Here is a 288358-nt window from a genome sequence, read left to right on the forward strand (position 1 = left end):
TGTCTTCCCTCCACTGCCAGGTCGGGAGCATTTTGCTTTCTCTGCACCCCTGGGCCGAGGAGCTGGTTCACAGTCGGCACTGATGTGTTTTGAGGGTCATGGGGTTTGGGAAGAGGGGCATGGGGTGAACACAGCACGTGGTCTAGTTCATGGCCAAACAAGCCCTCCAGGCCTTCTGTTCACTCACTTCCCTTCTATATTTGTCCTTAATCAAACTGTGCAAAGAAATCTTAACTGCCTTCTGTATTGTTTTGTGAATCAACAGAAGAGTCGTGCATGTTTACCAACCAGAGCTTTAAGGAAATAACACATAATCAGGGGAGGAAAAACCAGCTGGTGGTAGTTGGAGTTTGCCTGCATGATTGTTTGTTTCCCGTCTCATAAAAAAAGTTGATCTTGGTTCACGGTCTAGGGCATTTTCCAGAGATGAATTTGCCGGTCCACAAAGACGCTTGCGTGCAGTGTTATTTTCTCCCCTGCTCTTCCGCAATTTTCCCCTTGCTGCCTTCTGATGCATCTGCGTGGGCACAGACGGGGCAGCCCCAAGGTTAACTGGGGCCCAAACGTTGTTATCACCTGACATCTGCACCAACAGCTTATGTAAAACGAGCTGATTCCTGCAAGCACATGTCTCAGGCGGGAGCTGGGCCACCACCGGCATCCTGGAAGTTGTGCGCTGCCAGGAGGTGAGAACGAGACAGTGCGGAGGGCTGGGGCTGTGTGGGGCACTGGAAGGAGCTGCCTCTGAGAAGGGCTGGGACACGTGGGCAGAGAAGTCAAGTAAGAGAGGACTGCGAGTCCCGGGCAGCACCTGTTCCCAGGGAGTAAATAATACTTTGCCCTTGTCCTGCCTGTCGCCCAGCAGGCATCCAGTTCATCCTGCATTGTGGGCCGCTAGCCTCGCACCAGCGTGCTGCTGGTTTCAAATGTGCCTTGGAAAAGAAAGCAAAGACCCTGAGGGCTTCTGCTCCCTGCTCAGCTCGGTGCCCCTCCTGGACTCTCATTTCACAGCTGCTGCCCAACTGCAGGGCTCGCAGGGTGGGCCTGCCAAGTATTTGGAGCTGGTGCCTCTGGCTCTGGAGGGAAGTGAGGTGATGGGAGCAGAGGGCCTGAGATGATACTCGGCTGCAGTCCCAGGGGGAACAGGTGCTGGTGGCCGTGGCCTCATCCCATCCCCTCCCCTCTCCTCACCTCCCCCACGGCTCATGTCTCTGTTTACAGTCTATCCGCAGGACAATATTTGAAGTATTCGAAATATGGGTGTCATATCCTAAGACTGAATGCCAGTGCCATTGTGCAGAAGGAGAATTAGTAAGTTTAGAGACAGAGGAGATTAATCCGTCTGTTTGGGAATGAATCAGAGTCCAGCGATTAGGCTGCTTTGAAGGGACATCATTTTTCAGTTTAAGTAATAATGCAGTGGTTAAGGGCATACACACCTAGGTTCAAATTCCAGCCAGGCCATCCGCCTGCAAGAGGACTGCATTTTGGTAAATTCCTTTGTTCCCATTTGCTGGGTGACCCACTCATCCAGATTTGCCCAGGATTTTCCAAGTGCTGGGAGCCCCCTCAGCGAGCCCTGGACACCCCAGGAAAGGATGGGGATTGAGCTTAGCTCCTCCAGTGTGAAGCCTGAATAAGAATAGGGGTGTTTACCCCTGGGTCTGGCACACGCCAAGCACTCTGCTAGGCGAGCTAGCATGATACCCTTTGAGTACTCAAAAGTCATGGGATACTCAAGTCACCCAGGACCCGGGGGGGTGGGGGGGAGTGCAAGAGACAGAGTTGCAGACACTCCTGTTGCTGTACGAGCCCAGAAGCATTTACGCCTAGAGCCAGCCCTGTTAAGGAGCCTGTGTAACCTCTACCTATGAGGAAGTGAAGTCTTTGAAGGGCAGGACCTCCCCATTGTTAACAGCTGGAGAGGGAAGGACACAAATCTCCGACTCGGCTCTTCTCCATCAAGCCCTGAGTTCTTCTGCCCAGATGTTTCCACCCGCCTCAAGGCCGTTCACACAACACCTTGAGTATTGCACAAGCCTTTGCTCAAGCTGTCCCCTCTTCTGGAATGCCTCCAGCCCTCTGCCCTGGTCTGTTCACCCTCCATCTCCTCACCTGGCAGACTCCTACTTCTCCCTGGTACCCGGCTCAGGCATCTTCTTCTCCAGAAACCTGTACTGACCCTTCCCACGTGCCTCTACCCTCTTAACACCCCTTTGTGTCTCTGCTCCTGTGGTTCCCTCATAGTATTGTAATGACTTACTGACAGCCTGTCCCAGGAACCCCTTGACAGCAGGGACAATCTCTCTCTTTACACCTCCCCAGAGCCAAACATGGCTCCTGATGCATACCGGGTGCTCTGGAACTGAATTTGTTAAGGTCTAACATGATTGTTTTGTACTTAATAATCATAAAATAGCAACAATTCCTTGAGTCTTAGGATGCAACAGGCACTAGGTTGAGCATATATATTAATTATCTCGTAATCCTCATAAACTCATGACAGTTGATAAATGACAAACAGGAAAACAAGGCTCAGAGAGGCCAAATAACCTGTCCCAGGTCACACAGCCAATAAGCAGTATTTTCAACTAACACTCTCCTAACCTCTGGGTGCCTTACCAGTGTCAAACTCCATTCCTCGCATAGATGGGGCCCTGGGAACCAGCAGACAAAGTGAATGGACAGTGTGGGGCCAGGGCTGACAGTTATCCACGGGACACATGGTGCGGGACACAAGTGCACTGAAGTTGGGCCCTCATAGCCAGCTGGGGTTTTCAGGAGCCTCCGGCTCCTGGGCTGGCGCCGAAAGCCCTTCCTAATTCCAGGGCTTGTTTTCACCCTCCTGTCTTCCCAGCCCTTCTCATCCTCCCAGGCAAGGTGAGGTCTAAGAAAGCTGAGGAATGCGGCTGCATCATCTTCAACAAATTCTTTGCTGGTAAGACTGGGGGATTTTCCAGACAGTTTTCCTCTAACTGTTCCAGCTAGAGAACCCTGGGATAAGCTGCAATGACTCAGTCCACGGAAAGCCAGGGCCACTGAAGGTTCCCAGGAAGTCAAGCTGCCGTACCCACCCAGCCAAAGCAGGAAGTCACAGGCAGCCCAGGGTCCTCTGAGCCTCTGTGGGTGGATGGGCACAAAGCCAGAGGAATAAGCACTGCTGATAAGAGAGGCTGGGTCTGGAGGCGCCATGGCTCCCTTTACTACTGCTTCTGATCTACAAGAAACCTCAGCAGTGGACTTGGAGAGCGGTTCTGGGTTAGAATCCTTCCAGTGTGACAATGGCCAGGGATGCAGCCTATCTGAGCCTCAGGGTCCTCTCTGCAGACTCGGGGAAAGGGAACCTAATTAGAGGGCTGATGTGAGACTTTTAAAAAGTCATGTCTTCACAGTGCTGCAGGGACTTGACGGCAGCAGCTCTTATTACACGAGTGAAGGCAGGGAAATAAAATGAGTGGAGCTCCAGCATCTGGGGTGGCCATGAGTCCAACCCATTCCTTACTGCTCACCCTCTGAACAAGTCTGCCTGCTGCGCCATCGTGGCTGTGCCATCGTGACTGCACCCAGGCTGGGCAGCACGTACTGTGTTCCCTTGACCAGCAGCTCCCAAAGTGTGTTTTCTGCAGACCGGAATCTACAGGAAGGACTGGGGTGGCGGGAGCCCATTGTGTTTGCAGCGCGTGTGTTTCGCAGCCTTGGCAAGCTGCGAGTGCATGACCCCGCGATACTGTTGGAAGGGGACCTTTCCTCCAGAGGTCAGGCTAGGTCTGCGTTCTTGCCTAAGGAGGGCCTGCCTTTGAGAAATTCCTTCTTGACACCTTGCCGGAGGGCTCAGGAGTGCCCCGGTCTTGGCTGTGTCCCCTTCATCTTTCCCTCACCCACCCCCTTTGCTGGCAGAACTCGAGGCAAACGGAAAATCTGTGCTCAGGTGAAGAAAGATGTGTAATGTCTTAGATAACACCTGTTCATCTATGACTTTGAAGTATGTCAAAGAAAAGCCACATGACCTAAAATTGGTAATAACCTTTTAAGTCTTCTTGTCAAGTCAACATATAGCTATTATGCTGTGAGGGTTTGAAGGCCAAGGCGTATGAAGCCTTTATAGATGGAAAGGCCTGTGGAACTGATCTAACAGTTAAGAAGTGAAAGCCTCAAGAGGAGAAGTGACATTCTGAAGATTATCAGCCAGCTGGGAGGATTCTCTCCCTCTCTCTCCCTTCTCCTCCTCTTTCTCATCATCACCCCATGATGTGGCTGGTATGGTGCTGGGCCACACAAGAATACCAAGAATTAAGGGGGCAAGGAACCCCCTGCTTTCAGGAACCTTTCAATCTAGGAGAGAAATCAGCAGTTAAATGATGAACAGATAATCCTTTAGAGCACACTCAGGAGAAAGAGCAAAGACTTGGTGCAAGGCTGACATACCCTGCCTGGCTCCATCTCCTGGAACGGCCCCACTGCTCACCACCTGTGGGACCCGGCATGGGTTCTCCAGCTCCTGGAAGCCCCAATTTCTCCACCTAGAAGAATGCTTCTTAGGGTTTCTGTGGAAGCATGTCATGTAGTGCCTAGTACATACCAGGTGCTTAATACACTGAAGTGAAAATAAATCTAAAGCCTACAAAAATGTCACCTCTTCCTATTAGACTTTCCTGTGGGTACCCAGTTATTTGCACCATGGATTTACATCTGTTTTTCCCTTCGGTCCTCATGAGCGCCTTCAAAGATAACTGGGAAATAAATATTCATTGACTAAACAATGTAGAATAATAAAACGAATAAGCACAACACGCTTTTGATATGTCAGAGTCTGTTCTTAGGACTATGGTCCTATGTAACATATGTAAGACATGCATTATATGCATTCAACCACTCTATGGGCTGGGTTCTATTATAATGCCCATTTGACAGATAGGTAAACTGAGGCTCAGAGCTATTAAATAAAATACCTGAGATTATAGGGTAGTGTATAACTTAGCTGAGAATGAAGCCAGGTGAGGTGACCCCCGTGTCCGTGTCCCTATGAGTGAATGGTGAATGAATGAATACATCCCCTATTTTACAGATACTGAAGCTGAGGCTGCCAGAGCATAACTGAATTCCCAAGATTACACAGTTGGTTTAGTGGTAAAATGGCCATCAGATGGCAGGAGCCCACTTCTCTGCCAACACTGTAAGTCAGGTGCTGCCACGTGACTTGCTTTCTTCAGTAAAATGTGAGTTGCGCACAGCACTTCCAGATGGAAGCATTAAGAATGTGCCACATTTCTTAGAAGCATGTGTTGAAATGAAGCCTCTGTCTGCCTGCGTCACTGAGCAACTAAAATAAGCAGAGTCCACCTGCCTACCAATGAGAGCCTTCGGTGAGAAATGAATTTTTATTGTGTTCAGCCATGAGACTTGGGGGGGCTTGTTATCACAGCAGAACCTGGCTTCTCCTGACTGATAGAGGTTTCTCCTTGGCTTGGGTAAGCAAATGCTCATACACCTGCTACATCACTTAGCCCCACTCACTAGTGCACACTCAGGGGTTTTACCTCTCGATGGCTTCCTCTTTCCAGGGGACTAAGCTCAGAATGAATGAGCTGGATCATTTATAGCATGAAAGGAAGACAGCTGCAGAATCCCAGCTCCTGACAGAAGGCTCCAGACAGACACTGACAGCTTGGCTCTGTCACTTTAATGCACCAGATACCCCCTCCCCAAAGTGCTGTCTTGTGTCAATCTTTCTTAATGAACAGAATGTTACAGAGAGTGGGCTTTTCATAAAGCAATCCATTGGTTGAGATGAGCACCACTATCTCCTAAAGCGGAAGACGTTAAGTGTAATTTATCAGATTTGTATTTGACTGATCTTTTAAAAGTTGCAAGGTGCAAAGTTGTAAAGAGTTTTAAAAATAATTACATTACCCAATAGGCTTATCACTTTCTATTTGGCAAACACACTAACAATGAAACGATTGATATTGATACCAAAAATATTCACCTAATTTTTCAAAAAATGTTTTCATTGATTAAATCATTCCAACTAGAATTAAAAAAAAGTTTCTGTATGTAGAGTATCCTTTATATTTAACTGATGAGAGAAGATTATATACAAAAAGTTTTAGGATTTCAAATACTGACTTGCATATATTAATTTCTTTTAATTAAAACATTTTTTGGTGACACACACTAAAAAGTTAATAGTGTCTCAGACTAGACGAACTTCGCATTTGTCCTTATGTTTTTCTGCATCCTTGAAATTTTTATTTTGTGGCTTCATGTTCTTCTTTATGTTTTTTAATATCTTCTGAATTTTTGCATCAACTAGTCTTATGATTAAGTAGAACAATCAAGTATGGGATTTCTCTTAAGCGATGATAAACATATGTGTCCTTTCCTGAGACTGTCTGGCTCTCTGCAGATCAACTTGAAGGTGAATCTGAGCCTGGATGTGATGCCTGGTGAAGGCAGACCCAGAACTGTATCATGGGGGGCAGGAAGGGAACTTGCAGCTCACTGGGTACAACCTATCCAACTCACAGATGAAGGAAGTAAGGCCCAGGAAAGGGATGTGCCCAGGGCCACACAGCAGGTGAGAGGTAACATAGAGAAAAGACTAGAACCCAGGTCTGTCTGATGTCAAAGACCATGCACGTTTAACTGCTCCCCAGTTTTGAGGAGCCTAGATGCTCTTCTGAAACTTAGACACAACGTCATTCCCCATGTGCCAACACCACCTACACTTGCCATGCACTTTCAAGGCAATGAATTTAAGAATGCGTGATCTGGAGTACCCGCTGTGGTGCAACGTGATCGCCAGCATCTTGGGAGAGCTGGGATGTAGGTTCGATACCTGACCTGGCACATTGGGTTAAGGATCTGACATTGCCACCGCTGTGGCTTAGGTCCAGACTGCGGCTTGGATCTGATCCCTGGCCCGGGAACTCCATATGCCATGGGGCAGCAAATAAATAAATAAGTAAGTAAATAAATAAATATTAGAAGTAAAAATGAAAAAAAAATAGAAGTGGCGAAAACTTGAGTATTGATGGGTGTATTTTTAAAAAAATAAAAATAAAAACACATGATCTCACTTGAACACATGACAACCCTGTGGGCTACAAAGGCCGTGGAGCCCTAACATTCAGCCTCCTGTTTTCTTGGTCCCTCTTTGCACATCAGCACACTCCCTCACCTTTATATACTCAGGGTGGAAAACTCTATGGCATCAGCCATATCGTGGTGCTTCTGTTTCTTAACTTGTGTGGTTTAGAACAAGTGACTTAACCTCCTTGAACCTCAGTTCCCTTCTCTGTAAAATGGGCATCTTTGTGTGAGTTGTCCAGATGATCCAAGGAAATAACACAGAGAGAGTGACCAGCCCGTGTTCATGTCCACGCTGCAGCTCCCCAGGACCTCTCATATCGGCATTTGACCAACAATTTCACATCCTGCCCTTTCTAGTCCCTTCCATAAGGTCTTCTCCAGTCACAGCTGGTGCCCTCCACCTCACCAAAGCCTGCCCCTTCTCTGAGAAGCCTGCCTGGACTCCTTCAGCCAAACTGAGTGCTCCATTTTTGCATCCCTGTGGAAAGCATGGTCCATGCCACTCTTTCTTGTACCTTAGGCTCATGTCACTAAATAGGTCACGACCTTTTCTTCCCAGTATCCACTATGCCACACCAGAATCTAGGATCTTTCATAACAGAAGAAGCTGGATCTTTAACTGAGTTTTCAAAGATTTTATATATCTATACCAATATCTATGTCTATTTATCCATACACACACACACAAGTATATAATGAGTATATGTGTATGTACATATACACGTGTATTTGTATACATGTAGATTTAATAATTCAGCTCTTGTTTTTTTTTCCCATTAGAATAGTAGGTCAAATTACACCTTAAAACTCTTAGAAGAGAACATAGGCAAAACATTCTCTAACAGAAACCATGCAAATATTTTCTTAGGTCAGTCTCCCAAGGCAATAGAAATAAAAACAAAAATAAACAAATGGGAACTAATCAAGATTACAAGCTTTTACACAGCAAAGGAAACCATGAAAAGAAAAGAAAAGACAACCCATGGAATGGGAGAAAATAGTTGCAAACAATGCAACTGACAAGGGCTTAATCTCCAAAATATACAAAGAACGCATACAACCCAACAACAACAAAAAACAACCCAAGTGAAAAATGGACAGAGGAGCTAAATAGGCATTTCTCCAAAATGGCTGGTAGGCACATGAAAAATGCTCAACATCACTATTTATTAGAGAAATGCAAATCAAAACTATAATGAGGTACCACCTCAAACTGGTCAGAATGGCCACCACTAATAAAGTCTACAAATAACAAATGCTGAGAGGGTGTGAAGAAAAGGGAACCCTCCTGCACTACTGGTGAGAAAGTAAATTGGTACAACCACTATGAAAAACAATATGGAGTTTCTTCAGAAAACCAATATACAACTACTATATGAACCAGCAACCCCACTCCTGGGCAAATATCCAGACAAAACTACAATTCAAAAAAGACATACATGCACCTGTAAGTTCATTGCAGCACTATTCACAACAGCCAAGCACAGAAGCAACCTAAATGTCCATCAGCAAATTAATGGATTAAGAAGATGGGGTGCATGCATGTCATGGAATACTACTCAGCCATAAAAAGAACAAAAGAATGCTATTTCCAGCAATATGGATGCAACTAGAGATTATCTTACCAAGGGAAGTTAAGTCGGAAAGAGAAAGCAAATACCATATATCTCTTAAATATGTGGAATCTTAAAATATGGCATAAATGAACCTCTCTACAAAACAGAAACAGACTCACAGATATAGAGAATAGACCTGTGCTTGCTAAGGAAGAGGGGAGAGGGAGAGGGATGGATGGGGAGTTTGGGGTTATTAGATACAAACCATTACATTTAGAGAGGATAAGAAAGGAGGCCCTACTGTAGAGCCCAGGGAACTATATCCAGTCACATGGAATAGACCATGGTGGAAGATAATATAAGAAAGGGAATGTATATATGTATGACTGGGACACTTTGCTGTACAGCTAAATTTGGCACAACATTGTAAATCAACTATAATTTAAAAAAAAAAAGAATTAGGGGGGAACAAAAGAAGAGTAGGCCAAGACCTGGAAGATTTTTGCTCTTCTTTGCTAGCCTTGTAGCTGCAGCTGAGACCTATGCCATAGCCACAGCAATACCAGATCCAAGTTGCCTTTGCGACCTAGGCCTCTGCAACCTACTGGATCCTTACCCCAGAGGCCAGGGATTGAACTAACATCCTCACGGAGACAACGCCAGGTCCTTAACCCACTGATCCCTAACAGGAGCTCCTTTTTGCTAGCTTTGAAAAGCTAAGGTGAAGAAATGTGGAAGTGATATAGGGTTAGAGGAGGAAAGTGTGGGGAGATGGGGAAGAAACCTTGAGAATGGAACAGTGGAAAAGGCTGGCTAAACATATGATCTCATTGGAGTTCCCGTCGTGGCGCAGTGGTTAACGAATCTAACTAGGAACCATGAGGTTTCGGGTTCGATCCCTGGCCTCCCTCAGTGGGTTAAGGATCCAGCGTTGCCATGGGCTATGGTGTAGGTCGCAGATGTGGCTCAGATCCTGTGTTGCTGTGGCTCTGGTGTAGGCCGGCAGCTACAGCTCCTATTAGACTCCTAGCCTGGGAACCTCCATATGCCATGAGAGCAGCCCAAGAAATGGCAAAAAGACCAAAAAAAATATATATATATATATATGATCTCAGTCCTCCAAACAACCCTGGTGTGATTTCCACCTTGCAGATGAGCAAAGCGAAGCCTGGAAATGCTGAGGGCTACCCCAAAGGTCGCAGAGCCAAAGCAGGTCCTCCCTCTGCCTGAGTCCAAAGTTGGTGCTTTTGTTGCAAAACCAGGCTGCATCTCCTGTGCCAAGGGGGAGGGAAGGGAGGGATCAGTGCACACACTGCAGGCCAGACTATGCATGTCAAATCCTGTCCTTCCACTTACCAGCCTGGGGACCTTGGCTGAGTTACCTAACTCTAGGCCTCAGTGTTATCATCAATAAAATGGGAGTGATGACAAGAAGGATGGCTTCATGTGGATGATGTGAACACGAATGATCCCTAGCAAGTAAAGCACTTAGAAAACCATCCATTAGCCTTAGCGATGGTCATTCTCCCAGGTGCCCCACACACACACGAATGGGGGCCAAATGGCCCAAGCAGAATCCAGCAGGCCCAGGAGGAACCCACTTCCTCATTCCTCCAGACCCAACTTCTCCTTTGTCCTCCTTGCCCAAGGTCAGAACCCCACCAGATCTCAGCTGCTCACGTCATTACAACAGAGGCTCCTGTGATTTGTGCAGGTGATTTACATCTGAGACAGAAGAGAAATTTCAATTGACACAGGAAATACATCTTGTGGAGACCAAACCGGCGAAAGCAAAACTCAGCCCATTCCATTTTATCAATTTCTTCGCTGGGGTTTCCAACTCAGACAGCAGCAGCCTCGGTTTTGGCTTCATGTTCACATCTCTCAAGGTTTCCAAGACAGTTCAGAAAAGGACCAGGATCACACAGCCACCAAATGGAGAAACTGGGATTTGAACCTAGACCATCCGATTTCAGACCCCGCCTACTTAATTGCTTCCCCACACAGGGCCACATTTCTCTAGGGAATACACCTTGAGGACAGGCACCGGCTCCCATCAGACTTGCAACCCTGGCAGCTACTAGCTGCTTGCTCGTAATAAATAATCAGTACCCACTGATAGACTTGTTGCCTGACCACAGGAAATGTTTTCATTTAATCTCGTCTCCTTAGAGTTGATTATCTCAGGGCTGAATTGAGGAAAGGTTGAGATAGTTAGTCATTGATTCATCAAGCATGTACTGAATGCCTAACCTGGGCCAAAGCCTGGGTGCGAGAGGAATGAAAATCAGCAAGACAAGATCCCTGTACTCCAGCAGCTTCTTTGTCAGGAAGGCAATGCAGGAATTCCCAATCCTGGATGAAACCCTTGATTTCCTGGGGAGCTTTTAAAAAAATATTGATGTCTGGGCCTCACCTCCAGTGGTTCTGATTTAATGACGCTAAGCTGGGACCCCAGACTTTGTTGTTGTTGTTGTTTAAATAGTAAACTTATTTTAGAAGGTATAGATTTACAGAATTATGACGAATGTAATAGAGAGCATTCCTATGAATGCCATGCCTCGTTTCCCCTGCTATTAACATCTTACATCAGTATGGGACATTTGTCACAATTAATAAACCAATATTAATGCACTATTATTAACCAAAGTCCACACTTTATTTCAATTTCCTCGGCTTTCCCCTAAGGTCCTTTTCCTGTCCCAGAAACTTACCCAGGTCACCTCATTACACTTAGTCATCACGTCTTCCGAGGCTACGTTTCAGTGACAGTTTCTTGGCTTTGGTTTCATCTTCTTTTGTTTAACTCTTCAGAGTCTATTATGCAGCCAGGGTTGAGAACTTCTGGCCTGGGATCAAAAGCATGGAACTTCTAGAGGGGAGCTGTCTAGGTTCAACTTCTGGCTGGGCTACTTAACAGCTAGGAGAACTTGGGGTGAGAAGCAATCCCACAGAGCCCCCATTTTCTGACGTGTAAAATGGGAATACAAATAGTAGCTTACCCCATAAGTTGTGAAGGTCAAATGAGGCCAGTGTTTCTCAACTTTCTTACATCATAGCGCCCAGAGAAAAAAAATACAGTATTCATATTGTGTCCTGGCACAACACACACGTTATTGTGGCATAAATGGGTGAATCTGCTCACAGCCAGGGGTAAGGGGATCGAAGGTTGAGCCACCTATCACTCTTCTATGCTGGGTTAGGAAGTTCTGGGCTGACACCCACAGAAGCACTTAGACCCCACCTCGGCCCATGTGAGCCATCCATTAACATTTTCCAGAAATGTGGAAGCAACAGACCTGCAAAGAGCAAGGAGCAGCGCGGACTGGGGCAGTAACAGTGAAAGTAAGGGCAGTACTTCCAAGCTCATTTGTAAGGACCTGCTGCCTTTCCAAAGCAAATGAGTGTTGTCTCTGGAGCAGAAGGGAACTGCTCTCGCTTCCTAAAGGACTCTGGGTGACCAGCTATGGACAAACCCTAGGGCACCTCCTTACACTGTGAGGAAGAAGAGCAACCATGCTGCTGGCACGCGCAAGACAGAAAGCCTGGCAAATTAAGTGGTGGCACTTGGAAACTGAAGACAAAAGATTTCATGTCAAGAGCCTCCTTGTTCCTTCTGCTGGCTACTTCCTCTCTGGCGCCACCCTCTGGTGTCAGCTAGGTCAAGCAGAACTTCCAAAGCTGGTAAGTTGTTTTGTTTTTTAATGGAGTGCTTTTTTTTCTCTCACTTTTTAGGGCCACACCCACATCATATAGAAGATCCCAGGCTAGGGGTCAAATCGGAGCTAGAGCTGCCAGACTAAACCACAGTCACAGCAACGTGAGATCCTTAACCCACTGAGCAAGGCCAGGGATCGAACCCCGTATCCTCATGGATATCAGTCGTGTTCGATTCCACTGAGCCACAATGGAAACTCTGAGTTTTTTCCCTTATTACAAAACCTAAGACTTGAGAATACCAAATAAAATCAATTTCTAGGGGAAAAAAATAAAAACTCTCAATAGGAAAAAAGTTATAACACTGTCCGGGCCATTGCAGAACCCAGAGGATATATTCAAAAATTGAAAAATTGAGACGTTCCCGTCATGGCTCAGTGGAAACAAATCCGACTAGTGAACCATGAGATTGCAGATTTGATCCCTGGCCTTGCTCAGTGGGTTGAGGATCCGGCGTTGCCCTGAGCTGTGGTGTAGGTCGCAGAAGTGGCTCGGATCCCGCATTGCTGTGGTCCTGGCATAGGCCAGGGCAACAGCTCCGATTAGACCCCTAGCCTGGGAACTTCCATATGCCACGGGTGTGGCCCTAAAAGGACAAAATATTTAAAAATTTTTTTTGAAAAATTCTAGGGGCTTGATGATTTCCTTTTGACACAAAATGACCTAATACATTTGCAATTTGTGGTTCTTGGTATTGAGGTTCATAGGAAGCTAGAAAGTCTTCAAGCCTTGAGCTGAATTCCATGAGGAGTTATCTGGCTTTTGAATCAGTTTTTCTTTATCTAAGAGGTGACAGCAGCAACAGCACCCACCTTCCAACAGCTTCTTTCTGGACATGGTGAGCCTGCAGAACCACCAGAGTTTCACCCACCTGGGAGCCAAGAGACTCGGAGACCACTGCATGCGTGGCAGCTGGGAGTCGCCCAGCCACATCCCCTGCATCTTTCCAGCCAGCTTTGAATGCAATGTTTGGATGAGTGGGATCAAAGATTCTCTCAGCATCTGCTCCTGTTTCTGGGCAAGAACTGCAGCCAGCACGGAGGAAATGGGAGCTCCAGGCCCGCTCATGGACCGAAGGCTCTGCTGCCCAAAGAGGCTGGATCACAGGATGAGGGCTGTGCCCACTGGAGGCATATTTGTACGGGGCAAAGACATTAATCATCCAGCCGAGCGTTGTTACCTCAAAGTTGATCTTGGGATCAACCTCTGGGTTCAAATATCCCAGTTCATCTTCAGTAACAGAAAATCTTTCATTTATTTTTTCTTATTTGATAGGCGTGTATTTCTTGAGGCTGAAGAAATTAGAGATGTGAAAGATTGTGAACTTTAGATGGTTATCTCTGCAATTTGCCCACAAATGTGTCAGCACCATCCCTAAAGGGCAGTGCCTGCACATCTGAGACCCAAAGAGATTTATGGATGATCTCGAAATGTTAATAAATGCTGATGCGTGGAAAAGACGTCTCACCACTATAAAGCATTTCTGTGTTCCTCATCTTATAGTGAAGTGTGTCCGTGGCAAAAGTTTCATAGTTGGCAGAGCAGGGTTCACATTTTAGCCCAGCTGTGTGATCTTGGGTAAGGTGCTTAATCTCCCTGAGCCTCCATTTCCTCATTTATAAAATCAGGATTTTAAAATGCCACCCTTGGCGTTCCCATCGGGCTCAGTGGAAACGCATCTGACTAGGATCCATGAGGACGCAGGTTCGATCCCTGGCCTTGCTCAGTAGGTTAAGGAGCCGGTATTCCATGAGCTGTGGTGTAGGTCGCAGACATGGCTCAGATCTGGTGTTGCTGTGACTGTGGCGTAGGCCAGCAGCTATAGCTCTGATTTGACCCCTAGCCTAGGAGAACCTCCATATGCCTCACGTTCAGCCCTAAAAAGACAAATACATAAATAAATAAAAATAAAAATGCCACCCTTAAATTGTTGTTTTGAGAGGATTAAGAAGAATGGTAACTGCTAAGCTGAATGCCCAGCACGTGGTAAAAGCTCAATCATGGGCGACCAAGACTGCGATTAGTCCCACGACAACTTTGTGAGTTTGGGCAGGCGCACATCATGGATGAAGGAATCAGAACTCAGAGACACAGAGTGGCTGATCCATGTGAGTGGCACAGCCCCCTGGGGCTTCCACTCTGGTTCTCCAGGCACTGAGTGCAGAGTCCTTTCCTCATTTCACACACAGGGTGCCTGCTCTTCTCCCTGCCAGATTCACAGACACTCAGCTGAGGCTCAGACCACAGGGCTGGAGAAGCAGCCACGTCAGAGGGAGCTGAAGCAGGGAGTGGACAATCCTCCAGACAGGCGTGAGCTGGATGCCTGGAGCCCAGAGGCCTGAGGACTCAGACAGGGGCGGGGGGCGGGGGCGGGGGGGGCGGTGTAGATTCAGCCCTGTTGTCCAAGGCCAGGAGGGTGTGTGAGGACAGACCACCTAGCAAGCAGCGGGTGAAGGCTGACTCAGAGAGTGACACACAGTGTCCCAAGGGGCCAGAGGCTGGAGACAAGAACACATGTGAAGAACTCAGAATGGGAGTTCCCGTCATGGCTCAGTGGTTAATGAATCCAACTAGGAACCATGAGGTTGCAGGGTTTGATCCCTGACCTTGCTCAGTGGGTTAAGGATCTGGCATTGCCATGAGCTGTGGTGTAGTTCGCAGATGCGGCTCAGATCCCACGTTGCTGTGGCTCTGGCGTAGGCCGGCGGCTCCAGCTCCGATTTGACCTGGGAACCTCCATATACCGTGGGAGCGGCCCTAGAAAAGGCAAAAATTCAAAAAAAAAAAAAACTCAGACTGGACAGAAATGGAGGAAAACTTGACAAGAGGCTGGAAGACAGTATTAAGTGAGGTTGGCCCCTGGCTCTGGGGGTGTGGCAAGTGAGAACTGGTGGAGTCAGTTAAGATGCTCCTTTAGGATGCATCCAGTGGCAAAAAAGAAAGTGTTTCTTTCTTTCCTGAGCAAGCTAAGCAATATCCCACAGGTCAGATTCCTCCAAGTCTCCACTCAAGGGAAATGAGGAGAAATCTGACTTGCTGTGATCAGATGTGAGATGCTCTGGATGTCCACGTGATGTGTCCATGTGATGTCCACACATCAGTCCAGTAGAAGTAACCAGAATTTCCTTAAGTGTTGTCTTCCAGACAACCTGGAGTCAGGGAAACTTACACTGAAAAGTCATCCAGCTCACATTGCCCTCCAATGCATGACGCTTCCCTTTCAAATTAGTTTGCCAGGCTCTACTGAGCATCTTTGGTGATGGGGAGCTCCCTACCCCCCAAGGCGGCCCTTTACATATACGGAAAATGTTTCCTTATTATATTCTTCAATTGCCAGTGACAAGAAAGCCCAACTGAAACTGCTCCTAACAAATAAGGAATTAATAAATAAGGAATTAAATTAACCAATAAATAAGGAATACACTGTGCAGTTGACCCTGGAGGTGCTACCCAGATCCCCCTAATGAAGGACTTTCAGCACCAGCTGCTGAGGAGCTGCCGCAGGCAACCTTGAACTCTCACCCCTTTCAGGGATGGCTTCCCTGCAGCAGCCTTTCCTGGACAGCCCACAGCCACTGACTAATCAATACCAGAGTACTGATGTCTGGGTCATCGCCACCCAGGGCTCCTCCTGGGCTTGGCTGAGGCTGTTGACAGGACCCTATTTGGCTTGAGTCCTCCCTCTGCAACTTCCGTTCCCTCCCCACTTCCCTTCTTCAAGCGTTCACCCTAGGACACTCCCGGCATTCCCTAATAAACATCCTGCACCCTAAACTCCGCCTCAGAGTGCACTTCCCAGGGAACGAAATTGTAGCAAACTGGCTCCCCTAACTGGAAGGTCTAGGGGACATCAGGTACAGCTGGTTCTAGGGGCTCAGGAGGAGTGAATGGGGGCACAGTGTCACACGTTCTCTTGGCTGTGCTCAGCTTTGTGCTCACTTTACTTTCAGATACTTGGAGCCTCAAATCCTGGGCGGGGCGGACGGGGGGGAGGGGGGCTTTTCACCAACAACTCATTGAAGTTCAAAATGTACTTCAGGAGTTCCCATGGTGGCTCAGTGGAAATGAATCTGACTAGAATCCATGAGGACGCAGGTTCTATCCTTGGCTTCACTCAGTGGGTTAAGGATCCAGCATTGCTGTGAGCTGCATTGTTGATTGCAGACGTGGCTCAGACCTGGCATTGCTGTGGCTGTGGTGTAGACCAGCAGCTACAGCTCCAATATGACCCCTAGCCTTAGAACCTCCATATGCCACAGGTGGGGACCCCCCCCCCCGAAAAAAAAAAGACAAAAAGTACTCCGTATTAGACTGACTGAGTCACCAGCTGATTCTTGGATCAATCATTGTGGCCAGAGAGGATGGGATGTGCTGATTAGCTTCACCCAGAGCCAGAAGATCACCTGGACCAAGGGACAGAGTCATTGGCCAAAACGTGAAAGCCAAGAGGAGGGGAGAGATTGTTTCCTGAACAAGACATGGGATCACGACCAGAAGAAAGGCAGGCAGACACCACTCAGGCAAACACCGCAATTCTGCTAGGCAGAAGTCCGCCTCCTTGCTGTTCTGAAAGTCCCAGCCCTCTTCCACGGGCCTGCCCTTAGCATATTTGAAGCACTCCGTCCTCCCCCAGCTCCAGGCTGCCCCTCCAAGGTCTGTTCTCCCATCTTCTCCTATGTGGCTTGGCCCTGAGCCCTCTCAGCTCTCAAGGCATTTTCTTTTTAAAACACTGTCTTTCGTCTCTCGTTGCAAAGTGTGCTACACAGAGCGAAATACAATGCTCTTAGAAGACAATCACTTCACTCCTTCAAGATATTCTCCTTCTATTATTGGAGTCTGGACTCTAAATCATGAGCTTTTCTTGGTGGATGTAAAAATTGACCTCTCACCGTAAATTGGATGTCATTTGCCTAATGCCTTGAGTTGCTTTCCCAAGTCCCATGCTGCCACACAGCTCCTCAATCCAGGGTTGTGCAGTTAGATTTCTGAACAATGTTGCATATAATCGATGACAGTTCTATGTACACATTGACTGGACACCAGAGCTCCTTCTACGTTGACTCTCTGAATGTAGGTGTACAAAATTATATACATGAGAAAGAGGACTGGACCAGAATCCTGGATTCAAGTCGTGAGCACCAACACTTACAAGCTGTGTGGCCTTTGCTGATCACTTAATTACGCCGTCTCCACTTCCTCACATAGATACAAGTTAAAAATAAGGTAAAGATATCAGACTCATAGAAGTTGTTCATATAAAACCAAATATCACATATACTATGAAAACTATCTGTGTGTATACAAATATTTTACATTATAAAATGTTTTAAATTATAAAATGTTTTTCTTACTACATAAGAAATGTTACGGTAGATAATGTTTTCCTACTATGGGTCACAGTTTAAAACTTTGAAGAAAAACACCCCTTCCAGGCCTATACCTGTCTTACTAACCACTGTACAGACACATACACATACATACACACAAACTGAAGAGTTTCTTAAAACAAAACTCCCTCTTATGACACATGAGTAAGGAAAAAAATAAAAGTTAAATAGCAAACATAATTCTTATTACCATTATTCAAATACAACATAGAAAGATTATCCCAACATAAATAATACAGAACTCCCAAACACGGCCTCGACCCAACTACGTTGGTTTTGTAGTTTCATCAACAATTGAAACTCAGGGAGTTCCTATTGTGGCTCATCAGGTTACAAAGCTGACGAGCATCCATGAGGATGCGAGTTCAATCCCTGGCCTCGCTCAGTGCATTAAAGATCCAGTATTGCTGTGAGCTGTGGTGTAGGTCGCAGATGTGGCTTGGATCTGGCGTTGTGGCTGTGGCATAGGCTGGCAGCTGCAGCTCCAGTTCAACCCCTAGCCTGGGAATTTCCACGTGCTGCACTGGCGGCCCTAAAAAGCTAAATAAATAAAAATTTTAAAAGCAATCACAATTCACTCAAGCAGGTGGCAGGATGTGGTACTTGTGGGGCTGCGGGTGTCACTTATGGTGTCAAAGCCCCCAGGGGGACACCCAGTGGTGACCCAGGAGGTGGAAGGCATTTGAGAAATAGAGAAAGTAGCATTTCAGCTGAAGGCTGAATGCAAGTTGCAGAGGCTGGGAATGAGAGAAGCCTAGACAGTCACGGAGAGCTGCGAGCAGAAAGGTCTGCAGAGGGAAAACAGACCCCTGGCCTCTCACCACTACAGCACAAGAAAAGATGAAAACTATATTTCTTCCCCAAAATATCATGATGAGAACAGGTCACTGAACTGACAGATTGTAAGATAAGAAAAAAACAGGAGTTCCCGTCGTGGCGCAGTGGTTAACAAATCCGACTAGGAACCATGAGGTTGCGGGTTCGATCCCTGCCCTTGCTCAGTGGGTTAAGGATCCGGCGTTGCCGTGAGCTGTGGTGTAGGTTGCAGACACGGCTCGGATCCCGCGTTGCTGTGGCTCTGGCGTAGGCCGGTGGCTACAGCTCCGATTCAACCCCTAGCCTGGGAACCTCCATATGCCACAGGAGCGGCCCAAGAAATAGCAACAATAACAACAACAACAAAAAAAAAAAAAAAGAAAGAAAAAAGAAAAAAACAAAACCATCCTGACAAAAATGTATGTATTCTTGACAAATATTAAGTAGAAAAAATATACACATACTCAACCAAAAAAATCCAAACCTCTTAAGAAAGACCCAAAGAAGGCAATTATGACCAAGATATTTGACGGGTGGGATGAAGTTCAAGGTTATTCTCTCACACTTCCTTAGAGGGCAGTAAATCAGGCATAATTTATCTAATTGCTCACACTTTTAATCTCAGTGGAAATGAAACTGCTTAAATTGCAAAGGTGATAAAGCTTTGAAAAACGTAGACAGGTGTGGTTCCTGGCTCCAGAAGGCTCCCCTTCTCCGTGTGCCCGCCCTCCCCCCTCCGCTGAGCCTGTCATTCTCAGCATTACTCACACCTGCAAACGAGGCAGGGCCCCAGGCTGCAGCTCCCCAGTGGAGACAAGGCAAGACTATAAAAAGTACCTCGACCACAAATCAACCATCTTCCAGCTGACGTGGCCTCACACTCCGCTTTCCGGCACTCCGATAATCGGGCCTCTGATTGACCTGCTTCCTGCCAGGACCTGGCTCCCGTACTTCACCCCCCCTTTGGTGTGGCATTTAAGCAAAGGTTTTCCTTTCTCGGCTTGGCTCCAGGCTCTGCCTCTGCCGTTTCCTCTCTGCATAATCCTTCCACACACCTGCAAGCGAGTTATTGCACCCAAGGCCCTTGGAAGCCTGATGATCTGAGAAGGAACAATTGTCACTCATTTTTTTTGATTCATTTGAAAGTCCAAGGGGGATCAGAATAGACTTATTCTGAAGGAGGAAAGCAGCAGGTTTGAGGAGAGAAGGAGAGAAGAAAGAGCGAGAAGGCTCGGCCATCCCACATGCCACCTGGAGATGGAAGATTGGGAGTGATGGGTTCAGGCAAGGAAAGGAAGGAACCCACAAAACAAAGCTCCTTTTTTTTTTTCTTTTTTATGGCTGCACTTGTGGCATATGGAAGTTTCCAGGCCAGGGGTCAAATCGGAGCTGCAGCTGCAGGCCTACGCCACATCCATGGCAACAGCAGTCATGTCTGCCACCTATACCACACCTTGCAGCAACGCCGGATCCTTAACCCACTGAGCGAGGCCAGGGATCCAACCCACAACCTCACAGAGACAATGTTGGGTCCTTAACCCACTGAGCCACAACAGGAACTCCACAAAGCTGTTTCTTTACATTGAAATTTTTCTGCCACCCGGATCTTTGGATAGTTCTAACACAATACACTCCTTCTTACAGTGTGTAGACCCCTCTGCTTGGACAGTCTGTCCCCACCTGTCCTCCCTACTCATTCTATAAAGTCACCTCACAGGTTCCCTGCTTGGGGAGGCTCCCCTGGACCCTGAGACAAAGACCCCTATTGTAAATTCTCACCCCACCCTTTCATTTCCTTAGTGCCTCCCATCTAACCATGACGACTAAATTGAATCTGCCATCTTTGTGTGTGTGAGTGTGTGTGTGTGTTTGCCATTTCTTAGGCCGCTCCCGCAGCATATGGAGGTTCCCAGGCTAGGGGTCTAATCGGAGCTATAGCCACTGGCCTACACCAGAGCCACAGCCACACCAGATCCAAGCCGCGTCTTTGACTTACACCACAGCTCATGGCAATACCAGATCCTTAATACACCGATCGAGGCCAAGAGTTGAACCCGCAACCTCATGGTTCCTAGTCAGATTTGTTAACCCCTGGGCCACGACGGAACTCCGAATCTGCCATCTTTGTTTACACTTTTCTCCACTAGACTGCAAGGCCCTCGAGGGCAGGGATCACATCCAGCTTGACTTTCTGCCCCTCGAGGGCAGGGATCACATCTAGCTTGACTTTCTGCCCAGCTGTGCCTGACTGTCCCTAGACCCTCCATGTAGGTGAGCCAAGGTATCACAGGTTCATTCCTGGAAAGTGGACTCTGAGTTGGAGTTTAGGGCACAGGATGTGTCTGAGGGGGTGCCCTAGGGGACCAGCACTGGTGGGGGAGAGGGAGGGGGCAGAAGATGCAGAGGAAGGACTGGAGCCAAATGCAGACCAACAATAGCTTCCGCTGAGGCCAGGAGGCACCCTGAAATTAGAATGGCCTCCAAAGTCAGAGTCCACGGAGATGACAGATATTTATAATCAGGCATTGTCATTCACTGATGGGATGGGGTGTCACTTCAGGAAGGGCTGTGCTTGGGCAAGGTGACTCGGCCGCAGAGCCCTCACTGAAGAGGCTGACATTTAAAGGTCGTCTGCTGTCTGTGGTGGAGATGAGTTAGAAATTAAAAGACTTTCCATGATGATTTCATTGTTGGCCATGGCGACTGTGCCAACAGTGGAAGCCTTTAAATGCAGATTTTATTCACTTCTCCATCCATCCGCCCCTCCATCTAACCACGGATCTCACAAATATTTGTTGTGGTGCCTAGGTCCCAGGCCCCCTCCCATAGTAGAAAGAGCCTGCTCATCACACCTTCATTAGAAGTTTCTCCAATATTGGGGAAAGTATGTGGGGGGAAGGAGGGGCCAGAACAGTGAAGGAAGGGAATAGAAGAGCCACCAAAACCAATAGCCATGGCACAAGTGGAGAATCGGAACACGTAACTAATGCATATCAACTATAGCGTGGCACTCGCCATACACACTTTCATCTCCCTGGTGAGCGACAAATCGTACGGCCATATGTCATGGAAAAGAAAACCGGGTTTCAGAGAGTTGATGGAACTGGCTTAGAATCATGCAGCCCCAAGGAGTGCCACATACAAACCCAGCTCTGCCTGAATGTAGGCCTTTTGCTCAAGCTTTTGTCTGAAGACCTTGGCTCAGCCTTTGTTGGGGAGCCACCAGCCTGGACACAGAGGACTGCAGCTTGCAAGTGGGCCTTGTCACGGCCAAGGAGATGCCACTAGAGACCAAGTCCGAGCTGCCATGGTCCTCTGTCTGCTTCCCCTGTGGTGAACACCAACCTGCTCACCTTACCTGTCCTGACCCCTGACTGCTCTCTGCAGGATGAGTCAGCTCAGCTGTTCTGACCTTGGGCTGTTCTCCGACTCTAATTAACCTGGCCACAGCCACAGCAGTTCACCACAAGGGCCCATAACCCTTTCTCTGATGCCCTGCCTACTTTTAGGTGAATGATCTCATGGAGTATAACCGGTATAGGTGTTCTTGCTTCTATGAAAATTCCCAAACCTCTCATTGTCTGTGTCTCCCGTGAAAACATGAACTTGAGCTATGCCCTGCTAATTGGAGAACTCCTTCTGGGCAGGATGACAGTCCTGGTCCACTTTCCTTCCCCAGTCTCCAGTGCCTTACCCAGCTGGAGAAAACGCTCAGGGTGGAAAAGTAAAACCCATCCACACACACACAATGAGTGAGGCTAGCGCCATTCCAAACCAGAAGGACACTAACAGAAATTACTAATGTGTCCCACTGTATCAGAAAGATCCAGCTTCTGAACATCTTTTATTCACCCAACAAATACTGGTTGAACGCGTGCTAAATGTCAGGCATTGTGCTCGGTGCCAGAAAGACACCGGGGAAAAAGAAGATACAGTTCCTAACTTCAGGGCACTTACAGACTAGTAAGAGAAACCAACACTAAGCAAATCATTGATCAAGTAACAGTCATTGAGACCAGCAGTACAGAGAAGCAGCCTGGCGCTGTGCAAATGAGCATAAATGGGGGGTAGCTGGTCCCAGGGGTGGCAGATTTTCCTATGGAAGGCTGGAACGTAAAAGGTGGATGAGAAGTAGCTGAAGAGGAAAGAAGCACCACAATAGCAGGAAGGGTCTAGGGGATCTAGGTGTACCTGGAAGGCTAGGGCAGAGAAAGGGGGGAGGGGCAAAGGGGTGATGCTGACTGGGAGGGTGAAGCCAGGTCAAGCAGGGCACTATGAGCTGTGGCATAAGTTTTTTTTTTTTCTTTTTCTTTTTTATTACTCAAATGAATTTATCACATCTGTAGTTGTATAATGATCATAACAATCAGATTTCACAGGATTTCCATCCCACTGGCATAAGTTTTGCATGTGTTTTTTGGTTTGTTTGTTTTTGCTGCACCCACAGCATGTGGAAGTTCCTGGGCCAGGGATCAAACCTGTGCCACAAAGCAACTCAAGTCACTGCAGTGACAACACTGGATCCTTAACCTACTACGCCACAAGAGAACTCCTTGCCTTTTTTTTTTTTTTTTTTTTTTTTTTTTGGTCTTTTTGCCTTTTCTTGAGCCGTTACTGCGGCATATGGAGGTTCCCAGGCTAGGGGTCGAATCAGAGCTGTAGCCACCGGCCTACGCCAGAGCCACAGCAACGTGGAATCTGAGCCCCATCCGCGACCTACACCACAACTCATGGCAACACTGGATCCTTAACCCACTGAGCAAGGCCAGGGACTGAACCCGCAACCTCATGGTTCCTAGTCGGATTCGTTAACCACTGAGCCACGATGGGAACTCTACATGTTTTTTAATAAAAGAAATGGGACATCAATCATATAAATATGCAGAGGAGTAAAATGCAATTAGATTTGTGAGGTTTTTGGCCACCCCGAAAAACCTCATGTGGAGCTTCCCAGCCAGGGATCAGATCCAAGCCACAGCAGTGAACTAAGCCGCAGCAACACTGGGTCCACTCTATAGAGCCTGAGATCAAACCGTGCCAAGCCAGGGATCAAGCCAGGCATCAAACCTGTACCCCCAGCACTCCCAAGCCACTGCCGATCCTATTGCACCGCAATTTTTTGTTTTTAAACAATCTTTCTGGCTGCTATATGGAAAATAGATTGGACAATGCAAGAAGAGACATGGGGCTTTTGCTGCAGTCCAGGCAAGAGGCTCTGGTGTCTGGTGTCAGGAGGCAGGGTGCTGGCAGAGACCTGCAGAGGATGGATTTGGATTGGCAGAGCTTGATGACCGTCCAATCATGCAGTGGACTGGGGGGCGGGACAGGGGTGTGTTACGAAAAGGAGAGGAGGTGTCAGTGACCCCTCCCAGCTTTCCTCCTTGAGGGGCTAGGTGGTGGGCCACGTCATCCTCTGGATAGGAAACCACAGAGGAGGAATGAGTTTAGGAGACAGCAGATGAATTCATTTTAAACATATCGAGTTGGTGAAGCCACGCAGATATCCAGAGGGTGATGACACGTCAGTGGTTGGATAACAGGGGTCTGACTTCAGAAGCCAGATCTGAAATGGAGATATGGGGATGACCACTCCCATACGCATAGGTGTCCTTCAAAGCCACAGGAGTGGCTGAGATCTTGCAGGGAGACACCGGAAAAGGAAAGTTAAAACTGACAGGAGCCAGAGTCTGGAATCGGGGTCTTTCTGACACCTTCACCATCAACAAGAAAGGCACAGGGAGGGCCCAGGGATCCTCACGTGTGCCTAGCACAGACTCTTCCGTGTAGGGATTGAGCTAACAAGATCAACAAGGGATGAAGGTCAGCCAAGCAATTTGGCGAGGCAGCCTCGGGGGAGACCAGAAGTGCATGTTTACACCTGAGAACCATGAAATAAGGCAGTTCCCCAGAGGGGCACTATTGAAACTCTAAATGTCTCTCGGGTAAAAGTCTCCAGGTCCACCTCCCTCCCACCTTCCTCCTAGACACTTCTGCAGCATCAAAATGCTGGTCTCCTAAAGGGTCGATTCCCAAAGCTGGGGAAAGCCGCTTTCTCAGACATTAAAGGGAATCTGGCCCCCAAGTGCCCATGCTCTCCTGGAAGAGCTAACCCAGGCACTCTAGTTGGTTAAACATGAACTTACCCGCCATCAGCACATCAGCTCACAGTCCCCAAACTGAATTATGTCAGCTCTGTGACTTTATTAAGAGTTATTTGTCAATTTAACAGCACAAAACCAAGGAGGAGCCAGATTCTTGACTGAGGCGGACAGGTTTATGAAGACTATGACTCAGATGTCTCTTCCCTGAAAGCTCCCTAATAAAATGCCATCGTCAACTGAAACCTGTAAATGTCATAGGAAGATTAGCTTGTACCTTAGAAGTGGCAGCTTCCAGAAAAAAACTGCAAGATTCTTGATACACACACATACGTACATCTGCATACATATGCATGCACACATCTGTATCTGTCTCTCTATCCATGCAGATGTACAGATGTGTTATACAAATACTTTCTGGAAATGAGAAAAGCATTAGTGGAGTAAAGTCCTAGATTCTAGGTCTGCCCCATCACTAACCCTCCTTTGCACAACTTACCACAATGTGTGTTTGTGTGTATCAAGACTCTTTCAAGAATCACGCACATCCAAAGCAGCAAAGTTTCTGGTAAATGATCTTTCTTCCCCACAAGGAAAAAACACTTGGCTCGGTTCCTGGTACATTTATTGAAGAGGAACAAGGCTTTCTGAAGAAGGTGGCTTCTGAGCCAGGCCTAGAAGGTGGCCTGGGGTTCTAGGAGCCACGGAGTTGGCAGGGATGGTGTTCTGGGTGGGGGAGGGACCAGTCTGAGCAGAGATGGGAAAGGCTAGCAAGGACTTTGGGAAACACCAGCTTTCACTAGAGCACTGGGTACACCTGGAAAGGCAGTGAAGGTAAAAAAAGAGACAAGCAGGTTTGGGGCCTGGTGCTCTCATGGACGGTCTCGAATTTGGGGTGAAACGATTTGGATTTCATATGCCGGAAAGGGGGCGTGGGACACACTTAAAAGGGTTTCAACAGGAAAGTGACATGGCTTCCAGGAGACTGATGTGCTCACAGGCTGGTGAGAAATTGGACACGGAAAATTCAGGAAGGTGTAGCACCAGGCCGGGCCAGAAGTTAAAACAGTGAGATCATAAAGATCTATTAACAAGGAAAGGTGCTTGTAATAATTGCTAAGGTTAAGTCAGTGGCAAGTTGACATTGTTGATGTTGCCGAATTGTTGGTACATATAGTATGTGCATATCTACAGAGGAAAAGTCTGAGCACAAAACACATCCAAATACAAACATGGGTTATTTCTGGTTGGGGGGATTATGGACCACTTTTATTTTGACTCTGTATTTTCTATCTCCAACAACAGACATTTCCTTGTGCAAAAAACAGGAGGGGAGAAGAGAGAGACAGAATCTGAGTCTATCAACCAGAAAGTCCATCAAAGTCTTCTCCTCGACAATAGAACCCCCTACCCTGGAGCTGGATTGGGCCTCTCCCCTCATTTAATGACCCAGAGTAGAGGTCACGGTGACCTAAACCAGGGAGGAAGCCACTGGAACAGAAAGGACACGATATTTTCCTTCCGAGGTTTCTGAGCACAGTCAATCCTGGCACCTGAGAGCCATACAACCTGGTTTAGGTGAAGGATGCCAACCGTTGTGAACCTGGGCTGAAAACCAGATGCCACTCACAGGCTGAGAACACCCGATTGCTGAGAGAGTTTGGGAATCATTAAGGCCACCCGAACCACGAATAGGAGTGAAAAACAGGACTGTGAAAGTGATAGGACCCAACAGCATCTTATAAACTCCAGGGCACCTTCTGGCGCTCGTTAACTCAGGCTGTTCCAGAGTCACCACACACACCCCCCAACTCCACCCTCCTCGCTGAACTGAACTCATCCACTGCAAATAAGATAGTGAGCTCTTACCGTGTGCAGGCACTGTTCTCTGTGTGGGAAGTCCAGCGGTGATCAAAGCAGATTCGGTGGGTCAGACCTGTTGCACTTCCTTTCCTTGAAGACACCCGCCATGCTTTTTCCTCCTGCCCTTCCCTCTGGCTTCTTGAATGCAAGCTTCGCGATAGCTGGGATTTGTATCAGTTGTTTTCTCTGCTGTGGGCCTGGGATCTAGAACACCTGCTTGGCCCATAGGAAGGGCTCCACAAATAATTGTCGAACCAATGGCTTTCACATGGGCTGTGCCCTCCACGGGGATCATGCTTCTGCTACCATCTTGTCTAGCTTACTAGCTTACTGAATCCCTTTTGCCCAGCTCCAACATCACTCTGTCGGAGATGCGTTCTAGAATTCACCAGATTCTTCTGTTAATTATTCTCCTGGTATCCTGTGCTGCTTCTCAGCACTTACCATCACTCTAATTACATCATTACTTAATCTGTCTCTCCTGTTAGTGTAGAAACTCCATTGGCCTGGGCTTGTCTTTACCACTGTATCCCCAGTTCCTAGCACAGAACCTGGTTCCTAGTCATTCAGCAGTTGTCAAGGAACTGACTGAAGGAATGCACACAATTTGATGACCACTTAATCCCAGCTGGAAACAGGGTACTCATCATTCCTGTAGCTATTAAGGAAACTCATGGACAGCTGTGGGCAGAGTGGATCACAGCAACCAGGCTAAGCCCCAGGGCATTTTTTGGTTTGGGCCACCTGGTCCTATTTCTATGAGTAAATTCAGGAAACTGGGGAATACACTGCCATCACCGATTCACTCAACAAACTTTTAGGGGTCATTAGGTGAGGTACAAAGATGACTAAAGCCATCTCTGCTTTCAAGGGGCTTATAGTTGAGAGGGAGGGGATATCAGAACTAACGAGATAAGGGCACTGATATGTTGAAAGAAGTATTAGTGTGCTAGGGTTATCATAACAAGGTCCCACAAACTGAATGGCTTAGGACTATATGGTCTCACAGTTCTGGAGGCTAGAAGTCCAAGATCAAGGTGGCAGCAGGGCCATGCTCCTTCCAGGGGCATCAGGGAAAGTTCCAATCCAGGCCTCTCTGCTGGTGCTGGTAGTTCCTTGGCTTGTGGCAGCTTGACTTTTGTCTTCATGTTGGTGTTCTCACTGTGCACGTCTCTGTGTCCAAATTCTTCCCTTTTCCTAAGGACACCGGTCGTATTGGATTAGGGCCCCCACTAAGGACCTTGTTTTATCTTGATTTCCTCTATAAAGACCCTATCTCCAAATAAAGTTACAGCCTCGGGTACTGAGGATTAGGAACCCAACATACCTTTTGGGGAACACAATTCAGCCCAGGACACAGGCACTCAGAGAGGGCTGCACAGGCTTCAGTGGGGCAGCATGAGCAAACGACCCACTCCAGTGGGGCTGGGGGTGGGGGGTGAGGATGAGGAAAGGGTGCAGGAAAAGCTTCTCAGAGCACATACACCTCTGACTGCATCTTGAAGAACGGATGAGTATTTTCCAAGCCATAGAGGGTGGAGGTGGGGTGGGGAATATAGTGCAGAGAGGGTGGAATAACATGGGCAGGAACAGATAATAAAAGACTTGGTGTAACCAAATGGTTGGTCCTGAGTGTCCCCCAAGTCCTCCAGCTTTCTAGAATCATCCTTTGGCTCACTATTCCCCTGGGAAATGCCAAACTAGCCACACCAGGAACAGTGGGAAACCTGATATCACTGAGAATTCAGTGTGATTCTGGTGGAGGAGAGACTCTGCTGGGCCACCTGGCACCTCAGCCTGCAGCTCACCTGTGATAGGGGCCTCGCCACTGCCCTCGGCCTCTGCTGCTGATGTCTGTCCTCTGTGCCCCCTCCATCCTTTCTGGGCACCAGCTCTTCTTCCATGACGGCGGGCGTGGCAAGCTTACGCTGTGTGCTTGGGAGAGCGAAGGACACAGCCCAGAATAGGAAACAGCTTATTTTGAAACACTAGCCGGGATGGCCCTAACTTTCCTTGGCCACCTCCACGAGGGGAAAGTTCTTACCAGCCAACTCTATCTTCTTAGGCCCCTGTACCCCTCCTTCTCAGTCTCACTAGTTAGAATCTTTTTTTTTTTTTTTTTTTTTTTTGTCTTTTTGCCATTTCTTGGGCCACTCCTGAGGCATATGGAGGTTCCCAGGCTAGGGGTCTAATCGGAGCTACAGCTGCCAGCCTGCGCCAGAGCAACAGCAATGCAGGATCTGAGCCGCGTCTGCAACCTACACCACAGCTCACGGCAATGCCGGATCCTTAACCCACTGAGCAAGGGCAGGGATCGAACCCGCAACCTCATGGTTCCTAGTCGGACTCGTTAACCACTAAGCCACGACGGGAACTCCACTAGTTAGAATCTTTTAAAAAAGACCTGTGTTCAAGATGAAGAACACCTAAAATCACTTAAGTTAGGCTCCATGGAAGGGGGATAGATCTCAAAGCTCCCAGGTCCTTCTAGAGTGCTTACAGCACTGGGAAGGCTGAGCTGTGTCCACACCTGGCTCACATCTCCCTTCCCTCATTGTCCTGGCAGCTGAGGGATGCTCCGTTCCTGTTACCTTATTATGCAGAGCAAGTCCTCTGGCATTTGTCTGTCTCTCTGACTTGCTCTCCACTTACCCAGGCCTAGGCACCTTAGGCCAGCTATTTTCAAAACAATAAATCAGGGAGTTCCTGTTGTGGCTTAGGGGAAATAAATCCAACTAGCATCTGTGAGAAGGCAGGTTCGATCCCTGGTCTCGCTCAGTGGGTTAAGGATCCAGTGTTGCCATGAGCTGGGATGTAGGTCAGAGACGCAGCTCGGATCCCGAGTTACTGTGGCTGTGGTGTGGGCCGGCAGCTGTAGCTCCGATTTGACTCCTAGCCTGGGAACCTCCATATGCTGCGGGAGCAGCCCTAGAAAAGGCAAAAGACAAAAAAAAACCAATAAACCAACAAATGAGGTCAAGCATGATGTGCTCCTACTCAGCAGAATCCTTTTCCTCTAAAATGCATTGTCTCTCCCAATAGAGGAAAAGCTATTGCAATTCCCACCTTTTTACATACCGTATTTCAGTGATTTTAGGACTCAAATATTTTCCACATCTTAACCTGTCTGAAATCAGATATATCTTATCATCAATGGGGTATCACGGTTTATTTGACGATGGTTTTTTTTTTTTCCAGTACTTCAAAAAATAATGCACCGTACAGGTATTAGGGGGCTTGATTTGATGAAATAAGTGCAGCAATAATCTTTTTTACTCCTATTGCCACAAGGGCTGGTTTTGCCAAGAAGTTTGGACTTTATGCTCTAGGGAGCCATCCATGGGTTATAAGTGAGGTAGAAAGATTGCAATGCTAGATTTCCAGAACTTTTTCTCACGCCCGGGGGAGGAAGGCAAGACGGCTCTTCCATGGAACAGGAAAAACCAGGCCTGCCTGGGGTGAGGTGATACAAACTTGATTCCTTGGGGGCATGGATGATTTTGGTGCTCTGTGTTTAGGCCCATGTGTCACCGTGGTCCAGGGGATATTTTCAGGGAAGGGTGACCGGCTCTCTCCTAAGAGACCCAAGGAGCCCAGCTTCACTGCCTGATGAATCCTCCACCTGCAAGGCCTGCACTCTCGCCAGGCCAGGACTTGGCTCATTGGCCCTCTCCCGCCCGGCCCTTCCTCCCGCTCTCGGCATTCACCAGGCACACACGAGACATCGATGTGTAAGCCGCAGGTCGCCCATTCATTAAGTTCCAAAAAGAAAGAAAGATGGCAGGTGGCACTCTGCTAGGACGATCAGATCATTCCCTCCCTGAAGACAAATTACTAGAAAAGCCAAGCTGTCATGAGAAAGCCAACTGATTCACTTAGAATGAGAAAATCAACTTTCAAGAGTACTGGAAGATCATACTGGCCGGAGCGCCTTGTTCTTTCTCTGTTGAAAAATGAACACAGAAGCAGCCAAATTATCCAGCAGAGACTGAGTGAGCAAGGAATCAGGGCAGGGGTGGTGGTTAAGCATTAGCCACATCTCTCAGCTGAATTGCTTTCAGCGCTCTGCCCTGCTAGAGGGGTTTCTGTGCCCAGGGCACCTCGATACTCAGATCTGCTGGCTAAGCTTGCTTCTTGCCTGCATGCTGTGTGGATGGACATCGCTAGCATCTGCCCCTGAGACTTGTCATTTTCACCTTCCAAGTCTGGCCAGCGCCCACCTCTGACCACGTGGCCCTCCGACCCCTAAAGTAACTGGGGCTTTGCTTACTCTTTTCTGGTCACAGTCAAGCCCAGCCTCATCTGTCCAAGAACACATGCAAATACAATCTCTTGGATTTATCCCACAAATGGCTTATCTCAACTTCCGTGTGTGTATTTCAGTGTTTAACCTTTCACAAATTTTATTTACAAGCTCTTCAGACTCCTGGCTGTCCTTCCTGAGGACAAGCACCAGGAGGAAATGCCTTTCTTTTTAATAAGGTCATTAATTCTCTCTTTTCATCCTAGGCATGAAAACCCTCCTTCCTCCTAGGTTGGAGTAGCCCATACGGCTTGAGAAAGAAGCTGGATTTCCTACGTAAGAGAGAGGAAGAAAAATGCTTCTAGCCCAGGGAAATCTCATCAGTAGCCTTAGATCAGGATCTGCATTGCAGGGGGTTATCATATCAGAGAGTTAAGGACACAGCCCCTAAAGCCCCACAGAGCTGGCTTCCAATCCCAGCTTTGCCTTAGAGACAGCACTCAGAATCTCTGAGCCTTGTCTTTAAAATGGAATAATAGGAGTTCCCAGTGTGGCACAGTGGGTTAAGGATCAGGCATTGCTGCAGCTGTGGTGTAGGTCACAGCTACAGCTCGGATTTGATCCCTGCCCTGCAAATTTGTATATGCCATAAGGGCAGCCAAAAAAGAAAAAATAATAATAATAAATAAAATAAAATGGGTCAATAATACCTAAACCCCCAGAAGGATGAAGTAAAACAAAAATTCAATGCTTGGCACCCAGCAAGCCTTGTTCCTTCTGCTTTGCCTCCTCTTTTTTTTTCTCATTGTTGTAAATTGTCCTGTAAAAGCCTTAGACCTCCCCAAAAAAGCTTCTCCTCTCCACCTTACCGGCCCCCACCCACCAGGCAATTCAAAGCAGTGAGAGAAGGCTGGCAGTTAAATTTCTTTTGTTTTCTTCTCTTTTTTTTTGTCATTTCTAGGGCCTCACCCTCGGCCTATGGAGGTTCCCAGGCTAGAGGTCTAATCTCGGAGCTGCAGCCGCCAGCCCACGCCACAGCCACAGTAACACGGGATCCGAGCCGTGTCTGCGACCTACACCACATCTCATGGCAACGCCGGATCCTTAACCCACTGAGCAAGGCCAGGGATCGAACCCTCAACCTCATGGTTCCTAGTTGGATTCGTTAACCACTGAGCCACAATAGGAACTCCAAATTTCTTCTCTAAGTGTCATGTACACATACTGATATTCACATCTATGTATTTACTTCTAAGATTTAAAATAATGAGATAAGGAAGCGGGAAAATGGAGAGTATAGAGGAAAGACGATTAGCCTTGACTTAATCCTTGTTGGAGCTGCACAAGGAGTTCAAGGGAGGTCATAACACCATTCTCTGTACTTTCATCTATATTTCAAATTTTCCAAGTTAAAACATATTTTTAAAAGAAAAAAAAATCACATTGATACATTTATATTTGCCAGACACTGGATGAAGAGAGAAGGTTTAATAGAAGAATAAGGAGATCTTGTTTTTGGCTCCGTGGTAACACATTAGTATCCATGAGACACAGGTTCAATCAGTGGGTTAAGGATCCAGCATTGCCTTGACCTGTGGTGTAGGCTGCAGATGTGGCTTGGATCCCACGTTGCTGTGGTTGTGGCGAAGGCCAGCAGCTGCAGCTCTGGCTCGACTCCTAGCCTGGGAACTACCATATGCCACGGGTGTGGCCCTAAAAAGACAAAAAGAAGAAGTTCAGGTGCTTTCCCTAAGGAATTCACAGGCTGGTGAAAGAGACAGGAGTGCTAGTGGTCCTTGCAAGCAGAATAAAGGGGAAACAGCACAAGTGGGGGCTGTGTGGGGCACCAGGGGGAGAGGCAGGGTGGCTTCGCAGCATCTGCTCTTCCTCTAGACGACCTGGCGGGCTTGCACCAATGCATGTGAGAGGCAGCCAGTGTAAGGGCATACCTGAATGGACATCATTCCTATCAGGAACCAGTTCATACATCACCTCCTCTGAGAGCCACTTCATCTTCCTCCCTTCCAAGCTGTGTTAGGAACCTTCCTCTGAGCATGTCTACCTTAGCCTTTACGTCCTGAATAGAATGGTTACATTTGCGGAGGGGGGGGGTGAATGAGGACTCATCCCTGAAAACCATGTATAGTACAAAGCTCCCATAATTCAGGACCAACCCTGACAGAATGGCACCTAAGTCCATCTACCAGCAATGTTGGCGCCCCCATGTGGCAAAGGTGTGAACATTTTCTGCAAATAACAGATGAACCTGCCTTCAACGTGAGCCAACTTATGAGTTCAGAAGCTTCTCATTTCCTCCATATTTGCACATGGATGAGACTTCATTACTATAGTTCTACCACACTCCTTCAAATCTTCAGCTTAATTTAAAATTGTGCTAAACCTGAGTCCTGAATCATAATTATCTATTTCTGCTCCAACAGAGTCCTCTTTCTCACCTCTTTTTTTCCTCAGCTGAGGAGGAAGAGAGCAAGGAAGGAGGGGAAAGAAGGGAGGGAGGGTAAGATTTGACAGAAAGACTGTCTCCTCTTCCTCCTCTCCCTTCCCCACCACCCAACGCAAAGTTCTGTCATAAGAGAATTTGACATTAGAAATCATCTTTTCTGTGCGGAGCAGGAATTGACACATAAAGGATGTTAAACCTGCTGCTGTCTAGCTTCCCCATCTTGGGCTTGTCATTCCTCCTTTAAAACCTTCATTTCTCATGCAGGAGGAGCAGTATGGACCGGACCTCCCAAGGGTCATAGAAGGGTCATATTAGATAATGCAGGAGAAAGCCCTTTGAACCCTGTAAAGCCGTGGACTCACGCTAGGGGTGTTGTGCCCGGCTGACACAGGGCTTCCACAGCCTGGTACTTCCATGTGACTCACCAGCCTCTTATATGAGCCCATCTCACTAGGAGGTCCTGAGGGGCTGAGCTAATGTTTGCAAACGCCTTTAAAGAGGAGAAGGGCTTTAAAACTGCTGGATCACTTCCGGTTAGATGACCTCTTTACAAGAGGACAAAGAAGAGCAACTATGGACTTTTCCTTTCAATTTTATTTCAAAAAGAGAGACGAGCTTCTCCATCATTCATGGACATCACAGTGTTTGATTAGCTGAGCGAGGGCAGAGAATTGAGGGGGGAACTGGGTTATTTAAAATACTATTATTGTTGTTGTTTAATGGGAAAAGCAATGTGAGCTTATTCTTTAAGTGTAAATGATACAGAAGTATAGAAAATAAAAGGGAAAAGCCCAACTTCTCTAAATACCACCTCCACCCCTTCCCAGAGGTAGTCACTGCTCAGACAAATGTAAGAGCTTTCTCTGTATATGGTCCTGCAGTTTTCTTTTCTCACTTAACCATAAACAGGAGGGTTTTTTGTTTTTTTAACAAGAACGGAAATTTCAGAAGAAATTTAGAAGGCAATATAAATGTTTTTACCAAGGAGACTGCTCATTCAAAATCTGTTCCTTAAGCCAAAATCCTGCCGTGGAATGTTATCGCAGCACCCGAGGGAAAGCATACACTGTGCTCAGTTTTATCACGTTTGTCTTCCCAAACTAGAATGTGAGCTTCTCAAGGCTGTGTTCCCAGGTCCTAGCACAATGCCTGGCACAAAACAATGTTTGATGAGTGAATAAATGAATGAGCCTGTGATCCCACAGAATTAATCTCCACTGGGTCCCTCTGTGCTTCACAGCATCTTGCTTTCCCAGCACTTTCACACATTGGGTCATTTTGGCCTCACAACAGCCCTCTAATTTACATTCCATTCTGTATTTCTTATTTTACAGATGAGAAAACTCGGTCCTAGTAAAATCACTGAGCTGGGCCTAGAACCCTGGTGTTTTTGTTGCATACACGCTTTGTATTCACCAAGGCCTGCCTCTGTTGTGTACTGGTCAGAGGATAACAATCCGTTTAATGTCTCTACAGCTGAAACTCACTTTGCAGTGATGAGAATTAACCCTCTTCAGTTTGCGAGCTGGGACGGCTTCTTTAGGTTGGGTGCAGTAAACTTGATGAAGGCCTCCGGCTTGCAAATCCATCTTCTGCCATCTGCTGGACGAAGGCAACAGTTCAGCACTGCTGCTCATCAGCCACCACAGCAGAGTTCCCACCTATTAACGACCTACTTAGGGCCATGCTGTTTCCATGTACAATTTCTTTTACTCCTCCAAGCAACCCTATAAGGGAGGTCCAGTCTTATCCCCATTATCAGAGGAGGCAACTGAGGTTCACAGTTGTTAGGTAGCCCACCTTACATGTACCTAGGTGTGCTGTTGACAAATTACCACAAACCTTGTGGTTAAAACCATAGGAACGTATTCTTTCCCAGTTATGGAGGCCCAAAGTCCGTAATCAAGGGGTCGGGAGGGTGAGGCTCCTTCCAGAAGCTCTGGGAAGAATCCTTCCTTGCTCTTCCAACTTCTGGCGACTCCAGGAGCTCCTTGGCTTTGTGGCTGCATGGCTCCCATCTCTGCCTCCATCTTCACACGGCCTTCTCCTCCTCCCTGGGTTTCTCTTACAAGGATATCAGTCATCTAGTTTAGAGCCCACTAGGATAATCCAGGGTCATCTCTTCTCAAGATTCTTCACTTAATTACATCCACGGAAACCCTCTTCCCAAATAAGGAGTCGAAGTTCACAGGTTCCCAGGGTGAGAAGGGGAAGTATTTTCAGGAAAGTTGGGGGAGTAGCCAGTCAGCCCCCTACATAGTTGATATGTTCCAGAGTCTACGCTCTTAGTTGGGGTGGTCAAAACCACTGCCAGCCACCATGCCCTCTGTGTCTCCTCTACCCTTCCACCCTTCCCGTTTCAGGTGCCCTTTCTCCTCTCAGTAAGAGTGAAAGCAAAAAAAAAGCTTTGAGCAGGACTCAGGAGCCTTCCTGCTCTTGCTCATTGTGTAGGGTGACCACACAATTTACTGCCCAAATGAGGACACATTTGAGGATCAAAGAGTAAAAGTGAGCGTTAACAGTTATCCCGTGATGACACGCACACCAGGACCATGTGAGCGGAGGTAGGTGCAGGGGGAGGGGCGCGGGCGTCCCTGCCAGGGCCTCCCCAGAGCGGCTCTCTCCCGCTGGCTCTCCCAAGACTCCATGCCTCTCATTTCTTTTGCACCGGAAGTCAACTCCCTCCTCCAGGCATCTCCACCTGCCAGGTGATCAAGAGATACTGAGGCCCAGCAGACACCTGCTACCTGACGGCTGAATTCCTCTTTTAAATATTTGTTGAATGTGGACTTTGTGCTGCTGATCTCTGGCACGCCATCCCTGCCTCAAGGAGTTTATAGACTAGCGAGCCGAGTGAGCAGATAGCCGGAAGGGTGCGCCGCCACCTCAGGGGAAATTGCACGTGGGAGAGGCTCACGGGGAAAGGGGAAGGAAATTGACGCGACAGGGCTGATCCAGATGCTCCTGCCCACCATCGCTCGCAGCCCTCACGCTCCTAAGAGGAAGGTATAGATCCCCGTCCACTATCAGAAATTCCCGGGGCCATGTGTTTTAGAATTCAAAATATTTCTGGATTTTAGAGCCAGAATGCATTGTAAACATTTTCTTTTCTGTACCTGATGATCTGGATCTGTACCCTGATAGTAACCACATTCACAACTCAGCAGCTGACCATGTAGGTACTTTCACACGAAATAAAATAAACACAGACTGTGAAATGCTTCATGTCAATTCAAGGAAGGATCTTATGGCAAATTAATTCAGATCAATTAGATTTCACTGCCAAAGGAGTTAAGAAAAAAATGTTTATCTTTATAGCTTGGGGATTGGGGGGACTGTAGATAAGCAATTGCGCGCTGTGCAAAGACAAAGAAACCGAGGATCAGCAAGCGAAGAAACTTGACCAAGACACACAGTAAGTGGTGCAGCTGGACTCAGAACATTTGTCTGTCTCCAGACTTACCTGTGGCATCACTTTATTTTGATTCTTTTTTTTTTTTTTTTTTTTTGGTTCGGGTAAGAGATAGGAGACCAATCATGGGCAATGTCATAATTTCTGAAATAAAATTTGCTGTGCCATCCTGCTCATTGTTGTAGAGACCCTTGAACCAAAGCTTTAAGTCACATGAACGTGCATGATCTTTTTGTTTGCCCATGTTTGTGGCATGTCACTCTTGAGACATCTGTAGTGGGAATGATTCTGTGGTTTCAAGCACAGGGGTGCAGTTCCTACTCATGAACTTGGAAGGGGCTTTAATTAAAAAGTTATGCAGATGACAATGCAGGCAGAGTTGCTTAGACAGCAAAACCAGACAGCTCCTTTTTGTTCGACCTACTTCAAACACATATGATTACTTAACTTTATAAAAAGAAAGTCCCCAGGAGAGTAATAATTATTCCTAACTGCGCCTTTAAAAGAAATGGTCTGGCTAATAGAAAACACCCAGTCCAAGAATAATTTAAAATGTTTGCCTCTTCAGCAATAGTGCAGGCTCGCCCTGACCTGGCACTCCCCACACACATACACGCGCACACAGATAAACAGCCCCCACGCACCATATACACACATCTGTCTCTCTCACAAACACACACACAAATGTACCCACACACCAAATACACACATCTCTCTCTCACATATACATGCACACTATATATATACATCTCTCTCTCACACACACAGAGAGACCCACACACACCAAATACACACATCTCTCTCTCACACCTACACACACAGAGAGATAAACAGACTCACCCACACTATACACACCCATCTCTCACATACACACACACACACAGACCCCCACACACTATATACACACATCTCTCTCACATACACATACTCACCACACACACATAAACATATTTTTTAGACACACACTCCACATACACATCTCTCTCTCACACAGATACCACACACATCTACCACACACACACACACACACACACACACACACACACACACACACAAAATGTGCATGCTGTGGATGGTGAAGCTGGGTTGAATTTACTCTTCTTGTCATCCCTGCTGGGAGGTAGGTGCTCCACTGATGGACACTGTTAACCCTGCTACGGTCAGTGGGCCAAGGATTCAGTCCTACCAGGTTTAACCACACGACTGATCAGCCCTTTTTGGCTTCCTGGGGAGAGAATTCACTCCAGGCCAACAAAGATGGTCATCTTCCTTCTGCAGCCAAGCTCTTCAGCCTCTCCTCACAGCTAGGTTTTCACCATTGTTTTGTCTCTTGACACAGAGCTGACTAATGTGCCCAGAAAATTCCCTTCTGAGGTCAGCTTTGACATAATTGTCATTGTCAACAATGACAATTATGATGATTGCTGACTTCGTTGACTGAGAGGTTACCACGTCCCAGGCACCTCAGCAAGCTGTGTGATTTATCTAGGGAGAAGGAAAGTGAGAACTATCACAGCCTTCGGGACTGTACTGTATTGTATGCAAATAGCAGTAAATACTTCAGAGTATTGCCCTGGGTCAGGCACTGTTCTAAGTGCATTACATGTAATCCTCTCATTGTTACCCACACCACAGTGCTATACGGTAAATACCTATGTTCTGCCATCTCACAGACCGGGAAACTAAGACCCACGGAGGCTAAGTAACTTGTCAAGGGCACACAGCTAGAAAGTCTGTAGCTGGAATTCTGACTGAGACACTCAGGCCCTAAAGTCCATGTTCTTCCTGCCACAGTGGAAACGGTGTCTCTAGGCCTGAGGTCTTACTTGTCCCCGCATCTCAGCTCCCAGCACTGTACCTGGCAGAAATACATGCTTCACATGTGGTCACAGAGGAAGGAAAAGAAGTGAAAGAGAGGGAGGGAGGGGAGTTCCCATCATGGCTCAGTGGTTAGCGAATCTGACTAGGAACTATGAGGTTGCGGGTTCGATCCCTGGCCTCACTCAGTGGGTTAAGGATCCAGCATTGCCAAGAGCTGTGCTGTAGGTTGCAGACTCGGCTCGGATCTGGTGTTGCTGTGGCTTTGGCATAGGCCAGCAGCTGCAGCTCCGATTAGACCCCTAGCCTGGGAACCTGCATATGTCGTGGGTGCAGCCCTATAAAGACAAAAAAAAAAGAGAGAGAGGGAGGGAGGACACCCACTTCAGAGACACACCCCCACAGGGCCTGGGGCCTGTTAGTAACCAGTGGTCTTTTCTGAGAGAGAGGGCTGAGGGATGGGTCTTTGGAGGTTTGCTTTTGTGAGCTGACTGCCACAATCCCACAAAGGGAGAACCCTTTGCAACTTCACCATCAGGCCCAAGAACAGAGCCTGTCCGAATCCGCTCAGGAGCCCCATAGCAGGCTTAAAAGACCCTCCAGGGAGTGCAGAATATGGGGAGCACAGAAGCATTGCTCGGTAAGGAATGGTTACTGCTGGGTCCACGCTCCAATTTACAGTATTTTCTAATATGTGTAAGGAAGTACTTAGACCTGGAGATGGCAAGGAACCATGGTGATGCAGAGCAAAAGCCAAACTAAGTTGTACAACCAACCGGCCCTCTATTTCCTCAGGGTTCCAGAATCAGTCATACCTAATTCACATAGGTATCATGTTTTATAGGAGTTATTTGTTTATATCTGTATGTCCTGCCAGCCCAAGTGTTTCCAAGGCACAAGAACCTTGTTACTCATCCTTAGCCCGGTATAAGTGGTTAAAAATGTGAGCTGGGGAGTCAGATTACCTGAGATAACATTAAGGCTTCATCATTTACTGTGTGATGCTTGACAAATTACTTCTCTGAGCCTCTCTTTTCTTATTTGTTGAATAGGAAGTCATGCTAATGTTTTCCATAAGGGGACATCACCAGCTCCTGAGCAAAGATCTCTGGCTGCTGCCTCAGGAGGAATTGCACCTGGGAAAAGGCTTACTGGGGTGGGAGGGAGGAAAAAGAATTGCATCGAAATAGGATTCTGCTGCATTAGTTCATGAAAGTTTGATGATTAAGAGAGAGAGTTAGGTAAATGGCTTAGCACAGTGGCATGTGACAGAGACTGTTTCTAGTACCTACACTCTCCCTCTTTCTTTAGTAATCATGTCACCAGTTTTAGTGGGGTGTGTGGCTGGTTTTAGGAAGACCGGCTCTGGAGAACTGTGAAGAAGTGGTGGGGTGTCCATGGAGGGCAGGGGGAAATGTATCCCCTTGGCCATGGCCAAGGTCAAGGTGAGAGGAATACTGAGCACTCTGTTGGTGGTGGTGGAGAGGAGTCGGGAGCATCAGGGTGTTTCCAGGGCAGCATCAGCCAGACCTTATGAATGACACAGGGAGAGAGGGAGGTAGGTGAGAGGGAGGGAAGAAGCCCGAGGACACCCGGGTTTGCAGCATGGTGACTAAGTGTGGGGACTTAGCCATGAATAACTTGCTGAGCTAGAGAACGGAAGAGGAGGAACAGGTTTGGGAGGCAGGTAAAGAGTGGAGTTAAGGACACACTGGGTCGAGGGGGATGTCCCATCCAGATGTCCGGCTCAGTTCCTTTGTCCACTGCCTCTGTGGAATGGAGGTGTTTCATCACCAACACGAGCCCAGAGAAGGGTTTTGCAAAGAGCCGGTGAATGTTCTGTGCCTGGAAGATCCAAACAGCCCTGAGACAGCAGCTTTCACACACACACAGCTCACAGCCAGCCCTCGGGCAGCTCCCCCTGCCCTTCTGGGTTTGCTTCCAAGCCTGCAGCTCAGCCTAGCCTTGCCCCGCCCCAGGCTCCCTGGGTGGAAAACAAAAGGTGTGTATCCACAGCACAGAACGACCATACCCACCCTATCAGCAATGGTGCTGTGAAACGTTTGGTCACAGTAAGCAAGTTTTGGTTTTACCGCAGAGCCCTTTCCGTGAAAATAGCTAAGGCAATAAGGTTGAACTGTGCAGCTAACGATGGAGTCCTCTCTCCATTGCTGTTCTGCTCCCTGCAGACATTTCCTGTAATTCTAGTTTGCACCAACTCCATGCGGGCTCTTCCACGTCTTGGAAAACTACAAAGGTCCTGAAACAAGTATGCTACCCAATCTCCTGACCTCAGACCAGGAAGGTCAAACTGCAAGGATGGATGACTTGCTTTCACAGCAGGGAGTTTTTTAAGAGGTGACCTCAGCCACCTTGGAGACACAGGCCTGCGTTTAATCAACGCTTGTTGGTGCCTGTCACTACACAAAATCCTGTGACTGTATTATCTTATTTAATCCTTAGATCCAAACAACAAAGCAGGGAAGATGAGGCTCAGAGAAGGTGAGGCACTTGCCTAATGCTGCCCAGCTAATAAATGCTGGAGGTGGGATTCCACTCAAACCTGTTTCGCCCCAGGTCTCGATGCCTGACCATTAGGCTGAACCACCCTCCACCATCAGCCTAGGATTTCCTCCCATTATTGATAAGACCAGAGTTAGCATTGCTTTGTCCTTTAGTTCCAGGTCCTCGAGCTCAGTGTGCCCTATTTTTCATGTGTGGTTTTTCACGTGGGGGCTGTTTTACCAAAAGGAGCGTTTGGTTTTCCACCATCTACCCACTGTTAGAAAAGGAAAGGTCTTGGCCATGAGGAAACTCAGAAGAGGTGTCTCTGGACCTACTTGCTCTCCAGGAAATGATGAGTGGGGTCGACAGTGGGGCTCTGGTTTTACTGCAGAGCATGGCCACTTGGTGAGCTCTTTGTGCAGGTGATCCTTGCGCCTAGATGAGGGCCTAACAGTCTTAAAAAAGAAAAGCTATCTATTTGGATCCACATTCATGTACTTTTTTTTTTTTTTTTGTCTTTTTTCTTTTTTTTTTTTTTGTCTTTTGTTGTTGTTGTTGTTGTTGCTATTTCTTGGGCCGCTCCTGCGGCATATGCAGGTTCCCAGGCTAGGGGTGAATCGGAGCTGCAGCCACCGGCCTACGCCAGAGCCACAGCAACGCGGGATCCGAGCCGCGTCTGCAACCTACACCACAGCTCACGGCAACGCCAGATCCTTTAACCCACTGAGCAAGGGCAGGGATCGAACCCGCAACCTCATGGTTCCTAGTCGGATTCGTTAACCACTGCGCCATGACGGGAACTCCTCATGTACTTTTTATAAAGCAAATCTGGGATATGCATGTTTAGAGTTGTGAGGTGAAATAAACAGGAAAGGATGGAAATGTCTAGAAGAGACGTTGATATTTCTGTCTTCTCTCTGAATTGTTTCTGTATCCCCTGAGCCTCCCTCTTCCTTTCTCTTTGTTTGTCTCCATCACTATCTTTTCGGGTAGACACTGGGTCATCAGGATGGAAGAGGCTGTGGTGTTTACAAGGATGGTAGAGGAAAAAGCGAGGTAGTACCCCAGCTTTAAACATTTCAGTCCAGAAGCAGCACTTCTGATCAAATTTCACTGCCTAGAGCTAGTTCCAGGGCTGGGGAAAATGCTCTCTCCTTGTGCCCAGGCAGGAGAGGAGAGGGGACCTGGCGCACTGTGACCTCCATCACTGAGATTTTCCTTTGTTGTTTACTGATGCTTATTTGTTGACGTGATTAGGGACAAGGGGAATTCTGATAAGATTCAATGGCAATGGTACAGGGTTGTTTGTGACGGTTTTTTTTTTTTTTTTAACTTTGTGAAGGTGTGATTTATAGATCATGAAATTCACCCATTTGCAGTGTACAATTAAATGATTTTTGGTAAATTTAGCGCATTGTGCAACTAGGTGGTGGAAGAGTTTTTTAATCTCCTTGAATCCCACCACTAAAACATTTACAGCCTCTAGGTGAGCAAAACCAAAAACTCAACAGACAACACCAACACCTACTACCAAACCTGGCAAGCAGTGTCTCCTCGAACTTCAAAATTAGAGTGAGTGAGAACAAGTTGCTAATTATTGCATGACCCATCTGATATCAGAAACTGCAGAAGGAAGAGAAGCAAAGGTTAACGGGCTTCTGATGCCCCTGCCCCCTCTCCCAACCACCAAAGGAGCTGACTGGAAAGTTCTACGGGCCATTTGGAGAAAGAGGCAAAGCTGGAGTCTGAGTTTGGGAGAGGTTCTGATGCATGCTTGAGTACAGGGAGCCTATGGGAAGATCTGACCATGCTGGAGGAGCCTGTGGGAGATCTGACCATCCTGTAGTCCAGCGTCGGGGCCCTGTCAATTCTTTTTTTTTTTTTTTTTTTTTTTATCTTTTTTAGAACCTCACCCATGGCATATGGAGGTTCCCAGGCTAGGGGTCAAATCAGAGCTATAGCCACTGCCCTATACCACAGCCACAGCAATGCCAAATCGGAGCTGTGTCTGAACTACACCACAGCTCATGGCAATGTCAGATCCTAAACCCACTGAGAAAGGCCAGGGATCAAACCTGCGTCCTCATGGATGTTAGTCAGATTTGTTTCTGCTGAGCCATGATGGGAACTCCCCTGTGAACTCTTAAAGCCAACGAGCCAAAGCACTCTTCCAGGATGAAGCCCCACCTTGAGGAGAAAATGCTGGAAGTATCATCCAAACTCAGCAAGACAGGGAAAGGGGCAAAGAAAAGGTGGTATCAAAATAAAGGGTTGGGAGGGGAGCAGGGAAGAGGAATTCAGAACATATGAGGTCATATTTATAGTTACTTCATGAAATCACCAGAAGGGGATGCTGTAGACTGTGAAACTAGAAAAGATTTTGCCATTTTTAACTTCTGAAAATAAAGTGAAACATTTCACTAAAAAAAAAAAATGAGGAGTTCCTGTCGTGGCACAGCAGAAATGAATCCAACTAGGAACCATGAGGTTTTGGGTTCGATCCCTGGCCTTGCTCAGTGGTTGAGGATCTGTCATTGCTATGAGCTGTGGTGTAGTCACAGACGCGGCTCGGATCTGGCATTGCTATGGCTGTGGCATAGGCTGGCAGCTATAGCTCTGATTAGACCCCTAGCCTGGGAACCTCCATATGCCGTGGATGTGGCCCTAAAAAGACAAAAAAAAAAAAAAAAAAAAAAAAAGAGCCACAGGAAAGGACTGTAGTCAAGTCAAATACCAATGACATTATTATAAGAAAAAAAGAATAAGAAACAGAATAATATCACTACAGACCATGAAAAATACCAAACAAATGATGAAAATTGAAATTTAATATTTCAAAATGAGTTTTAAAAATAAGAAAATCATAGAAACTATAAAAGACAACATAAATCAGAAAGGGGAAAATTGGAGTTCCCTGGTGGCACAGCAGGTTAAGAATCTAGCATTATCACTGCTGTGGCTCTGGTTACTGCAGTAGCACAGGTTTGATCCCTGACCCAGGAACTCCTGCATGCTGAGTTGGCAAAAAAAAAAAAAAAAAAAAGAATGAGGAAAGTTCCAAAGTAGGATGCTTCAGAAAAAGGAAGGTTTGAAAAGAGAAATGAAGGAATTCAAAAAAGAATTGAAGATAAAAGAAAAAGCATTTCATTTAGAAATGAAGTCTAAACTAAAAGGACCAGAATGAACAAACCAAATGAAAAGTGCCTAGAGAAAAACAAAAATGGAAATGGAAAAAGTTTTTAAAATCCAAAAGGAAAGAAAAAAGAGATAGAGACAGGATTAAGATGGTGGAATAGAAGGACTGGAGCTCAACTTCTCTCCTAAAAACAACAAAACTCACAACTAAAGACTGAGCACTCTTCACCAAAATGGACCAGAAACCTTAAAAAAGATACCCTACTCCAGAAGAAAAAGAGAGGCTACATCAAGAGGTAGGAGGGGTGATTTCGCTATATAAACCACCCCATACCTCCTGGGTGGGAACCCCATACCTCTGGGGTTCACAGAGACTCACCTATAGGAGTGAGAGTTCTGAGCCTCACATCAAACTCTCTCGTGTGGGGATCTGGCACAGGGAGAAAGAGCCCCGGAGCATCTGGCATTGAAGGCCAGTGGGGCTGGTGCACAGGAACTCCATGGGACTGGGGGAAATGGAGACCCCATTCTTAAAAGGCGCACACAGACTTTCATGTGCACTGGGTCCCAGAGCAAAGCAAATTCTCCATAGGAATCTGAGTCAAACCTGACTGCAGTTCTTAGAGGACATCCTGGGAAAACAGGGGTGAATGTGGCTTGTTGTGAGGGAAGGACATTGAAGGCAAAGCTCTCAGGAATATTCAGCAGTTGCCTATCTCTGGAGGTGGCCATTTTGGGAAAATCTGGCCCCACCCGTCAGTCAGTGCTGAGAAGCCCCAGGGCAAACAACAACCCAAGTGGGATCACAGCCCCACCCCTCAGTAAACAGGCTACCTAAAGACCCCTCAGGCACACAGCTGCCTCTAATCCCATCCAGACACTAAGCCCCACCCACCAGAGGGATTAGAATCGGCTCCACCTACCAGTGGGCAGGCATCAGCCCCTCCCATCAGGAAGCCTACAGCAAGCCCCCCATACCGATTTCAGCCACAGGGGGGCAGACATCAGAAGTAAGAGAGGCTACAACTCTATTATCTATAAAAAGGTCACCACACCAAACACCTACAAAAGTGAAAAGACAGAGAACTATAACTCAGATGAGGGAGAAAGGAAAAACCCCAGAAAATCAGCTAAGTGATGAGGAGATTCTCAGCCTCCAGGAAAAAGACTTTAGACTGTGGATGCTGAAAATGCTGCAAGACATTGGAAATAAACTGGAGGCAAAGATGGATAACTTACAGGAAACACTGACCAAAGAGATACAAGATATAAAACTTAAACAAGAGATGCAAAATACAATAACTAAAATAAAAAATTCGCTAGAAGCAGCCAACAGCAGAATATAGGAGGCAGAAGAATGAATAAGCGAGGTGGAGGACAGATTAGTGGAAATCAAGGATGCAGAACAGAAAAGAGAAAAAAGACTGAAAAGAAATGAAGAGAGTCTCAGAGAACTCTGGGACAACGTTAAACGCACCAATATCTGTATTATAGGGATGCCAGAAGAAGAAGAGAGAGAGAAGGAGACAGAAAAAATATTCTGAGAGATAATAGCCAAAAATTTCCCTAACATGGGGAAGGAATCACTCACTCAAATCCAGGAAACACAACGAGTCCCATATAAAATAAACCCAAGGAGGAACAAGCCGAGACACATATTAATCAAACTGACCAAAATTAAAGACAAAGAGAAAATCTTGAAAACAGCTAGGGAAAAGAAACAAATAACATACAAGGGAACCCCAATAAGGTTATCGGCAAATTTTTCAACAGAAACTCTGCAGACCAGAAGGGAGTGGCATGATATACTTAACGTAATGAAAGGAAAAAATCTCCAACAAGATTACTCTACCCAGCAAGGCTTCATTCAGATTTGAAGGAGAAATCAAAACCTTCACAGATAAGCAAAAGCTGAGAGAATTCAGCAACACTAAACCAGCCTTACAACAAATACTAAAGGAACTTCTATAGGCAGAAAAGAACAAGAGAAGAAGGAAAGAAAAAAGAGCAGCAAAAACAAATCCAAAGCAATTAATAAAATGGCAATAAGAACATACATATCAATAATTACCTTCAATGTTAACAGACTAAACACCCCAACCAAAAGACATAGACTGACTGAATGGATACAAAACCAAGACCCATATATATGCTATCTTTAAGAGACCCGCTTCACTTCTAGGGACACATACAAATTGAAAAGTGAGAGGATGGAAGGAAATATTTCATGCAAAGAGTGATCAAAAGAAAGCTGGAGTAGCAATACTCATATCAGACAAAATAGACTTTAAAATGAAGAACATTTTAAGGGACAAAGAAGGACATTACATAATGATCAAAGGATCAATCCAAGAAGATGATATAACAATTTTAAATATCTATGCACCCAACATAGGTTCACCACAATATATTAGGCAACTGCTAACAACCTTAAAAGGAGAAATTGACAATAGCACAATAATAGTGGGGGACTTCAACACCCCACTTACAGCAATGGACAGATCAACCAGACAGAAAATCAATAAGGAAACACAGGCCCTAAATGACACATTAAACCAGATGGACTTAATAGATATTTATAGGACATTTCATCCAAAAGCAACAGAATACACATTCTTCTCAAGTGCACATGGAACATTCTCTAAGAGTGCTCACATCCTGGGCTACAAATCCAACCTCAGTAACTTTAAGAAAATTGAAATCATATCAAGCATCTTTTCTGACTACAACACTATATGACTAGAAATCAACAACAAGAAAAAAACTGCAAAAAACACAAACACGTGGAGACAACAACATGCTACTAAACAACCAATGGATCACTGAAGAAATCAAAGAGGAAATTAAACAACACCTAGCAGCAAATGACAACAAAGATACAACACTCCAAAACCTATGGGATGGAGCAAAAGCCCTTCTAAGAGGAAAGTTTATAGCAATACCAGCCCACCTCAGGAAACAAGAAAAAGCTCAAATAAACAAGATAACTTTACATCTAAAGCAGCTCGAGAGAGAACAGACAAGACCTAAAGGTAGTAGAAGGAAAGAAATCATAAAGATCAGAGCAGAAATCAGTGAAATAGAAACAAAGAAAACCATAGAAAAGATCAATGAAACGAAAAGCTGGTTCTTTGAAAGATCAACAAAATTGATAAACCCCTAGCCAGACTTATCAAGCAAAAAAGAGAGAGGACTCAAATCAATAAAATTAGAAATGAAAAAGGAGAAGTAACAACGGACATCACAGAAATACAAAGGATCATAAGAGACTACTCTATGCAATTATATGCCAATAAAATGGAAAACCTAGAAGAAATGGACAAATTCTTAGAAAAGTACACTCTTCTAAGACTAAACCAAGATGAAATAGAAAAGATGAATGGACCCATCAGAAGAACTGAAATTGAAACTGTATTTAAAAACTTCCAACAGGAGTTCCCATCGTGGCGCAGTGGTTAACGAATCCGACTAGGAACCATGAGGTTGCGGGTTCGGTCCCTGCCCTTGCTCGGTGGGTTAACGATCCGGCGTTGCCGTGAGCTGTGGTGTAGGTTGCAGACGCGGCTTGGATCCCGCGTTGCTGTGGCTCTGGTGTAGGCCTGCTGCTACAGCTCTGATTCGACCCCTAGCCTGGGAACCTCCATATGCCACGGGAGCGAGCGGCCCAAGAAATAGCAACAACAACAACAACAACAAAAGACAAAAAAAAAAAAAAAAAAAAACTTCCAACAAACAAAGTCCAGGACCACATGGCTTCACAGGTGAATTCTATCAAACATTTAGAGAAGAGCTAACACCTATCCTTCTGAAACTATTTCAAAAAATTGCAGAGGAAGGGATACTCCCAAACTCATTCTATGAGGCCACCATCACCCTGGTACCAAAACCATACAAAGATACACAAAAAATGAAAACTACAGGCCAGTATCACTGATGAACATTGATGCAAAAATCCTCAACAAAATACTAGCAAACCGCATCCAACAATACATTCAAAGGATTGTACATCATGATCAAGTGGGATTTATCCCAGGGATGCGAGGGTTCTTCAATATCCAAAAATCCATCAGTGTGATACACCACATTAACAAACTGAAGAAGAAAAACCCTATGATCCTCTCAATAGACGCGGAAAAAGCCTTTGACAAAATCCAACACCCATTTCTGATAAAAAACCCTTCAGAAAGTGGGCATAACGGGAACCTACCTCAACATCATAAAAGCCGTATATGACAAACCCAGAGCTAACATCATTCTCAATGGTGAAAAGCAGAAAGAATTCCCACTGAGATCAGGAATAAGACAAGGATGTCTGCTCTCGCCACTACTCTTCAACATAGTTTTGGAAGTACTAGCCACGGCAATCAGAAAAGTAAAAGAAATAAAAAGAATCCAAATTGGAAAGGAAGAAGTAAAACGATCCCTATTTGCAGATGACATGATACTATACCTAGAGAATCCTAAAGACTCTACCAGAAAACTGTTAGAGCTCATACACGAATTTGGCAAAGTTGCAGGATACAAAATTAATACACAGAAATCGACTGCATTTCTATACACTAACAGTGAAAGAGCAGAAAAAGAAATTAGGGAAGCAATCCCATTTACCATCACATCCAAAAGAATAAAATACCTAGGAGTAAACCTACCTAAAGAGACAAAAGACCTGTACTCTGAAAACTATAAGCCACTGATGAAAGAAATCAAAAATGACACAAATAGATAGAAAGATATACCATGCTCGTGGATTGGAAGAGTTAATATTATCAAAATGACTATACTACCTAATGCAATCTACAGATTCATGCAATCCCTATCAAATTACCAAGGACATTTTTCACAGAACTCAAACAAAATATTGTAAAGTTTGTTTGGAAGCACAAAAGACCCAGAATAGCCAAAGACATCCTGAGAAAAAAAATGGAGCTGGAGGAATCAGGCTCCCGGACTTCAGACTATACTACAAAGAAACAATCATCAAAACCGCATGGTACTGGCACAAAGACAGAAATATAGATCAGTGGAACAGGATAGAAAGCCCAGAATTAAACCCACACACCTACAGCCAACTCATCTATGACAAAGGAGGCAAGGATATGCAATGGAGAAAGGACAGCTTGTTCACTAAGTGGTGCTGGGAAAACTGGACAGCAACATGGAAAAGAATGAAATTAGAACACTCCCTAACACCATACACAAAAATAAACTCCAAAGGATTAAAGACCTAGATATAAGACCAGACACTATCAAACTCTTAGAGGAAAACATAGGACAAACACTCTCTGACATAAACGACAGCAACATCTTCTCAGATCCACCTATCAGAGTACTGACAATAAAAAGAAAAATAAACAAATGGGACCTAATCAAACTGAAAAGTTTCTGCACAGCAAAGGAAACCCTACACAACACGAAAAGACAACCCACAGAATGGGGGAAAAATCTTTGCAAGTGAATCAACGGACAAGGGATTAATCTCCAAAATTTACAAGCAAGTTCTGCAGCTCCATACCAAAAAAACAAACAACCCCATCAAAAAATGGGCAGAAGATCTAAACAGACAGTTCTCCAAAGAAGACATACAGATGGCTGAGAAACACATGAAAAGATGTTCAACATTGCTCATTCTTAGAGAGATGCAAATCAAAACCACTCTGAGGTACCACCTTACACCAGCCAGAATGGCCATCATCCAAAAGTCTACAAACAGTAAGTGCTGGAGACGGTGTGCAGAAAAAGGAACCCTAGTACACTCTTGGTGGGATTGTAAATTGGTGCAACCACTGTGGAAAGCAGTAATGGAGATTCCTCAGAAAACTAAACATAGAACTACCATTTGATCCAGCAATCCCACTCCTGGACATCTACCCAGAGAAAGCCAGGACTCGCAAAGACACATGTACTCCGGTGTTCATTGCAGCACTATTTTCAATAGCCAAGACATGGAAACAACCTAAATATCCATTGACAGAGGAGTGGATCAAGAAGAGGTGGTACATATACACAGTGGAATATTACTCAGCCATCAAAAAGAATGAAATACCAGCATTTTTTGCAACATGGATGGACCTAGAAACTCATGCTAAATGAAGTCAGCCATACAATGAGACACTAACATTAAATGCTTTCACTGACATGTGGAATCTGAAAAAAGGACAGACTGAACTTCTTTGAAGAACAGATGCTGACTCACAGACATTGAAAAACTTATTGTCTCCAGAGGAGACAGTTTGGGGGTGGGGAATATGCTTGGGCTGTGGGATGGAAATCCTGTGAAATCAGATTGTTATGATCATTATACAACTACAGATGTGATAAATTCATTTGAGTAATTTAAATAAATAAATAAAAAGAGATAAAAGCTTGAGGGATAGTGACAAATACAGAAAACAAGCAAAAAATATCCAATATATCTATAATTAGAATCCCCAAAGAAGAAAACAAAAAGTGAGGCAAAAAAATATATTAAAAACTAAAGTAAAATAAAATCTTGAGACTAAAAAAAACCCACTTTGGAGTTCCTGTCGTGGCGCAGTGGTTAACGAATTCAACTAGGAACCATGATGTTTTGGGTTCGGTCCCTGCTCTTGCTCAGTGGGTTAACGATCCAGTGTTGCCGTGAGCTGTGGTGTAGGTTGCAGATGGGGCTCAGATCCCGCGTTGCTGTGGCTCTGGCGTAGGCCGGCGGCTACAGCTCTGATTCGATCCCTAGCCTGGGAACCTGCATATGCCGCGGGAGCAGCCCAAAGAAATAGCAAAAAGAAAAAAAAAAAAAAAACCCACTTTAACCACATACTGAAAACAACAAGGACCTACTATTGGTACAGGGAATTACGTTCAATTTGTTGTAATAATCTATAATGGAAGAGAATCTGAAGAAGAATACACACACACACACAACACACATAACAGAATCACTTTGCTGTACACCTGAAACTAATACAACATTGTAAATCAGCTATACCGTACTACAATTTTTTGTTTGTTTGTTTATGCTTTTTTTTTTTTTTTTTTTTTTTTTTAGGGCCGCACCTGCGGCATATGGAGGTTCCCAGGCTAGGGACTGAATGAGAGCTACAGCTGTGGGCCTACACTACACCACAGCAATGCAGGATCTAAGCCATGTCCGCAAACTACACTACAGTTCATGGCAATGCCAGATCCTTAACCCACTGAGCAAGGCCTGGGATCAAACCCACAACCTCATGGTTCCTAGTTGGATTCGTTTCCACTGTGCCATTATGGGAACTCCCTGTACTTCAATTTTTTTAATAAAAAAAAACCCACGTATTGAATATACACACTGCATATTGCAAAAATCAGTCCTCAACAACTCCGTTCTGAAACTATCAAATTTTAGATAAAAAGTTTAAAAAATTCTTTGTGCAACCAGACAAAAGGAGCAAGAATTTCATAAGAGAAAGAAAATCAGATTGTCGTTGGACTTTCAACATCAATGCTTCATGCCAGAAGTCAATGGAATAACTTATTTAGGATATACAAAGAAAATGTGAGCCAAGAATTTTAAAGCCAGCTAAATAGATCTTCAATGATAAAGTCAGCAAACTGTTGTGAACATACAGAAACTTGAGAGTCAGTACTTCTAGGAGTCTTTTTTTTTTTTTTTTTTTTTTGTCTTTTTGCTATTTCTTGGGCCGCTCCTGCGGCATATGGAGGTTCCCAGGCTAGGGGTCCAATCGGAGCTGTAGCCGCCGGCCTACGCCAGAGTCACAGCAACGCGGGATCTGAGCCGCGTCTGCAGCCTACACCACAGCTCACGGCAACGCTGGATCGTTAACCCACTGAGCAAGGGCAGGGACCGAACCCGCAACCTCATGGTTCCTAGTCGGATTCGTTAACCACTGCGCCATGATGGAAACTCCCTAGGAGTCTTTTCCAAGGAATCAAAGAAGATTCTGCAATCAAAATAGCAGCATAAGAACTGCTTAAATAAGTGAGCTAACAAAGGAAGATTAATGATAGAATTAAACTACGTCATTTTGAAGGAGTTCCTGTTGTGGCTCAGCAATAATAAACCCAACTAGTATCCATGAGGAGGCGGGTTCAAACCCTGGCCTCACTCAATGGATTAAGAATCTGGCACTGCTGTGAGCTGTGTGTAATTCGAAGATGTGGCTTGATTCTACATTGCTGTGGCTATGGCCTAAGCCGGCAGCTATAACTCCATCTGGACCCCTAGCCTGGGAACTTCCATATACCTCGGCTGCAGCCCTAAAAAGCAAAAAAAAAAAAAAAAAAAAAAAGAGAGAGAGAGAGAGAGATTATGGGAATAAAAAGTAAATTGGAAGTTCTGGGTGTGGTTTCTACTGACATGGGGCTTCACTATTAAGTGATCTGCTTCATCCATTTGACAGCAAATTCCTAATACCAGATCTCTTAGTACTTTAACTTGGGCAGATTATATTCCCAGATCAGGTTCTTTCCTTGACTAGACATGGGCAGCAATCGTGGCCTGGCGGCCAGATTCCTGGGATCTGCAAAAGGAGCACAGGGTGAGGGCCTCAGCATTTTGTTGTTATAGCACCAACAAGCCTCACCCATGCCTGGGGTCACCCTGTCCGAGACACTGTATTCTTCTTTTTCCAGAAAATAAACCTCTAACGTTCTGCTTGGAGAAGGAAGCAGCAGTCGTCCAGCAGTGCTGGGTCGGGGAGGGACCCTACAGGTCTAACTACATCTTAAACAGCTGTCACCAAACCCTCTTTATTGTAACCCATATGCAACACTATTTCTTGATATTTCAGATACCACAATTTCCTGACCCTTTTCAAGATCCTGCAATGAAATAAAGTTAGTTCTCAGCGGTCAACAAAAAATTAATCAATAGTCAACCTAAAAAAGAAATGGCAAATTTTATTCAAGTCAACCTGAAGCTTATAACCCAAGAGACAGTCTCTCAAAAAGATCTGAGGACTGTTCTGCCTGCTAGAAGTCAAAGAAGAGGTATATGCATTTTAGGGACAAAGGGTTGGTTATACATCAAATGATGTACTGACAGTTTACATAATCCAGATCTGCACAAATGGTCATTGGGTCAGCGTGAGCCCTTATGAGATTAAGAAGGAAGCTTATTTCCTAAGGAGGTCTGTTTAATGTAGATGCATTAAGACACACTAAAAGGGAGAGAGGAGGCCCAAATGGGCAGGGAAAATTTTTGTTTGAATTTTTCTGCTCTCGCCCTAAAATATGAATTTCATCTTATCATAGCTACCCACATCAGCAGTTTAGAATTCCGCTTCACTGAATCTGTTGAACCATTTATCGCTCGTTCATCTGTGTTCTCTTGTTTTGCTCTCCTGGCTTTATGGGTGTATACAACACACACACACACACACCACATACCATTTTTAGCTGGGTTCTGGGTGAGAGCAAAAAATGAAATGTGTATGCTCAATACACCAGACTTACCCTTTACCTCCTTTTTATTGTTTAACTTAAAAACATAATATAAATATAGGAAAGTATATACAAATATGTACAGTTTAATGAATAGTTATAAAATAAAGGTCCATGTGATCATGACTCCAGCCAAAAATAGAACACGACCAACACCCAGCAAACCCTCAGTGAGCCCCATCTGATCCCAGCCCTGTCACTACCAGGGGTAACGTCCATCCTGACTTTTATAAAAAGTCCTTCTCTTGCTTTTCACTTCTTTTTTCACTTTTCTCTACAGTGCTCATCCCTATGCCATATAATTGAGCTTTGCCTGTTTGGGGACTTTTTTGTCCAGAAACACTGTTGTATTCTTCTGTGACTTGCCTCTTCCCTTCAACATCATCTGTGTGAGCAGTATCCATGTGGCGTGTAGCTCTGATGTGTTCAATTTCTTTGCTGTTATTCCATGATGAAGCCTTGCCTTTTCATTTTTTGTATGGACATTGGACTGTTTATAGTTTGGGTCTAGGATGCATAATTATGCTGCACCCAATTTTTGGACTTGCATTCTTGTACACATACCCAAATTGCTCTAGTTATATGCCTAAAAGTAAAACCGCCATGTGATAAATACATGAACATTCAATTTAACTAAAAAGTCCTGAGTTGTCTTCCACAGCATGTCACCTCACTCCACAGTCAGAGAGGGCACCACAACCCCAAGTGTCCTATGTAAATGGCACCCTCTTAAATGTAAGCTGGTTTGGCAACATCTTAATTTGTCCTCCCACCAGCAGTTTTGAGAATTATTCCCATTGTTCCATGTTTTGCCAGCCCTTGGAATCTTAAATTTTTGTGACTCTGTTGAGTGTATAATTATGTTTTCATTTTTGCTTTTTAGGGCCTCACCTGCAGCATATGGAGGTTCCCAGGCTAGGGGTCCAATCAGAGCTACAGCTGCCGGCCTACACCACAGCCACAGCAACACAGGATCCAAGCCATGTCTTCAAGCTACACCACAGCTTACGCAACACCAGATCCTTAACCCACTGAGCAAGGCCAGGGATCGAACCTGGGATCTGATTCCTAGTCAGATTCATTTCTACTGTGCCACGACAAGAACTTCTGCTTCATTGTTTTTCAATTACATTTCCATGGTCAGAAGTAAGATTGAGCATATCTTACATTTATTGGACTTGAATTCCTGATGGCCCCCTTTTTAACATTATTTTGAAAATATGTATGTGTTTCTGTTATCTAAACTATGTAGATAAAACCTTACATATTTGATACAGTGTGTTAGCCTTGTAATAACTGGGGGTGGGAGGATTTACTGTTTCTACGCCAATATATGTCAAATCCTGAATAATGCCAATCCAACACAGTCTAAGTAGATACTTTTTCCAGAGTTGACAACAGAACTAAATACTAAATACTTTTATGTTTACCCATAAATACACAACAAACTCCATCCTTTAACCCACAGCAATCTGACTTCTTCACCATCTTGCTCCTTACTTTCTAAAAGGTTTTCTTGATCTAATAACATACACAAAAATAAACTCACAATGGGTTAAAGACCTACATATAAGCCCAGATCTATAAAACTCCCAGAGGAAAACGTGGGCAGAATGCTCTTTGACATAAATCACAGTAACATCTTGTTTGATCCATCTCCTAGAATAATGACAATAAAGACACAAATAAACCACTGGGAACTAACTAAACTCAAAAGCTTTTGCAAAGCAAAGGAAACCATTAAAAAAAATGAAATGATAACCCACAGAATGGGGGAAAATCTTTGCAAATGATGCAACAAACCAGGGACTAATATCCAAAATATACAAACAACTCATACAACTCAACAACAAAAAACAACAACCCAATTGAAAAACAGGCAGAAGACCTAAATAGACAAATTCTCCAAAGGAGACATAAAGATGGCCAACAGGCTCATGAAAAAATGCTCAACATCACTGATTGTTAGAGAAATTCAAATCAAAACTACAATGAAGTACCTCCTCACATCAGTCAGAATGGCCATCATTAATAAGTCTACAAATAACAAATGCTGGAGAGGGTGTGGGGGAAAGGGAACCCTCCTACACTGTTGGTGGGAATGTAAATTTGTAAAACCATTATGGAAAAAAGTATGGAGATACCTCAGAAAACTAAATATAGAATTACCATATGATCCAGAAATCCCACTCTTGGGCATATATCCAGACAAAACTTTCCTTGAAAAAGATACATGTTCATTGCATCACTATTCACAATACCCAAGACATGGAAACAACATAAATGTCTATGAATGTAGGAATGGATTAAGAAGATGTGGTTCATATACGCAATGGAATATTACTCAGCCTTAAAAATATATACTAATGACATTTGCAGCAACATGGATGGAACTAGAGATTCTCATACTAAGTGAAGTAAGCCAGAAAGAAAAAGACAAACACCATATGATATCACTTATTTGTGGAATCTAAAATATGGCACAGATGATCCTATCTACAAAACAGTAACAGACCATGGCCAAGGAAAGCAGACTTGTGGTTCCCGGGGCGTGGGCGGGGGAATGGAATGGACAGGCAGTTCAGGGTTTTTGGATGCAAACTCTTATATTTGGAATGGGTGGGCAATGGGGTCTTACTGTACAGCACAGGGAATTGTGTGTGATTGGGTCACCTTGCTATACGACAGAAATTGAAGAAACATTGTAAATCAACTATATCTTAATTTAAAAAAAACAAAACCCAAAACAAAAAAAATATGAAAATACCACAAAAAAATAAATAAAAGTTTTTCTGGGACTTTCTGGAATCAAATGGTCTCTGACACTGCTCATCCTTTTTGGCTGTTCTGTAACATTTGAGCTTTTATGCCACCTTCCTCCTTTAAATAAACTTTCTTCTCTCTCGTGGTTTTCCTCCCTTCTGGAGACTCTTTTTCTTGCCCCATCTCTCCTTTCTAATATTCAATCAATGCTGGTGTTCTCTGGTGCTGTCTTTAGACCTTCATCTTTAGTAAACATTTGGAGTATGTCCCTTGCTCCACAGCCAACTCTAGTCCCTCGTCCTGAGCAAATCCCCCATCCCTATCCAACATCCATAAGGATGCACCTTTAACAGGTATGTTTGCATTGCCTTCTTGGCCTTAGCTGATTGGCTCAGATGTGAACAATAGACCAAAGATGGGCCAATCGGATTCTCACTCCCCAAAATTAACGACTGAGACTCAAATTCTCATGGAAGTCTTTGGCTGAAACTGTGACATAAACTTAGAGCCAGGCAGCCTTGTTTTGACAAGAAAGCTAAGAAGTGAAGCCAGCTATCAGGGAGAGGACAGATGAAAGCACACAAGTATAGAGAAGCAGAGACAGGAGATGGTGAGAATTCCCGGCATGATACTCCTGTTCCCAGGTTCCAGGTCCATTCTCACCCTTAGGTTCCAAGAGACAGTCACAGTTCTACCCTTATTTCAAGTTTCCCCCATTGTGTTCAGACTCACTTACCCTGTTCACTGTACCCACAGCTTAACCCCAACCAACCTCTTCTTTCCTACCTCTACCTATTTATCCTGGCTGATTTCATTCCCACTGGAATTTGTCCCAGAATCCTATGCTGCCCAATTGAAAAGCATCACTGCTTTGTCTTTCTTGTGGAGAGAATTCTGTAGCACAGGAGAAATGGGGTGCTTGGTTGGCTCTTGCTTCATCCCATTCTGGGGCCTGAGGATTCCCAGCTATGGTGTTCAAAAAGGAAGTCATCTACTCCTTGTCTTTCCTTTAGGCACCTGCCATCCTTCTCCCACTTGGCAACCTCACCTTAGTCCCCCTGTTGATGCCTCTTATCCAGAATTCCTTTTTCTCTAAGCTTGGCCAGTACGACTTAGCACCTGCCTGCTCTCCCCAAGAACAGCCATGTTCTCATCCAAGGCCATCAGCACCTGCTCTCAGGACCTAGTTCCTTAAACCCTTCTCAGGACACAGCCCACTTCAGAGACAGCATCCCACAACAGAAAAGTTTTCATTAATCATATCACTCTTTCTTGCTGATGCTGGACTGGACATCTTGGAATCTTTTTCAACACAGTCCTGGAGTACCAACAAATTATCTACCAGAACTGGGTTCTGATGGTATGAGAGAATGGTGATGACATTGGCAAGAAAGAGCCATTTAGAAGGATGTGGGGAAATGTGTTGAATTCTACTTTTAGCCTTAGATTTGAGGAGAAGCATTATTTCAAGTGCTACTAGAAGGCCAGGACCACAGAGGAACAGAGCCAGGGGTGACACCTCTCTTCCCTCCTAGAATCTCTCTGCAGGCTGGGCTTGCTCCCCTCAGCTATCTTCAACCCTGGTCAGTGGCCTCTGCATCTCTGTAGGAACTATTTGCTCTTTCGATAATGTGATGGATAAAAGCACAGGTACCAGAACCAGGCTTCCTGGGTTTGAATCCCAACTCTACCATTTCCCAAACTTAAGAGGGACTTCGTGCAATTTCTTCAACCCCTTCCTCCCCTGGGCCTTGGTTTCTTCATCTGTAAAATGTGATGATAATCGATCTACCTCACTGGATTGTTGTGAGGATTGAATGATTCATATGTATAAAAGTTTAGGCCAGTAAGACCGATAAATATCTTCAACTATTATTATCCCACAAGGAGAATAAAATCTAAGCTCCTTGAAGACTCAGGTGGTCTTCCTCATCTTTTCCTGGCATGTAGATGGTTCTGAATTAAAGAACACAGACTTCAAAGATCCAGAGATAACATTTTAGCTCTCCCATTCAATAGCTGAGTGACTTGAACATAAGTATCATCCTTGTAAACTGAGATAATACCTACTTTATAGAACTGCTGTGAGTATTAAGTAAAATATTGTATGGAAATCTCCAACAATACAGCAAATCCTCCAAAAATGCAAACTCTTATTATCAAGGTTTGGTATAGTGTCATGGCTGTGGAGCCAGATGGCTTGGTTTTGAATTCTGGTTCTGCCACACAGCTGCTTTGGGATCTTGGCAAGTGACATAAGCTCCCTGTGCCTTGATTTTCTTCTCCATAAAATGGGAATAATGCTAGCACTGACTTTATAGGGTTTTGACAAGATCAAGTTAGAAAATACCTGTATGGCCCTTGGCCCAGTGCCTGACACATAGCTCAGTCAATGCCAGGTTGTTACTGTCTGTTTAATAAATGAACAAATTGTAGAGAAGGTCTTAAAAAATGAACTTGGGAGTTCCTGTCGTGGCGCAGTGGTTAACGAATCGACTAGGAACCATGAGGTCGCGGGTTCAGTCCCTGCCCTCACTCAGTGGGTTAACAATCTGGCGTTGTTGTGAGCTGTGGTGTAGGTTGCAGACGCCGCTTGGATCCTGCGTTGGCCGGTGGCTTCAGCTCCGATTCGACCCCTAGCCTGGGAATCTCCATATGCCGCAGGAACGGCCCTAGAAAAGGCAAAAAGAAAAAAAAAAAAAAAAAAAAAAAAAAATGAACTGCTAAGGAACAAAGTCATTAAATACTGTAACTATAAAGACCCATCCAAAAGTCAGATTCAGGTTAAGCTAAACCAATAAATGCAAGGAGAGCTCTGGGATACAGTAGCCCAGGGAACTAAGCCCTTGCCCTGATGTCTTCTCTCACTGGCTGGGGACATGAAAACAACTGGCGCCTAGAATAATAGCTGATCCTTGTGACGAGATCAAGTCGGCTGTTTCCTCCCAAGTAACTGAAACAGAGAGGTCAAGTGACCCCAGCTGTCCAAAATTCAGGTCAGTTCAGAGGCTTCATCATTGCTACACACTGATTTTCAAGTCCACAGTCTCTTCATGTGAAAATGGGGACCTGCTTTCTGCCCATCGCTGCTCCAAAAAGATTGGCAGCCATGAATTTCAACTTTCCTGGGCTGAAATTTCAGCACTAACAGTTGGATAAAGCAAGAACCATGTAGAATCTAATCACAGCCTCTAGAGGGAGCCCTTAGCATAGGCTGGGAAGCTGGCACCTGGCTGGCACACACACCCTCCTGGGATGGGTGCAGCCTGAGGACTGGCCCTCCCCGCGCCCCTTCTGGCAGGCCATCCTGCAAGCGTGCAAACTGGCATGCTGAACAACAGGAAAAGCCCAGGATATGGCAAATAACACATGATTTTTGGCCCTCTTTTCATTCATGCAAGGTGTGTGCACTTGTGAATGTGCCTTAACCCCAATGAGCCTGGTCTATCAGTTGGGAAGTCACATCTGCCTTGCCTACTCCAAGATTTAAAAGACTGATTCTTTAACTAAAGTCTAGGAATTTACCCTAAATAAATAAACAGAATCAGGCCCAAAGATTTGTTTACAATAGCTGTGACACAATTTTTTCTCATGACCTCTTAAAAATTATGAAGACCACAAAGAGCTATTGTTTATAAGGCTTATATCACCAATATTTACCATATTAGAATTTAATTCTAAGAGATGTCTAAATGTATACTCATCTTGAAGTAACAGTCATTATATGTTAGCATAAAGAGCATTTTTGTGAAATATTGTTTTCCAAAAGAAAATAATACATTTTTAGAGTTCCAGATGTGGCACAGTGGGTTAAAGGATCTGTTGCCAAAGCTGTGGCATAGGTTGCAGCTGTGGCTTGGATTCAGTCCTTGGCCCAGGAACTCCCATATGCCGTGGGTGTGGCTAAATTTTTTAAAAATACATTTTGCAAGTCTCTTTAATATCTGGCTTAATGGGAGTTCCCATTGTGGCTCAGTGGTAAAAAACCATACTAGTATCCATAAGGATGTGGGTTCAATCCCTGGCCCCGCCAGTGGGTCAAGGAGGTCAAGGATCCAGCACTGCCATGAGCTACAGTGTAGATTGTAAATGCAGCTCAGATCTGGCATTGCTGCAGCTGTGGTATAGGCCAGAAGCTTAAGTTCCAATTCAACCCTTAGCCTGGGAACTTCCATATGCCAAGGGTGCGGCCCTAAAAAAAAAAAAATAATGTCTATCTTAATGGAAGAGAGCTGAATTCTCCTTTTGCATTGAGTACACAGCAAACTTCACAAGTTGTGTAACTTCTGAAAGACTCACCATGCCCTGGGCTAATGAGAGTCCAAAATGGCTTTAACCTTGAGAATTCCCTGAAAGGACACTGCAAAGGTCCAGGGGCCACACTTTGGGAACTGCTGGTGTAGACAAATATCTTGCTTATTATTATTTATAGCAGGAAGAATCTTCACTCCCTTCTCACTGCCACTAGGCTGGTTTGGACTTGCATTCTAAGGTTCAGTTAACAGCAAAAGTCTCAGACCTGGTTGCTTTGTCCCTACCCTCCTCCACTCCCAAATGTGGAGGGAGTTCTTTGTAAAATACTACATGATTATGTCCCATTCCCTCCTCCAAAAAAAAAAAATCCTCTTGTGACTCTTCACTGCCTAGTCTGTGCTGATGCATCTAAGGGTCAGTCTGACTACAGCCAAAATTCCCAGTCTTACGTCACACTCCACCTGTCTGATGTGCCTGATACTTTTGGCAAAATCAGGCTCTTAGTTTCCCCACATGTGCCTTCTTTGTCCCGCCTCTCTGTTCTTGTTTCTTTTGGTTCCCTTGTTTTAAAATATTCTTTCTCTCTCCTCCTTTCATTCTCCTTTCACTTTCAGACTCATTTCCCCCAGCTGGAGACCTTCTACAAGCTTCTAAAATATTTGTCTTTTTTATGCAAAGAAGAGTTTTCATTTTCTTTCTCTCTCTTTTTTTTTTTTTTTTTTTTTTTTTAGGGTTGCACCTGTGGCATATAGAAATTCCCAGGCCTAGGGGTGAAATTGGAGCTGCAGCTGCTGGCCTACACCACAGCCACAACAACATGGACCCAGGCCAGATCTGTGACCTAGACCACAGCTCGTGGCGACACCAGATCCTTAACCCACTGAGCGGGGCCAGGGATCAAACCTGCATCCTCATGGATACTAGTTGGGTGCATTTCCACTGAGCCCCAATGGGAACTCCAAAGCAGAATATTCTAATATGGGGCTTTTGATCCAACTGTTTAGAGGTAAGTATCAAAAAAAACCTTGCTTTATTAATTTCCTATTGCCACTACAACAAATCACTATAAACTTAAAATGTAGCTTAAAATGACCACAAATTTATTACCTTGGAGTTCTGGAGGTCAGAAGATGGATAATGGTTCTTAGAGGCTAAAATCAAGGTGCTGGCAGGGCTTTGTTCCTTTAGGAAGATCTAGGGGAAGAATCCGTCTCCATGCCTTTTCCAGCTTTTCTTTTTAGGGCCGCACCCGTGGCATATAGAGGTTCCCAGGTTATGGGTCTAATAGGCGCTACAGCTGCCGGCCTACACCACAACCACAGCAACATGGATCCGAGCCACATCTGCAACCTACACCAGACCCTTAACCCACCGAATAAGGCCAGGGATTGAACCCAGGTCCTCATGAATGCTAGTCAGATTTGTTTCCACTGACCCACGATGGGAACTCCCCTTTTCCAGCTTTAAGGGCCTCCAGCATCCCTTACTCTGTAATACCTTCTTCCCTCTTTACTCAGCCTCCGCTTCTGTCATCACAGCTCCCTATCTCCTGGCTTTCTATGGCTTTCCTGCCTCCCTCTTATAAGGATCCCTGACTACATTGGACCCACCTGGATAATCAAGGATCCTCTTCCCATTTCAAGCTTCTTAACTTAATCATATCTACAAAGTCCCTTTTGCCATTGAAGGTAATATATCCACAGGTTACAAGAATTAGGACATGGATATTTTGGGGAACTGTTATCCAGTGTAATATCACAGTTGCTAATACCAAAATATAAAAATCAAGTGCAGTCTCACTGACTGAATTATACAAATATTAAAGTCAGACCTACACCCCTACATGAGATAAACCTCATTTATCTGATTGCTTTGAAGATTAAATGAGATAATCTGCATGAAGCACGATGACAGCTACACTGAGATCACTCACCAAATGTCTGTGACTATTATTTGTGGCCATTATTTGGTATTTTACCACTAGCTGACCTAGAGCTGCCACTTAGAGTGGGAATAGGAAACTAATAAAGCAATTTTTGGGTAATTACCTCTCAACAGCTGGATCAAAGCCCCACGTCAGAATACTCTGCTTTAGGGAGTTCCCACTGTGGCACACTGGAAGGAATCTGACTAGCATCCATGAGGATGCAGTTTGATCCCTGGACCCACTCAGTGTGTTGGGGAGCCAGTGTTGTGGCTGTGGCATACATAGGCTGACACCTGTAGGTCTGATTCGACCCCTAGTCTAGGAACTTCTACGTGCAAAAAGCAAAAAGGAAAAAAAAAAAAGAATACTCTGCTTTACATAAAATAGCACTGTCATATTTATAACTATTAATTTGGGGGTGACTATGTAATATACAATTATTTTAATTGATTTATCATGTAAATATGACCTTAATACCTTCTCCTACCAAGAAAAAAATCCATTAATTTAGGAAGTTCCCATTGTGGCTCAGCAGGTTACAAACCTAACTAGTATCCATGAGGATACAGGTTCGATCCCAGGCCTCGCTCTGTGGGCTAAGGACCTGGTGTTGCCATGAGCTGTGGTGTAGGTCCAGACACCACTCAGATCTAACATTGCTATGGCTGTGGTATAGGCTGGCAGCTGAAGCGCTGGTTGGACCCCTAACCTGGGAACCTCCATATGTCACAAGTGCAGCCCTAAAAAACCAAAACAACAACAAATTAGTTTCATCTGTCTCTCTCACGTAAGATCATGAACTCCACATGGGCAAGGGCTGTTTTACACACCATCAGATTTTCAGAATCTAGCCCACTAGGAAATATATGTACTTAACCATCAATAAATGATTGCGGAATTAATGAATTCAATCTCATTAATAAAGTATCTCTTCTGGTTCCCATGGCCTTCAGGATAAAATTCAAGTTCTTTACCTAGCAGAACAAACAAGTTTCAGTAAGAGCCAGTCCCAACTTGCTTCAAATCTCACTTCCCACCACTCCCTCCCGTCTTAACATCTTACCCTCCAGCAGCACTAAACTGGCCTGTCCTCTCAGGCCTCCAGGCCCTTTCTTGGGCAAGTGTACTGTCTTTGCCTGGAATGGCCTCTCCCCAGCCTCAGCAATGGACACACACACACACACACACACACACACACACACATATCACCCCCTCCTTGTCACACACCACCACTTTCTTGTCACCTGAATAAGTCCCATTCGCCCCTTCTTAACCCAACATTCCACCCTGGACAGATCCCCCACAGCCCCCACATTCTGGACAAGGGGGCCTGGAGTTCCTGTCACGGCTCAGCAGTTACGAACCTGACTAGTGTCCATGAGGATGCGGGTTCCATTCCTGGCTTCATTCAGTGGTTAAGGATCCAGTGTTGCCATGAGCTGTGGCATAGGCTGGCATTTGCAGCTCCAATTTGACCCCTAGCCTAGGAACTTAATATGCTGCACTAAAAAAAAATAAACAAATAAATAAAGGAAGGATAAGAGGGTCTACAGGTCTACAGATTCTCCTTAGCATCTCAAGCTTCTACTCTGCCCACCCCTCCCTGTTTGGGTACACCAGATTATAACTGCCTGTTCATCTGAGAGTGTCTTCCCACCCCCACCCCCAACAGTCTATAAGGTCTTTAAAAGCGGGGACAGATCTTACTGTTATATCCCCAGGGCCTGGTAAAAGGTATATAGTAGGTACTTAATTAGTGTTAGATGAACCCCTGCCTCTGCCTCTGTCACTAGAATGCCGTTCTCTGGGTACAGGGATGATTTTATCTGTATATCTTCAGCCTCTGGCATAAAGGTCATGGGCACTGCACCGATGCTTGCTGAATGGTCAGGTCTCTCCACAAGATGCCCTGCCCACACTGACAATGAGTTACAGGTTGTGTGTCAATCACTGTGTGCTAATTGCCACTGCTAGGCTTTGGGAAGGATTAAAAATAAACAAAAATGAAAACAAAACCCTGCTCTTCCCTCCCGTGCTTACAGGAGTATATCATGGGCAAGACTCAAGATAATTGTCTATTATTGATGGCCTCTGCCAATGCTTTACAACAGACTCCACCAGTTATACTTCTTGCCCAGAAGTAAGAAGAATGGCTAGAAAATAATTCTAAAATAGCCATTCTTCCCCCTATTCTCTCAGCAGTTGTCTGGTTCCTACTCTCCTGGGGTCTGCTCTGCACTCGCCCACACTGGGGTGCGACAACTGTCTTAAACCAACAGATGTGCTGTGTCCAGCATCACCCCTCCCTCCTCTCCTTCCCGCTGTATTGACACTTCCCCAAGGAGCCCTGAAGGCTTCCTTTCCCCAGTCCACTCCTATCTCACTTGGGAGCCCCTAGATGCCCAGAGCGCCAGCCCTACCTCCTGCAGCAGAGCTCGGGGTGCAGAAGAAAGGACAGTTGGGGGCAGGAAAGAGGTGTGTGCAGAAGGGGCCCCCAGAGTACCCAGACACACCCGCTGAAGTGGCAGATGCAGCTTTAGGTCCTGGATTATGGAGAAATAAAATTATCAGTCTCCTGTAGGGAGCACGTGGCTGTTGTGTAAGTGCACCCTTTGCCACCATGTACTAGCTTCTTCTCAACTATCCTATTTATCGGCAGATATAATAAAATTTACTGTGGACTCAAGGGGTTGGAGATAAATAAGGGAGTTAACATTCAAGAAGATTGAGTTAACATTCAAGATGATGTACCAGGCAAGTGCTGTGCTGGGCATCTTTCTATGCGTCAGCTGTTTAATCCTCACCAAACTCAGAGACCATGCAGTACTAGATATTTTATCATCGGAATCTTCCAGGGCCTCAGAAAGTTTTAAGTGGTCACACAGCTGGTAAGCAGTGTTAGCATGATTCAAACCCAATTTCCACAAAACCCATGCTTTTTATACTACAAAAAGTTTTGCGTTACTGAGCAGCTGCTATGTGAGAGGCACTTTGCAAATGATATTCCATGAATCTTCCCCACTATGCTATGGGAAGTAGTTTCATACAACCATTTTATAGGCAAGGAAACTAGGCTCAGAAAGGTTAGGGAACTTGTCCAAGTCCATGTTTACAAATCAAGAGATTTCACATTAAAATCTTAAACATAGATACACACACACAGACACACAGGATTAGAAAAACAGCTCCAGCTATGTTAAGCAGGAAAGGAATACAGGGAATTGGGTGCTTACAAAATTGATGCAAGAGTGGGCTCTAGGTTGGCCCCTAGGAATGGCTCCCAGAACAACACCTAGATGGTGTCTCAGCTGCTGTCTCCAACCCAGGATGGAAGAGCTGCCTTTATCAGTATTGACTCTGCATCAGCCAGACTGACACTGGCAACATACTGTAGCAACAAAGTGACCCCACCTTCATTCCCCACTTAACTCGATTGTAATTTGAGCCTCCTAGGAGCACATCTGAATGGCATATTCTAATCATACCCAGAGCCTGTAAAGAAAGCTGATAAAGATGGATTCTACCTTTGCAGCCTCTGCAGTTCAGGGAGACATGCAGAGGAAGGAGGGATCGATGCTGAGAGAGTCATTCTACTGCATCTGTCATAGTTTGCTTTGCATTTCCACAGCACACCACACCCCACCTTGCATCTGAGGAGCCCCCTTCAGGAGCCAAGGATCACAGTCCTACTCACAAGCACTATGTATGTTGCTAATCTGTTGCTTCTATCTGCTACACAGTATCCCATTGCACAAATCCGCCACTTACCTATCCACTCTGCCAGTGATGCAAACTCAGGCTAACTCAGGGTGGGAAATTACCTAAAACATGCTTGAACCCTAGGGGCTTTTGAACTCATATCACCTGATTTCATTTTCATTCACTCTAGAATAATAGACTATAAAATTATATATATTTGTGTATACACACACACATGTGTATATATAGACTAACAATAGGTAAATTTCATGGCGAATTTACCATGAGTTTTTACCATAAGTATTTACCATTACTTTTCCAAATGTTGTAATGTACTAATTAATACAGTCTTCGTGGATTGTCATGGATATTAAGTTAAACAACATAGGTATCCAACATTTTATACTAGGGATATAGTGGTTCTCAGTTATTATCATCAAGTACTAGGTCAAAGGATGGACACCAAGGCCTGGCCATTGTCTAGTGCAGACTGGAATCCACTTCCAGGCAGGTGCCTTAGTTTCCCTCTGGGCACCCACTGTAGGGCCCATGCCAATTTGATTCTATCCCCTTAAATACCAATTGCCAGATTCATTTATCTTATCTAACTCCCCATAGAGATTAGGCTGCCTGAGGCGCGGGATGGGCCTGATTTTTTTTTTTTTTTTTTTTTGGCTTTTTAGGTCCACACCTGTGGCATATGGATGTTCCCAGGCTAGGGATGAAATCAGAGCTTCGGCCACCAGCCTACACCACAGCCGCAGCAACACCAGATCCCAGCCATGTCTGCAAACTACACCACAGCTCACCATAACACCCGATCCTTAACCCACTGAGCGAGGCCATGGATCGAACCCACCTCCTTGTGGATATTAGTCAGGCTCGTTACCACTGAGCCACAATGGGAACGTCCACCTTGAGCATGCTTCTTAACCTTTCTGAATGTCAGTTTCTTCATCTATGACATGGGGGTAATATTGATATATATATCGTAGAGTTGTTTATGACGATTAAATGAGACTGTCCATGTGGAGTGCTTAGCACAGAGCCCAGCACATAATAAGAGCTCAAATGTTTAAGTTTATTACCAATATCCCTTCATCCTCTTCCAGTAAAATGAAGTGTTTTTCTTTTGTTTTGTTTTGTTCTGGTAGGCTGTACTCTTCCCATCTACAGATCAGGAGTATTATGTAGCCCAGTCCAGGCCAATGAAAATATGACATTCTTCTGGTGATAATGATTAGTTCAGGGACCAGGTCAGACAGTCTGAGAATGGCGTCAACAGAGTAAGCAGAGTTGAGAGATGAAAGAGAAACTGAGTCCTTCTGGACTATTTGATTGTCTTAATCAGGCCATACCTGAAATCAACTCTACATCTGGACTTTTCAATTAATTCTTTAGATTATGTCATTTGGATCGGATTTTTCTAACATGCATCACTAAAAAATCCTAAATGATTTTATTACTACAACCAAAGTTATTAGGATTTTTTCAAATTAAGACTCCTAATGATGGTGTTTAGAGGGTAAAGCTGGCAGCCCTTGGCAAGGCTGTCTCCAGCCAAAGTGCCCTGGGGATGAGGCCCTGTTCTGGAACACTTCTTTTTGTTTTTTGGGTTTTTTTTGTCTTTTTTAGGGCCACATCCGTAGCATATGGAGGTTCCCAGGCTAGGGATCTAATCAGAGCTACAGCTGCCGGCCGATGCCACAGCCACAGCAATGCCAGATCTGAGCCGCGTCTGTGACCTACCCCATGGCTCCCAGCAATGCCAGATCCTTAACCCACTGTGCAAGGCCAGGGATCGAACCTGAAACCTCATGGTTCCTAGTCAGATTCGTTTCCACTGTGCCATGATGGGAACTCCTAGAACACTTCTTAGATGAGAGTGTGAACATCAGATATATCCGAGGTTCCTTGAGAAGCCAGTCCAAGGTGGGAACCTACCCTCTCACAGTACAGAGGGTAGGTTCAGAAGTTTGAAGTTCAGAAACCCAGTTTGAAGGTGAGGCAACAGGTGGTGGAGTCACTGCTTCTGCAGCTTTTGTGATTCTTTTCTGGTTCCCAAAGAAGACTCTCAGGTAGAACATTAGGCTGGGAAAGCAGTAGTCAGGTAGGTATAGAGACTAAAAAGAACCCTGGATGTTTAGAGAGAAAACCCTTTCCTTGATCCTCCAGAGATATGGTGCCTAGGCGTTGCCAGCTCTGCTGTCACATCCTGTGGGGTTCTGAGAGGGGATGTTACATGTGAAGGGCTGTGGCTGGCAGTTGGGAGAAATGGGTTTTAGCTCTGTTTCCAAAACACACTAGACGTCTAATCAAAGACATTTTAGTTGCCTCTCTATTCTTATTTTCCTCTCCAGCAAAGCTGGGAGAAGTTAATAAAATGACATAGCTATAGCAGATAGCAGTGTCCAAAACATAGTTTATATGTTGTTAGCAAAATTGTTTTCCCCTGAAGTTCCCATCGTGGCGCAGTGGTTAATGAATCCGACTAGGAACCATGAGGTTGAGGGTTTGATCCCTGGCCTTGTTCAGTGGGTTAAGGATCCAGTGTTGCCGTGAGCTATGGTGTAGGTGCAGACACGCTTGGTTCCCACCTTGCTGTGGCTGTGGTGTAGGCCGACAGCGACAGCTCTGATTAGACCCCTAGCCTGGGAACCTCCATATGCCATGAGTGCGGCCCTAGAAAAGACAAAAAAAAAAAAAAAAAAAAAATTGTTTTCCCCTGAGTCTCAAGTAACTCATCTGTAAAGACGATAAGACTAAATTCTAGTTACTAGATAATCCATGAGGTGCCTTCCAACTTTTTTTTACTTTTTTTAATTATTATTATTTTTTAATAGTTATTTCCCCAATACAATTTTTTTTCTACTGTACAGCATGGTGACGCAGTTACACATACATGTACACATTCTATTTTCTCATATTATCATGCTCCATCGTAAGTGACTAGACATAGTTCCCAGTGCTATACAGCAGGATCTCATTGATAATCCATTCCAAAGGCAATAGTTTGTATCTATTAACCCCAAGTTTCCCATCCACCCTACTCCCTCCCCTGTCCCTCCACCAGCAACCACCAGTCTGTTCTCCAAGTCCATGATTTTCTTTTCTGTGGAAAAGTTCATTTGTGCCTTATATTAGATTCCAGATATAAGTGATATCATATGGTATTTGTCTTTCTCTTTCTGACTTACTTCACCCAGTATGAGAGCCTCTAGTTCCATCTATGTTGCTGCACATAGCATTATGTCATTCTTTTTTATGGCTGAGTAGTATTCCATTGTGTACATATACCACATCTTCCTAATCTAATTGTCTGTTGATGGACATGTGGGTTGTTTCCATGTCTTGGCTATTGTGAATTGAGCTGCAATAAACATGCAGGTGTGTGTGTTTTTTTAAAGAAAGTTTTGTCCAGATATATGTCCAAGAGTGGGATTGCTGGGTCATATGGTAGTTCTATGAATAGATTTCTAAGGTATCTCCATACTGATCTCCATAGTGGTTGTACCAGCTTGCATTCCCACCAACAGTGCAGGAGGGTTCCCTTTTCTCCACACCCTCTCCAGCACTTGTTATTTGGGACTTTTTTTTTTTTTTTTTTTTTTTTTTGCTATTTCTTTGGGCCGATTCTGTGGCATATGGAGGTTCCCAGGCTAGGGGTCTAATCGGAGCTGTAGCCGCCGGCCTACACCACAGCCACAGCCACGCAGGATCCGAGCTGTGTCTGCAACCTACACCACAGCTCACGGCAATGCCGGATCATTAACCCACTGAGCAAGGGCAGGGACCGAACCCACAACCTCATGGTTCCTAGTCGGATTCGTTAACGACTGCGCCACGACGGGAACTCCTTGGGAACTTATTAATGATGGCCATTTTTACTGGTGTGAGGTGGTATCTCATGGTAGTTTTGATTTGTATTTTCTAATAATCAGGGATGTTGAGCATTTTTTCATGTGCTTGTTGGTCATATGTACCTCTTCCTTGGAAAAATGTCTATTCAGGACTTTTGCCCATTTTTCCATTGGGTTGTTGGCTTTTTTGCTGTTGAGTTGTATAAGTTGCTTGTACATTCTAGAGATTAAGCCCTTGTCAGTTGCATCATTTGAAACTATTTTCTCCCATTCTGTAAGTTGTCTTTATGTTTTCTTTTTGGTTTCCTTTGCTGTGCAAAAGCTTGTCAGTTTGATTAGGTCCCGTTGGTTTATTTTTGCTCTTATTTCTGTTTGGGAGACTGACCTGAGAAAGTATTCATAAGGTTGATGTCAGAGAATGTTTTGCCTATGTTCTTTTCCAGGAGTTTGATGGTGTCTTGTCTTACATTGAAGTCTTTCAGCCATTTTGAGTTTATTTTCATGCATGGTGTGAGGGTGTGTTCTAGTTTCATTGATTTACATGCAGCTGAGCAAGTTTCCCAGCAATACTTGCTGAAAAGACTCTTTTTCCTATTTTATATTCTTGCCTCCTTTGTCAAAGATTAATTGACCACAGGCGCCTGGGTTTATTTCTGGGTTCTCTATTCTGTTCCATTAGTCTATATGTCTGTTTTGGTACCAGTACCACACTGTCTTGATGACTGTGGCTTAGTAATACTGCCTGAAGTCTGGGAAAGTTATGCCTCCTGCTTGGTTTTTGTTCTTCAGAATTGCTTTGGCAATTCTGGGTCTTTTGTGGTTCCATGTAAATTTTTGGATTATTTGTTCCGTTTCTGTGAAAAATATCATGAGTAATTTGATGGGGATTGCACTGAATCTGTAGATTGCTTTGGGTAGTATAGCCATTTTTACAATATTAATTTTTCCAACCCAGGAGCACGAAAATATTTTAAAATGTTCTATATTTATTTGACGTTTATTTAAAGTGATAAAAAAAATACCATACTACAAGTTTATCATGATACTACAGAAACAACACTTCATCCAAAACACTTGGTGTCAAATGCAATTCATAATTATTGAGTAATCTTTATTGAATTCCTTAGTATGGCAATACTTCCCCATAGCTTGTATATTACACCTCCAGGGAAGTATGGGTAGCACTCCTGTAGTGTTTTTTGGGTTTTTTTTGTTGTTGTTGTTGTTTTTGTTGTTTTTTTTTTTGTTTTTTTGGTCTTTTTAGGGCTGCACCCATGGCATGTGGCAGTTCCCAGGCTAGGGGTCGAATTGGAGCTGTACCCACCAGCGCATGCCACAGTAATGCCAGATCCCAGCCACATCTGCAACCTACACCACAGCTCATGGCAACACTGGATCCTTAACCCACTGAGCAAGGCCAGGGATCAAACCTGCGTCCTCATGGATTCTAGTTAGATTTGTTTCTGCTGAGCCACGAGGGGAACTCTTGTGGTGGTTTTAAATATGTCCACAAATTCTGTGATACTCCTTCTTCAAGGCATGGAACCTAAATCTCTTCTTGTGTGGGACCGAATTCGGTGACGCTTTTAAGAAACAGGACAAAGCAGAAGTGACAGTGTGACACTTCAGAGACCAGCTCATAAAAGGCATTGTGCTTCCTCCTGCCAACAGTTCTATGAATGAGCTGTCTGGCAAAAGAATCCCCCAGCCCCAGTCAAGCCTTCAGATGACTGCAGTCCCAGCAATATCCTGACTGCAACCACAGTGAGAGACCTTAAGTAGCAACCCCCCAGGCAAGTTGCTTCAGAATTCCTGACTCACAGAAACTGAGAAATAATAAATAGTTGTTGTTTTAAGCCATTAAGTTTGGGGATAATTTATTATATATAATTAATTAATTAATTAATGGTAATTAATATAACCCCCTTAATCAAGAGTATTGATAATTTTGCAGTGCAAGTGTATAAATATTCACAGCAAGTGGTTTAAGTAACATCTGCAAATAAACTTACTTTAATTCCATCCAGTTTGACTACAAAATGAGCTCAAACTTTAGACTCTTGGTTTTCAGAGCATTTTAATTTAATTTTATTTTGGAATGACAGATGAGAAATTGAACAGGAGTTACAAAATGCAAAACACTCGGAGCAGGGGGCATTTTTTTCAGTCCCAGTGTGCCTGTTAGACAATGACCGTATCAGGGATATGCCCTGAACTGAATTAATTCTCTTCTATAAAAACATTAACAGCCACAAACTACCTCCCCCCTAAACTATTTACATGAATGTATGGACTTTCTCTTCTTCACAGATTTTGCAGCCAGAGGGGCTCTTAGAGATCATCTGGGCTATCATTTTCCAAAGACAGTGAAAAGGGCACCTTACCAGAATTGGGAAAGTTGGGAGAGGTACCTGTAATGCAGATTCCAAGGCCATACCTGAGCCTGCTGAGTCAGAATCTCAGACCTAGGAATCACATTAGCTTCATGGTGTTGGGTAATTTTGTTAACCTCTTTAAACCTGAGTTTCTGCATATATAAAATGGGGATAATAATGCATGCTTATGAAGACTATTAGGAGGATCAAAGGAAATGGTATAGTGAAGTGACCAACACAGTGCCTGATATAAAAAGGATTTCTGAATTGAGTTATATAATTAAGGCTATACGTTGATTCCAGGGAGTGCAGAACCAGGGGTATTCATAATACCACCTCCCCTGCTGTACAAGGTATCAGTGGGGTACAACAGCTAAAGTATGAGAATAGTATTAACAATAGCAACATTATTGTTGAACGTTTAAGTGCCAGGCACTGACCTAGGCACTTAGCTTTTTTTTTTTTTTTTTTTTTTTTTTTTTTTTTTTTTTTGCTTTTTAGGGCCACTCCCATGGCACATGGAGGTTCCCAGGCCAGCAGTCTAATCAGAGCTGTAGCTGCCAGCCTACACCACAGCCACAGCAACTCTGGATCCAAGCCACATCTGCGACCTACACCACGGCTCAGGATAAGGCCAGATCCTTAACTGAGCGAGGCCAGGGATCGAACCTGCAACCTCATGGTTTCTAGTCGGATTCGTTTCCACTGCACCATGACGGGAACTCCAGCACTTAGCTAATATTAACCAACTAAATTCTCACAGCAGTCCTGTGAGGTAGATGCCTTTTTCTAGACCAACTTATACTGAGGTATAGTAAAGTTAACAGGCCCACATAGCTTCCAAGTGGCAGACCGGGATTTGAACCCAGAGAACCTAAATAGTTTGTATTAGTATGATTCACCCAGGCTTGCATACCCTAAAATAAAAGAGAAGGACCCCAAGTCCTAAAGCATCCTTTTTTCTTAATGCTTGTCTGCTCCCCTGCCACAGAGCTATAGCTGAAGCTGAATTGTGGATCCTGGCAAAGTCGGTTCTTATGCTCTCACCAGGAGCATGATTGGGTGGAATAAAGGGAAGCACTGGGCCTGTGGCACTTTCTGGAGAAAGCAATCCAGGCGGGAAGCCTGGGGGACCCTCAAGAGCATCTCAGGGAGTTCCCGTCCTGGCACAGTGGAAACGAATCCTACTAGGAATCATGAGGTTGCGGGTTCGATCCCTGGCCTCCCTCAGTGGGTTAAGGATCTGGCATTGCTGTGGCTGTGGTGTAGGCCAGCAGCAACAGCTCCAATTAGACCTCTCACCTGGGAACCTCCATATGCCAAGGGTGTGGCTTTATAAGGACAAAAAAGACAAAAAACAAAAAACAAAAACAAGAGCAGCTTCTTTTAGCCTGAGCCAACTTTATCTTTAGAGCCTTCGTACAACCATTTCCTCCACCCACAATCCTCACTGGACTCCCTTATCCTTCGCTTTCTACCCTTTACCTCCTCAGAGAGGCCTTGATCTGATAATTCCATTTGAAATAAATGTCTTGTCCCATTCTCAATTATTCTTTATAATAGCCCAGACTTCACTTCCTACCATCACTTACCATAAATTTTAATGATCTTTAAAAAATCTTTCATCTGTTTTCTGATCTTCCCCACTGCTTCAAGAGGGCGGAAATCATGTCCATCTTATTCACCACTGTAAACTCCAGGACCCGATTGTAAAAAAGGTCTGGCACATAATTGATTCCATCAGGACTTGTTAAACGCGGGTAAATGTGATGAAAAACATGACTGGATATCTTGGCCTTTTCTTCTCCTGCCCACCTTGACACCCATTCCTCACCACCTCACTCTACATCTTTCCCTTTGAAGAGAATTGCTGAGCTAAGGCCCTTGAACAAGGGACAGACCTGTTTTCTGCACCTGTCACTGTCCTCAGCAGAGGATTTCTCCCACTCCCTACCCCAGTCTTTATCACAAAGCACCCAGATCTTTTGGGAGCCAAAATGAGTGACCTGAACTGAATGGTTCAAAATACCTACATAAATGTTTTTCAAAGTAACCAGCTTTGGAGCTCCAAAGCCCTCAGTCCTAGAAAGAAAAATAGAACAGATTAAGTGATTTATGCTACAGGGGGAAGTGGGGTTTTTTTAAGCCAGAAACAGCATCATTAGCCACTATACACACTCTACTGAATGATATCCAAGGTCTGAACCAATTAAGTTACTGCTGAGAGCGAGGCTGGAGACAATGCTGGCAGAGAGAAGGCACCAGGGCTCCATCTCACATCCCAGCTATAGACAATCCATGGTCCTACTCGCTTTGGCAAGAAAAAACATTGAAACACATTTGGAGGCTGGGGCGTAACTTTGTTGTTGAATGTGTTCTTCCCCCACAGAGCCCTAGGAAAGTAGGGCTGATAACTCGGTTAACTTCAAAGTGGCAAATGGTGCAATGCAATGAGGAAACCAGGCTTGCCCAATCATTAAAACAGCAGACTCTCCCAGAAGGCAATTCCTAGAAATAAAATGCCAACCACAGTACAAGTCATCAGAGAGCCTCTGGAGCAGGAATTTCCAGCTTGGCAGAAACCATCCACTTAGTGTTCAAAAGAGCCAAGACCAGCATTATCCCAATTCCTTGCACTTGCATTGTTGCTAAGATTTGGAATTAATTATTCAACTAAATAATTGCTCTGAATTCATTTGATATTTTTAGCTCTGTGACCCTGAACACATTACATGACTTCTCTGGGTCTGTATATCTACAAAATGGAAATCATTGTAGGATATATTTGCCTCACGTGCTGTAAAGACTAAATAAATTACAATACACGGAAGTGCTTAGCACAGGGTCTGACAGTAAATGCTATGAAAGTGTTTTGAAAACCAATTATTTTTTGCAGATGTTTATATGGTTACCACACGTGTGCTCACAGTGATGCTTATAACACATCTCCATCCCAGCAAATCCTACTACTGGATTGCTCTTCCCTTCTATCACCTCAGAGCCACCTGAGGGCAAGGGCTTGGTCTCTTTCTTTCCGTGTATCCCAGTGCCAGCAATGATCTGGCAAATAATAAGCATTCAGTTAGTATCTATAAATAAAGGCATATTATTCTGAGTTTATAGAATGAATAACACACAGTCATTGCCCTTGAAGAGCTCATATCCACTGCGGGATATGACATTACCTAAAAATCCATCATGTGACATTACCTAGAACTCCGTCATGTGACACTAACTAAAACTCCATCATGTAATTGATCGAGATTCTGAAAGAGGTATGAAAGATTGCTGTTAGAATTCGTTTAGCTTGAGGTAACGAGGGAAGGAGATGATGGGTAAGCCAACCTCAAAGTGGAGAGAATTTTTGCCAAGTAAAAGTTGAATAAAGGAGGTGGCATCTCAACTGAGTTTGAAGGATAGGTAGGAGTAGGCCAGATGAAGAAGGCAGAGGGGGCTCTGAGGGTGGATAAGGCTAAGCACATGTGCACTTCAAGCTCTTGTGTGGAGAGGGTGCATGTATCTGTATACGTCTGAAAGAGACATTTTGCCATCAGACTGTAAATTCCTACAGAACAGAGATCAGTAAATTTTTTCTATAAAGGGCTAAAGAGTAAATATTTTCAGCTTTTTTTTCTTTCTTTCTTCTTCTTCTTTTTTTTTTTTTTTTTTTTTCGGTCTTTTTGTCTTTTCCAGGGCCGCTCCTGTGGCATATGGAGGTTCCCAGGCTAGGGGTCTAATCAGAGCTGTAGCCACAGCAACGCCAAAGCCACAGCAACGCGGATCCGAGCCGTGTCTGTGACCTACACCACAGCTCACGGCAACACTGGATCCTTAAACCACTGAGCAAGGCCATGGATCGAACCTGCAACCTCATGGTTCCTAGTCGGATTCCTTAACCACTGCACCACGATGGGAACTCCAATATTTTCAGCTTTGTAAACCATCCACTCTGTCACAACTGCTCAACTCTGTCATTGTAGCAAGAAAACAGCTATAGATAATATGTAAACAAATAGCATGGGGGAGGGCTGGATTTAGGCCATGGGCCTGGTTTGCCAACTCCTAGTACAGAACGACGAAACTGCTCTCTGGCTTCCCAAGGATACAGGGCAGGAAGGTACTCAGTTACTCACTCCACAGGGCTTATGCTAGGGAGCCCTTCACATGATCAGACTTGCTCTTTGTGTGGGTTATCAATTGCTGTGTTAGAAATCATCTCAAAATTTAGTGGCTGAAATCATCAGTATCTATGAAAGTTCTGTAGGTCAGGAAGAATTTGGGCAGTTCTGGTTCAGAAGCTCCCATGAGGTGGTAGTCAAGATATTAACCAGGGCTGAAATTACCTGAGAGCTCTACTGAGGCTGGAGAATTTACTTCCAATAAAAGTAACTAATGAGTGGGTGCTGGCTTGGGCAGGTGGCCTCAGTTCCTCCCCAGATGGGGCCACATGACTGCTTGCGTGTCCTCCACAGCGTGGTGGCTGGCCTTCCCCAGAGCAAATGGTCCAAGGGACCAAGATGGAAGCCATAACTTAGCCTAGGAAGTCACACACTGCCACCTTTGCCATGTGTTATTGATTGTACGAACAAACAAGGATCCAATATGAGAACAGAAACTAGGCAAGACATGAACACCAGGAGGCAAGGCGTGCCGGAGCGCATTTTTGAGGCCAGCCACCACACCCTTTCTTCAAAACCACAGTGAGACATGCCTCACTCTATTCCCTATCTTCTCTCTCCTCTTTCAGTCTTTCATATTTTCACAGAAACTTCAGGGAATCAAATGTCCCAGACCTAACACATTACCCATAAAAGACAATAAGGAGACCTCTTGGATACTACGGAGACGTTAAAAAATGAAATGAGTCCTCGTTACCTTTACCTAGAGCATGAGAGAGACTAGGGTACAAGCACAGGAAGCTTATCTCTGAAATTCTCCCTGAAGGAAACAGTTTATTGGATAAACCATTAGTGGCTCCCCATCAATAAATCTCCATGTCAGCTTCCTCCCTGGCCTAAAGGTGAGCTGCACCAGGTAGCCAGTTACGTCACGTTTCACCTTCCATAAATGAAGTAGAATCCAGGAACTGCTAAAACAAAAAACCAAAAACTCTACCTAGAAACACAGCTTACTGTTTCCTAAACAAACTCAGAGGGGCTATTTGAGGAAACAGAGTGACCGACTCCATTTCTATCAAAAGACTTGGGGCTTAGGGTTCTAACATTTTATTGTTTGTTTGTTTCTTTTTATGGCCGCACTTGGGGCACATGGAAGGTCCCAGGCTAGGGGTCAAGTCGGAGCTGCAGATGCAGGTCACAGCCAAAGCCACAGAAACACTGGATCCAAGCTGCATCTGTGACCTAAGCTGCAGTTTGCACTGGATCCTTAACCTACTGAGTGAAGCCAGGGATCAAACACATCCTCATGGAGACTATGCCAGCAGGTTCTTAACCTGCTGAGTCACAATGGGAACTCCTTTTTTACTTATTTATTTTTTTGCATTCTAACACTTTAGAATTGGTAAGACCTTACCGTTCTTTCCAGCTTCCACCTTGATCCAGCACACCTTTCCCTAACACCCTGACTACCAGTCTTCCTTCTTCTGTTCACAGGTATCACACATCCTTTTTGGCTTAGCAGGGCCTGGGGAGAAGCTAGGCGACATCTCTTCAGAGGATCTCTTTAGCTGGTGCATAGGACCCTATATTTTGTGGCTGAGGGGATAGATAGAGAGTCTTATTTATTTTGCTTGTCCAGTGGCAGCAGACAGGTGAGAGAGAAGGAAAGGTGACAGGGAGGGAGAATACACTGCACAATCCAACTCCAGTGGCTGGATGTCTCTGAAATTCTACAACCAAGGAGATGAAGGCCGGTAGCCGAGAGAGACATCTCGTTGTTGAGGGATAGAGGACTCTGGCCAAAAGCAGTATTTGCTGGTGACTCACTGATAGACTGATACAGAAGAGGGACCATTCTCCACAGCTCTCAGGACCCAGGGACACATAGGGACCCCGAGCCCTAGGGATAGGGTCATTGTGAGGAAGCCCCCTTGGCATAGACATTGGTGTTCTCACAATTAGTGTGGTCTGCAGAGGAGCAGCAAGACTTGTAAAACATGCTCAGAGCTGAGATGTCACCAAGGGGGAAGCCACAGGGCATGACAGGTGCTGTGCCACATGCACAGGTTGCAGGCATAGGTAGGTACTCCATGGGGACTCCTGGAAATGATCCAAATACCTCTAGGTGAGGGAGAAAATTTTCTATAATTTGACATGTAGAGGCCTACAGTCATATCTTGGGGTGTTAATATAAATATGACCTTACTAGATGGTTCAGAGCATGGATTCTGGAGCCAGATTACCTGGGTTTGAGTCACAGTGTGGCCCTGGGCAAGTTACTGAACCTCTCTGAGCCTATTTTTCCTCATCTGTAAATTGGAAATTAAAAAAACATGTTATTTCAGAAGGTTGTGGTAAGTATTTAGGAGTTATATATATAAAGTACTTAGAACAGTGCCTGGTGTGTAATAACCACCACACAACTGTTGAAAAAATTTTCCATTCTCACAAGCTGATGATAATAAATCTGTTTATATAGACTTCCTAGGATGAAATTTACCTCCTCTACAATAGAGCCTCTTGCTTGTTGGAAAATTCTAGTTATTAAAATTTCTTTCTGTGGTTAAGGCAATTTGCCTCCGTGCAACTTCTCCACATTGGTTTCAGTTTTTCTCTGAGATATTCCAAAATCAACCTTTCTTATGGTAACAGCTCATCGAGATATCTCTGAGGATCTCCCAGAATTTTCTCTTCTGCATGCTAAGTAGCCCCAGGTCCTTCAACCATCCCCCAAAAACCTGGCCCCCAGCTCCCTCTCCATCCCAGGAGCATGCCTCTGAATGCATGGCAGATCATCAGCATTGGGGAGGAATGTGGACTCTGAGCAGACAGCCTGGGGGCTGTCTCTGGGAGACCCTCCCCCTCACAGGAACACATGCTCTTCAGAGGAAAAAATGTCAGATGAACCCAACCGTTTCAAATTAATTTTGTTTGGGAGAGCAAGGAAAGGGAATTTCCGAACAGAGCCAAGGTCTTTGTCAGAGCTGTTCCTCTAAGATAGAGATGGACAACTGGCTGCTTGGAAAGGGGCCAGCTGGGAAGTGTAACTCTGTCCAGGGACATGAGCCAGTGCTGGCTCCTCCTCTCGGGAGGTGAGAAGGAAAAGCTGGTTTCCTCAGGAAAGATAAGCATATAGTGTGTGCTCCAGGAATACATAAAACTTCTCCTTGGACCTGGCACAGCCATAACTCCTGTCCCCAGCTGGGACATGCCTCTCTTGTTCCACTTTCACTGTCAGAAGCCCTGGATAGCAGTTATCTTCCCCTCACCTCCAGGGCAGGATGCTGCCAGATGCAAGCACCGCCCATGTCTGGGTTTTACTTGCTCAGGACTTTCTAAATCATGTTCTTTTATGGGCTGGAGACGTAGAAGAACAGGAGGTAGGAGAGAGGGCGGAAAACATCAGTTTTGGTCTCAATCAGACTATTGTCTGAAGAATGACAGTTGAAACGCTCTCTAGTAGCTTTGTGTTTGGCAGTATTTCCTAAGGATACTACTCAATGATTGTTTTGAAAATAAAGCGTCCTCGTTTCTTTTTTAAAAAAGTTTCCCCTGTTGGAGCTCCCGCTGTGGCACAATGGGAGTGCTGTGGTGTCTTGGGAGCGCTGGGACACAGGTTGGATCCCTGGTCCAGCACAGTGGGTTTAAGGATCCGGCATTGCCACAGTCGTGGCTTAGGCCACAACTACAGCTGATCTCTGGCCTGGGAAATCCATATGCCCCAAGGCGGCCAAAAAATAGAAAAAAAAAAAAGTTTCCCCAAGTATAAAAGTTAGGCCTGCTCATCAAAGTGTAGCGGGGGGGAGCTATCAGCAATAGTTCATATTCTAAAGGCAGATTTCATGAACACTTTAGTGCATCTCTTGCCTGAATTTGTCAGAGCTTTTTATCTATTTTCCAAATAATTATAATCATAGTTTGCCGAACATGATCCCAAATCATTCACACATTTTATCAGCATCTCTTCTATTAGTACATACTTTACATAGATGTACTTTTAGCAGTTTTATTAAGATGTAATTCGCATATGAATTTAAATTTGCCCATTTAAAGTAGACAAGTTTACTGATTAGCATACACAGAATTGTGCAACTATCACCATAATCAATTTAAGAATGTTTTTATTACTTCAAGAAGGAACTTTGCACCCATTAGCAGTCAGCACCCCCACCCCCACCCTAGGCATCCACTATTTCTATCTCCATAGATTTGCCAATTCTGGAAACTTCATATAAATGGAAGTATATAATATATGGTCTTTTGTGACTGACGTCTCTCACCTAGTATAAAATTATAATTTTTTAAGGCTCATTCTTGTTATAGCCTGTATCAAAATAATATTCTTTTTGATTGAAAAATAATATTCTATTTTATGGATATACTACATTTTACCAATTTGTCACTTGATGAACATTTGTGTTGTTTCTACTTTTTAACTATTATGAATAATGCTGCCTTGAACATCTGTGCACAAATATGTTTTTAATTTCTCTTTGGCGTATACCAAGGAGGAGAATTGCTGGGTCATGCGGTAACTCTGTGTTTAACCTTCTGTGGAATTGACATATTCTTTTCCAAAATGGCTGCATCATTTTACATTCCCACCAGCAGCATAGGAGGGTTCTAATTTCTCCACATCCTTCCCAGCACTTGGTATTATTTGTCTTAGTGTAACCATCCTGGTGGGTATACAATGTTATCTCATTATGGTTTTGACTTGCATTTCCTAAATGGCTAATGATGTTAAGCATGTTTGCATATGTATATTGGCCATTCATATTGGTGAAATGTCCCTTTAGAACATTTATCTTTTTATTTGTCTATTTATAGTTGAGCTGTAATTTTTTAAAATATGCATTCTGTATACAAGTCCCTTATCAGGTAAATAGTTTGCAAATATTTTCTCCTGTTCTATGGGTTGTCTTTGCATTGTTTTGATGGTCCTTTGAAGCATAAAAGCTTTTAGTGTTGATAAAATCCAATTTGTCTTTTTTTTTTTTTTGGTCTTTTGTCCTTTTTAGGGCCACACCCACAGCATATGGAGGTTTCCAGGCTAGGGGTCTAATCAGAGCTACAGCTGCTGGCCTACGCCAGAGCCACAGCAACGCAGGATCCAAGCCGCATCTGTGACCTACACAACAGCTCACAACAACTCTGGATCCTTAACCCACTGAGTGAGGCCAGGGATGGAACCCACAACCTCATGGTTCCTAGTTGGATTCATTTCCGCTGCACCACGCCACGACGGGAACTCCAATTTGTCTATTTTTTCCTTTGTTGCTTATTATGCTTTCGGTGTCATATCTAAGAAGGCCTTGCCTAACCCAAGGCCACAAACATTTGCTCCTATATTTTCTTCTAAAAAGTTTATAGTTTTAGTTCTTATATGCCTATGATCCATTTTGTATTAAATTTTGTGTACGGCGTGAAGAAGGAGTTCAACTTCATTCTTTTGCATGTGAATATAAAACCTTTTTTTCTTTTTTTTCCACAATGTGCTGCAGCTTGATGTGGGATCTCAGTTCCCACACCAGGGATTGAACCTGGGCCAGAGCAGTGAAAGTGCCAAGTCCTAATCACTACCACGAGGGAACTCCTAAAAGTCTTTTTTAATGGCTGAAAAACATGCCATTTATTTGAAGATATTTTAATCTTTGTAATTTGAGACTGCTGTAATAAATTTTAGGAAGCCTCTACATCTAGAATTAACTTTTCAAATATATCAATAAAACATAAAAATATAAATGAGGGTATAACAATCTAGAAATGGAATTATGAGCATTTTAAGGTATTTGACTATACTGGTTTCTCGAGAGGTTTTATTGATTTACACTCCTTTTAGCAGTATATAGATGGCCTTCTGTATCTACAGATTCAACCAACCTTGGACCAAAAATATTCAGAAAAAAAATGTTTCCAGGAAAAGTCCAAAATGCAAAACTTGATTTGCTGCACTGGCAACTATTTACATAGCATTTATAGGCACACATCCAAAATATTTTGGGTTTGGTTCCAGACCACTGCAATAAAGCAAATGTTGCAATAAAGCAATTCACATGAATTTTTTTATTTTCCCAGTACACAAAAAAAGTTATACTATAGTCTGTTAACTGTGCAATATCATTATGTCTAAAAGAGTATATACTTTAATTAAAAAGAACTTTATTGTTAAGGAAATGCTAACCATCTTCTGAGCCTTCAGCAAGTTGTAATCTTTTTGCAATAGTAACATCAAAGGTTACTGATCACAGATCACCATAATAAATATAATAATAATGAAAAATTTTGAAATATTTCAAGAATCACCAATGCTACACAGAAACAGAAAGTGAGCAAATGTTATTGGAAAAATGACACTAATAGGTCGCTTGACACAAGGTTGCTACAAAACTTCAATTTGTAAAAAACGTAGTATCTGTGGAGGAGTTCCTGTCATGGCACAGTGGTTAACGAATCCGACTAGGAACCATGAGGTTGTGGGTTCGGTCCCTGCCCTTGCTCAGTGGGTTAACGATCCGGCGTTGCTGTGAGCTGTGGTGTAGGTTGCAGACGAGGCTCGGATCCCGCGTTGCTGTGGCTCTGGTGTAGGCCAGTGGCTACAGCTCCGATTGGACCCCTAGCCTGGGAATCTCCACATGCCGCGGGAGCGGCCCAAGAAATAGCAAAAAAAAAAAAAAAAAAAAGGCCAAAAAAAAAAAAAAAAAAGCGTAGTATCTGTGGAGCATGATAAAGCAAAATGCAATAATATGAGGGGTATGTCTGTACATTGTATTTACAGCTATTTGCACAGCGTTTATACTGTTTAAGGTATTATAAGTAATCTAGAGATGATTTAAAGTATAGGGGAGGATGGGCATAGATTATGTGCAAATACTATGCCACTTTATATAAGGGACTTGAGTTTCTGCAGATTTTTATATCCTTGGGGTTCCTGTAACAAATTCCCCCACAAATACTGAGAAAGGACTATATTAAAAAGTCTACTTCTTTTTTTGCCATAATTGCAAGGGAATTTGTATTTTTAATTTTTTGTGCTAACTTGGTTGGCATATATTTTTTCTCACTAATTTGTTTTTTAATTGCATTTATTTGTGGATTTTCTGACTTTATCCTTTCCCACATTTAAGTGTTCTTTTTGCTGCTGGGTTTGAACACCTTTTATGGCCTATCTGATTGTTTGGCACCCTATCATCCATTACCCTGCAGCATACTGATCACGAATTTTTGCTAGATCACTTGAATCTTCTGCCTCCGTGGTAAGAACTTGCAAAGACTTAAGTTAGGGGTTTTTTTTTTTTTCCCCCTAACATTTTAGCATCTTTTTACCAGCTGTTTCCAATCCTAGAAGTGCTCATTCTGCAAAACTTCTTATAGTTGTACCATAACATTTTTGGTCTTTTGCTTTCTCCTGAAAACTTACCAGTCCTGTGTTCCACCCTCTCAAAGCTCTTCTGGTTGGCTCATTAGTTAACTTAATTGCAAATAATACAGTTAGAATAAAGATTTTGTAGAATAAATCATTTTGCATGCATTATGTCACATTAGCTCACATAAATGCTAAGAGATAGTTATTACTATAATTCCTGAGATGGGAAATCTGAAGCACAGAAAGTTCCTTTTTTCAAATGTACACATCTAGAAAGTGGTTGAGCTGGATTTTGACCCCAAGCCATCAGACTCCAGAAACACTGGCATGGCTAGTTGGTTCATCTAATTCCATGAAATGACATTAAGGTAAAAAAGATGGCCTGATCTTATCATCCTAGGTTAAAATGTACACTTTAACAGTGACCTCAACTCAAAATTATGACTAGTTTTGGGCACCATGACAAGACTGACACATGGTCAAGGAGCTACTTTAGGGTCAAATGCCATCGTTTTCCCATTCTCAAGCGTGCTGCTTTGGACTATATCGTATCTGGCTAAATATGTACACGCCTGGTACAAAGTAAGTGCTCAAGAAACAATGGTTTTCTCTCCCTGTTTCCTTGGTCCCCAAGAGATTCCCTATCATCATCAGTGCAGAACCTTGGTGATGGATTATCAATTCTACTAATAGAGTAATAATAAAGGCTGCCCTTTGAGTGCTGTCTACTGCCAGATACTGGGCAAAGCAATTCATATAAATGCCTCATAAACTCATGTCAATCTCACCACACACCTGAGAAGTCACTCCTCAAACACATAGTCAAATCACATGTTAAAACATCTGGAAAGTTGATCTTTTTCTACATACATCAGATCATGTTACTACTCTTCTGCTCAAACCCCCAGTGGCTTTCCCTCATTTAGAGTAAAATCTAAAGGCTTTAAGGTAGTAATATTCTAGCAGCCTCAACCTTCTTACTCTTCCCCAAACATTCACTCCAAGCATACCCTCCATCTTAGGGCCATTAAAGTTGCTGTTCTTCTCACCTGGAATCTTCTCCAGACTTAATTCATGTTTCAGCTCAAAAAACTTCTTCTCAGAGGGGCCTTCCTCTACTACTCCTTCTAAATAGCTTCCTTCCATTCCTAATTTCCCTTACTCTGCTTTTGTTCATTTCATTTGCTACCTGGCATCCATATTTATCTATTATGTTTCACTCAACTAGATTCTTAGGTATATGAGAAAAGGAACTCTGTCTTTGTTCACTTCTGTATTCCCAGAGCCTTGAGTCATCTATTGCAGATGCTCAAAAAAAAAAAAAAAAAAAATCGATGAAGGGAAAATGGAAGGAAGGAAAGAAAAAAAGAAGGAAAGAACTATTAATATCCCTAATTTCACAGATGAGGACTCAGAGAGGTTAAGTAAATTGCTCAAGGTCACATAGCTTAATTCAATGGCAAGACAGAGATCTAAGACTTCTATTCTTAAGCACTACATGGTTCGATCACTTAATATTGCCTCATACATACATGAATGTTGAAGAGCTTATTTGCAATATTGTATGACTCTTAAAAAAGAGGCCTAAGTAAAGGTTATTTATAGATTACTTGCTTTAAAAAACAAAAGGAAAAAGAAAACACAAAAGAACCAAAAAGCATTACACATATTCTGATGGAAAACACAAAATTAGAAGTGCTTGAATATTTTAGTTGGCTTTGGCTTAGTACCTTATTTTAATACTTTCTCATATATACACATGAAAGGCATAGAATAATCCTTCTGTGTGTGACATCGGGCAGTCGCTGCAAATGCCCGGGAACAGGGCTTATCTAGAGGGCCACAGTCCAGGTGTCTTCTCAGAATGCTGACCTATTCTTTTTGTTTAGCCCAAGGTAACATAATCCTTTAGACATCCAATTTGTAGGTCAGCTATAACGGGCTGTAAAGTTGGAGGCTGGATATTGTCCTTCCTCACTCTTTTCAGATTTTAGTAAACAAAAAGTGAAATACTATGTCTAAAATACATAAACCAGAGAGCGCAAGTGCTAGAAAGCCCTTTAGGGAGCATCTGGTCTACCCTCTCATTTTCCAGATGAGGAACATAAGTCCCTTGAAGGAGAATTTCTGCATGTATAATAATTATGCCTGACATTCGCTTTCAAATTTAGCATGGCATTATGCCAAATGAACCTAAAAGCTGAGAATATATAGCCAAAAAAGTCCATGTGTTTCCTGAGGAACTCAATGAATCATGACATCAGCTTTCTTCTCAAGTCTCTAAAATCTGAGTCTCACTAAAAATGATCTCACACCTCAGCAGGGAATAAATCTGTGGGCCTGTTAACCTCAAACTGGCCGGACTACTGGCACTCTTTGTGTATCCTGGACCACATCTGATTTAACCCACCAGTCTTTGCTGAGCTCCATCTCTGTCCAAACCTGCTAACCATGCATTACAGATGTGAAGACTTGATCTTTAGCCAGGCCAGAATTGAAGTCTAAGGGTGGTCTATGTGACTGCAGAAAGATCCTCTGCACAGGGAACTTTCATGGCCAGAGACAAGTTTGAATGATCTATTTTCTTTTCTTCTTTTTCTTCCCTTATTTCATTGTTGTTTTATTTCCCACTATTCTTTCTTTTCTTTTCTTTCTTTTTTTTTTTTTGTCTTTTGGCCTTTTCTAGGGCCGCTCCCATGGCATATGGAGGTTCCCAGGCTAGGGGTCTAATCGGAGCTGTAGCCACTGGCCTACGCCAGAGCCACATCTGCAACCTACACTACGACTCACGGCAATGCCGGATCCTTAACCCACAGAACAAGGCCAGGGACCCGCAACCTCATGATTCCTAGTCGGATTCATTAACCACTGAGCCAGGACAGGAACTCCCCGACTATTCTTTCTTTTCTTCCTTCCTGATAGCAAAATAAATGCATGTTTGATGCAAAAAATATATATAGCTTTAATGAGCAATTAAGTATTGACAACATTATATTTATAATTACAAACACTGGAAACAATTTCCTGGGTGGCACTTAAACATCCATTAATTGAGAAAACAAGGCTGTTTGTGAGCAATCTGGAACTTCAGATCTGACATCATCAATTAGAACCCCCTCCACATCTCCCCAGGGCCCATACTGAGAAAGAAACTTGGTGCAGGGAGTTGAGTCCATGGTGGGAAGTTTCTGTAATTGAGATCCTGAGAGTAAACTGCTTCAAAGGGTTGCCTTGAGATTTGACATACTGGTGAAGGAGAAATGAAGGCTAAGGCTGTAATAAGCAAATCATTAAGCCTCTTGAAGTTTTGGAGCTTGACTTCTGGGATAGAATCCTATCTCTATTGCTTTAAGCAGACAAATGACCTAGCCCCTCAGAGCCTCCTCTATAAAAATGGAGAGAAAGGTCCCTTCTTGCAAGATGGGAGGATCTTATGAGATGGACCTACAGAGACCTTAGTGCAGAGCCTGAACCACAGTGTATTCTCATGCGGCATGAGCCACTCTGGTATGGTGGCCTCCAGGGCAGTGTCATGCCAACCAGAACTAAGAGTCAGAAAAAAAAATTGGGCTCCCTGCTCTGAATCATCCACATTTTTACAGGAGCTCTGCCAGCAACCTCATGGTAGGTGGTTTATAGACCCCTGGGCCTGGGAAGCCAGGTCACCAGCCACCAGGGATGTGAAGGATCTCTTTGGGTTGCCCTTGCCAGAGTCAAAAGTGAAATTTCCAAGTGAAATCTGGTGAAAACAAGGAGTCTGGGCCACCAAGGGAGGATGGAGCTGCAGAAGGACAATCTGAAGCCTGAAAAGGGGGAGTGTGGAGAAGTGTGGAGTCAGGGAAGTGACTCCCAAGTCCATTGCCTCAGTGATGGGGGCAGGAAAGGAAAACAGAGGTCAGTGAGGTGGTTCCTATGACAGGAAAGGGAACACCCCAAGCTAGAGCCCTCGGGAAATCAGCTTAGGAAATTAGGGCTTTATTTGTTAAACCATTGGAAGAATAAAGATACTGGAAAAAGAGGTTCCAGGTAACTTGGGAGAGGGCACAGAGGGTGGCATATCCTCTGAAGCGAGAGATTCAGATAAATATATTTCTTCTGTTGTCTGTTTTTCAGTAGAAAGGAAAAACCACACACTCTCTACTCCATAATAAGAGGTTTGGTCTGTGCCTCTCTGTGACTTCCTCACAAACAACCACAGGGAGCAGACAGACTCCTCAGATTACTCGTGACCTTGGGAGTTGACCCGTAGAAATGCATTCTACTTCAAGATCTGAAAAAATAAAACGAAACAAAACCCAGCAACCTCTTGTGTTTCTGCTGGGGCCCTGTTTCCGCTCTCTAACCCATTGCTGCTCTACAGTTAAGATCACTTTAATAAACACACACACACACAAACACACGTACACATCAGGCCATCGCTCTTCTAATTAAACCTTTCACAGCTTCCCACTGTCTCTAGATTAAAATCCAAACAGCAAACTGTGGAAATAAGGTCTCCCATGATGAAGCCCTTGCCCAGCTTTCAGGCCTCATTCCGTATCACTGCCTAGTTGTTCATTATGTCCAGCTACCCTGGCCTTGGACTTCCTCCAGGCTTATTCCCACTTAGGGCCTTTGCACCAGCTGGTCTCTGTATTAGAAACACTCTTCCCTCTGATTTTGGCATGGACTCTTTCTTGCCTTTCACATCCCACTCAAATGTCCCTTTCGAAAGATGACCCTCCTGAACCATGCCGTCCAAATCTGAATCCACACACACACACACACCATCACTTGCCAGCCCTTATTCATGCTCTGGCCTTTTCCTTGTGTACTTGCTCCGTGATTGTTGTCACTCCTCTAGGAACGTAAACCTGTGATCACAAGGCTTTAGCTTTCTTTATCCACAGATTTTAGAGTCTTGACTGACACACAGCTGAGCTTAATATCTAATTATAAATGGGAAGCGTGAAGCTGGTATCTCCCTACATTTTCCCGTATCACCATCTTTGATGACAACATCTGATTCCTTCTTATCTCTCACCTATATCACCCAGATACCAGAGCCTTATTTTGGCTTTCATCATCATACTCTGTGGCTCCTGCTCAACCATCACCAGCTTAGAACCCCTCTATTCTCTTCAGAAACCTCCAAGCCTCTGTTACCTTACTTCCACTGAATCAAGAATTCCAGCTGCTCAGTCATTTCCAAATCCCCAGCCCTTTAGCCTCCTTTCAGCTTGACTTCCTGCACAGACTTTTGGCATCAAGGCTAAGAACACAAGGTTGCAGCCACACCAGTGGCTGGGGTTTGAGTTATGTTGTGAGGATTAAATGAGCTCAGCACTATGCCTGGTACATCCTAAATGTTCAATCCGCATTAGCTGGTCTCATTACTATGGCTAGCATTGTTAAAGTCTCTTCTTTGCCTTTGCCTCCTTTTTCTTCTCCCCCACCCTCACTCCTATTTGGTTAGTTTTACTGTCTTTGGTTCATTTATATGGGTTGAAGTTGGGTCCTTGCTAGGACTTCTTGGTGGTAGCCCATGGTTCTGACTGGATAGAACCAGGTCCATGCAGGTTGGGAAAGAGCTAAGAGCTTTCCAGATTCCCTAGGAATCTTGCCTATCAGCCTTTAGGCTTGGGTCTCTGGTGTTCATGGGTGGCTTCTAAAATTGTTGGAGGCCAGAGACAAAGACCCTCTGGACAGATGTGTTGGAGTGATGTTCATGCATGTTTTCGCCTATTAGATGCTTAAGAAACCAGCTTCTACCCTTTGGGGTCATCAACTCAGGGTTCACTATAATCTTTTCAATTTTTTAGCCTTTCTCATTCAAGGTCTCGGGAATCTAGAGGGGCAATCCTTGGAAATGATCATGAGTAATTCCTGGCCTGGTTCCCTGTAGAGGAAGGGGGGGAGTGGGTGCAAACAGGTGAAGCTGCTTACATCTTCCGGTTTTCTATGACTGCAAAAAAACTGAAATCATGAGACCCTTCCTTTGCCTCAAGTATGTCTCAGGCCCCAGTTGTGGAGAATTTTCATTTGAGGAAATCCAATTTATTTCAGAATGGTTAATACTGATCACTTACTAGATTCTCAATATTTACTAGAAGAATTTATAAATGATGGAGTAAAGAAACTCAGAAATGGATATGACTTAGAGACCCTGCTGCTTGAGAGATTGACCAGTCTGGAGTAACCAGGGTGATCTTATGAAATTAACTAGATTATTTCTACAAATGCCCTGAGCACATAGTATGTGCCAGACACTATGCTACATGCTGGGGATGTAGGGATGAGCAAGGCAGGCCCAGTCCCTGCCCTCCTAGAGCTCAAGGTCAGAGAGTATAAGCAAGGATGATATAGTGGGATAAATGTTATGCAGGGTGATCCACTTGGGAGCACATAGGAGAGGACACTTAACCCAGACCCAGAGCACTGGGCTTGAGGAGGGCTTCTTGGAGGACAAAATGATATCACAGGTGAGGCTTGAAGGATGGATGAATCAGCCAGGTAGCAGGAGGAGAGGCAAAGTTAAAGGGAGTCATTTCAGTCAAAGCCAAGAGCATGTTCAAAGGATCAAAGACAAGAGAAGGCATGGTGTGCTGCAGCAACCGAGGAGCAGTCGGGTAGGGCTCCACTGCCAGGGGTTCTGATTTAATTGGTCTTGGATGGAGCCCAGCCTTGGGTATTTTTCAAAGCTTCCCAGGTGACTTTCATGTGCAGCCATGGCTGAGAACCACTGGACTAAAACATGGGATGAAAGGGAGGGAGTGGTAAGAGGCGAGCTGGAGATGTGAGCTCGATCAGATCATGCAGAACCTGGAAGACTCTGTCAAGGAGCTTGACTTTTCTTCTCTGAGCACTGGGAGGCTATTTAAACATTTAAGCAAGGGCATAAACGGCATGATCAGACTTGCAGGCTTCAGAATATCCCTGTTGTGGAATATGGATTGGGGTGGGGTGGGGAGGGCAGGAAGAGAATAAGAAAACCAGTTGAAAGGCTCTTGGAATAACTGAGGCAAAAGATAATCACAACCTGAATTAGGTAAGTGGAAACAGGGAATGGATGGAGGCAGATAAATTTCAGAGATATTTAGGAAGTAGAATTGCTAAAGCTTGATTGAAGATGGGCTATTGGAGGAAGAAGTCAAGGACCATCCCTTCACTTACATGGATGGAGTGTCATCCCCTATGAAAGGGCTGGACAAAGGGTGAGCACCAGGAAAGGAAAAGCTGGTATGTGGATGGGTGCGTGAGGACATCAGCCTGGGACGTGTTGAGTTTGAGAGGCTAGTGTGACATCCAAGTGAGATAAGCAGTCAACAGACAGTGGTTTAGACCTCAGGTAAAACATCTAGGTTGAAGATAGAAATGCAGAAATCAGAAAAGGGTAGGAAGGGATGAGATCACCCAGGGAAGGGTGTGGAATGCAAAGAGGAAAATATGTTCACAGAATCTCAAAGGCTGTTTCCTTTCTTCAGGTAGACAGCCTTGAACCCATAAAGGGTAATTAGGCCACATGCTGAAGCGACTTGTCCTGGCTAGTCCCCCTCAAGTATGTGTGCTGAGACCCTGCCGCTGGCCTATTTTCGGCCTGTCAGTGTTTGTGCAATTGGATCAAGTTGACTGGCAATGAGGAGTGGCTGGCAGTCATGTCTTGCACCTATGGAGCGCAGCTGTGGGAAGTAGTTCCAAATTCCACGGCTCTGTTTAGAGATTTCTAAATGCAGTGGTAGTTAGGTGTTAGACATCTGAGGCGTTTTAAAGAAAGTAGGCCTGAATTATCTGAGATTCGACAACTAACTCAACAAGAAGGTCCTGGGAAGAATTTGCTAAGGAGAAGGGAAGGATCAGTAGGCAGCGAGTAAAGCTTTTATTCTGGTCTCTGTGCAATTATGACTCTATTTTGTGATTAGACTTCCTGGATCTTAGTGCCCCAGGTGTGCTCAGCTTCTAGAATCAATTTCTGTTGTATTATAAATAACAATGAAGCTCTTTGATATGAAGCATGATTTTTGTTTTTTACCACTAATAACAAGCCTATAAAATAAGGCAGGTGTTAGTCCCATTCTAAAGATGAGGTGGCTGAGACTGAAGCTAATTTATTAGCTTGCCCAAAGTTGCAGAAAATATAAATTGGGTTGACAGTTTCTCACTCCAAATCCACCCCAACCTTCCAACTCTGGCTTCTACCTAAACAGGGGCCTTTAAACCCACTCCAGAGAAGAGCTACAAGAGATGGCAGGAAAAGGATTTGGAATTAAGCTTGACAGGTATCTCCTGGGATTGCTGTTCTTGTGACTTTTTCCTCTGCTCTTGATCTCATCCCAGTATAAATTACACATGCCCAACACCAGAAAGTTGGATGAAAGTTGACTGGAGTAGGCAAAGGAGTTGGGAAACCTGATTCCAGATGAATTACAGACCCTCAGGACTGGAAAGGACCAATGGGTCATCTACTTTAACCCCTAAATTTACAGGTGGGAGGAACGTAACTCATGCATGCTCACCTAGCCAAATGTGGCAAAAGAAGCCCAGAACCTTAGCCTGCTGATGTCCACCCAAATAAAAATGTGAAAACAACCACAGACTCACAGTACTGAAACAAACACAACACTGCAAAATATATAGGGGACTAAAGAGCTGACCTATGAGAAAAAGAACACACTCTGCTGAGCATTCCCCCTTTCTTTTGAATATGTTTTCACAGGGTGCTGATTGAGAAAGTTAATTAGGAAAATTACTATGGTACTCTCTCTGGTATTTTCCTGAAGTCATGGGGGGAGGTTGGTGGAAGTGCCTAGAAGGTAGAGTAGGTGGAATTGGGAAATTGCTTTGTAAGATTCAAGTTGGTGACAACGGTATTGTTGATTCCACCAGTTTATTGTTCACTAGGCACTAGAATTAAGTGTAATAATAGCTTGCATTTGTATAGTATATTCTAATTTACAAAGGGCTTTTATGACATTATCTCATTTGATCCCACTGACAACCCTTTAAGGTAGACAAGGCAGGTATAATTATCCCATTTTATGGATGAGAAAACTGAGACTGGGAGAAATGAAAAGACTTGACCAAGCAAATTCAGTTATTAGACTGGAGTCTGGACTAGAAAGTAGGTGTTCTTACTTAGAGAACTTCAACTTTTGGAAGATCACACAGCTAAGCAGGGCTTGAATCCTAGTGAGGCCACCTCCAGAGGGTATGATTTTGACCACCACGTTCTGGTCATTCAACAGACATTTGCTGAGTGTGTCTTCTTAGCTCCCTGCTCATTGCAAGCATAACCCATGTACTTCTGCTGAGACAGGGACTCATTAGTGAGGGTTGCTTGGAAAAGTCTTCCAGATTCCTCTCCATACCCTAGCAAACACATCTGTGGCCTGATTCCAGAGCCCTCATTAGGCCTAATTTCAGGGAAGATGAGCTAAGAGGAGCCTGATGAACAGCCCAGTGATGGCCTCAGCCTTTAGGCTCTGGCCTTGTGAGAAGCTGGTTTGCTGTATTTCCCGCCTGGGTCCCGTCAAAAGTAAGGAAGCCAGATGAAGGCTCTTCTTCCCCAGGAGTTTTCTCTCTTGCCCCGTTGGCATTGCTTCTTAAAAACTAGTAGCAGCTGCTGGCCAGTCTTGAAAGTTTCCCAATCTGAGGAGAACGTGTCACAAAGTACACAGAGCCTCCTTGGGGCTGGACCCTGGGACAGGCAGCTCAGCCAAGCAGCTCCATAAATAGCACCTGTCATATGTGAAAGGGGAGGTGGGTCAGGACAACATGCTGCCTCTCCTCCTCGGTGACTATAAACCCGTGAGTCTAAATGATGAGTCTTAGGGAAAGAACAGTTCCAGTTGTCAGGTTTAACACGGAAGAGTCCCTTTAAGAACTAATCCCTATTATGAGTTGTTTAGGACTTGCTATTCCTCCTTCCTTTACTCCCTTTTCTTCTGTCAGTCCCTGACTAATATGCCTTTTCCATCTTGTCTGTCAGATGATATTGTATAAGAATCCAGACTGAGTTTTCCTGACTATTTATAGAAGACAGTTGTGCTGCTTTAGCACAGGAACTAAAAGTATGGTTCTGGGTTATGCTACATGTAAAAAATGTACAGAAACGTGTTTTCTCTCAAATATTCTGTCCCATGATATCACACAGGCTTCTTTGAGTAATATATCCCTTTCCCACGTCCTTTTCTAATTAAAATTTTTTCTGACTATAGAAGCAGTTCATGCCAGTTATAAGTTTCAAGGACTGTATAAATGCGTAGCTAAAAACATAAACATGCCTCTGAAGCTCTAACTCAGAGATAACCACTGCTAGTAATGGATGGCTCTTTTAGCGTGTTTCTGCAGTGTTACATGGGAAAGGTCGGGAAAACTGGTAATAGGTTTGGATAGGAGGTGATCCCAACAAAAAAACTGTTTCTAAGCAAAATCAACCAGAGGTGGGAAAAGGGAAAAGTGAAGAAAATTAGTTCCAGGAGTTCCCGTTGTGGCTCAGTGGTTAACCAATCCGACTAGGAACCATGACGTTGTGGGTTCAATCCCTGGCCTTGCTCAGTGGGTTAAGGATCTGGCGTTGCCATGAGCTGTGGTGTAAGTCACAGACACGGCTCCGATCTGGCGTTGCTGTGGCTGTAGGGTAGGCCGGTGGCTACAGCTCTGATTAGACTCCTAGCCTGGGAACCTCCACCTGCCGCAGGTGCAGGCCTAGAAAAGACAGACAAAAATAAATAAATAAAAAAGAAAATTAGTCCCAGTCTTTCCGCCTGAGTGACTGGAAGGAAGGTGTTGCTGAGGGAAGGAACTAAGAAAGAGGTTAGGTCTGGGTGAACATACCGTATAGATTATCATCACCGTTCCAGGAGCCACAGTCACAAATGCATCGCTGCCTACAGTTAGCTTCCCAGATGCACTGCCTAGGATTCCAAACTTAGACCACTTCGGCATCTCACCAGGAATTAAAAGCTGACAGAGAGGGAGAAAATTCAAATGTAGAAAAGCCGGACTCACTATTTGAGGAAGCTAAAGTTTCCAGTCATCACTTCCAAGCTAGCTGCTCAGAACATTTTAGTTCTGGCAACCACAATTTCTATAAACTCACCCACAACTTTAACCTTAGCCAGACCTCTTAAGGCGAGGGTAAGAGGCAGACTGTTTCTAAACTAGAAATGTGAATTCTGCCAACCTACTTTGAGGGTGTATCATCTAATAATTATAGCGGACCAAAGAGTCAAGTTTTTAATCCCATCACTCTTGTCACTATTAATGTTGTTGGTACTCATTGCTGCATTTAACCAGGAAAATTCCCATTTTAGGACCTTGGCAAACAAGTCCCACAGGTTCTTCCTGTCTTAATCCAGTATCCTGACAGATAGCATGTGCTATTAAGCAGGCTGTTCTAATGCCAGTTCTTACGCACCTTGAATGAAGCTGGTGAGGCTAAGTCAGCCCTTGGCCATGCTGACTTCAGAGTGGGAAGGTAATTGCTGCTGACTTGCAGCTCTGGATGCTCAGAGGCTCCCACTCCCTGTGATTGCCTTTCCAGGGAGGTTCTAGATGGGGGTGATGATATCTGTACTTGTCTTTCTTTTTAATTATCACAAAAGAAAAATAAGAGTGCAGAGATAACATTGTTGCTGTCATTTATTTAATTTATTTGTACTTGCTATTTTAGGTTTTTATCACCACCTTAACTAAACCAAAGCTTAAATCTTTTCAGTGTAGTCCCAAGGGACAGAACAAGGATCAAACAGAAGAAAGAGAAGGAGACAAGTTTTAGCATTTCCAATGGCACCAATCAGAGTGAAAAAGCAGACTCTTGAACTCAGAGTTCCCTCACTCTAAACAGAAGTCGAGTGCTGGAAGCAGGATCTTTCATTAGGATATTGTTTTCTTCTGAATGGAAAGGCAGCATAAAGTTGGATATGACTTGGGCTTCAAAGGTAGTTGACCAACTAGAATTTACCAGATGGCGGCATTAATTAGGTATAGCCACTGGATTTCCAGGAAGGGTTATACCCTTTAAAGGCTCATAAGTTGAATTACAAGAACACCCAGAGATGATCAAAAGCTAAGAGAGACATATACTCATTCCCAATGAGAAGCGTAACTATGCAATGTATTGGATATGTCAACCAATTGACTGCATCATCAATTGTGAGGGGAGAAATACACATATTTAGACATATCTCCAGAATGCTGGAAATACACTGTCAAGATTGTATATAATGTGAGATTTTATCATACTCTTGGTTCTCTAGGAATAAAACCAGCCTTGTAACGTGTAAGATAGATTGAGCGAATTTAGCACAGTGAACTTTTGGAATGTGTTTCCAACTTTAGACTTCAACTAGTTTTCAAGAATAGGTCTGCCTTTATGTGTTTAGTAGGAACATTTGTTTTTTGTCGTTGTTGTTTTTGGGTTTTATTTATTTATTTATTTGTCTTTTTGCTTTTTTCTAGGGCCACTCCCGTGGCATATGGAGATTCCCAGGCTAGGGGGTCTAATCAAAGCTGTAGCCACTGGCCTACGCCAGAGCCACAGCAACACGGGATCCGAGCTGCGTCTGCAACCTACACCACAGCTCATAGCAACACTGGATCCTTAACCCACTGAGTGAGGCCAGGGATCAAACCTGCACCCTCATGGTTCCTAGTTGGATTCGTTAACCACTGAGCCTCAAAGGAAACTCCAAAAAACATTTGTTTTGAAAGGGGAGGGTTCACAGACTCCCTCTTATGTCATTTCCTCAGTTAGCGTATGCCTTACATTTTGATTCTTGCTAATGCTTTTCACAGAGAGTTCTACGTTGAGTCAGTTGTGAGAAAAACTGGCAGCTCACCCCTCTGCTGACTTTAGGTTATTCAGTTATTGAATGGGAAGCTGTACTAGATGACCCTATGGTCCTTCTAAATTCTATGGTTTTATGATTTCATGACCTATCATAGGGGAACGGAGGAAGATTTAGGAGAAGTTACATAGTTCAGGCGGGGAAATAAGGAGAGGGTTGAATCTGATTTCATTAACTAAAGAAACTATTTTTACTGAGGGCAGAGATATGGGATTATGGATGATGAATTTTCTCTACTTTCATTGTTCATAGGCACTTGCCACTTTGGCAGCTAAAATCCAAGGAGGCTCTCCTCTGAGACAAACTAGGCATCCCCTCAGAATTGTGTCTAGGCAGCAGGCCCACTGTGTAAGGGCCCGAATATCTTGCACTGAATTAGCATAAACACTTTCTAATCCCACGCAGAAATTGGTTTGGCCTCAATTCCATTCAGCTATGTACCTTGCTCTGTCCAGTCATTCATCTGTAAACAACTTTTACTGAGCACTAAGCCAGATGCTGACAGAAAAATAAGTACGACAGTGTCCACACACAATCTAATGAAGAAGTAGGATATAGAAGGAATAGTTTTAGAACAGAAAGTTTTGGGAGTTTCTGCTGTGGCTCAACAGTAACGAAACTGACTAGTACCCATGTTCAATCCCTGGACTCACTCAGTAGGTTAAAGTATCCAGTGTTGCCGTGAGCAGTGGTGTAGGTGACAGAGAGGCTCAGATCCAGTGTTGCTTTGGCTGTGGCAGAGGCAGGCAGCTATATAGCTCCATTGCAACCCCTAGCCTGAGAACTTCCACATATCGTGGGTATGGCCCTAAAAAAAAAGTTTTTTGTTTTGCTAAAGGAACATGCAACATACTGGGGTATTCAGAGGATGGAAGGAGTACCTCCAAGAAATGCTTTGGTTGCATTCACATATTTTGATGTGGCATTTTTATTTATTTTAATATTTTTTTATTCCTCTTGAGATTTCCTTCTTAACCCAGGGATTATTTAGATAGGATTGTTTTGTTTACAGGGGCTTGGATATTTTTCTGTAATCTTTCTTTTATTCTAATTTGATTTCATTGTGGTTAGAGGACACTCTGTATGATTTCAATTTTCAAATTTTGTTGAGGTTTGTATTAGCAAATCTCATAGGATATTGTATATCTTGGCATATGATCTATAGGCACTTGAACAGCATGTGTATTCTATTTTCATGAGGTAGAATATTCTATAAATGTTGACTAGATCCTGTTGGTTAATGGCGTTGCTGAATTCTTTTATATTCTTGCTAACTTTTTGCCTAAGTGGATTATACTGTTGAGAGAAGTATATTAAAATCTATGATTATAACTATGAATTTGTCTATTTCTCCTTTCAGTTTTATAGTTTTTGCTTCACACATTTTGTAGCTCTGTTGTTTGGTGCATACATATTTAGGATTGCTATGTCCTATGGTATAATGTCCCTTTTATCATTATATATGGTCCCTCTCTGTCTTTGGTAATTTTCCTTTTATTGGGGTCTACTTTTTCTTCTATTAATATAGCTACCCATGCTTTCTTTTGATTAATGCTTGCATGACATATCTTTTTCTATCCTTTTGCTTTCAAACTGACTGTTTCATTATATTTGAGATGAGTTCTTATAGACAACATATTTGGATATTTTTAATTCACTCTACCAGTTTGTCATTTGATCGGTATACTTAGACCATTTATATATAATTATTATTATGTGAGAGTGTGAGTTTACCATTTATTCTGTTTCTTTCTGTTTTATTTTCTATTCCTTCCTGTTGGTCACGTGAACATTTTTGAGAACTCCATTTTGATTTATATGCAGTGTTTTGAAGTATATTTCTTTGCATAGTTTGATGGCTGCTTAGATATTGTATGTACATAATTTATCTACCAATATCATCACTTTACCAGTTTGAATAATAAGAATAACTGAATTATAAGTGAAGTCTTTTCCCAAGTCTGTAGCATTTAACTACAAGACATCACCTCTGGCACCTAAGAAAGTCTTGATGTCGCTAAAGTCCAGATTTCAGATCTTCCTCATGTCTCCAAGGTGCCTGGCTGTGAAATCCAGATTATCGCCACCACAGTAAAAAGAGGTGCTTTCAAATGTTTAGGAAGGTATAGCAAAGGGATAAATTAGGTAATTAAATCCAGGTAGAACTTTCAAAATTCCAAATGTAATTCCATATACCAACCTCATAAAGTTTTTTTTTCCTTTTTTTAGGGCTGTACCCAAGTCATACGGAAGTTCCCAGGCTAGGGGTCAAATCAGAGCTGTAGCTGCTGGCCTATGCCACAGCCACAGCAACGCAGGATCGGAGCTGCGTCTGCAACCCACACCAAAGCTCAGGGCAATGCTGGATCCTTAACCCACTGAGCGAGGCCAGGGATCAAACCTGAGTCTCATGGATCCTGGTCTGGTTTGTTACTACTAAGCCAGAATGTGAACTCCCCCACCTATAAACTTTAAGAGGAGAGCTTAAAAACAGCAAAATTAGATCATTCAAATTTTACGTGTTGATTTTATTTTTTTACTAGTATTTCATGTAAAGGGGAAAATGGGCCATAAATGACCCACAGTGGATCATCAGATTGCAGGTACTTTGAATGAGGCAACATGAATTTGAAGTTTGGCCTTACGGAAGATGTCTAGACTTGAATACCAGATAGATGTGGGGTTGAATCCCATCTTTGCTATTTATAAGATATGTGACATTGGATAAATTACTTAACTTTTTGGATACATCATTTCCTTCCTTCCTTCCTTTCTTTCTTTCTTTCTTTCTTTCTTTCTTTCTTTCTTTCTTTCCTTCCTTCCTTCCTTCCTTCCTTCCTTATTTCTTTCTTTTTCTTTCTTTCTTTTTTGTTTTCAGGGCTGCACCTACTGCATATGGAGGTTCTCAGGCCAAGGGTCAAATTGGAGCCATAGCTACCGGCCTATACCACAGCCACAGCAATACCAGATCCAAGCCACATCTGCAACCTATGCTTCAGCTTGTGGCAATGCTGGATCCTTAATCCACTGAGCAAGGCCAGGGATCAAACCCACATCCTCATGGATAATAGTTGGGTTCTTAACCTACTGAGTCACAGTGGGAACTCCAGATACATTGTTTCTAATTGTAAAGTGTGGTAAGTCATTTTTCCTATAAAAGTGAGGATTAAATAACACATGATAGCAGTTCCCATTGTGGTGCAGGGGAAAAGAATCTGACTAGGAACCATGAGGTTGTGGGTTCCATCCCTGGCCTTGCTCAGTGGGTTGAGGATCCAGCGTTGCCGTGAGTTGTGGTGTAGGTTACGGATGCAGCTCAGATCCTGCATTACTGTGGCTGTGGCGTAGGCCCGCAGCTGTAGCTCCAATTCAACCCCCAGCCTGGGAACCTCTACATGCCGTGGGTGTGGCCCTAAAAAAGCAAAAAGAAAAAATAAAAATAAAAAAAAAATATGACATATATAAGAGGCTTAGCCAAGAGAAGGTGATCAATAAAAATGAATTTCCTTTCTATTTTCCTGCTGACTTTCAGAGAGAAACCAAATATCTGTATTTAAGCATATGGGTATTTCCAAAGTAGGCCTCTCTCATCAACTCAGGTTTGTATTTATTAATACCATCCTGACATATAAGCACAGGGTAGTTATCAGAGAGCAGAGAAGTACACTAGATAATATTTTGGTAGCACTAAAGAAGTGCCTTCTTAAAGAGTTTAAAAAAAAAATTGATCAATGAGCAGGGCATGGGCACAATGACATCTGGTATCATGACTTCCTTTCATTGTATCCACCTAGTCATCTTTGAGATCCAGAGCGATTAAGAGTCAGACAAAAAGACACCTGATCTGAAAATTAAGTCTGGGATCTAGATCAGAGTTGCCCAAGTAATTGACCTTGAAGAAGTTATTTAGCTTCTTTACACCTTAGTTTCCCCATCTATTAAATGGGATAAGACCTTCTCTGGGGAAGTTGTGAGGGCGAATTAGGTCATGTCCATAAAACACTTGAAGTCTTTGGAAGAAAAGCTTTTACAAACCTATAAACAACATAATTAATGTCATTATTGCCATTATTGTTGATGATGGGGAATAGCTTAGCACACATGCAAACTTCAGAGTTGGAAATATTTGTTACAGAGATGTGAATCTGACATTTTCTACAGAGTATATCTTACGCCACTCTCTTTTTTGCTAGGTTAAAACATTCCACTCCTACAGAAGTACTTTTACTCTTACAATTGGCATTTTGTTCAGCAATAAAATGTATGTGTACAAAATCCCCTGAGCCATCGCCACTCTCACAGGGTCTCTCAGAAGTGTCTTAGGTGGAACCAAAGAAAATTTTTCACCTTCCTTCTAATGTAGTACCTCTTTAACAATTTAAACAGCTAATATTTATATAATGCTCACTGTATTCCAGATACCGTGCTAAGAGTTCATTAGCATTATCTCATTAAAATTTCACAACAGGAGTTCCCGTCGTGGCGCAGTGGTTAACGAATCCGACTAGGAACCATGAGGTTGCAGGTTCGGTCCCTGCCCTTGCTCAGTGGGTTAACGATCCGGCGTTGCCGTGAGCTGTGGTGTAGGCTGCAGACGCGGCTCAGATCCCGCATTGCTGTGGCTCTGGCGTAGGCTGGTGGCTACAGCTCCGATTGGACCCCTAGCCTGGGAACCTCCATATGCCGAGGGAGCAGCCCAAGAAATAGCAACAACAACAACAACAAAGGACAAAAAGACAAAAAAAAAAAAAAAAAAAAAAAAAAATTTCACAACAGCCTAGAATACACTTTATTCTTTCATTTTCTTTAGTTTCTACTCACAGGGCACCTACTTATGGGGGCTTTTCATACCACCCTATATAAAAGAGTAACCTACCTCCTAACCCCCAGAGCTTTTACTTGACTTTGTTTTTTTCCATAGTCACTATTTGACATATTTAAATTTCTTGGTATATTCTCTGTTTCCCATTGGAATGCAAGGTCTGTCAGGGTGGGATTTTGTTTTGTTAACTGTCTATCCCCAACATATAATACAGTGCCTAGTATATGGTGAGTGCTCAGAAAAATACTCATGAGCAAATTTATGATCCTATGAGTTAGGTAAGATTATACAATTTTAATGATGACAAAATGGAGGCTTTGAGATGTGTCCATGGTCACACAATAAAGGACCGAGCTTGGAATGGAAAGAAGTCTATATGATTCTATACTAGTCACTAACCATTGGCTTCATTCCCCACTGCCTTCAGGGACAATCACAAAGATGATACTTTATTGCTATTATTGCTGTGGCATGTGTCAAAAGAGTCAGGAAGGCAATAAAAATGAGATAAAGGCAAGGGATGTGTCTAATGTGTCAGATAAACTGGGAGAAATAATTAAATTCTAGTAAAGTATCCATTTCTCCCCTTCCAACACTTTTCATATCTAAAAAAGATATATCAGTCAACTTTCGCTTTAGGTCTAGCTAAGAAGACTTGTATTTTCAGGGTTCCCATATCTCTCCTTTCCCTGGTCTACCTGCCATAACCTTTTTTTTTTTTTTTTTTTTTTTTTTGCTTTTTAGGGCCACACCTGTGGCATATGGAAGTTCCCAGGCTAGGGGTCCAATCAGAGCCATAGCTGCCAGCCTACACCACAGCCACAGCAACACAAGATCCAAGCCACGTCTGCAACCTACATCACAGTTCATGGCAACGCCAGATCCTTAACACACTGAGCTAGGCCAGGGATCAAACCTGCATCCTCATGGATCCTAGTCACGTTCTTTAACCGCTGAGCCATGAGGGGAACTTTTTATAACTTCTCCATCAGTTTGCAGGGGCCACAAGTTTCTATAAGGAGAAAAAAATGAAATAACATTTTCACCATTTAATATGCATTGCCACTGCCCTGGGCACACTACATTCTTTATCTCTACTACACACAAATTTACAGGCAGTGGGTATTTTAAATCCATATTTTATAGATGAGAACGCTCAAGGAGGCTAAATATCTACTTTAAGGTGTGTCAGCCTGCAATCTGTGTAGGTTAGTGAAGACAGCCAGAGACTGGAGTAGACACTGGGGTTTCCCTACTAGGATTTCATTTGGTCTATCGGGAAGTTGGTGGCAAATGCCAGTTCTTGAGCATAATGAGTACTCAAGACTGCAGGTATTGCAGACCAAAGTAAGACTGGTATCTCTGGGAGTTTCTGTTGTGGCTCAGCGGTTAACGAATCCAACTAGGAACCATGAGGTTGAGGGTTCAATCCTTGGCCTTGCTCAGTGGGTTAAGAATCCAGTGTTGCCGTGAGCTGTGGTGTAGGTTGCAGATGCAGCTCGGATCCTGCATTGCTGTGACTGTGGTGTAGGCTGGTGGCTACAGCTCCGATTGGACCCCTAGCCTGGGAACCATATGCCAAGGGTGTGGCTCTAAAAAGACAAAAAAAAGAAAAGAAAAGAAAAGAAAAGAAAACAAAAAGACTGGTATCTCTGTACTTAGCTAAGTAAGATATGTCCTCATTATCTTCTACGCTTAGTCCTCAGATGCTCTTCCATATGGGAAAGACCAGGGTCCAGACCTGGGTGTCTCTAACCCTTGAGCTTTTCCTCTCTTCTGGTAGGATGCCTATGCATAAGGAATAACATCACAATTAAAATAAGTTATCCTAGGAGCATGGGAGGGTCAGGGAGTGAGAAAATGTATCTGGCTCTAAAAGACAAAAGGGAAGGAGTGTTGAGGAAAGGCAGCCCCAAGGAAGAAAAGGTGGTTAGGGTCCAGGGACAAGATTAGAATTGGGCCTGACACTTTGCTCTCCTCTCTACTTTCTTCCCATTTCTTCTACTCCTCTCATCCCCATGCCCTAGCCCAACACCTGTATGTTTTCTATAATCCCTCCACCCACCACTCACCCTCCCTCCACGCTTTCTGAAAGGATTCCCTCACAGAAACAGGCTCTGGAAGAAGTGCAAATGCCTAATAAGCATGAGAAAAGATGCCAACCTCTTTAGAAACCTGAGAAATGGAAATTCAAAACAAAGCTAACCATCTTTGGAAAAGTCTTTAAGCAGAGGAGGGATATGGTCAAAATAACATGTATCTTTGTTTGACTTGAGATTTTAATGCAGTGTATAATTCTTTGGATACATCTCCAAAAACAAATGATTCAATTTCTGGTTTTCAAAAAAATATACAACAAATATGCTAGTGTTTTTGGTGTTTAAAAATAGCATGCTATCCTTGTATATGGAAAACTAGTTTTGCAATTACTAGCTACTTTTTCTATATTTGAATGACTCTTTTACCGTGGGAACTTATAAGAAAAAACAAAAACAAAAAGGATCAATGATGAAAAAGCAAAAGGTAAGGCATATTCTAACATGGTCAATTTATAATTTGTTAAGCATTATTGAAACAGATTTAGATATACATAAATTCCATTTAGTAAGAAGACATACCTTCAGAGTGGGACTGGGATTAACTGTTTAACTTAAATCTTTAGTAGAGTTCTAATAGCTGAAAGTTGGTGGTGTTCGGTTGGTTTGGTTTTTTATAACTCATTCCTGGCAAGACCTAATCTGATCTGAATTCATTTAATGGCAAAACCTGAAGTGAGCTCATATGTTATGCGGCTATTTATAATCTTTATTTTCCACTTAGTATGAATATTCATACGTTTGCTGCAGAAATCATGTTTGATTACAATTACGAGTCTGCTGTATCCCCCACTAGAGTGTTACATAATATACTTTATATGCACATATTATATTTCTTAAATATGAAAAATTCTGAATTCTGAAAACCCCTGGATCCAAAGGTTTTGGAGGAGGAATTGAGGACCACCTTTCTTTGTATTAATAACTCACAATACTTTTACGTAAGGGAAGATGTTGAACATAATTATCTCTAAGATATTTTCCTTCATTAAGTACAGCTTTTTCCCCATTTTAAAGGGTGAAAACTAGTGTCCATGGAGCAAGAGTCTCCAAACACACAAACAATAACTCATGAAGCACAGGCCAGCAGCACTAAGAATTATCTCTGATTCTGGAGAAATTCAGCCAGAGAGTGGCAGCTACGCTGTCCTGGCCTGAATTATCTACTTTTATTGTCATGATTTTGGTTTTGTCTACCTTCTCTAGGAGGCTGAGAGAAGCCTAGGCCATGTATGGTTTTGGGGGGCTTTTTTTTAAAATAAACTATTTTGGCTTTTCTCTTTATTTATTTTTAGGGCCGCATCCACAGCATATGGAGGTTCCCAGGCTAGGGGTGGAACTGGATCTGTAGCTGCTGGCCTACACCATAGTCACAGCAACATCAGATCCAAGCTGTGTCTGCGACCTTCACCACAGCTCACGGCAACACTGGATCCTTAACCCACTGAGTAAGGCCAGGGATCGAACCTGTATCCTCATGGATACTAGTCAGATTCATTTCTGCTGAGCCACAACTGGAACTCCAGGCCATGTAGGCTTTTTGAGAATCTAGGTATTTTTTTTTTAATACTAAAACTGAGTTATAAAAATCGTCATATTTACATTAGGTGGTTTTTAGTGACAGTACTGTTTTTAGTGACAGCTCTTTTTAGTGACAGTTTTACATGATAAAAGCTATGCACGAAATAATTATAGGACTGTCATTAAATTTATCAATATTATTAAAAATATTAATTGATCACACATTATCAGTGGTGTGGTTGCAATGAAACACAAGCTTAAATTGCATAATGAACATGACCCTCTTTCAATTCTGTAAATATACCTCTAGCACAATAAAAAAACATATATATATATAAAATATATAACGTCAAAAGTCTACACTGCAGGGCTTTCAACATGAAGCCCAAGACCTGTGTCAGGCCTCCCAGTCTGCCCCTGGATGGTTTGCTCTTCTGTTTTAATGCTGACCTGCCAAATGCAAGAACTCCCAGTCTCTGAAACTGCCAAAGTTGGGTTTTTCAAACATGGGATTTCCTTGCACTGTGTATTTCTGTTGCTGAATTTATATTATTCTTCTATTTTATTTCTGTACCTAGTAGTTACAGAAGAGACCCACACATATTAGAAGCCAGGAATCGCCATAGAGTCAAAAACCCCTCTGAAGACTATAGAATGCCAGTAACTCTTCTCATACTTGTGGTAGAACGACAGGCTGTGTCTAAAGTCTGTTGAAAAGAAGGCTGTCCTCTGAGCCAAGTATTGCCCGGAAGACCCTTCTTACTCAAAAACCTTTTCCTCTTGGGTTGTTTCCTGCCTCTCACTGTAATTGTCTCCCTGACAGAGGAACCACCTGCCCTGGTTCTCCAAGGGCCAAAGGACCTGGGGTTTTCTGTTTAACTACTTCATGCCCATCCCACGTAGGGTTTTATTCCCTCTCTACAGTCAAGGAGACTGAAGTAGAGGAAAGTTATGGAACTTGCCCAAGGTCTTCCAACTAGCAAATGGTAGAACAATGACGTCAAAATCCATGCTTTCCTCCGCTACGCTAGATAGGCCAGGTGGTCTATTTCTTCTGACTTTTACAAAGCATATGTAACTGATCCTTGGATCAGTTACAAACCACCTAACTCCATTATCCTGTGGCCCCCATTTCTCTTGCCCTCAAGAAATTCATGAAATGCTTTGCTAAATGTCTTGAATTCCCTATGAAATGTGTGTTAACTCCATCAAAAAAAAAGGGGGGGGGAATAAAATCATTTCATAGAGGAAGTATTTTCTGATGACTGGCTGTGTGCCAAAGTCCTGTGTCTACCATGTTTTATTCCTAATGATTCAGTGTGGGATTCTAGTGATCTCTTTCACTAATTCACAAACTATTCCTTGAACACACTATTCCAGAATCTAGCCTAGGATAATCATTGAAGTAACTAAGCTGTAGTTTGGAGAATCCAACCTTTTTACTTTCCTTAGAAAATCAAACTGTTTATGCATCTCCAAGAAAATTTTCATCTCCCTGAGATAACCAAAATGGTTTGGCATCCTCAATTTTAACATCTTTCCATTGCTGCAGTAAATCTAATTGCAGAGTACACTTTATTCATATTTTATTTGACTTTTATTTTTAATAGCAGTGCCATTAAATCCTTTTAGGTGTTTCTGAGGCAGCTCTACTGCCTGCCTTCTTCTCCCAGAGTCTGCCCCCAAAGAGAAAAATCTCTCTGACTCCAGGGAAGCCTTACTTCTGGATCTGGGATTTATGTGTTTTATTGTATAGAATCAACATTCTGAGTGTATTTGAGCAGAGGGTCCTTTCACAGACTTGCTGCCTTTTGCATTTTTTGGTCAGGGCTATTTGCAGTTGTTTTGTGGGAATGTTCTCAGGATCTAGTGCTGTTTGTTATAACAAACCACCCCAAGACTTAGTGAATTGAGATAACAATGTGTTTTTGTTCCTTGGGCTGACTGGACTCAGCTGGGAAGCTCTCAATTGGCTGTCTCTCAACTGGCTGCAGCCAGTGTCTACTAGGGCCGGGGTGGGCTTCATGGCTGTGACCTGTGCAGTCACACAGGGCACCATGTTTAGAAAGACCTCATTTTTGGTTCAATGTCCTGCTGTTGCTATCTTGATTCTTTTAATATTTTTTTGAACAGGGAACCCAGGATTTTCATTTTGCGCTGGGACTTATAAATTATAGAGCTGGTCTTGGCTATGCTACAGTAATCTGAAGATTTGACTACACTGGAATTCCAAGATGCCTCACTCAGAAGGCTGCTAGCTGATGCTACCTGTTGACTGGGAGCTCCACTGAGGCTGTCACCTAAAATCCTCACTCATGACTTCTCTTTGTGACCTCAATTTCTCCGAGAGAGTATCTCAAGAGTGTGTGGTCCAAGAGGTCCAGGCAGAAGCTGAAATTCTGGTTATGCCTCAGCTTTGGAAAAACCAGAACACTGCTTGCAACACATTCTGTTGGTCAAGCAAGTCATGAAGACCAGCTCAGACTCAAGGGGAAGTGTGTTGGACTCCACTTTTTTTTTTTTTTTTTTTTTTTTTTTTGTCTTTTTGCTATTTCTTGGGCCGCCCCTGCGGCATATGGAGGTTCCCAGGCTAGGGGTCCAAACGGAGATGTAGCCACCGGCCTACGCCAGAGCCACAGCAACGCGGGATCCGAGCCGCGTCTGCAACCTACACCACAGCTCACAGCAACGCCAGATCGTTAACCCACTGAGCAAGGGCAGGGATCGAACCCGCAACCTCATGGTTCCTAGTCGGATTCATTAACCACTGCGCCACGACGGGAACTCCTGGACTCCACTTTTTGATGGAGTTGCACGATCACATTGCAGGAGTGTACGTGGGATGAGACGTTGTTTTGTTCATCTTTGGAAAATGCACTCTGCCAGGGGGATATGTGGGGCACACAACTGCTTTGCTTTGAGTGCTCTGCCTCTCTCACGCTTTCCTGCAAGCTCTACCCTGTTGGTAGGTATTCACGACCAAGTGTGGATAAACAAGACAACTTCAGGGTATCAGCCCTGCCTTTTGGTGTCTGTCTAGTATGACTAAAATGATATTTGCTCAAAATCTCCTTAAGCCATGTATGCGCTTGGGGGATGAGAGGTGTACATAAGGGGGATTCTAATCTTGAGGTGAGTCAGGGGCTGTTAGGAGGAACTACTTTTTGAGTTTTTGCCACAGCTCATGTTGAGTAAAAATGTTGAGCTTTTCTAGATTACTTTGCTAAATCTTGCAGCTTTCAAGTCCAAGACCTTATAGCAGTGATGAAAGAGGAGGTTTAGTGTTTGATTATCCTGGGACAAATCCCAATCCTACTACTCACTAGGTAGGGAAAACTGATAAGAGTTTCAGTTTCTTCATTTATAAAGTAGGACTAATGATACTCTGTTAGGAGCTACCATGATGATTAAGTGAGATATTGGATATAGCTCTAATAGCTACTGTTATTAATAAGTATATTATTTGTCTTTGATTTAGGTTACTACTTTTTAGGTCCCCTTTGCCAAACTCATGGTTGAGTTATTAGACCTACCTAGATCCTCTGGGGTGACGTACTGGTGTAGACATAATAAGAATATTCTAAGAATAGCATGGTCCTGCAGCCTCTGTACTAGAAGCTGCTGGTTTCCACCTATCAGTGTTGAGGCCTGTCAAAACTAGTAGTATTGGTAACTAACATTTACTGAGCAGGGTACTTAGATATGTTAGGGCTTTTGATTTAATTCTTACTACAACCCTCTGAGATGGGTACTGTTTTCTTTCTGATATTAAAATGGAATAAATCATAGTTTGTTGAGAATAAACCACTTGTGTAAAATCATCAAGGTGGTAAAATAGTGGGCCAAGATCCAGAGGTCTCTTTGGCCCCAGGGCCTGTGTTTCTCCATTGTGTTATTCTGGCCTTCCAGATAGATTAAAGCATTCACATAGTTGAATCCTTTGCATGTGATCTGAGATCCTAGGCTCTTGTCTAGGGACTTATTTGGGAGATTCAGTCCCTAATATGTTACTATCAAGTCCAGTTGTAAGAGCTTATTCGGGAAGAGTTCCTAAAACTATCCAACTTTTCAGCCATTGGTATACATTTCCCTGGAGGATTATCTTGCAGTGGGCCAATCCCTCGTGCTTGTGGTTGGGTAGCTTTCAGCACGGCCTCTGATCTGACATTTGGCATTTTTTCCTGGCAGGCAGCCAAGGGGATTGAGTATTTCTCCGTGTTTTTTTACTTTCATTCTTAACCATTTCCTCTAAAAAAAAAAAAAAAAAAAAATCAGGATTTTACTAGTGGAAATGCATCTTCAAAAACTGTGAGGGAAATTTTGTGGCTACAGGGGGAAGAGGGGACAAGGTGACTGAGGGAAAGGAGGAATAGAGCCCTTAAAATTATCAACAGAGTTCAGAATTCCTTGAGCTAGAAAGGTTCTAATTTTTAAAAGTTGTTTAAATTCAGAGTTCCCATTGTGACTCAGCAGAAAGGAATCTAACTAGAAACCATGAGGTTGTGGGTTCCATCCCTGACCTAGCTCAGGGGGTTAAGGGTGTGGCACTGCTGTGAGCTGTAGTGTAGGTCGCAGGCGTGGCTTGGATCCTTGTTGCTGTGGCTGTGGTGCAGACTGGCAGCTGTAGCTCTGATTAGACCCCTAACCTGGGAACCTCCATATGCTGGGGGGTGCGTCCCTAAAAAGCAAAAAAAAAAAAAAAAAATTTTAAAAATTGTTCTTCTGGAGTTCCCGTCGTGGCGCAGTGGTTAACAAATCCGACTAGGAACCATGAGGTTGCGGGTTCGGTCCCTGCCCTTGCTCAGTGGGTTAACGATCCGGCGTTGCCGTGAGCTGTGGTGTAGGTTGCAGACGCGGCTCGGATCCCGAGTTGCTGTGGCTCTGGCGTAGGCCGTTGGCTACAGCTCCGATTCAACCCCTACCCTGGGAACCTCCATATGCCTCGGGAGCGGCCCAAGAAATAGCAGCAACAACAACAACAACAAAAAAGACAAAAAAAAAAAAAAATTGTTCTTCAAAGGAGAAGTATTCTGTAAGTATAAATATATGGTCAGGCACCTCTTCATGAGCTGTGGAGAATCCCTAAGGTGATTATTTGTACTATTTCCCTGTAGTAAATGTTTACAACTGCCTTCTCTTTCCTAACATTTAATTCCCAAACTTGATTTTAAAAGTAGCAGAGCTGGCTTAAGTTTTCATGCTTTCTCTTTCCTCTTCCACCCATTTAGAAAGGTGCTGGCAGCTATTCACAAACCACAGAAATGATTATTTGGCTTTAGTGACCTTCCGCAAGAAAAAACTTTCCCCCCCTACTTTTTCTTTCTTTCTTTTTCTATGTTTTGAGCACTTAACTATATGCCCTGCTTCAAGTGTTTTAAATGCGTTAACTCACTGAACACTCACATTGAATCCTAAGAGATCTCCAACAATTATAACCCTATTTAACAGATAAGAAACCTGAGGGTTAAGAACCAGGCCCCAGGTCACATGGTTAATAAGTGGGGTTGATGGTTTGATGGGAGAGCCTTTTTCCCATAAAAACTAGTAGAGTCAAGTTCACCAAAGTCCCAGGATCAAGACCAGGCTCTGCCACTTCCCACATAATTAGCCAACTCTTAATTGCTTATACTGCTTCTAATATGCCTGAAGTTCTCACAGTATTTCAACCAATCCCAATGAAGGTGGACATTATTCCCATGAAAAATTAAGTGCATTCCAGTTCCTAATGGATTTTCAACCCTCCCCCCTTAAATAAGCTCAGGGCTCTTGGGCTTTTGCTCCTATAGAGGTTGGAAGGAATTCTATTTATTCATTCCCTCACTTGACAGACACACACATGGGCAATATGCATAGTAACAGAGTGCAGACACTGGACCCAGACTACTTTTTTTGAATTGTGGCTTTGCCATTTACTTGCTCAAGGCCACACAGCTTCTTATTGAATCTATGCCTCAGGTCCCTTACACAAATGAGTTAATGACAACACTGATGTCACATAATTATTATGTTTTAAATGAGTTAACCTATATTAAATACTTAGAACCATGCGTGAGACATAGTAAATGCTCAATAAGCATGAAGTATCATTGAACTGATATTAAGGAAATAGAAGTATGCTGAGCACTGGAAATAAAAGGACTTGGAATCTAGTGGGAACTACAGGGCACATTCCTTCAATAGATCCATTCATGTGCTAAGCACCAGGCACTGGGGATGTAACTTTGGCTGTGGTGTAAGCCTGCAGTTACACCTTCAATTCAACCCCTAGCCCGGGAACTTCCATATGCCCTGGGTGCCACACTAAAAAGACAAAAAAACCCCAAAAAACCAAAACTTCAATTAACTCATTTAAAATTTACAATTTAAAACTTTCTATTCACAGAGTTTTACAATCATTACCAAAATCTAATTTTAGAACACTTTAATCACCCCTAAAAGAAACTCCATTCCCATTAGCAGTCACTGCCTACTCTTCCCCACAGCCCCTCCACAGGTATAGGCAGCCACTAATCTACTTTCAGTTTCTGTAAATTTGCTCTTAAATTCTTCAGAAGATCTGATAAAAGTAACTTCTACCCCGGGAATATGCAAAATATTGCATGCAATTTCTAGTAAAGCAGAAGCCCCAGTTTAAATTTAACCTTTTAAAAATTATTATTATTATTTGCTTTTTATGGCTGCATCTGCAGCAGCATTTGGAAGTTCCCACACTAGGGGTCAAATGGCAGCTGCAGCTGTAGGCCTACACTACAGCCACAGCAATGTTGGCTCTGAGCCGCGTCTGAGACCTATGCCACAGCTCATAGTAATGCCAGATCCTTAACCCACTGAGCAGGGCCAGGGATCGAACCCACACCCTCACGGATACCAGTCAGATTCTTAACCCGCTCAGCCACAATGGGAACTCCCTCAGTTTAAATTTAAAAGGAATCCTCTTAATAAACCCAAAGTCAATCTCTACAAAGTTGGCACTAGAGATAGAAACTCCCAGTGGTGACGATGGGCAGCAAGACCTCGTTGCTCTCACTCCTGTGTCTCTGCCTGACCTGAGAGCTCTGCATACACACAATTTGCTCCAAAGTTTCTACACATAATCTTCACATATGAATGTCAGCCACGGGGCTCCATCTCCTTCACCCTCGCCATTTGTTTCTTCTGGGAGCAGCAGAAACCTAAAAGATACTAGTCAGCAGTTAAGAGTAGTGTTTCTGAAGATTGGTTCAAGCTACTGTGATAATGGCTCCCTTTTACTCAGGGTTTATTATGTCCGAGCCTTGTGCTTGTAATTATCTCTTCTGATTTTTCAGTTTTAGGGATACTACCTTGATAAGTACTATTGCAACTTTTTTTGGTAGTGCCTGTTAAATAATATGATACCATCATAAAGAAAGCTTCTGCCAACAATCTTTGGTGCTGTTGCCTCTAATTCATTTCACAGAAGCCAAGAACAGCTGGAGTACAGAGGGGGAACTTTTAGATAGTAAAAAAGAGCAATGTTTGAGCTCCTATTAGATCACTAAGAATGCCTTTGCCCTCTGCATACCTAAAGCGTCAGGTTAAAGCTTCAAGAATGTGTTGATCTCATCTCTTTTAGAATAACAAATTAGAACTTTGATTATGGAATATTTAAAATTTTAAGCTTTATTACCATGTTAGCTGGCGGGGGGGGGATTCTTCTTGGTAGAGAAAACAGGAAGCAACTTGAAAGCACATATGGACTTTACCTCTGTATTCAGTGTAGGATCTGTCTTGCAATTCACCACTCCAATATCATTTTCATTTGGCTACAGACACTCAGAGATTTCTGTTTTCGCTTTTGCTTTTTTCTGGGAATCTACAAGTTCCTTCCTACTTCATGTTCTCTCGACTGCTGTTTCTTCAGCCTTTAAATCTTTGCAAGCCTGGTTTCTTCTCATTTTAAGGCCTCAGCTCAGAAGGCTTTCTGACCATACAATCCCAGACAGTTGCCCCTCCTCACATTATCCTCTCATAGTACATGTCCCTCTCTGAAAATGATGTCGGTGACACATTTATTTACTTGTTTATTCTCTGCTTCTTTCCACCAGCGTGCAAACTCTGTGAAGACCACAGCCTTGCTTGTTTTGTTCACCACAGAATTCTTAGGGCTCAGAACAGTGCTTGACACACTGTATGTTCAATAAATAGCTGTTGAATTAAATGCTTATATCAGAATGATTAGATAAATGGTATTACATGTAAATATATTTTCTCTTTTGAAAGGGGTTTACACTTATGCATTTGGAATCTAATGGATATATTTAAATCTAAAAACTTGCTATTTATTGTAATGTCCAAAATTAAAATGTTTTTAAAAGAGTAAGATGAAAATAACAGTGTCTTTTTTTTCTTCTGAAGTTTTTCTTTTGGTTTGACATATTCAAAATTAATACAAATTAAAAGGAAGGGGAATACAGCAAGCAAAAAATTAATTTTCAGTGATAGAGGATCAAATGTAAGAGCTAATAATAGAAAAAAATTATAAAACTTCTAGGAGAAAACACAGGAGTAAATCTGTGATTTGAGGTTAGGTTGATATGACAACAAAAGCACAAGTGATAAAAAAAAAAAAAGATAAATTGGACTTCATCACAAAAGACCATATCAAATTAAAAGCTTTTATGCTACAAAGAATACCACCAAGAAAGTAAAAAAAGTCAGACCACAGAATTGGGATAAAATATTCAAATCATATAACTGATAAAGCACTTGAATCCAGAATATACGAAGAATCCTTAAAACAATAATAATAAGATAACTATATCAGTTAGAAAACAGCTAAGATCTAAACATTCTACAAATAAGATATAAAAATGGCCTTTATGCATCTTAAAGATGCTCAACATCATTAGCTATTAGAATAATACAAATCAAAACTACAATAAGGTTCCACTTCATACCCGCTAGGATGGCTATAATCAAAAGGCAGACACACAGGACGTGGAGAATTTGGAATTCTGATCATTATTAGTGGGACTGTACACTGGTGCAGCCTCTTTGGAAAACAAGTTTGGCTCCTCAAAATGTTAAACACAGTTACCATAGGACCTAGTAATTCCATTCCTAGATATAGATCCAAAAGAAATAAAAGCGCATGTCCATACAAACCCTGTAAACAAATATTCATAACAGCATTATTTATAATAGCCAAAAAGAAGAAATAACTACATGTCCATCAAATGGTGAATGCATAAATAAAATGTTGTCTATCCATATAATGGAATATTACTCATTTGTAAAAAGGAATTAAGTACTGATACATGCTACAACATGGATGAACCTAGAAAACATTATGCTAAGCGAAAGAAGTCAGGCATAAAAGACCATATGATGCCATTTATAAGAAATGTCCCAAACAGGCAAATCTATGAGACAGAAAGTAGATTAGTGGTTGCCCAGGGCTGGGGAGTGACGGTTAATGAGTATGGGTTTCTTTTGGGGGTGATAAAAATGTTATAAAGTTAGATAATGTTAATAGTTTCACAACTCTGAATTTTCTAAAAAAAAACTTCGAATAGTATCCTTTAGATAGGTGAATTATATGGCATGTGAATTATGTTTCAATAAAGCATTTTTTTTTAAGAGTACAATTTAGGGGAAAAAATTTAAAATCAAGAGGGTCAACCTTTGAAGAAAGTTTGAGGTGGCAAAACAGAGAGTATAAACTTCTATTTTTAGCTTTGATATTCTAACTTTAGCAAGAGCCTAAATTTGCAATATTATATTTAGTACTTCATCCTCAGACAGAGGGGATTTGCCCTTTTCTTCATAAGAACTTTTATTGCTTTTGTTTCAAAAATCCACTATACAGAGTACCCTAAAAATTAGATTCTGTTCTGATTCTTTGGCTGCAGGCGGCAATGTAAGGGTAAAAGACTCTTCTCTTTACCATGTCTGTCACAAGTGTAATAGGTGAATGCTTAGGCTGTGAGATCAGACTGTTTGGACTCTTCCAGGCAATGTGAATTTGAGAGGCACTTAACCAGTTTCCTCATGTGTAAAAGGGGAGTAGAGGTAGTAATACTATTTATTCTATAATGTTGTTCTAAGAATTAAAGTCAATGATTCATGTAAGGTATTTAGTACAGAATCAAGTGCATAGCAAATGCGCAAACTGTAGCAGTTGTTAATAATTATTATTAATAATAACATGGCAACAGTTAGTAACAGGATTGAGATTACTAAGAAATAGGTAAAAATTAAGTTGTAATGTGGTTGAGAATTGAGTGTTAGCATCCTAAAAACAATATTATACTTGGAAGGATGTGTAAGATTGTTTTCTCAGTTCCATTAATATTTAATCAAGGATATTTAATCAAGATATTTGGATAGTTTTTAGCGTTTACTGCTAGAAAACTGTCTAGAGAGCTTGCAAAAGATAAAGCTGTGAAGTTGCATATGTATTTTTCAGAGAATAATATGTGATTCAAGCACTGTTACAGAGTGCTGATTATTTTAAGCTACATTTCTAATCAGCAGTATCTTATAACTTGTCACTTTACAACCCCTGCCTCTCATTTGAATAACAGTCTCCCAAGAAGTCTCCTATTCTTTTCTCTTGAGGTTTATTCGGCCAATATTTTTTCTATTGAGAATAGCAGGAACTTTATTTATTTATTTATTTATTTATTTATTGTCTTTTTGCCTTTTCTGGGGCCACTCCCACGGTTCATGGAGGTTCCCAGGCCAGCGGTCTAATCAGAGCTGTAGCTGCCGGCCTACGCCAGAGCCACAGCAATACGGGATCCGAGCCACGTCTGTGACCCACACCACGGCGCACGGCAACCCACTGAGCAAGGCCAGGGATCGAACCTGCAACGTCATGGTTTCTAGTTGGATTCGTTAACCACTGAGCCACAACGGGAACTCCAGAAACTTAAATATATTTTTAAAGACTGTTCTAACTTATCAAGAGAAAGGAAAATGATTACATATGAAATAAAATTATGAGATGTAAAAGAATTATCATTTTGAGCTTTATTTGTATACTTTGAAAATGGGCTTTAAGGAGCTCCCTGGTGGCTCAGTGGGTTAAGGATCCAGCATTGTCACTGCTGTGGCTTGGGTTGCTGCTGTGACTTGGGTTTCGTTCATGGCCTGGGAACTTCCACATGCCAAGGGTGTAGCCAAAAAAGAGGGGGGGGGGAGCTTTAAAATGTTCTAGGCTTCACCAAAATTCTAGGAGAGATGAAAGGGAGAAAAGGAAGTTGGAAGTGTTTACAAGTTTTTCCTGTTTTCCCTAAATGGTTATTTACATTTTTATGTTATGTTAAAGATGAATTCCCTGAGGAGCACGAGCGAACCTTAAAAATTCACAGCCATACAATTTCCCTATGTGTTGTTTAAGTATTCTTGTAGTAATGCTTGGTAATCATAAAAGTCTGTTTGAGGAAACCAGAGACCTGTACATAGGATAAAAACTAAGGATAGGCCTCCCCTCTCCCCAGACTGTGGGAGTGGGTAAGTTACTTAGCCTCTTTGCGCTTCATTATCCTCACCTTAAAAAGGCAGTAATAATACCTTTCTCATAGTTGGTGTGAGGATTAAATGAGATCACACAGGTAAAGTGCACCAAGAGTATAGTAAAATATCAAGTTTTAGCTCTTAATGTTGTTGTGGTAGTGGCCAAAAAGGGGTAAAAAGAGGAGCTGTAGCAGATGCCTCAAAGATGCAGATACTAACAACAGCCCCTGGTAAAGAGAAAGGGTTAAAGCACTACAATCTTCCAAATTGCACCTGAACTATTTTCAAAGAGGCATGATGAATATGGTCAAAAACTCCTTGTCCTTTTTCTTGGAAGGAGCCAGGGTCTCTGTGTGAGATGGAGGTGTGTGCCACAGGGAGGTGTGTGCGAGGCAAAAGAGAAATAGGTGACTTTGAGGAATGGGGGCTGGATTTGGAAATTAGAAAACCACTAGGCTTGCTGCCACAGGACTGTAATATGACTCTTTTATTTCCCATGTTAAGGAATTGACTTGAATTCCTCTCAGAAATCGATAAGATTGCATTTGGCCATGTTACATACCCTGCTTGACAAGCAACAATATTTAGATTTTATCAAATATTGGAAATGAACTGATAATTGACTGGCTTCTATCAAAAGGTAGCATTTGGATTAAAAAGGATGTCAAGCGTCTCAGAGTGGAATTAGAAGACTGGGTTAACTCCTGGCACTAGCATTTACAGAAGTGTAAACTTGGTAAATCTTTTCACCTCTGAAATGGTTTTAATTTGTGAAAAGGGAAACCTACCTAACAGGTTGTTGACATTAAGGTCATTCATAGCCTCTGAACATAGAGATGCATTTTTTTCCCCTATATTTTGCGTTACTGGAAAAAGGTTTAAAAATTATGACAACACATTTAAACTTAGTGTTACCAAATATGCTTGAATATGCATCGACACTCTATGATCTCAAAGGACTTTAATATTTTCAACTAATAATGACAGTCAATTCGCTGACATTTTCCTCCCCTCAATGCACTTTTTAGCACACCACACATTCATTCGGTTGCTCTAAAATGTTACTTCTTTGGCACATTTTACAAACACCCAATCTGTACCTTTCCGGACACTAACGGACAATCAGATTGACTCTAGAAAGTGTTTCTTCTATAAGCAACGCCTTTTCGAGGTTTGCCCAGGGTCTGGCTAGCGCCGCACTGTCGGGAGTTAACAGCAAATAAAGCACCGGTCGCAAGCGCGCAACACTCACATATAATACTTCAACTTGTCTTTTAGGTTAATTCTGCTGCTCGAGTTCAAGTCCCCGCGAGAGGAAGCGTATTCCGCTTCACATTAAGCAGAAGAGTCTCGATTCATTAATGGGGCTGCAGGAGGGAGACGCCAGCAACTGAGTAGCTGGGGCACTTGGAAGAGAGCGGCACCTCTGCAACCCCTCGAAGTTTGTTTCCATTTATAAGACTGGTAGCCACCTTGACCCTCCTAGAGAGGTGGGGAAAGTTAGCCCTGGACCGGAGGCGGGAAGTAAAACCGAAGACTGAGAACTTTCGCGAGGAAAACACGCCTTCACGTTTTCCTGTTTTCAGCGCAGCTCAAGACCCAGAGAGTTTAAGGGTGGTGAGAGCAGGTGGCAGAACTCCGCCCACCACCGCGCTTCTCCTCCCTCAGCTTGCACGCTCCACTCCCTCGGTGAGGTCCCGCCTCTGAGGCGCGCGCGAAGAGTTGTCGCGCCGTGAACTCTGGGAATCGTAGTGCTGGCTCTGGGAATCGCCACGGGAAAAGCGACTCTTGCCTACATACCCCGTGGTGCCTTGCGGCGCTGGCCGCTACCGGATGTGTGCCTGGCGCCGGAAGAGAAGACGGCCCCCCTCTCGCAGCCCGGCCATCTTGTGGGAAGAGCTGAAGCAGGCGCTCTTGGCTCGGCGCGGCCCGCTGCAATCCGTGGAGGAACGCGCCGCCGAGCCACCATCATGCCTGGGCACTTACAGGAAGGCTTCGGCTGCGTGGTCACCAACCGATTCGACCAGTTATTTGACGACGAATCGGACCCCTTCGAGGTGTTGAAGGCAGCAGAGAACAAGAAAAAAGAAGCCGGCGGGGGCGGCGTTGGGGGCCCTGGGGCCAAGAGCGCAGCTCAGGCCGCAGCGCAGACCAACTCCAACGCGGCGGGCAAACAGCTGCGTAAAGAATCCCAGAAAGACCGCAAGAACCCGCTGCCCCCCAACGTTGGCGTGGTTGACAAGAAGGAGGAGACGCAGCCGCCTGTGGCGCTTAAGAAAGAAGGTAAAGCTGTGGTGGAAGCCACGGAGACCCGGGATGGAGGGAAGGACTGAGGGGACTTGTAGCTACCACTTGCTTCTGGGGTCCGAGGGTCCACGGGAGGCTTTGCCGCCGATTTTCTCGCGTTTCCCCCACACGACAAAGCCAGGTCTTCCGAAGGTGCTGGGAGCGTGGTAGCCCCAAGTTCAAACCGCCGCCTGCAAGGATCCTGGAGCCACCCCCTTCCCGCCTCAGCCTCTGAGCGGAGGAGCGTGGTCCGGAGACGAGCTGCTGCTCGAGCGTGCTCGGGATCCTGAGAGGCTCTTGTCTTCCCGCCGGATTCCTGGGCGGGCGGGCAGGCGCATGGACCGGGGCTCGGGGAAGGGAGCTGCTTCCACGGGCATTTGTAGTTAGCGGGGCAGCAGGGACTCGGCGGCTTCTTCCTGTCGGAGCTCTCCTGCAGCCTGCTGCTTCGAGGTGCGATTGTCTCTCTTAGGCTCCTGTCCTGCCATCTTGTCCCAGGATGGCGCGAGGTACCCTGAGCAAAGCCGGGGGTCGGAGTTTCCACCAAAGCTACCCATCCTCTCGAGCCTATCGGATATCGTGGAGAAAGCTGCCTTTCTTTGTAGGTGCCGCATGTGGCTTTATTTTTCCCTCTTCGTCCCTTTAATCGTTACAAACTTAATAACTGGCTGGAAGGAGTTAAGCTGTTGGGAGGGAGAGAAATTTGGCCACTCCGGGTTGAACAGGAGCGGGAATTCCCACTGACGACCGGTGATAGCACCTGAGGCTCGTCCTGGGATTATGATCCTTTCCCCCCCGTAGGACCCCTTCCCGCAGGCGCTGTTTCATGTGGTGTGTGGCCTGGCCTGGGCCTCGTGGTGAAAGAAACGCGGAGACTGTCACAGCGTTGGCCGCCGCGGAGCCGTTTTGAGTCTGTACCTTTTCTCCCCATGTGCGTGAAGCGTGGTCAGGATTTCATTGGCGGCTAGCAGTTGCTTCCAGGTCACTGTAAATACTTCGCAGGATTGTTTTGAATTTGGTATATGCATTCTCGGTACTGGTTTGTCCTTTGCAGTGGATTAAACCCAGACATTTTGGGAAAAGCAAGTGTACGTACATGACCTATAGCAAATCGGTGTATAGGACCTAAGCGTAGAATCTTAAAGGTTTCCTTTGTGTGTTGAAAGTTGAAAATTTTCTTTAGTGCCACGTGCTTCTGAAAGGAGTTCTTACTACCTTAATTGAATTTGATAATACTCAACTAAAAAGTCCAAACAATTGTGTTATGTTTTAATTTGGAATTTTTAAAAAATATAGAGAGCTTTATGAGGTTTGGGACGAAGAACCTAGGTGGTAAATGAAAGAATTAATTGTATTAAAATTACTGGTTGGTGAGGGATGCACAAATTTGAGTATTAGAAAGCGTGTATACATTGCTCAGGCCAAATATCCATGCAGTCAACTAAGCCTTATAGCTACCTGTAGCACAATCTAATAAACCATTTAATTTCTATGTTAAGGAACATTGGCTTATGTAATTAAGCTATACTCAGTTTACCTCCTTCATCACACTAATCCAAAGAAGAGTACATGAAAAAATTGAATCAAGTGTGTTCACCCATTTTGACTGTTGAAAGCATGAAGCATGGCTAAATATCTCATGTTTTGATTATAAAGTCCATCTTTGAAATAAGCTCTTACCTGGAAACTAGTGTTTTAAATTACAGAGTTAGAAAGTTATTCTATAAATTTATAACCAAGGCTGAGTGTTCATTCAGTGGTCTATCCTTGGGAAAACTTCCATTGTTAGCTATCAGCATTTTCCTTAGGTCAGCATTTCTAACCTTAACTTGCATTAAACACTGGCTTATAAATATAGTGAAAATGGTGAATGAAAAAAATTTTGTTTTGAGATCTTACTACTTGGCAGTCAGTGTTCTGGGGTTGGGAAAGGAAAGAACTGTAAACAAAGTCTCCTTCTTGTACTGGGAAGGATTTTTATCCTGATCCTGTGTTCTCTGCCTTTGAGTAGAGGTCCTGGCACAATTCTAGACATGCCTTACATATGTGTTTAATGATTATATTTTATGAATTTCGTAGTTTGTTTTTTGCACACTTGAGGAACTTGAGAATTGACACCAAAGAATATCACTGAGTATACCAAGGTGTTTTTGTTTTTGGTTTAATATTAAAAGCCTGGAAGCTAGTAAAAAGAGAAGCTTGCATTTTAAAATATCAGTCATTGGGTGAAAAATTTTCAATTCTGTAAGCTAACCTAATGTTGAATATTGGGGTGGGGAATCAAGCCATTGTTCATTTGGGCGTGTGTGTGTTTTGGATATTATTAGGATTGGTTCCGTAGCTCCACCCCAATACACTGCTTCTGATGAAATTTATTTAAAATGCCTTGGTGTAAGAGCTAACATTTGTGGTCTGTCCTGAGAGTTTATGTGGAATGGACCTTAAAATTTCATTGAAGAGTTTGACCTCTACCATTTTACTCTTTACAAGCAGCCGGGCAATTGGGTGCATCCTGATGGTGTTACACTTTCTTAGCAAGAAGGAGAATGAGCCAGTTTAATTTCTTGTTATGAAGCCAATTCCTGAGGTGCTTTTTGATTTTGTCAGAAATCCGTGGTTTGGGAATTAGAGCATTCCTAAAATTTTACCGTCATGAATTTAACCATCAATCTACTTCTTATCCTTGAGGCCACCAGTAGTGCATATTGGTTGCCTTCTTGGCCTCTGACACTAATGGGAAAAAAATAAGGGGAATTCATCATTTAGTTTCTGTTGTTTCTTAACTATTGCTTAAAACGGCTCCGCGTGTGTGGTTTTTAAAGATTCTTTAGATACAAAGATACTTGTAAAGGCAAACTAAAAAAACCTCCCCATAATAATAAAATAACTGTTGTCATTTGTTTTCCTTTCAGTTTTATAATTTCATAGAATTATCAGTCTTTTTATTCAGCTGTTCCCCCCCCCCCCAGGTTATAGAAAATAATATGGCTTTAACTGTGGTGGGGGTGAGGGGGATGTCTTTATCTGGTGATGGCATTAATTTGCTTGATTATTTATGAATGGCTATTTGATATCTTTAAAACCAAAATGTGTCACTCGCCTTAAATAAGTTTAGAATTTTAAATTGAGACTAGTATCTTGAAAAGCAAGGGAAGTAATGGCTGTTCAGATAATTTCCAAGGCAGTTACAGAGAATAGTTTAGGAGAAAATGATTTGGCAAACTAAATGGAAGTTTAAAACAAGTATATTGTCTTTAGGAATTTTTCTAAAGTACTTTGTTACACCTCAGATGCCCACTTTCAGTCTTTTTCAACAGGAAGTTCTAGCTAGACTAGCACTGGACTTGGAGTAGCAGTTGGTAATTGGAGTAGCAATTTTTCTTTTAGCAGTCTAGGTCTAAATTTTTTGTGCTGCAAAAATAATTTGCTTATATGGATTTTTGTGTGTGTTTTTTTTTTTTTTTTTTTTTTAATTTAGGAATAAGACGTGTTGGAAGAAGACCTGATCAACAACTTCAGGGTGAAGGGAAGATAATTGATAGGAGACCAGAAAGGCGACCACCTCGTGAAAGACGATTTGAAAAGCCACTTGAAGAAAAGGGTGAAGGAGGAGAATTTTCAGTTGATAGGCAAGATTGTTTTTTAATCTCTTTATGTTTTGTCAGTTTATAGAGTCACATCTTAACACAAAACTATAAATTGAGCATAGTTGCCAGGAAACAGTGTGGCTGGTTAATTTTATCAGTAACAGTTTTTAGTATTCACACTTAGATTTCTTGTAATGAGGACACTTCAGTTGAATTGATGGACAATTTCTTTTCCTTGCTATCCCCAGATGTTGAGTTAAAAGGAAAGTCCTTTTGGGTAATTGTTTATACCAGAATAGATTATTTGTTTTATACAGGTTAGAAGTGTTTAAGTATATGATGAATAGCAGTTTTACTAGAGCATAATGAGTAACAAAGAAAAATATATTCTTTAGTAGTAAAGTCTAAGAGGATGTCAAAATAATTTTTTTTTTTTTTTTTTTTTTTTACTTTGGGGAGTTTCCTAGTTCTGATTGATTTCCTTTATGTATTTAGAATAGACTGTTTTGAACTTTCTAAAACATGTGTTCAACAGTTGGATATGAGCCAGTAAATATATTCTTGCCTTTTTGAGCCTTTGAATTTTCCTTAATCTTTTTTCCAAAACCTGGAAAAGTATTATGTTATATTTTTTATTTGTTGTAGACCGATTATTGACCGGCCTATCCGAGGCCGTGGTGGTCTTGGAAGAGGTCGAGGAGGCCGTGGACGTGGAATGGGCCGGGGAGATGGTTTTGATTCTCGTGGCAAACGTGAATTTGATAGGCATAGTGGAAGTGATAGATCGTAAGTCTTTTATTGGTTTTTATTATATTTTTATATTTGAGTATACTTCTTTAATAAAACAAAATTTGAATTTCTAGAACTAAAGAGTATTATGTTAACTCAGTTTTGTTAGTTCTTTTTCACATTACAGTGGCCTGAAGCATGAGGACAAACGTGGAGGTAGCGGATCTCACAACTGGGGAACTGTCAAAGATGAATTAACGTTGGTATTTTTTTTTTTTTTAATAATTTAAGTAAAATTGGTCTTATACCCTGTTAGAGATTTGCCCATAATTCTACTAAATTTTCACTTGTCCTTGGGAAGGAATGGGTGTTCTTATCTCAGAGCTACTTCCTTACAAGATAATGAATGCCTTGGTGGATATGTTTGGGTTATAATGTATTCAATGACCATTCTTCTGTGTTTCAAAAATATGTGATATTAATTTTTTGTATGGATATATAGCTTTTATTTAAATCCTATATTGACGTTATTGGGTATTTTGATGTTGTGTGTTTCTTATTTAATAATTCTTATTCTAGCTGTTAATCTTCTTGGTCATTATGAATTTGATAAGCCAGTGAGGCCTTATTTTAGAACTAATTGCTCTCTTGCACTAATTTTTGAGTAAAGTACTTGAACTATAAACTTGGATCAGTACACATTTTAGTATTTTTTTCTTAGTGGTCTACTGGGGAGTAAATTTTTTAAGAAAAAGCTTTGGGAATGTGAGATTTTAAAAATATTCTGTATAAAGAACCTTTCGGCTACATGTAAATGGACCTAGTTGCCTTTTTCTTTTCTTTCTTTCCCTAGAGAGTCCCCAAAATACATTCAGAAACAAATATCTTATAATTGCAGTGACTTGGAGCAATCAAATGTGACTGAGGAAACACCTGAAGGTGAAGAACATCCCGTTGCGGACACAGAAAATAAGTAAGTGATTTTTGTGTGTAGTGGTAATGTTCCAGCATTGAAATATTGGGCTTTACTAAGAAAACAACCTTTAGGCTTAATCCTATTATTTATTGCGTCTTAACAGGAGAGACTTAATTGTACTCCATTCTCTCAAATAGTGGTTAGAGGAATGCTTTACCCATGAATGTGTTGGGCTCTAATCGTTTGACAAATAGAAGTGGTTATTTCTATTTGAAATTACCATTGCCATCTTAAACAGATAAGGAAAATAGGTATTTTAGTAAAATCTGTTAGCCCTAAGCACAGAAATTAGCTGTTTTAACTGGAGAATGGAAAATAGAAATACTATGTCATGCATTTTACATACTTGATAGAGAAGTTATAATGGATAATTTCTAGTGCCAGCTGTTCAGAGGCATTGAATAGGGGGAACTAGAAGCTGAAATGGGGGTTTCTAACAATTAGACCAAGTGGTTGAAATATATGAGAACTTAAAGTATTTGGAAGTACTTAGTTTAAAGTACTTTGGACTCTGTAACTATACAGATTTTATTCTGAGACAGTTTATTACTAGAAGATGTGATCATTGTAAAATTAGCTCCTCCATCTCTTTGAGGGTTTTTTTCCCATCAACATAGATTTTGGAACATAATATTGGCTTGTTTTAACATGTTCGAGGAGAGCAGGGGCCAGAAGAATATGTTATCAGTTCACTAGCGTTCTTTATTATTCTTATTTTTTTTAATGGCCGCACCCACCACATATGGACGTTCCCAGGCCAGTGGTTCAATCTGAGCCATAGCAGCTGCAGCAGTGCTGGATCCTTTAACCCTCTGCACTTGGCCAGGAATCTAACCTGAGCTGCTGCATTCAGATTCTTAACCCACTGTGCCATAGCAGGTACTCCAGTTCGCTAGCTTTCTCAATCCTCTCTATTTTCTGAGTTTTTAAGTAGAAGGTGGTTTTGAAATTGTTTTTTCAAGGGTGGGAGAGTTTAGAGACTCAAATTATACTACTAGAAATAATTGAATGCCTTCCTCTAATTTCCATTGATATAAGAAGTTATATGCCAGTCATTTCCTTCAGTATGTGATTTAAATTCTTGCATTACAGATTATTTAGGTCAGTAATTTCTTAACCAGAACATATTCAGATTAGTCAGGGAGGGGGTGTTTTTCTAAACTTTTCTTTTTCTCTAGAAAGAATTGTTCTTACAGTGAACCACTATTAATGATTAGAAAACCCTATTTAGTGGATTTGATGATTTACTACTACTGGAGAGAGTAGATAAAAGTACATGATGTTAACTGATGTATGGAACTTGGGGTGATACAAGTTCATTTGTATGAAACTGGAATCTTAATTTTGTTTAATAATGAAATAGTAAGTTAAATAAACCTTTTGTAACATTAAGTACTTCACAATGCTGAACACAAATGCTGTTCCCTTAATAAAGAGCTCACCTTTAAATCACTTTAAGAGTAACCTGCTAAGATTCTACCAGAAGTAAATGATGCATTGATAGGGTGTTGGAGGCAAATTCTTAGTTCAGTTCCCAGGACTGAAATTGGAGGTGATATGTGGTCTAAAGAACATGAAGATTAGGGCAGCCTCAAGTCTTATTCCAGAATAGGGGAGAATCTGAACATAGTACTGTCTTGCAGATGCAAGTGTAAATTTAGTAAGCACAACTTCTGCTGAATTTGATCAGTTTCCTTATGTGGAGTTCCTAGAGCTGCTTTGTTTTATTTGATTCTTACAACAACCTTTGAAAGTAGGTGTTAATGGTTCCATGGTATGATAAGGGTATGCTGAATTTTGTTGTTTGCTGTGTTATAACTTATGGGTACCTGGGATTTTTTTTTGATCTTTAGTTTTCTCATCTGTAAACTGACAGGGTTGGACTTGACAGCCAAGATCTCATCAATTCACTGTAAACTTGGTCTAAGAAGTTTTAAAATAGGATTTGTCAAACAGAAAAGAGTAGTGTGGATGGGAGATATTTGAGCTCTATGGCTGACTGAATCACCTGCTATCTTTGGAAAGAAGCGGGGCTCCCAAAATAGCAAACAACTTGTTTGGTGACAATTGGAAATTGAAATGAAATAGTGGATTCCTAGGCCCATGCTTTGTTTCTGTAAAAAGGGAAAGGGATAATAAATAATAGTTAAAGCCAGAGAATTAGAAGTAACTGATTTGGTGATAAGGATTGAAGCCAGTTTGTTTTGTAGAGAGTTCTATTACTAGTGAAACTTCAGTCTTCTTTCTATATACAGTTTGGTTTGAAAGTTGGAGTATATAAATTTTAGGATTTGTAGAAATTAAAGATTTGCCTTAAGTATTAAATAAAGAATAGGGGAACAGTTCTTTTATATTTTAGAGTACGAAACTTGGTTGCTCACAGGCCTCCTAGATGATTACTTTCACATACTCACTTTATGTGTTGTGTGTTGTGGGAAATGAATGGAAATTAAAACTGATTTAGGAGAACCTAGGTTGAGGATTTTAAGCATGTGTATGTCTAGTTTTAAGGAACATGTTTTGGTCAAGCCAATTCAAGATTGTGTAACTGATAGGTGGTCACTTAAGGATTTATGAAGATGAATTGTAGGTTCCGTAGTGATCCATACTTTCACTAATTTCAATAAATGTTGAATTCCTTGTCACCGTCAAGTCATATGTTAGCCATTGGGTTTCAAAGAAAACTGATTCTCCCGGTTTTTAATAATCTAGAAGATTATCAACCAGCCAAGATTAACTTCCTTACTTAGAAGTTACATGATTTTATCAGCTCCCACCAGGTGTAAAACTTAAACAAATTTTTTACAGGGAGAACGAAGTTGAAGAAGTAAAGGAAGAGGGTCCAAAAGAAATGACTTTGGATGAGTGGAAGGCTATTCAAAATAAGGACCGGGCAAAAGTAGAATTTAATATCCGAAAACCAAATGAAGGTGCTGATGGGCAGTGGAAAAAGGGATTTGTTCTTCATAAGTCAAAGAGTGAAGAGGTAAAATGAAGTTTTGTGGTTGAAAATGTTCAGATGTGTCTTGGATTGTATTTACAATTTTTGTTTTAAGAAAATCATGTAAATAATCTGTTTATAAAAAAGAGAGACAAATTTTACATAGGATTATATGGGGCAGATAAGTTGCCTGAAAAGGAAAATAAACTGCAGTATCATATATTCTAAGAAATTAGTCCTTCAGAGTTACAACAGTATTTTTAAAAATTATATCTAACTGGGATTCATTAAAAGACTACTTTTAGGTTGAAAAGTTGGTGTTTTCGTGTGATGTAAACTGAAACTGCATATGCCATATATAATGTGTAAATGTTAGTATTCTCTTTTACTGAAGAGTGATGTCTTGTAAAGACCAGAGAATTAATTTATGGGTTTCCCTTACTTAACATGGAAGCTAGTAAGAATATTTGAGAAAGATATGCGACTTTTGATTTGGTGACTTCTACTTAAGCGTTGGGACACATTCTTAAAGGAATGTCCAACTGCTATATCCTTGTAGGGTTTTGTGTAAGTATAAGACTTAGTTGCAGAGTTAAATTGAAGTGTTATGAAGGTAACCTCTGATAAAAAGAATCAATAAAATCTTTGTACATTTTAGTTTTCTAAACCAAAAAAAATTAGCTGTGAAACAAACTTGAGAGTATTTTGAAATGAGGTTTAGAGATGATTTTTTTAAACATCGACTTCATGCAAGTATAAATGAGGACATTGGCCATTCCTATAGGAAAAGAAAAAGATTTGCTTCATTAGAAGGGTTTTGATTTTTTGTTGTTGTTCATGGAGTTAAATTGGTAAGAGTGCTTTGCAATAACTAATGTTTATAATTAGACATAGCAGAAATTGGCACAACACTGTATATTAGCTATACTTTAATAAAAAATAAGACTGTTTAATCTGCTAGTGATTTTGTGCATTTGCATTTATGTTTTAGGCTCATTTAAAAGAGCCTTCTATTGCCTTGAAATTCAGTTTAAATTTATTTAATTTTTTCATTTTCTGACTAGAGGTCACATTTATTTATTTATTTGTTTATTTTTGTCTTTTTGCCATTTCTTGGACCGTTCCCACAGCATATGGAGGTTCCCAGGCTAGGGGTCCAATCGGAGATGTAGCCACTGGCCTACGCCAGAGCCACAGCAACGCAGGATCCCAGCCGCATCTGCGACCTACACCACAGCTCACGGCAACGCCGGATCGTTAACCCACTGAGCAAGGCCAGGGATCGAACCCGCAACCTCATGGTTCCTAGTCGGATTCGTTAACCTCTGCGCCACGATGGGAACTCCCTCGGTTTAAATTTAACCTAAAGGAAGGTACAACAGGATGACTTAATTCAAGTAATAGATGATTAAAGGGGTAAAAACATGTATGCAAATTAAAAATACAGGTGTTGCTGATGAGGTGTGTTCCTGATTGGCGGTGTCTTTGCAGTGCCAGGACACAGGTTCAATCCCCGGCCCAGTGCAGTGGGTTAAAGGATCTGGTGTTGCTGTGGTGTAGATGGAAACATGTATTTTAAATTAAAACATACTTTAAATTAGTGTAAAAAGTTCTCAACTAGAAGGTTAAACCCCATTTGTCCCAAACATACAAAAGAAATCAAGCATTAGTGGTATAAAATTCTTTGTCCTTTTTTTCAGACTCAGTCATGTAGCTTAGGATCTAGATTTCACAAATACGGTGACTTCATTTTTAAGAACTATTCCTTTGGCGTATTTAAGGCACGATTTTATTTGTGCACAGCTTTTCAAAGTTCCTTTTTTATGTAATGTGTTTCACTAGATTCTGTAGTTGTCCAGTTTGTATGGAAGAACACAGTTACATATGAACAGAAAAGCATCTTGAGAAGCATATACACAATTTTTCTTTTCCCAGTTCATAGTTGGAAGAATATAAAGCAAAAGTTCTCTTTTAAACTAAAAAGTCTTCAGCAGGGGTTCACATTGGAATCCTATACTGAAGGGCCTATTTTTAATGTACTTATCCATGCTTCACTGATAAAAGATGATTCAGTAGGTTTGAGATGGGGCCCAGCCACTTGAGTAATTGTGATTATACCTCTAATTAAGACTTGTTAATATCACCTATAATTTTTATTTTATTTATTTATTTGTTTATTTTGCTTTTTAGTGCTGCACCTATGTCATGTGGAAGTTCCCAGGCTAGGAGTCGAGTTGAAGCTGCAGCTGCTGGCCTTCACTACAGCCACAGCAACTTGTCCAAGCTGCACCTGCAACCTACACCACAGCTCAGGGCAAAACCGGATCCATAGCCCACTGAGCAAGGCCTGGGATCGAACCTGCATTTTCATGGATACTAGTCAGGTGTATAACCCGTTGATCCACAATGGGAACTCCACCTATAATTTTTAAAGTTAAAGGAATATGAAATAGAGAAAAGTGAAAGAGATTCTTCTGTAGATTTCTGTAGTTGATCCCAAGGCTTATTTAATTGTAGGGATCTTGATATATATCTTTTTCACATTAAGTACAGGTTGTATTTTGGTCATTTTAGGGGAAAGCTTATTATTTAGAAGTATCCATCATTACTTTTCTATTAATCACCCAGTGGTCTTTACTTAAATTTTTAGGCTCATGCTGAAGACTCAGTTATGGATCACCATTTCCGGAAGCCAGCAAATGATATAACGTCTCAGCTGGAGATCAATTTTGGAGACCTTGGCCGCCCAGGACGTGGTGGCAGGGGAGGACGAGGTGGCCGTGGGCGTGGTGGACGTCCAAACCGTGGCATCAGGACTGACAAGGTAATTTTAAGACCTCTTTTACCCTTTTAAGTAGTTTGAGGACCTCTTGATAAATCACTGCCTTAGGACCTTTTGGGGGCATAAGTAGAAGAAAAAGAGGTAGGCATGCCTCTTCTTTTAAGAAACTACATTTTAGGTTATATTTTTGTTTAAAGCTCTTAAATGACAGAATAGTAGTTTAGTTTACCACCCTTTATTGAGTACTTCTTTGGTGATGGTCATGGTGCTGTGCTAGGTGTTATGTATCACATTAAATACCCATTTTACCAAAGATGAAATTCAGGTACAGGAAACCATATGATTCTTGGCCTTTGCTAAGGTCTCCCTAAAATGCCAGCTACTTCCTTTATCTTGACAAATCTTCACTGCTTTTATTATTATTATTTTGGTTTGTACGGCCGCACTCAAGACATATGGAAGTTCCCAGGCTAGGGGTCAAATTGGGGTTGCTGGCCTACACCGCAGCCACACAGCAACGTGGGATCTGAGCTGTAGCTGCAGCTCATGGAAGCACTGGGTCCCTGACCCACTGAGCAAGGCCAGGAATCGAACCTATATCCTCATGGATGCTGGTTGGATTCATTTCCACTACGCCACAACAGGAACTCCCTTCGCTGCTTTTTAAGTCTCAGCTTAACAACCTTTGTGTTTGTTAGGTAAGTGTAGCATTAACTAGATGATTGTTGACACCTTTTTATTGAGAGCTGGAGTTCATTTTCTTGTTTTCTGTCATTTCCATTGTCTTACACTGTGACACAAAACATCTCTTCTGAAATGTTTTGATAGAAGCCCTATTAATTGGTATTGAAGTCTGATCTGTCTGACACCAAAGTGCATAGTTTTAATAACTAGATATTAAAGTATTGAGAGAACTTGAGTTAGTTCATTATTTCTTATGGTCTAGCTAGGAAACGACTATAATGTTCTCCTGAATTCTTAACACCTAATATACAAATCAAGGGACCCGTCTGCTTGATTGAGTCTGTCAACATTTGATTTTAGTGGTAACTTAATATTCTAGGTTTTATGGTCACCTCATGACAATGCAGTGATGTTTTTGTTTCTTTGTAACATTGGTTCTGTTTAAAGGCCAGTTTTGTGTATATGAATCTTTTGAATACTTTTGATATCTCTTGATATCAAATACTTTGAATACTTTTGAATCTCTTGATAGAGATTCAAGACAAGGCTCATTGCAAATATTTGTAGTCCTATTCTGAGCCATAATGTTGCCTTTTAAGTAAAGGCTTTGATATATTTTATTTACTGTAATAAAGCTTGAAGATCTTTGAAATTCTGTTTCTAAACTGTCTAAATATGTTAAGATTTGGGAATCGTTAATTTTGGTTCTGTCTTTTCCAGTCAAGTGCTTCTGCTCCTGATGTGGATGATCCAGAGGCATTCCCAGCTCTGGCGTAACTGGATGCCATAAGACAACCCTGGTTCCTTTGTGGACCCTCCTCTTTGAGGCTTGCATGCTTAAGGATCCCAAACGACTAAGAAATTTAAAAAAAAAAAAAAAAAAAAAAAGACTGTCATTCATACCATTCACACCTAAAGACTGAATTTTATCTGTTTTGAAAATGAACTTCTCCTGCTACACAGAAGTAACAATATGGTAGTCAGTTTTGTATTTAGAAATGTATTGGTAGCAGGGATGTTTTCATAATTTTCAGAGATTATGCATTCTTCATGAATACTTTTGTATTGCTGCTTGCAAATATGCATTTCCAAACTTGAAATATAGGTGTGAACAGTGTGTACCAGTTTAAAGCTTTCACTCATTTGTGTTTTTTAATTAAGGATTTAGATGTTCCCTCTATTATAAACTGGTTTTAAATATTGGACATAATATCAGTTTTAATACCTGCTTTGCATTTTCACACATGGTCAACTGGGACATGTAAACTTTGTCAAATTTTATGCTGTGTGGAATACTAACTACTTTATGTATTTTAACTTAGTTTTAATATTTTCATTTCTGGGGAAAAGGTCTTTTTTTCACTTCTCATGATAGCTGTTATATATGCTAAATCTTTATATACAGAAATATCAGTACTTGAACAAATTCAAAGCACATTGGTTTATTTACCCTTGCTCCTGCATGGTTTAATAGGTTCAAATTATAATTGATTCACAATTTTAATTATATTTACTTTTTTAAATGTGTCACTTTCCCATTTTAAAAATCAATCTAGACACCTTACTGGTGTAAGTTGTTTAAGCTCCATAATCGTTGATAGACACATACTGTCAAGTGAAATAGTTTTATGGGTGTTGGGTTTTTCCTCCTCTAACAGGGTAGGTTGAACAAATTAATTTGGTTAATGCATAATATTTAAATTGCTCTGTAAGATAAGTGGCCACTCAGTATGATTTGTATGTGTGAAGGGTCCCCAATCAAAATTGTACATCCATAATCAACCCTTTAACCCTTCCTTGTTCTAAAGAAACCAAAGGGCGCTGAATAGTATGGTAAGCTGGGAAAGAATATATTAGTTTTTGGAATTTGGAAAGCAGACGGCTTTAGTTTATAAGGTTGGAACAGTAGCACCATCCATGAAATACAAACCAAAAATTGTACTGTTTCTGAATTTCCTATATTGCTATTAATTTTGGTCTTAAGTTAGATACCAAGAAAGTTTTAAGTATCTTTTACCTCTTCCTCCGTTAGAAGATTAAGTTAATAATGGATTCCTCAATCAGGAGCATCACCACTTACTAAAAGCATGGAGAGAATAATCAATAAACAAGTTTTCTAGGGTTTTTTTTTTTTAAAGTCTTCTGCCACAGTTATTGATAAGAAAGGGGTTTTATTTACAGTTTTAAAAGATCTTTTTGTCACTCTTGTCTGTAATTTTCTATGTACGGTAATGTCCAGTTTTGAAAAACTTTATGATTTAAGATCTTAAATTATAAAATGTCAATTTAGCTGACTAGTTCTCCCCTATACTTTTAAAAGAGAAATTGACAGTACAAGAGTTACTCATTGGGATTAGATTTATTAATCTAGTTACTAAGTTTGATATCTTAGGAAGGAGGTAATGGGTTTTTTTTAATGATGGATAAACTTGTGCTGGTGTTTTGGATCTTATGATGCTGAGCATGTTCTGCACTGGTGCTAATGTTTAACATAACTTTATATTTACAAACATACCTGCTACCCAGAGGCAAGTAATCATTTAGTCCATATGGACTATTGACCCCTCTTGAGATTGCAACATACACACTCCTAAACACACATACACAGTGTGTTTAACTTGTATCTTGTTTCTGGACATGAACATGTTATAAACTTCTTGAGTTCTAGCAACATACAGAAAACACCTGCTATTAAAAACACTTCGCAAGTTCTTATCGTCAGCCATTGCTGGCATTCTGTCACTAGAGAAAACAGCAATATCTGATATGTTGCAAGCTTTCAAGATAGCCTGGATTTTAAAAGTTGGTCCATTAGTTGTATCTGATGGATGTAAATTTGCCTCCTAGTTCACTTTGTGTTAAGAGCTAAAACTGTGAACCTAACTTTCTCTTATTGGTGGGTAATAACTGAAAATAAAGATTTTATTTTCATGCTCACTTCTTAAAAAAGTCATAAAAACAAATAGGAGCCCATTTATCGTCATGTGTTTTCTGACCTACGTGTGCACCCCCAAGGTAATGCTCAATATTTCCTTATACTTAGGTTTTATTTATGCAGGGGTGTTGATTAAACCAGGCTATCAAATAATATTTGGGAGGGATACCTATTTAATAATAAATAACTAGAAAACTTAATTATTGTAAAGTGAATGGCAGGAACTGACTTGACAATTGGTATTTCTTTTAGTAAATCATGTTTTGAGGGTAAAGGTTAATCATACCGAATATCAGAGTTTTTTGGTAAAATCCTTTAATGGATACAGATACCTAAATGATGGCTGATAGGATGTTTTAAGTTTTTATGTTGATGCTTTTAAATGGAAATAATGTCAGAGTTATATATTTTTTATTAAGGTATTTTCAGGTTGCATTGACAGGACTGGGATAAGGTCTCTTTATAGTTAAATATTTTTGAGACTCTGTGGAGCCATAAAAGATTAAAATGTGGTCCTAGGCATTATACATCTAAGTAGTATACTCGGTTTTACTTTAAAAAGTGGAGGCAGGACGTATCTCCAGAGTTGTAAATATATTTGGGGCTCCTGGTCCTGAAATAGAAAAATGTTACGCTATTAGGGAGTAAATGCTATATGTTGGGTTTTTAAATATGTTTTTGAGCATTAGCATTATATGGAAAGAACCAACAAATATTAAAGGGTTGAAAAAACTTAGGGAGAAATGTGAAGCTACTAGAACCTGAGTGGTTTTGACTTTGAGATTCTACCAAATGTGCTAATGGACATCTATCCCAAGGTTGAGGTGATTGCTAAAGCAAATTCTGGTGTTCTCAGGTCCTGCAGTAAAGTAAAAAATCTTTAGAAAATAGACTCTAACGTACACATTTTTGATTCTCCCAAGATGCATATTTGTAAATAAGTGTTACGGAGTTAGAACACTTAAAAGCCAGATTGCCAGGTAACTGGAGGAAGCCCAGAACGTGGTGATTAGTATACTTTGCAGTATAACTAGTAACAAGGCAGTAAAATCCCTAATCAAACTTTCAGACGTAATGGTTAACTGAAATAATTTATAAGCAATGTTCATGAAGTTATCAGGTTTTGTCATTAAGCTGTGTATCAGAAATCTGGGCTCTTATTTTTTCCTTAGCCTGTGTTTACCTTAGGACATATTTTCTCAATTTGAGTCTTGATTTAAGTTAGACTGTTAGTGTGTGTCTTTGTGTGTGTTTCCCAGCCACACCTGCAGCATATGGAAGTTCCTGGGTTAGAAATTGGATTGGCATTACAGCTACAGGCTTTCACCAAAACCATGGCAACACTGGATCCGAGCTCCATCTGCTACCTGTGTCTCAGCTTGTGGCAGCACCACAGGCCAGGATTCAAACCTGAATCCTTAGAGACAACGTTGGGCTCTTAACCTGCTGAGCCATGGCAGGAGCTAAGACAAATACAGAGGTTATATATGTGAGGTGATTTAAATAAGTTGGGCTAAGAGGAATTCACTAAATCATTAATATAGGGGAAGGTGGTAATCTAAAGGATGAAAAGCTTAATTTCAGAAAGTGGTTAGGATATAAATTACTGATTTAAGATTAAGATTTTGTCCACAGGACCTGTCATAGCTCAGCAGCAACAAAGCTGACTAGTATCCATGAGGATGTGGGTTTGATCACTGGCCTTGCTCAGTGGATTAAGGATCTGGCATTGCTGTGAGCTGCAGTGTATAGGTTGCAGATGCAGCTCAGATCCCATGTTGCTGTGGCTGTAGTGTATGTAGGCCGGCAGCTAGAGCTCCAGTTCAACCACTAGCGTGGGAACTTAAATATACCACAGGTAAGGCCTAAAAAGAAAAAAAGCTTCTGTCCAGAGGCAAGCACTAACATTCAAAGTGAGTATCATTTAAATTAGGTGTTAGGGAGTTCCCGTAGTGGCGCAGTGGTTAACGAATCCGACTAGGAACCATGAGGTTGCGGGTTCCGTCCAGTGGGTTAATGATCCAGCGTTGCCGTGAGCTGTGATGTAGGTTGCAGACGTGGCTCGGATCCCGCGTTGCTGTGGCTCTGGCATAGGCCGGTGGAACCTCCATATGCTGCGGGAGCGGCCCAAGAAATAGCAAAAAAAAAGACAACAAAACAAAAAAAAAATAAATTAGGTGTTAGATCTGAGTCACAAATTTCAGCCTGCGGCCCATCTTAAAGGGTTGAAAACTCTTCTACAAAGACGTATGTAGCCCACACAGCTTAGATTCTAACTCATAGAATCTAAAGAGTCCTCTACAGAAAATGTTTGCTGACCTCTGATCTAGGCCATCATTTTCAGGTAAACATACAAATTTTTTCAAAATTTTAAAGTTATAGGTACACATCAAATAACCCTACCTCCTAGGAAGTTTTGAAATTAGAAGTATTTTAAAATAATTTTACCTCCAGTCAGGGTGAGGGCAAGATAATTTGGTAACTTCTTAGTAAAGATCTTTAAAAAAAAAAAAAAAAAAAAGAATTAGTTCCTGCAGTGGTGCATGGGGTTAAGGACCCAGCATTGTCTATGGCGGCATGGGTTTGATCCCTGGCCTGCAGTTGAAAGGATGTGGCATCTCCACAGCTCTGGCATAGGTTGTAGCTGCAGCTCAGGTTCGATCCCTCACCTGGAAACTTACTCTTGAAAACTGTTGTTGGAAGTTTAAATTTGATGTATCAGTACACTTAATGCCATGATTATAGTTTTTAACATTTAGTGGCACTTCTCATCAATGCTAAGATTTTTCCATAAGAATTAGGAACATTTTGTGTAGGTAAGAAAACTATTTTAATTAACTCCATAGGTTGAACTGGGGCACAATGGCTTCTGAGGACTGCACTTTGCAGGCAGATAACCATTTGGACAAAATAGCTTTTGTGCCATTACTTTTGTTCACTTGTAAGTGGAAGGAAAGAAAAGGTGAGAAATGACCCATACAAATTAGAAAATAACTTATGATTTTATGTCTTGGGGGTGTTAATTATATAGGTAGTGTTCAATCAGTAACATTCTTCCCTTTTTACTGCTGGTTGGGGAAGGTGTGAAAGTTGGTGCACTTGAATGTGTATTCTAAATCTTGTGCTTGAAAGACATTTGAGCTATCTGGGAATAACTCAGCTCACAATTCTGGTTTGTTACGTATTTTTAAGAACTAGACAGTACCAGGTGATGAGAATTGCTCTGAGCTGATCTTGCCATGGCTTTATTCCTTAAATAGCTGCATCAGTGTTATTGGTATGGAAATGTGAAAAGCAAAGGGGTAATACTTAGAATTTTGTTAATTGGAGAACTGAGCTGGGGAAAAAAGGGAGGTAGTTTATATTTGGACAGAATTGTTTTACACTGTATCACCTTAATTGTAATTGTAGCTGATTTCTCTTAGAGATTTTAGGACCTAAAAAGAGCTCCAGTTTGAAGAAATAGCGCTTATTCATGTACCTAGAACAGAGATTTTATATAAAGTGATCCATCTGAACTTGGTTCTTGGTATTTCCCAGAATTTTGTCAGATTGGGACTAAAATTTTTATTAGCTGATGAATATTGTTAAAATTTTGTTTTAGGTACTTTTATGTACTGGATTCCTTGTTTCACACTTGGAAGGTAGTAATGCATAGTGAAATGTTACTTAGTTTGGCATACACAATCTGACAAAAGTTAGATGAGCACATGTTTAGACATTGTGTCAAAGTGCTCAGGCTGCTGGGGGTGGTTTGGAAAGTAAACATGTCAGTCAAAGAAGACAGCAGATTCCTCCCCAGCCCCCAGTTTCATAGCTGAGAATGTTTAGGCTTGCATGACTGATAAACACAGATACCGTTCTGTTTAGAGATGGTTGGTTTGTCTTTTCTCTGGAAATTTTGAATTTCCAGTGAAGGGTCTATATATATTTTTTCCTAGTAAAACAGGAAGACCTTTTTCTAAAAGCCACAGATAATTTGGTTTTAGCTTGATTTTGTGTACATGTTTGTCAAGGCTTTACTTGGGTGCTAAGATTGTAGTAGCTTCTTAAAAATGTGTGGGAAGACTGTATTGGATAATACTACTTTTGAAACAGATGCTCACCAGTCACTGGTCATACCAAAAAAATAGGCATATTGTGTGTGCTTCAGAGGAGTATATTTTGCTTCTAACAGTATCCCTTCAAGATTGAGTGGCACTTTTTTGTACCAACAAAACCCAGTAGATGAAGAGCGTTTAACAGTTGGATTGGCCCACGCCCACTCTCAGACCCTCATCTCGAGTCAAATGGGAGAGCTGGAAGTCACGCTGACTGAAGTAAGTGCTTTGGATACTACATAATACTAGGTGGAAATACTTAGGAATCATCTGAGAAAGAAATTCTCTACAGGAGAAAACAGTTTATTAAGAGAAAACTGCAATTATACTATTGGTTGAAGAACTTAACCAGTACCTCCTCCTAATTAGAGGAAAGCATCAATTTTTTGCTACTTGGTTATTGAACTTCAAAAATAACTGCAGGTTTTTAAAGGAAACAATGATCTGAAAAGTGCATCTGTAGCTGGAGAGATTACCTATTAATTATCCTTGCAAATTATTTTAATCTATTGTAAGCAGGTCAGAAGTGGGTGTTTTTTTATGGCTGCACCCAAGGCATATGGAAGTTCCCGGGCCAGGGACTAAATCTAAGCAGCAGTTGTGACCTACTCTGCAGGGGCAGCAACACTGGATCCTTAAAGGATCTGTAAAGGATCCTTAAAGCCACTGTACTGAGCTGAGGATTGAACCTGCACCTCTTCAGTGACCGCTGCTGCAGCAAGATTCTTAACCCACTGTGCCACAGCAGGAACTCTAAAAATGTGTATCAAAAAATCCTCTGTGCAACTGCTCTAAAAGCTACCCTTCCACAGACCAGAGAGGACAAACTAAAGGGAGTATTTATAAGAAAAAAATCCAGTCATATAGAGTTGTGGGAGTATGAGATGAGAGAAAACTTAGGAAACAATTACTTCCTACAGATTTTGGAAAAGCAAACAGGCTTTTACTCCCTTTGTGATGGGATAAAGTAAGATTTCTTCTTTCAAGTGAAGTGACATCCAGTTTTCACCTTGAGAGATTTTGTTGGCGGGGAATGAGGGTCTCCAGGCTCTGCTTTAGATAGCACAAGAAAAAACCCTCAGGTAACAGGCCAAGTTCTCAGCTAATGTGCAGGGAGATAGATAATTGCCATTATAACAAATAAATGGAGATTTTGTTTCCTAAAGGAACAAGTGTTTTGTTGTGTTAAAAATTTTCATCCAATTTCAGAAGAATGTTTTGCAGCTTTTTGAACTGGTGAAAATGTCTGGTTTGTGGGTGTTGCTACCCTGCTGGTAAAAAATTCAGGGACTTTGAAAACAGTTTAGTCTCCGAGGAATCTCATAATAGTTTTTGTATTATTTCATTGGGTTCAATTACTTAGGAGCCGTAAAATCCCTGAAATTGGAAATGGGAAGGTATTATGAACCACACCTAACATTCTCCTGCCTAGGTATCTTGTGGAAGCATTCCTTACAGCTGTAGATATTGAAAAGTGGCCTGAATTCAAAGGACCCCAGGGCAGCACATAAGATGTGATTGTATGTTTCTTAGAGATGTGATTGAAGTCTCAACCAATTTAAGAATGGTTTTGCCACTTGTAAATAAAAGAAAGGACTCTTGGCAAAATATGGAGCCAATTATCATAGAATTAAGGAAAGGCCATGTTTGAGGAAAAAAATCAGGTAAGTTGGGTGTTGTTACAGATAATTTAAATGAGAGTACACTGCTTTGATTACTTTGATTTTTTTTTTTTTTTTTTTGGTCTTTTCTGGGGCCGCTCCCATGGCATATGGAGATTCCCAGGCTAGGGGTCTAACCAGAGCTGTAGCCACCGGCCTATGCCAGAGCCACAGGAATGCCAGATCCAAGCTGAGTCTGTGACCTACACCACAGCTCAAGGCAACGCCGGATCTTTAACCCACTGAGCAAGGCCAGGGATCGAACCCACAACCTCATGGTTCCTAGTCAGATTTGTTAACCACTGAGCCACGATGGGAACTCCTGCTTTGATTACTTTGAAAGGCATGATGTTTTTATTCATAGTTTTATATATGCATAATTTCATATACTCAACCAATTTCCTTAAGACAATGACTTTGTCTGGAGTGTTACTTCCCATTTTTAAGATTTACCTGCTTTTTAGGTAGGTTTCTCAAGAACGAAGACAGATCTAGAACTCCAGAAGTATAGAAATGCTGGTTTTTTGATTACCTAATCACAATAGCTTCATGGACTTTTATGGAGTCACATGTATGATCACCTAAAATCAGAACCTCATTTGATGTAAATTTGTTTTGCATTCACTTGCATAGAAAAGAGAGTAGTTGAAATTTATGCTCTTTATAAAACCAGACTGTCTGGTATCAGGTACTAATTATGTGACTTTAAGTTACTTGTATCCCAGGTTCCTCATCTCTAATGTGGAGGTAATATCTACCTGAAGCCAGTCATGGTGAGAACTGAATTACATCCCTTTAAAACTGCGTGTACTAGGTACTGTGTTAGAGGTTACTGATCATTGTTAACAATTCCTATTAGAATGAGAATAAGGTAAAAATTGGTTTGTTATATAAACTTCGTATTTCAAAGATCCATTGCTTCAGTTATTACCCTAACATTCCCAATCTCCACTCTCACCTAGTGTGTTAACTTTTTTTTTCTCTTTTTTAGGGCCACACCTATTGCACATGGAAGTTCCCACGCTAGGGGTCAAATCAGAGCTGCAGCTGCCAGCCTACATCACAGCCACAATAACTTGGGATCTGAGCTGCATCTGTGACCTATACCACAGCTCAACAGCAATGCTGAATCCTTAACCAACTGAGTGAGGCCAGGGCTCGAAACTGTATTCTCATAGACACTATGTTGGGTTCTTAACCCACTGAGCCACCATGGGAACTCTTACTTTGTCTTTTCTACCATTTGACAGGAGTATTAAAGGTGGAAGTGCCAGACAGAGAAGGTAGAGAATGAAAGAGATGAGGCCATAAAGAAAGTAGCTGGTAGTGTGTCTTTAGGACACACTTTTATATTGCATTAATTTTATCTAATTATAAGAGTACTAAGTATCTGTGATGAAAAGAATACAAAAATGTCATTTAAAAACCTATGCCTGGGAGTTACTGTTGTGGATCATCGGTAAGGAACCCGACTAGAATCCATGAGGACTTGGGTTCGATCCCTAGCCCCACTTAGTGGGTTAAGGATCCAGCATTGCCATGAGCGGTGGTGTAGGTCACAGATGCAATTCAGATCTGGCATTGTTGTGGCTGTGGTGTAGGCCATCAGCTGTAGCTCTGATTCAACCCCTAGCGTGGGAACTTCCATATGCCACTGATGTGGCTTTAAAAAAGAAAAAAGAACAACCCATGGCTGGAGGTAGAGACTACATAACTGCATAGTATGCTTTTCGTCAACTTTAAGATCCATCCTTTTTTCAGGCATGTTAAAATGTGTATGTAGGGTCTGAGGGGGGGGTCTGTGCACCATAGAAATCAATGGCATATTACTGTTTAATTAGCATTTCTTCCTACTAATAATATGGAGTATACTAAAAAATTCACCATTTCATTGTATATATGATTTAACCAGGTCCCTACTGAAGGCCATTTAGGCTGCTCTCTCCGTTGTAATCAATGCTGTATCATAAATCCTTCATTCAGTTTATGATATTTATACAGTTCTCTAGTTTGCATTGCTAGGAGTGGAGTTGCTCATTCAAATTTTATTGAAATACTGCCCAGCTGCCTCCAGAACTGGTTGCCAGTTGCAGTTTTCTGATTAATATTAGCTAATTTTTTCATTAATGTTGTCAAGTTGTTAAGGGGAAAATGGTGATCAGTTTATTTTTACTTTTTATTTATTATTTTCTGCTTTTTAGGGCCACATTTGCAGCACATGGAGGTTCCCAGGCTACGGGTCAAATCTGAGCTGTAACTGCCGGCCTACATCACAGCCACAGCAATGCAGGATCCAAGCGGTGTCTTCAACCTACACCATAGCTCCAGGCAACACCCACTGAGTGAGGCCAGGGATCGAACCTGCAACCTCATTGATACTAGTGGGATTTGTTTCTGGTGAGCCACAAGGGGAACTCCTGGTATTCAGTTTTTATGTCTTTGATTATAAATGGGTCTTTGTCATGCTTATTAGGCATTTACATTTTGTGAGTTGCTCATTCAATCCATTTTTCTTTGACATGTTGGCTTGCTTTCCATACTGATCTGTAAGAACACCTTATTAAGTATCTTGTATCTTGCAGATGTTTTTATCTAATTTGATGGTATCTTTTGCAAAATTTTAATTGGGCATGTATTCCAGTGTAGGCTGTGATGTAAAAATCCGAGTTGTTTTCCTGCCATCATCAGTGGACCAACAGATTAAATTGCCTTTTTTTTTTTTTTTTTTTTTTTTTTTTTGAGAAGAAGAGGCCTTTCTACAGAGTGGTTAATCTGGGGGTTCACCTATCAGCCTTTCGTAAAGGTGGATAATGTGAACATCCTTGAGTCCTGTAGGCTAGAAAGAGAAAAACAGGCCTCCTTTGGAGGGCTTGATGACAACTACATTAGGTGAAAGAAAAAGAGCTTATAGAGAAAACCAAGAATCAAACATGGAGGATTGACTAGAATAGAATGTGCCTCGCTAGGCATCTCTTTCACTAGCCTCTGGGCTTTGGTGAGCTGCAGCTGTGGCTATTAATGGACACTGAGAAATTGGGACAGGGTTGGGGGAAAGGGACTAAAGGGAAAGAGCTAGACAACACAAGTTTGGTTTTCGTATTGCCTATAGTATGGAAGACAGAGGCCCAGGGAGTAGAGTTTCTAGCTCCTGGGAGGACACTTTTTTTTTTTCTTGAGGGCCACACCAGTGGCATATGGAAGTTCCCAGGCTAGGGGTTGAATCAGAGCTACAGCTGCTGGCCTATGCCACAGCCACAGCAATGCAGGATCCAAGTTACGTCTGCAACCTACACCACAGCTCACGGCACCGAGGCCGGGAATTGAACCTGCATCCTCATGGAGACTAGTCGGGTTTGTTTCTGCTGAGCCACAATGGGAACTCCTTGGGAGGACCCTTTAATGAATAATTCAAGGTAATGATTATATGTAAGAACTGGTAGAGACACCCATGAATTCTCTGAGAATGAACTTGGACTTTATTTGTAGTATTTAGGGCCCAGAGAATTAAGGAATTTGATGTTTTTCAGTAGAGCAGAGATTTCTGGGTTGGCTTTGGATGTATATCAGGAGTGAGAATTTAAAGTATTGCTAATTTTCCTGAGGAATAAAAGCCTGGCTATATGAATATTGGCGAGCTCTACCTAGTCCTGGTAAACTAGGCAATCTGATTTGGAATTTTCATCATGTGAGTGAGAAGGGAGAATGTAAAAACTATTTGGGGCAAAGATAGAATGAGGTTACCCATCTTGTCATTCATGGAAAGAAGACATTTTATCTGGCAGAGTAAGCAGCCAAGTATGTTTTTTTAATGCTCAAATATGTTTTTAAAACATGAAACTGCTACATATATTGCAGCAGTGCTGTCAGTAAACAGGGTAGAATGGGGGTTGGGAATGTAGAGGATTATAAGCAAATGCAGTTGTCTCAATAAAGGAAGCAGGCACAGCTGGAACAAAAGGGATAAGATGGAAGTAGTGGCAGGAGACATCTTTTACTTTTTATTGATAGCCTACTATGGACCAGGTGCAGTGCTGGAGAAATAGATTGCCATGGTTCCTGCCTTCAAGCTGTTTACAGTCCAGGAAAGGAGGTAAGTGCTTCTTGCTAGGGGAGCATGCAGGAGGCCTCTGCATCCTTAGAAGGAGCCTCTGGGGGTCAAGGAAGTCTCCCTTTTAAATTTTTAAAAAACGTTTTTAGGAAGTTAAGTGAGGACTGCTGTACCATGTGGGGCTTTTAAGGGAAGGGAAAGCATATTGGGGGGGGTGGCCAAAGGGAGGCAGATCTGTGTGTTAAGGCCAAAGAGGGAGGGGAAGAGTGACTAAGAAGGTGATCAGGTAATCAAAAGGAAAGCAAATAGAGGAAAAGCAGATATTGCAAGAAAGAAAAATTGGCTTGGTTGGCCTGTTTCTGAGGTGGCAGCTTGTCATGGCCTATTACAAACCGTCAAACAAGGGGCTCCACATCCTGGGTACAAACAAGCCAATGCTGATGCTGCCGAGATGCAAGGAACCATGGTATAGAGAGGCCACAAAGAAGCTAAAAAGAGTAGAATAGAGATGTAAGGAAGAAGCTTAAGCTTTTCAAATGAAGCCTGGGAGAACTAAACAAGTCTGAAATGGTAAGAAGAGTCAGACATGAGCAAATGGAATAAATACTCATTTCAATTTCTAGAGCTCTGGGGAATATGTGGTAAACCAAAGTCCCCTTAGTTCCAGTGTTGGGTGGGATGGTGGTAGGGTATAGGACTCAGCCTTAACAGGGATTTAAGAAAAACGTTGCTGGATTTTTTGTCCTGTTCTTTTGGGAAAGGTACTATTAGCATTTAGATCAAGATTCCTCTCTATCAGCTTAGCAGAAGAGCCTGTCGTTAAAGGATGGAGGCAGTGAAGGATGAAGGAAGGGTGACAAGCCAGAGGTCACAGCTTCCAAGTTTTCCAAGTACATGCTGCAGAAGAGGATTCTCTTCCAGGCTCAACTTGAGCTAAGGACCAGCTCAGTCTTCCTGAGGAAGCAAAGCAGGATGCCTAGAGAAGGGACGACTTAGAGTGCAATCTTGGCAGTTTGGTCTTAGACCCTGAGGTAGACCTGGTCTTAAAGGCAGCATCAGCTGCAGCAGAAAGAGGTCAGAGGAGCTTTGACTCACCCCTCCACAAGACATCAGATTTAAGAGAGAGGAGGCTGCTTGCCCAAGGTCCCATGTGGGTATAGCAGTAATTTCCACCATCAAGCTGCTGCTGATTCACTGAGAAAGGGTTAAGGCAAAATAAACTAGCAAAACGAAGGGAAAAGGTGTGTTTTTAGGCTTCTACAAATAATGACCATCTTGGGAGCCTCTTAAATTGGTATTCACCAGGGTCTTTTATGCTCTCATATGTAAAACCTGATCAATCTCTTTTGAAGGTGCCCAGTAATTCTCACTAATATATTCATCGTTTTTTGGGAAAGTATTAATTTTATTTTCATTTGGATATTTTAACATCTTCTTTTAATTGCAATTAGACAAAAATGAAATTTTCTTCATATTGTCTTAATAGTCATTTAGAGTTGTGCTCTCCAGTATAGTAGCCAAGAGCCATATGTGACTATTTTAATTACAATAAAAACCAGCTCCTCAGTCATACTAGAGGTATATTCCAAAGTGGTCAATGGCCGATGTGGTGGACAGTTCTCATCTAGACATAAGACCTGGTTTGTAGTAGCTGCTTTATACGATGACCCTTGAACAACATGGGGTTAGGAGCACCAGCTCCCCGTACAGTTGAAAATCAGCGTATAACTTTTAGTTGGCCTTCTGTATCTGTGCTTCTGTATCCATGGGTTCATCCAACAATGGATCATGTAGTACTGTAGAATTTATTATTTTTAAAAATCTGGGAGTTCCCTTGGTGGCTTAGTGGAAGCAAATCCGACTAGTGTCCATGAGGATGTGGGTTCAATCCTTGGCCTTGCTCAGTGGGTTAAGGATCTGGTGTTGCCACGAGCTGTGGTGTAGGTCGCACTTGTGGCTCAGATCTGGCATTGCTGTAGCTGTGGCACAGGCTGGTAGCTGTAGCTCCAATTTGACCCCTAGGCTGGAAACTTCCATATTGCCACAGGTGCAGCCCTAAAAAAAAAAAAAAATGTGGAGTTCCTGTTGTGGCTCAGTGGGTTAAGAACCTGACATGGTGTCTGTGAGGATGCAGGTTCAATTCCTGGCCTCACTCAGTGGGTTAAGGATCCGATGTTGCCGTGAGCTATGGTGTAGGTGGCACAGGTGGCTCGGATCCTGTGTTGCTGTGGCTGGTGTAGGCTGGTAGCTGCAGCTCTGATTCAACGAGTTTTGGTTTCTACTCTTGCCTTGTCCCTTTCTGGCCAACATAGCCAAGAGAGTTGCAGGTACCCAAGTTGGAGTCTCCAGGTCCACAGAGTGGGGGACGTAGTCTCGAGGCTCAGGAGAAGGCAGTGTGAGGTATCTGGGTTACAGCCAACTCTCAGTTCCTGAGATTTGCCCTAAGCTGGTTTGCCTGCCCTCTAGTTGGAACCAGACCTAATGGTAGCGCCCAGGGGCGATGATCCCGGAGCAGGAGGCTGGGTAGACAGGCCATGCTTTGCTGGCTGGGGCCACACTGACTTTCCAAACATCACGCTTCACCACTCAGAGCATGAGAGAGCCACACCCCATCTTCAACTGATCCAGAGTCAACTTCTCACCACAGGAGAAGGTCAGCGGGTGAAGGGAATTTGAGGGGAAAACGGAAAGAGAGATGTGCTGAGGCAGTTCTTCCAGAGAGTCTGTTGTGGGAGCTTCATGTGAAGGGAGATAATCCATGTTGGAGGGTAAGTAACCCTCATGGGTAGGCAGGTAGTCCACGGGGAGGACCGTCAAGTGGCTGACTGGGTTTCCCGGCTTTGAGTCAGGGCGTCGGCTCCCCAGCACCTTGTACAGATCCACTGCGGGTCCTGTCTCTGCTGTGAGAGCCCTTGGAGGTGGTGGACTTGAGGCACTGGACCCTGTGTCTTCCTCAGAGGCGTGGTGACCTTGGAGCCTTTGTCCCTTTCCTGGCCAGTTGGGATGATGGGGGCGTCTGAAGACTGGAGTCACTTGAGGAAGGACTTCATTGATGACCAGGGGCTCAGGTTCTTCAGGAGTGGGCCAGTCTGCCAGGAGCCTATCCAGGGACAGCTGTTTCTTCTCCTGAGAAGAGGGAAGAAGAGGCTCATGTGGATATGTGGAGGAAGCGCCTTAGCAAGCGACCTTTGCAGGGTTCTAGAAGCCCTCACAGCCCACACTCCCTAGTCAGCTCGAGGCAGAACACTGCGGGCCCTTGACTGGCTGAAGTAGGAGAAGCAGTTAACATTGTGGGGGAGACAGGCGGGATCCATGGACTCCTCTTAACCCCCAGCCAGTGATTCATTCTCTCCTTCCACCTTAAGCTACACTGTTATCTGGAGAATCCGACTGCACAGCTGCCTTCCCTCTAGCATAGGGGGCATGGTGGGTGCAGAGCAAAGGCTGCGCTTGCATTTGTCTGGGAGGAGGCAGGGAAGACTTTAAAAGGGTGGCACTAGAGCTGAATCCTGAGAGCTGTGAAGTATTTTCCAGTTAGGAAGGTGTGGGCAAGGAGAACTGGCCTATTCTGGAACCTGCTAGTTCTTCCTTATGACAGGCACACTGAGGCTTCGGAAGTAGAAGGAAGTCACACTGATGAAGGGACTTTTAAGGGATGCTCAGGAGTTTGGGCTTTGACACAACTACTGAAAAGTTTTTGCCAGGGTACTAAACGTTTTTGTCAGTTCTGCTCTTAAGAAAGACCCCTTTGGAATAACATTTTGGAGGAAAATTTCCTCCTTTTTTCCCTAAAGCTAATTGTGTCTGTGACTTTTCTTGCTTTGTTTTTCTGAACATCTGATTGCCAGCTCTTCAACGTTAGATCTTTTCTTCCCAAACTTTCTACTGACTCCTGAACCTGAGTTCAAGCACTTTATTAGTATCTCTTTTTATATAGGCTTTATTGGGCTCTCTTAATATCTTCAAAAATATCTTTTAGACTGCTTGATCTTTTTTTCTTTTTTTCCATTTCTTGGGCTGCTCCCGCGGCATATGGAGGTTGCCAGGCTAGGGGTCTAATCAGAGCTGTAGCTACCAGCCTACGCCAGAGCCACAGCAACGCTGGATCCGAGCCTCGTCTGCGACCTACACCACAGCTCACGGCAACGCTGGATCGTTAACCCACTGAGCAAGGGCAGGGACTGAACCCACAACCTCATGGTTCCTAGGCGGATTCGTTAACCACTGCGCCACGACGGGAACTCCTGCTTGATCTTTCTGAAGCAGAGCTCCACAGCCCAATCTACCTTTCTGGCCCTCGGTTCCCTCATCTGTCAAATGTCATGCTGTGCAAGAATGGTCTGGACTGGCCTCTGCTGCTCCCTCCCTTGCCCTGAGTGTGGCAACTGTCCTGAAGTGAATGATGGTACTATCTCAGGACAGACTTCCACAAAAGGCCCTGAGCAGCCGGAGGGTACGTGTGTACTCTTTCAGGAGCCTGCTCTTTTTCTATTGCTATGCAAACTGGCCCTGGCGCCTAGGTCTGGCTTGGAACATGGCCGGCAGCTGCCAAAGTGCTGCTACCACTGATGCGGAAGAGATGACACAGGGTGAGGAGTTGGCTTACTGTTCTCACAAGGTGACGTGTTCACCCTGCCTTCTTGAAAGCTTTATCCATAGAGGCTGTTCCTGGGAGCTTTTACAAAGCAGACCCCCTGGCTGACAAGTCCTGGGGCAAGGCCTCCTGGGCCACTATTAGCTCAGGTACATCATGGAAACTATTTTAAACTTTTACAAGCTCAACTGGATAACATCCCAGGGATCCCCTTAACGAGTGAGCCTTTTCCTCCAGAGTGATAAGATCTCTGCGGTTTTAGCCACATCTTAAGAAACAGTAGGGGGATATGAAGCCTGGGAACTCAAAGCACATTTTGTTGGAGGTTAAAGACCATTGTGTTTCTGAGGTTTGCCCCCCGCCTGTCACTAGGAAAGCAGGTTGGGTCTTTAAGAACAGTCTACCCCTTCAAGGGTCAAGTGATACGGGGTCTGAGGCTGGCACAGGCCTTATTCGTAGATGACATGTTTAAGTTAAATTTTTTTAAACTTGTCTAATGTACTGGTTATTTTTGCAAAAAGAAAACAACATAATTTTGTAAAAAAATTTTTTTTTTTTAAGTTCAAAGGGACTTTGTAATACAAATTAAGTGGGCTTCATGCCTTCAACTCCCCAAAAGCAATTGCCATTACCAGTTTCATACTTAGGCCTCCAGAAATATTCTGTGCACATGTTTCAGACTGTATGTGTGTGTATAAAATCACCTTCCTTTTTATACCAATGAGAACCCACTTCAGACAATTACAAATTTTGCTTTTTTTCATTTTTAAATATTTTTAGACACGTATAGATCGCTCTTTTTTTTTTTTTTTTTTTTTTTTTTTTTTTTTTTGCAGTTGCATAACATCCTGTAGTATAGATATACCCAAATGTTTAACCTGCACCCCCTGGTGGCAGGTTACCTTATGCAATGTTTGGCTTCTATTTATAATGCTACAAAGAACATATTCATACAGTTCAACTTGGGGCATGTATGTAGAAATTTCGGTTATTTTTTTCCCCTTTGTTATTTTCTTTAACTCTTTGTGTGTCACTCTCAGCATTTCTCCTAGGCTTTTTTCGGGGCTCTTCAGTGCCTTTGCCTGCTTCTGTGTCCCCTCATGCCCAGGTGGTGCCTAGCAGGGACCATGATGCCAAAGCTACCAGCTGGGGAGCCAGGTGTCTGTGACTGACCCAGAGCTGCTTCGCACTGGGCTATTTCAGGCTTTTAGGACATTGGACAGTGGAATCAGCGTTGGAAGACAGAGATCTTAGAGCTCAGCTCCTGGTGCCTGGATCCCCTGTAATACTAGCAGCGGCATCCTCACTGAATGCATTCCCATCAGTCATCACAACATTGCCCAGTGTGTGAACACCTTCTGAGTTAGTCTGTTCAGCTCAGAGGTGTTGACTGCTAGAAACAGCCCCTCAACCTGTGCTTAAGAGCTTCTAGAACATAGAGTGATAGACAGCACATCCTACTTATATATGAATCCAGGAGCCACCATTTACTAGCTGACTCACTCTGGGCAAGTTATCGAGTCCTCTGTGCCTCACTTTCCTCATGTGAAAAATATTACAATCCTCTAAAGCTGTTGTAGAGATTATAAATGTTAATGCATGAAAAATGTTTTTTAAAGTGCCTGGCAATGGAGTTCCCATTGTGGTGCAGAGGAAACAAATCCAATTAGGAACAATGAGGTTTCGGGTTGGATCCCTGGCCTCGCTTAGTGAGTTAAGGATCCAGCATTGCCATGAGTTGTGGCGTAGGTTGCAGATGCGGCTCGGATACCACATTGCTGTGTCTGTGACGCAGGCCAGCAGCTGTAGCTCCAACTGAACCCCTAGCCTGGGAACTTCCATATGCTGTGGGTGCAGTCCAAAAAAAAAAAAAAGTACCTGGCAGGTAGAAAGTGATATATATCTATGTATATAAACATAAATATATTATGTAATGTGTCACATGTATATGATACATAGATTTATGTAATTTTGTATATTATATACCATATACATCATACACACAAATATAAACAGTTATTATTCTAGTCTTGCTATTGTTACTTAATAGGTACAAAACCCCTCAACAGAGAGAGGAGACAGTATAAATCTTCCTGGGAAGAAAATGACTCGTGCTTTACATGGTATGTAACTCAGTCCTCACCACGGGATATATGAGAGATACTGTCAATTCCTATTTGACAGAGCATGAAACTGGGGGCCACATCATTGGAGAAGTTGCTCAAGGGTCATTGACATAGTAACTGGCAGAGGTGGTGTTGGCATCCAACCCTTATGTCAAAGGCACTACAATGCAGTGACTTAAATTCCTATAGAGGCAGACATGGCTGGGACCAGCTCTTTCCCTAAGCTGTGGCTGGGACCACTGGCTTCTGGCCAGAGGAAAGTGTGGATGAGACAATGCACGGGTAACTAATGAGAAGAATCTTGGAGGAGGAGGGCTATGAGGTGCGAGGGTGTGGGGCTGCGGAGGCCCTGGGCGGTGGGGAGAGCACGTGCACCCCTCCCTCCCTCTGCTCCCCTTCAGTGCACAGTCCTGCTCCACATTCAGATGCCTTCAGCTTCCAGGCCCTCTACCAGAGATAGACCCTCCTGCCTGCTGGGAGCTGCTCTCCCCTCCTCTTTGTGCGGCAGCTCCCGGCTTTGTCTTTTACTCCCAGCACTCCCACCTGCCAGCTGAGCAACGTCTCCTTCCCTAAAGACTTTTCTTGCACAGTGGAATGACTTATTGGCTTCCTGTCAAGACCAAAACAGGCTGGGCTCTATTTACTGTTCTGTGCTCAGACAGGACAGGGACCGTCCAGAGGAAGCATTAGTTCTCTTGATTTTGGATGAGCCAATGCTCAGACTGGTGCTCGGCAAGTATTCTTGCTTTTTAAATTTCTTTTGAAATAAGTTGAGGTCAGGAGGGGAAAGTAAAGCACAGAGAGGAATGAAAAGCTATGGGTCTTTTGGTCTTTTGGTCATAAGCTTGAGAAAATTCCTGCGCATGGGAGTGATGGCCCAGATGGAACCTAGCACCAATGACTGCAGCATGTCCACAGGATCTAAACCCCCCGGGGTTCCCTGTAACCACAATGGGAGATTCAGATGTGTTGATCCCCATCAACTCACCACTAAGGTTTAACACCTTACCTCCACAATGGGATATTTCTTGGCCCAAGTGCTATTGGCTGGGTCTGGAATTTCTCTGCTACACCACTGAGGTCTGAGGGCCAAAAGGAGAACAAATACCCTGTAGGTGAAGAAAACAATGACATCTGGTTAAGAGCGCACACAGTGGCGTGGAAGCGCAGGGTCTTAGTGCCGTGGTTTCAGTGCAGGGCTATGCAAGTGAGTAAATGAAAACACTGCAGAAGTCATCCAAGGCTGGACTAGTTTTCCGTGAAGTTTGGATAGATGATAAAGACTGGTGATGCAACCACTGAGGGTTTGCTAAATAAACTGTGGAACTTTTGCTCAATGTAATGTTTAGCTGTCACTAAGCAGTCAAGTACTCATTCAACAAACATTGACTGAATTCCTGATGTGTGACCAGCACAGTGCTACGTGCAAGAGATAAAACAGCAAACAGGAGGACATGGTCAGTGCCCTTGGGGACATTACTATTTATATTCATTTAGAATGTTTATAAAGAGCTTGTAATGACAGGTAAACTTTTACTAAAAGTAAAAAAAAAAAGAAAAAGAAAAGAAACCAAAGAATAAAACAGAATACATGCAGTTTGAACAGCTTGGACAAATCCAAGTTAAGAAAAAAATGCCAAGAGAAAAAATTCCAAGAAAAAAATACCATATGGAAATACTCAAATAGTTAACAAAAGTTGTATTTGGTTATCAGAGGAAATATGGGTTTTCTTTCCTATCTCTGGGTTTTTGAAAATACTTCACAGGAGTTCCCGTCACAGCACAGCGGAAACGGATCCACCTAGAAACCATGAGGTTGCAGGTTTGATCCCTGGCCTCGCTCAGTGGGTTAAGGATCTGGCGTTGCCGTGAGCTGTGTTGGTGTAGGTTGAAGACTCAGCTCAGATCCCGCATTGCTGTGGCTCTGGTAAAGACCAGCGGCTACAGCTCTGATTGGACCCCTAGCCTGGGATCCTCCATATGCTGTGGGTATGGCCCTAAAAAGACAAAAGGACAAAAAAAAAAATGTCTCTATGCATGTGACTTAACTATTTGACTTTTTTTTAAATTTAAGAACAATGTGAAATATTTTTTAAGATTTGGCTTTAATAAACTTTGTTTAATAAGAAAAGTAAGCTGCTGGGATGCATTTAGCCCCTTGAAACAAAAGATGAGGCCATGTGACCAGCTTTTTCCAGAGAAATGTGAGCAGAGGTACCTGCGGCCTAACACAGATCATGCAGCTGAGGAAAGTACCCATGGGATGGTGGGCCAACAACATGGAAGAAAACTGGAGTTCCCCTTGTGTTCAGCAGGTTAGGAACCTGACTAGTATCCATGAGGATGTGGGTTCAATCCTTGGCCTTGCTCAGTGGATTAAGGATCCGGCTTTGCCGTGAGCTGCAGTGTAGGCCCATCCATAGGTCACAGATGCGGCTCAGATCCCACATTGCTGTGGCTGTGGCGTAGGGCAGTGGCTACAGCTCTGATTTGGCCCTTAGCCTGAGAACCTCCATATGCAGTGGGTGTGGCCCTAAAAGACAGAACAAAATACATTTACCCAAATTGGCAGGTGTAATGAACTTACTTTTGCCGGAAGCAACGCATTGAGAAAACGCCCACTGTGATGACAGCAATGCAAATGCTTGGTGCTACAAATGTGCTCCAATTGGCTTTACCTAAAATGAAAAATTAGCAAACCCTATGACTCAGTTATCTTCAATGAACATTTCAAAATATTGACTATTGTGTGAACCCACTGGGCTTTACCCACCGTTCCTGGGTAGCTGAGCTCAGGAACAGGGCCAACTTACTTTTGCCCCTTCAGTTAGGGAGAAGGGGCCCAAAGGGGCCAATATTATGGTTCTAAGGGAGGAGCTCCACCGCCTGCAAGGGCTCCTTCCCCTAACAGGGGCAGAAGGAAAGGGGGTATGATATACTAAGCACTGGTTGTGAACTGGGAGCCTGGGACGCTAGTCCTGGCTCTGCCCCTGACTGATGTGTGATTCTTGATCTACAAAAGGTGAATAATGACATCTACCTTGCAGGTTGTTGTGAAGATTAAGGATGATGTATTTGAAGCCCACAGCAAGGTATCTGAACATAGGAGGCCTCAAGAAATAGTAGCTATTGGGAGTTCCTGTCTTGGCTTAGTGGTTAACGAAACTGACTAGGATCCATGAGGACACGGGTTTGATCCCTGGCCTTGCTCAGTGGGTTGGGGATCCAGCATTGCTGTGAGCTGTGGTGTAGGTCACAGACATGGCTTGGATCCTGTGTTGCTATGGCTGTGGTATAGCAGGCAGCTGTAGCTCTGATTTGACCCCTAGCCTGGGAACTCCCATGTGCCGTGGGTATGGCCCTATAAAGACAAATTAAAAAAAATGGTAGCTATTAATTTTACCAAACTATTGGATAAGCTCTCTACCTAACTAAGGTCTTTGAAATTGTTCTGATTCCTTCCTATGAACACGTATTTCACTGTGTCGGAATTTGTCTTTAATTCATTCCAACGTTTACTGAGTATAAACCATGTAACGGGCCGGGTTAGGTGCTGGGATACAAAGATGAATAGGACATGGGCTCTGCTGTCTTAAGAAGTTGTGCATACAGTCCAAGAGACAGGTGTGTAAACAGTGAGCCAAGATGCCCTGGGATACACGTAAAAACAGCACATACAAGGCAGCGTTGCAGAGAACAGCATGGGAAATGGCCCGTGAGCAGCTCAGGAAGGTTTCCCAAAAGGCAATATATGAAAAGTTGAGAGATGGATGGAGCTGGCTAAGTGGACAAGTTAGGGAAGTGCAGATGAGACAGAATGCATGGAAGGAGGAAACGGCAAGCACTTCGGCAACCACAGGTAGTCTGGTCTTGCTTTCCAGGAAAAAACAATGAGTGTGTGGCAGAGGACGAAGCCAGATGGGTGAACAGGACCAGGTCACACAGGGCTTGGCAACGAAGCAGTTTGAATTCTAGTTTGAAGGCCCTTAGGGAACCACTGATAGGCTGCAGCAGGAGGCGGAATGTCGGCATCAGGGAGCTTGCAGATGGATTCTTCTGCTAGAATGAAGGACAGCCTAGGAGGGAGGGTGAGCAGGGAGGACTGGTGGCCACCGACCTGTTAGTCCCTGTGAGAAGTGCGTTTCCAGGGCTGAAAGGGAGCATTAATGCAGGCAGCCTTGTTATGACCTCATACAATTGACACAATCTGACGTTTTCATTAGTATCTGCCTTCCTTTCTGGGCAGATGGGACAAGGAATTAAAAAAAGCTGAATCCTAATCCAATTAATTGCTCATAAGTTCACTTTTATGGGAGATGAGAGGAGGGCTTGTCGATTTTCCAGTGGAGAAGTAATGGGCATAGAACAACAGAGTCCTGAGTGATCAACGGTCTTTTTTTTTTTTTTTTTTGGCTTTTTAGGGCAGCAACTGCAGCATATGGAAGTTCCCAGGCTAGGGGTTAAATTGGAGCTGCAGCTGCTGGCCTATGCCACAGCCACAGCAATGCCAGATCTGAGCTGCTTCTGGGACCTACACCACAGCTCACAGCAACACTGGATCCTTAACCCACTGAGTGAGGCCAGGGATCAAACCCATGTCATCATGGATACTATTTGGGTTTGTAATCTGCTGAGCCACAATGGGAACTCCCAAGAACGGCTTGTTTTATGCTTGGAGTAGATGTAAGGGGTGCTGCCAGAGAGAACAATGTAGTTTAACTAGTGGAGAGAAACCCATGTCAGATAGGCATTTCTTCACATATTGAAATTTAACTTAAGAAACTCAAATCTGAGAGTTCTCTTTGTGGCTCAGCAGTTAACGAACCTGACTAGGATCCATGAGGATGGGGGTTCGATACCTGGCCTTGCTCAGTGGGTTAAGGATCTGGTGTTGCTGTGAGCTGTGGTGTAGGTTGCAGATGCAGTTTGGACCTAGCATTGCTGTGGCTCTGATGTAGGCCAGCAGCTGTAGCTCTGATTGGACGCCTAGCCTGGGAACCTCCATGTGCCGTGAGTGCGGCCCTAAAAAACAAACAAACAAAAAAAGAACTCAAATCTGAGTCTGATTTGTAGTTCTGCCACATGCCACTTCTATGACCTGGGCAATCTTTTTGTGCTTTACACTTGTACAAAGGCATCCTAATCCCTCCTTCTTTTATTTATTTCATATTGAGTGCCTGGTAGTGTGGCCAGCTACAGGCATGAAAGCAGGCACTTTACATGGTTGTGGTCAGGATTAAATGAGCACAAAAAGTACGTGTTACATGGGTTTAATTGTGTCCTCCCCCCCCCCAAATTCTGAAGTTCTAATTTCCAGTACCTCAAAATGTGGCCTTATGTGGAAATATCATCATGGCAAGGCAATTAAGATAAGGTCAGACCGGAATCGAGTGGGCCCCAATCCGATGGGACTAGTATCCTTATGAAAAAGGGAAACAGAGACATGCACAAGGAAAACTTCAAGAGAGATGAAGGTCGAGGAAGGAAGAAGCCACCTCTGCTGACACCTTGGTCTCAGACTTCCAGCCTCCAGAACTGTGAGGAAATACGTTCCTGTTGCTTAGCCACTCGGTTTGTGGTACTTTGTTACAAGAGCCCCAGCAAACTAATACAGGATGCAAAGCACTTACCATAGCAGGGGGCACATAGTAACTGTGTGATATGCAACAGTTGCGTTGTTGAGATTATTCTCATTCACCAAACAGATGTTAAGTGAACCAGTACTATGTGCTGGGTGCTGTTCTCCACCTTGACGACAGAGAGAAACAGATACCAGGCCCTGCCTCTTGGATTCAGAGTTTTGAATAGTGGTCAAGGGTAGCGCATCATGAAGGAATTATGGACGTGCATTTGGGAAGGCTTTCTGGAGGAGGCAACATTTTTGCTGAGTTTTGAAAACGAAGTAGACACCGTCTCCAAGCAAATAAGGAAGGGGTGGGGCGCTCTGGCTGGAGAAATAGCAAGTGCAAAGGTGTAAGAGCAAGAAAGTAATGAGTGAATTAAGAAAATCTGATCATCTCCGTATCAAACAGGGGGCACATACTCCTGTGCAGGGATCCAGAGGGGACTCACCAATCTCTAAGGAGGGTTCTTACCTTGCAGACAAAATTCCCTCTCATTTCCTTGGGGGCTTTCGCCAGCAGCTGTCAGAGCTGTCATCCACAGGACGTATGTCACTCTGGGCTGCAGGCTATTGATGGGATGTGATTTGGGGGAGACTCTATAGGGAATTTCTGAAAGGAAGATAAATATGCAAGAGGAAAGGCACAGGTTAAAGGAGATATTTGAATATAGGCTTTTACTCATTTTTATGTACTAACGCTTCATTTAATTTGAAAGAGAAAAGCACACTGCTGTTTTAAAATAGTCCCAATTCATTAGTACTTAATACCTCTTATTTTTAAATTTTTTGGTTATGCCTGTGGCATGTGGAAGTTCCCAGGTCAGGGACTGAACCCACGCCACAGCAGCTGCAGTGACTCCAGATTCTTAACCTGTGGGGCAACAAGAGAATTTCAGGTACTTAATATTTTAAAAGGCCCTAGACACTGTCATTTATGAAGGCCTCACTTCACAATACATCAAAAATTATTTTTTACTGAGGTAAAATGTTTTGAAAGAATTTTTATCATTTTGCTTTCAAAATTATTTAGCTGTTAGTAACTCCTTTTATTTCCTATGACTGTAATGTTTCTGGCATCTATCAAGTATATTTGAGGACTCTTGGGGAAGAAATTAAATGTACAAATTATTTTCACTGGAATTTTTAAGAAAGTTAAGTGTAGCAATTGATGAAATAGATGTTGAAGTAACATTTGTTAATTTCGATTTCCTGCCCCCCCCTTTTTTTTTGTAATGTCTGGGTACTGGTCTTTGTGGGTTTAATATGACAATCTGCTTCAACTTGACATAAAATCTGAAAAATGAGAGCAATGGTACTTATTTATTTTGGCAGTTTAAACCTAGATTGTCAGTTCCTTATGCTCTCAATACCCCTGCAGATTTTTAGCAGAGCAGACTTTGCTTTTTGAGCAATGCATTGATGCTGTTTTTCTCCTCCCAGAAACGTGCATGTTGGTAGCTTTTAGTAAACAGGCAATCTTCTCCTCTAGGGATCTGCTAGGTGTGCATTTTGGAGTGACCTCTCAAAAGCTGGGGGGAGCAGAGACGGGGACTGTAAAACCAAGGCCCAGAACTTTGACAAGTATAGTCTCCTGGCTTGTGTGTGCACTGGTGATCAAAGTGGAAATTAAATTTCAGCGCTTTGCATGTGAGAAAGCATATATATATATGTCACTTTGCTGGGTCACTTTGCTGTGCAGCAGAAATTGACAGAACACTGGAAATCAACTATAATAGAAAAAAAAAAGTAAAAAAAATTCAGCCTTTGTAGTACCTTAATATCATTTACTGGCTCACCAACCCCAGGGCAAGTCAGTTTTTGCCCATTTGCTTACTCTCTTTCCACAGTCACTAATATTTACTGAGCATCTGCCCTGGACAAGGCACCAAAGCACAAGATCTGCCTCAGAGAGTTTACCATCTAGTAGGAAGACCAGACCCCTCACACTCTCCCACTGCTGCTTACCATGGAGGACCAGCCAGATGACCCTGTATTATTGTGCCTACTCCATCCATGCAAAGGAGCTGGGGCCTGGGCAGATCACTTAACAGCTGTGACTCTCATAGCGATTTCTCTATTTCCCTTCCTATGGAGGAAAAGTACTGTGTGGAAAATTCCCAAGCCTACTTGAACCTGACGGAACTGCTTGCACAGACCACAGCTATATGATTAAACTAAAATGTCACTCATTCCTAAGGCAGGGGACTAAAAAATAATGTGGGGGAGACCTGCTCCTCTTGCTGCAGCAAAGCACAGGCCAGCAAAGCAGAGAGTCAGCTGTCTGCCTGTGAGGGCATCCTTAACTCTGGGGAGAGAAGGAGACGTTGCAACAGAAAGGAAGGGATTTGAGTGATTTGCTGGGCTGGGCCAAAAAAATGTCTACACAAATATAAACGCGTACACTTGTGTATATTTGAAGAACAAAAATAGAAACTACGGGGTGGGGTGGGGGAGCAGTGACAAGGGTGCCGGTGTCAGCAGTTTGGTTGGCAAATAGGTTGAATTGAGTAATGGGAGAACAAAGTCATGCTGGAAATACTGGTTCGGCTGCCTTGTCTGGGCTGTGATCTCCGGCAGAGATAAAGGAGGCCATTCAGTCCCTGAGCTCTGAAACTTGGTGGTTAAATGAAAAAGGTGCAGTTTAGGAAGATGCGATGGTTGCCAATCACCTGAAAGATCGACATTGAGAAGGTCAAGTGGTCTCAGGCAAAAACTGCACGGGTTACTGGAAATCAGCTTTTACCTAATCATCTACATTAGTTTAAAAAAGTGCAGGGTGGTATTCACCCACGTGTTATTTCAAAAAACACTGTTTTCATTAAGCACCCAGTGGGTGCCTGGCTGTATTGTAGGTGTGGGGGAAACAATGGTGAGCTAGTCGCCATGGCTTCTGTCCTCATCCTGGCAAAAATAGCCCAGTGACAACACATAGAGCAGTGGCACAGAGCATCCACAAACTTCCAGAAGAGTGGCTGGCCCCGGGGTCACCTGGGAAATGCAGATGCCCCGCTCCAGTGCTGCCCCCGCCGCCTGCCCAGGCATGGCCGAGGGCTCCTGCTGCACTTGTGCTTCTAGGGGCGGCTCCAGAAGACACCCAAGGCAGGGCCCCTTCTCCGGGGAACACCATCTTCCTTGTGCTGCTGTGGGCCCTCTCTGAAGGCCTTTCCCCTCCTCCTCAACCTACTGAAACTGCACTGGTGGCCTCGCCAATGATTTCTGGTTGCTAAATGCAATAGGCAGTGGTCAGTCCTTGGTTACAGCACTTAATATCACTTTTGGGCCCTTTTCCATCTTCCCCGGGGAGACTGTGAGCTCTCTGAAAACAGGGATCAGGTCTCGTTCCTCTATAAATGCTAAAAGGGAAACAATCCTAACTGGTACAAGACAGAGCTTTGAACATGCACTTTCTCTCTTTAAAGTATCCTTACACAGGAATCCCCACGGTGGCTCAGCAGTAACGAACCTGAATAATATTCATAAGGATGCGGGTTCGATCCCTGGCCTCCATCCGTAGGTTAAGGATCCTGTGTTGCTGTGGCTGTGGCTGTGGCCAGCAGCTGCCGCTCCGATTCGACCCCTAGCCTGGGAACTTCCATATGCTGAGCATGTGGCCCTAAAAAGACAAAAACAAAGCAAAAACAAACACACCCCTTACACAGACACTAGATTCATCATATTTGTTGTAGATGAGGTAGGCAATTTCTTTATCATCTGCAAGAGCAGATTTAAAAACCATCTAACCATGTTGATTTCTTTTGTTTGTTTTAAATGGCCTCACCTATGGCATATGGAAGTTCCCAGGCTAGGGGTAGAATTGGAGCTGTAGCTGCCAGCAATGCTGGATCCTTAATCCATCAAGTGAGGCCAGGGATTGAGCCCGCATCCTCAGGGATGCTATGTCGGCTTCTTAACCTGCTGAGCCACAGCAGGAACTCCTAATCATTTGATCTTGATGCAGATCTAAATTCTGTCAAAGTGAAAATTTTGGAGGGAGCAAATTTCACATGAAGCATTCCAAATGGCTTGTGATAAGATCAATTTATTCATCACCTTTTGGAGTGCATTTCAGAGCTGACTTATCCTGACAGTGGGGAGTAGTTCTGTTCAGTGATAAGTTGTGTTTAGCAATGATGAATTATTAAGGGAATTATTGCCAGGTCTTATAGTGGAATACTATAGAGTTATTTCAAAGAATGACACAAGTCCACATGGACTAATGTGAAAGGGTCTCAGTATGTATTATTGGAGTTCCTGCTGTTGCTCAGCAGTAATGAACCTGACTAGTATCCATGAGGACATGGGTTTGATCCCTGGCCTTGCTCAGTGGGTTGAGGATCTGGTGTTGCTGTGAGCTGTGGTGTAGGTTGCAGATGTGGCTCAGACCCGGCATCGCTGTAGCTGTGGCTGTGGCTGGCAGCTGTAGCTCAGATTCGACCCCTAGCCTGGGAACCTCCATATGCCTCAGGTGCGGCTCGCCCCCCTCCCCCCCGCAAAAAAAAATCAGTATGTATCAGTGAGAGGAAAAAGTGAGGTGCAGATCAGAATACAGATGGTTACCCCAAATGTATGCTAGTATATGCATTAAGATTTTTTTTTCTGGAAGAACACAGAGCTTCTCACAGCTTAAGTAGGGAGGAAGCAATAATTTGCCCTTCATATCTTTTTGAACTATTTGAATGCTTTACCATGTACAAGTATCATTTATACAATAAGAAATAAATTAGCTTTAAAAGTTATAACTTTTAGAAAAGCAAAACTGCAGATTTAAGGTTGAGAGAGAAGGCCAACTCCTCAAGTTTCCCAGGTAAAGACCATTCTGCAGGCAGGTCTCTGGCACCTACATCTCAGGCTGGCTTTGTTACACTCCTTTTGGACTGAACAGTTCTCATGAAGGAATGAAATGTTGCTTCTTTATGATAAATGCTCCTGAAAGACAGCCAACTGCCTATGAAATACTAAAGAGAAGCTGAAGCCAGGAAACACGAAAGAAAACCCTGAGTAAATCAAAGATTGGAACATTAAATCTGGCAAGTGACTCGGAGCTGCTCGGTGAATGAGTGATGAAATCATTTGAGATAATGCTCCAGCCAGAATTGAACTGCTTTAGTCTTACAGCATAATTATGGGTCATAAGGAGTTACTTAAATTGTATTTTATCCATTTAAGGAGAAACTAATATGCTATGATGATATTTGCAAATGTAGGGATTCAAAGGTTCTCCTAACTGCAAACCTCAAGGGTTTATCCTAATAGTATCGAAGCGCCTTTATTGCTTTTTGAAATGGTATCTGCCCATATAAATAAGCTTCCTGGAGAATCTCATCCATTAACTTTTCTTTAATTTGCTTACCATGTAACACATATTCAGTAACTTTGTGTGTGTGAATGTATGAGTGCCTTTAGATGTCTATTTTTCTTCATTCAATGAATTTTACAAATATTTACCACGTGCCTGCTAAGTGCCGGGTGTGGTGCTAGCACTTGCACACACTTGTGTTTTCCCCACAACTAACCTAGAAAGGCCCTGCTGCCTTGGTTTCTCGCACATACCACAGAGCTGAGGCTGGGAATCGGAGTCCCGTTCCTTCCAATAGATCCTGTAATGGAGGATGCAGCCCATTTGCTCCTGGGCTGGAATTTCGTCCCATGAAATTAAAATGCTCCCCTTTTCCTCTGAGATGGCATTAATGTGGGGGCCACTCAGTGGTGCTGTGAAGGAGAACACAGGAGGCTTTTGTCACCCTCCAAATCCAAACCATGAAACTAAAGCAAATCTGGGCAAAATGTCCCAAGACTCACCTTTATGCTTCAAGTCACCCCGGATGGAGCTGCATCCTCCCTGGTCCCCTGAAAGTGCGTGCACTCGGATTTCATAACAGATGTAGGGTTTTATGTTGTCTGCAAGGAAGAAGGTGTCTTATTATAACAGGTGAGGCATCACATGTGAGTCACGAACGAGAGCTATTTAATTATGTGATGTGGATGCAGTCAAGGCATTTCTTGCCCATTCTTAGGTTGAAGATATTTAAGCACAGTCTAGACTCAGGGTAAAGGGACGACCGAATTACAAAATCTCAGCAGCATATGTGCCGTGGCACCGGCTTCTGGAAGCCCCTGCTCCCGATGATGAACAAATGTCCTCCTGGTGAACAAATAGGCCAACCTGAGTTACTGCCAGGGTCATTATGATCGAGGAGACAAAAGCTATTCAGGCTCGAAAATTTAAAGACAATCACCCAGACAGCTTTTGAAACAAAAGTCACCTTCGATGAAAAAGTTTCACTTCTACATATAAATGATTTGCTGTTTCGAGAAAAGTAAGGCTGGTGTTGTGTAGGCAGAGCATCTGAAAGGCTCTTCTAATTCTTTCGATGCTTATCAGGATGTGACGGACAGCATGGGATGACACATTCGGGTGTGACTAATCAGGGCACACTCAGCGTGCCTTGTTCCTCCCCCTTTTCCCCACCCTCAACTTTCCCCCACCATGTTCCACTCAGATTTCAGTTGCTTCACAGCTTGGAAGATTTGGAAGGTACCCGGGGATGTTAGCATTCCTTCCTAGCTTTCAAAATCCCACACTCTGCAATGTTTTGTCAGGCATGAGGTTTACTGGCAAGGCGCACTTCCCCGCCAAAACTCCTTATTTCCATGCATCTCAGATTTCTACTTCCTATAAAGAAAAAGGCCCCTCTCATAGATACTGCCCATGACATATCTTTAAACTCCCAATGAAAATTTAAAGAAAAAAGATGATTTCTGTTACATAACTAAGTGTAATATCCTGTGATCGGAGTAAGGACTCCCCTGTATGAGTCACTGCCCTGCCATAGGTAGATCTGGTCCCCTACACTAACAACTGATTAGGATTCAATATTTTCTTCTGAGGAAGAGGAATTTTGCATCACAGAATGATTTGCTAAATAGTGTGTTTTTTATATAAAAATCTGCTGTCCCTGGAGTTCCTGTCGTGGCTCAGTGGTTAACAAATCTGACTAGGAACCATGAGGTTGCGGGTTCCATCCCTGGCCTCACTCAGTGGGTTAAGGATCCAGCATTGCTGTGAGCTGTGGTGGTAGGTCCTAGACGCAGCTTGGATCTGGCGTTGCTGTGGCTGCAGTGTAGGCGGGCAGCTACAGCTGATACGACCCCTAGCATGGGAACCTCCATACGCCGCGAGTGCAGCCCTAAAAAGACAAAAGAAAAAAAAAAATCTACCTTCCCTTAAATAGTCCAGCTAGTAGGTAGTATATGAAACTCAGACATGCAACCAATATTGTCAGAAGGGACCGTAAGGAAATCCAAACTCATGCCATGGGTGAGTTCCAATTTGTATTCATGAACGAAATGAAATGGAGCAAGGCTGCAGTCGCCTTAGTCCTGTAATCCAAAGATGCCCTGTGGGCGGCATCCAGACCCAGGAGCCCAAAGGGCAACATGGAATATGAAATCATATTTCATTTGGGAGGGGCTGCTGCCTGGCTGCTTGGTCTGCAATTCTGGAAGGGGCTGACCAACCACCGTGCCATGGGGAAGTTCCATATGAGCATTAGGCAAATGGTGTCAGTGCCCTTTGCCCAGCAAAGTGTTGAGTTCGGGCAGAGGCCTTGGGAACTGCTGCACCAGAGGCTGTGGGCTTCTTCTGATGAAGAGCCAGTGCTTCATGGAGGAGGGAGGAAAAGGAGCTCCATAACTCAGCTGACATTTCCCTTCCTATGAGGAGTGGAGCCCGAGCAAGCTTGTTCCCCTGTCCTGACCTTAAGAACTCTTATTTTACTAGCTAATTCTTCCATGAACACCCCAATCACATCAAAAATGCCTTAGCTTTTGCTGCTCGGCTGACAAAGCCTACACTCAACATTTTAATTTCTTTCTACAGTCTAGCCCCAACTTCCAGGCTCATTTCTTGAGGCCCTTATGCACACATATACACCTGGCAGGCTTGGGCAAAGGCTCTGTCTCTACATTCAGAAACCATCTCTTAGGTGGTTTTTCTGCAGAAAGCTAATTTTACCTACTAAGTGTGGGAGAAGGCAAACATTAAATGATCAGCAGTGAGGCTTAATCATAGAGAAAGTATGATGGGAGCATGCAGAAGAGGGACCCAAGTAGCTAGGCATCAGGGGAGGTTTTCTAGACACCTCGAAGTTCACCTATTTGTAAAAGGAATGGCTCTAGGAGTTCCCACTGGGTTAAGAATCTGACTATAGTGGCTCAATTCCTGGGTTAAAGGATCTGGTGTTGCCGCAGCTCTAGTATAGGTTTCATCTGAGGCTCAGCTTCCATCCCTGGCCGGGCAACATGCATATGCCATGGGTATGGCCATTAAAAAGAGCCAGGGGTAAGGGGGTGGGGTGGGGTGGGGTGGGGGAGTGGCTCTATAAGGTAAGAACCTTTCCACCCAAACAAGAGAGGGCTGACAGCTTCTAGCCTAGGCCCTACCAACCTATAATCCAGGAGTTGGACTATACTGTAGCCTGCTCCAAAGCAGCCATCTGTGCCCCAGCCAGATGCTGGAAAAAGACTGGCGAGAATCTGATGGCAATGAGTCATCTATCATCCTGACTGGAGAGGGTTACTTTGAATTCACGATAAATATTAAATTTTAAGTGTCTATTTCCAGAATGTAACATCAACACAAACCAATAGCTAAGTGCTTCCAAGTAGAAGAATTTGAATTAATAGTTATCCAGTATTGGAGTTCCCATCGTGGCGCAGTGGTTAACAAATCCAACTAGGAACCATGAGGTTGCGGGTTCAATCCCTGGCCCTGCTCAGTGGGCTAAGGATCCGGTGTTGCCATGAGCTGTGGTGTAGGTTGCAGACGCGGCTTGGATCCCACATTGCTGTGGCTGTGGCGTAGGCCAGCGGCTGCAGCTCTGATTAGACCCCTAGCCTGGGAACTTCCATATGCTGCGGGAAGCGGCCCTAGAAAAGGCAAAAAGACAAAAAAAAAAAAAAGTTATCCAGTATTAATGATTTTATTCAAATGAATATGTCTAAAGAGTTTAAAAACACTGTGGTTTCCTAAATAAGGGGAAAAATTCTCTCTTGTTGCCTATTTTATGTAGAATTGCAGAATTTCTTTCTTTCCTTTTTTTTTTTTTTTTTTTTTTTTTGTCTTTTCTAGGGCCACACCCGTGGCATATGGCGGTTCCCAGGCTAGGGGTCTAATCGGAGCTATAACCTCTGGCCTACGCCACAGCCACAGCAACGGGGGATCTGATCCGCATCTGTGACCTACATCACAGCTCAGGGCAATGCCAGACCCTTAACCCACTGAGCAGGGCCAGGGATCGAACCTGCAACCTCATGGTTCCTAGTCGATTTGTTAACCACTGAGCCACGACGGGAACTCCCAGAATTCCTAGAAGGAAAGGACTATAGGGACTATATAGTTCAAACTATCCCAGAGTAAATCCTAATATAGTTTATAATAAATGTTTATAATTATAGAGCAGTTTAGATTCCGTAAAGGCCTTTTCTATCCACTGTTACATCTGACTTGATGGGTAAAACAACCTTAGAGGAAACTGGATTCTACCGCAACAACTCTAGGGACAGAGAACACATGGCCTTAAGGGGCAGTCCATTGTCCTATTAAAGACCACCACGTGTAAGGAAAGTTCCTTCTCAGAACTGAGCTGACATCTCTCTTCCTTTAATTTTTATGCAGTGAGCCTGAGGTTTGCTCTGCAGAACAACAAAGGACACATACTCTTTCTTAGGTGCAGGTCAACAACAGTCATCCAACCACCCCACCCCCATCCAGAATTCTCCTCTACAGGCTAAACAGTTTCCACGTGAAAAGTTCCAGACCCCTAGGGGCTTGCTCACCATCCTCTGGTGCTCACTGCGTTAGCCAGGCAGGATTCCCTTTAAGTACAGTGATGAAAACTGAGCACAATCCACTAGAAGTCTGAAGAGCTAGACGCTAAGAGAGGCGTGTGGCTAAGGATCGGCTCACATATTACCATGTGGTGTACTCTGTTTATTTCATTTGTGAAAGTCTTGTCTCCTTAAGCAGGGTGTGTGTATCCTCCTGGACAGGTGTAATGGTTGTCATGGTATAACGAAATTACTATGGGATTTAGAGCTTGAAAACCTATTAAAATCTTACCTCCATCACAAATAGTAGTAGTAGTAATAATAATAATAACTAAATTATCCAGCACTTCAAATGTGTTAGGCTCCATTCAAAATGTTTTCCCTCCCAATAGCCCAGGGAGGGCGGTAATATTATTATCCTTAATTTACAGATAAGGAAACTGAGGCACAGAGAATTTAAGTAATTTGCCCTAGATCTTACAATCTAGTAAGCGACAGAGCCATGATTCAAACTCAGATAGTTTGGCTGCAGAACTTTTAAACATTTTGCTGAACTTACTCTTTCAAAGTCACATGGACATTTTTGACACGTTAAATTAACACACTCATTGCCACACAGAAGATACATGTGCCCGCATTTTAATTTGGGGTGATACTGCTGACCTCGATTAATGTTAATTATCTTGATGATTCTGAATTATTGCAGAACAACAATTAGTAGGAGAAAAATATAAGGAGCAAAATTCTGTACTTTTGGCTTTTCTGAATCTATCAGCACACACACATGGGCATTGTTGGTGGAAATTCATCCTGGAACAAGCTTTTAGAGCAAGTGACCATCTAATTAATCTATTTTTTTTTTTTGTCTTTTTTTGTCTTTTCTAGGGCTGCTCCCGCGGCATATGGAGGTTCCCAGGCTAGGGGTCTAATTGGAGCTGTAGCTGCCTGCCTACACCAGAGCCACAGCAACGCGGGATCCGAGCCGTGTCTGTGACCCACACCACAGCTCATGGCAATGCCGGATTCATAACCCACTGAGCGAGACCAGGGATCAAACCCACAACCTCATAGTTCCTAGTTGGATTCGTTAACCACTGAGCCAGGACGGGAACTCCACTAATTTAATTTTGATATACAAATGATACCATTTCTCTTCTGGAAGACTCAAACAAGGAATTTCTACTAATATGGTTTTTGGATGTTTGAGAGATTCAAACACATTCACTGGTGAGTAAGGGAGGCCTCAAGTATTCCAAATGCGAAACAATATTGGAACTTTACTGGGAACAGAGTAGGAATTCAGAGTTTGAGAGTTTGTGAATTGAGAACTTGAAAAAAATGAAAAGAACTTGGGACCTTGCCCTTTAATGTTTATTTTGGCAAATGTCAACCACCTGCAGAGGGACTCCAACTAGATCTCTCCTCCGAGAAAAGAGGTTACGGATTCTTTTGACGGGTCAGGAACAGCAAGCCCCATGGAGAGTTGCTACAAAGACAGCTAAAGGGCAAGCGTCAGACTCTGATGAGAGGAAGACACGCACCACAGCCATCATTTATGAAAATGCTTAAACGAGCCTTTGCCTATCTTGTTTTCCAATGGTCCAATGTTGCTTAAGCTCAGGATTGAACGGTTGACTTTTGGGGGGATTTCTTTTTAGTTTAAATTCATATTGTATGATACAGAAATTCTGGACTTGCTCCAAAGGTAAGATAAAATTGTTAAAAAAAAAAAAAAAAGACTAAGTTCTGTTCAATCATTTGAATATATTTTCAGATGCTCTTTTTTTTTTTTTTTTTGGCTTTTTAGGGCCACACCCACTGCATATGGAGGTTACCAGGCTAGGGGTCAAATCGGAGCTATAGCTGCTGGCCTACACTGCAGCCATAGCAATGCAGGATCCGAACCACGTCTGCGACCTACACCACAGCTCACGGCAACTCTGGATCCTTAACCACTGAGAAAGGCCAGGGATTGAACCCACCACCTCATGATTGCCAGTTGGATTCATTTCCACTGTGCCACAATGGGAACTCCCTTCAGATGCTTTCTATCACTTGATTATAACCACAGATTTGGAATTTGAGAACCAGAGACACCAATCATCATGGAGATAATTCTGGACTTAGTCCCACACAAATTGTAAGTAGCAGAATTTGGGAATGAAAGATCTCCTGGTTTCCTCGTTTGTATAACAGGTGTAGTAACTCTTGCGACACACGATCGTGCTCACAATGAAGTGAACTCCCAAAGGTAAGGTGTCCATCACACTGGCAGGTTACTACTTAGCTCTCTGCCATGCCTGCTGGGTTCATTACTCCATCTTAACAGCACCGTACCAGGCACAGGAGTTTTCCATACATACTGGAGTTTTTAGTCAATCGGTGGGTGTTCTACGGCTGTAGTGGTGCCTCCCCATGGGCTCTAGGTCATAACTGTCCCTCTTCTCATGCAGCCGCCTGGAACTGAAGGCATGGCTCTGGGTTCCCACCTGCAATTTCCTCAGAAAATGTGTACTTTGTAACTCATTAGAAAGATGGTGAATAATGAAGTACCTGAGATGAGGGTGGACGTGTTGTAGGGGGGACTCCGCAGCCAGCTTAGAGGGGGCTGCATGCCACCCCTCAGATGGAGCTCCCTCCACTCCACCACATACTCCTGCACAGCAGTGGCACCTTCCCCCGGAGACGTCCACTTCACCAGGAGGTTGTCCGAGCCCTCTGGGTTTGCAGAAACCTGCTGAGGAGCCAGCAACCCTTTATGGGGAACAGCGACAAAAACAAAACCATGGGGACAAAGATATAAAAAACAATGCATCCTGGCAAAGGTGTAGCAAGAACCACTTTGAAAGGACTTCAGTCAGGTCCACAGAGTTGTTAGTTCCTACTTCTCAGTTCTCGGAGAGCTGGCGTCAGTGCCAGGCCCGAGTAATGCTATCGGTGGAATTATTTTCCCCTTCATCTTCTATTTCATGTCCCATTTCTGTGTCCGCAAAGGTACCTGCTCCAGTGAACATAATATGCATCTTTCTGGTCTAGCTCCCTTATGTTTATTTGTTTAGATATAGCCTTGAAAATTATGTGGCTTTGTGCTTACGTGTTGTATGTTCATGAAACGTGTTCGAAGTAAATCTAATGCTTTTTCTGACTTGTTTTTTTACTCAACATGAAGTTGTAGGCTCTATCCATCCTGCTGCTACATGTAAATCAAGCTCATTCCTTCAGACCCTTTGTCCAGTCTCCAAGTGACAAGCAGTAGGTTCCTTCTCACTCTTTGCTGACACAGACAAGGATGCAATGAACATTCTTTTGCATTTCCTTGTGAGTGCTTCTGCCAGACTGTCTCTCTATATAAATACACAGAATTGCTCGGAGTAAATTCACATATTTCGCTGAACACGACCAGACTGATCTCTAAAATAGTCAACCAGTTGACACTCCAACGAGGAAAGTGTGAGGGTTCTCACCGGCACTTGGTATTTTCTGACTTTCTAACTTTGCCAATCTGGCATGGGTGAAGTGGTACTTAATTGTGGTTTTATTTTCATTTTCTCACTTCTTATGAGGCTAAGCTTCTTTGCACATATTACTAGCTGTCTGACTTTCCCCATCTTATACTTTGCTGATTTTTTTTGAGTTTCCTGTCTTCTTCTTGATTTGCAGAAATAGCTTTCATATTCTAGATATTAATCACCTGTCAGTTTTCAACACTACAAGTATCTTACTCCAGTCTTTCAACTCTCTGGTAACCTCTCTGATGTATTTGTCGCACATAAATACTTACTTTGATGCAAGTAAATTCATCCTTGGTTTGTGTATTTTGAGTCATTTATGAACTCCTTCCATTCCAGAGTATATACTCAAATATATTCTCAACTATATTTTTCCCCCACTGACTCTTGGTTTTACCTTTCACATTTAGGTCTTTAAGCCAAATCTAACTGAAGGTTTTTTTTGTTTTTTGGTTTTTGTTTTTAAGGGAACAAACTTTACTATTTTTTCCACTCAGTGAGTCGATCTTTCCAAGTGTGAAACCCTCCCTGTCGTACACATTCAGGGTCTGGGTCTGGGTCAGCTTCTTCACCAGAGTACACTGGTCACATTACGAGGCTCAGGGTCACTTGACTATTTTTTTTTTTCTTTTTTGTCTTTTTGCCATTTTCTAGGGCCGCTCCCGTGGCATATGGAGGTTCCCAGGCTAGGGGTCTAATCGGAGCTGTAGCCAACGGCCTACACCAGAGCCACAGCAACTTGGGATCCGAGCCGCGTCTGCGACCTACACCACAGCTCACGGCAACGCCGGATCGTTAACCCACTGAGCAAGGCCAGGGACCGAACCTGCAACCTCATGGTTCCTAGTCGGATTCCTTAACCACTGCGACACGACGGGAGCTCTGACACTTGACTATTTGATGGGTAAAGTCCCTCCTCATTTTACTCTTCTTTTTGCAAAATGGTCTGGGGTATTCATGAAACTTGATTGTTTCACTCAGCTTTTAGAATCAGTTAATCAAACCAACTCCTAAAAAATTTCACCTGCTATTTTTACTGGAAAGACATTAAATTTACAGCTTAATTCAGGGAAAATGGATACTGTTACAATGTTAAATGGTCCCATTTATAAATATGCTATTTCATCGAAATTATTTGCGTCTCCTTTTCTATCTTTAAAGGGAGTTTCAAAAAACTGAAATTAAAATTCCTCATGCGCTCTTTGTTAGGTTAATTCCGACACACTTGATACATATTAGTTTGCTATTTAAATGGCACATTTTCTACTATTAATTTGTGTGTGTATTATTCTTATTCTGGCAAACCTGCTAAGCTCTCTAATTAGTTCTGATAATTTGTCTATTGCCCTTGTTAAATTTGCCATGTAATAATCTTATTAGCTGCATACTTAAAATATCTCCTCCTTCTGATCTTTGAATTAAACCTCTTATTTCCTCTTTTTGTTTGTATCTTGTTGCTAGTTTTTAAAAAGAATGTTCCCAGGCATCTCTATACATCTTTATAAAGATGATGTTTGCTTCATGTTTTTGGTAGAAAGTCTTTAAAAAGCTAAAAAGTTTTCTTTTATTCATAGCTTTGAAATATTTTAATTTTTATAAAATGTTATTTATTTACTAAAAATTTTGTTTTACTAAATACATTTTTTTTTTTTTAAGAGCTGTACTCACGGCATATGGAGATTCCCAGGCTAGGGTTGAGTTGGAGCTACAGCTGCCGGCCTACACCACAGCCACAGCAATGCCAGATCCAAGCCACATCTGTGACCTACACCACAGCTCACAGCAATGCTGGATCCTTGGACCCACTGAGGGAGGTCAGGGATTGAACCCGTATCCTCATGGATACTCGCTGGATTCGTTTCTGCTGCACCGCAACAGGAAAATCCCTAAATACATCTCTCTATCTGTTAAGAACATATCGCTTTTTTTTTCTCTTTCAGTCTTAATGTAATGATTTACATTGACATATATTTCTGATATAGATTCATCTTTGTATTTTCGGGAGCAACCCTGCTTGATCATTCTGTACTCACTTTCTTTTCTTCTTTCTTTTTAAACAGGCTTTATTTTTTTAAGCAGTTCTCAGTTGACAGCAAAATCGAGTGGAATGTACAGCGATCTTTCCATATACCCCTAACCGCATACATGCATCACCTCCCCCTCTGTCGACATTCTGTAAAATTCTTGGTAAACATTTTCAAATATTTTTTCATTTGCTTTTTTTCTCTTTCTGGGACGCCTTTTAGGTGGTTGTCACTACTTCTCTTTCTGTTCTTTCAGTGATTTAAGTCTTCTTGTTTTTCAAATCCTTTCCCTCTTTTGATGACATTTCTCACCCAATCTTCCACTCACTCATTCAATTTACAGATGAGTTCTTTCTGCTTATTCAACCCGCTGGCTGAGTTCTTTATTTTAGCAATTGAGCTTTCCATATGAAATCTATTTATCTGGAGCTTTTCCACAACCACCTATTTCTGATTCATGTTGCTAGCATTCTCTCTTATCTTTCTAAGGATACTTGTTATGCTTATTCTAAACTCTTGCTCTATTTGTTGTGTTGGTTATATTTTTTTATGACACAAGTTGTCCCATTTGCTGCCTTTCTTTCCCAGAACTTGAGCCCCTCAGCTTTTTCCTAATTTTCTCCTCTGGGATCCTGTTTTATCTTCTCAGACTGATCAGCAGCCTTGGCCTTTATTTTTCTGTGTGGGGGTGGGGGGTGGGGGGGAGCTTAGCCATAGCTCCTGATCCTCCAAGCAAGTTTAGATGGGGAGAGGGAGCTTTTCGGGTGGGAAGCCAGAGAGCCTGTAGTGATGCAGCCTGAGCTGTGCCTGTCCCTTGGTTCCTTGTAAGCATACTCAGGGGCTCCAGAACCTACCCATGCCTCTGTGGCTGGCACTGCTCTCCATGAAGGATGGGGCTGCTCTTCTTTTCTATAATTTCCAGGCCAGGGGGTGGGTGGCAGGAGAAAAATCTCAGGCCCTCTTTGTTAAGTTTCAGGGCTTCCCTGAAGTTACTCTGCCCTGCCCTCCAGACTTTCCGGCCTCCTCATAAAATGCTTGGGTGGATGGACATTCTTAGGGCAACAAGGGGAAGAGAGAGAAGTGCGACCAGCAAGTGCTACCTCAGCCCTCTCCCTTCATGGCTATTCCCCATTCACAGGCATTCAGCCATCCAGATCTCTCTTGTGGCCTCTTCTGGGCAAGTTGGGTGGAGAGAGCCTGGAACCTGTGTATTAGCAACCTTACTAGGAACTGGATGTCCCAGCCATGATTTTTGATCTTCATCTGCTTTGGTACCTTATCTTCTGGCTATGCCACAATTTTGTTTTCGCTTTTTTTTTTTTTTTTGGTTTTGTGTTTTTTTGAAAACAAAATACATTCATTCAGTAAATACGTATTGAGCATTAAGACCCTTTGCCAGGTGATGGGCTAAAATAGCCCAGGAGCCTTTCTAACCACTGCTCTCTCTGGAATTAGCTAAATAAATCAACCTGGCATTGCCCAGCCTCTGAGTCACCACACTTGCCAGGAGCCCGCCTGGATTTCTTCCTCGGGATGTTGGCCAGGTCATGCTCTTTCCTTTAGAACTCTGCAAACAACTCACCTCTCTGACACCTTTCAGAATTCTTCCTTTAGCCCCCATCATTCAACTTTCCATCTCCAAGTTCATTGAGAGCTTCTAAATAGAGTTATGGAGTTCATAAGGTATTTGGAAAAAGTGCCAACCTAAGAGACAGGTGGCCTGGCTTTTCAATCCAGCCCTACCACTAACTGGATGTATGATCTTAGCTACGTTGCTTCACCTCCTGGGGCCTCAGTCTGACATATGCGGGGGGCCTCTGTTAATGGCTATACTGGCTTCTGATTCATGCCATAGTTTCCAGAATTCTTGAGCACAGGGAATGGTCTGAAATATCAAACATGTTTTACTTGTTGACTGATGGGTTAGCACACATTCAATTTTTATCATAAATCAACAGAATAATTCTTGAGCTTCTTGATGGGCCATGCTGTGGCCTATGCCTTTTACAGCTAAGTTGTCCCCATTTTCTCAAAATCAATGTAATTCTGCCTCTTGGGGTGTTATTTTTTATTTTCCTAGAAGAAAAGCTATTTAGGTGAGTAGTGTGAACATACATGAAAAGAGAGGGAGACAAAACTCATGGTATGCTATTCCTAGAGATCATGCAGAATTTGTATGGGAGTGGCGGGCTCCAGGATGGGACCATGTGATTTGCACACCTGTCCTCCAGGTCTCCCTAGGATGCACAACTACTCGTATTGGACAGTTCAGGTGGGGCCTTTGGAGAAGCAATAGGATCTTGAGATTTCCAGGACCTTAGCTAGAGCTCAGTTCTAAGGAACCATTTCAATCTCCTACCTGACCACCGCTCTACATTCATCTTTCTTAAGCCCCACCCTCATTTAACACCTCTCCATTCTGACATCTTTGCTGCTACTGGATCCCATCATCTTTGAGCTCCCCAGGAACTTCATTCCTTTAATGATCCCTTCGCCTCCCCTTATCTTCAACTCTTTCCCACCCTGGTTCCTCTTTTTAACCGAGACGCCTGCTCAGATCTCAGCTGAAAACAAACCCTCACACCCACTCACCTACAATCCTTCACCTGTCTAACACCAATTTGCCTTGGCATTCTCCATTCACTCCTTGCCTCCTCTCCAGGCCCATGCTTCGCCTTTGCTCTGTTCCTAGAGCATCCGGTGTGGACCTCTCATCGCACATCTATTCTGTGCTGCAGTTTACTTGTTTATATGTTTGCCCCTCCCCTGGGTCAAAATATAACTGTAGGACCTTGTCTGTATTTTTTACCTATTGTTGGACTTATGACCTTAGAGAGTAATCTCAATAAATTATAACTGAATAAAGCAGAGGCCAACTCTAATATAACAAATATGTCACTTTGAGAAGTTGTTTCCAAATCTAAATAAAGAACCTGGAATGGGTCCAGAAAATTCAAGAGGCTTATATGCTTAAGACCCATCTGCAGCGTGGCTTAAAGAAGTAAGGCATTTTGACACACTACATTTTAGCAAGAACAAGATACTAAACAATTAGTGGTAAGATTTCAATTTCCCCTCCCAGAATTTCCTTTAAAAATTACATATGTGGTGCTTATCCATTGAAGACAAAATTTTAAATACAAAAAAAAAAATCACCTGTAAAACCATACCGTAGATATGACTTCTGTTACTATTTCCACATAGATTTTTTGTACTATGCTAAAATGTGTAAACATATATTTAAATGACATCATCCCATGTATACTTTTGAAAGCCTACTTTTTCACTTATTATGTGCATCTTTCCATGTCAGTAAAGACACAGCTGCACCATCATTTTAATGCTGGCATGGAGTTAAGGTGGGGGAGGGCCATCAACCAATCCATCCTCTATTATCATATATTTAGGCTGTTGGTGCTATTTCATTATTTTGAAAACATTTCAACAAATATCTTTGTGCTCACATGTTTAAGCTCACGCCTTATTACTGACTGAAGATGCATTCCTAATGGCAGAATTTCTTGGTCAAAAGATATGTTCACATTTAAAGTCTGCTAGTGTTCCAAGCTGCCAAATATCTCTTCAGAAAGTTGTACCAATTTACACACCCACCCACAGTATTCAAGAAGATCTTTATCCCACACACTCACCAATATGGGTTATGCTACTTCTATTTACTCTTTCTGGGTCTGATTTGATTTTTCATGGGTTTTTTTTCAAAATGTGCATCACATTGATTGCTAGTTAGGTTGAACATATATTTACATCAGTGTGGCTCCTTTCATATTTGAGTTGCCTGCTTACATCCCATGATTTTTTATTTATTTGAATAAGTCAGATATTGATAGATAATCAATCATCTTTTTGCTAAAAATGTGACATACACTTTTGTTAAATTGCTACTTGCATTTTAAAGTCTTCTTTATGAGGTCTTAAAATAGTTTTACTTTAGTAGACGTAAAGTTTAAGCTCTTCCCCTGCCCCACAGTTAATCTGTCTAGTCTTTCAGGTTTCTGCCTTAGATACCTTCACTACATGAGGGAGAGAGTACCAGTTACCTACCCTCTCCTCATCTTCTTTAGCAAAGGGAACAATGTATTTCTGAGCCTCCTTTGCAAGGGGCGGGGCGGGGGGGGGTGACCAGGTGACCAGTTAGAGTCAATATGTTATTTTGTGACCCAGGACAAAGTTCCTTAGGAGTGAGGACTGAGACTTCTCCTTTCTTTTCTGCTGCCTAGAGGGAAGCAGCTGGAGTTCTAGCAGCCGTCCTGAGTCACACCCATCTTGCGGATGGGAACCAACTTGGAGTGGGTACGGAAGGAAGGAGCTGGGAGTCCTCATGATGTTATGAAGCTCTCACACCAGCCCTGGGCTGTCTACCTTTTTTATGCAAGGGAATGAATAAGCCACCGAAGTCAAGCCTCTGGTAAACGCAACCCTTACTCCTAAGAGCAATTCCTAACTCACATGCCAACCCAAGGTTACTTCAATATTTACTTGCTTTACCAGTACTTACTTATCTACTATTTTAACTAAACACTTAACGGATACACGACTGAAAAGATCGATAACCAAAATTCAACAGCATGTATAAGGTACCCATTTTTGGTAGATGCTTCTTCAAAATGATCATTGCTAGACCCATATGTAGATAAAACTGTTATACTGAATTTTAAGGAAGAATCTGATTAGAGTTTCATTCTATCAGGCATTTTTGGAAAAAGGCCAGTGATCCTGACATGAAATATTTTTATAATAAAACAGATCTTGAGAAATAGTTTTCATATCTATTTCCTTGACTAATTACTGGCTTTTTTCCTGACAAGTTCATTTTCAGAGGATGCAGCTATAAAATGTACATAGATAGTTATAGGTTTTCAGTGCAGGTAATTAGATACATATCTAAATTTGTGTAATGAAGATATATAGTATAGCAAAATTGTACTACAGTTACAGTTACAGCCAGAACTTCATTTACACTATTGGACTTAGTTTTTTTTTTTTTTTTTTGTCTTTTTAGGGCCACACCAGCGGCGTATAGAAGTTCCCAGGCTAGCGGTCAAATTGGAGCTGCAGCCACTGGCCTACACTACAGCCACAGGAACATGGGATCCAAGCTGAGTCTGTGACCCACACTGCAGTTCAAGGCAATGCTGGCTCCTTAACCCACTGAGCAAGGCCAGGGATCGAACCTGCGTCCTCATGGCTACTAGTCAGGCTCTTAACCTGCAGAGCCACAATGGGAACTCTACTATTGGTTTTAAAATAGGTTTTGACTAGGGGAATATTTCTCTAGAACTTGACAACATATATTATTCTTGCCTCTGGAAAATTTAGCCAGATATTAGTATTCAATTTAATATAATTAATATTTCCTTAACTAATGTTTATTAAGTATGTGCTATGTATTAGTCTCTGCATTTAACCTCACAATGACCTGCAATTCAGGTAATACAAACCCTACTTTAGAGAGAGGAAAATTGAAGCTCAGAGATGTTAATTCACTTGTCCAAGGACACTCACTGAGTGGAAATTTCGGACAGCCTCTGAAGGCTGTTAACTCCAAAGTATAAACTCTTGTGCTACTCATTTCAGACCCCGGGCTAGGTCTGAGAGAAATAAGAGATTAATAAGATACAGTTTCCCACAGGCAGTATTAAAGGTAAGATGGTACTTACCTGCTCCGCACAGGTCTGCTATGTTAATACGAGTGGGCAGGGAACTGCCTTTGGAGTTAGCTGCAGACACGGCCGCAGCCCAGATGCCAGTTCTGGGTATGGTCCAGGTCCAGGAGTTGCGTTCAGTGATATTCTGCAGTGTGGCATTCCCCTCTGCGACCTCCTGCAAGGTCACTTGATAGTGGAGGATTTTTCCTCTTGCCTCTGATAGACTCAGATTCTGCAATGAAACACATCTACTTACTATGATACTTGGTGCCAGGACCTCATGACCATCTGCAACAGGCGGCTACGTCATCTCAATGACCTTTTCACTTCCATCCTCTCATCTCCCTCCACCATACACTTTTATGCCCCCGCACACCCCCTGCCATTCAAAAAAAAAAAAAATCACAACATTTTAAAAAACTAATTATTATCATTATTTTTATTTACTGTTTTTTTTTGTTTTGTTTTGTTTTTTTTTTTGTTTTGTTTTTTTTGCCATTTCTAGGGCCGCTCCTGTGGCATGTGGAGGTTCCCAGGCTAGGGGTCTAATCGGAGCTGTAGCTGCTGGCCTACGCCAGAGCCAAAGCAATACGGGATCTGAGCCGCGTCTGCAACCTACACCACAGTTCACAGCAACGCCTGATCCTTAACCCACTGAGCGAGGCCAGGGATCAAACCCGCAACCTCATTGTTCCTAGTTGGATTCTTTAACCCACTGAGCCACAACGGGAACTCCTATTTTATTTCTTTATATATGTTTTTTTTCCTACTGCACAGCATGGTGACCCAGTTACACATATATGTATACATTCTTTTTTCTCACATTACGTGTTCCATCATAATTGACTAGACAGCTTTCCCAGGGCTACACTGCAGGATAAAATTAATTATTAAAAACACACTGCTTTTCCTTTCCTGCTTCAGAATGAAACTTCCTAATAGGATGGTACAGTCAATGGAAATGGCGAGGGATCTGAACTCAAAAGATCTGGGTTTAAGTTCCAGCCCTACCAGTCACCAGCTGTGTGACCCTGGGCAAGGCACTCAGCCCCTCTGCATCTCCATTTCTAAATCTGTGAAACACACATGTGTATGGGTTCTTATACAGAAAATACAATGCTGCTCCAGAAATCAAAAAACAAGATTTTCAGGGGCTAAACTAGTAAAAGGCACTCTTGAGTGAATTGAATTAGCCATCTGTGCTAGGAAACCAAGACACTGTTTATAAATGTGTGACTAACAAGTTTTGGTAGTGAAAGAATTCCAGTGGAGACAGTTTGGGAACAATCCCAGAAAGTAAGCAGAAAGCTAATTATTTGCATTGTGACCTTGTTGGACAAGGACCACGGGAGGCAGAAGCACTGGCAATGGAGAGCAGCCAAGGCCTGCACTTAGCAGTGCCTGTCCATCCTAGTGCAGGGAGACGAGGGTGTGGCTCACCAGGCTTAAGCATCACAGTTTTCTTGGCAAGGCTCTTCCTTCCAAGGGGTGCAGGGTGGCCTCCAGCTGCTGAAGGACCCACCTTAGGATTGGCAGGTGCCCCTTTCTCTGGTTCCCTGCTCCCTAAGCAATGTTTTAATAATTCACTTTCCTATGTTGTTTATCGGTCAGGAAAGGCTGGGCTCGCATGAACATCTGGTTCACTTAAAATGTGTATCTTACACTTTAAGTGAAAAAATTGGCCTTCTGATTACAATTTGGCTTCTGAAATAATTATGCTGGGAAAGGATGTGCCTATCTGCTGACTCAAGCCTTCTGGTTGGCCCAACAGCTGCAATTCTCACTGTGAATTAATGCAGGAACATGCAGCTTTTTATACGTTCAGGCTCTGGGAGCTTGACTAATGCAGGTCCTGTTCTAGGTCCCTTCTGGGTCCACAGAGCCCAAGACGGGATCATAAGCCATGGTCAATGCACTGGGTGAACGCCATGCTGCTGGAGGCACTTTGGGGTGCCTGTTCAGCCTTTCTCTAGAAGACAGCCTGTGTCCTGATGAAAACCAGAAAAGTTAGCACTGCAAACGTCCATCATGGCTGATCTCATAGGCCTGTCGAGTGGATGAAAACAAGTGAGTGCATTTTGACACTGTGATATTCTGAACTGTTATTAATAAATAGGCTCTTTGGCATAGGAGAAAAAGCAGGATAAATTAAAGCAAAACCTGGCTAGGAAGACCATTCCCTCTGCTCTTTCTCACTCCATCCTTCTCTACCTGTCTCCTCTGCAGTTCCAGAGGGAGGAGTCCTACCCCTACCCCATGTACCCTGACCCCAAGGCACTCCCCATGAGTTAACTGAGCCTGCAAAGCTCCCCATTCTTGTCAGGGACCCAAGGGGCAACTATGGAAACTTCAGCCTGTATTACCACCCTCTCACTGCCCTTTACAGACACCTCAGCAAGCTCATGCAATCCAATGGCAGAGTGCTGAGAGAAGGCGGGGAAATGTCAGGCCCTCTTGCATGCAACGCAACTGCCTAATGATTGCTGTGGCAATCGAGCTGATCCCAGGGATCCAGTAAACACAGGTGGATCAGAAAGATGAGTGAAGATTCCCAGAGGGCACCCAAGAGCCTGGACCCAGGCCTTGCATTTTCTCTTTACAGCCCATATTTTTCAGTTGCAAATATCACTGAGAAGTTAGACAAAGCGATAGGGTGTCCCTTGAGTTATGCTTGTACAAAATGTCAATTTGGGGATAAAGGCTAACGTCTCTCAGGTAATTGGTCTCCTTCCAAACTGGAACATGGGCCTAACTTGTCCAATGGGGTCCACAGAACAAAAGAGTCAGTGAGTTCAATGAGCCAATGGGAAAACAGGTATCTGGCCAGAGGGGCATTCAGTCTCCTGAATCAATTGAAAACAGTGTGATTAGGTTGGTTGGAGGGAAAAAAAAAAGAGTAACATCAAATTTTCAAATAATGTATATAACCCATCACCCCTGGATCATACCTGGACCTGATGGAATAGAATATCATCGCAGAACAACAGAACTGGAAGTGAGCCTATAGATTAACAATTAATTCAGGAGTTTCCATTGTGGCTCAGCAGTAACAAACCCAACTAGTATCCATAAAATGCAGGTTCAAGCCCTGGTCTCACTCAGTGGGTTAAGGATTCAGCATTGCTGTGGCTGTGGCATAGGTGGGCAGCTGCAGCTGATTCAACCCCTGGCCTGGGAACTTCCATATGCTGCACCTTTGACCCTAAAAAGACAAAAGCAAAAAAGTAAAAAAATTTAAAAAAATTAAAAATTCAGTGTTTGACTTATCAAGGGGGAAACTAAGCCCCAGAAACACTAGATGATTTGCTTAAGGACCCCCAAGGGACAGATGGAGGAGCTGAGAAGAATCCTGGGCTCCTGATATCTAGAGGTGTGACCCCTCCGCTCTGGCCCACTTATCCTTCTACTTGAAAGCCTGAGACTGTGAACTTGGTGAGTTTAGGCTCCATGTTGCATAGATGGATCCCCAGTCAACCTTCTGGCCCAGAGCTGAAAGCAGCCTCTGTAACCGTGAGGCTGTGGTACATGCTGACATGGAGCCTCAACAAGGGGCACAAGGTCAGCAATTTGGGGAGCGGAGAGATCCAGAATTCTTTTTTTTTACAGAGCCAACAGGCCCTGAGCCTCAAGGAGACAAACCATCAACTCAAAAGACCCATGGCCTGAGGAGCCAGCTGCCTCTTCTCAGATAAACTTTTTTTTTTTTTTAAACTCTAGTGTTTGTTTATCTGGCTAAGAAGGGGGAAACTATCCTTTAATTGAGCCATATCATGAGTTAAGAGCTTCACATCTACTGTCACGTTTATTCCTTATAAGTTCCCATTTTGATGAGTGTGCTAAAGCTTAGAGAGGTTAAGAAACTCACTCAGGAAGTCCACACAGGAGAGGTAATGTGAAATTTTAGTGCGCCCCCTGGTGGATGTGAGCGAGAAAGGCTATATCCAGGCTGAGTCCAGGGCCCCTGGGAGCATCTAAAAAACAGGGTACTTCCTGTCTCTTCTTGGGCAGCGCTGAAAGCCGGTTGCAAGCCAGTGGTCTTACTGACACTGTCACCTTCTCCTACGGATAAGAATACACTAAAAAGTAAACCTGTCCCACTGCCTCTCTCCCTTCATTTTTGTTTTGGCTCCGTCCTGTGGAAAATGACCTAAACTTAGTGACATGAGCCTTTCTGACTTAGGTTTGCCTGAAAAGCAGGGTGAATAGCTCCCTCATAAACCTGTTATAAGAATTCTGCTGCCTGAAAAAACTGCCAGCATCAAAAATAACTTGGTGAATGTAATCCACGATAGGACAAAATTTGGCACATTTCAGAATGCAGTGCTCCTGTTTTTGTTTTGAAGTATATTATAGGAAGGCTATTTCTGTGAGTTAATAAATCAATTTTTCTTAGGATGTTAAAAAACTGTACTTTTGATAAAGTAACATTTTCACTTTTTTTTTTTTTTTTTTTTTTTTTTTGGTCTTTTTGCCTTTTCTGGGGCCACTTCCCGCGGCATATGGAGATTCCCAGGCTAGGGGTCTAATTGGAGCCATAGCTGCGTCCTCATGGGTCCTAGTCAGGTTTGTTACCACTGAGCCATGAAAGGAACTCCCAGTACCTATAATTCGTGGGTGTAAGCCTAGGTACCTTGACTTCAGAACCCATGACTACCTTCAGCAACCCCAGTCCAAAGTGAAGGAGTGTCTCAAAAGACAACCCTCACCTGCAAGTTTTAAAAATCACTGTACTGGTAGAGTTCCCATCATGGCTCAGTGGAAATGAATCTGATTAGTATCCATAAGACACAGGTTTGATCCCTGGGCTTGCTCAGTGGAAATAAATCTGACTAGTATCCATGAAGACACAGGTTTCAAAAAAACAAAAAACAAAAACAAACAAACAAACAAAACAAAACAAAACAAAACAAAAAAAGACACAGGTTTGATCCCTGGGCTTGCTCAGTGGCTTAAGGATCTGGTGTTGCCATGAGCTGTGGTGTATATACGTTGCAGACATGCACTGGGATCTGACGTTGCTGGGGCTGTGGTGTAGGCCAGCAGCTGCAGCTCCAATTCGACTCCTAGCCTGGGAACCTCCGTATGAGGGCTTAAAAAACAAAAAAACAAACAAAAAAACCACAGTACTGAAAATCTCTGGATCTATTTTCCCACTAGCCTGTCAGTTCATCTTTCTTCCTTGATGTCATGCACAATGTTTGCCTCCTAACAATGACTTAGCAAACACTTTACACAATTCTTTTTTTTTTTTTTTTTTTGTCTTTTGAGGGCCACACCCACGGCATATGGAGGTTCCCAAGCTAGGGGTTGAACTGGAGCTGAGGCCGCCATCCTATGCCAGAGCCACAGCAACGCCAGATCTGAGCCATGTCTGCGACCTACACCACAACTCACGACAATGCCAGATCCTCAACGCACTGAGTGAGTGAGGCCAGGGATCGAACCTGCAATCTCATGGTTCCTAGTTGGATTTGTTTCTGCTGAGCCATGACAGGAACTCCCACAACTTTCTCACTAATTTTCACATCAACCTCATGTAGTATTATTATTATCTGCACTGTAGTCATGAGGAAAGTAAGGCACAGAAAGGTTAAGCACCTTGCACAAAAACACACAGCCAGGAGTTCCTGTCGTGGCTCAGCGTAAACGAATCTGACTAGCATCCATGAGGATGCAGGTTCGATCCCTGGCCTTGCTCAGTGCGTTAAGGATTTTGCATTGCTGTGAGCTGTGGTGTAGGTTGCAGATGTGGCTCAGATCCTGCGTTGCTCTGGCTGTGGTGTAGGCCAGCAGCTATAGCTCCAGTTCAACCCCTAGCCTGGGAACCTCCATATGCTTTGGGTATGGCCCTAAAAAGACCAAAAACCAAACCAAACAAACAAACAAAAAAACACAGCCAGTAAGTGATAAAGATGGAACTTGAACCCAGGTAGCACAGCTCTATTTGGAAGATGAACGCTTAACTGCTGTCATGCTGACACTTAGTAGACATTCCCCAGATGTTTTGCTCCTCTGGGCCGATTTAATTGATAGTCGTACCTTCTGGTAGTTACCTTGGCGTAATGATTTCTATCATGTTTGCAGCTAGAAAAACAGCAAAACTTTTTAAGAGCAAAGATTTAACTCTCCCTCCATCTTTGTTTTCTGTCTTCTGTTAATTCTCTATTTACTCCTATCTTTGTCACTGACCATATTCTGCTATCCAACCCCAGTTCCCTGCATCGCAGATGATATAGTATGTGCGACTAGTAGGCATGGAAGAGCAGCCTGTTCTGTCTGAAAATATCTCCAGTCTGTGCCAGACTGTGATGGGACAGGGTGGGGAAAGGGAAGGAGAGAGACTTGAAAACGCATCTTCCCATCTGCTGCTTTTGTATTTAAATACTGATTCTGAGGCTGGATGCCTCCTAGGATTATATCATCGTGGCAGCCAATCTTCCCTGAGGATTTACAGCAGACCTTTGTCCTCTAACAAGAGAAAACGGTACAGATCGTACTTTCTACTTTTACTGAATCTCTTTCGTAGGAAGAGGCCAAACAATTCATCCCGTCAGTGCCATGTGATATAGGTTGGACTGTTCTTTTTTTTTTTTTTTTTTTTTTTTTGGCTTTTCTAGGGCCGCTCCTACAGCATATGGAAGTTCCCAGGCTAGGGGTCGAATCGGAGCTGTAGCCACCGGCCTACGCCAGAGCCACAGCCACACAGGATTTGAGCTGCGTCTGCGACCTACACCACAGCTCACCGCCACGCTGGATCCTTAACCCATTGACCAAGGCCAGGGATCGAACCCTTGTCCTCATGGATCCTAGTCGGGATCGTTAACCACTGAGCCACGAAGGGAACTCCTGGCTATGAGAAAGTTTTAAATTACACATGTGGCTTGCTTGCCTCTGTGGCTTGCTTTATCTTTCTATGGGATAGCACATCACTAATGTGATCCTTGACCTCCAAAGTCATGTCCCCAGGGGATCTTCCTGCCAACTGCTCTCCCACCCTTGTCCTGATTAACTTGTTCCTCTGGGGTGGGCTCCAGTACTCCCTTGAGAAAGGTCCTCTGGCTCCTCACCCCTTCCGTGCTCCACTGGCCATTGTCCCCCGGACCACCACCCACAGATGAACCTGAACTCCTCCTTAACAGCTGAGCGCTCCCACTGTCTGCACAGCTACCTCTGTCCTTTGGCTGGACTGTGAGCTCAAGGGCACAGAAGATGGTTCTGGCTTGTCACTTCCATATTCCCATCATGCAACATGGGCCTACGGCGGGGCTTTAATAATATTTGTTCGTTTGAATGAATAAATGAAGGAGTAAGTGAATGAGTGAAGGAGAGAATTCAGCTCCATGTGCACATAGGTATTTCCCCTTTAGACCCATGGCCTGAACCACAATGTCAGAAAGTTTGTGATTCGCTATGATCAAGACAGTGAGAAATGAAGACGTGTATAGAGGAAACTGGCAAGGTTCATGTGGCTTTAACCCGCTGTCATATCTTTTCATACACCACATTTACTTTTTCAAGGTGATTTTCGTCCTAAAGGATACAAGGTGTATTAATGGAAGGAAAAGTGTATTGGAATCATAGATTGAACTGCTTGATCAAAGCTAAGAAAACAACATGCACCTCTGCACGGAAGGAGATGAGAGAGGGAATCTGAGGGAAAGAACTGGTGACCCCCCCACGAAGGGCTCTGACCCACAAGGGCTCTGACACGCACTGGGGCTGTTCACAAACATTTTCTACCTGTTACCGCATTTTCTGTTTTAACAATACCCAGATGCTTTTGCTGTCATCATAGATTAGGCTTTGCTTTTTGGCTTCAACATAGAAAGTATTTTTTTTTTCTCTTTAAAAGCAGCTAGGGCAAAAAAATAGTACAGGATATTTTTGAAGAAACGGAGCTTTTAGGAGAAGCTAAGGTGTGGGAAAATGAGTAACTCGTGGAAACCAGAACAAAGGTCCTTCACCCTCGACACACTCACATTCGTAAATACACATACATATAGATACATTCACACTCACACACACCCCCTCCCACATCTTCCACCCACTCACACCCACATCCTCACAGCCCTCCCACACATACAAAACCCACACACGTTCACACACGTGCGCTCACACACATACAACATACATCCCCACCTTCCCCCACACAGAGCTGGACCCATTCAGCACCAACGCGTTCTCCTCTAGTCGAAATATCCTGAAAAACGAAAGGTTACCTCCCATTTCCCCAGCTGCAAGAGAACGTGCTCTCTCTGTGTTCACAGGCTGATGGGGTTTTACTTGGGGCCTTCCTTTGGTGCCAAAGCCTGAAATTCCCCTCTGCAGGGGCGGGGTGTCCCTCTCAGCAGGTTTCCCAGTATTGAGCAAAGTAAAAAAAAAGAAAAATTACCCACCACACGCATGACTTTGCTTCCTTTCCCCGGTGAGGTCTGATGGGGCCCCACCACAGAGCACTTGATCTGGCTGCAGCCTGAGGTTTAGACGAGTTCCTTGTGCCACGGGGCTGCCCCAGCAGCTCCCGCACCTGCCTGAGGGTGGCAAGAGGAGTCCCCAGTCGGAGGAGTGGGAGAGGGGTGGCTCCAAACAGAAGGGCAGTATTTCTGCCCAGGAAAGGCTCCCAGAGCAAGCACCACGTTACAGAAATCCTCCCATGGGCACTGGTGCCCCCTCCCCAGAACTCAGCTTCCACGCTTGTGAAACAAGGGTTGGAACTACATACTGCTTAAACCCCCTTCGCTTGAGAGGTCTGGGATTCCTGTCTGGGGTCCAGAGCAGGACTGCTCATCTCAGTAACTCCAGACAGGGTGGCCTCTTTAGGGCCATTGAAGAAGCTCAGGATTCAACAGAAAAGGACTAAGTCCTATAACAAACTTGTAAAACTGAGGACTGGACCCAACTTTTCCTTCTCAGGCTAGACAAGCACTGAAGGTTTTGAAGGTGCCCTGTCAGGACCACCATCTGACACAAGGTTGTAGAAGTTTCTAGTATTTACAGGGGATTGGGGGGGATTTTGTTTGTTTGTTTGCTTTTTAGGACCACACGCACGGCATAGGGAGGTTCCCAGGCTAGGGGTCAAATCGGAACTACAGCTGCCAGCCTATGCCATAGCCATAGCGACGTAGGATCTGAGCTGCGTCTGTGACCTACACCACAGCTCACAGCAATGCCGGATCCCTGACCCACTGAATGAGGCCAGGGATTGAACCCTCATCCTCATGGATGATAGTCAGATTCATTAACCACTGAGCCATGAAGGGAACTCCAGTATTTACGTTTTTGATTTCTTATTCAAGTCAGTTCCAGTCTAAACCATCCTCCTTGGGCCCACAATTTTGTCTCCACCAAAGGAAAGCTTTTTTAATGATAAGAGATGCCATCAAGGCATGGGCTGCCTACAAAGTGGAAGTGTCCCTGTTCCAGAAGGTCCCAGCAGAGACATCTGTCTGTCCTCCCTGGAGTGGGAGTGATGCTTGTGAGAGAAAGGGTGGACTACAAGAGCTTTAAAGCTCCTTTGGATTCCAAGACTTCATTTTAGAACCCAAGGTTTGTGAAGATGAGGGACAAGCTCAAATGAACAGCAGAGAGAAATGTGCACATGCCAGCTTGCTCAGCATCACCTGTGGCTAACAAAGAGTTATTTGGACTTTGCTCTGATGCCAGTTTCAGAGAGAAAGCCTAGACTAGAAGAGAGTGAGATGGGACCAGAACAGCATCTTTCCAGATAACTGTAAAGGACATTTTGAGAGAAGAGATCTTTACAGGGGGAGGGATTTTTTTTTTTTTTTTTTGTCTTTTGTCCTTTTAGGGCCGCACCTGCAGCATATGGAGGTTCCCAGGCTAAGAGTCCAATTGGAGCTGTAGCTGCCAGCCTACGCCAGAGCCACAGCAACACCAGATCCGAGCCACATCTGTGACCTACACCACAGTTTATGGCAACATTGGATCCTTAACCCACTGAGTGAGGCCAGGGATCGAACCCGCAACCTCAGCGTTCCTAGTCAGATTCGTTAACCAGTAAGCCACGACAGGAACTCCAGAATTTTGGTTTTAATGTTACTTACTTGTGAAAACCAAACCCAGTAGCCAGGAACTGAGCTGGATTCTTCTACAGTATTCACAAGTTATGGCAGCTCTAAATGTCTTGCTTTAAGAATAGTCTTGCCATTAAAAATGCTTTATTTTAAAATAAATTTTAAGCTGCAGTTTTCATTTCAACGTGAGGAACTTGATTATGACTCACCAAGCTATTTATAGTAATCTCCTCTTCTACCAGACCTTCGTGTGTGAGAGAGAGAAAGGGAAAGAGGGAGAAAGAGCTCATTTCTTAAAAGTGAAGAGATCGCAATTATGAAAATCCAGCTTGCTAAGCCCTTCAGAGAACTTTATTGCTCTCCCTCTTCAGGTTTCACGCCCATCAGCTTCATAATTCCAAAACCGTTTATCCACCGTTAACCGCAAGAGGTATCATAAAAGGGATGCAGGTTTTGGGACATAAAGAAAACCTCTTATAAACATGCCCATCAGTAGCTCAATTCAAAGAGTATTTGCTTTGGACAAAAAAAAAAAAAAAAAAAGAGTACTGGAGTTCCCATCATGGCGCAGTGGTTAACGAATCCGACTAGGAACCATGAGGTTGCGGGTTCGATCCCTGCCCTTGCTCAGTGGGTTAGGGATCCGGCATTGCCGTGAGCTGTGATGTAGGTTGCAAACACGGCTAGGATCCCGAGTTGCTGTGGCTCTGGCATAGGCCGGCGGCTGTAGCTCTGATGAGACCCTTAGCCTGGGAACCCTCACATGCCGTGGGAGTGGTCCTAGAAAAGGTAAAAAGGAAAAAAAAAAAAAAAAAAGAGTAGTGATGGTGCAGAAAGCACTCTGGATGGGGTCAGTCCTGGCTCTGCACATCGTAGGTGGGTGACTCGGGAAAGAACTTCCTCTTTCTGACACTCAGTTTTTTCCCATATTAAGTGGGGACACTAGCATGTACTTCTCAGGGATTTTGTAAGGATGAAGCGAAATGACAATGCCAGCTTCCAGCACTTTCTAATCCTTCTACATGCTGCAATAACAGGAGGCCTCATTGTTTTCCGGAAGGTTGATGGGTCACCATGGTTTGACTACTGTTCCCAAGGAAAGCTGCTTTCTATCTAGTCTTACTCCTATTAGTTTTTACTATTATTAGTATTCCTGAGGTAGAGCCGCTATCTTTCTACCTCATCCATTTTCAAGGACCACAGAAAACATATTTCTAAATATCAACATGCACAACTTTCTTTTCCCCTACAGTGAACAAGTGAGGTGGCATGGTTGCTGCTGGGCATATGGTATGTAGGAGAGGTGGTGGGCAGAGGGGAGACGAGTCAGAAGAGACAGTGTAGTGATGGGCTCAGAGGGTGGGCCTGCTTGGGGATGGAGGGGACCTGGATCCGACCGGAAGCGGATGAGGGAAAGATGCAGTGGTGCGGAGGCAGGCACACGGCCAGAGCTCTCGCCCCTGTCTGGCAAGAGTAAATGACACAGAGTCAAGTATCATGAGGATCTGGCAGAAAAAATGAGCTCCAGCAGAGTCTCTGAAGCCTCATATCAAAGCCACTAAGGAGACAGAAGGTCTTTTTCTGGCCCCGAAACATCATTCAAATATGTAATTCTCTTCTTGTGTCCATTTGAACTGCATAAAAATGACACAAGGAGTTCCCATCATGGCTCAGTGGTTAATGAATCTTACTGGGATCCATGAGGATGCAGGTTTGATCCCTGGCCTTGCTCAGTGGGTTAAGGATCCAGCAATGCCGTGAGCTGTGGTGTAAGTCACAGATGTGGCTCGGATCCGGCACTGCTGTGGCTGTGGTATAGGCCGGTGGCTACAGTTCCAGTTAGACCCCTAGCCTGAGAACCTCCATATGCTGTGGATGCGGCCCTAAAACGAAAAAAAAACAGAAACCTAAACACATAGTTCTCCCGAATTTTAAGTGGACACTGAAAACTTACCTTCCAGAAAAGAGAAATCTGTTGTCTTTTGTAGTCAATGTGCTGTTTCATGTACCAGACGTCTAACATCCCTGTAGGCTCTGTTTTGAAGAGGAAAAACATCATTTCTTATGTGCATATATATTTATACAATATAAAAACTTTAAGTCAATTGGTTATTCAATAAATGATCCTGGAAAAGTAGGATTTTAGGATGATTTCAATTTTCTTTGTGTCCCAAAATTTCCCTTTCTCTTTTGTTAAACAATGAACATGAATATCTTTGACCACAGAAGTCAGAAAAGACAAGGTTACCTTAAAAACAAATTTTAAAAAATGATGAAGAGGAAATTAGGTTCTTTTTTTTTTTTTTTTTTTTCTTTTCTGGCTGCCCTGTGGAGTTCCCAGGCCAGGGATAAGATCCAAGCTGCAGCTGCCACCTAAGCTGCAGCTGCAACAACACCAGATCCTTAACCTGCTGCACTGGGCCCAGGATTGAACCTGTGTCCTAGGGCTCCCAAGACACCGCTGATCCTGCTGCACCACAGCAGGAACAGCAGAAATTAGATTCTTAACTTACTTTTTTTAAAAAATAAAAAAGTTTTTTTTTTTTTTTTTTTTTTTCAGTGCCTGTGGCCTGCAGAAATTCCAACGGCAGGGATCAAACCCGAGCCACAGCAGTGACACCAGATCCTTAACCCCCTGAGCCACCAGGGAACTCCAAGATTCTGAACTTACCCTTAAGATATGTATTAATAAAATAACCTAAAGAGGAGCTCTCCTGTGGTGCAGTGGGTTAAGGATCTGGTATTGTCACTGAAGTGGCTTGGGTCCCTGCTGTGGTGTGGGTTTGAGCCCTGGCCCAGGAATTTCCCCGTGCTGCAGGCATGGCAAAAACAACAACAACAACAACAACAACAAAAACAACAACAAACAACCAAAAAAAAAACCCCAAAAAAGCAAAATACAGAAAATATTCTCAACCAAAAAAATAGATATAAATCATAAGGGAAACATTTTTTGATCCTATGAAAACACAAAATACAAATTATAAACTTTGCGTTCATCTCCATTCCTAAACTTATATTGGAATATAATTATTTGGCTTTATGATCATTAGACAATATAAGGCAATCTATCTCATTTATTTTAATACTTCTTATATCTACCCAAGTGCTTAAATGTAATAGGCTCCCAATAACTCTTTGTTAAATGAAGAATGAACAAATAAGACAATGATACTTATATGATGCTGAAACACAGGCTGAACCAGTGGAAGAAATAACCGCAATCCATAAGACAATGATCAAATATGACTTAATTTAATTTGAGAAAGTCAATCAAATATATTTGAAAAGGAAACTGAATAATCAACTCCTATGTGTAAGTGTTGTGTGTGTGTGTACGAGTATGTGAAGTAGTTTTATTTCTCCTACTATCAGATTTGTTTTGAGTTACAGCCAGGGGTGGGATCAATAGAAGCAATCCTTGAAAACAGGCTTCAATTGCACCAACCTAATTTGTGCAACAGTAACACTCAGAGTATATTAGGGTGAGGCTATATTGGGGTTTCTTTGGGAGTAGCAAGTTGCATTTAACCAGATGGAAATTTCCAGAAAACTATGTCCCACCTGGATTGCAGAAGACAAGCATCCAGGGAAGGGAGAAGAGAAAGCAGGAAAGGGAAGGAACACATGTACCAGCACATACTATGGGCAGGTCCTGGGTGAACCCATTCACAGTAACCTCTCCCCTCCTCTTCAGCCCCGTGATGCACTAGGCTTCAGTGCAGTGGTTAAAGTGTGAGCTCCAAGCCATGCCATCTACGGGGTACTCCTGGCTCTGTGGTCTTGGACAGATGCTAACCACGTCAAGCCAGTTTCCTTATCTGTCAAATGAGGATCATAAATCCGTACATCAGATGGTGTGAAAATTTAAATGAATGGAAGAGTGTGCTGACACTTGGTAAGCACTCAGTAAATTTAGTTGCTGTTTTCTTCAATTGAAAGCCAAAGTGCTGAGAAGTCAAGGAACTTGTTCAAGGTTCCAGCACCAATCATTGGAGAAGCCAGGCTTTGAACACGGCTCTGTTTTATCACGTAGCCCATTGTTCTTGCTCTGCGTCAGGCAGTTGCCTGGCTCTGCGAAGGCTTATGATTTCTCCGTAAAACTTATATCTTCCATTAGGTGAGCCTCTTCCGTGTTCTATTCCCTTTGTCATTTCCTTTTCCTGACTCTCTCACCCTCATCTTTTTTTCTCCTATTTACAAATATTCACTTCTTTTCTTCCCTTTCTCTGCCCAGCGGTGGTAACATTCACGCTTGCAATGAGGACATGGAGGTAAGAAATGTGTACAAAAGACATTCTGGAAGTGCTCTCAATCCTTCAGGACTGCAGCGACCCAGGGGTCAAGCTCTTAACTTTTCTTCTGCTAGTCCAGATGCAAAGAGGAAAAAAAGCACAGGCAACAGAAGGTAAGGGAGACCTGACACTCATTAACCACCTACCAGGTGCCAGGTAATACTTGAACACATTACATGCATGATCTCCCTTAATCCCCACACAGTGCAGAGGATGCATACGGTTACACCTGTTTTGCAGCAGAGGACAAGGAGGCTGACAAAGATTCAATGATCCACAAAAATTGTGGAGCTGAGAGAGGAGCCCAGGTCTCACTGTCTGCAAAGGCCCTGCTTGTCCATGACAGTTCGCCATGTTGAGCAAAGATCTGAACACTCCACAAACAAGATAATCCAGACACAACCACATGATCAGGATTTGGAAACTCGGGTGTGGTCAGTGCCAAGCCAGCTGATGGGTTCCATGGTGCTCAATGTCTTCAGTCAATTACATATGGGTAAGAAATTCAAAGGGAACACTCACTGCCTCATTGCCACTCGCTGGCCCTACCACCTACCAAATTAAGAGCTAAGAATCAAATTCTACAATCATATTCTCTTTAAAGGATGAATGGCAAATGTGCTGAAATGTTAATGGTGCCCACCTGCAGTGTAAGCCTCTCTGGGAGAGAGATCATTAGCTGAATCTGTATGAATTTCAAAGCGTAAAATTTCAGGACCAGGAATGTCAAACCACTGCTGTTTAAAGCAACGTGAGGGCTGATATTAGAGAGAATCTTTGACCTTCAGCTGTCAGAAAACCATTTAAAGTCCTAACCTCAGTATTGTCTAACAAAAGACAGATAAAGCTATTACAGGCAGGCAAGAAAAGGAAAGCCAGAGGTCCACGTAGCCAAGTGATAAATAAAAAACAGATGGGTAGAGACAGTTCAAAATATGAATATTGAGAAATGGAATTTAGGTCTCCTGAGATGTACGTATGTCCAGTGTAAAGGGAAAAACTGTACGGTTAAAGGGGAGGAAGTCAGGAGTTCATGCTGTGGTGCAATGGGATCAGTGACGTCTTGAGAGCACTGGGATGCAGGTTTGAGTCCGGCCTGGCACGATGGGTTAGGGCTCTGGCGTTGCTGCAGCTGTGGCTTAGGTCGCAACTATGGCTCAGATCTGATCACTGGCCCGGGAACTCCATATGCCCACGGGGCAGCCAAAAAGGAGAAAATAAATAAAGAGGAGGGAGTCATCAGCATGAAAAAAGAGGACATCCTAAATTAGGCAAATCAGCCTATCTGACATTGAGGGTTCTTTCAGTTCTAAATCCCAAGATTCCAGGATTCTAAGAGATAGCACATGTGGTAGATTAACCAGGGCCGAGCCATGTGCTGCTTCTGAGATTAGCATCCACATCTGAGGCAAGAACGTGGATGAGAGCAATTGAATTGCACATGGAAAGCAATCCTCCACAGAAGCTTTAACAGGCAGTGGAGCGGAGTAGAAAAATCTCCAAGAACAGTGAAAAAGGAGAATTTTACACAAAGTAAATATGCAAGAGGCCTATCTTGAGAGATTTCAAGTAGTGGACTAAACTACCTGAACACATGAGAATATTTTGGTCCGAACCATGCTCCAAGCAGGGCAAGATAGAGATAAGTCATTTACCAGCGAGATTCCTGGATGTCCACTCTTCGGGCTCCGATGCATTTATCTAAAATCTAGTTTTGAATGACTCAAACAGATTGACAAACGTCTACTTTATCAAACACGTTTTTTAGTGGTGGGCTCGCAACTTCAGACATTACCACCTGCTGTGTCTCCATGGGAAATCCTACACGGACTCCCCCAGCCTTCCTCCTGATGACTTTCAACACTTGGTTGGCTTTCTTTCCACTTCTTTCTGTCACTATTTTGGGGGGCTCATCATCCACATGGGTGTTCCTTTCCAATGTCTGGACCTGTCAGTCCCTCCACCTGCTCACTTCCAATGATCCGATTCTCTCTACTGATGCCTTTGCCTCACACTTCACTGAGCAGAGAGAAGCAATCAGACGGGGATTCCTTAATCTCTCCGCTGCAAAAACTTTCAAACTTCCCCATCGATTCCATTAGACAGCACCCCAACTGATTTTACTGAGGATGAAGAACCCAAGACCAACCTCATGGGTTCTGGATCCCATTCTTTTGCTTTATCAAGGCTCTCTCCCCCACCATTATCCCTATTCCCTGTATCATTCATTTCTCCCTCTCTGCTGGGACCTATCATCACCTTACAAATATACTGTATTATTTCTAACCCAAAAAGCAAACACAAAAAAGGAATTCCTAAATATCACATCCTGCTCCAGCTACTGCCCAGCATTTCTGCTTCCCCTCATAGAACTTCTTGAAGAGCTGTGAACTGTCACTATCTTTCTTCCCTCACCTCGCTCGCATTCACTCTCAACCAATGCCAGCTGAGATGCTGTCCCCACCACTTCACTGCTCCTGGTTGGCAATGAATGCTATTTTGCATTCATCTCTCTATTCTCATTTCATTGGATTTATTGGCAGCATTTGACACAGTTGACTAGTCCACCATCTTTTTTTTTAAGAGATATAACCTGTTAATATCCAGATCACAGCGAAGAGCCAGTTTCCTAATGAAAGCAGGGATGTTTCACCCATACTAAAATCAACGCAGGAACTGTGTTAGAGTGTTGATGGGGAAAAAGTGAATTGCAAAAGATGACATACAGCATATCATTTTGATTAAGCTCAAAACCAAATAAAACTAATCACTGCTTTGAAATATATTTCTGAAAGCTATGAGAAAAGTATGAGGATGATATAAACACATAATCCAGGAGAGTGGTACCTCTGGGGAAGAGTGACAGGGTAAGAATATATTGGTAATTTTATAGCATTTAAGTTGAATGGGGGTGGCTTTGTAAGTGTTCATTTTGTTGTTATGAAAGTAGCTTAAATTAGAATAGCTATAGTGGCAATGGAAGGAATGAATAGATTTTGAGTATGTTTAGGAGAGTCAATTGCTGGTATGAGGGGATGGGAGAAAAGGAGAATTTCAGGAGAATTTCTTGATTTTTGACTTGATTAATTAGGAAAGACGGTGGTGTCACTATAATAGGAAAGATTGACATAGATGGATTTTGGAAGCATTCTGCTTTGCAGAAAAAATTCAAGTATCTGTTTAGGCTTCGTGAGGTTTTAGATGTCTGTTGACATCTAAGTGAAGATATGGATTAGGTGATTGGAACACAAACCTGAAGTTCTGGAGGGAGTCTAGGACAGAAACTATATTCTTTCTATCTCTCTTCCTACCTATCTGGTTTTAGAGCCGTGAGACTGAATGAGATCAGCTGCAAAAAGAAGGGGGCCAGTATGAAGCCCTACAGATTGAGATTAAGAGAGAGATACCCAGCAAAAGAGACCAAGACGAATGGGCCAATGGGGCAGAGTAAAAATCGGAGCATGCGATTTCACAGAATTCAACAGAATTGAGTACTTCCAGGAGGAAATAGCTCTTTTCTCCTACTATAATAACTTTGGAGGCCACTTGTTCCAGATGGAGGAAGGTCCCAAGATGCCCTCTGGACTTTGTAGTTTTTCCTTGGTGATCCCCTTAAGAAAGCGCCCCCTGATGTTTCAAGATAGACTTGAGTCTGAGCACCTGGCATAGTTCCTACTATTCCCACACTCACAGATCCTCCAGAGAAGTATTCTTTTCCATTGACTTCTTTGGGAGGCCTTCATGGAAAGCATTTCTTCCTATGGGGGTGATCAGCATCTTGTCCAATAATTAAACTTAGGTATTTACTTCTTCCAGGGGAGGTGTTAGACTTAGAGGAGGCCATAAGAAGAAAAGAGGGTAGAGACACTCATTGGGTCTCAAACACAACACTTTCCCTCTGATGAAAATGTTCGCAGGTAAATCCCTGTTAGAAGGTAAAGAACCATTCACTCGCATTCCTCAGGCCTTAGGCAAAAAGACGAGATGAATCATTTTTAGTGACATGAAAATTTTGTAAAATTTAAATGTCAGTGTGCAAAATAAAGTTTTGGACATAGCTTTATGTATTTATATGCCGGCAATGGCTGTTTGCATGTGGTCACAGCAAATTTTAGTAATTGCAACAAAGATCACCTGGTCTGTCAAGCTGAAAATGTTGACTTACATGAACTTTTAATGAAAACATTTGATGACTCCTAAGCTAGACTTACTATCTTGCTTGCTAACCAAGATGGTAAAATAACCTCTAGTATTTAATTGTTCACACCTCACCTCTTTTAGCAATAGTTAAAAATCACAAATGAATGAGTAATTGTCTAACTTCTCATTGTGAAAAGGGGTGGCTGCAGCCGGTCACCCTGCATCTTCTCCCTCCTGGGGGTCTCTCCCCAGTCACCCATGCCATCATCATGACGGGGAAGAACTCCTCCTTCCCTGCTCTGGCACTAGTGTGAGTATTTAACACTGTCCTTATTAATTGTCCACAGTTGAGTTTAGCGAGACCAAACATGTAAATAAGACTTTGAAAAATGGTGAATGAACAGACAGAAACACTCAATTGATAATACAGCTCTAAGAAATAGCTCAACCCTCTTTATTGTGGCGTCTCCTCGTGGGTGTCCAAAGAGGTTAGGGGTTGCCTTTCCCCAACACCTGGACATACTCTTGGGCATGTCTGGACACCATGCAGCCCAAACTCAAGAGTATTTCCCACTAGAAGCAAAATACAATTGCTTACTTCCCAGTATGAGGCCTGAATTTGATGGATATGGATGGTGGACATCCTCCCCAACACAGAAGAATGATCTCTGTCCTCCTACCCCTTACTTAGTGGTCAGTTTAAAAGTGTGTCTCATGGAGGAACATAACAAGAGTTGAATATGATGACATGGAAAAGGACTACGTGGGACAAATAATGCCCTCGTTCTCTGCTGGCATGCTATAAATAACGGAGCCCAATTCACCAGGAGATAACAGATTGCTGTTTTGAGTAGCAAAGGCTGCAAAGAAACAGCTCTATCCTAAGTTCATTCAGTTTTAGACAGTAATTTTATTTTTCATTGATTTATTTTTTAGACAGTAACTTAAAAAAAAAAAAAGCTTACTAGTATTTTTTTTTAATACCACATTATACATGAGTACCCATCTCAAGGGTTAAAAGGAAGAAATGGTTTTTTTTTTTTTTTAAATTCACACCTTTTAGGTTTACATCAGTTGGTGTTTCATACAGAAACTGATGACAGAAACAGTGGTAAGAGGTGAAAACCATGCAGCTTAGAGTAAGAGAACAGAGATCCTACAACAACCCACAGAAAGATCAAACACAAAAAAGGGAGATTCAGACATTGAAAGGAAGCCAGCAGGGTTTGGTCAGCGTGGTCTATCTCAGAGTCTGGGTTTCTCTCTTTATGAATGCCTGCAATTACTCTGAATAAGCCAGTTCCTTGGTTCAATTCATAACCATCTGCGAGTTCATAGCCATAACAAGTTGCTGCACTCATTGTTATGATAGTGGTTAATTTTATAAGATATGAGAAAGTCACCACCCTGTCTTGAAGGGTTTTTAATTCAACAGGTAAACACTTAAAGAAAAAAAAAAACTTACACATCTCTAAATAGGACATTATCAAGCGTGAGTAGAAATAACAAGAATTTACAAGCCTAGAGTTTCTCTATAGTTTAGCCTAATGTGATATTACTTAAGAATTTCTCAGCCTATTTATTACCGTGGACTTGGCCATAAAATATGGCCCATTTTCAAGAGTTTTATCTGTACTGTGTATAAATAAATTCTAATCCATGAGGTATTTAAAAAATGCATTACTTCGACACGTGTAATAAAAGGATAATGAGTAAAATCTGGATTATTAAAGTAATACACATTTAAACAGAGAGTAAGTGGCTCAACGTTAATTTGAGATGTTTATCATGAAATGACAGAAATAAATTATCATTTGTCAAATTCATTTTCAAAAAATTTTTAAAAATAGAAGAGTGCAATTAGCATAAGAAGAAAGGAAAAAATACTATTATCCTACAATTTACACATTTATTTTATTAATAGCACATCCTTGAAAGTCATTGGGGTATCACTGATACATATCATCAGTTATCAAAAATCACTAGTAGAAAACAAACAAGCCTATCAAAAAATGGGCAGAAGATCTAAACAGACAGTTCTCCAAAGAAGACATACAGATGGCTGAGAAACACATGAAAAGATGTTCAACATTGCTCATTATTAGAGAGATGCAAATCAAAACCACTCTGAGGTACCACCTTACACCAGCCAGAATGGCCATCATCCAAAAGTCTACAAACAATAAGTGCTGGAGAGGGTGTGCAGAAAAAGGAACCCTAGTACACTCTTAGTGGGATTGTAAATTGGTGCAACCACTGTGGAAAGCAGTAATGGAGATTCCTCAGAAAACTAAACATAGAACTACCATTTGATCCAGCAATCCCACTCCTGGGCATCTACCCAGAGAAAGCCACGACTCGCAAAGACACATGTACTCCAGTGTTCATTGCAGCACTATTTGCAATAGCCAAAACATGGAAACAACCTAAATATCCATTGACAGAGGAGTGGATCAAGAAGAGGTGGTACATATACACAATGGAATATTACTCAGCCATCAAAAAGAACGAAATACCAGCATTTTTTGCAACATGGATGGACCTAGAAACTATCATGCTAAGTGAAGTCAGCCATACAATGAGACACTAACATCAAATGCTTTCACTGACATGAGGAATCTGAAAAAAGGACAGACTGAACTTCTTTGCAGAACAGATGCTGACTCACGGACATTGAAAAACTTATTGTCTCCAGAGGAGACAGTTTAGGGGGTGGGGGGATGTGCCTGGGCTGTGGGATGGAAATCCTGTGAAATCAGATTGTTATGATCATTATATAACTACAAATGTGATAAATTCATTTGAGTAATAAAAAAGAAAAAAAATCACTAGTAGCTCACAGAAAACAATGTAACTTAATCATGAGGTTAGTTTACATGCACATTTGTAAGTTTCTTAAATATTTAAATTTTCTAACATTAATGCTTCAAAATCTCCAGATAATAAAACAATGTACTATACGCTGATTATTTTTCCTCTGAGACCAACTAACACAAATTAAGACGTTGTATACCGTAGCACTGAGTGTTTTTGGAAACTAATATTCACATGACTATTTTTAATTTCTCCAAAGATTTAGTACTGACATAAAGTTGTTACAGGGATTTTTGCTTTAATAAAATATTTAATTATACTTCAATAAAAGTGTCTTTCCAATAACTACCGAAAAGTCCAGTAGACTGAAAAATATATTTGTTCTCCTTTTCATAGCTATGGGCAGTCTAGTGCTGCTCATGTGAGCAGTGAGTATCAAAGGTTTAAAGAATTGCAGTGCTATAATATGTAGAGGAGCAAAGATTGCTGGGGGTTAAGTTTTTTTTTTTTTTGTATTTTGTGTTTTGGTTTTGCTGTTGTTGGTTTTTATTTATTTTTTTCTTTTTAGGGCCATACTCGTAGCACATGGATGTTCCCAGGCTAGGGGTCAAACCAGAGATACAGCTACCAGCCTACACCACAGTCACGGCAACACGGGATCTGAGCTGCATCTGTGGCCTATACCACAGCTCACAGGAATGCCTGATCCTTAACCTACTGAGTGAGGCCAGGGATCAAACCCGTATCCTCATGGATACTACTCAGATTTGTTCTGTTTGCGCCACAATGGGAACTCCTATTTTTTTTGTCTTTCAATGCACTTTTAAAAATTATAGTTGATTTACAGAGGAGTTCCCATCATGGCTCAGTGGTTAACAAATCTGACTAGGAACCATGAGGTTGTGGGTTCGATCCCTGGCCTCACTCAGTGGGTTAAGGATCTGGTGTTCCCCTGAGCTGTGGTGTAGGTTGCACATGTGGCTCAGATCTAGTGTTGCTGTGGCTCAGGCATAGGCCAGCGGCTACAGCTCTAATTAGACCCCTAGCCTGGAAACCTCCATATGCCACAGGTGCAGCCCTGGAAAGACAACAACAACAAAAAATTATAGTTGATTTACAATGTTGTGTCAATTTCTGCTGTATAGCAAAGTGACCCAGTCATACACACACATACATATATATACATTTTATTTTTAAATGTTATATCTCCAGAGTCTACCTTTTTTTTCAAGATTTTAGCATGGCTTATAAAGCCGTATTACTTTTCATAGAATAAAAAACATACAATGTATCAAGATTGAATGATAAAGGGATGAAATTAATTACTGGTTATAGCTTTGTAGAATAACAATGAGTTACTGAGATAGTAAGTGAAACAGAAATGAAATATAATCAAACATTACTGAGGCATAAGTTTGTAACCAACATGACAACATGTGGCAAACATGAGTAGGACTTACCTAATGTCAAAAATTTCCTAGCAGGAGTTCCTGCTGTGGCATAACTGGATTGGTGGTGTATTGGCAGCACTGGGACACAGGTTCAATCCCCGGCCCAGCACAGTGGGTTAAGAATCTGGCATTGCTGAAACTGCAGCTTAGGTCACAACTGCGGCTCGAATCTGATCCCTAGTCCAGGAACTCCATATGCCTTGGGGTGGCCAAAAAAAGAGAAAAAAACCCTGGCAATATATACATATACATATCTCCCTGGACAGCTTCAAGAATTAAGCCAATGTCAAAATGAGCTTTTTTTAAAAAAAAAATAATGATTTTTATTTTTTCCATTGTAGCTGGTTTACAGTGTTCTGTCAATTTTCTACTGTGCAGCAAAGTGATCCAGTTATACATACATGTATGCATTCTTTTTTCTCACATTATCATGCTCCATCATAAGTGACTAGACATAGTTCCCAGTGCTACACAGCAGAAAATGAGCTTGTTAATTAATGCACTCGTATGTGAGATTCAGTATCAGTGCTTAACAGATTCTATTACAAGAAAATCATTACATCCTCCTCTCTCTCTCTCTATCCACCTCCCTTCCCTTTTTTTGGACACATACCTTTCTCTGGAGTTTGAGTTCTCAATGATTCACTCCAATCACTCCATCTACCCTTCTGAAGATGTGGCTTAGAGGAAATCTGAAATTCATATTCTGTAAAGGGTTTCAGATCCACCAAATCATGTCTTCCTTTGGCATTTGTAGCATTAACCTTGAATCCAACAAGATTTACAAAGGTGACTGTTAATACAAAATTAAAGGTAAGAAAACCAGATCAGATAACCCTACTTACTTTGCAAATCTGTCAACAAGAAGAAATACCAGTGACTACACATGATGTTAACCTGAAACAGTAGCTTCTCATTAAAAAAAAAAGCTAAAAACTCCTAGGTTTAAGAACCCATCTAGGGAGTTCCCATCATGGCTCAGCAGGTTAAGAATCTGACTAGTATCCATGAGGATGTGGGTCTGATCCCTGGCCTTGCTCAGTAGATTAAAGGATCCAGCATTGCTGCAAGGTGTTGTGTAGGCTGCAGATGTGGCTTGGATCTGGCGTTGTTGTGGCTGTGTCATATGCTGGCAGCTGCAGCTCTGATTTGACCCTGAGCAGGGGAACTTCCAGATGCCATGGATGTGACCCTAAAAAGAAAAAGAAAAAAAAAAAAAGAAGAATCCATCTATATGGATGCCAGGAACGATGCTGAAACGAGTTGAAAAACAAAGAAAGATTTTCAAAAGGGCTTTGAAGAAATTTGTTTCTACACTAGATATTACATTTGGTCACAACGAGCATGTGATGAATATTTTAACACAGACATAGAACTGGTTCTAAGCAGAAAAGTTTAATTATATAAGAAAAATTATATACGGAAAATTTAATTACTATACTTCTCTCTATGTGAAACTGACCCTTTGTTACTATTGTAAGCCATTATATTTTACAAATATACTAGAAGGAATCATAATCCTATATTTTTCTTGTAAAAAAATGTAATGCTTGACATTATATCAAAGTGTGAAGCTTTATCTTTGGAATATTTAATTCACATAAGCCTGTTTGAACATTCCCTAATATTTCTCTTTCCAATACGTAAAAAAAATTCCTGAAAAAGTAATAGTGGAAATAATAGCGGGATAGGGAATAGAATAACAAGGAGATATGACTCACTTACTAGAAATAAATTCTAGGAAAATGAATGTGGATTTACAGAAGCCTGTGGCTTGAAACATTTCAGAATCAGTGATCAAATTTTAAGACCTTTATTTCTTTCTTTGTTTTTTTCTAAGGGCCACACATGCAGCACATGGTAATTCCTGGGCCATGAACTGGGTCCAAGTTTTGGCTGTACAACATCAGATCCTCTAAACCACTGCACTGAGCCAGGGTTTGAACCTGTGCCTTCAAGTGACCAAAGCTGCTGCAGTCAGATTCTTAACCCACTGTGCCATGGCGGGAACTCCTAAATTTTAAGATATTTCTTAATAAATAGAAGTATAAATGACCTTCTTGTAAGTCTCAAATGTGTACTTCAAGGCTAAAGATTCTTTTTTTTTTTTTTTGCTTTAATTTTAGGGCTGCATCTGTGGCATATGGAAGTTCTCAGGCTAGGGGTTGAGTTGCAGCTGCAGCTGTCAGCCTGTGTCACAGCCACAGCAACTCAGGATCTGAGCCATGTCTGAGAACCACACCGCAGCTCACAGATCCTTAACCCACTAGTTATGATCCCGACTAGTATCCAGAAGGATGTGGGTTCAAAACCCGCTGAGCCACAATGGGAACTCCAAGGCTAAATGCTCTTAAACTTTAGATTTTGCCTTTATACCACCCTGGTTTTCCCCTTCACTCTCAAGATCATTACCATATTCCAGGATCTGCTGTAAACAGGCCGGTATCTGAGTCGATTAAGCAGCACTAGCCCCTCATCTCTCCATTGCAGGGTACATGTGCTCACGGAGGCATTTACACATTTGATTCTGATGTCCCACGGAGGAAGAGGCCTCACTAGTAACCAGGACAAACAAAAGAATGTGATTCAGTCTCCATAACTGGAAATTGTCTTATGTATTGACATGAGCTATAAAGAGCGGAACAAATCTCATTTCTAAGATGCATGGCTGCCAAACTTGGTGAAAGAAGTCCCTGGCTTTAAGAAAGAAGGAGAGGAGTTCCCGTCATGGCGCAGTGGAAATGAATCCGATTAGGAACCATGAGGTTTCAAGTTCGATCCCTCGCCTTGCTCAGTGGATTAACGATCTGGCGTTGCCGTGAGCTGTGGTGCAGGTTGCAGACATGGCTCAGATCTGGCGTTGCTGTGGCTGTGGCATAGGCCAGCAGCAACAGCTCCAATTAGACTCCTAGCCTGGGAACCTCCATATGCCACAGGTGCGGCCCTAAGGACAAAAATAAAAAACAAAGAAGTTTGATTCACTTCTAAATCATTACGATAATTCTCTTTAATCTATCCTCATGCTTGCCAAATAAACTACCACCACCACTAGTGATAGTGTCGATTCCATTGAATTCAATGGAATCCAATTGAATGAAAACCAATGTTTTCTGAGAAGGCAGAGGCAACTAGTGGGGATCACCTCGGAAAGAGAAGAAACGCTGGTAGGAAAGAGAGCAACAAAGGAAGAGAAGAAAATAAGAGGGAAGGAAGATGGCTAGAAATGAACGGTCAATGTAAAGAGACAGAAGGGAGGATGGGGAGAAGCATGATAGGAAAATGCAAACACCTATGTTCAGACTGATAGCAGTGTGTGTGCAAAGAGGCGCTGTGGGACGAGAGAAGAGAGACACACAGTGTGAGGCTGGCACCCCAAGCAGGCCAGAAGCCCAGGCCTACCTGGCATGATGAGCCCTTGGGAATGCCTGGGCTGGCCTCGCATTCAACTGAGCCAATTATATTTTCTCAGAAATGTGCTGGGACTGGCTCACTCTAACTCCACGCTGATGAGAGGGGTGGAGGTGGGCAGTCTCAGAGCAAGATGCATGGGTACCTTGATACACTTTATTTATAGATTGCACCTGGCTGCTCTAGCCCAGCAGGCCCACATGCAGCCAATCTCAGAACAACGGAGTATCCATGGGGGGGAAAAGACCCCTCTACCACAAAAGGCTTACACTGAGCTTCCTGAATAACGTCACAGGACCCTCTCCTCAGTCTGATGGTGTCATTGGTGGTTGGTACCTTCATGGGATCTGAAGCCAGAGGCCCTTATTCCTCCAATAGAATGATGCTGAATATTCCATTTTCTACAATCTCTCTATAGCTCTAGAGTCATATACCATTTTACTTACATCCAGAAAACACCTATCCTTTGCCTATGCCTATTTGGCCACTTTCCATGAACTACTGTCCCTTCTGAAACAATCACACATAGAACATTCAAGAGATTTAAAAAATAATGTTCACCTGCCAATGACTGACAGCTACAGAACATGAAATAATACGTACCTACATCCAACAATGTGAATGTGCATGGAAATGAAGACGCAGTCCCTAGACTATTGATGGCAGTAACCTGGGCTGTGTAACTAGATTCAGGTGATTCAGGGGGTAGGTTGATTCCAAGGTCCAAAGAGTCACAATAATAATCGCTACATTGCTTCTGCCAAGTTAAATTTTTTGGTCCATTTAATCTGTAAGTAGGAGATGACTGTGTTAAGAAAGATACTTTATGTGCCAATGCCTCCCTTTAGCACAAAAAGACAAAAGGTTCAGATATTTAAAATTATAGACTTTTTTAAAGGTCAATCTTTTTAGATAGGGGGATATACTATGGAATATTTGTATTCTGTGGTCATAAATAAGATCTTACTTCATCCCTCTCTCTCTTTTTTGGTTAGGACTGAGCTTTTTATTTTTAGTGGGGGAGGTGGGGCACACCCACATTATGCAGAAGTTCCCAGGCCATGGATCAAACCCAGGCCACAACAGCAACCCAAGCCATTGCAGTGACAATGCCGGGTTCTTAACCCACTGCACCGCAGGAGAACTCCAGACTGAGGGGTTTTGGCATTCATATGAAGAGTAACCATCTGTATACTATCTGAATTCCCAAAACCCTGGCTAACATCTTGGCTCCTTAGGGCAGACCTAACCACTGTCCAAAAGATCTGTGCCTCCCTTGGCATTTACTGCACAGAAGTGTCAGATCCTAGTACAGAATGGAACCTTGAGCCCCATTTCCTTCCCCATCTGCTGCTCACTTAGGCATAATGCTAACCATTTAATTGGATCTTTGAACGGGATGACAGAATCAACCCTAAGGAAAAGGTTTTCCCAGAGTCTCTTTTTGTGGACTCTCAGGTCTGGCAAAGGTGCTTTAAAAAGAACCTCCTCCAAGGCTAACAGAAAGCTACCACAAAAAAAGAGTCTATTTATACATCAGGACCCCAAGAGTCTGCAACTGCAAAAGAGGAAAGGGATATAATGTTTAAGGGATATAAGGTTTAACCCTACAGGGCAGGGAAGAACACCCATAACATGGCCTTGGATGCCCTGAAGGGAACCCTCGAGTTAGTCCTCAGACCCAAAACATAAGTTCTCACACTTCAGATGAATGAAGCAGTTTTAACTGATGAACGCTAGAATTTTTTAAAGTATCTAATTACCTAGAGATGTCTCTACTGCTTATTCCACCTGGTAAAACTAGAACTATTAGATATATCTAAATGTTATCGAAGACCTATAAAAACAGCTGCAAAAAATATAGCCCCACTCACTGTAAAGTATATGCAGTATATAGATGGGTATCTCGTCCTCTGTCCCAGCTGCAGGCCACTGTCCCACGTTCTCCCTTCTGCATACAAGATACGTTTTGAGGCTGTTCTGGAACAACTTTAAAACGAAAGAGCAAAAGCTCCGATTTTAAATAGCACACAGGTGAGATTTCAATTACATTATTATCATCCACCAACAAGACAGAAACACTTTCTCTATGTTTCCCGTGCCCAGATGAGCTGGGAGCTATTTCAAACTCCGTCAAGTTCAAATTTGCCTCCTAGACATGAATTTCCTCCAGTAACGACAGTAATAACAGTGAACATGGACCAACCATGTACTATATGCCAAGCCCTATGCTAAGTGTTTTATGTGTGGTTATTCTCAAGTAGACATCACAGCAGCAATATCAAGAACGTACTATTATCACCTTCATTTTATTGAAGAGGAAACTAAGATTTAGAGGTTGAGTATCTTGCCCAAGATTACAAAACTATGAAGTGGCTGAATCAGGACCCAGCCTCAGTGTGGCTGACTTAAGTCCAAGCCTTTCAACCACCATAGCTCTACCATTCTCCCTAACAGGGGAACATCCAGTGCTGTCTCCATTATCGCAGGTGATGGTAAGTTTGTTTTTTTAGAATGAAGTCCATTCAAATATTAGAAACCTTTACAAATTAGGGGTTTGCTGTCTCCATTCGCCTGAAATTTGCTGCCAAGGCACTTCTACCCACTGGCCCTAGTCATGTCTTCTTAGGCCATACCACCTAAATCTAATTTCTGCAGTATCACTTGGAGCACTTTATGAACATTTATAAATTAATTCCTTTTGTACATAAGACACTGAGAACCTTCCATGGGTGAGGCAGTGTTAGCTGTAGAAATGCAAAGGTGCATAAGGCAGGCATGGTCTTTTCTATCACAAAGTGTGTATTTTGATTTTTATTTAATTTGATTTGATTGGCTGCCCCGCCGCTCCCCTCAGCATATGGAGTTCCCTGACCAAGGATCAGATCTGAGTCACAGTTCTGACCTACACCTCAGCTGCAGCAATGCCAGATCCTTAACTCAATGTGCCAGGCTAGGGATTGAACCTGCGTCCCAGAGCTCCCAAGACATTGCCAATCTTGTCGCGCCACAGTGGAAATTCCAAGGTGTATATTTTTAAATGAAGCCACGTCATAGTCAAAGACAGAACTCAAAGCTAGGAGTTTCTTAGATTTAATGGACACAAGAGAAAATACTGTTACTCAGTCATTTCATTCCACCCTATTACTGAGATACCCCCTACCCCCATAGGTAGCGGCTTCCTTTGGGTGAGATAAAACAAGAATACCACTGAAGCTCTAGATAGTGTCTGCTCAGAAAAAAGCTGCAATTGATGGAATAAAAAGTTATTTTGTCCTTAGCACACACCACAGACCTGGGGACTGTAACTGCCCATCATGTGACCTTGGCTAAATGAACCTCTCAGAGCTTCGGTTTCTTCATCTATCAAATGCTATAACAAGATATAGCACATACAGTCTAATGGAATAATAAACCCTTTTCCTAGAATAATAGACTCCTTCTTGTGTGTGTATACAGAAATACATACACATATACACATTTATACATATTCTCTATATACCTCTATATACAACTACTAAGCCACATAAAATATATTTAACTTTTCATTTTATGTACCACTTCTTGTTTACCTTAGAGGTAGAAACTGTCTTGCTTCTCTATTTGTTTAGTGTCCTTATTAATATAATTCCAAACTCTCAAGTCAACCATCTGAATCACTGTTCAACATATTCAGACACACTGAGAATTTCATCAGCTTCAGCTGCTTGCAAACCAGTTTCCTGGAGCTTTGTGGACTTTTTTGAGATGGGTTTGCCTCTTTGCCTATACACAGCTATCTTTCTGGAACTGTCAGCCCTCAGTGTCCTGGAAATTCCTTCTCTCTCTCTTTTTTTTTCCCCTGTGGCTCAACCCTCTTGGCACTGGTTGTTTAGTTACTACACAATTTGGATGAGCTCTGGGCGGCAGAGCTGCACAAGCCCAGGAAGGGGCGGGGAAGAAAAGGTTTAAAGGCCAGTTCTGAAGAACCAACCAACTTTATGACAAGCCCACTCGAGATGGCACTATGGACTACTGCTTATCACAGGGAAAACATGGGCTGCTCACTCTCTCACTAGATAGGATTAAACTCACTACATGGGGTGAAACCAACATTCATTGTGTGTTTTCTTGGAATGACTAGCCTTACTCAGAAAAAAAGGGGCCGCTTTTCCAGTCAGTCCTTCACCTCAAAGGTGCTAAACTTGCTCCTCTGATGCCATTTGATGGTGCGGTTGCCACCTGAGCATGCTGCACCAGCAACACTCCTGCAGCACTGCACAGGTGAGCTGCACCAGGACAGAGACTCCTCTCCATCTCCCTTGATCTCCTGATGCTGCCAGCTGTCACAGATGGCATCCACATGCTCCACATGGCAAAGGAAATGAACGAAAAGGGGTGGCAGCACTCTCAGGCCTCTGAGCAATGATCGGAGATGGATGGAATGGCTGCGGACATCTGCAAGGATACTGACTTCCAAGGTCACTGTTAGCCCTCTTCTTTTTAGAAGAAGCACCTGTAGCACTGGGAGCACCTGGAACTGACATCACAGGGCTGAGGATGGCTGATATGGTATGTCAGTCTAGTAAGATGGTGAATTACCTGGATGAAACAGTCGACTGTTCCAAGGACAAGGGAGGTGAGGACCGGGGGGGGGGGGGTTCAGAAAAAAATTCATTTTGTCTATAACCAATGCTTATACTTTCTTTCAAGGGAAATGTGCTCAGCTATTCAGCATGCTGCACAAGTGCAGAAAAGACTAAAACCCATGGAACTGCAACCTTACCGCTCATCCCTTAAGGGCCTCTTTTGCACCTGGTACAGGATTAAGCACTTTGCATCCAAGGAGTCATCTAATCACTACAACAATCTCACGAGGTAGGTGTTAGTATCTTCATGACACAGATGGAGAAACTGAAGCTGAGAAAATAGAAATGATCTCAGAGTCCACTGCTGGCTGCAGAGTTGGAATTCAAAGCCCATGCTCCTTTTGCTACAGCACAGGCTGTCAGAGCTGGGAGTACGTGATCCATAAAAGGTGTGAACAGGAGCCCCTGCACTGGGAGAGGAGCATGAGACCGAGTTCATGCCTCCATACCCAAAATGATGTGCTTGGCCATTTGCTTGCTGTTGTGCTCAATACTTGCGGTGGTCCTCCAGGAAGACTGCCTGGCAGCAACCATATCCTTGTGGGTCACAGAGAAGAGGCTTCCGTCTTGTCTGAAAAGAGTCTCACTGAGCTCTATAGCACTCTCTCGATAACAGGGACCCTGTCCTTGCATCTGGGTCAACCAGCCTACTGCAGCAATTCTTCCTACTATCCCCATGCTTCTCACCTGCCACTTGGGGCTTCCCTGGAACCACAGAGGCACAAGGTGCTGTGGGATTGCTCAGGGCCTATGGTTGTTTGTTTGTGTTTTTCTTTGTCTTTTTAAGGGCTGCACCTGCAGCATATGGAAGATCTCAGGCTTGGGGTCAAATCAGAGCTGTAGCTGCCGACATATGCCGCAGCCACAGCAATGCCAGATCTAGCCATGTCTGCAACCTACTCCACAGCTCACAGCAATGCTGGATCCTTAACCCACTGAATGACACCAGGGATCAAACCCTCAACCTCATGAATACGAACCTCAGTTGGGTTCGTTACCGCTGAGCCACAACAGGAACTCCCGCTCAGGGCCTACATATGCTCACTGGCTCGTCAGGCTGGCCCTTCAAAGCTGCAGGCTGCAGGCTGCAAGCTTCAGGAAGGTGTGCTGCTGGCTCACCCTGTGCACAGTGGCTTATGCTGCAGGCAGCAGCTCTGACATCTTAGTTCTTACCCTAGGCAGCTGCCTGGAGGGACCAGCAGGGCAAGCCAGCAGTGCGGGGGAGCTGACGCTCTATAGCTGAACATTGACTAATGGCAGACACTTAACTCTGTCACTGTATTTCCATATGTTCTTTCTGGGGATGTCCCTAGGGCCCAAGTAACCAGCAGTATCTTCTGTGGATGCCGTGGCCAGCTCAGTAATTTAACCACCTTGTGTCGGCTCTGGTCCCTTCCCAGTTCACTCGCCCATGAAGTCTTAGCATATCCGTTTTCCTCTGGGCAGTTTTCTAGGAAATCCAGGAAAAGGTAAGTATGAGGCTAGCTCTCTCTTAACTCCTGCTAGGCATGATAGCCAGCCGTCAAGAGTGAGGGTGGATGGAAGAACTATTTTCTGTGCGTTAAGTTAGAGATGGGAGAAGGGCTCAGCCTTGGGTATCAGCCTGGGCTGCATAAGTCAAAAGAGACAGCTTTTCCTTCCTCTGAGCAAACTCTCAAAAGGCAAGAAGACCTGAGGACTCAGCTGTGGAGACCCTTTTCCTGCCACCAGCATCCAAGGGCAATGGGTAAAGGGCCTTAATGGCCTAAAGAGGAGAAAGAGAGAGGGGATGAGAGAGAAGACGAAGCTTACGACATGAGATGCCGGTTCCACGGATTTCTGGACTTCTCACATTGAGGTGCTCATGTTACACTAAACACAGCCATATGGTGGGAGAAGAAAGACCACTGTCCCCTATTTGGATTTCTGCTTCATACATGCCAAATACCCGAAAGCCACCAATTTATAGGAACTCAGAATGGAATGCTCACCACCAACCGAGATCTCGGCCCCACATATTCGAATCTCCTCCTTACTGCTACAGGCCAGTTTGCAGACGAACAGGGTGGTACCCAGGGGAAGACCTGTGACTTGAGAACTGAGGGAGTGACCACGCTGAAAGTGGATTCTCCTGTGGAACCTGTAGAGGATTAGCTTGTTTAAACTGGAGACTTGTAAGCAGCCTTGCCTGGGCTTCAAAGAGCATGAAATGTTGACAGCTGATCCAAGTGAAATTACATGGGAAGGCTGCACCGTCACATCCCCTCTCTTGCACACATCTGCAACAGGACACAAACGCAAAAGACGTAAGTCGACACATAAAACACCCATTTCCAAATGGAGGAGGATGTGTGTAATTCCCAAAAGCTGGATAGAACTAACCCTGTCAAATCATGCGAGTATACATAAGCGACATATGCTCTGGCTGTACTGGTGAAGCGAGTGAGAAAAGAAGGCAACCATATTAAAGTCTCACTGCATTTGAATTAAAATTTACATCCCTCTCAAAACAGTGATACTACAACCAGAACTATAAATAGGAAAGTAGTGAGAAAACAGGGTTGGAAGAACATTCAGGAACATAGTTCTAGGAAAAACCAACCTCTCTTATATGCAAATTATTCACCAGACTACTAGAAAGTACTTCCCAGAATAAATCACATTTCCATCCCCATTTATGATTTATAATACTCAATCCTCCTACCAAAAAGATTTTAAAACCCATTACAAATGTTTTAAAGGCTATTACAGATGTTAAGGGGTATATTTGGGAATAATTGCCTGTCTTTATATTAGGCATATAACATATGTTTAATCTACCATATTATCTTATAACAAGGAGAAAATATATAGGCGTTCTGGCATGTTTGTATTTGGCACCTTACCTTGCTATTCCTTAAGACCCTGGGCTGGATGAATCATTACCCAATACAGCTGATGTGAAATTACATGAATGCTTTCCTCTTTTAATGACTTCTCTATTTTACTTACTACATGTCAGGTCCCACATTCAACTCTTAAAGGAGAGATCATTCTTAAAAGGAGAGGTCATTCTTACTCTTCAGAAGTTTTTGTATATGTAAATATGACAACTAATTGGAAATTAATTGTTTCTGGTAGTACTCAGTAACTGATCAGAATTAAATATTTCACCATGAATTTTTAGATGTGACATAAAGTTTCCACTGGAAGTTTTTTTTTTTTTTGGTAATTATAAGATTGCTTGGCTCAGCTACCAAAGACAGAAACTGGTAAAGAATTTATTTAAATCAAAAAAAAGAATTAATTTAGGAAGGAAATACTGAATAATTATTTTATTTTATCTTATTTGAATTTTTTTGTCTTTTTTCTTTTTAGGGCCGCACCCTCGGCATGTGGAGGTTCCCAGGCTAAGGGTCCAATCAGAGCTACAGCTGCCGGCCTAGGCCACAGCCACAGCAACACCAGATCCGAGCCACATCTGCAACCTACACCACAGGTCACGGCAATGCCAGATCCTTAACCCACTGAGTGAGGCCAGGGATCGAACCCGCAACCTCATGGTTCCTAGTCGGATTCGTTTCCACTGTGCCACAATGGGAACTCCCTGAATAACCATTTTAAATGTGAAGGTCTTATTTTTATTTTCAGAACTAAGTCTCTCTCACTTTTGTTTTACTTCTATGTTTGTTTTCTGCTTCTTTGATCCCAATGGGCCACAAAGTAAAAAATAAGATGCCAATAAGAAAGCAAAGAAAATGCCAGCCACTATTTTTTTTTAGCATAGCTGAGTCCATCTCTGAATACCCTCTGTTAAAATTCATGGCAATGTAAAACATTCATTCATGCGTAGCTTGGCCACCTACTCCCTTTCTTAAGAGGAAATGATATGATTAGACTCTTAATCACTAGTATGAATTAAATAAAATACATATTAATAACAGACATAAACCAGACTTATTCACTTAAACATGACAGCAGACTGACTACAAAAGATCAATTATCAGAACATTTACCACAAATGCATATTTCATCTCTGAGAATTTAAACCAAAAATCCTTGCACAGATTAGATTACAGAAATATCTTACCTATTTTTGCCTTAACCAAGAGTGACATGATGATAAAAATAAGGGCCCATGAGCACCCGCAAACTGTTCGTGCCATGAACAGTCAACTCTGGGATACACCTCTCTGTATTTTCCCTTGTAAAAGAAGACACATTCATTCATGTTAAATACATTCAGAAAAATACCAGAACCAACACCACTCAGAGGGCTTAAAATGCCGCTTTAATGTTCTCCATATTGCTAAGATTTTGTTTATTTTTTTAAATGAAGTGTACCTTTAAAACCAGTAAATTGAAAATCATTGACACCTCTAACCCCCATGTTACTTAAGCTTCTGGCGGTCAGCAAAAGGTGAGAAGAGAGACCTGGCCTTTGAAGTCCTTTGGAACTGGGTTTAAATACGTGGAGATTGGGCAAGTTACTTAACCTTCTGAGCCTCAGACTCACACAAGACTTTTTTTCCTTCCAAACAGGGCAGCATCCCCATAGTCAAATGCAGTACTTTTAAATTCCAAGAGTAGTGAGAATTTTCGATCGAGTCCTGTGCTTCTGGAAGTAACAGGAGATTAAAAAGTGGCTCATGCTGCACCCCACCCCTGGAACTTAGTAAAATACTGATCTCTTTGATCGTAAAAAAAAAAAAAAAAAGAAAAGAAAAAATTCCAAGGGGGACCGTTTGGGTTTTCTACAGAAGTTCAATTTTACTTCTTTGTTTATTTATTCATTACTTATTTACTACTTTTATCTTGAATGATTTGGAAAATACAAGCTGGTGATTTCTGTTTGTTTCCAAATTTCAACTAGAGGAATGGCTTTAGCAAATTCTCTAAATTCTATTCAAGGTGGGGTTAAAATTCATAAAGCAGGTTGGGAAGTTCTGGGAGGTCTGGCCAATTGGAACGAGTCAACGCAAATGTTCACCTCTCTTATTCCCATGCCTAGAAATGTGCCAGAACATATGGGAGGGTCTCAGAAACATTCACTTATTCATTTCGTATTCCACAATGACAGCAACCTTTCATGTGCCAGGCACAGTGTCAAGTGCTAGAGCTACAACTGTCCTGCCCTCGTGGGCTCGGAGGAAGGTGTCCACTTGCTTTTTTTGGCTCCTCTCCTTCTAACCTAGTCACCACTTGGAGAAGACGCCAAGTAAAATTACCATCTTTTCCATAGTCTTTTCTGGTGGCTCTGCCTCCTTCTCCTGACTTTTAAATCTTGGAGGACCTCAGTGCACTCAAGACATTATTTTTTTTCTCTATTTCTACCCTTTCCTGAGGGATTTCATCTGGGCACCTGGCTCTAGATAGCATCCATATGCCAAAGACTTTCCTATGCTTATCTTCAACTTGAACACTGCTCTGAGCTCCAGTCTCATAGGTCTGTCTCCTTGGCATCACTTCTTGGACAGGGAACTCAATATTACGATGTTCAATTTGAATGTTTGGTCTCCTTTCTCCAAGCTGGTTCTTCCTCCAGCCTTTTCTCCCTCGGTGAACATTTTTATCCCTGAAGTTGCTAGAAGCCATCCTTGATTCCAGCCTCTCTCATGCCCCATTGCCAAGCCATCACGAGGGCCTGCCAATTTTACCTCCAGAATACATCAAAGATCACTTCTCTCCATCACTACCGACCTCACCCTAGTCCAAACCACTGTCGAGTCTCTCCTAGATGACTGCAGTGGCTCCTCAATGTGTCTGTCCAGTCCCTCCTTGCCTCTTCCTAAGTCATTTTCACATTGCTGGCTACCTTTTAAAAACATAAATCCCATGATGTTACTGCTTCATACCAGCCCTTTAAAACCTGTCAATGGGTCACCATTACTGTTAGAAGAAAATCCCAAGTCCTTACCACATCGGACTCTCGGCCACTACCTGGCTTCACATCTCCTGTCTTGCCACCATCACTGGCTCTAATCTTTTGCCTTCCCAGCTCTGCGTCATTCACACTGGCCTTCAGACGGTTCCCTGAACAAGACATGCCCTTTGCTGCTCCGGGGACCGTGCACTTTTCATTTCCTCTGCGAGAATCCTCTTCCCCTGGCTCTTAGTGGCTGACTGACTTACATCCTTCAGATCTCAGATCATGTGTCACTTCCTCTGAGAACCCTCCCTGACCACCCTGCCAAAATGGTCTTGCCCAGCTCCTTCCTATGCATCTTATCATTTGTTTATTGCGTTTATGGTACAGCCGGTGACTATCTAGTTTATTTACTTGATTCCTTGCTTATCATCTATCTTCTTGCTAGAATTTAAGCCACCATGGGAGCAGAAACATTGACTGTCTTGCTCATGCTGTATGCCAGCACTTGGCATTGAGGAAGAGTACTCCATACTTATTTATTGGAAGAAAGAAGGGAAGGATGGCATGAATGAGGGTAGGTGTTGGAAGATGAGCTATACAAAATTCAATAGAAACATCCTTGCAGTGGGCAGCACAGTGACCCACCCAAGACGTCCTCGCCCAAATCCCCAGGACCTGTGAATATATTATGCTGCATGACAAAGGGACTCTAGAGATGTGGTTAAAGTTAGGGAACTTCAGGTGCAGAGATTATCCTGGATATCCAAGCAGACCCAATCAAATCATGCAAATGCTTCAGTGGATGAGGGAGGCAGAAGCTGCGATGTGTGGACTGTGTCTGCTGACTTTGAAGATGGAGGAAGAGGGCTGTGAGCCAAGGAATGTGGTGGCCTCTAAATTCTGGGGATGAGTCTCAGTTTACAGATTATATGAATGTATTCTCTGGGTCTTGGTTAAACATGGTTGAGAACCACTAATCTAAACTGAAATCTGACAGTCTCCCTCTCTCTAAATCATAAATCCTAAAGCCCAAGGTCATGGCAGACAATGGGCTCGGTGAGCTAACTCCTGTCTTTATCAGCAGCCACACCCGCCACTCACTACTGACCCTACTTTCTAGTAACACTCAGCTGCTGCTTCTAGTTCCCCACATATATCATGCCATAAGGATGCCAATTCCTGCTTCTGTGTCTTTGTTCACATGAGTCTCTTATCTTTCCACTGTTCTTAGACTGGCTAAGTCTTACTCATCCACCCCACCTCAGCTCAGACACCTTTTATTCAGTCATTTATTCAGCAAATATGGATTGAGCAGTTGCTTGGTGCCAAGGGCTTGGGAGAAAGGAGAGAACAAAGACGGGGTTTCGGCTCTCATGGGACCAATATTCCATAGCAGATAGTCAGAACGCAAATAAATAAATAACAAATACATTCAAATAATGATAAAAGAACATGAGAGGCTAGGGAGAGAGAGAACCTGGGGAGGGGAGAAGCAGATCAACAAAGGCATTTCTAAGAGGCGAGGTTTGAGCTGAGACTGGCATAGGTCAGGTGAAGATTCAGAAAGAATCTTCCTGCCAGAGAAAAGGGTGAGTGCAAAGCCTGGAGGCAGAGAAACATGCCTGCTGTGGGTGAGACACAGAAATAAGATCAGGGAACCTGGGGAAAGTGATTGTGGAGAGGATGGTATGAAATGAAATTGGAGACGAAGGTGGGAACCAGAGCTACCTTGGGCTTGTTTGCCATGGAAGGGAGCCTAGACTTTACTCTCAAATCTAGGGAAACCACTGGTGAATAATTAGAGGTTTTATTTATTCATTTAACTGGGTTTTAATTGGGGTGTTATGAGATATTAATTACCTTAAACACACACAGATACAAAAGCAAACGCACAGAAAAAAGTAGTTGGCTCTCTGTGTGAAGGCCAGAGTAGAAGCAGGCAGACCAGCGAGGAAGCAATTGCAGAGACCCAGGTGGGAAATGATGGTGAAGCTATAACATTCTTTAAACAGTAAGATGTTCGATTGGCTTTTACAGGAATTTAAAAATGTTTATACGTAAGACATATATATATATATAGGATATATATACACACACACACACCCCTACATATGAAAATAGAGGATAAATTTGAGTTCACATAGTATATCGATCTAAACACAAACTTGCTCATTTTCTCTGAATGACCAGGTAAAACAGCTTCTTCATTTATAAGAAACTCAGAACCCCAAAGACCTTCAAGTAAATGAGGTATCTTCCAATAAAATGAAACCTCCTATCAACTGTAAACATCCTTCATTCAGTCTGCGTGGAGGGTCGATATTAAAATGACAACTCTGTCTTGAATCAGAAAATCAAAGAGTTTGCTATGTCATTGACTCATCACTCAAGTGGTGATGGTTTCCAGACAGTGAAAACAATGTTTCAATGAGGGAGGAGGGGACCAGCTAGAAACAGAGCAACTGGCAGGAGGGCAGTGACACCAGCTACCCCTTAGTGAGGCTCTCTTTCCCCACTGCTCCAAGAAGAAGCACAAAACACGCAGCTACTTCAAAAATCACATTTTACTAAGCTAGGAAAAACCCTTACCACAGGTGGTAATTTCACGTAGGCAGGAACTCTTCCTACTTCCACCTTACTTGGCTTCTGTAGCACCATGGCACGTTCAAGGGGGCAGCGTGGTGTTGCGAAAAAGAAAAAGGGTAGTGAGTCTCGGTTCCTGTGTCCTGTTAACTGTGAGGGTGCCGTTTCCTCATTCACGCAGTAAGTACAGTAGTACCTACCCAGGCAAAGTCATTGGGAAGCTGAACATGCCAGCGTCGTGGACCCACGAGAATACGTAGCCCTGAGGCTAGCTCCCATCTTCCCTCTGGTCCAGCTTTTGCATCTCTTTTCTAAATCACTTACGACTTCCAAGGTATTGGAATTGCATGTTTTATGAAACCAGGTAAAATGTCATGTTAGGCAATCTTAACCCTGGCTATCAAAGACTCTAAAAACTCAGAGGAGGAAGGGACCACGAAGGTTAGCTGGTAACTACCATGCCCTGAGGCACCGTTCCCTCCCAACAGCTGATCTCTGAGTGTGGGTCACCGCAGGTCAACCAAGTGGTTGTTTTGAGCATGCATCAGGCAGTCTGCCTTAAAAAATCCATGGCGGTGATTACCCAGTTCCCTCAATGAGACAGGGTGCAAAACTCCTCCCTTCTGCTGGCAAAGCTACTGACAGTCAAGTCTTACTGGCAGACTAGTATAAAAACAATTCTTTGGAGGCCATCTACTCTACATTCCTCATTTTACACATAAACGAAGCCCTAAAGAAAAGAAGGGACTTGCCAAAGGTCACATGAAGAGCAGAATCCAGATCAGAAGTCTCCCAATTTCTAATCCAACATTACTTCTAGCATCTGAGACTGCTTCTGATCAGGAGAAATAGCAGCAAGCCTAACACTGAAAATAATGCCAATATTAATACCAACGCTATAGTTTGTTGATCTCTTATTATGTTCAATACACATTACCTACAATATTTATGATACCCATCTAGTAAAGCACTTAGAATGCCAAATGCCTTAATCTTCAGAAGCTTGAATCAATTCTTTCGTTCTTTCTTTCTTTCTTTCTTTCTTCATTCTCTTTTTTTTTTTTTTTTTTGTCTTTTTAGGTCCTCACCAGTGGCATATGGAGGTTCCCAGGCTAGGGGGTCCAATCAGAGCTGTAGCCACCGGCCTACGCCACAGCCAGAGCAATGCTGGGTCCAAGCTTCACCTGAGACCTACACCACAGCTCATGGCAACATTGGATCCTTATCCCAATGATCAAGGCCAGGGATCGAACCTGCGTCCTCATGGATGCTAGTCAGGTTTGTTAACTGCTGAGCCACAACGGGAACTCCTTGAATCATCATCATCACTATTATTATTTTTTGTCTTTTGTCTTTATAGGGCCGCACCCACCCATGGCATATGGCATTTCCCAGGCTAGGGGTCTAATCAGAGCTGTCGCTGCCAGCCTATACCAGAGCCACAGCAATTCGAGATCCAAGCCACGTCTGTGACCTACACCATAGTTCACGGCAACACTGGATCCTTAACCCACTGAGCGAGGCCAGGGATCAAACCCAAAACCTCATGGTTCCTAGTCGGATTCATTTCCCCTGCGCCATGACAGGGACTCCTGAATCATTTTTTATACCCACTTCACTCAAAAGAATATCAAAAAACAAAGTTCAGTGTATATACAATATGTAACCATCTCTAATGATCTATTCCACTACAAGGATGGAAAAGAAAATCAAATCCATCAAGTAGCTAACTTGCAACTAATGGAACCTACCTTCTCTTCCCCATGCCTTTCCACAAGCTATGCCATGAAAAAGAAGAGTCTCCTGACAAAAGCATCATCTCCTTTTTCCTTCTGAGTCAACCATCTGGTGAAAAATCGAACAAGCTGTAACACGGACAGCTCTTGGCTTGCCAGCCCCCAATCATCAAATCAGCCCCTTCAGGATGTCATGTTAGATGGTTTGAAGGGGAAGGAAAGCAACCACATCAACCCCCTCTGCTTTTTCTTCTTGCTAACCTACAGTTCCAACTCCCAGTACAGGAGCTGAATCGGATGCACACCTGCTTTCCTTTCTTATGCAGCGGCTGAGGCTCTCGAATTTTCTCTCATCTCGCTGGTAAGCATTTACAGTTGTAATTTTCCCCATGTACAGGAACTTTCTTCTCTTGCTTGAATTCAGGAGCTTTTGAAGCTTGGGTGCCTCTTTCCGTCTCTCTTTTCTAAAAAATTTCAGAGTATTTTCTCTCCTTTCCCTCTTTATGACCTCATTATCATTTTTCTTAAAAAGTCTCCTTATGCTTTTCTCCCTTCTGGTCTGTTTTCCTGGAACGTTCTGTCCATCATTGCTATTTGTTTTTATTTCAGACACATCACACTGGACCTAAATGTTATGTGTAAACAAATTACATTTAAAATGCATTAGGGGAGTTCCTGTCGTGGCGCAGTGGTTAACGAATCCGACTAGGAACCATGAGGTTGCGGGTTCGGTCTCTGCCCTTACTCAGTGGGTTAACGATCCGGCGTTGCCGTGACCTGTGGTGTAGGTTGCAGACGCGGCTCGGATCCCGCGTTGCTGTGGCTCTGGCGTCGGCCGGTGGCTACAGCTTCGATTCAACCCCTAGCCTGGGAACCTCCATATGCCGCGGGAGCGGCCCAAGAAATAGCAACAACAACAACAAAAAAGACAAAATAAAATAAAATAAAATAAAATGCATTAGGGCATCTTATCAGGCCCCAACTCCAGAATCACATATACTGTGAACTGTCTTATAAATCGAACAAGCATTCCTACATTAGAACAATAAAAGGAAAATAAAGAAAGAGGAAATAAGACATGGATGGAATCTTGAAGAAACAAGGTACTTTCACATCACCTGGTGTTATCTGCTGTTTTTTCTTTCTTCGATTAGCTCCACAAGGCTACAATTTTCAGGGCACTTGTTCAATTAAGTTTCAACAATCCAGCCTTCTCTATATTCACTCTCTGCAGCCTTCAAGAGCTATACATAAAACAAGCCATCTCTCACCGGAAAGGATGATGTACTGGAAAGACCATAGTATTTGGGGCCAGGGACCATTCTGGGGCCAAGTGGCACCCTGGTTTCTCCACTTCTACCTGTGTCACCATCACAAGTAACTGCACATTTGAAAGCCCTTTTTCCTTGTTTGAAAAATGGCAACCCTCAGAGTTCCCATCGTGGTGCAGTGGAAACGAAGCCTACTAGGAACCATGAGGTTGCGGGTTCGATCCCTGGCCTCAATCAGTGGGTTAAGGATTCAGCGTTGCTGTGAGCTGTGGTGTAGGCCGGTGACTACAGCTCTGATACAACCCCTAGCCTGGGAACCTCCCTCCATAAGCCGGGTGCAGCCGTAAAAAGACAAAAAAAAAAAAAAAGAAAGGAAGGAAGGAAGAAAGAAAGAAGGAAACCCACATTTACTAAGAAAATTAAATCCCTTTCACTAACTTCTTCCTTAGTTTAGTGGAAAGGTCTGTCCTTGAACACATTCAATCCCGAAGTCTCTGTTTGTGGACAAGGAGGGGTGGAGGGTTTATTCTTGGGACTTGAATATTGTGAGATCCTGGCAAGTTTTATAACACCAACCCCTGAGTCTTTTCAGATGTATTAAAACTAATGAAGCACACTACAATTACCTTGTTTTAAGCGTTTTCTAGGAATTTCACAATTATCTTAAGATAATTGAAGGCACCTTGGATGGGGGGGGTACCTGAGACTAGTGGCACCATCCCACAATAGTCCTCAGGGCTTCTTCTATAAACTAAAAATCAACTGAAATCTCTACATTAACAACCCCATGTCTCATCACCTCTGCCTAATGTTTTACTCAATATTTTCCTTTTCCCCTGCACAATACTGTGAAAGAGATGTAAATTAAAATTCTAATCTTAATAATATTTTATAGGTATTTATTGAGCAGTTTATCACAATGCAGAGCGTATGACTGAGTTGTTAATATTTGTTTTCTACCAAAGAACTCTTGATATCTTTATTCTATGGGTGGAGAAATCTGCAAGTTGGTCATGACAGTACAGAAAACCCAGAAGTAAATTCAGAATTAGATAAATTAGAACTACCTTCCATGCTTGTGTTTCCTCAATAGTAAAATGAAAATACAAATAGCACCTACTTCACAGGATTATTGTGGGAGTTAAATGAGAAGCTCTTAGCACAGTGCCTGGTATACAGCAAGAGCTCTATTGAGGAATATTATCACCTACTGTTATTATTACTATAAGTAAAAGGATATCACTTACTTATCAAGGACATTATTAAAATTAATTTAGACAGCCTTGGCTCTCTCTTGGCTCATTCATCGAACTCACCCTTGATCGATTAATTTGATTAAAACTAAATCTCAAGGTAGATACCAGAGAATAACACATGGAACAGCTTGGCATTGTGATTCATTGTTCTTTACCTAATTTTTTTTTTTTTTTTTTTTTTTTTGGTCTTTTTAGGGCTGCACGCTAGGCATATGGAGGTTCCCAGGCCAGGGGTCAAATCAGAGCCATAGCTGCCAACCTACATCATAGCCACAGCTGCCAACCTATATCAGAGCCACAGCAATGCCAGACCCGAGCCACATCTTCGACCTACACTGCAGCTTGCAGAAACACTGCATTCTCATCTCACTGAGCGAGGTCAGAAATTGAACTCGAATTCTCTTGGATACCAGTCAGGTTCCTAACCTGCTGAGCCACAGCAGCAACTTCTACCTATTCATGTGAAACCAACCTAAACAAATAGAGTTATAGTTGCCATCTTGTTGTAAATTATATGTTTTATATTAATCAAATACGTACAGTAAACAAAGGCAAATAGTTCTGCAAGTCTTACAATAATATATTTGTTCTGAAAAGAACAAAAAAACCCTAGATCTCATGCCTCCTTCATGACATAAAAAGTGTTCTCATAAACAGTTTTACCTTCTTAAGGACAGGAACTGGGGTTTACAATCTTCGTATTTAGTACAGTGACCAGCACAATGTCTTGAACACAATAGCTGTTCCATACAAATTTGCACTTTAAAAATCATTGCTAGCATTAGCAAAAAGCACCACGACAGTCCAAGAACAAAGGAATTACGGACAAGGTTTCTTTGACATTTGGCTTTCTTTTCAGGTTAGCCCCACAAATGTGCATGAAGTTGATAGCAGTGCTGTGAGTGTAACTGCAAAGATGACAAATAATGGGCCAGAGAACAAAGCAAGAGCAATAGTAAAAAATACGGCCCTAAGTGAGAAATGATGTTCAGTATCTACTGGACTTAAAGGATTCTTCTCCTATAAAAATGTCAGATGTGCTTTAGAATATTTCCACACTAGGACCCATTCTAACACAGGAAAGATTCAGAGCTTGCCAAAATTTGGGAATTTATGTAAATCTCAGGACATTCAAGACAGATGATGCATAATGAAAGAAGGCTGCAAACACTTTTAGAGCCTTTTTGTGCCCAAGAAAGTGATAGTAATGAATTGAGGATTTCACATGAAAATGGAGAAGAGTGGTAGCCACTCTCAGTGGTAGCCACTAAGGTCCTTTCAGTTATATGCTGGACAGAAAAACAGTACTATTCCTTGTTAATGGGAACCAGAATCTAATGTTTGCCCAAGTGGAGGTGGATATAATGTTGTGAGTTACCATAAAAAGGCAAGAAGCACAGAGTCTGGAGCCAGAAATCTGTAACTCACTATCTCTGTAAAAGTGTAAAAGTTTCCACATCTGTAAAATGGGAATACTAATAACCACTTCACTGGGTTTTTCAAGAAGTATAGAGGATAACAACACCACCCAAGGGCCAGGTCCATAGCACATGCTCAACAAAGATTTTTATCCAAACAGGATATTGTAACAAACATCCGGAGTTTTGAAAAAGGCTAAAGGCTAATTTTGCCCTGTTCTTTTCAGATATACCAGGGAAAAAACGTTTTGTATGCTCTTGGGCTGCTATTCTCGATCTAAGCATCTCTCCCAATGCTTGCATTTAGTGCTCCTCAACCAGGTGAAAAGGGCCTCTCTAAAGACACTTCTCACAGGTGAGAAAAGAGAGGAGCCAGGCAGCCCGCCCCAGAACATTCTGCCAGTGACTGGCCAGGTGGGGACTGTGGGTCTACACAGGCCCCAGGAAAGTGCTGCGGAGAAAAGGACGATTCACCCTCATAGGAGCAAGACTCCTCAGTATCTTACAGAGGGTCCACTTTCAAGCCCCGAGTCACGCCCGTGGGCCTGGACCAAGGCTGGCCCCTGAGGGGTGCCTCCTGCCCTTTCCAGACGCCACCTCTCCCTTCCTCCCCCCCACCCCCATTCTGCCTCCCGCCCCGCAACGGCCTTAGAGACTCCCTCTGAGGGTCCCCTCCCCTCCGTCTGGCTCCCTCCAACCCCGCCCCTGCAAGCGAACATCCCACCGAGAGCGAGGACCCCAAGGAGAGGCCGCCCCCCCAATCCCGCCTCCCCCGCCATCCCCCACCCAGGCAGGAGGAGCGAGGCACTGACGCCCGGGGCTCCTGCGGTCCCCACCCCACCGAACCCCTGGTCACTCACCGCGCGTCGCCTGCCTTCCGGCCCGAGGAAGGCAGGGTGCGGAGGGCGCAAGGGCCGCGCCGGCCGTGTGCGCTCCGGCCGTCCGGGCGCCCGTGCCGCCCCGCAGGGGGCCCGGGGTGCGTGCTCGGGCGCCGCAGAGGCGCGCGGACGAGGCCCGGGTAGTGGCGGTGGCCGTGGGCCTTCGGCGGAGGGAAGGTGGCTGCGCGGTCAGCGGACGGAGCGGGCGGCCGGGGTCCGGTTCTGCTCGTGGCTGGCTGTGCCTTGGTCGCCCGGAGCAGGTAATTATGGCCCCACACCTCTGTTCCCCTTGTATACAGTGCGGGCAGGAAAGCCTCGCTTCCGAGCCCTAGCGAGGGTTGACCCTGTGGGTGAGGTGAGTTAGACGCCAGGGCATGAAAAGCATGACGGAGTCGTATTCTCGCCTTTCACAGCCACAGGAAAGTGGCACTGGGTTGACAAACTCCTCTGAGAGCTCTCCTCAGAGATGGGTTCTTCCTTTGTGCTTGCCCCGCTCTTACCGCACCCTGGTGCTGTGGTCTCCAAAGTGGGAACAAAATGCTAGAACTTTCATTTGTGTTTCTTACTGAAAAGTAAGAAAGAATTCACGTTTAATAGATGGCGTGACCCCGATCCTGAAGGTTCTATGTATTATCGGTGGGGTTCGGAGGAAAGAGAAAACTATCTGAAACGCAAGAGGGGATGATGGTGGTGTCTTAAGACAATATTTCACGGAATCTAGGAATTTAGCTGTAAGACACACCATTTTGTATATGCTAGTGAGAAATAAAAAGAGCTGTTGCATAAACTTAGGACTTAAGGCTTTCTTTTCCCTTAGAATACTTTTAATTAAAATTTTATTTTAAAAAATCCCTTTTAAATATATTTAGACATAAATATCCTGTCACTCTTGTTCATTCAAGAAGAAAAAGGAAAATACAATCAAAACATTTGGTTAAAATATTCTTTAGATACATTCACATTCAGAGTTCAACACTCCTGATCCCTTTTTTTGTTTCACCCACTATCATCCTCGGTGACACCGGCATTAATTAGGCTTCATTTCTTAAAAGAATATCCAATGGTTACTTCTGGGATGGTCTTCCTGTCCACTAGAGCAAACTCAGGTTTTGTGAACATGTTTAGAGCCAACTTCACCACCAAACTGTTTGGGCAGGAGGAATAAGACACCTCCCAATTTTGGAGATAGTAAATATTAAAAATGTGCATCTTACAATCAACAATGTACAGTGGATTGACATCCTTCAGCTGTTTATCTGTGTGAGTAATTGATAAAAACAAATCCTTTGAATTGGAGAATCAAAACATCCCTGTAGAGTGAGAGGGTGACCATAAAGATTATTTGCAACAAAAAGAGTTATTGTAGTTAAAAATGAGATTTTTTTTAACCAAAAAAAGCAAACATTCTAAATTTGCTGATCTCTTCTATAGTGGTATGTCTCATAGTAGTATGTAACCTAATAAATTTTTCTGAAAAACAAACACCAGGTCGTCTTTGTCCCTTCAAGTAAAGATCACATTTCACAAGAATGAGTGAAAAAATGCTACAAAAAGAACATTTGAAAATATTTCAAAATATTACCATTATTGTGCACTTTTTTTTTTTTGCTAAAAATTATGTAACTGTTACTTACAAAAAGCAGCTTTAAAAAACTCGGAAATGATTTACTGTCTTGTTTTAGTCTTAGTTGATTAAGTGAATTTTGAACCCATTTGTTAAAAAATATTAACCAAATATTAATAATAAGTTTGTGTAAATCATGGATTAGCTTATTTTTCTATAATTTTTATTGAGAAAGTCTCTTATTCTGTTAATAAGTTATTCCAAAAATGTATTTTACTCTTTATCACATCTTAATATTAATTTATATTTTTGTGTATGTTTTATAATATATGTTGTAAATATATAAATAAAATTGTATAAATATGAAATAAAATTTATAAGTAAATGCATGTAAATAAAATACATACATAAATATATAAAATCTAAGTAAATGAGAAAAAAACTACTGAACATATATTGGGGGTGTATTCTCAAATCCCTTTTTTCTTAAAGCACGTGTAATCTAAAATGTTTAGAGACCCCTCGTCTATTAACTTCTAATTGCAGCATCTTAACGGAATTGCCAAGTCAGACACAAGATGGTGTACCAGTGCATCTGAGCCATTTTCTAAAGGGGAACAGATGAGAGAGATTAGAGGAAGGACTAGAATCTGTTATGTGAAGCAAGCAAAACAAATTATGAGAAAACTGTACTATTCATGCAGCAATGACGGCCTTCGTTATTCTCTTCTTTCTCCTAGATGCAAATAAATCAGAAGATGACTAATCTTACCTAAATATTACGTGTATTCTCAGAAAAGAAAATCATGGACTTGGAGAATAGACTTGTGGTTGCCCGGGGGGGAGGGGGAGGAAGTGGGAGGGATTGGGAGCTTGATGGTAAGGGATGCTAACTATTGCTCTTGGAATGGATTAACAGTGAGATCCTGCTGTGTAGCCCTGAGGACTATGTCTAGATACTTACAACGCAGCACGACAATGGGAGAAAAAATTATGGATACATGTATGTGTAACTGGTGCTGTACCGTGGGAAAAAAAAAAAAACTGTGTTGGGGAAAATAACAATAAAAAATAAATTAAAAAAATATTACGTGTATTCTAAATCCATCAGTATGTCATCCAATTTAGGGTTAAATATTGAGGGAAGGAGTTCCTGTCGTGGCGCAGTGGTTAACGAATCCTACTAGGAACCATGAGGTTGCGGGTTCGGTCCCTGCCCTTGCTCAGTGGGTTAATGATCCGGCGTTGCCGTGAGCTGTGGTGTAGGTTGCAGACGCGGCTCGGATCCCGCGTTGCTGTGGCTCTGGCGTAGGCCGGTGGCTACAGCTCCGATTCAACCCCTAGCCTGGGAACCTCCATATGCCGCGGGAGCGGCCCAAGAAATAGCAACAACAACAACAACAAAAGACAAAAGACAAAAAAATATATATATATATATTGAGGGAAAGCTGGTGCTAATAGTTATTGATAACAGGGGTTCTTACATCCTCCCTGCATCCTCCCTGTTACTGTAAAAGCTCCATGAGTGCAAGGACCACGTCTGTCTTGTTTGCTCCCTTATCTCCAGCACCTGGTACAGAACCAGGGCTCAACAAATATTGTTGAGTTGAATTGACTTGTTCTGGAGAGGTCTCTTTTTCTTTGGTCAATCAAGGTTATAAGTGGGACTGAATCTTCAAACTTTCAAGAGCGTTAAAAAAGAATAGTTGGAAAATTTTATACAGTTTTTCTCCACCAGTCAGTGACCCTTCCAGGTGGCATCAAATCATCTGTAGAGGCCTTTCTCTTTTCTTTCTTCCTTTCTTTTCCTTTTCTTCCTCCTTCTTTTAATATCTGGGGAGTTTCCCTAGTAGATACATGGTTGTCAGTGGTTACCCGTCTAGTTAGAAAAAAAAAAAAAAAATCTGGCATCTGTGTTTTCTGAGAACAAGCCCTAGACAGTGGAAATTGCCAGGTGAAGCAAAAACCTAACATACAAACCAAACGATCAACCTCTGGTGGTTAGGATGATTATTTTAAAGTCTATGGATGTGAGATGGCTGTCTGTGTAGTTACAGCTAGATGAATGCACTTGCAAATGAAAAGTTCAATTAAGTGAATAACCACAGTGACAGTGACAAAGACTTTTCTAGGAAATGCTAGTGCAGTTTCCATTTCTGGTATTTTTCCATTCCTTTAAATGTCTGTTTTGGTTCATTGTTGATACCTAAAGTCCTGAAAATACTTAACTCACACTGTGCTATGAACAACTGAGGATCATTTGTTAGAAAAAATATTGAGATAGTTGCCAGCATAGTGACTAAGTGCATCAGACAGATATTGGCACCGGTTAAGCTTGGTAAGAACGTTTTGACATACATTTTAACCTTTTACTTTAATAAGGAGATTAGAATCTAAGATTATTTATCCTTACGGATTTGCTTTGGAAAAGTTCCATTTCTGAAAGGTTTTGCTTAATCATCAATTTTACTCATCCGTCTAAAGTATTATACTTAAAGGATACCAATATAATTTGTAAATATACTTGTAGTATCGTGTGTTGAAAGGCTCATATAAAATATTGTAGTGCAAGATTCATAGATTATTAGATTCATAGATTATTCAAAGATTCTTAAAATGCAGAGTTGTAACTTTTTCACAGCTGACATTCATCAAGCACAGATGTTGTTTATCAATGAACAAACCACATCGAAAATGCCATGCCTTGGATAGGAGCAATGCATTTTCAAGAGGTTTTTAGGTTGCCGGAAGTCTTCATAAATGAAAATAAAGGTTAAACAGTAAAATGAGACATGAGGCAAATTTAAAAGACTGACAGCCACAGGATCCTGCACAATACAAATTCGCTTCACAGTCTGTCTCTGCTGTTCGCAAAAGCTAAATCCAAGAGACATACGATTTAGGAGAGTCGCAGATTCATAATAATAATGCCTTGTAACTGGTCATCAGAGGCAGAACTTTTGGTGGCCAAAGAGAAAGTGTTTAATAGGTTATTCTAAAGAGGAGAGTGATTCACGTAAGAGACAAATTTCTCAAACCTTCCTATGCAAAACCACACAATATTTTTCTTTCCTCCCTCCCTCCCTTCCTTCTTCCTTCCTTCCTCTCTCTCTTTCTCTGTCTCTTTCTTTCATTCTTTTCTTTCTTTCCCTTCCTTCCTTCTTTTGTTATAAAGTTGCCCAATGAAAGTCTAATGAAGGACATTCTGGAACATAGATGCTTGGTGAGCATTCATATTTCTTTTCTATATATCAGTCTTTTAGTCTCCAATTATCTTTGTTCTAGGCTTCTCAAAGATAAATAATATGCTCTAGTTTCCAAAGTGAGATAACCTCAAATCCATCCCATCTCTGTATCCACATCAGAGCCAAGCTCCCTGGGTAGTGAGCACTGGTGGCTGCCTCGTGGGATATGGCTTCTCTAGTCTGCTGTCTACAATCCCAAACACACATTACACACAGTGTAAAGTGGTGGAGTGGGAATGACAGAGGCTTCCCTTTAGAAAGGAGAAAAATGTGAGACACCAGAAGTTGATGGTCTGAACAACAGTGTCTGCTGGGTAACCTCTGTTAAAACTGAGAGAGGAACAATCTCAATTAAGTATCCTTTTCTACAAGTAAAACACAACAGAGTAATAACAGGGTAAATTAATCACTTATCCTTTCCTCTCCAGTCTCTACCCCAAAAGTAATAGTTTTGTGAGAATCTTTCCACGTTTTTCTTCTTGCCTCTATAGGTCTGTAAAAGCATGATACATTTTTTTTTTCCTACCTTTAAATAAAAATTGAGCCATGCCATCGATCTATCAGTTCATCCATGTATCCATCTTTTGTTTTCTTTACCACATGGGATAAACTTCATTCCACAACATACATAATATACCTAATTCATTTTTTCAGTAACTACAAGTGTTCCACACTAGGTCTATACTGATATGTGGTCAACCCTTCTCTCATTTTAAAGTTTTTAGTTTTTTCCAATTTTCCTCTTAAAAAACCAACATACGTACCAAAATAAAAATATTCTTAAACATGTACCAATGTACACTGCTTTTATTTGTGTGTAATAGAATCTCACATGTGATTTGTTAAATCAAAGGGTATGGGCTTTTACCCTTGAATGGATTATGCCAGATTATTATTCAAACTATAGTAATTCACACTCCTGCTAGCATGCAACATCATCACTAACAGTGAATGTTGCCCTGTAATCTTCTGTAATTTTTAGTGATATAGCAGTTGAGAAATGGGCACGACATTGTAAATCAACTATACTTTAATAAAAAATTAAAAAGGTGAGAAATGATATCTTGTTGCTTTGAATAACTACAAACATCTCATATACCTGATGATTTTTACGAATATATATTATTCATTTATCTCAGCCTACCGTCAAATAATGTGGATCCTTAACACAACAAGTGAGGCCAGGGATCAAACCCACATCCTCGTGGATACTAGTCAGGTTCGTTACCAATGAGCCACAATGGGAACTCCACTCCAGTTAGTTTTATATAAGATGCTAAAATATTTATCAGCTCTAGAAGTTCCATTTGCTTATTTTTTATCTTTGCCATTTCTCTTGTTATCATTAGTTCCTTTAAATACTTGAATGCATTTATAATAGTTGTAGTAAAGTCTTTGTCTGCTAGTTCTGTCATCTCCGCTTTTTCTGGATATATTTCTTTTGCCTGATGTTTCACTTATGAGTCACATATTGTGCCTATCTAGTAATTTTTTTTTACCAAATGCTAAATATCGTAAATGTTATGTAATCTACAAAGGCAAAAATATTTGCTCTCTGACCCTATACAGAAAAAAATTTCCTAACCTTGCCCTAGATTATAGTATTGTGTTGAGTATAATTGTCAGTATATGAAGTACACAGCATGCGATTGTTTTTTAAAGTCCTATTTTCCACACCACCCCCAATTTTTTCTTTTACAATTAATACATCGGTACATTTTTTTTTTATTGGGCAAGAGTCAAGAATACAAGAGTGGAGAGAAAATATGAACCATCTCTGTTGTTCCCCATCCGCATCGCAAACTCAACAATTAATCAAATTTGATTTGGGGAGATTTTAGTTCTATCGTAATTTCTATCGGTTCTTCCAGACGGTGCTTAGACACTCTCTGTTTTTTGAATTTATGCAAACTTAGCAATGTCTAACCTCGATACCTACTTTATGTTCATTGTACTCACAAACATACCTTTATTGTGTGGGTATATTTGGGGCTGTATACACACTGTTCTTTTCTAGCACCATTCATTACTCATCTTGGAGTCCTTTCCCGTTTGAGGTGTATAAGCCTACCTCTTATTTTTGGTACACAATTTCATCACATCTATAACAAAAACAGGCCACAATTCATGAACTATTTTAATGGACATTTTTATTTCTAATTTTCCATTATGGCACACAATAGTGTAAGAAATACACTTTACATTGTTTATATACTCATTTCAGAAACTTTGTGGCTATTTTATGGGGTAAATTTTTAAGGTGGAATTTAAGCATCAGAGAAATTACATGTTTATAATTTTTTATTGAGATATAATTGACACGTAACGTATTTGTTTCACATGTACAACATAATGATTTGATATGTGTATCGTGAAATGATCATCATAATGTCTAGTTAATATCCATCGCTGCACATACATAATTACAAATGTTTCTTCTTGTGATGAAAACTTTCATGATTTACTATCTTAGCAACTTTCAAGTATATAATACAGTATTATTAACTATGGTCACCATGCTGTATGCATCCCCAGGACTGATTTATTTTATAACTGGAAGTTTGTACCTTTTGACCACCTGACCAATTTCACCCACCCACCTTCATCCCCTGCTTCTGGCTAACACCAATCTATTTTCTGTATCCATGAGTTTGGTGTTTCTTTGTTTTTTATATTTCACACATAAGTGAGATCATACAGTATTATTTTTCTCTGACTTATTTCCCTCAGTGTAATACCCTCAAGGTCCATCCATATTGTTGCAAATGACAGAAATTTCTTCTTTTTTTTTCTTTTTTTAAATTAAAGTACAGATGATTTACAGTGCTGTGCTAATTTCTGCTGTACAACATAGTGACCCAGTCATACACATATATACATTCTTTTTCTCATATTATCTTCCATCATGTTCTCTCCCAAGAGACTGGATATCATTCCCTATGCTCTACAGTAGGACTTCATTGCTTATGCAGTCTAAATCTAATAGTTTTGTTTGTTTGTTTGTTTTGTCTTTTTGCCTTTTCTAGGGCCACTCCCACAGCATATGGAGGTTCCCAGGCTGGGGGATCCAATTGGAGCTGTAGCCACCAGCCTATGCCAGAGCACAGCAACACGGGATCCGAGCGGCATCTGCAACCTACACCACAGCTCACGGCAAGACTGGATCCTCAACCCACTGAGCAAGGCCGGGGATCGAACCCGAAACCTCATAGTTCCTAATCGGATTCGTTAACCACTGCGCCACAACGGGAACTCCTAAATCTAATAGCTTAACAGCATCTACCAAACCTAAACTCCCAGTCCATCCCACTCCCTTCCCCTCCCCCTTGGCAAACACAAGTCTGTTCTCCATGTCTATGAGTCTGTTTCTATTCTGAAGATAGGTTCATCTGTGCTGTATTTTAAATTCCACATAAAAGTGATATCATATGGTATTTGGCTTTCTCTTTCTGGATTACTTCACTTAGTATGAGAATCTTGTAAACCAGCTATAATGGAAAAAATAAAAATAATTTAAAATAAAAAAATTTTAAAGAGACTCTTGTTGCATTCATGTTGTTGCACATGGCATTATTTTGTTCTTTTTTATAGCTGAGTAGTATTCTACCATGTATATGTACCACATCTTCTTAATTCACTTATCAGTCATTGGGTATTTAAGTTGTTTCCATGTCTTGATTATTGTGAATAGTGCTGCAGTGAACATAGGAGTTCATGCATTTTTTCGTTTTTTTTTTTAGGGCCACACCCATGGCATATGGAGGTTCCCAGGTCAGGGGTCCAATCAGAGCTATAGCTGCTGGCCTATGCCCCAGCCACAGCAATGCTGGATCTGAGCCGCATCTGTGACCTATATATACCACAGCTCCAGGCAACTCCAGATCCTTAACCCACTGAGCAAGGCCAGGGATCAAACCTGCATCCTCATGGATACTAGTCAGATTCGTTTCCACTGAGCCATGATGTGAACTCCCTATCCTTGAGATATTCTTGAATGTCCTTGAATTATATTTTTGTCCAGATATATGCCCAGGAGTGGGATTGTTGGATCAGATTGTAGTTTCTATATTTAGTTTTCTAGGGAACCTCCATTCTGCTTTCCATAGTGGTTGTACCAGTTTACATTCCCACCAGCAGTGGAGGAGGATTTCCTTTTCTCCACATCTTCTCCAGCATTTGTTATTTGTTGACTTGTTAATGATGGCCATCCTGACTGGTGTGAAGTGGTACCTCCTTGTAGTTTTGATTTGCATTTGTCTAATAATTAGTGATGTTGAGAATTTTTTCATGTGCCTATTGGACATCTGTGTGTCTTCTTTGGAGAAATGTCTATTTAGGTCTTCTGCCCATTTTTCAAAATTTTTTTTTTTTGCTGTTGAGTTGTATGCATTGTTTGTATATTCTGGAGATTAAACCCTCATTGGTTACATTGTTTGCAACTATTGTCTCCCATTCTGTAGGTTGTCTTCTAATTTTCTTTTTTAACGGTTGCCTTTGTTGTGCAAAAGCTTGTAAGTTTGATTAGGTCCCACTGTTTTGTTTCTGTTTTTATTTCTTTAGTTTTGGGAGACTTACCTAGGAAAACATTTGAACAGTCGATGTCAGAGAATGTTTTGCCTATGTTCACTTCTAGGAGTTTTATAGTGTCTTGTCCTGTAATTAAGTCTTTAACCATTTTGAGTTTATTTTTGTGCAAGGTATGAGGATGAACCGTGAAGAATGAAATCATAATTTCATTGATTTACATGCAGCTCTCACTCCTGTAGGTAAGTCTCTGTGAAACAGTTATTTTCCAGTCTGTGGGGCTTCCCACCCGGGAGGTATGGGGTTGCTTATATCACATAATCGCCCCTCCTACCTCTTTTTCTTTTTTTTTTTTTGTCTTTTTGCCATTTCTTGGGCCACTCCCACAGCATATGGAGGTTCCCAGGCTGGGGTTGAGTTGGAGCTACAGCAGCCAGCCTACACCACAGCCACAGCAATGCAGGATCCAAGCCAAGTCTATGATCTACACCACAGCTCACAGCAACACTGGCTCCTTAACCCACTGATTGTGAACAGGGATCAAACCTGCATCCTCATGGATGCTAGTCAGATTCTTTTCCACTGAGACATAATGGGAACTCCTCTGACTTTTGCCATTTTTATTATATGTCTTGGTGTGGGGCAGTTTGGGTTCAACTTGTTTGGGGCCCTCTGTGCTTCCTGTATCTTGATACCTGTTTCATTTAGATTTGGAAAGTTTTCAGCCATAATTTCTCAACTATATTTTCAATCTTCATTTTTCTTTCTTCTCCTTCTGAAAATCCTGTTATGCATAGATTGGCCCACTTTATATTATCCCATAGATCTCTTATATTGCTTTCATGTTTTTTTCATTTGGTTTTCTGTCTCATTGGGTGATTTCCATTATTCTGTCTTCCAAGTCACTTTTTTGTTCCTCTGCATTATTCATTCTGCTCTTCAATGTCTTTAACTCAGCCTGCATCTCTGTACCTAAATTTTCTAATTTTTCTTGGTTCCTCTTTATATTTTCTAGTTCCTTTCTAAAGCAATCTGCATTATTGTTTATATCTGCTCTTAATTCCTTCAGTATTTTCATTATCTCCTTTTTGAACTAGGTGTCTATTAGACTGCAGAGTTCTGTTTCATTGTTTGCTTCTTCAGAGGAATTCTCCTTTTTTTTTTTTTTTTTTTAAACTAGGAATGGCTCCCGAGCTGCTTCATTTTGCTTATATTTTTCTTTTTCTGTGCATTCAGGGAAAACAACTATCTACTGTAGTCTTGGAGGGCTATTCATATGCAAAGGCAGCCCTGGGTAGCTTGTGAGGGCTTACTTTTGCTTTGTTTTGTTTTGGTGTGAGGGCTGCTTTTGGTTTGGGTGGTTGCCTTCTCTTTCCTCAATGTGTGCAAGCTGTTATCCCCTTGGTAGGTGGTGTACCTGTCGGGGTACGCCCTGCATGTTCTTCCAGGGAGATGAGGCAATGGGCAGGGCCTATAGCCAGTGCCTAGTTGCTGAGCACTTGACAGAGGGGAGGACTCATGGGCCATGGGGGTGCAGGCTGCTCCAGCTTGCAGGCCCCTGGGCAGTGGCAGTGACCCTCAGGAATGTGAAAGTAGCTTCCAGATTCTATGGCAATGGCAGGATGTGTGCGTTCCCAGGGAATGAGGGCAATGGGTGGTACTTGGTTGCAATGCCCTCCTCAGTGGCAACCCCAAGAACTTTAGATTTTTGTTTTGTTTTAGGGCTGTACCCAGGGCATATGGAATATCTCAGTGTTGGGGGTGAATTGGATTTGCTGCTGCCAGTTTACACTGGAGCAACAGCAATGCCAGATCCTTAACCCACTGGACATGAGGCCAGGGATTGAACCCACATCCTCAAGGATACTAGTTGGGTTCTTAACCTGCTGAGACACAATGGGATTGGGGCTGCAAGTGCTGCCTGTTCACAGGACCCCTAGTCATTGCAGGCCATGCCCACCTTTGGAATCTGAGATGGTTGCAGTGGTTTGTACCTGCTGCCCATAGCCTGTACAAGAGGTGCCCTGCCAACCATGAGCCCACACCTGCACAAAGATATTCCTATGGTGGTCCACCCCCTCCTCCTCTTGCTCTTCCCAACAATGGCACCTTGCTTTTCCTGTGGGCCCAGGCTTCCTTCTGCACTCTCTGGGCGGTGGTTCTCTTTCTGCTCCCCAGCCTATTGCGTACTGCTCCCTTGCTGCCTCAGGGTGTCTCCACACAGCCAACCCTAGTGCTCGTCCTGCAAGTGACCTCCAAAGCCTGAGTCTCAGCACCCAGCCCCGGCCCGAGTGTCTCAGGCCATGGTGTCCAGGGCCATGGTACTGATGGTCTGTGTAGCTCTCTCTGTTTTGCCTTCAGTCTAGCGGCTCGGCATTTCTTCGAGGCTTTGAGGTTCCCCTTCCATCTCCCCATCAGTTAGGTGGCCTCCCAGGGTGCAGATTCTTTTCCTCTTTCACAGCTCCCTCTCTGGGTACCAGTCCCACTGTGATTGCTTTTTTTCTCTTCTCTCTCTCTTTTTGCCATATTGTTCTCTCCAGTTATGTGGAGGGTTTCTTGCCCTTTTTGGATGTCTAAGTTCTTATATCAATGTTCATTAAGTGTTCTGTGTGAATAATTCTACATTAGATGGGGATTTTTGATGTTTTTATGGGAGAAGGTGAGCACCACATCTTACTTCTCTGTTCTCTTGATCCCCTGGATGAATTCCTCTTTTTTTTTTTTTTTTTTTTTTTTGTCTGTCTTTTTTGAGGGCCGCACCTGCGGTATATGGAGGTTCCCAGGCTAGGGGTCGAATCGGAGCTGTAGCCGCTGACCTACGCCAGAGCTACAGCAACACAAGACCCAAGCCGAATCTGTGACCTATACCACAGCTCACGGCAATGCCGGATCCTCAACCCACTGAGCAAGGCCAGGGATCGAACCCGCAACCTCATGGTTCCTAGTCAGATTTGTTTCCGCTGTGCCACGATGGGAACTCCCCCCTGGGTGAATTCTTTATATATTTTGCATATTAACCCCTTATGAGATATATGACTTGCAATTTTTTTCTCCCATTCAGTAGGCTGGCTTTTCATTTTGTTGATGGTTTTCTTTGCTATGCAGAAGATTTTTGGTTTGATGTAGTCCCACTTGTTTACTGTTGCCTCTGTTGCCTTTGCTTTTGGTATCAAATCTTAAAAAAACAAAGTCAAGGAACTTACTGCCCATATATTCTTCTAAGAGTTTTATGGTTTCAAATCTTATGGTCAAGCATTTAATCTGTTTTGAGTTAATTTTTATGTAAGAGAGTGGTCTATTTACATTCTTTTGCAAGTGGCTGTCCAGTTTTTCTTGTACCATTTATCTAAGAGATTGTTCTTTCCCTGTAGTATAGTTTTGGCTTCTTTGTTGTAAATTAATTGATTATATATGTGTGGGTTTATTTCTGGGCTCTCTATTCTGTTCCACTGATCTGAGTCTGTTTTCTTTCTTTTTTTTTTTTGTCTTTTTGCCATTTCTTGGGCCGCTCCCGTGACATATGGAGGTTCCCAGGCTAAGGGTCCAATCGGAGCTGTAGCTGCCGGCCTACACCACAGCCACAGCAACGCAGGATCCAAGCTGCATCTGCAACCTACACCACAGGTCATGGCAACGCCAGATCCGTAACCCACTGAGCAAGGGCAGGGATCGAACCCACAACCTCATGGTTCCTAGTCGGATTCATTAACCACTGAGCCACGACGGGAACTCCCTGAGTCTGTTTTCTTAAGATTGTTTTGGCTATTCAGGGCCTTTCATTGTTCCATATAAATAATTATATGTTCTGTTTCTGTGAAAAATGCCATTGGAATTTTTTTAGGAATTGCATTGAATCTTTAAATTACTTGAGGTCGTATGGACATTTTAACAATATAAATTGTTCAAGTCTATGAACATGGATATTTTTCAATTTATTTGTGTCTTCAATTTCTTTCCTCAATGTCTTATTATTTTCAGTGTACAGATCTTTCACCTCCTTGGTTAAATTTATTCCTAGATATTTTATTCTTTTTTATGCAATCGTAAATGGAATTTTTTTCTAATTTTCTCTTTCTGATAGTTTGTTATTAGTGTATAGAAACGTAACTAATTTTTTTATATGGATTTTGTATCATAAAGCTTTACTGAATTCATTTATTAGTTCTAAAAGTTTTTTTGGTAGAATCTTTAGTGTTTTTTATATATAGTATAATGTTATCTGCAAAAAGTGACAATTTTACTTCTTCCTTTCTAATTTGGATGAATTGTATTTCTTTTTCTTGACTAATTGTTCTGACTAGAACTTCCAGTACTCTGTTGAATAAAGGTGGTGAGAGTGGGTAGCTCTGTCTAGTTTCTGATCTTAGAGGAAATATTTTCACCTTTATACCATTGAGTTATTATGTTAGCTGTGTACTTATCATATATGGCCTGTATTATATTGAGGTATATCTCCTCTTTGTTGAGAGTTTTTATTATGAATGGATGTAGAATTTTGTCATATGATTTTTCCTGCATCTATTGATATGATCATATGATTTTTATACTTCAGTTTGTTAATATGATGTAACACCTTGATAGATTTGTGGATGAACCATCTTTGCACCCCTGGAATAAATCCTACTTGATTATGTGTATAATCCTTTTAAAGTATTGTTAAATTTGGTTTTCTAATATTTTGTTGAGGATTTTTACATCTATGTTTTACATATATTTTTACATCTATTTTTACATCTATTTTTACATCAGGCACACTGGCCTATAATTTTCTTTTCTTATAGTGACTTTGTCTGATTTTGGTATTAAGGAAATACTGATCTCATAAAATAAGTTTGGAAGTGGTCCCTTCTCTTTTATTTTTTGAGAAGCTTTTGAAAAACTTGGCATTACTTCTGTAAATGTTTGTTAGAATTCACCAGTGAAGCCATCTGGTCCTTGGAAGGGTTTTTTAAAAAAAAATATTTTTATTACTCAATGAATTTATTACATTAATAGTTGTACAATGATCATCACAATCCAATTTTATAGGATTTTCATCCCACCACCCCAGTGCATCCCCCCACCCCGCATTGGAAGGGTTTTGATTCATGATTCAATCTCCTTATTAGTAATCAGTCTGTTTAGGTTTTCTGTTTCTTGGTGATTCAGTCTTAGTAGCACATATGGTTTCTAGGAAATGATCCATTTCTTCTAGGTTGTCCAAGTTTTTGTGTATAATTGTTCATGGTAGTCTCATGATCTTTTTTATTTCTGTGGTATCAGTTATAATGTCTCCTCTTTCATTCTGATTTTATTTATTTGGGTTATCTCTCTCTTTTTTTGGGGGGAGCCTAGTTCATATCCCATTTTAACATTTTGTTTTGTATACTTTGTAGCTAAAATGTACTAAGGACTTCTCTAAATTGGTAAGAAAAAATAGCAGAAAATTAGTTATGGCTATAAATAGACAATTCACAGAAGGAAAAACCTAAATGCTAATAAATACACGGAGAGATGCTCGACTTCATTCTTCGCAAACTAAACCTACACCGAGACCATTTTTTCAATAACAACTTGAGATATTTTTTCAATAACAACTTGAGATACATTGAAATATAGGTACTATATGAACAACTTCTGTCAATTTGAACTTGAAATATTTTTGCACATGGAAATATGGTAAATTAGTTACATATGGGGATTTTCACAGTAGCATTTTGTACCAATTTTCATTAATATAGGACTGGTTATGCAAATGCAATGCTCCGCTTTAAAAGAATGAGGCAATTTCATATGAATTGATATGAAATTATTCCCAAGATATATTGATAGGTGAAGAAAGATGAGAAATGTTCCACTATGCTGTCATTTTGTAAAAAAAATAAGAAAAATATTTATTTGTCTATGTATGCCTAGGATATCTCTGAAAGAATGCACAAGAAACCAAGAGTGATTTCCCCAGAGAAGGGAAATGAGTGGCTGGGGAAGGGTGGAAGGACATTTTAAGATAATATTTCTTTCTTTTTGTATTTAAAAAACTTGAACTATATGTATGCTATAGTTATTTTATAAATAATTTTTTTTAATTTCTACATAAGTTTCTGGCATTACTTATTATGTTAATTTCAACTTTATTGTTTATTGCTATTATAAGTGAAATCTTTTGTGTTTTCTAACTGGATAATGCCGGAACTAAAGAGCACTAATGATTTTTATATACTGATCTTGTTCTGATAAATTATTGTAATAATCTTTTAGGAGTTCCTATTATGGCTCAGTGGGTTAAGGCACAATGTTTGTGTAAGCATGCAGGTTCGATTCCTGGCCTTGCTCAATGGGTTAAGGATGCAGCATGTGTGTAAGCTGCAGCATAGGTTATAGATGTGGCTGGGATCTGGTATTACCATGTCTGTGGCATAGGCCTCAGCTGCAGCTCCAATTCAACCCATGGCCAAAGAACTTCCATGAGCCACAGGTGTGGCTGTAACTAGAAAAAAAGCTTTTATAATAGTTTATTTATCACAGTTCATCTTATTTTTTATGTAAATAATTATATCACATAAAATTATGAAACCTTTTGTCTCTTCAACTTCTAATTCTTATATTTCTTATTTTTTAAATTGTCTTATTATCTTGTTTTGGTGGAGTTTTCCTTGTCCCATTTTCTCTAACAAGTCAAACTTGTGTGGTTCACAGACTTATTCAAGCTTTCCATCAAGCATGGGTCTGAAGCTATTTGCTTATTCTCCACGTTGCCGAAACTCAGCCTCTGTCCACCAGTGCTGAATAGAAATATGGAGACAGGATTTGGGGCAAGGGGAAAAAAATAGCTTTATTGCTTTGCCAGGCAAAGGAGGCCACAGCAGACTAATGCCCTAAAGACTGTGCCCTCCTTTGGGAAAGAACAGGAAGTATTTTACAGTTTGGGAGTAGAAAATAAGGCCACAGATAAGGATCAGGGTAGATGCAAGCTTTCATTCTTCTTCAGATCTGGTGTTTAGTGGCCCCAGGGCTGGTTCTTCTCTTTGGTTTTCATTTATTGGGGGTTCATTTATTTATTTATTCATTTATTGGGGGTTCTGCAGAAGAACTCAAAGATATTGCTACTATATGCCATGAAGAGGAACCAGGATCCTCCCCCAGGGTTGCACTATTGTTTCTTAACTGCTCCTCCCTGGTCTCTGCATCCTCTCTTCCCTGATTAGCAACTGTTTGAACCTGCCCTTTGGAACTCAGAGAATGTCTTGGAGGCTGAATGAGGCCTATTTCCTAAAAACAAGAAGTGGGGGTGGGGGTGGGGGTGAGGGTGGGGATCGAGAGAGTTCCCGACGTAGCGCAGCAGAAACGAACCTGACTAGCGTCCATGAGACGCAGGTTTGATCCCTGGCCTCGCTCAGTGGGTTAGGGATCCAGCATTGCCATGAGCTATGGTGTGGGTTGCAAACAAGGCTCAGATCTGGCATTGCTGTGGCTGTGGTGTAGGCCGGCAGCTACATCTCTGATTTGAACCCCAGCCAGGAACCTCCATGTGCCTCGGGGGCAGCCCTAAAAAGCAAAAAAAAAAAAAAAAAACCCACAATATGCTCCCTACAAGACACTCACCTTAGGAAAAGACACATATAAATTGAAGAAATCGGGGACATAGACATGTGTCCGGGAGTTCCTGTTGTGGCACAGTGGTTAACGAATCCGACTAGGAACCATGAGGTTGCGGGTTCGGTCCCTGCCCTTGCTCAGTGGGTTAAGGATCCGGCGTTGCCATGAGCTGTGGTGTAGGCTGCAGACGCGGCTCGGATCCCGTGTTGCTGTGGCTCTGGCGTAGGCCGGTGGCTACAGCTCCGATTCAACCCCTGGCCTGGGAACCTCCATATGCCGCGGGAGCGGCCCAAGAAATAGCAACAACAACAAAGACAAAAAGACCAAAAAAAAAAAAAAAAAAGAAATGTGTCCATGCCCAGGAGCCCTACAGGGCCCTGCTTGGTTTCATAAGCAGTAAAACTCTAGACCCAGAAGTCTGTAATTATTTCCTTCACTCCTGTGAGTTGTTCTGTTTTAGCTCCTCCTCAGGGCTTTGACATTGGGCCTCTCTTCATTTCTGGCAAATGGGGTTGGTCTTTCTTGCTTTTGTCTTGGCTATGTATATTAAACAAACTAAAAAAAAAAAAAAAAAAAAATTCAGAATTTCTATGTCTTTGGAGTTAGAGACAGCTTCTAAATCAGCTGCTAGGTTATTATCAGGAAATCTCTACCTGCAATGGAGGGGATATTTTTATTGCCCCCTCCTCCAATTCATATTTTAAAGCCTTAATCTACCCAGTGTGATGGGTTTTAAAGGTAGGCCTTTGGGAAAGTAGGTTTGGATGAGGTCATGGGGGTGGAGCCCCCATGATGGGATTGGTGCCCTCACAAGGGTTTGAACAGATCTAAGTTCTGGCTTGACATTATGAAGAAACCAAGAAAGCTCTCACTGGAACCTGATCATGCTGTCACCCTGATTTCAAACGTCCAGCCTCCAGAATTGTGAGAAAAAAATATATTGTTGTTTAATCCAGTCTCTGGAATTCTTGTTACAGTGCTCCAGACTAAGACACCTTCTGACCACCACCCCTTTATCCACTGTTGTTCCTATTGCTTTTCCCAGTACTCAAATGTAGATATAGTTGGCAAATCTTTTTTTTTTTTTTTTTTTGAGAACTTCCTTGTTTCTTTTCATATTCTTTCACCATTGGTGTATTAATATTCTGCTGCTGGGGAGTTCCTGTTGTGGTGCAGCAAAAACGAATCCGACTAGGAACCATGAGGTTGTGGGTTCGATCCCTGGCCTCGCTCACTGGGATAAGGATCTGGCATTGCCTTGCGCTGTGGTGTACATCGCAGACATGGCTCAGATCAGATGTTGCTGCAGCTGGGGTGTAGGCTGGCAGCTGTAGCTCGATTGGACCCCTGACTGGGAACCTCCATATGCCTTGGGTGTGGCCCCAAAAAGCAAAAATAAATAAATAAATAAATAATAAAAATGTTCTAAATTAAAAAAAAATTCTGCTGCATCACAAATTGCCACATAATTAGCACTTTAAAACAGCATATATTCATTATAGTTTTGCTGAGTCAGGAGTCTGAGCACAACTCAGCTGGTTCTCTGCTCAGGTCTCACAAAGCTGTAGCCAAGATCTCTCTCAGGGCTGTGACATTATCTGAAGCATGCCATCCTCTTCCAAGCTCACATGGTGGTTGGAAGATTTCATTTCTATGTAGCTGTAGATCTCTTGGTGGCTTGCTCCTTCAAGGCCAACACAAAAATCCCTTTGAATTCAGGGAGATCCCCAGTCCCTCTTTTAAAGGGCTCATCTGATTAGATCAGATCCATCCAAGATAATCTCCTGTTTAATTGACTCACCTGCTTTGGGACCTTAATTTTAGCCACAAAATACCTTCACCTTTGCCACATAAGCTATCATAATTACAGCAGAGAGCTCCTGTCACTTCTACCATTTTCCATTGGTTAGAAACAGGTCACAGGTTCTACCCACACTCAAGGAAAGAGGATTACACAAAAGTATGAACACAAGAGAGTGGGAACCATGGGGCTATCCTAGAAGTCTGCCTGTTGCCCTGGGTAATCTCATACTTAGATACTACTTGAAATTCATACTTTAGCAGGAATGAATATCAAATGTGTATCCCAATTTCAGTTTCTTTTTCAACAAGCTTTTCAACCATCTAGTGAGCATCTCTGTCTCTGGGGCCTATTAACATTTCAAACTCAGTACAGTGAACTTTGATCAATGATGTATCTACTGATTCTCACATAAGGAAATAATTGTTTGGGCTCGTAATTTTAATTTAGCCTTTAAAGGCATGAATTTCCTCTGCAGGTACCCATACCACAAGCTGATCTTTTTTTTTTTTTTTCTTTAACTGTTAGGGCTAGTACATTAAAAAGTTGAGTTTCATTTGCTAGGCACTCAGCCAGGTTAACTACTAAGTCACTTGCTGCTACAGAGCAGTGTCTCAGGATTCAAATATGCTTCAGCATCCTTAGAAATTACACATTATGCAGCATTCCCACTATGGCACAATGGGATCAGTGGCATCTTGGGAGTGCTTGATTTCATTGGGAGGTTTGATTCCTGGCCTGAGCACCAAGTGTTAAGGATCTGGCGTTGCCGCAGGTGCAGCTTAGGTCACAATTATGGCTCAGATCTGATCCCTGACCCAGGAACTCCATTGCCACAGGGCGGCCAAAAAGGAGAAAATAAATAAATAAAATTAAAAAAGAAATGACACATCCTCCTCCTCAGGAGTCTCTCTGTAGTAGTCAAAACCATGCACACTACAAGGTGTTTGCTCTGTATTCTCAAAACCCAGCTTCCCTCCACTCCTCTTAACCAGCTATTTTTCAAGGTGTTCATAGATTGCTTAGTGATATCACCATCCTCCAAACCATCCAATCTAACTTTTTTTTTTTTTAATTTTTTAAATTTTTTTGTCTTTTTGCCATTTTCTTGGGCAGCTCCCGTGGCATAAGGAGGCTCCCAGGCTAGGGGTCAAATCGGAACTGTAGCCACTGGCCTACGCCAGAGCCACAGCAACGCGGGATCCGAGCCGCGTCTGCGACCTACACCACAGCTCACGGCAACGCCGGATCATTAACCCACTGAGCAAGGGGCAGGGACCAAACCCGCAACCTCCTGGTTCCTAGTCGGATTCGTTAACCACTGCGCCAGGAAGGGAACTCCTCTTTTTGCCATTTTCTTGGGCAGCTCCCATGGCATATGGAGGCCCCCAGGCTAGGGGCGAATTGGAGCTGTAGCCACCAGCCTACACCAGAGCCACAGCAACGCGGGATCCAAGCCGCGTCTGCGACCTACACCACAGCTCACAGCAATGCTGGATCCTTAACTCACTGAGCAAGGCCAGGGATCGAACCCACAACCTCATGGTTCCTAGTCGGATTCATTAACCACTGCGCCACCACGGGAACTCCCAATCTGACAACTTTAAAGTAGGTGCGTGAACTTAAATGGGGATATTTAAAAAAGGAAGGCATCTCCTGATTTGCTATGTGATAGGTTCCCGCGAGGATGGAAACAGACACCCCCCCCAAATGTGACTGTTCATCTTGGAGACCTTCTGCAGACATGGGTCCGGCCCAGCACAAGATCTACACCCTTTCCCAGAATGTGGAGCATAGATTAACCACCTACAAGGATTAACTGCCCTCTGTTACAGGACTCAACCACCTACCCCTCCCCACCTGCGCCTCCCCACTTACCCCTCCCTTGGTCTTCCCCTCCTCCTCCTTCATCGTTCCTGCCACAAGTCCATCCAGCCACAGATTCCCGCCACAAATCCTTTCTAAGCTCAGCACCTGCTCACAGTCAGAGGTGGTGCCATCTTGAATTCAGCCCATGCCCCTCTGAGGCCTTAATAAATCTCTTTTGCTTTACCAACTAGGCCTTACGCGTTCCTCCCTCGGCAAACCTAACACTCTGCCAGAAAGGTTTTGTGAATGAGCATGTGTGCATTTTTTTGTTTGTTTGTTTGTTTGTTTGTTTTTTTAAAGGAATGCCATCCTTAGCTCTCTTTAGATTTTCAAAGAGGTGCATTACTGCATAAAAGAGTTAATTTTGCTTTTCCTCTCTCCTCTTTACCTTTGGCTGGGTTGTTAGTTCCTTGAAAATGATAAACACTGGATATTCAGGTTGTTTCCTATCTTGGCTATTGTAAAGAGTGCTGCAATGAACACAGGGGTGCATGTATCTTTTTGAATTATAGTTTTATCTGGAAATATGCCCAGGAGTGAGATTGCTGCATCATATGGTAACGCTATCCTTAGCTTTGTAAGGAGCCTCCATACTGTTTTCTATAGTGGCTGTACCAACCTACAGTCCTGCCAATAGTATAGAAGTGTTTGCTTTTCTCCACATCCTCTCCAGCATGTGTTACCTGTAGATTTTTTTAATGATAGCCATTCTGACTACTGTGAGGTGGTACCTCATTGTAGTGTTGATTTGTATTTCTCTAATAATTGTGATGTTGAACGTTTTTTCATGTGCCATTTATATTTCTTCTTTGCAGAAATGTCTATTTAGTTGCTCAATTTTTGATTGGGTTGTTTGTATGTTGTACATTTTAAGTATCTTGCAGTTTTATTTCTCAGTTCTACTTCAATAAAGCTAAGGGGGAAAAAGGAGATGTGTCGATAAGTAACCATAAGAGAGTCTGATAAATTCTGTGAAAGTGGCTATCTTATGAAATGAGGAGGCAGATCAGGGAAGCTTTCTGAGGGAAGATGCATGAGCCTAGTGTTTTGCACATAGAAGGCACATGTTAAAGTTATTTGAATGACTACATGGACGAGAGACTGGCTGGCTGATAATGTTCTTGGGTGGCTGTGGAGTAAGAACACTGAACCCTAACCTCTTGCTGTAGGTCCCTAGAACTTGGCAGAGACTGAGGGTAGTGAGGGTAGTGTTTATTACGAGAGGAGAGAGAAGATAGAAGTGGAGAAAGCACAGACAGGCTCTGGCAGTGGGGGTGGGGGAGAGTGAGAGAGACAGAGAGACAGAGATGGACAAGAGCAAAAGAGGAAGAGAGTGACACATGCTTTGGAGGTGGTTTAAATCACCTGTATGGGAGCAGTCCTTCCAGGCTTCCTCTGGCCCATCATCTTGCTTTGTCTGGCCTTGAGCCCACATTTGGCCTGACTCATGACTGCCCCTGTGTGTACATCTTTTAGCCAGGATGGATTCTACCGCCAGAGTTTCTGGGAAGTTGACAGGAAGTACTATGGTCTGGTGCCCACCTTTCTCTGACCCCCCAGGAACCTTTACTGGAGTACGTAGTTCCGGAGGTTTCTTTGACCTCAAGAATGAGAAATAGGTGGTCTCTATCTTTTATCCAAGCAGGATGCAGCTCTTCCTTGCTCCTGCTATAATCTTTATCTTCAAGGTATCTGTCCACAAGGAACAGATTATACTTGCTCAGCCTAGGACCCATCTGTCTCCTACTTCAGTAAGATGGGAGCTGGCCTATGCCACAACCACAGCAATGCCAGACACAAGCCTCATCTGTGACCTGTGGGAGAGGACAAAGGAACACATGTTTAGGGAAGGAGAGTTATCCTGAAGGGTATGGAAAACTACAATCATTGACCATTTTTAAGCCTTGAAATAGACAGGAGAATGACCTAGAGGAAGGAGAGAGTGGGTATTGTGTGAGCCGGGCAGACAGGTGCAGGGAATATGGAAATAAGAGACATTTAGGAATAGACTCCAAAATAGGACTTGACCAAGAGGTTATGGAATGTCACAGAGAAGAGGATATGAGGTAAGCTTTGGACATGATGAGTTTGATGGAGGATGTCTAGTAGGCAACAGGCTGTATAAGCCTGGAGCTTTGAAGAGAGAGCTAGCTGAAACATACAGATGCTGAAGTCATCAGCATGAATGTGGTTGTTGAAAACATGATAGTACATGAGATCATCCAGGGAGATTTTATAAAGTCCTTGGGACCCTTAGAAACACCAGTCTTGAAAGGATGTGAAAAAAAGAGTTAGATAAGAAGCAGAAAGATGTTGGCGAAAAACCAGGAAGAGAAAGAGGCCATGGAAACTAAGGGGGAAACTAGCTTAAAAAGGCAAGAAACAGGGAGTTCCCTTCGTGGCTTAGTGGTTAATGAACTTGACTAGGAGCCATGAGGATGCGAGTTTGATCCCTGGCCTGGCTCAGTGGGTTAAGGATCTAGCATTGCCATGGGCTGTGGTGTAGGTCACAGATGTGGCTCAGATCCCATGTTGCTGTGATTGTGGTGTAGGCCGACAGGTGCAGCTCCTATTTGACCCCTAGCCTGGGAACTTCCACATGCTGTGGGTTGGCCCTAAAAAGAAAAAAAAAAAAAAAAAAAAAAGGCAAAGAACTGTCCAAAATGATAAGTTCTGCTTCGGTGGCGTACTTTTAGTCATTAAATTCATTTGTAAAATATTTATTGGAAACCGAGTCTGAGTTAGGGTCTAAACATTAAGAATAGGAGCAATTCAGGAGTTCCTATTGTAGTGCAGCAGAAATGAATCTGACTAATATCTGTGAGGATGCAGATTTGATCCCTGGCCTCACTCAATGGGTCAGAGATCTGGCGTTGCTGTGAGCTGTAGTGTAGGTCACAGACGAGGCTCATGTCTGGCATTGCTGTGGTTGTGGCGTAGGCCAGCAGCTGTAGCTCTGATTTGACCCCTAGCCTAGGAATTTCCATAGGCTGCAAGTCAGGCCTAAAAAGAAAAAAAAAAAGAATTTGTTTTATACATATATAAAAAAAATATGTGCAATGAAATATTTAAGGTGCTTGATCAAAATTTCCATAAAGTAAAAAACACCAGTATAAGAAAGACCAGTTCTACCTGCAGAGGGCAGGGGAAAAGGAAAGGATTCATTCAAAAAGTGACATACGTGAAACTACTAATTAGATTTGGAATTAAGGAAGTTAGTTTTCTGTGTAAGAGGAATTTTTTAGAGGTAAGGAAAAAAAGTCAAATTGTACTCGGTAAGGAGCAAACAAAAAATAAATAAACAATAAATGTTAAGTCATTCTTTCAAGAAATTTGGCTCTGAGAAGAAGAGAGGTAATTTCTAATTCTGTCTCCTTCTCTCTCAGCTTTCTATGGCTTCTGCTTCTGGTGACTTCTGTCTGCATGTCTGTATTAATTATGTTTTTTATTTTCTGTATTTTATAATGCTTTGATATTTTGGGGCCTTGCAGATCTGGGGAGAAACTACTCCTACTGTGGCTAGTTAGTTCCTAAGATAATAAGTAACTTGCCTTTAAATGCTCTTTTCTTAGACAAACCAACTATCTTAGTCAACTCAGGCTAGTTTGAACAAAATACCATCAACTGGATGGCTGAGATAGTGATTTCTTAGAGTTCTGGAGGCCGAGAAGGTCAAGACCAGACTTGTTTCCAAGCTCTTCTTGGCTTGTTTATGGCTACCTTCTTGCTGTGTGCGCACGTGGGTTCCTTAGTGCATGCTTCTGGAAATCTCTCTCTTTCGCTCCCTTTTCGGCCCATTTCTTTTCCTCCTCTCCCTCCTCCTTCTTCTTTGAAACTGTTTATTTTCAACCAATTTACACATTAAGAGTTTGTGGAAGAACAGCTAAGACCATTGTGGATGTTCCCATTCATACAGTGATCTGAACAGGGGGAGCTGCAGACCAGTTTTCAGCGGCAGGCTGAGGGCTCTCTCCGCAGTTGGAACTGCTGGACAGGTGCAGGGGGCATCTGCATGCCTTCAGACCAGTCTGCCACCTCAGGCTGAATAGCAGTGAACTCAGAAGCTGGAGCCGTCCATTTACCCTGAAATTCCTCCTTGGTCACAGCTTTCTCAGCTGCTGCCTGCTCCTCCTTTTTAACCTCTTCAAGATCTCCCAAGAAGCAGCGATCAGGCATGACCTCCTGTGGGTGTTCACAGGAGATGGCACAGAGCATGCTCAGAACCTCCCAGGTGAGCATCATCATGTCCCATGCTCCCTTGTTGTTGCATGAGATAGCAATGTCCACATAACGCAGAGGAGAGTCTGTGTTACACGGAGCAATGGCAGGCAGGCGAATGCAAGAGGCCTCTAGGAGAGACTGGTGGGAAGCCCTGGGATTGGTAACCTCCAGAAGTCTTGGCTCCCGGAAAGCTGCCTGGATCTGGTTAGCGAAGGTTCCAGGAGGGAAGAAGCCAGTGGCAGCAGCAAACGTCAGCACAGCTCCTTGGCCAGTGTTCCTGGAGGATATGACACTGATATCAGCTGGGTTTTCCATAGCAGCAATGACATGAGCTGCCAACAGAAGCATCTTCCAGGTTCTCTTCAGGTTTATGATGTAGAGGCCATTACTTTTCCTTTTATAGATGTACTGTTCCACTTGGAAGTCAAGGTCAGTGCCACCTAAGTGGATTCCTGCTGCAAAGGACTTGAGATCCTCTTCCTTTATATGCAGGACATCAAGGGCTGTGGATGGCAACTGAAGACCACTCCTATAGCCCAGAGCCCACTGGACTTATTCAAACTTAGTCCTAAACTTGCTCAAACCTGCCTACTCTGCCTTGCCCGTTCCTTCACAGGAAAACTGCAAAAAAGTCTCCAGGCCATGCTCTCTTCTTGCTCCTTCTGCCTCCTAACCAGTCCTGGAACTTCCCTATGGCATGCTGTGCCTCCTTCTCTTGGGGACTGTGTGTGATAAAGCCTTTTGTCAATGGCATTGTCTTCTCCATGTCATCATCCGGTCATCTCTATAAGTTAAATACCGAGTACAATCAAGATAGTGCCTCAAGGAGTTCCCATTGTGGTGCAGCCGAAACGAATCCAACTAGTATCCATGAGGATGTGGGTTTGATTCCTGGCCTTGCTCAGTGGGTTATGGATTTGGCCTTGCTGCGAGCCATGGTGTAGGTCACAGACGTGGCTCAGATCCCACTTTGCTGTGGCTATGGTGTAGGCCTGCAGCTGTAGCTCCAATTCGACCCCTAGCCTGGGAACCTCCATATCCCTTTGGTTCCGCCCTGAAAAAAACAATAAAAAAAAAAAAGAAAAAAAGAAAAAAAAAAGAAAAAAAAGGGCAGTGTCTCAGATTTCCTACTACTCATGAGATAAGTTGTGATTGACTGTTAGTCATGATATTAGTTCCTTAGGGCTGCTGTAATGAAGTACCACAAATAAGGTGACCTAAACAAGAGAAATTTATTCTCTCACTGGAGGCTAGAAGTCTGAAGTCAAGACAGACTGTGCTCCTTCTGAAGGCTGAAGGGAAGAATCCTTCTTTGCCTCTTTCCTTCTACTGGTGGCTCCCAGCAGTCCTTGGAATTCCATGGCTGTGACACCATCTAGTCTCTGCCTATATCTTCACATGACATGAATGGTGCCTTATGAGGACACTAGTCATTCGATTTAGGGCCCACCCTAATCCGGTATGACCTAATTGTAACTTATTTCTGTCTGCAAAGACCCTTTCCCCAAATAAGGTCATATTGTAAAGTTCTGGATAGACAAGAATTTTGAAGAGACACTCTTCAACCCAGCACAGTCACTCTCCAAGCTGCTAGTAGGCACAGTGCCCACATCGGGCTGCTCACATACAGTGTTCCTGCTGCTGGCTGTGCTTATGTCCAACAATCCAACTTCCAAATGGAGTTTCCTATCTAATTTAAGCATACACGCATTCGGCGGAGGGGTGTTGGAAAATAAATGCCTTCAAAGCAATGATTCTCTAGAGAACATATTTTTAAGCCTTGCTTGTGCCCAGGTGTGCACACCTGCCTGTTGGAGAGGGTTAAGATTGGTGATGGGGCTTTTTGTTTAAGAGGCAGTAGCACAGATTCTAAGAGACACCTGAGCACATCTTAGCTGACCAGCCTGTGTGTCCTGACAGTTGGAGCTCGCTGCAAAAGTCAGCTTCTGAGCAGCTGATTCTGGTTACCTCTTCCCATCCAAACCTAGCTGGCAAGAGAGCAGACAAGACAGAATTTGCAAGACCAAGTCTGGAAGTCAAGAAAGCCCAGATCTGTGAGCTTGGCATTTGGACTCTTTCCTTTCAGAGATGTCTGACTGAGAAGCTCTGTGAAAAGTCCCTAGGGCTCTAGGGACAGAAAAAAAAAAAAAAAAAAAAATGGAGGAACAAAATGATGGAGCTCAGAAAAGATTCCCCGGTACACTCTCCAGGTATTCAGTGGGGATCCTGAAGGGCTTCGTCCTGGGAGTAAACGGGAAAGGTAAATAGGCTTCACAAGAACTCCAGGTGAGGAGTTCCTGTTGTGGCTCAGTGATTAATGAATCTGACTAGGAACCATGAGGTTGTGGGTTTGATTCCTGGCCTTGCTCAGTGGGCTAAGGATCCAGCATTGCCATGAGCTGTGGTGTAGGTTGGCCGCTACAGCTCTGAGTGGACTCCTAGCCTGGGAACATCTATATGCAGCGGGAGCGGCCCTAGAAAAGTCAAAAAGACAAAGAAGAAAAAAAAGAACTCCTGGCGAACTGTGCATTATTTTAATCTCAGATTGCATTAAGATGATCTACCTCTGACCAAACTTCCTGCCAAAAGTAAAAGTCCAGAGCCTCAAATTGCCTTCATATTTCTTCATGTACGATGTCTAGAATTCAATAGAAAAGAACGAAGCCTAAAAAAAAAGGAATTACGCCTACAAAAACAATATTTGACCTAAACCAGAAAGAAAATATGAAGAGAGCCACAGGAGTCACAAATACTGGAGTTTTTAGAAATGATTTTAAAATAACTCAGGAAGTGTTTAAGAAATTAAATAACAAGATGGAAAATTTTGTCAGAGAACTAAAAATGTTGAAAATGAGTCAAATAGAAGTTATAGAACTGAAAAATAAAACGTAAGCACTGAATGGATTGATTTAATAGTAGACTTGATGCAGCTAAAGAGAAGATAAAATTGTATATAGGACAGAATAAAATATCCAGAATGAAACAGGGAGAGACAAAAGATGCCAGGGACGTACGGGCATAATAAAAAGGTCTAACATACATGTGGCTGGAGCCCATTGGGAGAGAAGGCAAATAGGATGGAATCCAGGATATATAAAGAGCTCCTACCAGCGGACAGCTCAAAAGAAAGATGGGCAAGAGACCTGAAGGCATTTTTACAAAAAAGTAGCTTATGGGCTGAATTGTGCTCCCCTCAATTCATAGGTTGAAGTCTTAATCCCCAAAACCACAGAATGTGACTGTATTTGGAGAGAGACTCTTTAAAAAGTAAAAGGAATTAAGTTAAAATGAGGTCATTAAGATGGGTCCTAATCCAACTGACTAGTATCCTTATAAGAAGAGATTAGGACACAGAAATACACAGAGGGATGACCATGTAGAGACAGGGACAGCACAGCCAATTACCAAAGAGAGAGGCCTCATAAGAAACTAACCCTGCTAACACTTAAGCCACCTAGTCTGTGGTATTCTGTTAGGGTGGCCCTAGCTGGCTAATATAGAAAGTATTTGTGAAGCCAATGAATACACAAAAAGTTGTTCTCTTTTGTTAATTATCAGGGAAAGGCAAATGAAACCACAGTGCAATTAAACCACCACTCACCCATCAGAATGGCTAAAATTTAAATATCTGACCATGCCAAAAGTGTTAACTATTACGGAAATTGTCAACTCAGGTAATAGATATGTGGAAAACGATGTCCCCGGCACTGCACTAGAGAAAGGGTCCATAAACAAGGCAGACACTGTCCCTACACTCCTTGAACTGATGGTCTGGGAGAGGAGACAGACAACCACATTAGTTAATAGAGAAAATATGTACTAAGTGTTATGCTTATGAAAGTGTGATGCCTTGGGACCCACAGCAAGAATATCTAGCCTAATATGGGAATAAAATCAGTGGCAATGAAGAACAGGGGTAAGCATTTCAGGGCTCTTAATGAGAGTCACGCTGAGAGAGTGGGCTCTACAAGCAGTCTAGTAACTACTGTTATTTCAGGAAGATGATTTTCAAATAAATGTCCAACGTTTATTCAAAGATGAGGCTGAATCTCTTTGGGGGAAGAGCAGAGAAAGACGTCAGGGTTTGCCTCAGCCTCTCCCCTTCGGCTCGCAGCAATCCTTCTCTAGCCCAGAATCCTCAAGCCAGAAGCCTGCAATCAAGATTGGCTTCATGGATGTGTGATCTTAGAAGAGTCCTGTGCTTCACTTAATGCTCTGTTGTCACCGATTCTTGAAATTCTTATTTACTTTTTGAGTAAGGAGCGCCAATTCATTTTGCATCGGGCTCCCTAATGTATACGTAGGGATAATTATACTTGTGGTCCTTAGCCGTAGTTTAGTATGCTCCTTGGAAGTTTCATATGGCCAGGATTATAGTGAAATGCAGTCTCTCTAGGCCTACGCCAAAGCTCCTGAATCAGTATTTGCATTTTAGAAGTTCCCTGACAATTTAATGCACATTTAAGTGGGAGACGTGTTCATTGTCAACCTCATCCCCTACAGGTGCGGAAAGTGGAGTTAACCCCACCTCCGACTCTAGGCCATGTGACTTGGCCTGGCCAATGAGAGCATTGCATTCCCCTGCAACACGATTAATTAGCTCCGAGAGACTCCAGCTACGCAAGCTTTTCCCAGTCACCCCAATTACTGGAATTTGTCTAGAAACCACTCAGCTGAGGCCATCTCTTTTCCCTGGCACTGCCAGCAGTAAGAGTGACCCGATCGTGGACACCACGTCAAGCCTGAAAATGAAATCAGCATTGCAGAAGGACAAGCCAAGAGATGGGGGAAAAACTGAGTGTTGATGGCATTGCCTTAGCTCTTCGGTTAAGAGGTATTTGAAGTTAAATCTATTTTTGGATTTTTTTTTTTTTTTAAATACCTGATGCAATAAGTTCTTATTTTCATTTAAGTTCATTTGAATCAGATTTTCTGCTCTTGGTACCAGAAGAGACTGAAGAATACTTGTTTACATAAGTTGATCCTCAGAGGTAGAGAGATGTTTTTTTGTAATTGTGTGTACTCACCAATAGATGAACTTTTTGCTTGAACTCTCCAGTTTGGTAATCAAGTTGCAGAAATTCACTGGATAATTACCAAATTTCCACTTTGTTTTACTTTAAATGACACCAGTCCTGGATCAAAAATATTTTCTCTTAGTGCTTCTCTGCTGTTTCAAAACATGTTATTCATTGGTAGCGCTTAATGGAGGACTGGTCAATTCCGATGTGTACTAACTGGTTTCTTTCTGGGGTGTAACCTCCTTAGGTGGTTCACTGAGCCAACAATGCTAAGAATGAAAAGCCCCCATTTTCACATCACCAATACATGGCTAAAAGCGTTTTCTGAACCAAAGTCTGCCCTTCCCCTCATGTTTACTATCTCCTTTAACTGTAGCTTAAGTTCCATTATCTCAAGGAAATGATTAACCAAGCTTTTTTCTTTAATACAGCATGAGTCCTTTTTTCCTTTCATGCATTCCAAACTGTGTTTTACTTGTCTCTGGTTACCTGGTAGGAGGCTCCATGTCCTGCATAAAGTATTTTGTTGATATGCCCTGTTGAATTCTGTTAAGTCTACATACATTCATAAGCAGGCTAAAGTTTATTAAAGTTTGTTACAAATCTAACTTGAATATAGACCATTAGAGATAGAAAGGACTGAAAGATACTGTAGCTGAACCCTTTTATTGTTCTGTCTCTTACTGTCTCTTTCCCCCTCTGTTTCTATGTCTCTAAGAAATAGAACATTCCAGATATAACTAAAGCCCATCCCACCCTTCCCTTCCGGGCTGGAGATAGGCTCTCTGATAACGTTGGTGTATATCAACCCAGTGTATGTTTTTGCACTTTTATGGTCTATTGTAGTGTCTGAAAATTTGCTAAATGGAATCATATTAATAGGGATCCTTCTGCAGTGTGCTTTTTTCCCCCACTCACTTTTATTATTTATTTATTTATTGTTTTTTTAGGGCTGCATATAGAGGTTCCCAGGCAGAGGGGTTGAATCAGAGCTGTAGCCGCTGGCCTATGCCATAGCCACAGCAATGCCAGATCCAAGCTGTGTCTGTGACCTACACTACAGCTCACAGCCATGCTGGATCCTTAACTCACTGAGCAAGGCCCGGGCTCGAACCTGCATCCTCATGGATGCTAGTCAGATTTGTTTCTGCTGAGCCGTGATGGGAACTCCCTCACTCACTTTTATATTCTTGAATTTATCCCTGTTGAAATATGGATCAGCTCTGGGACAAGCTTGCATGTGAGTACAAAGAAGCTTGTATACAGCTGCTCACTTGCAGCTCTGTTTATGATGAAAAAGTCAAAACTACCCAATGTCGGGGAATGGATGAGCTGAAGTTTATGCGTATAATGGAATGCCAATCCATAGTTAAACACATAGCTTATGTATTTTATATCACCCAGAAACATTATGTTGAAATGGCAAGTGTTACGCAGAGGAGTAATGGGAAATCTGAGCCTGAACCTGGAACTCCTGGGTGCAAACCTAGTGCTCTTTTTCAATTAATCTTATGTATTTTTTCTGTCAAATCATTTTAATTGGAGTGCAATTAATTTACGATGTTGTATTACTTTCAAGCATAAAGCAAAATCATTCCATTATACATATATATTCTTTTTAGATTCTTTTATAGATTATTATAAGATTGAGTATAGTTTCCTATGCTCTGCGGTAGGTCCTTGTTGTTTACCTATTTTATATATAATAGTGTGTATGTTAATCCCAAACTCCTAATTTATCTTAAATTAACTTTATATTTTTAAATAATTTCAAACTCACAGAAAAAGTGTGAAGATAACACATACAAAGAATTCCCATGTACCTTTACCGGATATTTTTAACATGTCACTTTTGTTTTATTCTCTTTCATTCTGTCTCTCGAGATCCAGTTTCTTCGCTAACCTGTCTGAGAGAGGTTACTTGCATACATTATTGCCCTTTAGCTATCATTCGCCAATGTATTTTCATACAAATAAAGGTATATTTTTAAGTATTCACAGTGCAGGTATCAAATGCAGGAAAATTTAACATTGATAGAGCATGTGAAATACAAACCACATCCCATATTAAAATTGTGTTGAATGTCCCCATCATAATTTTGATTGCAAATCTTCCCTCAAATTTGCCAGGAGCAAATAGGATAGGATTCAGTCCAGGAGCATGTGTTGGCTTTGGTGGTCAAGCTTAGTTTTTAAATGCTGTGTTATTGCTGAATCAGAATGTGTTTCACAGGTGTGCCTTTTGTAGTTGCTCTGTTACACACACCTGCTGTCTTTCACATACTCAGTGATACTGCTGTCCTGTTGGTGCTGTGTATATTATTACTCCCAAGAAGAAAAGACCAGTCTTGGGTGGCAAATACTAAAGCAATAGCTGAGAAAGTGCCCATAGGGCACAGTGCTGCATTAGGCACATGGTGGGAGTCAGGCGACCTACATTCAAAAAATCTCACAAGCCAGGTGACCCCGGCGCAATGCATGAGCTCTGACTCTGTTTCCTCAGCTGTAAAATGGTGATAAGACCTCCCACGTGTTGGCCAGTTAAATAATGTTTAGAAGGGCCCAGGGTGAAGTATAGAACTCATTTAGAGCAGATGCTTTTTTTTTTTTTGAGTTTGTGCACTGAGATTTAGTTTCTCTCAAGTTTGTGTTAAGGGTTATGACACCTAGTAGCCCTTAAGCCTGTTCACAGTAATTGGGGGAGGTGACATCTAAGTCACCTGGTTTCTGCACAAACACAGATAGAGTGCTTTCTCTTTTACATGTTATACCACATAAAACTTGGTACTGTGCGAAAGATTTTTGTTTACGTCGTCAGAAAAAAAGGTCACACTTGGTTAGCCATATACTTTATTCACATTCTGAAACTCAGTCACACGATGTAAAGGTATTTTCCTCTTCTCCGTGTGCAGTGTCTTTATCCAGGCATAATTGTTGAGACGGAAAGATGACAGTTACAAACATGTACGAAAACAAAAACACTTCATTTCTTTTTTGTTGTCGTCGGTGTCTTTTGTCTTTTTAGGTCTGCCCCCGCAGCATGCAGACGTTCCCAGGCAAGGGGTTGAACTGGAGCTGTAGCTGCCAGCCTACGCCGCAGCCACAGCAATGCCAGGCCTGAACCATGTCTGTGACCTACACCACAGCTCAGCACAGCAGTGGGATCCTTAACCCACTGAGTGAGGCCAGGAATGGAACCCACAACCTTGGGATTCCTAGTTGGATTCGTTTCCACTGCATTGCAATGGGAACTTCCTTTTTATCTACTTACCTATTTTTGAACAAAAGCCCTTCATTTCTAATTTCAGTCCTCCAGATAGGAAGCACAATGAGTTGACAATGCAGTCCAGTGGTCCTTCCCAGGCTTTAAAAACTTAAGGCATTTTCTTCCATCTGAATTGCATTTATTGCTAGTTCTTCTGTCTGTAACTGCAAAGAGGTTGATGCAGGAAGAAGTTGTCAGGATCGCTTGAGGTTTAACTCTAATTTGCTGACAATTTACTGAAAACAACACCAAATATTTGTGCAGTATTTCCTGTTCAGCTTCAGGTAAGTTAGTGTATAAGATAAAACAAATACCACCACTCCTAATCATTATTAAAAGAAAATCCTATCGATGCTGTGAGCAAAATACAAAGTTTTTTTTTTTTTTTCTTTTTAATTCTGGGGGTTTTATTAGGACTCAGTTACAAATGACAGAAAACAACTCTCAGTAGCTTAAGCAAAAAGAAGACTTATGGTAAAGGTTTCTCTCATACTGTAGGTCATGGATGTAAGCGGTTTTATTAACAGTTGAAAACCAGGCTTCTCATTCCATGTTTCCTTTTTGCCCTTTTCTGTTCATCTTTTTATTCTTCTTTCTGACTTCAGATCATCTTCCTTTTTAAATTCTGGTTTTGTGGGGGGAAAAAAAAAACATGACTGACAGCAGCTTCTGAACTTTGCATCTAAAATTCTGTCACTGGAGGAATTCCCATTGTGGCTCAGCGGGTCAAGAACCTGACGTAGTCTCTGTGAGGATGTGGGTTCTATCCCTGGCCTCACTCAGTGGGTTAAGGATCCGGTGTTGGCGTAAGCTGTGGCATAAGTAGCAGATGTGGTTCAGATCCCATGTTGCTTAGCTGTGGTATAGGCCGGCAACCAATCTGACCTCTAGCCTGGGAACTTCCATATGTCACAGCTGTGACATAAAAAAACAAACACATAAATAAAATTCTGTTAATGGTGAGGCTCTGTTTCTCCAAAATTTCTGGGGAAGACCTTTGGTTAGTCCAGCTTAGGTCAAGTGTGCATGTCTAGCCCTGTTGTCATATGACTAGTGTCCAGTCCTAAGAAGGCCTTTGGTTGGCCTGCTTTGGATTAGGATACCCCACACCACAACCAGCTGCAGCCAGCTGGCCGTGGATGAGAGAAAAGGGGCAGTTCCCAGAAAGGGGGACCTGGGCAGATGATAGACTCCAACCATTCTTAGAAAAAAGTTTTGATTGCCTATTGTATCCATAAGGATTAATTCCGATACAAATAGCAGAATCACCAAAAATGGTGAGTTAAAAACATTAGTCTCATCTAAAAGTAGAGGTGAGGGCCCCAGGGTAGCCCCTCAGGATCAGCAGGGGTGTGGGCTTCTTCCATCATTCTGCTCCACCCTCCTCTGTGCATGGCTTTAGTCTCCAGGTCACCTGTGGTCCCAGGCGGCTGCTGGAGCTGGAGCTGCCATGTCCACTTCCCAGTCAGCAGGCGGGAAGAAGGCGGGAGGAAAAGGGGAAAATAATTCTCCATGTGTGCCTCCCATTTTATTTATTTTAATTATTTTATTTATTTTTGGCTGCACCCACAGCATATGGAAGTTCCCAGGCCAGCAGTCCAGTCCATGCCACAGCAGTGACTACACTGGATCTTTAACTGCTAGGCCATCAGGAACTCTTCCATGTGCTTCTCCTCTTCTAAAAAGACTTCTAGGTGTTCCTTCATGGCTCAGTGGTTCTTGAACCCCACTACCATCCATGAGGACACGGGTTCAATCCCTGGCCTCGCTCAGTGGGTTAAGGATCTGGCGTTGCTGTGAGCTGTGGTAAAGGTCACAGACGTGGCTCAGATTCCACGTGGCTGTGGCTGTGGTTGTGGTGTAGGCTGGCAGCTACAGCTCCGATTAAACCCCTAGCTTGGGAAGCTCCATACACTACCAGTGCAGCCATAAAAAAAAAAAAAATAAAAAGCCTTCTAGAAGTCCCTCTAATAGCTTCTAAGTACATCTCATTGGATAGAACCCCGTCACATGGCCAAGGGAGCCTGGAAAATATTTGTTAACGGGGTACATTCTGCCTCAGAAATATAGGGGTCCTGTTAGTAATGGCTGTTGAGTGACAACTGGAAGTCTCTACCACATTTGCTCTGAGCCAGATGCCGGTAAATGGGAACAGGGTTGGTATGACATAAAGAGTTGACGATGGCCAGTCCCTAAGGAGGCCCAAGATAAGGGGGCAGGTCCAGTGCCAGGCGGAACGACTAGCCTGACAGGGGAAAAGTGAACCTCTTTTGTTTTATAGGATTAAGGAGAGAGGATGGAAGAAAGCAGTTGTAGGTGAGGTGGTGGTGAGGGGCAGGGACCTCTGTTGACCATTGTCAGCTGTCCCGGGGAAGAAGTCATGGAAGAATGGAGGGTGCTGAACAATAATGGACAAAGGCAAAGAGTTCCTTTCACAGGGAAGAACCTTGAAGTGGCTGGTTCTCAACCCTGGCAGTGTGTCTTTTTTTTTTTTTTTTTTTTTAGGGGCACACCTGTGGCGTATGGAGGTCCCCAGGCTAGGGGTCAAATCAGAGCTCCAGCTGCCTGCCTATGCCACAGCCACAGCAATGCAAGATCCCAGCTGCGTCTTTGATCTACACCACAACTCATGGCAATGCTGGATCCTTAACCCACTGAACAAGGCCAGGGATTGAACCTGAGTCCTCATGGATGCTAGTCAGATTCATTTCTGCTGAGACACCATGGGAACTCCTGGCAGTGTGTTAAAATACCCCTGATGAATTTTTTTTTTTAAGTATCTGCAAGGCTGGCGATGGTAATCAGGCTTCAGGAGGTTTTGGTTTTTCTTTTTTGTTTGTTTTTTTTTAGCTCTCTGGGTGATTCTAATGTTTAGGCAGGTGAGAACTCCTGGGCTGTTTCTTTTTTTTTTTTTTCTGAATTAAGTTTTATCTTTATTTTTAATTGAGGTATTATTACCGTTCAATGTTATATAAGTTACAGGTATGCAATACAGTGATTCACAATTTTTAAAGGTTATACTCCATCTATGGCTATTATAAAATATTGGCTATATTCCCTGTGTTGTGCATTATATCCTTGTAGCTTATTTTATACCTAATAGTTTGTAGTGCTTAATCTCCTACCCCTGTATTTTCCTACCACCTCACCCCCACCCTACTGGTAACCATTAGTTCTCTGCTCTGTGAGTCTAGTGGTTTTTTTGGTCATATTCACTAGTTATATTTTTTAGATTCCACATATAGATGCTATCATACAGTATTTGCCTTTCCCTGACTCATTTCACTTAGCATAATGCCCTTCAAATCCATACTGCTGGCCTATTTCTAAACAGCCTAAGTTGGGGTAGGTTGTAAAAGAACCCTGGATTAGGAGTCAGTAAAGTGGATTGCCTCCAGCTGTTCCACTGCTGCACAAATCACCATGCCAACCCAGCTTCACTGAGAAAAGTAACAGGCTAGATGGAAACAAAATAGATGGCATTTAGAAAAATAACAAGTAGAGTTCCCGTCATGGCTCAGTGGTTAACGAATCTGACTAGGAACCGTGAGGTTGCGGGTTCGATCCCTGGCCTTGCACAGCTCTGATTAGACCCCTAGCCTGGGAACCTCCATATGCAGGAAGTGGTCCTAGAAAAAGGCAAAAAAAAAAAAAGAAAGTACATTCTATCGATTATGTCTACTTGGCCATGTTAAGTAGAATTTAGTGATTTTTTTTTTTTTTTTTTTTTTTTTTTTTTTACATTGAACTTCTCATCAGCAATGAGAATGCCTGGTCTTTCAGAATTCAGGTTTTTGGTTTTTTGTTTGTTTGTTTCTTTTTAGTGAGCCATTAATGTCCTGTAAGCTAAACACCTGTTGGTTTTCATTTCCTTTAACACACCACCCAATTCTTCTGCTCCTGATCATCAGACAGAGCTATCTAATTAGTGCGGTGGTTAGAAATGGTTCCTCCAGAAGAAATGCAAAGTATTGTTTGCTCACTGAGGTGTTAGTAACTCCGCCATGTAAGTCTATTTGAAATAACGGATTTGGCTAAAAGTAAAAAAGGTGGTTGAAAATAACTGTCATGTCAAAATGATCCAAGGAAATAGGAGAAAACGGCAGAGGTGAAAAGGAAAACGCCTGTTTTTACATTAGAGCATCGCTTTCTCATCAGTTATACAGTGGCAGTTTAGCGAGACGCAATAAGGATGATGATAAAATCACAGAATGTGTGGAAGAGCCCCAGAAAACACAGGGAGGCCTGAAAGTTCTCTGATGCCTTCACATAATATTGTTTGCCTTCTTTGGGGGGAACAGATGGCATTAATAAATTGGGCCATTGTCTGTTATTCATTTATACGTTAAACAAATATTTATTGAGCACTTAGGATGTGCCAGGCACTCTTCTAAGCCTTAAAGATTTATAGGAGTGAAAGCAGACATTTCTGCTCTCCTGGATCTTACACTGTAGTGGGTGACAATGAACAGTGGCTGAAATATGCAGTGTTTTTGATCTTAGATGGTGGTGAGTACAATAAAGAAAGGAAAGGAGGGGAGGAGAGGAGGAAGTATGGGGCGGGTTTCCAATTATTATTTTTTATTTTTTTAAATTTATTTTTTATCTTCTGTTTTTCCAGGGCGGCACCTGTGGCATATGGAGGTTCCCAGGCTAGGGGTTTAATCGGAGCTGCAGCTGCTGGCCTATGCCACAGCCACAGCAACGCCAGATCTGAGCTGCATCTGCAACCTACACCATGGCTCGAGGCAACGCCGGATCCTTAACCCACTGAGCGAGGCCAGGGATGGAACCCACAACCTCATGGTTCCTAGTCAGATTCCTTTCTGCTGCACCATGATGGGAACTACAGGGTTTCCAATTTTAGGTAGAGGGACCAGGGAAGGCCTGAATGTAGAGCTAGTGAGCACTGCAGCAGCCTTGGGGAAGAGCATTTCAGGAAAAGGGAACAGCAAGAAAAAGGCCCCAAGGTATTTACTAGGTGGCCAGGGGAACAGAGAGAGGTACACCAGGGAGGGCTTCATGGTGGTGACTCGGACCACTGCTGTTTTGTTGAAGCCATCGACAGGTTTTGAACAGACATTGTTTTAGCAGGATCAGCTAATTAAATCTAGTTCCTCTGCTGAAGATGGACCTTAGGAGACTTTTGCAATAACCCAGGCAAGGGATGCCGGTGGTTTGAACTAGGCGAGTCGAGTTGAGGTCGTAAGAAGTGATTTGATTTCAGGCTATATTTTAAAGGTAAGGCAGATGGGTTTTCTGATAGAGTAGATATGAGGAGTAATAGCAAATGAAAAAAAGTCCAAGCTGCCTACCGAGATGGGGGCATCTGTGAGAAGTCTTGGGCGATGCTCTTGTTTTGGGTCTAACAGGCCAGAAGGATGCGCAATGGACTTGTCAGACCCACAGTTGAGTGTGTGAGTCTGGAGTTGAGGGTAGAGGTCGGGCCGATCTATTTTCATGACATGTAGATAGTGCTTAAAACCACAAGAATGCACGAGACCCCCAAAGAGAATCATCCCCTGAGCTGTGGGGCCTCCAGTGTGACAGAGGGGCCAGGACAAGCCGGAGAAGGGCTTGTGTGTCCTGGGAGTGAAGTGACGAGAGTGTGTCAGGTAGGAGAGAGTGGTCAGCGCAGTCAGATCTTCTTTTGCGAGGTACCCCAAGACTGGGATCCCTGTCCCAGAAAACAGGACAAGGAGAGAGAGCATGAAACTCTGGGGATGCTCAAGGTCACACCCTTGGCCCATGGGAGCTTTGAAATTCAAAACCCTGATCGTTTGGCTGTCATCCAAGTTCCTGAAGGAATAAATAGAAATAGAAGCATAGTCCACATATTTGCAACCTCAGTTCTGTGTGTCATTCTGCATGATATCTGTAAAGTTTTTGTGAAACGAGCATTTCCATTGCTTAGTAAGACAAAATTGGGAAAATAAGAGTTTTTTTAAAAAATGCTTTAAAAAATCATCATTTTATTAAAGTTACGAGGATAGGCTGAATCCAGCCTCTGTTGTGTTTCTGGGTTGGTTGGTTTGCTGCGTTAGAATCGCTTTTCTGCATGACTCTGGGCTTTGGTGAGCTCCTTCCTGTCCCTTGTAAGGTTCTACACATGCTGCCTCTATTCAATTTAATGGACTCTCTGAAGGAGCACACTGGGTGGAATGTGCAATGACCTGAAAAAGGAAAAATGAACCTGCAAACATTCAGCAACTGGCAGCTTCTCAAAATCCTGACCTTGTCATTTAATGAAATACGAGTGATTTTCAGGGAGTTCGCATTGTGGCTCAGCAGGTTAAGAACCCAACTAGTATCCATGAGGATGCATGTTTGATCCCTGGCCTTGCTCAGTGGGTTAAGGATCTGGCGTTGCTGTGAGCTGCAGTGTAGGTTGCACGGCTTGGATCCAGTGTTGCTGTGACTGTGGCCGAGGCCAGCAGCTCTAGCTCTGATTTGACCCCTAACCTGGGAACCTCCATATACTGTAGGTGTGGCCCTAGAAATACAAAAAAAAAAAAGTGACTTTCAGTTTTAGCAACTAAGGTAAAATAAATCTACATTGAATACTGAAGTGAGTGCTGAACTTTGTTTACAACCAGATGAGAAGAGGTTGCAAAAAGTGTCATACCATCCCATGCATATCACATTTTGCATGTTTACCATGAAATCCTGAGTGCTGAACCAAAACAGCAGGACTATGATCAGAATTTAGGGCTGGTGCTATTTATGAGGTGGACAGGAACAGCCGGCCCTACCTAAAAGGCATGCCTTCAACTTTTCGTGCTCTGTTTCCCATCTCCTCTTCAGTGCACAAGTCTAGTGGCACTTCCTGCCTCTCCTCTCAGGTACCCCAGTCCCGTTCTTGCCATCTCCATTTAAGCATCTGTCCCTCACCGCAAATTCTCATCTGTGTGTACAGATGTATGTAGAAGGATTCCTTACAGGAATGGGTCTGCTAGTGAGAAACTGGAAACAATCTAAATGTCCGTTAGCAGGAGAATAGGTAAATATATTTTAAACACATGTATTCTATGGGATACTATACAACTGTTTAAAGGAATAAGGTAAGGTTAAATATAATGGCATGTGAAGATTTCCAAGATATATTGATAAGTGAAAATAGCACGTCACAGAACAGGAACACCATATGTTAACAATTTAGGTAGAAAAAAATTGGAAAGAAAACCACTGTTCTGTTAGAGTCGCTCTCTCTCTTTTTTCTTTTCCTTGTCTTTTTAGGGCCCACGCCCACGGCCTATAGAGGTTCCCAGGCTCGGGATTGAATCAGAGCCGTAGCCACCAGCCTATGCCTCAGCCACAGCAATGCAGGATCTGATCCGTGTCTGCGACCTACACCACAGCTCATGGCAAAGACTAGATCTTTAACCCACTGAGTGAGGCCAGGGATCGAACCTGCATGCTCATGGATGCTAGTCAGTTTCCTCTCTGCTGAGCCACGACAGGAACTCCCAGAGGGTCTCTCTTTTTAATGGTGAGTATGACACATGGGAAGCAAGGATGGGAAGAGGGGCTATCGCTTCTCATTCCATTTACATGGGTATTGCTTAGATTTTTTAAAGTTTTCTTCATGAATAACTGTGTAGCTTTTATACACACGCACACACGTATGCTGTACTATTGTATTCTTACTCACGTCTAATAATATTCTCAGGCAGGATGTGAACAGAAAGAAAACAGTCAGGTTTATTGACTTCCGTATCTCACACTTGGGTTCCCGTGTTTGACTATTTATGATTTCCTTCCTGTGCTCTGACAAAGTCACTAATTTTAGGTATGCCTTTATGGTTAGAAACAGCATTTTGTTTTGCTTGAATTTTTGAACCGATGATCTCAAGAACCATATTTCTGCAACACTGGCTTGGTCTATATATATATTTATATATGTTATTATTATTTTTTTCCTCATAAAGCTAAACTAGAGGCCTCTTCCTACCCCCAAACAAAAAGGGACCATTTAAGAATCAGTTCTTAATTTGTTACTAAATGCTAATTATGGGAATTAGCTAATAAGTTGCTTTCCTGAACAGAAACATAAAGGAAATACAAATTCAGAAAATTGATAAGAAATTCTGTCTATAAAAGGTGCAGCGTATTTATCCTAAATGAAGTTGAAAAGTGAAATGAGCAAAATGGCTAAGAGGGTCCTAACATGAAGCGTGAATTGGGATTTAATGGTGTAATTTTAGCAGTGGGAAAGAGACAATAACATTCTATCAAACCTTCGTTAGAGCTCCTTGCAATCCTGCCTTAACTGTAGCATCCGAGAAAGTTGTACACAATCCACTCCATGAATCAGAATCCAATTATTTCATATTGGTTTCATGCTTTTACCCAAGAGAGATCCATAAATTATTTTTAATCACTTCTTTTATTTTAAATCAATAGTGTCTGCCAAGTGGATAACGTTTTCCATTAAAACATCGCCTCCTATAATTGGTATAATTACTTCATAAAGAGATAAACCGCAGCACAATTCAGCAGTCTTTGGGTTTATAATATCTAATTATGGTCACAACAATATTTTATTCTTAGTGATCACAAAAAGAACATAAACTTGAACAAAACTCTGACGTTTATGATGAGGTAATTGGAAAGAAACAAGTTATTACTGCCTAGAGTACTGCCTCTATTAGCAGTCTCTGGGAGAAAGATCTTTTTTCCAGTCATTCAGAGTGTCGGGAGGATGGAGGGAGTTCTGGTGCCCTTTGCCTGGGTAGCAGTCTTGTGGCTGAGATGAAGAGGTTAGTACCATCCTGAGGTAGAGGCTTCTCAAGGCTCGACTCGGACCCAAATCAGCCAGGTGTGGAATCAAGATTTCCCAGCCTTGGGTTATTTTACTGCGTGGAAGGATGGGCTGCCTCAGTGGCAGCTTTGGGGACGAGGCATGGATTTCAATCTGTGTTTCAACAGGTTTGCTTTCACCTGGTTTCTGTTTGGTGCTTCCGCAACAGATGTCATTGGAGAAAGAGGATCCGTTGGTAAAATTTATTTTTGAAAACCTCTGCCCTCTGCCATACTCATGTGCTGCCTCTGTGACAAAGGAAGGATGACTGAAAATCTAAGGGAAGAGAAGAAGCTGGAAATACCTTTTGAAGAAACCCGGAGGGCCATGCCGTCCGTGTTACCCGAGAACTGCACGCTCAAAGTCATAAGCCCTCTTAGAGCATCAGTGTTATTTCTGACTCTGGTTAAAACACATTCTGAATCTTTAAGAGGAAAATACACACACATCCACCCACACGCACACACCCCAGGATATCCTAAAGTTGTACCCCAGTATTATTTCTGACTCTGGTTAAAACACATTCTGAATCTATAAGAGGAAAATACACACACACACACACACACACACACACACACACACACACACACACACACACATTCTGAATCTATAAGAGGAATACACACACACACACACACACACACACACCAGGATATCCTAAAGTTGTGCCCTAGTTGCTCTTCCCCGCATTGCTTCTATGTAAGGACAGGGCAGTGGGGGCCAAGAGAACAGGAGGAAATTGGACACCCCTTAATCTGCTTCAGTGTCATCCAGAACCGTGGCATTCCATTTTTGTTTTTCTGTTTTTTTGCTGTTTCTTTGGGCCGCTCCCGCGGCATATGGAGGTTCCCAGGCTAGGGGTCTAATCGGAGCTGTAGCCATTGGCCTATGCCAGAGTCACAGCAACACGGGATCCGAGCCGCGTCTGCAACCTACACCACAGCTCACGGCAACGCCGGATCCTTAACCCACTGAGCAAGGGCAGGGACCGAACCCGCAACCTCATGATTCCTAGTCAGATTCATTAACCACTGCGCCACCATGGGAACTCCGGTGGCATTCCATTTTGCTTCAGTGTCACTGCATATCCTTTCTGTGTATTTCTCTCCCTTTCTTCCTTCTCAGTGTTATCTTGAGGGGCTTTCTTTCTCTCTCTCTCCTTCCTCTTCCCTAACCCATTACCAATAAGCATGACACGTTCATTTAGGAAGTAGCAACCTAAAAAGATTGTGAGACTTGGAGAAAGTTAATAATAAGCCCAAGGGCTAGAGGCAAAGAAGAGATACACATTTGTTCCCTAAAGCTGTGGAGAATTCTGGCTGAGGAAGGGAGAAGTGGCAGGGGGCTGGGGTTAGAGGCAGAGGCGACTGGTACAGGAAGGAAAGTCGTAGAGACACTAGCCTTGGAGAATTCTTCCATAGAAGGGACTCACTCCCTTCTGATCCTCACCTGCTGGCTCTGACCTGGGGTTTGGATTATCATGTCACTGTCACCTCCTGAAAGAAACCTTCCCTGTCCGCTGGTGGCTGAAACTCAGCCTCTGTCCACGGGTGCTGAATAAGAAGGCGGAGACTGAGGTTTTGGTTCAAGGAGAAAAAATAGCTTTATTGCTTTGCCAGGCAAAGGAAGGCCCTAAAGACGGTGCCCCCACTACCCCACCCTTGGGAGAGAATAGGAGGTGGTTTTATAGTTTAGGAGTGGAAAATAGGGCACAGATAAGGATCAGGGTAGGTGCTAGCTTGCATTGTTTTTCAAAGCTGGTGTTAAGTGGTCCAAGGACAGGTTCTGGGAGTCTCCTTCTATCTGAAATGAAGAATGATTCATTAACATCTTCCATTTCTGGGAGCTTTTAGTTCTCCAGAAGAACTCAAAGGTATTGTTATGAATATTCCTTAAGGAGGAACCAACTCCCTGCCCCAAGGCTGCACTATTGTGTCTCGACTGCTCCTCCCTTCCCTGATTAGCAACTGTTTGAACTCAGGGAAGGTCAAGGAAGCTGAATGAGGCCTATTTCCTAAAAAGCAATCGGGAGGTGGGCTTTTGTGTCACAGGGCCCTGCTCAGTTTCACACCCAGCATAAAGTGGCCACCAAGTCCCTCTCTCCTACGCTGTCCCATGTTCCCTCTCCACACAGCACTCATATTCTGGCATTTTTCTTCTTTATTTTTTTCTGTCTCTCCATCTCCTGTCCCACCCCCTTCCCCACCAAGATGTAAGCCCTTGAAAGGCAATGATTTGGTCCCATGTGTTATCTGCTTCTTGCCCCTGGAATATAAGCCCTAAGGCTGAAGGGACGTGGCTGGTTTTATTAGCATCCATGTCACTCAGAAGTGCCTTGCACATAGTAGGGGCACTTAACACTAAAGCCAACTGCTTATTGAATGAAAGAATCATAGACAGAAACCGCTTTCCGTTTGCCAAGTTGGCCTCGTGCTGAAGCCTTTGAAATTTTCCCTGAGGGGGGGCAATGGCAGACACGTTGCTTTGCTTATAGGTGGAGCCTCAATTTTTAATGCATTGGACCACCAAAGGCTAACGTTATAAATGGAACCAGAAGGGTGTCCTCTGTGCTGAACGGCGATACGGGTGTGGGAATGGCAACCATAGGGAGAGAAAGCTGCCCTTTCCCATTCCAGGGGGCAAGAAGTTCTAAAGGAGACACTGACTGCATTGAAAGCACACACAGAAGATCAAATCATGCTGTAACCCTTTCAGCTCGACAAAAGCTTTTTTGATCAGGCTGGTTACAATTATACCGAAACACACTGCGAAGGTATTCTTCACTTGTTAACAGATGTCTCCATCAGATTGGTAAACCTCAAAGATTCATCTTGGCCTTTTTAAAATTTCTATCTCAAACACTACCTGCCTCTTTGCTTCATTTTGTTCTCCCTTTGGATAAGAATAAAGCAAAGGCAGGGGGTTCCCATTGTGGCTCAGGGTGTTAAGAATCCGACTAATGTCCATGAGGATGCAGAGTCAATCCGTGGCCTTACTCAGTGGGTTTGTTACAGCAGATACCCAGCAGCCCTGTGCTGCAGCGTATCAGCTCTAGCGACAGCCCTGTGGCTGGAGCGTACCAGCTCCAGTAGCTCTGTGGCCATAGTGGATCAGCTCTTTTACCCGGCGAGAAACCAAGCGAGCACTCGGAGAGTTGGAGAACTCAGGTTTATTATGCTGGCGGGCTCAGAGGAGATCGCTCTCCAGAGTCTGAGCCCGGAAGAAGGGTTTCACAAGGCTTTTATGGGCTACGTCTTCCAGGTCCAAGCTTGGCTGGTTGGACTGGAGTGACGTCAGGCAAGGTAGTAGATGCGGAAACAAATTTACAGAAGCAGATGCATGGGGAAGGACTGGTTGGGGCAGTTGGTTAGACTTTGCTTAGTCATCATGGCCGGGGTCTCTCCTTTCTACATTTTATTGGGACATTTTCTCCTACAGGTTAAGGATCCAGCATTGCTGCAAGCCGCGGTGTAGGTTGCAGGCATGACTTGGATCTGGCGTTGCTGTGGCTGAGGTATCAGCCAGCAGCTGCAGCTCTGATTCGACCCCTAGCCTGGGAACTTTCATATGCCGTGGGTGCGGCCCTGTAAACGACCAAAAAAAATTTTTTTTTAAAAAGAATAAAGCAAAGGCATATGATGATTTACAAGTCCAGATATTTAATAATACTAGGGTTTCATTAGTGATTTAAAATATACTCTTCAGAATTTGTGAAGTACAACAAATATATACACATTCCTGGATAATCGAAGAGAATTTCTCAGCGGGGGTATGTTTTTTACTCTGAGTAGTAATGTTCATTTTGGAGCAGAACAGCTTTAGTAAATGATGTAAAGAGAGGACTGTCAACGCAAAAAAAGAGATGAATTGTGAGAAATTTATATGTTGGACATTAGACAGACTATGCAGATAGAGTGAGCAAGTGATTTATCATCCAGAGGGATGTTTCTGAAAGTGAAAGGGCACAATGGCCATACTTTGCCCTGGGACAAGAGACAAAAACCAGGATAAACCAGGATGTATGGTCATCCTCCTCGCGGGGACAGTTAATGACAATAAAACTGCTTTTGTTTTTTTCCCCCCAAGCCCAGAACAAAACAAAACAGCTTGCTTAGGTGCCAAACACTGATCCATTTTTGATTAACCAATACAGTTATACTATTTAATCTGAATATAAATTATTGCTAACAGCTGTTAGACATTCAATAGGTAATCTTCTCAATTTGCAAATTGTTCTGATCATTAGAAAAATTTCCCCTTGACCTTAAAAACTGATCATAATAGAGACGTCTGCTGGGTACCATTTCTCAGCTTAAAATATTCACTTTTTTTTTTTTTTAAATTACCCACTTTCAGTATTGATCAGATGGCAGGTAGAGTTCATTGCCTGTCCCAGCCCTTGTTGACTGTGGCTATTATGAGCATTGTGCTGTGAGGATTCAGAGGGCCACTGAAAGGCTCAGTAGAAAGGCAGGTGGTAAAGGGTTAGTGATGTCCACAGGAGACATGGGATATGAGGCAGTGGCAGGTATTGCCATCCTACATTTGGAAAAGTACCTGTTTTAACTTTTTTTTTTTGCTTTTTGGGGCTGCACCTGCAATGTATGGAGGTTCCCAGGCTAGGGGTTGAATCAGAGCTGTAGCCACCAGCCTATGCCACAGCCACAGCCATGCCAGATCTGAGCCACGTCTTCAACCTATACCAAGGCTCACGGCAATGCCAGATCCTTAACCTGCTGAGTGAGGCCAGGGATTGAATCTGTGTCCTCATGGATGTTAGTCAGGGTCATTAACTGCTGAGCCACAACAGGAATGCCAGCAATAATTTTCTGATATATATCTAATCAACAGAAATAATTACAGCTTGTCGATCCTGCATCCTTTGCCTCAAAAATCTACTGTAGTATAATTAATACACAGCTAACCCCTCAGGAAAACAATATCATCACTCTTAACCGGAATGAAGGCAACTATCTCATGATTTCCATACATCGCTGTTTTACAGCTCTCAGTCCAAAATAAGGAAGATCAAATCCTTAACACCTGAATAGGGAGTAGTAGAAAAAAAAACAACACAGCAAACATGTAATTAATTGCTCCTTTGTTTCTATCCCTTACTTATTTTGTTGTTTGTGGGCTATATTTTATCCACTCAAGAGAATATTAAGCAATGAAAATTAAACGTGCATCTCCTCTTGCAAGCAAATACTAAATTTTAAAGAATTAAAATCAAATACTAGATTTTAAAGATTTTCATTATTTCTTTCACTACCATATACTTTGCTTTACTGTTCATACAACAGAGTGATCTGTTTTGTGCTTTGCAATGAGGGAAAATAAAAAAAGATATAGTTGGGAGTTCCCATTGTGGCTCCATGGATTAAGGACCTGAAGTAGTCTTCATGAGGTTGCAGGTTTGATCCCTGGCCTTGCTCGGTGGGTTAAGGATCCAGCCGTGCCTCAAGCTGTGGGTGTAGGTCACATGTGGCTTGGATCTGGTATTGCCAAGGCTGTGGCATGGGCTTCAGCTGCAGCTCCAACTCAGCCCCCAGTCTGGGAACTTCCGCATGTCACAGGTACAGCTGTTAAAAAAAAAAAAAAAGACATTTTTAAAAATATACAAGGCATCTCTAATATTGCTGCTGCTTTTTGGCCATGAAGTAAGTTCCAGCTTTGGATATTAATTCTCTAATTTTGAAAAATAGTGCAGAATTAAATATGTGTTGAAGCAATCCATCTTCAGACTGCAAGGCCGATGATTTCCCACATTAATTTTGACTACACGGCTCTACTTCTCTAAGAGAGAAATCCTATTGAAGTGACTTTCCAAAATATTTTGCGGAAAATAAGAATTAATAGATGGCAACTCTGTGTTCATTCTCCCCAAGCAGGAGACAAATTCGTCGGGCAGCAGAGTCTGTTCTGGGATAGTTTCATTTGGTGACGCATTTTCTAGAAGCTGTACAGTGGTTTCCCCCTCTATTGAGTTTTGCAAGTCTGTAGGACTGCATTCTCCTTGATTTAAAATGAGGCTTAATTCTTCAAGAAATAGTGTGTTGCTTAGCGAAGTCATACTTGAGACAGAAAAGGCAAAATGAGGATGTTTTTTAAACCTGGCATTCTTGCCCAGGTTTAAGGCATCAGCTGGTGGTTCCAAAGTTGAGGAAGCCGTTTCATCATTATTGCTGAGATGGTTTCCCCCAGTGAGAAAATTTGAAATCTGGGGTTTATACCCAGTGTTGAGATCAGGAATATACACAACTGTAGTGTTGGAGAGTAGTGATGTTTGCAGGCTGTTTCTTGTCTCTAGGGATCCTGTATTCTTTTCCTTCTTGTAGCCCATGGGTTTTTCTTCTGGGAGAAAGATTTCTATCTCTGTAATCACCGGGTCAACATATAGGACCTGTTTACTGGAATTATTATTCATAAATTCACTCTTTTCCTAGGAAGGAAAGACATTGTTTTATTTTACAAAAGACATTTAAAGGGGGCCAACTGGATAATCGAATCGGACTGGAATTGTCTGCATTCCCTCAACTTTCCTTTCCCCTTCACTTTTTTTTATATTGTTTCTCCTCTCATATGATTTCCTCCTTTTGTCTTTCGTTATCCTGCTCCATTCCAAGTGTTTGTTAAATTCTGCCAGGAGAGACCGAAGGAAAGGAATAATAAAAAAATAATCCATGCTTTATGCACATGTCTCGATTTAAAAATTTTAAAGAGAAAGAATTCTCATGTCTATTAACTTATGTATTGTTTCAGGGCCTTTTAAAATTTTGGAATATGTTGGAATATTTCTTAACACAGAGCTTTAAATAAAGAATGTTGGAGGGGTTGTCTGGAGAATCCTATTTTGCTTCCATTTGAGAATGAGGTTGTGACAAATGCTTCGTGCTCTGGTTCTGAAGGTGTGTGGCTATTCACAATTCAGATATGTCTCTGATAATCAGTCAGGAGGGTGAGTGAAGAAAGTTTTTATTTGTATAACAGCCTGATGACTCTTCTGTTAAGAAAAGGACTCGAGGTCTTCCAGCTGATGGCTGGCTTCCCAAGGCGAATAACTCCCACCCAACACAGGTATAAAGTTACAGCTCCCTGTTATGGTCAGAATGTTTGAGTCTCTTCAAAATTCATAAGGTGAAGAAGCCCTAATCCCCACGGTGAAGGTATTAGGAGGTGGGGCCTTTGGGAGGTAATCAGGTCATGAGGGTGGGGCCTTCATCAAGAGGACTAGTGTTCTCCTAAGAAAAGACCCAGGAGAGCTGATCTCTGCCTGCCATGGGAGGATACAGCAATAAGACAGCTGTCTGCAAAAGAGCTCTCACCAGGAACCAAATCTGCTGGTGATCTTGGACTTTCCAGCCTCCAGGATTGTGAGAAAGAAATGTTGGTCCTTGAGGCCACCCACTCTGTGGTGTTCTGTTAGAGAATACCCCTGAGCTGACTAGAAGGCCACGGCTTAGTCTTTGGGCAGAAAACATCATCTGGGAGTTCCCGTCGTGGTGCAGTGGTTAACGAATCCGACTAGGAACCATGAGGTTGCGGGTTCGGTCCCTGCCCTTGGTCAGTGGGTTAACGATCCGGCGTTGCCGTGAGCTGTGGTGTAGGTTGCAGACGTGGCTCGGATCCCTCGTTGCTGTGGCTCTGGCATAGGCCGGTGGCTTCAGCTCCGATTTGACCCCTAGCCTGGGAACCTCCATATACCGCGGGAGCGGCCCAAGAAATAGCAAAAAGACAAAAAAAAAAATCATCTGAAGGAAACCCTAAGGCTCACTTCTAATCCCAGGACCCAGAAGGGGAAGGAAGACCTTGAATAAAGCAGCATGAAGTGTCATTCAGATTTTCTTTGGCTCAGCCTCCCCAGGACTCTGGCAAGGTTTGGGTTGGGAAGGGCATAGTCATGGGTGAAGAACTAGACATGCTGTAGGAAACCAGAAGGAAGGGGGTGTTTCGCCCTCTTCAGGCTGGCAGCTGCATGAAGAGGGTAGCAGTCAGACCATGGTGAAGGACACAGGAGAGTCAAAGGGACTGTTCCAGAGCGAGGACAAGAAAGGAAGAAGAGGATCTGGTCACAGTGAAGTCAAGGGGAATTCTCAGAGCTGCAGAATGGCCCCAGTTCCCTAGGATAACTAGTAGGGGAGTAAGACAGAATGACTAAGTGGAATGAATATAAAGACCACAGTAGTTATTAGCTGTAGTTTGGTGACTACACGCTTGCCCTTCAGTCAGTTGTCAACCATTACTTCCTTCTGTATGTGGGTTCAGCTGCCCTGGGCCACCCCTCCATGGCAACACGACCTCCTTCAAAATCAGCCAAATCTCCACTCTTTCTGTTCTTCAAGTAGCCAGGGACAAGAGTCCTTCTTCCTGCTCTGGGTGAACCTTTCTGCCTCATCCCTTCACAGTCTTGCTTGACCTAGTCCTTCTCAAGCCCATCCAATTTAGTACAAACACACTTCTGTGTCCATACTGCTCTGGAGCTACTGTTATTCATTCATTCCATGAGTATTGACAGGATTTGACCATGGTGGCAGCAGAGCCCCTTTCTTTATTTCCCTTCTAGTCCATCATCATCAAAAGATATTTCCACGCTCAGTCCTCACTTCCTACCCTTCCCTTTGCTTCCTACTGAACACCTGGATGGGACTGAACACCTGGACACCAACTCCTTGTCACATCCCGCAGGTGCATTCCAGGCTCTATGTTACAGACTTTCTACACAGTCAGCACGGAGGGTCCTTGCTTCTTGACACTTTGCCCAAACATCATGATGCTCATTTCACTGATGCTCTCATTCTGCCTCTTTCCTAGGACCAGACCTATGATAACTGAAACTCCTCACTGACACCTTGTTCTCTTTAGCAATAATATTTAATCCCTCAACAGTGTTCCCAACATTGGCTGTGTCGGGGAATCACTTGGGAAGCTTGGAAAACTGCTAATGTCTAGATCTCCTCCTGCACTACCTCTCCCAGAGATCCTGGGTTGTGGCCTGGGAATCAGGATTCTGAGATGCCACTGAGACTGAGAACTGTGGCCTTAGGGATTGATCCAGGGCTAGGGAAGTGGTTGATTAGCCGGCTCACTAGATCTCCAAAGAGAACCACTTTTATTTGTCTTACGAATATTTGTCTTCCTCACATCTTTTGAACAAAGGGTACCCATGCTAAATATATATATATATATATTTTTTTTTTTTTTTTTTGACTGTTTGAAAACTAATGACTGATGGAGTCTGAGTTCCATGACAAGGCCTTCTGTGACCTGATCCCACTCTGCCTTCCAGCATTATTCCAGCCACACCTCACATCAGGTGCTTCAATAAAGCAGCACCCAACATGCTCTTCTCCCCTCTGTGCCTTTGCTCATGATGTCCTTTCTATTTTGCATGTCTGCTGGATCTCCTGAGCAACTCCTTCCTATCTTTCAATATGTTTCCTATATGCCGTCATCATGTTTGGTCTCATTTCTGTTCTGTACTACATCGCCGCATTGCAATGCTTTTGGAGGATGTGTCTGTCCCATCAACTGGGTTTTGTGCCAGAAAGTAGAGGAGAACATATAGCAGATTCCTTCCCCTCCTCCATAATCAGCAGCAGCTCCTCCATAACCAGCAAGTCGCCAACAGCCTCAGTCTTCCCAGAGCACCCCTCTATTTTTTGCTGAACTGGAACTGGCCTACCCCTGGTGACACCCCCTGCTGCAGACACCTCACGTTTATCTTCTTGAATTCTACTGGGGCTCAGGAGTGAGGTAGTGCCCACCTGCTTCTCCAGTCTTGGGTAAATCAGAAGTCCCTTTGTCTCTCTGAGGCTCATTCTACTAAGATTTCCTTTAGCTTTTTTTTTTTTTTTTTTTTTTTAAGGGCCACTTCTGTGGCACATGGAGGCTCCCAGGCTAGGGGTCCAGTCGGAGCTGTAGCCGCTGGCCTATGCCACAGCTGCAGCACTGCCAGATCCGAGCCATGTCTGTGACCTACACCACAGCTCATGGCAACGCTGGATCCCCAAGCCACTGAGCAAGGCCAGGGATCAAACCTGCATCCTCATGGATGCCAGTCAGATTTGTTCCCACTGAGCCACGATGGGAACTCCCTACTGAGTTTTCTTGCTGCTTCCTTTTGTCCCTGAAGATGCCTACCAATTGCTTGGCCACCAAGTGACCTGGAACCTGGATCTCAATCTTCCACTTCACTTTTCTCTTCTGAATAGCTTTTTTTTTTTTTCTTCCCACCTCTCTTTTCTTCTCCTAACTCCATTCTCTCATCTCTCTTAAGTATGATTTGAAATATGTATAATTTTATTTCTATGTACATTTATTTATGTAGTTATGCAAATAGGCATACATTTATTCGAATGGAAATTCCACTCTGATTATTGGGCTGCATTCTTGGGCTCAGCTGCCATTTAATTTATATTTGATGGTGTTTGATTACCTGTAGCATTTTCACAACATGACTGTTCTCCATATTAGGAATGTCTTCATAAAGCCACTTCGGTATTAGCAATAAGAGTCTTCTTTTAATTCTGAAAACAGAAATGACACATTAGAATAAACATCTTACTTGAGGATTGGTGCGGGCAATCGAGGAGATTAGGAAATCTACTAGAATGGAATGTAGCATAAAAAACTTTGTGATGCAGGAGCTAAGATTTCCATCTCTTTAAAAAGTTATGCGAGAAGTTGACTCAATGTCTTCACATTTCCTTCTCTGTTGCTCTGTCTCTCTCTAATGAGCCAGAACATTCCAAAACACACTAGATTCAAGATAAGTGGGAGAACCACCCAGGAAGTGAAACTGTGCACATGTTAAGTGTGACATCCATTGTAAGCAAGAGGTATCCATATGGAAAAGTTTGGAACACTTAAGAGGTATTTTGTAAAACTTTCCAAGGTGACCATAACTACAGAGGAGTATTAAGGAAGAGAGTATCATGTAATAAAACTATAATATTTGGGCTCCTCTAATTGGTATGATTCTAAAGAAAGTTGAAATGATAGTGAAAGGTTCGGACTTCCTAGGTAGTTGGAGTAGGAGGCTGGGGAAGTTACCTGGCAGTTGTGTGGCATGATGGGAACACTGATTTTTACTTAGGCTGTGTGCTTATCAAGGATCACTGGGGTGGGGTGATGGGAAGAAGAGGGAGAGACCGTGAGCACCCCACTTCTCCTCCTAAGCTACCCCTTGGCACCAAGCACTTTCTACATTTAGATAAGAACTGAGCAAAGAGGTTGCACCAGGAATTTAGAAGAGATTCCACTGATGTCTGGTACATTATTACATGTTAACAAGGTACCAAACAGATCAAACTCCTTTATCTGTTCATGCAGCTTCTCTAGGAACCTTTCTTAAGTAGCAACCAAGATGGCTACATGGATTTTGCTAGTCCAATTTGACCCTGAACCGTAGGGTAAAAATAATTTCTCTTTTCACATGTTTATACGATGTTTAACTGTCCTGCTTATTTACTCATTCACACTTCGTGTACTTAACATTAGACCAAATTAGTAAATTCATGCTATTACAGAAAAGATTTTATACAGCATGCTCATTTATTCAGTGAGGAAAAAAATCTGTATTATATATGCATATGTATATATATTATGGATAATATAATATATATACACATCCATATACATGTGTACCCACTCTGGGTTTTATTATACTTAAAAATGTTTTGCCATCTGCTTTTCAGTTCTGTTTCTGAAATAACGGCTTTTATGAATAATGTATAGTTATAGTAAACAACTCCATTTATATGTAAGATATTTATATTGGAAGCACCTCTTGAACTGTCTTTCTTTAAAAATAATTAAATTAGCAAAGATGTTTTAAAATCTTTTTATTTGTCATTACCAGTAGGAAGTGAATCTTTAGGTTATACTCAGTAATAATCTTAATATTATTTAAAATGTCACACTAAATAGGACATCTTTGGATAATGCCACATATTTGCACATGTTTGCACATTAAGATGTCTCAAAGGGCTTTATAATCAAGTATATTTTAAAACAACCTAAAATAAAGTTCCATATTAATTTGCCCACCTCACAAGGGTACCAATGCTATGTTTATTAATACGTAATTTAAATCCTTAAGTTCTGAGGAAAAAGCCTATGTAAATAAAAAGAAAATCACTAGTGTACTGTATATTTAGAATTGCTCATTCTACATCCTTCTCCTGCATTTTGATGATGCATTTCAAAGAAAGAAATTCACTTAACTCATGAAGCAAGTGATGGCAAGAAGTAGAAACTCAGTGCCAACTAGGCCAAGAACGCATGTTAAACTCTGTGTGTCATTGGATGCACTAGAAGACTGCCACATCAAACAACTCTATTAATAGATTAGAAGCACTCAGTGCGTCTAGTACAATTTAGGGAATCAAAGGCACGGCTTCCCTCAAAGTCTCATTTTTTAATAACTAGGCATTGATCTTCACTAATATATTGTGGGGAAAAAATTGATTGAAGGAGGCCGAGGAGAAGGGCATTGGGGCTGAATTTGAACCCTAACACAGCTGGTATTAAAGTGATGAATTCAGACATTGCTGTGCTTCTCCTCACACCGATTCAGGGGATTTATTTGGGTAGAACTTGAGGCAGGCTATGACTTTAACCCCTGTGAAGAATCCAGGCACTGGAAATGGATGTCAGGGCACAATGAAACGGCTGCCTGGTGAAAGAGAGAACACAGAGCTAATATCAGCTGCCTTGGGACTCCTGGCTTAGTGTTTGGGGACCTTGGGCTGACCACTTAACCTCTCTAAGCCTGTGTAAGCCATCTGTAAAACAGGCCATTGAGCTTTTCTGGAAGGGTCCTTTCAGGGATTAAATGAATGACATTTATAAAGAGTTTGGCAAGAGTGGGTATTCCTTAAACACACACGGTTCCTTTTGTTTTTTCTTTCTCTCAAGACAAATGTTGATGGATTTTTTTTTTTCTCCTCTGGTAAATCACTGAGTTGACTACATTTTGATGGTACAAGTAGATGGTCTATATCAGAAAACAAATTCTACAAAAACCTACCCCGTTCGGAGCGATCTGTTAAATATCCCAATCAAAGAAAGAATTGACAACAAAACGGCAAAGAAGACCATTCCCAATAAAAGGCCAATGTCTTGTTGCCTGTTGTCTGAAAGGAAAGAAAAATAATTTTAGCTAAGCACGTGTGTCCATGTGATGCCAGAATCATTGTTCTCTCTACTCTGCTCCAAATGAAGGTCACTGATCGCAAAGGAAACAAGGAAGGGGAAAATAAAATCAACCTTTACCTTGGGCTGTCACGTGACTGTCCTTCCAAACTGCACAACAAGACCTTGTGTTTGAGAAAATCGGGCTATGTGTATCTGATGTCGGTGGGTTTCTAGAATTGTGTCTCTGGCAAATGTGGTCAGCATCAGACACTTTTCTGAGCTTGTGCTTGCATGTTTTATATTAAAAAAAAAGGCTTAGTGATGAACCACCTCATTTGCTTTTTCTGACACAAGTGAGAATTCCCAGTTGCTTGCAACAGAGTCTAAAGCTGGCCACAATCACAACTGAGGTTTGTGGGTTTTTAAAAAAATATTTTGCACACGACAGGAGTTATGTACAACTCGTCACCATTCTTCAAAATTTGTTGTTCATGAATTTTTTCTTGCTGAAAAAGGATATTCACTCTACTTAGAATTATATATGAGAAATCCAGACTGCCATATATCTCGCACTGACATTTTAACAACAATGCTTTTTTTTTTGTTTAATTTTGCAGTGGAATTAATCACCTGAAATCTTTAAATAATTAATATAACATGTGTTATATATTATATAGAATATGTGTTAGCTACAAGGCTTATCCCATTTTCTCCCTAGTAGATGAAAAACCTTCCATTCAAATATAGAATATTACTGAGATATGACTTATCACACTGGGGGAGGTGCTGAGCCATGCGGAGTATTGGCCCCTTCCATCCTTCTTCCTCCTTTTTTCTGCCTTAGCAAGTGCTTATCAAATACTTACCATGTTTCAGGCACGGTATTGGCCCTGATCTAGTTATTTACTTGCTGTACCTGCTCTACACTTGGGGGTCTCAGGTTATCCAACCCCTCTTTTTTTTTTTGGTCTTTTTGCCTTTTCTAGAGCCGCTTCCTACAGCATATGGAGGTTCCCAGGCTAAGGGTCGAATCGGAGCTGTAGCCACCGGCCTACACCAGAGCCACAGCAACGCAGGATCCGAGCCACGGCAACACCGGATCCTTAACCCACTGAGCAAGGCCAGGGATCGAACCTGCATCCTCATGGTTCCTAGTCAGATTTGTTAACCACTGCGCCACGACGGGAACTCCCAGCCCCTCTTCTAAGGCCAACTGGTGGGCAGGAGCCAGTATGGTTTATTTCACTCCAAAGTCTCAGTGGGATATGGAATTAGTGTTTTCTTAGGACTAAAATACTATTGCTGAGAGTTTCAAATACACTAACTGGAGGTAGTGGCTGCCACATGCTCTTGGCCATTAAAGCCTGGAAGAGGGTGGAGACTCCCCACGCTAATGTGGGGCCAGGTAAAGGAGTGCAGGAAGAGAACAGAGTGATTGAGAGCATATCTGAGATAACGGGTTCGAATTAGATGTGCTGCCTATCAGCTCTGGAAGCTCAGAGCATAATAATGAACTTGCTGAAGCTCAAGTTTCCTCTTCCATGAAATAGAGATAATAATACCTTTCTAACAGAGCAGCCATGAGTTCCTAGCTTCCACAATTCCCACGGAAATATCAAGGTGTAAATCTGTGCGGGCATCTGTAATCAGGCACCTGACCTGAACCTAAGCACTTGGCTCATAATTGATTCACATAATACAAATTCAGAGCCCTCTTACATTGCTCATGTTTATAATACTTACTGTCACCGTGCTTTTCTCTTTTTGTTTGTTGTTTGCCCCACCCACCCTGTCTATCTGGAATGGAAGCTCCATGGGGACAGGGGCTTCATTCATTTTTTTCACTGCTGGTTACCCAATACTCAGAATAGTGCCTAGCACATAGAATATTGTTGAATTTAAAAAAATTAAGATATAGTTGATTTACAGTGTTGTGCTAATTTCTGCTGTATAGTAAAGTGACTCAGTTACACACACACACACACACACACATTCTTTTTAATATTCTTTTCCATCGAGATTTGTCCTGGGAGACTGGATATAGTTCCAGTTCCCTATGCTAGGCAGTAGGACCTTGTTGTTTGTCCATTCTAAATGTAATAGTTTGCATCTACTAACCCCAAACTCCCAGTCCATCCCTCTCCCTCCCCCGCACCTTGGCAACCACAAGTCTGTTCTCTATGTCTGTGAGTTTGTTTTGTAGGTAGGTTTGTTTGTACCATACTTTAGATTCTACGTATAACTGACATCATATGGTAATTGTCTTTCACTTTCTGACTTAGTTCACTTAGTGTGGCAACCTCTAGTTGCATCCATGTTGCTGCAAATAGCATTATTTTGTTCTTTTTTAGGGCTGAGTAGTAGTCCATTGTTAGAATATTTTTTTGAATAAACAAAAGTCCTCAGAATACCAATATTACCTGTAAAAGTTTTTATACTATTCCTGCCGCATTTTCTACCCATGGTCAGTGGTGAAATAGTTATATCTAAAGTTTTTCGATTTGAAATTTTTATTTAGAGCTATATTTGCCCATTGTACAATCTGATCTAATATATTTTTATGCCTCAAATATTTATGTATGCTTATCAATGGAAAATACTGAATCATAGTAACAAATAAAATGGCAGCTGACTTGTATAAGAGAGCACAGACTTTCGGATTTGAAAAACAAGGTCTGAACAAGTTCCTCAACCTCTCTGGGCTCCCATTTTCCTATCTGTGAAACAGATATGAGTGTATATAACACTTATCTCACCAGGTTGTTTTGAAGATGGATAAAAATTTTGAAGATTGAAAAAGATGGTATATATGAAACTCCTGGTACATGGTAGACATGAAACCAAGCAGGACCATGTGGGACTCCTGAGCACACAAGCCTTTCTGTGCCCCCCCATTTCTTGTTTTTAGGGAATAAGCTTCAGCCTCCATGTTCAAACAGTTGCAAAGCAGGGGAGGAGTGGGGTGTGGAGACCAGGGGGAGCAGTCAGGAAACAGTAGTGCAGCCTTGGGGCAGGGTCCTGGTTCCTCCTCGAAGTTTATACATAACAATACCTTTGAGTTCTTCTGTGGAGCCAAACCCCCAACAAATGAAAAGTGTTATGAAGCATTCTTCATTCCAGAAAGGAGGAGGACCACCAGAACCTTTCCCAGAACCAATCGGAGCTGTAGCCACTGACCTACACCACAGTCATGGCAACTCAGGATCCGAGCCGTGTCTGCAACCTACACCATAGCTCAAGGCAATGCCAGATCCTTAACCCACTGAGTGAGGCCAAGGATCGAACCTGCATCCTCACGGATACTAGTCAGATTTGTTTCTGCTCAACCCCAACAGGAACTCCTGTCTCTTCAGCACCAGTGGACAGAGGCTGAGTTTTGGCAATAGACACTCAAATGATGTTTTGTTGTTGTTGTTGTGTTGTTTTTAAGAAGGACATTTTGAGGCCTAGCACCAATTGAAATGAAAATGTATCTAATCCAGAGCAAAAGCTGACAAAATCTACCTAAACCACTCCTTAAATTCAATTTTAAGCAGATTTGTTGATTATTTTCCAATGGAATGCATGTGTCATATTTTGCCACTAAGAAACTTAGGCCTGACACATAATTTTTCGTATGGAGCATTCAAATGAATGATTAGTAATGACCACCGCACAAACCCAAGCAGTGCTTTCTTACCAGAGGTAAGGTGTCCTTTAAAGATGGAAGCAACCGGAAGCCCAGAATTCTGAGCGTCATGTTGGAATGATTTCACTGTGACCTGGGGGACTTAAACAAAAAGAAAATAGCATCAGCTTCTTAGATTTTTCATTCAGGTTACCTAATTTCCTAAAAGAGTCTCCTCACTTGTTTGGAGATGATTAAAATAAACCAATGTTGGGAGTTCCCGTCATGGCTTAGTGGTTAACATATCCGACTAGGAACCATGAGGTTTTGGGTTCAATCCCTGCCCTTGCCCAGTGGGTTAACGATCCAGTGTTGCTGTGAGCTGTGGTGTAGGTTGCAGACACAGCTCGGAACCCGCATTGCTGTGGCCCTGGTGTAGGCCGGGTGGCTACAGCTCTGCTTCAACCTCTAGCGTGGGAACCTCCATATGCCGCTAGAGCGGCCCAAATAAATAAATGAATAAATAAAAAATAAAATAAACCAATGTCTTTAATAGGCTTGAAAGATGAAGTAAAAGCAAAAACCTTGGAGTGGGTGAGCCATGCCCCCATTAGCATTTTTATTTAAAAATAGTATATAATGTCTTTTCTTCTTTTTATTAAATTGCGTAAAGCCCAAAGGAAGAAACTTTTAAATGACAATAAAAACTACGTAGGGTTTGTAAAACTTTAAGACGTGTCCAATAATGTCATGAGACTTCTAGGCAGCAAATACTGAGGAGTTTATTTCATTCTCTGAACCAGGAAAAACCACACACACACACAGACACAGACACACATACACACACACCTGGTTTCTACTTGATTCATTCCAGTAGATGATGCAATAAAGTTTGGGTTTCCTTAAGAGCCTCCAAGATCACATCTGCCTTTGCACAGATGATATCAGCACCATCTTAGCTCCATATAAGAAGCTTAGTTTTGATTATCAGACAATTTGATGTTATAACACAAGCACAGAAGGCCATCAGTGACTTCCCTCTGCTTTTCTGCTGGCCAGGATGCTGGCCAGCCCTGCCTACTCGTGAGGGCCGTTTGGATACTGCAAATGAAAGCATCTCACCAGGGTGAGGCAAGCCACCTTGGCAGTTAACTCATTTTCTGTCTGACCTCAAAAGAGTCCTGGAGCTTCCTTACCCCTCTCCTCCCTCCTGGTAATTCAAAGCTGCCAGAGGTGACTTCAAGGACACGATTCTCCCAGGTAACAGAAGACATTCCTGAAAATGGGTCTAAGCTCTCAGTGCCCCCAAAGGGCCCCAAGCCTTATTTATTCAGTCATTCTGCTTTCAGGGTTCAAATTCTTCATTTAAAAGAATGATTTGGGGGCTCAGGGAGAAATCACACCTAAAGCATCCTTAACTGCTATGGAGATGTCACAGGCTTGTATCATGAGCTGTGTGACCTGGGCAACTCTCTTTGAGAAAAATATCACAGGAGTTCTGACATAAAGCTTCCTCTGGGTCTTTGGAAATGTTTTAAGAGGGCTGATCTGGGTGCAGGCACGGGCTCAATTGAAGAATATTTTTCTAAGAACAATGGATAGGGGATTTTAGGAGATGAAAACATCAGAAAAGCCCAAAGTTCTTTCCTGTGTTTTTATTCTTGCTTCTCTCACAGCAAGAGGGAAAGGTTTTACTGTGAATTGTGACAAATCAGGAATGCTTTCTGGCTCCTCACCGAGTCTCCTTTTGGCCTGTGTGTTTCCACCAAACCTTGAGGGAGCATGGTTATTTCTCAGTGGCCGAGGGCCAGGTTTATTCATCTAAATGAGTGTTTTGTAAGCTAATGTGCACTCTCAAGGAGCCCCAGCAGGAGTGTACAAGAACATGACTTTAAAATTTTAAGAAAAATATTACAGTCAAATGTTACACAACTTTCAATTTGGCAAAATCCTGGGTTTATTGCATTATTATTATTATTATTATTATTGTTTTCACTTTTATTATATTTTTTTATTTCATTTTATTTATTTTATTTATTTATTATATTTTATTATATTAAAATTACTATTTTTTTTGGCCTACCATTTGTAGTGCCTTCTACAAGCCTTTTTGGATGTAATGAATTTAGGTAAACTTCCAAAATTACAGCCATGCCCCCATTAGCATTTTTATTTAAAAATAATATATAGTGCTGTTGACTTTTAATAAAGGTCGATATAATTCTGTTGTCTAAACTACAGGTGGTTATTTGGCCGTGAAACTTCAGTTATTAATTTGCATCACATAAAAATAATTTTATATCTGACTAGGGCTTTATTAGCTCTAATAGAGAATAAACAGTCTTCCTTTAGAGCCTTTTGCGATCAGAGTGTCACCTCATCCAGGTATATTCACTTGATCTTAGCCAAAAGGCCGAGAAGCGATTCTCATCCAGGTATATTCATTTAAATTTAGATTACATTAAAGTCATCAAAAGGAGATTCTTAATTATGAGAAGGTAATTTCACAAAGAATTAGATATCTGAAGTAAGACAATTATAAACGAAATTGTCAGAGGAAAAATTCAATGACCAAATTTTTTAAGTGTGAAGCCCTATAGGCTATATTCCTCACAGCATACTGCCACCAAGTGGCTAGGTCATTCCTTCTTAAATCATACTATTTTTCATTATAAAAGCAGTCAGGGAAAAAAAAGCAGGAGAAAATAATTTTGACAAGAAAAATAAAAGGGAGAGGGAGGAAAAATTGCTAATCTCATCCCCTTAACCCACTTGCTATGACTGAAAACATTGCTTATGTCAACTCTGACCATCGAAATGCTAGAAAAAAATGCTGGAAAAAATGCCTGAAAATGCTAGAAAAAAATCTCTACCATATTTTTGTTATTTATTTAAGGTCTGTGGTATTATGTCCATAAAGAGACAGTTCTTTCCCTGAAGCAGAGTATTAAATTATGTCTGTTACTCTCAAAGCACATATTTGAGTATTTTAAGAAACCCCAAATCTTCTTTAATTTGGTAAGAATTTTTATCTAACATACACACTGACATTGGACACTAGAATTCCAGAAGACAGTGTGTTTACAGGGAATTTAGAGTGCTTTCAAACAAAAAAAAAGATGTAGTTCCTTATTCCTGGACAAAACTAGAAGCATAGCATAACTACATTCTTTGGCCCCCCAAATACCAGCTTAATTTAATCAGATCAGCTCAAAAGGAATTAATTTTAGCCGTAATGGATTCCATCTGTTCCTTAGGGATAATGTCAAATCAGTCTCAGCATTTCCCTGTATGTCTATTGTGGGATAAAGTTCTGTTATTTTTTTTGGTTCGTTTTCATTTTTTTAGGGCTGCACTCACGGCATATGGAGGTTCCAAGGCTAAGGGTCTAATTGGAGCTGTAACTGTTGGCCTACACCACCGCTCAAGGCAACACCAGATCCTTCACCCACTGAGTGAGGCCAGGGATCAGACCTGTGTCCTCATAGATACTAGTCAGATTCATTTCTGCTGAGCCACAGTGGGAACCCCTTGTTATTCTTTTTTTTTTTTTTTTTTTTTTTTGTCTTTTTGCTATTTCTTCGGCCGCTCCTGCGGCATATGGAGGTTCCCAGTCTAGGGGTCCAATCGGAGCTGTAGCCACCAACCTACGCCAGAGCCACAGCAACGCAGGATCCGAGCAGCGTCTGCAACCTACACCACAGCTCACAGCAACGCCAGATCGTTAACCCACTGAGCAAGGGCAGGGACCGAACTTGCAGCCTCATGGTTCCTAGTCGGATTTGTTAACCACTGCGCCACGACGGGAACTCCCCCTTGTTATTCTTAAGTGGTGATTTATTGCATACTAATTATGTTTCAGATAATGTGCTAGGTTTTACATACTTGCTTTCTTTTAATCCCCACCACAACCCAATCAGGTAGATAATACTATTGCCGTCATTTTATGGATGAGGAAACAAAGGTATAAGAAAGATAAATCACTTGTCTAAAGTCACCTAGGTGGAGGTCTAAGAGTGAAAATTCCTGTCTAGTTCAGACATGTAATTTATGCTGGCCTCTGGCCCTTTTAGTTAATAATCTCACTTGTGCAGCAGGATGGCTCCAGATGGGGCAGCTAGCTCAGCCCTGCAAGCAGTGCTCCCCTCCTGAGACTTTGCCAGGGCTCCCTGCTCGCTGGCCACAGTGTGTCAGAGTTGCCTGGCCCTGCAGGGCTCTGGAATTACTGCAGTTGACTATGGTTGGGCTAATTCACTGATCACCAACCCTTGGATCTTCCAGCACAGAGTTATTTTCTTCTGAAAAGCAACTATTTTCCTTGATTATGCAAGAAATACATGCTAACTGTAGGATGCTTCAAAAGTATAGAAGAGTATGAAAACAGAAAATACAATTTTGTATTTGTTCTCAAACTAGAAACAATGTTTGTTTGTTTGTTGTTGACAGTCTTTTGTATATATCTGTACCCTAGCAGAGATCATTTACTGAATGTTGTGTGTGGTTCTTTTAATGCCATATTATGTCATCCACGTTTTAAAATTTTATTAAAAATTGTTCAAAGTCATCATACTTATGGCTATTTAATATTTCATCATGTTTGTATTATACTTATTCAATCACCCCCCGCCCCATTGAAAAAATGGCATAGCCTGGTGGTTTCAAACACCAGCGTTGGACTCAGGTGCAACTCAGTTCAAGTCCCAGCTCCACCACCTGGAGTTGCATGGCCCTGGCAAATTGCTCTGTGACTCATTTGTAAAATTGGATATTAGCAGCACTACATGCATGAGGTTTGATGAGTTAGTTCATACAAAGCCCCATACCTTATACAAATTAAAAGCTTAATAAGCATTAGTGCAGCTATTACTGGACTTTTAGATTGTTTCCGAATTCTTTTATAATTAGCTTTTAAATAAATGTCATTGTACATATGTCCCTTTTCCATAGCTCTGCTTGCTTCCTGAGGCTGGGTTTCTGTAAGTGGAATTACTGGTATGGACATTTATAAGGTTCCTTTGTTTATTTTTACCCTAGCTAGTCTTGGTGTCAAAGCCATGCTAACCACTAACCTGTATCATAGAGGTTCGACCAAAGCTGACATAGGGAACTTTCTAGACCTTTCTTTCAGAAGTTTGTACATATTCAATAAAGAAGAGCCATATTAAAGGAGACAAAGAGTGTGTTTTTCAAGATAGTGAAGGGTTTTTTCCTGTCCTGTTTATCTTTCCCTCTCTCTTTCTTTCTGGCTGTGCCTGTAGCTTGCAGAAATTCCTGGGCCAGGCATCAAACCAGTGCCACAGAAGTGACCAGAGCCACAGCAATGACAATGCCAGATCCATAACAAGCTAAGCCATCAGGGAACTCCTCCTCCTCCTGTTTTTCTTATAACATAAGCATCTTCTTCTGATTTCTTTCTTTCTATTCTCCTTCTTCTAATAATCTCTGCTGTTTCACAGCATTTATGTGCTGTCTTCCTAAGCCAGTTTAGCTCTGTGATTGGAATTAAGCATTATTAGGCCAAGTGTGAAGATCTGACCTGAGTCCATGTCAGATGGCAAAGCAAAAGACAGTGGCCAGACCTATCAAATAGGCACCAGAAGCCCAGGGAAGAGAAAACGACACATCAAAACAAACTCATTACCGCACCTTGAAAAACAAGTCAAACGATGAAATCATCTCATGAGTTACCATGTCCTCTTTGTGTATTAAGGATGGGAGGGCGTGCCTAGACATATTCAAGGGATTATCTTCTTGTTTATATTCCTAGGCTGTAAGTACTTGGTACATGGAAGGAGAAGAAGGTAAGAAATACGTGCATAGTGATAATACTATTAAAGAGAAGGAAAAGGTGAAAAGCAGCAGCCACCTAGGTGTTTTCCTAAGTGACATGAACCATACAGAGGAGAGGGTCTGATATCTAAGTGCAGCAAAACTCTGTGCAAGAATGAGCAGCTTTCAAGTTTTTCCCAGTGGTTTGGGAGTCTTCAAGCGTGCATCCTTGCTATTGAGCCAGGCATGTACCTGTTCCTGAATCTGAATAGTCCGGTGGACGCTTACCATTTTTTCAGTTGCCCAGCACCAGGACTAACTTCTCTTCCCGGGCATCCCAGAGTAGGTCAGAGGCAGGTAGGGCTTCCCAGTGTGGTAACCTCAGTGGAGCAGAGACTCCCTCTCCCCAGAGCCAGCAAGTAGCTACAAGCAGATGACCTAAGCCTCAATCATCAGATGCTCCGCTCGCCACAGGACACACGGCTCCAGGAAATCACTTAGAATTCAATATGGGTGTAGCAGCTATATCCACAGTCTGCTGATAGCACCAGTGGAGTGGCCAGGGCACAGAGTGGGCAGTGGCAGTGACCATAGTGCCAGCTACAGAGGCCTCACCTGAATCTTCTTAGGCTGCGATTTTGGCTGTGGTTCTGCTCCACAGGCTCTTAGACCCTGCTGGTGGTCATTTCACCAGCTGTTATACTACTTTGCAGCTATCTTTCCGATAATCCCCTTTCTGCTTAAGAGAACCAGATTTGATTTCTTTTGTTTGCATCTAATCACAATAACTAGGAAAAATTGCAATTGCTGGTAGTGTGTGGATGGATAAAGGGACATGGTAGGACAAACAGTGACCCCACAAAGATGTCCATGCCCTAAAATCTTGGAATTTGTAGATAGATGACCTTATCTGGCAAAAGGTATTTGAGATGGGGAGATTATCCTAAATGACAGGGCTTGGCAAGGGTCTTTATAAGAAGGAGGCAGGAGAATCAGAGTCAGAGAAAGAGGTTGGAGGATGCTATGCTTCTGGCTTTGAAGATGGACGATGGGGCAGCAAGACAAGACATACAGGCAGCTACTAGAATCTGAAAAAGACATCAGAAGGAATATAGTCCTGCTGATGCCTTGATTTTTGCCCAGTGATACTTATTTTGGAATTCTCGTCTCTGGAAACACTAGATAATACATTTGTATTGTTTTATTTTTTATTTATTTTTATTTTTCAAAGGTTTTTTTGTTTTGTTTTTTGTATTTTTAGGGCCACACCCATGCATATGGAGGTTCCCAGGCTAGGGGTCTAATCAGAGCTGCAGCTGCCTGCTTACGCCAGAGCCACAGCAATGCCAGATCCAAGCCACATCTGTGACCTATACCACAGCTCATGGCTACGCTGGATCCTTTAACCCACTGAGTGAAGCCAGGGATCGAACCTGCAACCTCATGGTTCCTAGTCGGATTCGTTTCTGCTGCGCCACGATGGGAACTCCCAT

The 288358-nt window shown here is 42.7% G+C and overlaps 5 protein-coding genes and 1 long non-coding RNA gene across 16 annotated transcripts in view; 2 read left to right on the top strand and 4 right to left on the bottom strand.

The window, feature by feature from the left end:
* On the bottom strand, positions 279–27903 carry LOC110261213. The gene is made up of 2 exons (XR_002345157.1): positions 26536–27903; positions 279–517 (listed from the first exon to the last, which is right to left on the bottom strand). It is a non-coding gene; the product is annotated as an uncharacterized LOC110261213 (long non-coding RNA).
* On the top strand, positions 118321–133551 carry SERBP1 (SERPINE1 mRNA binding protein 1). Of its 4 annotated transcripts, none has more exons than XM_003127935.4 (8): positions 118321–118915; positions 122394–122544; positions 123148–123288; positions 123419–123490; positions 124085–124204; positions 127016–127193; positions 129799–129972; positions 131335–133551. In XM_003127935.4, the coding sequence occupies exons 1-8, from the start codon at positions 118603–118605 to the stop codon at positions 131389–131391; spliced, it is 1206 nt and encodes a 401-aa protein (XP_003127983.1). In that variant the 5' UTR covers positions 118321–118602; the 3' UTR covers positions 131392–133551. The 4 variants fall into 4 exon arrangements, with proteins under 4 accessions (XP_003127983.1, XP_003127982.1, XP_003127984.1 ...); XM_003127934.4 differs by having other exon boundaries at positions 118473–118915; positions 124130–124204; XM_003127936.4 differs by having other exon boundaries at positions 118475–118915; positions 123401–123490.
* Positions 142021–224169, bottom strand: IL12RB2 (interleukin 12 receptor subunit beta 2). 5 transcript variants are annotated; one of them, XM_021093522.1, is made up of 17 exons: positions 222450–224169; positions 215915–215971; positions 211547–211660; positions 209469–209756; positions 204745–204859; positions 203474–203658; positions 201875–202017; positions 200076–200226; positions 188717–188796; positions 176741–176960; positions 168083–168283; positions 161501–161599; positions 161252–161410; positions 156174–156311; positions 152666–152756; positions 151088–151187; positions 142021–146484 (listed from the first exon to the last, which is right to left on the bottom strand). In XM_021093522.1, exons 3-17 carry the CDS (start codon positions 211620–211622, stop codon positions 145945–145947), a joined length of 2586 nt encoding a protein of 861 aa, XP_020949181.1. In that variant the 5' UTR covers positions 211623–211660; positions 215915–215971; positions 222450–224169; the 3' UTR covers positions 142021–145944.
* On the bottom strand, positions 246900–264720 carry LOC100519373 (40S ribosomal protein SA-like). Its single transcript, XM_021097618.1, is given in 6 exon segments — positions 246900–247014; positions 247016–247795; positions 250868–251037; positions 260868–261029; positions 261538–261725; positions 264657–264720. Coding segments are annotated over 6 exon segments (1479 nt in total).
* Positions 251787–288358, top strand: part of C6H1orf141 (chromosome 6 C1orf141 homolog) — a 186979-nt gene continuing 150407 nt past the window's right edge. For all 3 annotated transcript variants that reach the window (XM_021096491.1, XM_021096492.1, XM_005656146.2), the window contains exon 1: positions 251787–252100. The gene's annotated coding sequence lies outside the window, so the exon portion shown is untranslated. The remainder of the gene's footprint in view (positions 252101–288358) is intronic.
* Positions 269535–288358, bottom strand: part of IL23R (interleukin 23 receptor) — a 64145-nt gene continuing 45321 nt past the window's right edge. The window contains 4 exon segments of one of the 2 annotated variants that reach the window (NM_001137621.1): positions 269535–270794; positions 274788–274878; positions 277383–277488; positions 281169–281258. In NM_001137621.1, the coding sequence (NP_001131093.1) occupies positions 270141–270794; positions 274788–274878; positions 277383–277488; positions 281169–281258 (941 nt within the window). In that variant the 3' untranslated portion in view covers positions 269535–270140. 2 annotated transcript variants of the gene reach the window in all.

The sequence above is a fragment of the Sus scrofa genome, chromosome 6 (assembly GCF_000003025.6).
Source record: "Sus scrofa isolate TJ Tabasco breed Duroc chromosome 6, Sscrofa11.1, whole genome shotgun sequence".
Taxonomy (NCBI): Eukaryota; Metazoa; Chordata; class Mammalia; order Artiodactyla; family Suidae; genus Sus; species Sus scrofa.

Coding starts and splice junctions, on each gene's coding strand:
- IL12RB2 (XM_021093523.1), bottom strand. CDS start 211,622: ATGGCACGAACAGTTTGCGGGTGCTCATGGGCCCTTATTTTTATCATC. Junction 156,312..161,251: donor TTCCCAGCCTCAGCTCTGTG/GTATGTGCGAGA, acceptor TCTTCCTTTCAG/AAATTCCCTATAGAGTCTCC. Junction 146,485..151,087: donor AGAAATATCCCATTGTGGAG/GTAAGGTGTTAA, acceptor CCCTCTTCTCAG/GAGAAGAAACAGCTGTCCCT.
- SERBP1 (XM_003127936.4), top strand. CDS start 118,603: ATGCCTGGGCACTTACAGGAAGGCTTCGGCTGCGTGGTCACCAACCGA. Junction 124,205..127,015: donor GTTGCGGACACAGAAAATAA/GTAAGTGATTTT, acceptor AATTTTTTACAG/GGAGAACGAAGTTGAAGAAG. Junction 129,973..131,334: donor GTGGCATCAGGACTGACAAG/GTAATTTTAAGA, acceptor TGTCTTTTCCAG/TCAAGTGCTTCTGCTCCTGA.